Here is a 243,732-nt window from a genome sequence, read left to right as displayed (position 1 = left end):
CTATATCTCTGATAACGATATTTATAATATAAATAAGAAGGGTTATATAAAGGTTATTAGAATAAAGCTAGAAGGTTATTATCCTTCGATTTAATATAAAAGCGTTTATTATTTAACATAGTAAACAGGAATAGGTCTTTATTATCAAGTATATCTTTGCTAGCGGGTATCTTCTTTTATTATTTATTATTTTTAAAGGGAAGAAACTTTGGTAAAATTAGATAATAATAGTTCTAACGACTTAGAGATAATTGTTTATATTTCTTTAAATAGTTGGACCGATAATAAGATAGCTATTAAATAATTTAAGTATTTCGATCTGTATATTACGCTCCGACGATTATTTAAATACCGCTTCCTTCTCTTTAACGGTTATACTAGCTACGTCTCGCCCAAGTTTATCGAGTTCTATGCTGCCTATAATATTATATCTCTTTACCTCTCTCCCTACGTTACTTATAAGCTCCAGCCTCTTAATATAGGCTATTTTAGTCCTTTAACAACTTAGTATCAGCGTTTAGTTAATAAAGGCGCTTTTCTAGGTACCGAAAAGATTATTAACGTCTGGTTTATTAAATAGTATACTAAGGCTAGATTTAAAGTAATAAGAAAGAATATCTTTAGCGTCTAGTATAGCGTAGGTCTTTTATTCTACAACTCTGATAAGATCCTTGCTATAATACTATACCCGGCATTTTACAGTTAGTTACGCCCAGCATCTTGTTGTTAGTTACGCCCGGAATCTTATAGTTAATTATATCTACAAAGTCAGTACCCTAACTTCCTAATTACTATACTATCCTTAAAGAACCGGATCAATAATATACTTTAAGACTTAGTCCTTGTTTATAGCAGCCTTATTAAGTCTAAGGTTACTTAGATTAGTTAAGATTGTAAAAGACATTACGTTAATAACGTTATTATATATAGCTAACTTTTAAGCTCGTTCTTAAATGCTTGGAAGCTAAGAAATAAAAGACTAGGAAGCACTTTAATAATACGCAATAGCTTTCCCTGAAGAATACTAGAGAGAAGAAAAATTAAGATTAGGCTAAGGAGAAAGCAGCGTATATTGTAAAGGAATAACGGGAGGCCTAGCGTGGCCGGGTACGTTTTACTAGAGAGGTCCTCTATAAGGAGATGCTAATACGTTTTAGGCTGTTTGATTAATTCTGCTGTTTTAATGCTATCTCTTCTATTTATATGTGTTATTGGCTTGTAAATAGCTTTAAATCTTATGTTTGTTGTTGTTGTTGTTGTTGTTGTTGTTGTTGTCGTTGATGTGATGGTCCTGGTGATGGTGGTGATTCGACCTTTGTAAGCGAGATTGTGGTGGCTTGGCGAACTCTGTGTCGAAGACGTTATACAATAAAAGGGAATATTTCCACCCTTCTTGAGAAGACTGTTCGTTTATCTGTCTTCCTACCCCGCCTTCTTTGTGTTTTACTGTTTCCCAGGCTTTTTTTTTGGTTTAAACTCAGCTGAAAGCTATAGTTATCGAGAATGATTAATCTCAGCTTATGCACTGCACCTTCTGGAAAAAAAAAAGCTCGAGTTCCGATCAAGCTACGCGCATCCCAAGTCCTTCCATTTGGACAAGCCGCACCACTTTGAGATAAGTTTCCGTTGCTGTCAGGTCTGTTCTAGCTTCGGGCTGGCAACAAATGTATTACATGTATTTGTTTCAAGATAATTATCTTGGAGGCATCATTACGATTGCCATAATTCTGTTCTCGAACTTCTTCTCTTCATATGCGTTGCCGCCTTCTTATTCAATGTGGGCACATCAAGTTGTCCGGACATGTAACCACACCTCCAATGTCCGTTTGGGGCACATTTTCATCTTCAAAGGATTCTATACACAGACGATGGTGATATCCCATCGGCGCCCACTTTACCTGAAACGATTGTTCCATCACTGGTCCTCACAATTCGCTGCGAGCTCCTTGGGCATCCTCTCAGTCGCAGGGAGTTCAGCAGGCGGTCCTGCTGGTTCGGAAAATTCGGCTGTTTCTTGGGTCAACCCTGCCATATCGAGTCGTCCGTTGCGGTTCTGGTAACAAACGGTCAGTAATCCTACCCATGCAAGGCAGAAAGAGAATAAGAAGAGGAATACAGAAGTAGTGTCAACGATACGAACCTTGACAACCACGGGGATTTTCTTGATCCAGCCTATCGCCTTCGGGCAATCTGCCCCGGCAACCACCACGTGTTCCTCGTCAGACAGAGTCATGACCGACATGGCAAAGGATTCGGACTTGACGGTCAACTCCTTAGTCGAAGCGATCCGGCGGACGTCCATGGGATTGGAGTTCAGGCTCGACACCTGGAAGACATGACCCTTGTCATTCACCATGAAGAGTTCCTTTCCTGAAGGCGAGAAGATAGCACATTGTATGCGATTTCCTAGCTTGTTGTGCTTCCCCGTGGAGTCTGACCGGATCTCGCTCCGGTGTCCGTCCCGGGGCTGGATCAGCACGGGAATACCGGACTGGGTCCAGGTGGTGATGCAAACCAGACTCTCGTCCCCGTCGAGCCCTGGTCGAATGATCGCCGAGGAGATGCCGTTATCCTCGGACTCATGCAAAGGCACCGGGTATCTACAAGTGGCGAGTTCCTGAGACGAATGGAACGGAAAACGCCAGGAGTAGAGTTGAATCAAGCCAGTTTTGGAGCTCCGTGTGCCTGCGATGAGGGCAAGCCCATCACTGGAAAACGACAATGTATCGACGGGTGGGCATGCCCTACAGTCGGAGTGAGTCGGTGCGTGCAAACGGTCCTCTCGTGGCTCCTCCACCTTCCTGGCGTTGAAGAAGCGGACAGTAGCATTGTCGAACCCGACAACCACACAGTTCTCTTGCTTGTCTATCGCAATACTCCTGGCCCAGAGGGAGGATGGTATTCGGTACTCAACCACGGGCGCCGCCGGTTGAACCAGGTTAACTACTTTCAGCTAGCAGAAAGTGTTGTCAGCAAGGGATAATACCAGCGGGAGTAGGCCGAGGAGCTGCCGAAATAACTGGTCGAGCAAGATAAAAAGACGCAGCTAAGGACTTCCAAAGCACCACTTACTGTTAACTTTTGGTCTCTGGTACCTATGATGTATGCCAGGTGTACCCCCCCCACGGCCGCCAGAATGCATGTGCTTTCCGGTGAGATTGCCCGCACTAGGGCAGGTGGGGATGCCCCAGCATCCCACACATGGATCATAAACTGTGTCCAGAAGAGACCCAGCGTGGAGGTATCCGAGAGGTAAACATTGATGTTCCTGGACGACTTGCTCCTACCGCCGGACTTCTGCGGGCTGACGAGAGGAGCAAGTGATATCTCGTCGAGCCGCTGGGCCTCCATGGCCGTCGAGGAGAGCGAACTAGAATCGCCGGAAGTAGGGGTTGAGCCCTTCTTTGTCTGGGCGAACTTCAGCCTCCACTTTGAGCGACTCTTGGCCGATGGAGGTGGCGTAACCAAAGGAACGGTCCGGGTCATGTGGATTTGGCCAGGCCCCCCCCAACTGCCCTGCTTCTTCTGCGCTATCGAGCCGCTCGAGAAAGGAGAGGGCTGGTCCGTAAGCCAGTTGGATTCCACGCGAGCAAGCAGCTCGGAGGACTTTGTTTCCTCTGTTACTCCCAGCTTGGGAGTCTCGGCTGATCCACCATGCCGTGATGGCTCGCTCCGGAGAGTCATAGCTGAGTGATGGCGAGTGGGTGACAAAGGTGAGACGGCATCAGTATAAGCAGGTTTTGGGTCTCCCAATGTTGTTGGACTCGGTAGCTCGGCTCTCGCGACCCTGCTTGAGACAGGCACGCCGTGCTCATGGCATTCGCCTGCCGACCCTAGCGTGCTAGCACGACCAGTGAGACACACCCCGTTTGTTTCTGACCTCGGAGGGGCCAGCTGGAATTGATTCGAAACATGCCGCTCGATGTTAATGGCGTCCACATCCGGACGAAGAGGCTCAATTATATCCCATATTTGCCTCGCCATCGACACTTCGCGAGCGATCGTGACCGTCCCGCCGCAGTGAGGACAGCCCGGGTTTGCTGGAAGACGAACTTCCGGTCTACCTGTAGGGTCCAGCTGCAACACCTCCGATTTTAGCTCTTGTTGTCTAGGTAGATCGCGACAAAGATGGGATGGAGGGGAGCCTACTGGTGGCTGTATTCCAAAGGACCGGAGCTGTGAGGCTCCAATCAGGTGACATTCCGGGCAGTTCAGCACATAGAGCCCAGGCCGCGCAGGAGCATATTGACCCCCGGGATCGTCGTGGATAAGAATGTTTCTGATCACCTGGGAGATGCCATGAGCCACATCCCTGTCGCCGACGCGATGGACGACCTGCCGCTCCATGAGCCTTGTGCAGAGGGCATCCAGAGCGTCCAACTCACAGTCGTCCGCCCGGGGTCCGGTTGTATCCTGGCGATGAAAGTCAAGCGTGTCAGGGAGGATGATGCGGAAAGCGGCGCTGAACGCAGCAACCATGTCGACTTTGGGAAGCCGTGCTGGGGTCTGGAGACGATCCAACGCTGTCAGGACCGCGTTCCGCGATCTGGCGAGAGAAGATTGAAGGCACATATCCTGCGTCTCTCGGTTCACAGCATGTTGGATGGATGCGAATATAACGTAGAGTGACACGTCTCGCAATGCCAGGAACTGTGTCAACCAATTTCCCGTCCCGCCTGGGGGAACAATGGTGGCGATGGCTTCGGCCTGTAAACAGGGAGCAAGGGGGTACTGCCAAGGGTCAGACATCCAGAAAATACCCCCAGGGCAAACTTGAGAAGGGGGGGGGGGGGGGGGTTCATCCAGCGGACCATGGGGGGGCAACGTACCATCTCAGCTGTCAAGGTCGGCAGCTCACGCCGGAGTCGTGGAGGCAGCGCAAGGACATCCGGATCCGAGTGTAGTTGGTTGGTTACCTCCTTGCAGACCTCGAGCAGGAAGGACTTTGGCCCAGGGTAGCTGTCGAAAACCTGCTCGAGAGCTCCATGGATTCTCCTGAAGCGCTCGCGACGGTCTCTAGCGCGTTGGCTTGTGGGTGCTCTGGGGTGCAGGGCGAGGACCCGAAGCGCACAGAGGAGAAACTCGGCGAGATGCTCATCACGGAGATGACGGTGCTCCCAGAGGTACTCGCGGCCTTCAACGACGGTCTGGAGGACAAAGTCTATCGACCTAGCAGCAACCTCCCAGCTGATGAGATACCCAAGGTACCATCCGACATGGGTGTTCTCAGGAGGGATGGTCAGTCGCTGGAGATTGAAGATGATCTTGAGCTGGGAGAGAAGGGAGATGACGAGATGTTGGAAGGATTCTCGGTCCCCCGAGCTGGCGTATATCTTTTCGAGAGAGAACCGGCCAAGCAGTTCCAGAACAATATCGTCAATGTCGCAGCGAAGGGTGAGGTATCTCCACGTGTTAGTGAGTCGCATGAAGAGCGACGAGGGTGTTGAGGTAGCCATCCTAGACAATGAAGGTGGAGGCGCCGTCCACGGGGTATCTGTCTCCTCGGGATTCGGTGCCGCCTCATGGACGGCATGTGGCCGCACCTTGCTGCCTCGCAGATGAATGTGGTGATTATCCAGCTGGGTCATTCATCGGGGGTATCGAGTGTCCAACCTCCTGTGTCACCATGTCCGCGAACAGTCACAGACTGCCATTCAAAGAAGGGGCTCCGTCATTTGCATCACGCCCGGTACCTCTTCTTCGAGGAGCTGCTTCGAGGAGCTGCTTCACGTGAAGCGCCCGTGGAGAGGTTGGGATGCCCAGACCTAGCGGACAGAATCCAATCTGGAATGGGGAAAATGGGCCAGGGAAACGTTTCGCTCCCAAGTCTATCGATACCTACTCTACATGGGTACTGGAAGGCTTCGCCAAGACCCGGCAGCCATATTGTCGCCCAGGCCTGGTTGGAGCTTGTCCAACAACGGGAGGTGGGTGTGCCTTGCACCGTGATCGTTAAGCCGCCAGCCCCTCGCAATGCCGCCGCAGCCATCCTTTCGGGAGGATAAGCCAGCCATGGTCTAAGTATAGTGATGGAATCTTCGATCCTTTCCTCAATGCATTCTTCAACATGGCAATGCCCTCGGCCAATTGTCCTTTGTGGCTTAGCATGCATCCTCGACCCACCATAAGATGGCAGACCAGAAGCTCACATTGTAGACTGAAGGTGGCAGTTAGGTAGGAACGGGATGGTGATTCGCGATCAGTGGCTGTGTGCCAGTGGAATTTTGGATTGTGCGCAACGAATTTATTTCAGGACCGCTGTGGTTGCATGCAAAATAATACACATCTGCACCTGGCCACCTGGGGATGCTGAAGGTTACATCCCCCCTCCTTTTCCGTGCGAGACACACCCATGGCCGACTGGATCTTGGCCCCGAATGGGCCCTGTGCAGCCTATCCATCGGCACTTTAGGGCCTCCGGTTTGGGGAGCCGGGCCGTTGAACGTTGCACGGACAGGGGACTTTTTGGGCCTTCCGACAGCGGTTATCCCCATACCAGACCAACACCTGGAACTCTTTCCTCCATATAGGTTATAGAGTAGATTCACACCGGCCAGACCTGTGGCCCCTTACTGTGAATAACAGAGGCGTAGATAAAGCGGTGTATCAGGGAAGGCTTTTTTTCTGTCAATGTCTACCCTGTGGGAAACATACCCAATGAACTGCACGCAGCAGCAAGTGTGCCTGGCCTTGCAGTCTTGGGATAAGGGGGGGGGCGGGGGGGAGGACGACGTGCAGTCAAGGTACTGCTGCCTCCGCAGCACGAAGCCCATTGCTCCAGAAGTGCCAAAGTGTGCAGCAGGCATACAAGATAAGGACATACCCAAGACTGGAGAGTGCCGTGCCTGTACAGAACGCCGAATAGGTCTTGGTTTTCATGGTACTGCTGCTCGTTCGCCACAGCCATGCGAAACGCCGTGTAGGGATGGGTAAGAATGGGGCATCGTTTGGCCGACCTCCTCCTTCTTCACCATCTCCGGTGTACTCAGTGCCCAGTCGCTGCATCTTAGCATGGCCTCGGCACCTTCCCGAGAGAACGGGTGCGTCTGACCGCCCGTTAAAACGAGTGCAACGTTGGACGAAGCGGGCTGGACGCCTACATACTGCGGTGTCGACAATAACCCACTTCCCGCATGGCAACCCTGTCCTGCAGCCGTCTTATTGCGCCAGGACTTTATCGATGCCAATCACGGGCCGTCTGGCTGGTAACGCGCAACGGTTATATGCTTCACCATCTCCAGGGAGACCAGGGGTCAAGCCATGGTTTGGTGTACAAAGGAGGATTATGGCCCCGGAGGGGGGGGGTCACTATCATTTTGTCGCTGACTGACCCATCCAAACTCTCGCTTCTTCTCAAACCCCCGACTGTGTGTTATTTTGCCGACGTTAGCGCCTCTGCGAGATACCCGTCGGTTTCTTGTTTCTCAGATCAACGCCTTCCATGATGGACTACGAGAAGCCAGAAGCTGTAACCGCGCAACCTTACCTCTCGGGTCAGCAAAGTCCACTTCCCGATGGCGAAACAACGCTCCACAACTTCGATGAGACAGCTACCGTGGGAGAAAAGCGCGAATACAGGGGGGAGAGCCTCTGGTAATGTTTTCCACCTCGCCGGCTGGCTAGGTTGTTGCTTGTTGCTGACCATCACTCCTATGGAGTAGGCGTGTGCTCCATGAGAGACACATTAACGTAAGATAAGGGTGACATCATAGGTGACCGCTTGGCAAGGACTAGGTCGCTGACATGATAACTTGTCAAAACAAAGACGATCGCCTTCTCGGGGTATGAGGTGTCCTTCCCTGGCAAGCAAACTACTATGACGCTGTTGACTAACTTGGTGTTGTAGCACGATCGGCAATGGTAGGCAGCGATCAAGCCCCCTTGAGCATCTCAGGTGAGAGAATGCTAAGCGGTGATGACATAGGACTGTTCTTGGGCAGTGGAAAGTCCCTGGCGAGCGCCGGGCCGGGTGGTGCCGTTGTTGCTTACGTGCTCATGGGCACAGGTGAGTTTCCCAGCTTCCCAAGATGAGAATACATGGCCGCAGAAAAGCGACTAACGAGGTTTGCGACCAAAGTCATATCCTCCGTCATTAGCTGCTTGGGAGAGATGACGGCTCTGATGCCCGTCAACGCTCCTGTCATGGAGTTCCCTCGTCGGTTTGTGAGCCGCGGTGTTGGGTTTGCCGTCGGATGGATCTATTGGTGAGGCCCTTTCTTTACCCTTATATCCCATGCCAACCTACATGGCTCCGCTGACCGTGCACCATCAAGGTTCGCCTATGCGGTTCTCGCTGGCGAGCAGCTGGTTGCCGTCTCAAATGCCATAAAGTTTCGGTACGAAGACGGAACAACCACATTGAAATGGGATGTCGGTTTGCAGACCGACGATGCAATATGGATCACCGTGTTCTTGGTTTTGGTGGTAATTTTCAACATGTTCCCCGTCCGGGTATGCCTTCTCCAACTCACCCCTTGGCTGCTGGCCTTATATCGAGTCGGGGCATTGAGTTGGGAATCCGCTAATCTCGTGCTGGTTTAGGTATTTGGCGAGCTCGAATATATCTTCGGGTCTTTCAAGCTCACATTCATTGTCATGCTTATCATGGTGCGTCATACGGCCCCAGACTGGGCCATGCAATTCGTCTGACCGGTGAACTAATAACGGATCATACGTAGTTCAACTTTTTCCTTTCCATCATCCAACGTCGGTAGAATCCCCCATCTGAGCGTACCCTGCCAAAACTGATAGTCTTGAAGCCCGATCGAATGCATATTACAACGAACCTCTTGGCACGCGCTGTAAGAAATAATACCTCGCTCTTCAATGTCAACCCCGACCCGCTTCTTCTGACCATCATCAAGACTGGAATGACCCGTATTCCTTCTTCAACTCGGCATTTAGGACCCAGGACGAAAATCTTAACGCCGTACATATCATCCAAGGGTCACTTGGGACCCTCCTTGGTGTCTGGTACGTCCATGGTTGGGGTGTTCTCTCACGGCCAAGATGCTGAGCCAGCCGTTGACCCTTGGTGTATACAGGACCACTTTCACAAGCGTCCTCTTCTCCTACATCGGCATGGACATCATGGCTGCAACAGCTGCGGAGAGCCGAGCCCTGGCCGACGTTGAAGCCATGAAGATGGCTGCCCGAAAGATCAATGTCCGCGTCATCACCCTCTATTCTCTCGCGGTAATGACAGCCTCCTTTGTCGTGCCGACGGATCATCCCTTCATCAATGGCAAGGCAACGTCCGTAAGCGCCCGCTCGGTCTTCATCATCGCCGCTGTTGAGGCTGGTATGCCAAAGCTAGCACACTTCTTCAACGCAGTCTTCTGCTTCTCGGCCTTTACTTGCGGCATTAACTCCATGTATATCGCGACCCGGGTGCTACATACTCTTGCTCTGAGGGGCCAGACTGGACCGGAGTTCATCACTCGGCGATTGCGCGCGTGCAGGTCCGGCGTACCGGTCCGGGCCGTGTTGGTCACCGGCGCTCTCATGATGGTGGCATACATGGGTCGATCTGGAGAGCCTGGCGCGGTAAGACAAGTGCCCTCATCGATCGTGTCCTGATGAATCGAGGGCATTTTCTGACAATGGGTGACAGAGACTTGACGAGCTCGCGAATAACTGCACCGTCTCGTGCTTGGTTGTGTATGCCACCATCTGTGCAACTTACCTGTTCTTCTACAGAACGTGAGTTCCCAACGCCCGTTGACAGCTTCTTCATCTCTCAGTTGCTTACGAATCACAGACTCGAGGACGCCAAACGCTATGGAAACACATCCGAGGCCCAGGCTGCTAGCTATGATCGCGACCACCCTCTGTATCCGTACAAGTCGCACGGCCAATGGTTGAAGGCGAGCTACGGCATGGTGGCCTGTATTATCTTGATCCTCTTTAATGGCGTCGCAGCCTTCCTTGAACCATTCAACGTCAGGAAGTTTGTTGCCGCCTATATTAGCGTAAGTTGCCCCAACACCAACATCCAAGCCAAGCAGTCTTGTCGTTGACTCGTCTAACCGTCTTCCTCATCGCCCAGCTGCCAACGTTCTTTCTTCTGGTCATCGGGTATAACCTCCGCAAGCATGGCCTCAGGTTTTCTGACTGTAAGTAAACACTTCTACTCCCAGGCACTTGCAGGTCAGACCAGAGCACAGCAACTGACACACGCTACAGGGTGGGCAGACAAGTCAGGAGACCTCAGCAACACAGTCCAGGCGACCAGCCCCAAGCGGAAGGGGAGGCTCGAGTTCCCTGATGACGGCTTTACTCGGGAGAATCTAAAAACATTCGTGAATTGGGTCTGGGTCTGGTTGAAATAGATTGGTGGTGTTTCTTGGTTATCGTCATCTAAACTATCTCAAACGTTCTCCCCGTTGTTGGGCTGATCCCAGTTCCCATGCCTCTCGTTTTCGTTTCTTTGCGCCACCCCTTTTCGGCCCTCTCCCAGCTTGCAATACACAGCTCTAGGTTGTGCGTACCATCGACACCTCTGCGCTATGCGCTAGTCAATATTTAGTTCGTTCGGGGGGGTAACGGGGTTGAACACCATGAGTCGTCGTCCTTGTGATACCCCGAAGCAAGGTCAAATTTAAGACATATCTCCAATTACTTTTTTTCTTTTTTTTGGGGGGGGAGGGGGGGGGGGGCGGGAGGGCTTATCATCAAGCAACTCTTCGATAGCTGGATAGTTAAATCATTTAAATCGTGCTTTTCGAGGGGTTTTGTTGTCGCTTGGGCCTTTACAGGTAACCACTGGGGGATTAGATATTTGGTGTCGTCACTTTATATCAGCTTCATACTATTTTTCAACTTCTTCCCTCACCCGCGCCCCCATTTGTAAAAAAAAAAAAAAAAAAAAAAAAAAAAAAAGGGGAAAAAAGCAAATACTCGAGAATGGGAAATAAACGGAAACGAAAAAAACAGAAGAGAAGGAGGACAGGTGGGGAAGAAGGGGAAAGGAAATCCGAGAAATACGAAGAATCCCTTTATTTTTTACATTTTGTTTTTCAGGGGTTTCAGGGTTTTTTTTTTTTTTTTGTTTTTAGTTGAGAATCAATAAATTCACTCGGACGCGAACATCCAAAAAAAATAAGAATTAAGGTTATCAGCCCTCCCCCCCTCCTCCTAAGGCAGAGTCACCATGCGAAGAGATGTTACACATTATGGCTATTGGGATAACCGCTTGTCTCCCTACCTGGAGCGCCCACCTCTCCTGTACATGGATAACAACCCAGAACTAGGCTGCGCAGAGCCGGTCAGGCCGAAGCCGAGCAAGCTTACACAAAACAGGGTATTTCCCAGGGGCAACACTGCTCGAGTTCCTTAGAATTCCACGGCACGACATGAGAAACATGGGATGGCTATGGATTGCTATCTCCGACGTTCCGATACCTTAAAATCGGACATCGAAAAGATACCTGAACCACGCCTGCGCCGTCTATGCCTCAGAGAACCATACAGTGGGATATACCCAAATGAAACAGGATACCCGGTCAGTCTAAGCTGTCAAGAGAAACGCCTCCGAGATGCGGTATGCACATGGACCCTTCTGCAACGAATGTTTTTACTATACAGATGCCGCACCGACTTTCGGCTTTGTTCTGCCCACGGACCCCATCCCCTCATACCTAAAGAAGCATCTTCCTCGGATCCTCGATATACTCCTTGACCTTGACCAGGAACTGGACGGCTTCCCTACCATCCAGCAGACGGTGGTCGTAGGTGAGGGCGAGGTACATCATAGGGCGGATCTCGACCTTGCCATTGACAGCAACGGGGCGGTCCTTGATGGCGTGGAGACCGAGCACAGCCGTCTGGGGAAGGTTGATGATGGGGGTGCCCATCAGAGAGCCAAAGACGCCGCCGTTGCTGATGGTGAAAGTGCCACCGGCCATGTCCTCAATCGTGAGCTTGCCGTCACGAGCCTAGAGTTTCTGTTAGCACCAGAACTGACCATAGGGAAGCCGAGAGACCGTACCTTCTTGCCCAGCTCGGCGATCGTCCTCTCGATGCCAACCATGTCGAGAGCCTCAGCGTTGCGCACGACAGGAGTAACGAGACCCTTCTCAGTCGCAACGGCAACGCTGATATCCACGTAGTCCCTATAGACGATAGTGTCACCGCCGTTGGGACCCTCGATGGACGCATTCACGACGGGGAGGTCACGCATGGCAAGGACAACGGCACGGGAGAAAGCGCTCATGAAGCCGAGCTTCACGCCCGTCTTCTTGAGAACCTCGTCCTTGTACTTGTTGCGGAACTCGATCAGAGCCGACATGTCGACCTCGTTGAAGGTGGTGAGCGACGCGGCCGTGTTCTGCGACTGCTTCAGGCGCTCGGCGATGCGCAGACGCATGCGGTTCATCTTGACCTGCAGAGAGAGTCAGTCAAGAGCACGAAGAACAAAGCCAATGGCGCATATGACGTACCCTTCTCTCCTCGCGGCTACCGAGGGTCGGAACGCCCTCGGCGGCAGCGGCAGCAGGCGCGGGCTTGCTCGCCGGCTTGGGCGCAGCAGCAGGGGCAGCAGCAGGAGCAGGCGCAGGCGCAGACGGGGCAGACTGCGTTGTCTCCTGAGCCCGAGGCGCCTCGGCCTTTGTTGGTTCGGGCTTTGCCTCAGCTTCCGCCTCCTTGGGGGCCTCCTTGGCCTCCGTCGCAGGCTTGTCGCCGCCCAGCTCGATTCGTGCGAGCTCTTGACCGACAACCACGGTATCCTCCTCGTTGGCAAGAAGCTCCTTCAGAATGCCAGCCTCGGGCGCGTTGACAGCGACGTCGATCTGTTAGAGCCGTATGTAAGCCGCTGCTCGAAAGTGCAAGCCATCCGCCGCCGTAACACCCCGGAGGTTGTGTACCTTGTCGGTCTCGATGGTAGCAATCTCCTCGTCCTGCTCGACATAGTCGCCCACCGCCTTGTTCCACTGCTTCAGGGTGCCCTCGCTGATAGATTCAGCCATCTGCGGCACCTTAATGACCATATCGGCGTAGCTCCGGACATGCTGGAACTGGAGCGGAAGCTGACGCAGGGCGGTGTTGGTGGTGCCGGCGAGCGAGAGCCGGGGGGCGGCACGGGCCGCAAGCCGCAAGCCTCTGTACAGCATGTCGGTGGTTGTTGAGGTGAGGTTCGGAGGGTTGGGATGAAGCGTCCCAAGGTGGGTGCGGGAATTCGCGGCGGTTGCTGCGGAATAAGTTTCGGTGCTCTGGGATGCAAGAAAAGGCGTTGGCAACGGAGCAAGGGAAGCGGCCCCCGGAAAACTGGGGCGGACTCGGTACGGAGGTACAAGCAATCAAGCGCAATCAAGCACCGACCTGTTGGACAGATGATACTTCCCGATAGGAGATTGTAGATAGGACAAAAGCTTTACGTTAGGGGAAAAAAGAGAGAGAGCGAAGCTTGTTGCAAAAGACCCCAAAGATACAGGAGAAGAAGAGAAAAAAAAATAACTTTTGAGATGTTGGCGGCGAGAAGAAGGCTCAGCATCATATCCCGGCCCCCCGGGAGTCAGGGTTGGCGGCGCTGCCGGCGCAAATCATCCCTGGCTAGAGTCCCATCCCAGAGGTCCGGTGACCTCAAAGGTGCAGCTTTGTAGCGTCCGGCCTGCCTGGATTTCAGTATCCTGGTCGATTTCCCGGCCGCTTTTCCATCCGGTCGATGGAAAACGCCCAGACCTTGCCAAGCGGGCCATCATAACGCGGAAAATGGAGCATGCTCGTATCGATAGTGTATCCTACCGTATCACGGATCGCCCGCGTCTCGGCGTTTGCGGGCAGGAAATATGGATCCGGGGGCAGCCGTTCATTCGCGCGAGCCTCCCGCGCGGCTTTCTGCCTGAGGCATCTCTCAAATTTCATCTCCCCGCTGTTGGGTTGTTGGAGCCTGAGGCCACAATTTACCCGCCAATCCACTTCGCGAATTGAGAGCTCCCTCAGAGCAGATAGCATCACCACCACCACCGGCGACGTTGCGACCAGCCGATATCCCCCGCCCCCGACGAGTGCCGGCGCGACTGGCATTTAGAACGAACCGAAAACCCGCCGATACGGCTGCTGAAACGGCTTTGGCCCGGCCAAAGGAGAAGAAGTCAGACGCGAGACCGCATCGAGACACACCTCGTCCAACATGTCGACACGACAAGCTGCCCTGTTCGTCCCCCCTTCGCTTCTCCTCTCGATGGACCCTCGCCGTCCAGACGACAGGAATTGCTGACTCAAGGACTTCAACAGCTCTTTGTACCGCCGGTCCCTGAAGCTCGCCCTCGACTGGTCGGTGCAGCGCCACCTCTGGCGTGGCCAGGCGCTCTACATCCGCTCGCTGTTTGAACAGAACCGCAATGTCACCGATCCGAGATTGCAGCGGGTGCGTTTTTGCTCAGACCTCGTCTCCCCATCTCGTTCTTCTCCCGCTCTGCCGACCGACGTGCGGGGCAGCCGTTCGATGTCATCGACATGGACACAGGAATGCTGGCTAACTTGGGCAATGCAGGCATTGCTGAAGGGGACGGAGAAGCTCCTGGAGCAGTGGAAGCACCCCGATCCGTATATCCACCCGACGGCCCCCGGAGGTTCGAATGCCATGATCCCCGAGTTGATACAGCTCATCTCTGACTCGTTCGACAGGCTCCAAGTACGAGAGAAACCTTCCGGTTCACAATCTGAATCGTACGTCCTCCACATCGAGTTTTTTCTTTGTTTGCACTGCTGACTGATGCGCTCCTTTTCCAGCCCCGCCGCCGCTCAAGTTTTAATCCGCATCTTTGGAGAACGAGGAATTTGGAGGCAATATTCGTACATAGCTCTTCGTCGTGCAATAGAGAAACACGAAAACGACATCTTTCCCTCAGTGCGCTCCAACAATGACGCGTTAAAGCCCCCCCAAAGCCAAAAAAGCCACCGCGATGACAATGACATATCAGTTTCAGGGGTGCGATGGAACCAGAGCGCTGAAGGTGTTCAGAGGATATTCTCATTCATGACCATGACCATGCCCATCATGGAATTAATGTACAACCCAAACGACGCAGAAACACCGAGTGACCCGAAAACCCGTAACCCCTAAACCGTGAACCCAGCTTGCCGACCAGAAAAACAGAAGAGAAAAACAACGACAAAACTTAAAGCTCCTGAGACAGGTTCTTGCCAGTCTTGCCAGTCTTCTTGGGCAGCAGGTCTGAAGAGAAGACACGTTAGCATTGAGAGGGATGTCAAGGTAAAAAGCGATTGACATACTCTGGTGGATGTTGGGAAGGACACCGCCCTGGGCGATGGTGACGTGCCCGAGAAGCTTGTTCAGCTCCTCGTCGTTCCGGATGGCGAGCTGAAGGTGGCGCGGGATGATACGCGTCTTCTTGTTGTCACGGGCGGCGTTGCCAGCCAGCTCGAGGATTTCGGCAGCCAGGTACTCGAGGACGGCAGCCAGGTAGACGGGGGCACCAGCACCGACGCGCTGGGCGTAGTTGCCCTTCCGGAGGAGACGGTGAACACGGCCAACGGGGAACGCCAGACCAGCCTTGGAAGAGCGGCTATTGGACACGTTAGTCGTTGTGGATGGGAAAACGCGCCGAGATTGCAGCGGCCCAGGCAGCCAAAGCACCTCCGAACGCCTGAAAGACGCGATCCAACTTACGATTGAGCGTTCTTGGCACCGCTCGCCTTGCCGCCAGCCGACTTGCCGCCAGTCATTTTGATGAGTTGGGTTGGGTTGGTTTAAAAATGGGAAAGTTTGGTGTTGGTTGAGGTTGGTTGAGCGAGAAAGTCGACGACTTCGCGGCAGTAGTGGATGGAAGAGCAGATGTTTGTTGATGGGAAGTTGGAAAGGTGGTGTGTGGTGGGGGATGTGCACGTTAAGTAGTTTTCCGCGTTGGGGCGCAAGATCACGAATCACCCGCGCCTCGCCTGGTTGTTGATCGCGGCGTGTGGGGCTAATCCCAAAGAGGAAATGCGCATGGTGCTGCTGTTTCGCGCATTCTGTAAAAATACGGGCCAGGTGCCGCATGCCAGTGATTGGTCCGATTGGCAGCGATTGGCATTCCCACTTCCAACCGGCTTAAAATCAAAGACCCGCCAGCCCCTCGTTGATCTCAGGGTCCCAGGAAAAAAACAATTCAAGACGCCCTGCCACCAAGGGACATTTTCTTTCATCCCAGCACGCGACCGTCCCTAATGCAGGGGTTGAACAACCACACGTCGACTCGACCGCGTCTCTATTCCCACGCTTTCTCTGATTTGGACCGGATGGCTAACTGATCCGACGCTCAGAGTTTGACTTTGATCCAACTCACCCAAACATGCCGACGCGTTTCTGACCCTGATCTGATGCACCAAGTTCTCCCACGTTTGCCTGAAGGAATCCCTCGAACCTGTTCGGCTCATTCTCGTCCTTTGGTCCCTCAGGTCAACGTCGAGGGCGGTTATTTCCCCCAACCGACTATGCTCGATGGTCTATCCCGGGTTGTATGTCCGGCGTGGTCTAATTTCAGCAAGCCGGTCCGGGTCGCTGGTTTTTGCTGGCTAGCTCTGCCCGTCCTGAGTCTTTCCCTAGGTGTCGGAGTTTGAGGTTGACCCAGATCCTAGGCCTTCGCACCCATTTTAGGTCTTGTTTGCCCAAAGATCTGGCTCTCCCACTTGGTTCTGGCTCAGGAGTTGGCGGTTTGGTCCAATCTAGGTGTCAAACCTGGCTTTTCTAGCCTCGTGGCCCATGAATATTAGGTCCGAGGCCTCGAATCTGGGCCAGATAGCCCCAAATATCTGAGATCTGACATCAGAACTCATCGTAGCTTGACACATCCGGTCTTCGTACCCCATGATCCGCTCAGATCGGGCCAAATCGAGTGAAACCCATGTCCGTGACGTAGAACTGGACCCGTCAACGCCTCGGGAACGAGGCCGAGGCGGGTCTCGAGGTGCATCTTGCGGCTCTTCCCGCGGTCCCGGGACTCTGGAGAGGCTTCCAGTTTGTCATCAAATCGTCTTCTCCGGTGCTTCCCCGGGTCTTGGGAGCCGGATGGAGACTTCTTTCGCACGCTGTGGGCCAATCACGTTGAGGACAGCTTCGCGGGGACGGTAAGGCTGAGGTGGTTGCCTCGACACGAGCACGGATCATGCACGCCGTGATACACCGAGCGTGGTCTGCCGAAGGGTGTCCACCTCACCGGCAAGCAACTGGGCTGTGGAGAAAGCCCGCATCCCTGCGCAGCTCGAGCTTGTGTACATACAGAGAGTAGGTATGGTATTGTAACTGGAGACATTCCTGAATGGACTGCAGCGGCGCTGAGACATGGCACTGCTCTGCCCAACGGCGGTGTGCAAGTGCAAGGTAGCTGTTATCCTCGACGAAGCTGGCGGGATCCGTTGGCTTGACCGCTCGATCCCACACCCTATGCGACAGACCGCGCTGAATCAAACATGTCTCCATCAGACCAGCAAATCTGAGGCTGGGAAAATGCCCTGGGAAAATGGGTGGGCTGTCGCATTGCTGAGGCCTTGATTGCGCAGCGGTTTGCGGTGCATGATGGTGGCCGGTTGCCTTTTTGGGCGTGTTATGGCGCATGGGCCATCGCGTCACCCTGTCCTGCCCCGTTTCGTTCCAAAATGCCTGCCTTTGTGCCGCTCTTGGGTGGAGGATTATTTTTTGCCAAATCACGTCGCGGGTTGAACTGGGCCCCACTTTTTCGCGCAAGTCACCCAAATCAGCAGGGCCACTCTCGGGAGTCGCGTCCAGCTACAAAAGGCGTGGCCCCCTCGCCGTCGACTTCGTTTCGTCCTCCATCAACCATCTTCCTTACTGCAAACAACTCTGCTGCCCACGCACAGCCAGCTCCATCAAGACTTTCCAGTCGCATCACATACCTTTCATCTTCCAACCCAACCAACATTTTCAAAATGCCCCCGAAGGCCGCCGCCGAGAAGAAGCCCGCCAGCAAGGGCCCCGCCACCGCCTCCAAGGCTCCTGAGAAGAAGGATGCCGGCAAGAAGACCGCCGCCTCTTCCGGCGAGAAGAAGAAGCGGACCAAGGCCCGCAAGGAGACCTACTCCAGCTACATCTACAAGGGTGAGTCCCATCCAACCTAGCTCCGATCTCCGAACGCGTTTGCGGTTCGGATATTCTCACATCGCTTTGATTCGTTGCTAACCCCCATTCCAGTCCTCAAGCAGGTCCACCCCGACACTGGTATCTCCAACCGTGCCATGTCGATCCTGAACTCCTTCGTCAACGGTGAGTCCCATTCGCACCTGTTACCTCCAAAGTAACATCCCGTTTCCTAACTTGCCGCCTCAGACATCTTCGAGCGCGTCGCCACCGAGGCTTCCAAGCTCGCCGCCTACAACAAGAAGTCGACCATCTCCTCCCGCGAGATCCAGACCTCGGTCCGCCTCATCCTGCCCGGTGAGCTGGCCAAGCACGCCGTGTCGGAAGGCACCAAGGCCGTCACCAAGTACTCGTCCAGCACGAAATAAGCGATGACGGGATAGCGGGTTGTGGTGTTGGCGTTTCCTTTTCTCGTTTTCTTTAGGGCGATGGGTTCTCGGGGCATTTGGGACTCACGATGAGGCTGGCCAAGGGTGCCACGTGCTGCTTGGGGCCTCTAATGCAACGCGTTAACGGATGGTCTGCTTTTGGGGGCACTTGTTTTTCATGGTTTACGGGGTTTGCGGTTGTACAATACATGCCTTGATATCAGGGTTTTCGGGCGAAATGAAATCGTGCATATGAGCAGCGGTTCATGTTTCCGTGCGGTGAGAAAATGCGCTCGTTTGGTCCCGCGTCTGTTCATCGCGCTGGTGGGATCGCGACGCGAACCCCGGACGACACCCCGGCACTGGGCGCGTTGGCGACAACACGCTTCACTCCCGCAGCTTTGCGTCAGCACACGGCATTCGTCATTTCGGTCAACATGGTCAACTCTTCGATTTTTGGGCGATTTGTACAATGTCTACAAAAACGATCGATCCGACTTTTCGTCAAACATGGCAATATTTCGACCTTGCCCCCGGTGGGGAGGCGCCATGGTCTGCGTGGAAAGCGCGCTGTCCGAACTGTCTTATCCGAGGCCGGCTTTGGAGCGCTTCACCACCTGTGCCACCGGAACCAAGATGCCTTTATTGTCCGCGCCCAAAGCCATTCCCTTGGTCCAACCCATCTTCTCCAGCATTGCCCGTCCCTTGTTCTGCTCTCCAATTTCCGGCACAGACGCTCCGACAATCTCCCCTTCCCGTGGGGTGAGCGCCTTGTACGAGGTTTTGGTCCCCGTCGCCATCTTGGTTTCTTGGTTCCCTTGGCCCCTGACGTCGGTGCGGTGAAAGTACTTGCGGTAAATGCGCATCGCCGCCTTGTCGACGCGCACGACGGCCTCCTTGTGCTGGAGCTCCGAGAAGCGGATGGTGCGGTTGGTGCGGTGGAGCACCGGGCGTCGTTGATCACCCTTGCCGATAGATTTGGATTTGAGGTCGAACTTTCCTGCGAGCTCGTGGAGGATCTTGCGCGCGTGCTTGTCAAGAGGAGGGAATTCGAGCCTGGGATGCTGTCAACTTGATGTTCTCGGCGTGGGTTTGAAAGGGAAGAGGGCGGCTGACCGATCATCCTCGCTGAGAAGAAACGAGCAGAGCTCGGCTTTGATGTCATCCAGCTTCATGCCCGAGCGGTATTTGACGCTCAGGTCGTCCGGGCTGGCGTTTTTGTCGAGCAGGCCTTCGGCACGGAGAGCCTCGCGTTCAAGCTTGCGGGTCTTCTTACGTTCCCTGTCGTTCTGCCACGCTTGTCTCAATGCTGCCTCGATCTCCGGGTCGGACACGTTGAAATTGGGAGGTTGCTTGCTCTTGCGCTTGCGTGCCTGCGCCGCCATATGGTCCCAGTCGCCGAGGTTAAGGCTGTCTAATTCGTCCGCAACGTTGGAGGCGCTGGGGCGTTCGCGTATTGACTTTTTCATTTTGGCCTTTGCGAACGAGGTGGTAAAGCTGACAAAGTCGTTGTCGTTGATCTCCAGCGCTTCCCGTCGAGTGGTAAGACTGGTGATCATCTCAATGTCCATATCCTCATCTTCCACGTCTTCGGCATCGCTGCTAGCTTCGCTGCTATCAGACTCCGCGAGTTCATCCCCACCCAGAGCTTCGTCCTGGTTGAAGGGTGAAATTTCGTTGTCGGATCCAAAATTGACAGCGTGATGGTCCCCACCGAGGTCGCGGAGGGTAGCGAGAGACTGCAAGAAGTCGTCGTCGGAGTTTTCCGCCATGTTGGCAATATAGTCGGCCAGAATCGCATCCTCCTCCTCCTCCTCCTCCTCTTCTTTTTCTTTTTCTTTTTCTTCTTCTTCTTCACTAGCCTTTTTGTTTGCAACTCTCGAGCGGCGGGTTTGTGGTTTCGACCGCCCTTGGGGTTGAGAAAGGGTAGCTGCCTTGCCATGGGAGCGGTCGCTGTCCTGAAATGCCTCCCCGTCATCTGAAGGCTTTCTCAGATCCTCCCGGGCAAACACCGTGAGGTTGGAGTGAGTGGAGGTGAGATTCAGGGCGGCGACTTTATTGGCACGGCCCTTAAAAATGATAACCTCGTCGTCACTAGAGTCGGAGTTTTCCGGCGACGGTCTCAGACTCGGAACCTTCGGCGGTGGAAGATCAGGAACCTCCACAGACTCATCGCCTGCGTTGTCAATGATGAACAGATCATCGAGGGAAAGTTCTGAAGACTTCGTCGGCTGGTCCTGGTCGCCGTGGCGCTGGGTAGGATCGCCCGGACCGTCAGTGAAATCATCCAAAACCAAAGCCTCCGCAGTGGTTTCTGTCCGCCCAGTGACGATGGCCTCCCCAGTGGTGGCTTCGGTTTGCTCAGTGACCATTGCCTCCTCCGTAGCAGTCTCGGGTTCATCAGCGGCCTTGGTCTCAATCACAGACAACTCGGTGTCCGTGGGCCTAGAAGCATTCTCCGTAGGCACGGGGGCGGGAGCATCTTCAGCTGGCTCTGTAGGCGGACCAGAACGAGGTAGCTCTTTGCCCGTGATCTCCTCCAGAGGGTTCACCATGCCGGCGCTCACGAAAGCGACGGGTTTCAGTCGAAGCTTCTCTGTGGTCCACTGGTGATGGGCTACCGTGCTCCGGGCCTCGTCCATCATCGAGAAAACTACAATGAAGTCAGATTCCACATAACCAAAACCAGAACCACAAGTCACGTAATGCCCATACCGGATGAATGAGTCTGTCCGTAGGAGCTCCATGGCCCGGACATGGAAGGCGTGGTGCTTCGGGGAGACGACCAAGACGACCTCGCGCGGCCCCGATGTTGACCCCTCCCCCTTGGCGACTGCCATTTGCCCCGTTTAGGTGGCATGGCTATCGTACCGGCAGCTTTCAGGAGCGTTGTGGTGAGTGAAGGAACTGACCAGACGTTGGCTTGGTGGAAGGTTGTTGTGTTGAGGAATGTCTGACAGTCAACGCGAGAAGCACACTCATGATTTTTGGTGGCCGACAAAGATTGACAAACCTAAACAAACCGCTGCCACGGCGTCTGCCCAGGACCGTAGAACCGACGGAAAATGGCACCCAGACACGACAAACGTGATCAAGACTTCAAGAGAGAAATGTCGATTTTGGTGGCCCGTGTTTTCAGTCTCCAACAAGCATATCAAAGAGCAACGGCAAGATAGAGGTTACAAGGGTTAGGGTTGCTGCGCCTCCCAATCACCACGGGGCGAAGCGCATGACTCATCTGATCAACCCAGAAGGTATCGTAACGAGCAGTACAATGGTGGGAAACAGGAGCCGTTCTGCCTGGGTGTTTGATGATGTCTTGATCTCTCCGGGCTGACGATAACCTTAACATTACCAAGACGTGTGCGAAGAGCGCTGTCCTAGAGGCTAACCCAATTAGGCCGGCGTCCCCACAGTGGAGACCAGCGCTGAGAGGCGTGGGGCAACCAGAAGCCAAGCCCCATGACATCGAGGCTGGACTGGTCCTGGAGACGGTCAGCTATCGGGGCGTCCAGCTCGGGACCAACTCGCAGACAAACCACCCAGGGGGTTCCGAAGGCATCCACTGACAAGTGAACTTGCGACTGTATTTTGTGGCGCAAGTCTGACATTCCCAGCATTTTGGATTCTACAGTTGAACTGCCTAGCTGGCTTTTTTGTTGAAGGCTGTCTCCACATCCAAGCAAACCGACGTCATCTTCTCCACTGTCCCAGCGCCAACCGTCCCGTGTCGGTTCGGCTCTCCGAGAAGCAGTCGCCGATGAGCAGCGCCTGGCCGTCCGCCGTCTCTAGCACCTCTCCAAAGCTCGTCGATGCAATGGAGGTCGCCAAAGCCGCCGGAGCAGAAGTAGGCCGTGTTAGCCGCCGTATTCTACAGAAGATATGGGACCCAGAGCCCACAAATGATCGTGCCTCCAACGAGCCCGTCTGGTGCCTCGGCCGGTCCTACACGCGCGCGAAGACTCCCGAACAACCACCACCAACACCAGGCGGCCTGGGTACTCCCCCAGCCGAAGGCAAGGCCGATGCCGCTGTCGAGTCAGCTCCAACGACCGCCGAACCACCCCTCCCTCCCGCCATCACCACCGCCGCCTCGTCCTCGCTCAGCAGCGGTGAGCAGGCCCCAGAGACCCCGTCCGACTCGACCGCAAGCAGCACCGTCAGCTCGTCGCTCGCCTACGACGACGATGGCGAAGACCGGGGGTGGCCGCCGGCCTTCCTGGACGATTTTGAGTCTCGGATATGGATGACATACCGCATGGGGTTTGAGCTGATCCCCAAGTCCCCCGATCCCAGGGCGGCGGCGTCCCTTTCGTTCACCATGCGCCTGAAAACCTCCTTCGGCGACTTTATGGGGTTCACGTCAGATACGGGTTGGGGTTGTATGATTCGGTCGGGGCAGAGCTTGCTAGCGAACGCATTGGCGATTTCCCGGTTGGGGCGCGGTATGTAACCCTCTCCTGTCTCCGTCACCATGGCCATGAACTCACGCCGGAGTGATCGCAGATTGGCGAAGAACGTCGGACCCCGACGGCGACCGCGAGATACTGGCCCTGTTTGCGGATGATCCCCGCGCTCCGTACTCGATCCATAGTTTTGTTAAACACGGAGAAGTAGCGTGCGGGAAGTACCCGGGAGAGTGGTTCGGCCCGTCAGCTGCGGCGCGGTGCATCCAGTATGCTACCTCCCTTTCTGACCTTCCTTCGTTCCCCGTCGCGACGGAATCTCGAATGCTGACCAAGCGTCCAGGGCCTTGGTGAATAAGCACGAGAGCTCGCTCCGGGTATACTCGACAGGCGATCTACCCGATGTCTACGAGGATGGTTTCATGGCAGCCGCCAAACCCGACGGCGAAACCTTCCACCCTACTCTGCTCCTGGTCTGCACTAGGCTGGGCATCGACAAGATCAACCAGGTCTACGAGCAAGCTCTCATCTCCACCCTCCAAATGGAGCAATCTGTGGGCATCGCAGGGTGAGTAGCCCTCCTGACCACCCCTCCCTAGCCCCTCTGCATGCTGACCCCCTGCTCAGCGGCCGCCCCTCTCAATCCCACTACTTCGTCGGAGTTCAAGGGCAATGGCTCTTCTACCTTGACCCGCACCACCCTCGTCCCATGCTTCCCTATCGCGAAAACGCCCTTGAGTACACGCCAGAGGAAGTGGCCTGCTGCCATACCCGACGCTTGCGGCAGCTGCACGTCGAGGATATGGACCCCAGCATGCTGATCGGGTTCCTGATCAAGGACGAGGATGACTGGGACACGTTCAAGCGCGCGGTCAAGCACGTGCAGGGCAAGTCGATCATTACCGTGTCGCCGCACGATCCGGCGCTGGGGATGGGTGTCGAGAGGGCGGAGGCGATCGATGAGGTGCAGACGTTGAGTGGGAGTGATGACGATGACGACACGATACTTAACGCGTAGGCTTGTATGGCCTGTACGGTTTGGCTTTTAGGGAATAATGATCGGCGGCGGATGGTGGAATGGTGTTTTGGCTTCAAGGGATTCCCGAAACCGGGATCTGTCTTTAGCAGGAAATTGGCAATGAGCAGCAGGGCCGAGGCTTTTCGTAAACATCGGCTGGGTATATTGCTCTAACATCCACCCATCCTGGTCGTTTCTTTCGCAGTCATGAATCTATCAAAGGCAGATATGTCATCGGCCACACCCCTAAATCATCATCTTTGGCATGAGCTGGTGATATGCGGTCCTGTTACCGTTTCTTCTTCTTGCCGCCGCCGGCCTTGTGATTGGAAACTGGCACTGGTGCTGCATGGTTGAGTTCCCTGATGTGATCAAAGAGCTTGGTCCGGGATGTGAAGGTCTCGCTGCAGCGGGCGCACTTGTGCTGGTCGTGCGTCAGGATGTGGCTTCATGGATCATGCGTGTTGAGGGAGAGCGCAGAACCGACGACTTGAACTTACCACCTCCGCCGCCGCCGCCTCGGCGGCTTGACGAGCGGCCTTCTTCTCCCGTTTTAACTTCGCCTTGCCAATCTTCTTGGCCTCGGGCTTTGCGTCGTCGAGGGTTAGGTCGTCGAGGCTGGCTGCCGCCGAGTCTGCTGTAGCCCCCGCGTCACCCGCAGATGCTGTCGGCTTTTTCCCGCGCGAGGGACCGCTCATGATGCGCTCCTCGACCACGGATCGAGGCGCATACTCGTCATCCTCGGCGTCCGATTCGGACTCTGCGCCCTGCTGGGGGGGTTCTGGCTCATCTGGCGGTGCTTGCGGCGTTTCGTGCTTCGCCGGAGGTTCCTCGGGTGCCTCACGACCCGCGTCGTCTGGTTGTTGCAGGGAAGTGCGTGATGATGGCGATGGGGTCTCGTCAAGATCCAGATGGGCGTTTTCCTTTCGCATCTGCCTCTTGAGCTGCTGCACGGCCTTGATGTGCTTCTTGCTCTTCTCGTGTGCCTCAAACTGCTTCTCGCTCTTAAAGGTCTTGTTGCACACAACACACTCAATCTCCTCCACCTCATCCTCTTCCTCAGACATGGAATATTCGTCATAGTGCTGCTCGTCGTCGTCGCGGGACTGCGCCCACTCCGGAATGACGTACTCGGCAAGCTTCTCCTGATTCGCCGCCCTCGATCGCGCCGCCTGGGCGGCGGCCGAGTTTCGCAACATCTGCTGCCTCTCTGCTTCGGACTGCGAGTTCGGCACGTAGCGAGGGTCGCGCTTCTTGACGAACGCCACCAGCGACAGGACCGCGTCGTTGAACTCCCGGATGCCCTCGTCGCGGAACTTCTTGTTCTCCTTCTCCATCAGCCGACGTATCCGGCGATCGGGCGCTTCCGAGAGGCGGTACTTGTCCCTCCAACTGAACGACTTCTTGGTTGAGAAACTCGACCAGACGTTGTAGAAGCGCTTTGCGACGGCGTTGTAGTCGTCGGTAGACTTGCCGAAGGGGGGGTACTCGGTGGGCGCGATGCCCGCCCAATCGCACGCGGCGGCCTCCTCGGCGGCCAGCTGGTCAAAGAACTCGTTGAGGATCCCAAAGAAGCCACGAGGGCTATCATCCATAGGGACGGCCGAGTTGAAGCGGCTCATGAGAGCGAAGATGGCGTTTGCCGAGGTGTGGCCGCTGCCGGAGCGGTCCGAGGGCGGAGCCCCGGCCCCGACAGCGTCGTCCTCGCCGCTGAGAATGGCATCGCGGTGGGAGTCGTACCAAGCGCGTTCCTGGGGATCGATGAGGACCTCGTAGGCGGACTGGACTTCAGCAAATTTCCTGGTCGCGTTCTCGGTGTCGTTGAGATTGCGATCTGGGTGCAGCTCGAGGGCTTTCCTCTTGTATGCTCTCCGAATCCTGTGCCGCCCTGGTATCAGAATGTTGTTTGCCAGCCCATGGGTCACGACGGAGCAGACCTACTCCTCCTCGGTAGCCGCTCGGTCTACCCCCAGCAGTTCATAGTAACAGGTCTTGCGCGGGGTCGCCGCCTGGCTGTCCCGCGGAGCCGACTGTTCAGCGCCCATCGCTTGCTATTTCCAGCCTTGCTCAGCAGAACTTGTGGTGATTTTTCAGCCGAGGAGTAGAAAGGCAGGCTTCTGGCGTCCTGGAGGATTAAGATACGGACTCTCTTCAACGTTGCTGGCAGAGGACCCTGCTGTTCCAGACAGGGCTCCGCATGTACCATGAAAACATGGACAAGGCGGCGGCGCGTGTAAGCAAAATCATGGTGGGGGTGGGGCAGACGGAGGTTTCCGGTTACGTGACAATACGCTGGTTTTGTCCGTCCAAGGCTCAATCAAGGCTGGAGCCGTTGTAAGGGAGGTCCGTACTGTAATGCGTACTGTGTAACCCTGGGATAATGCGGGGCAGAAGCTCCCCGTATAGGTAGTTAGCGTATAGTTAGTACAAGTACCCAACACGGTACGAACTGCCGTCTGGAAGCCTTCGCCTTGCCCGGGGGGCCCGTGCACCACCCCCGTGTGAGGTAGTTAACGTGAACTAACGTATGTGACTGCGGCGACGACGTGCCAGTTCTTCCCGCCTGGAGTGCAGTGGTTTTGGTGTACGGTTCCCACTGTGGGTCCCCCTGAACCACCTCCCGGCTTGTCCACAGGATTCATTTTCTGAGCTGATGGTGTGAACATCCGCATCCGTTCAGGGTCCCATTCGCCACTGGGCCTGGCGTCGTCCCAAAGCAGCAATCTTTCCACCCCCGTGCGGCCAGCTGCTTTGCCCTCCTGTCCTCGAACAGGCATCACGCGCCCCGGAAATACCAGACCTGCCAAACCATGAAGGACGGCAAGGCAACCTCCTTGACGATCCCCTGACCTGACTCTGACCTGGGGCATGCCCGACCGGGGGCGGGCTACAGATACCCACCACGCCTGATCCCCAACCCACTTAAACCTCTTAGGTAACAAGCTCGGTAGCAGGAGGGCTTTTGAGGCGGCCAGGCCCCTCATCGTCTTGAAGGTGCTGCACCGTATCTTCGAAGCGGTGCATGGCTTTCGGGCCAAGTCGTTCATATTTTGCTTTCATGCTTTGGCCTCTAGAACCGCCTTTCTATCGAGGCAGCCCTGTTATTGCCCACCAAGCCGCCCTGAATCCGTGTTCTCGCAACCGCCTTCACGCACGCTCATTTGTGCACACGAGGTAGCCGGTTTCCCGCACATCTTCGGCCGGGAGCGCCGCGCTTCATGGATTGGGTTTCCGCCATGCGTACGCAGTTCTCGGGGTCGCCGTCCGTTTCGTTGTGGTCGCCGCCTCCGCTAGTTTTATCGCCATGAAGTTCGGCCACACTTTTCAAGAGGCCCTCGCCGCTGACAGCTACCCGCAGCACTGGGTCGAGAAGGCCGTTCCCTATCGCCAGCTCAAAAAGATCCTGGGAAAGGTCCGCGAGGAGCTCATCAAGAACGGCTACAGCCCGGACACGCTCCAGCGGCTGCTTCAGGAGCACAAGGCCGAGTACCGCCTCGAGACCGACTCGTCGCACCTGCTGCGGCCCAAGCTGGTTGTGCGTCCGGGAGCCCGGAGCCTGCCGCCGCCCCCTACCGCATCCGAGCTCCCGCCGGACGGCGCCGTGGTGCCGCCTGCTCCCGCTCTGGATGGCGACAGCGGGAGCCCCGGCGGGGATGAATGGGTCAAGATCCCCCTCGACTCCGACGCGCGCTTTTTCAGCATCCTCCAGACCGATGTCGAGGAGCTCGACACATTGCAGCACAAGGAGCGGCAGTTAATGAACAACCAGATCCACGTCCTGGGCACCGAAATCGCCGGCGTTGCCCGCCCTCGCAAAGGGATGGTCCGGCTCTCCAAGTCGGACCTGTACCGCTGGCGTGAGATCTTCGAGCTGTACCTGGCGGCAGAGGTCTTCTTCTCCACGACCGAGGCGGATGGCGGTCTCCGGAAGAGCGATGCCGCGCGCAAGCAGCTCGTGTGGTTCCAGGAGGAGGTGAACAAGCGCCAGCTGCCGCAGCAGTTCAAGATCCAGTCGAGCGCGGTGGCGTATAACCAGTTCTTGGAGCTCAACGCGACCCTGCTGCAGAATTTGCGGTTTCAAGAGCTGAATCAGACGGCCGTGACCAAGATTATCAAGAGTGAGCGAAGCAAGCGAACTCCATGCCAGGCGGCGGGACCATCGGGCTAACCTCTCGGGTCAGAATTCGACAAGCGCACCGCCCTGGGCGTCAAGTCCACGTTTCCAAAGCTCATGTACTCGGCCCAGATCATCTCGGGAAGCATATCCAGGGATATCTGCGCCCAGCTGGCTCGGGAGGTGGTTAACCTCGTCCCGCAGGTTGTGGACTTTTCGTGCACCATTTGTGAGTCGCCCACCGCCATGTCTCGCGCCGGCATCTCAAGGCGGACCTGAAGCTGATGACGCATGCGTGCCCAGGCCTCTCGATCTGCTGGCTCCCCATCCGGCTTGCCTGCAGCCATCTCTTCTGCATCCGCTGCATGATCAAGATGCAAAACCAAAACAGGCGCTTCTGTCCGCTGTGTCGAGCCGAGGTGGTGCAGAAAGCAGACGAATGTAAGCCCCTTGTCGTCAACATGGCAGTTTTACGGTCACCTTCTGACCCTGGCGTAGCAAACATCGACGAGGCGCTGGTGCGGTACCTCGAGACGTGGTTCCCCAAGGAGACCAAGGAAAAGCAGCAGTTCAATGAGCTCGAGAGGCGCAGGGACTTGTTCGGAGATGTCTACGTCAACGATCATCCTCCCCCGACGTGCAACGTAATGTAATAGAAAGCAAGGCGCGGCGCCGCGGAGATCCTTGGGCACGGCGAAGAAGCTCCTGTGCCGAGCTTGTCATACTCGCGGTGAACGTTTGCATACCAAGGCACGATGCCGCTGCTAGCCTCCTATATATGCAACTCTAATGTTTTGTTCCCCCGCGCCGACGTTCGTGGCGGCTACTGTTGTGTCTCAACGCCCTCCGCAACTCTCAACGCCTCTTTGAAGACGTTCACGAGATGCTCTGTTTCCTCCAACCCGACGCTAATCCGGATCAAATCTCTCTCAACCCCATACTGCTCCGCCCAGTCCAGCTCCTGGTAATGCGCCAGCACCACGTACGGCGAGGTGAGCGTAAAGTTGGTTCCCAAGCTTGGGCCCTTGGCGGTGTCGATGGCATCATAAAAGGCCACGGCCTGCTCTTTCTTATAGAACACGAAAGAGATCAACCCTCCATACCCGCCGCTTGGAAGCTGACAGGCCTCGTAGTTTGCCCTGGATTCGTTGTACCGCGGGTAAAACACCCGCTTGACGAGCGGGCTGGCCCTCAACACATCCACGATAGCCTCGGCGTTGGCGTTGATGCGATCAATGCGCGAGACGAAATCACGACTATTGCGCTCCATGAACATGATGTCCTCGGGCCAGTACGTGTCCTCGTACTCGGTCTCGACCCACGCCTTCAGCGCCGAGTAGTAGCGGCCATTGGGATTGAAGATGGCGCTGCCGCCCATGACGTTAGCGTCGCCCGAGAAGATCTTGGACAGGCTGCTGACGACGATGTCGGCGAAGGGGAGGACGTTGATGTTGGCGAAGGTGCCGATCGTCTCGTCCACGACCACGGCGAAGTCATACTTGTCGGCGAGCTGGCGGAGACGTTTCATGTCGGGGCAGGCGAGGAGCGGGTTGCTGGGAAACTCGCAGAAGACCGCCAGGAAGCGCTCCCCACCCTCAAGGCGCCTCTCGAGGTGCTCATAATCGGCCTCGGAAGCGTGGCCGTAGAACACAACACCGGGGCCGAACTTTTCCAGGATCTTGAGCGTGTCGACGTAGGGGAAGCCAAAGTCGATGCTCTTCAAGTTGCTGCCGCGGGCCCCGAGCAGGGCGCGGTGTGCGTTATAAATGGCGTTCATGCCGCAAGGGAAGAGGTATATGTCGTCTTCGCGGAGGTTGACGATGCCGCGCAAGTTGGACTCCATCTCGCCCTCAGGCGGGGGCGTGTGAGAGAGCTCCTTGTTGCTGCGCAGCGCGCCGGCAATGCGCCGCTTGATGGCCGACTTGGCGGGCTGGACGAAGGAGACGTCGAGGTTGCGACCGAAACGCTCCTCGAGGAAACGGAAGGATTCCGACTCTTGGGTGTCGGCCGAAGCCCCATTCTGGGCTGGCTGAGCGGATGGAACGGGCTTGGTCGCGTCAACGGAGGACAGGCGCTGGTAGCGCTTCGGGCCTCGACATGGCTTGGGGCTCGTGACCCCCGTGCTCGAGGCGATGCTGTCCTCGAGATGCAGAAGGCCATCTTTGAAGAGGCCGTGACAGAACTCTGCCCGGCGGCTAGAGATGCCCTCGCCCGAGTGCTGCCAGTACTGCTTGACGAAGGGAAAGGATGCCTGGTCACAGAGCACGGCGGAGATCTCAGGACAGTAGGTTGCCAGAACCTCGGGGGTCGGCCTTGTCGGGTCCAGGACGAGGTTGACGGTGACGAGCGAGGCCGCGATCTCGGGGGGAGCTTGGGACTCGACGAAGGAGGTGCAGCGGGCGGCGGCCCGGCGGCTTGGGAATAGGAAGGCCTTGGTCTTTGAAGTTCCCGACTTTGCGAGGATATCTGCCGCGAAGGCCTGGATGCTCCTGTGGATGAAGAAGCTGTGGAAGAGAGCATCAGCATGCGACACGCCCGTACAGAGATATCATGGTATAAAGTTCCGACGTACCGAGGGTAGCCTGTCACCATACGACCCACAACCCATTCCTCCCCCTCTTCATAGCCAATATTGGCCTTCCATGTTGGCAGCGAGACGCTCAGGGCCTGGGCAGCCTTGTCAGCTGTCTCATTCCTCCCATGTCGCCGTGAGGAGACTGTACTTACATGAGCCGTGTGCGGCGGGATGGACTCGCCAAGATCGATCCGAGGCATTGTCACGACCGGGTTATTTGATTTTGTGACTTGACTACAGGACTCTCTTATTCTCGCCGTGCCTGGGAGGAGAAAGAAGGTTGTCGGGGAGGGAGGCTCCAGCCGGGTGGGTGCCACCAGGAATGTGTGAGATACAGAAAACCCTTCACAACGAGAATGCTATCTGCGTTTGAGTCACTGCTACCAGGGGAACCTTCCGCAGCGGCAGCCGAAATGCCAGGGAGTACCCTACTGTGTATGTACCAAAGCAGGCCCCCGTGCAGTAGTTATCTGTAGCCCAAGAAGGAGCAGGGGGGGGGGGGGGGGGCGAAACGGGGAAAATGCCCGCGGAACGGAACGGACCCGGGGTGTTGCTTGCCAACTAGCGATCGTCCTCCCACGCCCACGTTCGTCACGGGGTCTGCGGCAGTTTGTTGTCACGTCCCCCAAAATTGACGTGGGCAGCTGGGTTGGAAGGGAACCGGCGTGCAAGTCAGTGAGGCACTGCAAGTCTGGGGTACACGGCAGTTTGGTGTCCCCAAGATTGACGTGGGCAGCTGGGTCTGGGCATCGGTTGAAAGGGATCGGTGTGAATGTTAAACGGCCAGGGACTGGAGTCATGGGTACACGGCCGCTGAGCGCTGGGGACCTCTTTGGCATGTCATTCCGACAATCGGAGGTCCAGGACTTCACGGTGTGGGAAAATTATGGGGAATGTCTTGTCTCTGGGTTCGGACCGTCGAAGCCTTTTTTGGGGGCGGAGAGGGGGGGGGAAGGATTCGAAGCCATTCTCTGGCCGCATGCAGGAAATAATGGACATAATAAACGAAGAGAAATTGACATGCAGCCAATTCGCTGAAGATCCAACGTTGAACATTGTACCTCGTGGGGTGAAGTGCCAAGGATACTTGTTGCGGGATGAGATTCTGATGCTAAAGCTTCCATTGAAAGCGGTTTTGCCTCCCCCGCACTCGGAATTTCAGCAGACGCGCCAAGGACACCCCGCGGACGGATCGGATCGTCCGCAGCAGATGCGCCTATAACTTCGTACCTTACGTAACGTTACTGTCTCATACTTACCTGGAGCGGCAGATCATAGCATGACGTCGCTGGCTTCCCCAAGCCGCATCGGTTTCTCACAAGAGACGGAGATTGAATGAACTCAGCCGTCACCTAATTTCATGATATAGAATTTCAGACCCAGATAGAAACCATACATTCCAAAAAATAAACCCCAAAAAGGAAGGAAAAAAAAAAAAGAAAAGGCTAAAATACAACGCTGTTCATATCTGCGTACCTTACCGAACAGGCATCGCTGCCATAGTATCCAAGCCGATCCCAAGACAACCCAAGAGAGACAGAAAACAACAACAAAAACAAAAACAAAACCACAACTTACCCACCGCCATGAACCTTTCATTCATCACAATCCGTGTTCATGTCCCAAAGGCGCCAGCATGCCATATTCTCATACCCAGGTAACCCGACAGAAGCTTAGAAACATAACCCCCTTGGCTCACCGCCTCGCCTCCCCTCGCCGGCCTAGCGATACCGCTTCGCCCCAACGCAGCTAATGCTATCGCTCGGCGCGATGCTGTCCCCATCATCCCCATCGTCGTCATCCTCATCGAGATCCTCCCACTCATCCGCCCTGGCCGAGGCCAGGGGAGCATGCCTCGACGAGACATACGTCCCGGACCTGCTCGGCGGCAGTGGCACGTCCCTGGCCGAGATGTACGTCGGCGTCCTGCTCTCGGGCAGCGGCATGTCGCGCGCAGAGATGTAGCTCGTCGAGCGGGAGTCCGGCAGAGGGATGTGCCGCGCCGAAACGTAGCTTCCTTCGCGGGAGTGACCGTAGCTGTTGCTGCGGGGCGGGGAGAGCTTGTAGGTGGTGGTGATCACGCGGCTGGTGGATCTGGAGTGCGATGGAGGGTCGTACGGGTCGAGAGGCGGCGGCGGAGGGGGCGGGACGCGGAGCGTGCTGCTTGTCCGGTGGCTGCGTGCCGAGATGTAGCTGTCCGCCCGGTCGGCCGTGTCGTAGGTGTAGCCTCGCTGCAAGACGGCGGGGTGTCGGGAGCTCCGCGACGGAGCGTAGCTGCGGCGTTCCCGGTCCGGCTCGGCGGCGGGGACGTACGGGTCGCGATAGCTGGCCGATTCGCTGCGGGGCCGGGCAGACGAGGGCCGAGAGCGAGAGGACGAGTACCGGCCGCGGTAGTCATCGTAGACGTCAACCTCCAAGTCCCTCTCCCTCTCCCTCTCCCTCTCCCTCTCCCTCTCCCTCTCCCTCTCCCTCTCCCTCTCCCTCTCCCTATCTCGGCTCCGCGATGACGGGACCTCGGAGTACCGAGCAACATAATCTGGCGGCGGACGGCGGTAGTCGGGAACAGGGGGATAGTCGTCCACATGGCGCAAGCCATCGACGACATCGACGTAGCGGGAGGCCTTGATATCCGATGCATATCCACTGTCCACATACTTGTCGTACTTGGCAGGGAGGGTCGACCGCCTGGACAAGGACGGCGGGTCGTAGTCCCCGCGATACGAGCGGGTCCTGTCGCTACCCTTGGCCATGTTGTTGTATGCCAAGGCTCCGGCGGCGGCCACACCAGCGACACCGAGGAGGGTCCCAACGACAGCGCCGGCGCTCAGGCCGTTGGAGTTCTCTCTTGCGGGGTTTGCGGAGGGGTATCCGGGCGTTGTGCCAACTGTGGCGCTCCGGCGGATGCTGGCGCGCGGCGGTAGCGGGTTGACGTCGCCTCTGTTGTCGTCGTCGTCGTCGTCGTCGTCAGGATAGGCTGGCGCGTAGGGCCGGCGGGTAGGCGTGCGGACGGAGGCGTCGGATGCTGGGCTTGGCGACTGGGCGGATGAGGTCGCGACGTTGTAATTCCAATCCAAGATGCGGGTGGCCTCGTCGGTGGTTGAGCGCGTGTAGCGCACGGTCGAGCCGCTGTAGTGTGGTGGGTAATCTGGAGGGGGCTGGTAGATGATCTCCAGCATATTGCCGACAAAGTCGGTTATAAGGACACGAGTACCGCCACCGCTGGTGTTGACCTGGCGCGCTGAAGCGGCGCCACTGTCGGATGAGTTGTGAGGAGAACGGTAGTCCCGAGGGTCCGGATTGGTGGACTGGAACGCAAACTCGTATGCGTCGTCGGCAGCGGCCGCCGAAGGAGCGCTGATGGCTATGCGCGAGATCCTCAGGGGCCGGTCTCTGCTTGGGATCACCTGACGGATCTGGAAAATAGGAGTCCTCTTCGCCGCGTTCCCAAAGGTGACAGAGGGGAAGTGACCGTCCTCCGTGGACAAGTAACGCAGGCCTAGCGGATGCAGGACGGTCGAGTAAAAGGTCGACGCTGAACGGAGGTGCTCGACCTCCAGAAAGGGAAGCATCGGTGCGAGATTTAGCTTTCAGGAGCCGGGCAAAGGACAACAGCAGCCTTGGGGAGGGGGTGGGAGAACAGCGCCGTGCGGTGTATGTTGCACGGCCAGGTAGTCGGGAACAGGCAGGCCGGGAGGGCCGGGAGGGGGCTGGCGCAAACGCGGCTGCGCGGGAAAAAGCCCTGTCGTCAACTTGCTTTACGGGCCAGTCAAACAGTTTGCGCGGTGCCAGGGAAAAACCGATGGCGTGGACGGATGGACAGGGTGGTCTTGTGGGAGCAGAGAGCCAAAGCAAGCAGTGCCACGAGCCGAGCCTCGTTTGACCTGGTTTGCTGTCGAAAATGTACTGGTTCTTCCGGCTTGTCCTTTTGGGGGGGGGGGGGGGGGCGGGCGGCGCCGAGCTGTCGCTGTGAGGGAGGCAGCGCACCACCTCAGAACTTTTTTTTTGCCTCGGGCCGTTGCAGGGCGTCTCTGCAGTGCGTGTCTCGGAATGACTCGCAAGATCGAAGCGAGCCTGTCACCAACAAGCGCGGCCCAAGCCCTGGAATGTCAACGTTACCTGCAGCGGTCAACAACAGAACGTCTTCCTCCACCGGCCGTCAGATGACGCGCCTCAGTCCATCAACGGATGATTCCGGGACTTGGGCTACTTGGTAAGACCGCTCCCTTGGACCATTCCCTCTTGATTGTTACCCAAAAGAGTCGAGGTTAGGTGAGCGTCCAAGACGTCGAAAAGAACCGGTGCTGCCCAACGGGCTGGTCAAGCCCCGCAGTGGGCTGCAACCTGCATGACGTCCAGGGCCGGGAGGCTGGACTTTGTGCTCCTTGTGTTAATAAGAATCCAGGCATGAGGTGATGACGGCATGGCGGGCATGTTGGGAGCCTAGTTTCTAGGTGCGTCAAGCCCTACCGTGGAAAATTGGTAGCCATCGCCAAAAACGTGCGAAGGTGTGAGCGAGGGCATGGGCGCTCCTCTCGGGTCGGGGATATCTCATTGGATACGTCAGAAGCACAACTGTGATCACACAATTCGGACGGACCTGAATCGCCACCATCCTGTACTGCGTAGTGGATGCTTTCCCTGCAAAGCGCGGTGCTGCACAGCCTACATACCCTGCATTTCCACACAGGTTCAGATCCCGAAGCGGTTAAGTGTGGCAAGGCCAACGGATGCGCCCCCCGCTGCTGTAAGTGCGGTACCTCTCATCCGTCCTCCCAACCGCCTCCCGTATCCTGGAAAGGATGAAGGAGAGGGGCCAGGTCGAGCGTTCCATGCTGCCCTGTCATGCTGTCGAATGGAAACCCCTGGACGGGAGACCTGGAAATGCATGCTGCGGGTTCCGCTGCGTTTGGCTGCCCTGCATTTCGATGGCCTCGCCACGTAGGTGTACCCCACATTTTCATCAAGGTCGTCGACGGGCCTCGCCACCAGGACGCCCCTTTCGAGAAAACTCCTCAGGAAAGCGACCAGATCATCCCCACCTTTGGATATCAGCACGTAGAGTATTGCTCAGACTGTCATAGGACCACGGTTTTCATCAAGCCGTTCACGAGAGAGGGGCCTGTGCGGGCAGGGGATGTACAAAATTTCAGCCTGGCATGGAGTGCTGGTCAAATGTGATCAACATACAGTCGGGATATCAGGCGGGATATCAAGCCCTGGCCAGAGCAACCAGTACTTAAGCTTACCACTCACCGGCCAGAACCTATCGCCGGTCACAAGTTCGCGACCCAGCGGTTCAAGTGCTTCGATGATTGGCCCGCCGTCACCACCACACGTCGGTGTGAGTGTGTGGGTTCACATGCATGGAGCTTGGTTGCCTGACCGAGGATGGGGGGAACCGATTGGATACCAGAAGGTTGTCATTGCATCAAGCAATCGGCCTCTTGGGCATGGAGAGAAAGTTACTGGCAAAGGTTTCTCGAAGGGTGGCCTGCAGTATATACGCCCTGTTCGTGCGGGGTCTGTCGGGTATGGTGCAGAACCAACAAGACGGAACCAGCCGAATCCACCAGCATGCAGCACATATAGCGAGTGTCATCAGAAAGTTTCGGCGGGATCCACATGTTCAGCATTCCTAGGTAGTGTCGGTCTATCACTGAAGCTGGAGTATATGTCGGCATTCAAAACGTCCTAGAACACGTTATGGTTCCGGCTCGGCCATCGAGCCAGCCCATCCTCTCAACCGGTTTCGGGATGCATCAAACTCGCCACCTGGAAAGAGTTTGTAGCTCCGTTGCCACTGGTTCGGCCAGGTTGGCTACCCATTGGTGGCCGTCACGAAAGCCGTTAGAACACGCCTGTTGGTCAGCAGAAGCAGAAAAACCCAGGAGCCGATTTCGGTGACGAGAGCCCGTTCAGGGACGCGAGGAGCCCAAGCATGATGGAACGGAAAATAACCATATAAATTCGCGGAGAATAAGGGGAAGACGCAGGCCAGGTTGAAGTGGCAAACTGCGCAGACGACGAAAGCGTCTTGGGAATCCGTTGTTGAACGCCCCATGTTTTGGTTGTAAAAACACCGACAGCTCAAGCACAGACATCCCAAGTTCCGGTCAGACAAAGGCCCTTAACCACGATGTTGTATCGTGGAAGGAAGCAGCAATGTCAACCGCAGCTCTCCCTAACTGAAAATAGAGGGCCGGCAGATCTTTCTATCCAGTCCCCGTATTCTCCTGGTCGAGATGATGCGCGTGGGCCATCATGATGATTTCATGCCGCGGCCAGCGTCGGCATGGGTGCCGCGAGGCGGCTCACAGGATATCCCAAGCATCCTCGGCGGCGTGGCAGAACTTGCTGCAGGCGACGCTCGCCGAGAGGCTGAAGTTACTGATGGAAATCTTCTCATCCACGTAGGCGTCGGCGAAATTGTCGGGCCCTTTGGCCATGGCGCCCACAAAGACGCAGATGCTCTCGTTCGGCCCCAGAGTCTCAATGTAATCGCGGACTCGCACCAGCGGCGCATCGAAGCTGAGCGTGACCTTGCGGCAATTGGGAGGCAGGTGATCCGTGATAGGGTTCTGGATCACCTTGAGGAGCTTCTCTTGCGTGTTGGTGCCCTTGATGGAGAGGCGATGGAGGAGTTGCACCATCAGGCCGGCGAACCGCTTGAACGTCCGGGGGATGCGGACCGAGGGCGAAACCTCAATCAGCACACCCTTGGCGGTCTGGATGTAGATCTGAAGCTTCCCGGCCTTGTTGACCGGCGAGTCGAGGAGGGTGAGGAGACACTGGGGGAGGGCAAGGGGTCAGCAGCCGGGCCGGGTGTCGACGAAAAAGGGGTCCGCTCAAACCTGGTGTGTGATATCTGGACGAGCGTCGCTGATATCCCTATTCATCTTGCGCATTACTCCGATATGCTCGTCGCTATTGAGCAGCGAGTACTTCTCCTCCCTTTGAACGCCCATGCGGTTGGATCCGCCGTGGGAGGCCTTGTACGTTTCGAGGCTGGCATTGGACAGGACCACGATGAGCCGCTTGGAGTTCTTGTCGGTCGGCGGGATGGGCGTATGCTGCTCGGCCACCAGCTGTGGCAGCGCCGGCGGCGGAAGCGACTGGGTTCCTTCCATTCAATGAACCGTGTTAGAGGCCAAGGGTAACGGTTTACAAGCGATGCTGAAAAGAGCAGAAAATATCGACGAGATTGCGTTGAGGCAATCTCTGGGTGCGGGGTGGGGAATGCTGTGTTACAGGGGAATTTTCCTCTGAACCTTCCCAGACGGCAGATTCCCGAAGGTGACCACCCGTGGACGTCCGTCCAGTCCCACTGGACCGGATCCCCAGGAATAAATTTGCGAGTCAGAGGTAACATGAGCCCCCAATCATCAAAGGATCGCCTTTGTGATGCTCAGGAACTCGAGACCATGACCGCACCCGTTCCCTCGAGGTGTGAGTCCCATCAACGGGTTGGTTTCCATCGATTCCTCTGTTTTTGTTTGACTTACTTGGTCGCTTGCCTGCCCGGTATTCAGGGGAGGAAGACATTCTGAAGGCCGAAAACGAAAAAAAAAAAATCTTGGCTGAGACACGTCCCCGAGAAAGTCGATGAAGGACGCGGTCGAGGATAAATATCCCACTCAAAGGACCGAACAAAATCTTTTGAGCCGAATGACCCGACGACTCCAAATGCTGAAAGGGCAGCTCGCCGAGGCACGATTAGCGGTGTGAATCAGCAATGGTTGCTTACGTTCAAAGTTGTTGAAAGGGTACGCAGAAAACCTCTGCGAGATTTGGGGAAGGAAAATGCTTGCGACTGCAGCGATGAGGAAGGAAGAACGAGGCAGGATTCGCTTGGCTGCAGAATGCGCCCGTAACACCCCACGGCGGTCCTCGCTTGTCCAGCCGTGCAGGCTCGGGTCACGGCGACCACCTCTTGCGCGGATGTCCGACCCGACATTGAAATTGTGGGGCTTTCGCCCTTCTCCACACCTCGGGCCTGGCAACAATCGTTGTGATCTTTGCTGGGGAAGCATTGTGCTGCCTCTCGCTCTTTGACCGTTTCCTGAGAACCACCCATGGTTATTTCCACAAGGGGCAGGATTTTGTCGCCAGTATCTGCCCGAGAAGTGTCAGTGGTGGCCGTTTTCGTTTGTTTGAGGCTATCCATGGGAATCCTCAATGCCAACTGGTGATATCCAAGTGCAAGTCGATACTCCGAAGGAGTCGAGCGAGGGAGCGGGTGACTTCAGCCAAGCCCTCAGCGCTGGGTCGTGGTCGTTCTCATGATTCTCATGATGGATGATTACCACTGATGTAGCCCGGCGGGATCTCAATCTTTTTACTTGCTTGCATCTTGCAATCCCAGATTCAATCCTGGCCACGAACTTTTCCAGGAATCGAGGACGGGGGCTTAGGTGGTGTGGGACTTGGACTAGGATCTCGCCCTACCAGTGCTCGCGCGCACTTTCTCTGCCGTGACCCATCTCGAGTCCCAAAAAACAATTGCCCGGAAGTGGTTCGTCTGACGTTGCCGGCAGAGGTATTGACGAACAACACGCGGGAGTTTCCACTGAGGGTCCTGGGGGTTGCCTAGAAATAACAGAAACGCCAGTTGTCTCCCTGGTCCACGGGAGTACTTGTATCGTAGGGGACCAATCCAAATGGTAAGAGACCGCACATGCACGGCTCATCGGCGTGCATTCTCGAACGCATCACTTGTCTCGGGTACTCTTCTGCAGGATCGCCGAATACGCGAGAGCCAGAATCAACGGGTGACTTATAGAGTACGGCCAGGTCGCCATCTAGACTCCAAAAGGACACCATCAGATCGTGCGGTTTGTCTCGGCAACGGGTTGTCGTACTGCCAGATGGAACGTTGATGGGCGCTGGGAGTGAACTGAGCAGAAAACTCTCCATATGTAAAGCGCCTTCGGTTCTCGAGAGCTGTGCTGCCCACCGCCCACTGTTGACTGTCTTTTTGAAGCGGAGTGGCCTCTTGGAAAGTGAACCTCTATCTGCATGGCCCTCTACTTAAACAGCGTCAAACTGCATTCAGGTACGGGCCAGCTACCTGCCTCAGGTGGGCGGGGATGGTTTGTGCAAAGGTGGATCATGCTCCTCCTCCCTTTAATGAGTCGTAACACCAGGCTAATCACATGCACGCAGCCTAGTAGCATCAACAACGGCCCGGGTCATTATGGAAGCCCAGCGTCCGATCTCTACGAACCTGGAGCATTTCAAGGTCGGAAGTCGATCGAATGAAGTCAACGGTCAATATTGGTCGCCATTCAGAGATGGAAGCTTACAACTACAGTCCTACAGTCTGCCTCGTAGTAGCCAAGCCATGGCCAGCATCTATAGTACGCAGTACTGTGTATAGTAACCCAGCTCTTCGGGTTGCGGAGTCAAGAGAGGGCGTGGGGCCACGTCATACGTCATTTGGCGGCGGACTCGAACGTGTGCCCAGATTTTCGGAAATCGACGACTGGAGCATCGGCCGATGTCATAACATGTTTGTCACGGGGACGTATAGGTATGGCCGACCCTCTTTGGAGACCCAAACTCGATCTCAGGAAGACAACATCTCGAAATCACGCGTCCTAGAACCCATCCTGCCGGCTGCGACGTGGGTGTCAGCGCACAAGATCCATCGAGTTCACACGGTGAAATCCCCAGCCCCTTACCAAAAGCGGAAATCCTGCCAAGGACTGCCCCAGAGACCTCCTGACTGCGACAACATCACCGCGGTGACGCAACCGTTGAACTTCCGATTGGCAAGATTCCTTCACCACTGCCCGCCGATCCTCGCTCACGCACGGCCTGGCCACGGAAGAGAGCGGCTGGACGACGTGTGGCACGCCGGAAAGGAACTGACCGCAGCTGTCAGGACCCCGTAAGTGCGCATGCGCGCGATATCTCATATCGAGCCCCTGAATCTAACTCGCCCATCAGACGAGCGATTCTGGCCCGCAGTCTAGGTGCTCACCACCTGTCGCACCCAACATCGCTAGCCAGCCATGTCGACCGCGAAAACCGCACTCCCTGCGACGAACCCCCCCAACGGCTTCGACACATCAGGCTACTTGGCCCAGCAGCAGACCCAGCCGATATCCCACCCAGCCATTACCGACGGCGATACGCCCTCCCGCTCTCCAGACCCGCAGCACCTCCATGAGCATCGCCTCTCCTCCCCAGACGGTACTCGGGCGACCAGGTTCAACGAGGAATGGGATGCCAGCCAACGGGGTAGCTCAATCGCCGAGTCATCGGGGGTCAACTCGCACCGGCCCGCATCGTATGCCGGACATGGGAGCGGAGCGACTGGAGATGGCGCAGCATCGTTGACTCGCGGGAATACCCTCAGGAAGAAGGCCTCGCTACGTCGGAGCGTGAGCCTGAAGCGCAGCGGGAGCCGCCGAAGCATGAAGGCTGGGAGCGTCAGGAGCCTTGCCCTGCAGCCAACCACCGACAAAGATGAGATGCACAGCGCCTTCTACTGCCCCGTTCCGACGTCGGCCAATCCGACAGAGGCGCTTGCGAATCGGTTCCAAGGTTCGTCTTGCCATGCCCGAGGTTTCCACCCTGGGAAGCTGTTTCCTGCTGACGCTTGCTCGCTTGGACAGCCTGGCGCAAGATTCTCAAAGACCTGATCACATACTTCCGAGAGATCCAGACGCATTACGAACACCGCGCCAAGTCCCTCGTCAGGCTGGCGAACGTCTTGAACAACACGGCAACGCCACCGGGCTTCATCGCTTCTGGCGGTCTCGACGATGCGCTCCACATACTCAGAGCGTACAACAATCAGGCAATTGCCGAAGCCAACAAGGCCAGGGAAATCGAGGAAGACGTCATCCTGGCGCTGACTGGGCTGCGGAGCGATCTCGGACAAAAGATCAAGGAGATTAAGAATCTGGCGGGGGATTTCAAGAACTCGGTCGAGAAGGAGATGGATAACACGCGAAGGGCCGTCAATCTGCTCCAGGAAGCCCTCGGTCAGGCCGAGCTTGACCCTTCGTTGACGGTGGGGAAACAGGATCCTTACCTCCTGAGGCTGGCGGTGGATAGGCAGCTTGAGAGGCAGATTGACGAGGAAAACTACTTGCACCAGGTATGCCCGCCCTTTGGAGGTCTCGATCCAAGTCGGTCCTAACATGCCCAGGCGTACCTGAACCTGGAAAGTTCGGGGATGGAACTCGAGTCCATCGTTGTGGGGGAGATCCAGAAAGCATACAATGCATATGCCGGCATCCTCAAGCGAGAGTCGGATGCTGCTTACAACGCCATCGAAGAGCTCCGCGCCGGTCCCATCTCGATGCCTAAGAACAGGGAATGGACGTCCTTTATCCAGCGAGACGACCGCTTTGTGGATCCTGCCCTCCCCATGCGGTCGGCCGAGTCCATCCACTATCCCGGGCGCGACCACTACGCTTGCCAGGAAATCCGAGCCGGGCTGCTAGAGCGCAAGAGCAAATATTTGAAGAGCTACACCCCAGGATGGTAAGCCTTCTCCCGCCTGTTTTAACCCCCCAAGAAGCAGGCAGACGATGGCTAACAGGCCCAGGTATGTCCTGTCGCCCACTCACCTCCACGAGTTCAAATCCGCAGACAAGACACAAGCGCCCATGATGTCCCTCTATCTTCCGGAGCAAAAGCTCGGCTCCCATTCCGTCGAGGGCAGCTCCTCCAACAAGTTTATCCTCAAGGGCCGCCAAGTTGGGACCATGCACCGCGGCCACAAATGGGTCTTCCGCGCCGAAAGCCACGACACGATGATGGCCTGGTATGACGACATAAAGCGCCTGACGGAGCAAACACCCGAGGAGCGCACTAGCCTCGTGCGCGCCAGCAGCCGGAGCGTCAGCAGAACCTCGCAGAGGTCGTCTCTGAGCAGCGACGGAGGAGCCCTGGATGATGACGAGGAGGAGGAAGAGCCGCCGTTTCAGTCTTCGGCTGTCGTCCAGCAGCAGCAGCAGCAGCAGCAGCAGCAGCAGCAACAACAACAACAGCAGAAGCAACAGCAGAGGCAAGACAGCGCCCCAGCGCCAGTGCGGAGGCCTTCGGGCGGGAGGTTCCCGTCGGACTTGCAGGTGAACGTGCAAAGGGGCTTGCAGGCGGGGCCCGTCTCCCCCCTGAGCGCAAGCTCGGCGTATGGGGAAAGCATCTTCTCCCCGGATCCGTTTGTAACAAACGGCTCTGCCACGGGGCCTGGCTTCGGGCAGCCGCAGCCGCAGCCGCAGCCATTCCCGGGCAGTCCAGGGGCCGAACGAATACCCCGAGACTGGGATGGCCTGCAGCACTATACCAACGCGAGGCAGAGCCTGCCACAGCAGCCCACAACAGCCAACAGGTCATTTGGCACCCCCACCTGGGCTGAGCCCGTGCCCATTCACGTGTCGCATCGGCCCCAGCCGCTGTCCTTTGCTTCGTCGAGAAGCAACACCTTTGATGGCCATGAGCTTTACGACAAGCCGGCTGGAACGAACGGCGCGCGCAGCTTAGGGTTTGCGGGGGAGCCTGTAGGTCTGAACGGCGCGGGGATTGTGCCGCAGGGCAGAAACGGCGATGGGATGCGCGGGGACGAGACGTCGACGCGACCTGGGCCTTCGGCTCGTACCGACAGCACGCCCACCATTTCCAATTTGCATGTTCCGGGAGAGTATCCGAGGGGAGCCAGCGGGGGGATATGAGTCGTGAGCCATTCCTTGAGAAGACTTGAATGGAACTTTGAGTTGAGAGAATCAGGACCGCTTTCATTCGGTCGCTTGTGCTGTTGGTGAGGCCTGTTTCTGCCGTGTTTCGGTCGTACGTCTTCCGGAGCGAGATTTGGAATCAGGTTGGGGAATGGTGTATTATGTGATCATCACCTCGGTGGCCTGGTCTCGTCGCTGTCAACAGCTTTGCCGTTCATGCCTGTTCGGTGATCCAGCCTTGGGGGTCGCGCGGTCCTCTCTTCACAAACGAGTATGGCTTGATTTTAGACTCTGGTAGATTACAACAACAGCAAATCATCCGTATACCCTCCCTAAACGCCAGTGGTAGAAGCCAGCCCCAAGTCCCATGTACAGCCCGGCCGGTGCTGAGTGAACTTTGCGTGTGCTCCCTGCCGCGGCTGCACCCTGTCTGGCCAGACGCCATGTCTCGGTACGTAATGGCGCTACAGAGATCGAATCGTCCCGGAGAGCAGGCCCGCCGAAGACAGACAACACACGTCAAGAAAACAACAATCGTCCCCCTTCCGTTGATGGCTTACGGCCTGCCACGCCCACCGCGCCCAGCACCACCGCCACGCGAGAAGCCACCCCGTCCGCGGGGCGCGCCGCCGCCACGAGCACCGAACCCGCTCCCACCTCTTGATCCGCCGCCAAATCCGCCCCTACCGCCACCGCGGCCCCCGCGACCACCCGGTCCACCCCTTCCACCGCGGCCGCCGGCACCGCCGCGGCCGGCAGGCTTCTTGACCTTGTTCGTCGTGCCCGGGGGCGGCTTGGGCTTGGGAAGGAAGCGCTCGAGGGGCAGCAGCTTCTCGGCGGCAATGTAGAACTTGTCGCCCTCCTTGAAGGAGGTGGCGACGATGCCTTCGGTGGGCTTCACGGTGAAGTAGACCTGGTTGATGGGGCCGAGGACCTCGTCGACTTTGCCAATCGTTGTCTGTGCGCTCTGCTGTCAATGAGGCTTCTTTGCGAGGGGGTTACGGGAGGGCAGGGAAGGGTCCTTGTTGAGGCGCACCTTGTTCTCGAGATAGATGGGAGCATTGAAGTGCGGGACCTTGGGGTTGGTGGACTGCACGACCATCTCGCCCTCGCAGGCGTGGATGAACTTGCCCATCTCAATCACGGCTGCCGGAGGGCCCATGTCGCGCTGCTGGAATCCGCCGCGACCTGAATTGGCGTCTCGTGTCAGCGATGCTGCATCGGTTGGTTATCGCGAACAGGCGGTTCAGCCTACCTCCACCACGGCCGCCAGGGCCGCCGCGACCTCGGGGTGCTCCACGGAACGACATGGCGACAGTATATCCACCGTAGAGCTTGTAGAGGACGGTGGGTTTCCGGGGAGGAAAAAAGGTGGTGTTGTCGCCGGTGTATCGTCAATTGAAGGTCGTGGTTGGAAGCAGTTGCACGATCCACGCTTCAAGTCCTCAATTTTTTCGGCAGAGGCAAAGGCGGTGTCGTTTCTGCCCATTGGCGCCTCCCCAAGCTGCAGGCGCAGGACATGGCTGGGGTATACCGTGCGGTATGCACCGTGTACAGGCTTGGCGGTGGGAAGTCGGGGCTCCAAGCCTGGGAAGCGAAAAAAAAGAGCATGGCAGAAGGTGTTCTGTGGAGACAAACCGTGCGAAGACTGTGAGGGGTCTGCAGCCGGCAGCGGACCCACCGGGCCGTCCAGCCTTCGGGGTGCCTGCGGCTGGAAGGAGCCGGATCTTGGACACGCGGAGGGAACGATTGCTAAAAACAGCAATGGCCAGCTTGCTCCCGTTGTAAAGTGCAGGCAATAAAGTACAGCGTGGACAGATTGCCTTTGGACAAAGAAAATGCCCTAGTGTAGACCACTTCGTTGTGATTCTACAGCATCAAGCCAACCACCAGCACGCCGACCCTCAATCTCTGGATTTCTCAAGCCTGCAGCTTTTGCGTACTGTGGCGCTGAGTCGCTGCGTTGGCTTTGCTTCGGGGGTTCCGTGTGGGCAGCGCCACGGTTCCCTTTTTCGCCCGCTCTTGACCTCTGTCCGACGTCCTTCTTCACTGCCGGCCCCTCCTCAACAGTCCACCAAGCCAATCCCTTTCAAGGGCCGATTGCTTCACTAGCCGAACCTCGAACCGCCGCCGCTTCGTTGTGACCATGCTGGTGCGCCTCTCGACGCTGGCATTCGCCGCCGGCATCCTCTCGACGCCGTCGCTGGTGACGTGCCTGTCGCCATCCGACATCCCGCCCGATCTCCCGGTCTCCAAGCTTCTCGCCTCGGCGCAGAGCCATCTTTCCAAGGGCGAGACCAACGACGCCCTGGTCTACTACGATGCCGCCATCAGCCGTGACCCAACCAACTACCTGACCTTCTTCAAGCGCGCCACCACCTACCTTTCCCTCGGCCGCACGGCGCAAGCCACAGAGGACTTCGAAAAGGTTCTCTCTCTCAAGCCCGGTTTCGAGGGCGCCCACGTCCAGCTGGGCAAGCTCAAGGCCAGGCTGGGCGACTGGGACGGAGCCAAGAACCACTACAAGAAGGCCCAGAAGCAGGATGAGGCGGCCGGCATCGACGCGGCCAAGGAGGCGGCAAAGCTCGCCGAGAAGGCTGCCAAGGCCGAGAACTGGGAGGAGTGCGTCACGCAGGCCGACGATGCCATCATGGTTGCCAGCCGCTCCATCGCGCTCCGCGAGCTGCGTGCAAAGTGCTTGTTTGAGAGGGGTGCCATGGAGCGGGGCATCGGCGATCTCCATCACATCTTGCAGATGAAGCCTGGCGACACGAAGCCGCACGTCAAGATCTCGGCCATACAGTTCTACGCGCTCGCCGAGCTGGAAACCGGTCTGGCGTCGATTCGCAAGTGCCTCCACTCGGATCCGGATTCCAAGGAGTGCAGGCGGCTGCTCAAGACCCAGAAGGCGGTGGAGAAGATGGTCCAGAAGGTCACCAAGGCCATCGAGAAACGGCAATACTCATCGGGAGTGCGGCCGCTGGTGCCGAGCTCCGAGGGTGAGGGTCTGATCAACGAGATCAAGGACCAGGTGCGCCTGTTGAGGGAAGACGGGACGATTCCCAAGAACGCCCCGGATCATCTCATCTCCAAGCTCGTCGAGATGGCGTGCCAGGCATACTATGGGGTGAGTCTACAAACCGCCATTCTCTCGACTCCTCCGCTGCGCAGATCCGGTGCTAACGCCCACCACAGTCCAACAACAAGAAGGCCAAGGAGTACTGCGAAGAATCTCTCAAGCTCAACGAGAACTCTCTTTACGGCCTTCTGTACCGCGCCAAGCACCAGATGGAAATCGAGGAGTTTGACGCCTGCATCGCCACCCTCCGCAAGGCCGCCGAAGCCCACCAGAGCCGCGAAGACCTGATCAGCCCCTTGATGCAGAAGGCCCAGATCGCCCTCAAGCGCAGCAAGACCAAGGACTACTACAAGGTTCTCGGCGTCTCCCCGGATGCCGACGAGCGCCAGATCAAGTCTGCCTACCGCAAACTATCCAAGCAGCACCACCCGGACAAGGCGGCGCGCCAGGGCCTGACCAAAGAGGAAGCCGAGAAGAAGATGGCGGCCATCAACGAGGCGTACGAGGTGCTCAGCAACCCGGAGCTGCGTTCCAGGTTCGACAGGGGCGACGACCCCAACTCGCACGAGCAGCCGCAGTTCCATCACAACCCGTTCGGGGGCGGGCATCCGTTCATGTTCCACCAGGGTGGCGGCGGCGGCGGCGGAGGGCCGTTCCACTTCCGCTTCGGCGGTCCCGGGTCGGGGTTCCCCTTCGGGGCGTAATGTTGGTCTCTTTGTGATGCGTTTTGGGTCTTTGTTTGCATGGCTTTCTAGCCCGGTGTTTTGGTGTTGGGGAGTGGAGAACGGAGGGAGGTCTTGCTCCATGGAAACGGGAGGACGAGGAGCCTTGCTTTTTCGATTTGTATAGGGTCTGGCACATCCATATCATTTCGCAGCAGCATCGCGGAGGCGAGAAGGAGAGGGTGTGGGGGCCAAAGAGGCTGGCATGGATTATTCTGGGCACCCCTTCCCAAGGTACCGAGCGCGCTGCGTGAACCACGAACACGTTTTTAAGATGGGAAACCCGTTGTGACTGGGCATCCTTTGGTGACCGGACCTCTCTGCAGTGTGACTTGAACCTCTATGATTTGTTGTATCCATGTTATCTTTGCTCAACTCCCCTTTGCCTTCCGCAGGGCTGTCTACATACACCCATGGCAGCAGGTAACGCCTGAGGTTGGTTAACAAACGCATTTGACACATCGCCAAGAGATATCACGCCCCCCCAGACGATAATTGGAAGTGAAAGCTTGATGCGCCTAACCTAGCGTTAGCCTCCGATGACGGGCACCACGGATCCCCGATCTGATAACTGTCCTTCTTGGCCGCGGGGTTGGGGTTTGGCCGCGGACCGCGGGGCGCCGTCCTCCGCTAATGCAATCTCCACCAATCAATGCGACACTGAATCTCAGGGCAAGTCGAGTTACAAGCTCGGCGCTTCGCAGCTGCATGTCTTTTGTCTCCCACGCGTGGGCACGTTGGTCTAGAGGCGGACGTGAAGCGGCATCTTCGCCAGCCGGCAAGCTTGGAAACAATACACCAACAAAACTCCTCAAAGAGGATGGAGGATTTCAGACAGGAGATGGTTTTTTGGCATCCAGCTGGCCCATTTGCCAGCGTCTGTCATTCCGTATGTCGCCGCTGTGACGGTTCCCCTCTCTCTTCGGGTTCTAGAAAAAAAGAAAGTGCGGAGAACGAAACACGACTCTCTTATGTACACAGTACACGTGCTGCTTCTGGCTGTTCAGCACAAAAATGGTCTGCCCGGAACCCTTCCCAGCTGCCCTCCAAGATGATATGAGACCTAAATTCCGCCCGCATGGAGTCGGAACCACCGCGCGTCCCTCCCTTGTACCAGTCAAAGCGATGTGTTTTTTTCTGGTTTCTTCCGTCGTGGATGTCTCCTTGGCGCATCTGGGTACTGTTGGGTCGGAACTGGCCGTGTTGTTGCGTTTGTGGCGGCGGGGAAAGCCGATGCCGGTGCATCCGTGACTTGGCGTTGAGCCGGCCACCTAGAGTGCCCGTCATGACGACGTGTTATTGCGGTGGATGAAGTAGGCCCTGTAGGAGAGTCAGGTCAGCTCGCAAAGCCCAGGAAAGCGAAGAGGAGGAGAGGCCGGGGCCAACGTACTTTGAAGCCTCATACGCCGACCAGCAAATCGCCGTGCTCGGCATGGTAGTTAACACGCGCGGCTTCACGCCCTTGAAGAAGCCCCGCGTGCCCTCCCTCTGATATAATAACCGGCAACCCGCCACAAACCCATTCACGGTCCTCAGCTCGGCATCAACCGCGCTGCCGCGGGTCTGCAGCATCGTCTTGATGACGTCCATCGGGGTCGTCAGGGCCGCGGCGAAGCCGCCGGCCACGGCGCCGGCCAGGCAGTGCGTGACGGGGTCGTACTTCTTTGTGGGGTTCATCCAGGTGGAGATGGACTCGTAGGCGAGGAACTGGAGCGCGGTGAAGGGGACCGTCATGGACAGGGTGGTCGGGTAGGAGACGTAGAAGGCGGCGAGGCCTTCTTTCCTGTAGACGTATTTTGCGCAGTCGAACATGGAGCGGTACATTTTGGAGGAGTTTTGGATTTGCATCCTCTGCTTGATGACTGGCCGCATGTCAGCAAGCTTTGTCCGGTAGGCCCAATGCGAGCGTCGACATACCATCAAACGGGTTCATGAGTGCGTCGCTGGCGATGGTGGCGCATGCGCCGCTGGTGGCGGCCGCTAGGGGATGGTGGACGCCGGCCTGGTTGCCGCCCATGAGGTGCTTGACGGCCTCGTACGTCGCGAAGTAGACGGCGTGCGCGGGCCCTGGACATCACACCTTGTCAACCAAGACGGTTCTTCTCCTCCCGTCACAAAAATCTCGAATTCTCTGGGCGAAGAGGACCTACCCGCTCCCACGATGACGCTGGACATGCCACGCCATAAGCTGAAGATGCCTTCGGTGGTGGCCATCCGGTACGTAGCTTGAATCACGCCAGACCCCATGTTGGAGGAGGCGGGGTTGATTATTTGCATCCTTGTCTGCTCGCATCAAGTATTACACCAGTCAGCCCTGCCGCGTCGCAAGGATGATCTGTCGTGTAGGGTGGCGGGGTAGCGCCGGTCCGGGCCGGCGAGAAGGATACGGCGCGATGTTGCATGCTCACCTTGATGGCATCGATCGGATACACTAGCATGGGGTCAGCGCGTGCGTCGCGAGGGGAGAACCAAGGCCATGGCAGGCGACGAGGCCGGGCAGGCCAAGCTCGGGAAACGTACTTGCGCAGTGCTCGGCGATGCCGGCGAAAGCGCCGGCAGTCATGTTCTGCATCAGCGAGAAGTTGGGCGGGAGCGATTCATAACTGCCACCGGTTAGCGACCCCGATACCTTTTCTTGAGAATAGGTCTCTCTCTCTTTCTCTCTCTCTCTTCCCAGGAGGCTGGAGAAGCCAGACAAGCAGGATCGGATCTCAGGAACTTGGGCCACGTACTCGTAGTCCTCGATGGGCTCGGCATTTGGCTGAGCCATTGGGGAAGCTACCGCTCCCGGCGCGCCCACGTTGAGCGCCAGGTTGACAGAAATAAGAGGTTCGGTGGGAGAAGGTGAAGCTGGCCGCGGCCAGATGCTGTGTGTGTGGCGGTCGGAGCTTGATGTTCTGCGTGGACCGGGGCAGCAGCAGATGGATGCGAGAGTGACGCAATGCGGGCGGTGGGTTGGAGGGAAAAGCCCTTTTGACGAAGTTCGCCGCCGATACAGCCGACGGGCAAACTGTCCAACAAGATTCGGGATCGGGAATCTGATCTCCCTTTTTCTGACCCCAGACGGCCCACCGGCAAGAAAATGAGTAATGCAGAGAGAGCTGAGAAGCGAGAAAAACGTCTTTGTCGTTACAACCAACCGAGGGGATCCAATGCAGATGTATTGGAAGTGGCTGCGGCTAATGATGGAAGTCGCAGCAAACAAGAAGTGGGAGGTTCCCGGCTTTGATGGGGTTTCCCACGACCCGTTGTCGGCGCCAGTGTTTGGTTTCCCGTGCGTCCCACGCAGCGGCAGAAAAAAAAATCGGACCCAGCTTTTTGTTGCGGGCGCCGCAATCACAAGGCAACCCCCCCAAAGGCCGGAGGCGGAGGTCGGGGAAATGGCCGCTTTCTGCGTTCTGCGTGACAGAAGCAAAAGCCAAGCGGGCCAAAGAGAAGGTCCTGAGCCTGTGCTTCCAGCGGGCAATGGTGGGGGGCCAAGGAGCTCCAGGTGGGTGACGGCGGGGCAAAAGGCCGGGGGATGTACAAATTCATTCGCTGGTGGCCTGTCGGTGCGGCAGGCCAAGGTTTGAATCCTCGGCAAAGTTAACTTGGGAACCCTGCAGGCTGGCTTATCAGATCCGCGGTGTAACTATCCCATTGCCTACTGTGGCGGCTCCGAGAGAGCTCCGTGGGTTGTGTTCTTTCTCCGAGGCATTTGCGAGGCACATGGAAGGGATCCCATCCAGGCTCCCGCGGGCGAAGAAGAAAGGGAGTGGGATCTTCAGCAGACCTAGGCAACAAAAGCAAAACCCGGGCCAGAGAATGATGGCCTTCACACAGCAATTCAAGAAACGTGGCGGCACCTTGATGGGTACATAGTATGTACATGGTTCTGTCTTGGTTTCCTGTCAAAAGCGGCCGGCTTCTGATGTTTTTGAGCACACCCACAAAAAAGGAAGGGTTTGCCGTGCTGCCCGGCGTGTCATCTGCAAGATCAAGCAGAGGCGCATGTCCGTCAATAGGTGGCCAGGGATGAAATGGAGCCTCGGTTGGCCCAAGCAAGAAAAAGAGATTTGTAAATAACTAACTCCAACCATTGTTCAATCCATCTATGCCGCTGGCCTTCCAATATGCCCATTTCCCGTTACCAGTCCCCTGTGACCAAACCGATGGCACCCTAAATTACGTACGGCACGGCACCCGGAGGCCCGGAAACCGAACAAAAACCGTACCCCAACCGTCGAAGGAAGCCAAAGAAATAGGGCAAGGTCGAATCGGATGATGGTCACCTTCATGAATTACATATAGACCGTACCGTGTCACCGACGTCAGCCATCGGGCTCTCGTTCCCGGGCATCTCCTTATCATCATCGATCATCATCATCATCTCAGCCCCCCTGGCCCCCTATTCAGTTGCTGGTTAAACTGATAAATCATCCTCACAACTCCCGCATCCGCCGGCCCTCCCCTGCCATCGTCCGCCTCGCTATTCTCTCTGCTCAGCATCCTGTCCGGTGATGTCTGCCACGCCGACTCGTCCAGCCCGCACCCCATGTCTTCCTCATCGTCGGCTCGCCTCCCTGCGTTCCCTGCATCGCTCTCTTCGATGTCAGATTCCAGGGACTCTTTGATGGCGGCCTGGTGTTGTTGTGTGACGCGGCTGTGGCGGACCGGGTATGCTTGTGCGGGTCTTGAGGAGGAAGGGAGGGTCGAGGCGGGAGGTTGGTGGTGCGGATCGAGCAACAGAGACGCCATCGGCGACGGCTGTGGCATCGCTGCTGGGTGGTGGCCGTGGCGGGAGCTCCTAACCCCCGCCGCTCCTCGGTCGTAACCGGCCACCCTAGACGCTTGTAAATCGACCCCCTGTGGCAGCGGTGGCGAGCTAATCCCGTGAATACTCGGCCACGCTGGCGGCGGGTGGAACTGGTTTCTTGCCGTCACACCAGGCGGGAGATACGACGCGGCCCCCGTTCGCGGGTTGATGCTGAAGTTTCCGTAGTGGCCCATGAAGCCGTAGTAGGATGCCTCCATCTTGCCGTGCTTGGTCGTGTAATAGTCGTCGCGGACGTCACCTCCGCCAGCGGGCTTTCCGCTTCCGCTCTTGCCCCGGGCGGCAAGGCCCTTCTTGAAGTCGAACTCGGCAAAGCTGCAGACATATCCCAGGCCGTCAACGTGGATGGTGAACTCGCGGAAAAAGTCGATGATTTGGTCGCTGCATTTCGGGAGGCTGGAGAAGAGGACAAAGGGGGCGATGAGGATGCTGAGGACTTCTTCAATGAAGATGACCACCTTGATCTTGTAGAGTTCGGAGAACTCGAGCTTGATGTCGTAGCTGTGGAGACGGTCTTTCCAGTGGTCTGGCTCGTAGTGGGTGTACTCGATGACGTTGCGCATCGCATACTCTGGGTCGAATACCGAGTTCTCCTCGTTGATGCTGCCCCGGGCAAACGCCCAGATGCTGCCAAAGACGGCCGTGTAGAAGAGGACGGTCCGGTCAGGGGTGATCTCAAAGCCCAGGAACAGATCCGAATCCACCAGCGAAGCAACGGCGAGGACGGTGGCGAGGGCTCCCGAGATGAACGCCATCGTCTGGGCCACCATTTCCGTCTTGGCCTTCGGGAACTGGTCGATGTAGTGGTTCGCGAAAGGGCGGGACATGTCGAGGCGTTTCTCAAAGAGATGCGGCAGCTCATTGAACTCGCGGAACTTCCACTCGGCGAGGGGGGTGTAAGTCCGCGATGAGAGAACCGAAGGGTTCTTTTGGATCTCCTGCAAAGCCGTTAGCGCTCCCCGACATCCAAATCAGGGGCTTGAACCAGGACGGCGTCAACCTACGTGGTAGTACGTCAAGAAATACACAATCACGAGGTACGCGGCCACGATGGGTGAGAGGACAAGCAGCATGATGCCGGCGAAGAAGAAGCGTCCTCGGAGCTTGGCGCTGAGCTCGCTCCGGCGTTCCGAGCGGATGAACGCCGGGCTGACCTGGCCGGCCTCGTCGAAGACGAAGTCGAGAATGGTGAACTTGAGAATCCACTCCATGGTGCGCGAAAAGAGCTGCCGGTTCCGCAGAAACGGCAAGGGAATCGACAGGTTTAGGATGTCCTTGTTGAACATTGCGATCAGATAGTTCTCCCGCCTCATGAGCCGGTTGGCAATGTCGGAGGCATCGAGGCGCTCCTTGGACTGGCTCCCGATCCAGCGCCGCTGCTCGGGGGTCAAATCCGCGGCGGTCTTGGGGTTCTGGTCCCGGAGCGCCATGATCCTGGCGACAATCTCCTGCCACGTAATCGTCTGCATGTCGTAGTCGGGAATGTCGAGGAGATAGAGATAAAAGTCCCGGGTGTGGATGAGCCGTCTCACGTCCAGGAGGTACTGGATGGTTTTCCAGACGAAGTAAAAGGCGAACATCCACAAGGCGACGTTCCACCACCCGGACATGTTCCTGGTGCACTGCGGGACGAGGATCTGAGGGAGCTTCTGGCTTCCCCGGAGTTTACCATAGTCGACGCACTGCGTCAGGAACGTGAGGAGAAAGGCGAGGAAGGCGAGGTTGCTGGACCGGGTCAGCACCGCGTCAGGGGAGCTCAAGGGACTTGAACCACGGCTACATACACCAACTGCAATGCCCGCTCAAGCAGTATGCACCAGATGCCGTGGCCGAGATAGTAGTGGTAGACGCTTTTCATGAAGGAGTCGAGGTTTGAGGCGTTAGCCCAACGCCATTCGGCCTTCTTCTTGGCGCTTCCGGATACTAAACCGGTGAAGAGCGAGTTCGGCAGGGCGGCGCCGCGTCGGGACGGCCCAAATGCATCGTCGGCGCCGCCACGGGATCTTTGCCTGGCCTGAGCTGCCCCCCACTGGGACCGACCTTTGGATGGGCCGGGGCCAGCGGCCGGTTGCTTGCCGCGCTTGTTCGTCCTGGGCCGTTCCGAGGGACCTGCCATGCCTGGCTCGTGACGCTCGACAAGCAACGAGGCAGGCACGTCATTGTCTCCATCCTCTTCTGGCGGGGCCCAACCCGGCCGGCCATTTCTGTGTTGTCCTTGTTGTGGTCGTCCGCGACCTCGCGAAGCAGGGCTGGTCACGCCGCTGATGGTGGCGCGGCTATCGCTGACCCCCAAACCTTCGGCATGTTCGAGGTCTTCGTCGTGGAAGTCATGTTGGAGATTCTCCTCGTCTAACAGGCCAACGCGGTCTTCGGGATCCCCTTCCCGGCGTCGGAGGGACTCGTAGTACGAACGGCCTTGGGGGGTTGGATAGAGCTTCGAGAAGGCGTTGGATGTCATGGCAAGCCGGCTGTACGCTTGGGGGCGTCTCGGTCGTTGATCGCACCGAGGGGAGCTTCTAGGGCATGTCAAGACGGGGTCGGAAGCCTCTGAGCAGAGAGGTTCTCGATGAGATGGGATATGGTAGATGGGCGGGCGTCTTTGGGAGGGGAAAATCTGGGCGGCAGTCCAGCCGGCGAAGGGTCCCGGCTCTGTTTGCAATCGGGAGAAACGTCACAAGCCTGTCAGGGTACCTTAGGTACGTCACAGGTTGAACAAATGGAGTATGACCTCTAACGACAGTCAGCAGGCTCTGCCTCAGGCCTGCTGCTTTGGGTGCACCAGGGACGAGAGTTCGGATGCGGGTGGTTGCCTGTCAAAGCCCACATGTGACCGCATGGAGAGTGACGACGTCCCAGAGCTGCCGTCCGCCGGGTGCACCCCTGCTTAGGAGCTTATTCGGCAGGCGGTGTGGCCGGACAAGCCATGCCAAGACACTTATCTGTTATCTACCAGGGCCCACTTCCCCAACTGCCCCGGCCTTGGGCCTCTGGGCCCTGACGGGTCCGATTGAAATGTCAACTGTCATGACCGTACCGTGGTAAGTTACCCCCAGCTCCTGAGAGGAGACGCCAACGAGCAGGAGCTCGAGACCGCAGCGCACAAACGAGCCAGGAGAATGCCAGCGACAAGCAGCTGATACCTACCTCCCGTGGCATATCTTGCCAAACATGGCTTCAACCTCGGGGCCGCTCTCACCGCAGAGCGGGAGCGCCTCGCCGTCGCTGGCGGGCAAAGCCGCGAATCCCCTCTCATCAAAAGTTGTAACCGTGCTCTCGTCGTCTTATACGGACACCGAGTTCCGAGAGGCCCTTGCACTTCTGGACGAGCGGGGCATCTCCAACACCGCAGAGACCCGTCGGCGGCTACGACTGGATCTGCAGAAGGAGGTTATCGACAGCAATGGCGAGATCATCGACGACTTTGCCAAGGTTGCCGAGGTACGCCGTGGTTTCTGCATCGTTGGTTGTCGAGGCTAGTTGGCTAAGTCATGCACAGCAACTCCGGCGCATCGGCGCCACCATCGGCAGGCTGAACGATACCTTCCGTGGGATGAAGACGCAGATCGACGCGGCACACACGGCGACCTCGGCGGCCCTGACGGAGGCTTCTCAGCTCATGACTCAACGGCGCCAGATCGAGCAGAAGCAGGCCCTCCTCACGGCCTTCAACGCCCACTTTGTCCTTTCCGAGGACGAGATCGCGGCTCTGACGCAGACCTCGGAGCCCGTGGACGACCTCTTCTTTGCTACCCTTGCCAAAGCAAAGCGGATCAGCAAGGACTGCGAGATTCTTCTCGGCTTCGAGAACCAGACTCTGGGCTTGGACATTATGGACCAGACCTCCAAGCATCTCAACCTGGGCTTTCAGAAGCTCTACAAGTGGGTCCAGAAGGAGTTCAAGACGCTCAACCTCGAGAACCCCCAGATCGGGTCCTCGATCCGCCGCGCCCTCCGGGTGCTGGCCGAGCGGCCTACGCTATTTCAAAACTGCCTCGACTTTTTTAGTGAGGCGCGCGAGACGGTGCTTTCGAATGCCTTTTACACGGCCTTGACCGGCCGGACAGCTTCCGGGGTCGAAGACTCATCTACCAAGCCGATCGAGCTCGTTGCTCACGACGTGTTGCGGTACGTCGGGGACATGCTGGCCTGGATGCACTCGGCCGCTGTCGGCGAACGGGAGGCCCTCGAAGGCTTGTTCGTCGCCGAGGGCAACGAGATCGCAAAGGGGATTCAAGCCGGGCGGGACAAGGAGATCTGGCGGCTCGTCGCGGACGAGGGCGAGGAGCTGGACGAGTTCGACGCTGTTAAGACGCTCAACGAACTCGTGGACCGGGACATGTCCGGGGCGGCCCGCATGCTGCGCCAGCGCGTCGAGCAGGTCATTCAGACCAACGAGGAGACCATCATGGCGTACAAGCTGGCGAACTTGCTCGGCTTCTACAAGAGCACCTTTTCTCGGATGCTGAGTTCGGAGTCCTCCCTTGTCGCCATGTTGGCGGGTCTCGAGGGAGAAGCACTGCGGCAATTCCGCTCGTTGGCCCGCGATCACGTCGCCGCGATCCAAAGCGACTTCCAACAGACGCCTTCCGACTTGCGGCCGCCGGAATTCTTGGCGGATGCTCTAGAGCAGCTGGCTGCTATTATGAAGACGTACGAAACTGCGTTCACGGCCTCGAACGACAGGGAAGACGATTTCGAACCGGTCTTGACCGAGGCGTTCGACCCCTTCATCTCTGGGGCGGAAAACATGGCCAAGTCGCTCCGCAGCCCGTCCAGCTCCATTTTCCTCATCAACTGCCTCATCACCGCCCAGAGCAGCCTCGTGCCGTTCGAGTTCACGCGACGACGCAGGGCAAAGCTGGAATCACAGATAGAGGAAGAGAAGCGCCGGCTGGTCGAGGCGCAATACCATTTCTTCCGCACCTCCTCCGGCCTAGACACCCTCATCACCTCCCTCGGAGCCCTCAGCGAGAGCAATCGAGAAGATGTCGGGAAGGTCGCCTCGCTGGACGCCGCCCAAGCTCCATCGCTCACGCAAGCGAGCCAGGTGCTCGACAACTTCCTGCCTTCAGCGCTAATGGATGCGGTGGAGAAGTTGAAGCACCTGCAGGATGCAAGGCTCGCGAGGGAGATCACGGAGGAGGCGGCCGAGAGGTTCTGCGTGGACTTTGAGCATGTCGAGGAGATGCTGATGCTGGCGGACGAGCTGGCCGAGGAAGAGAAGGGCGAGGAGGAGGAGTTCCAGAGTTTGAGGGCGCTATTCCCGCGGACGTCTGGCGATATTCGGGTCCTTCTTTCGTGAGGTAGTCGGGGTTCTGAATAGCGTGCATAATGAAGTGGGTGTCCCTGGGTCCATGTGACGCTTTGTTGAATATAAGAATGGAGCACTTGTCAAAGAGACCCGGGAATGTCGGGTTCCTGTGGCGTTCCCCTCACTGGGCGTTTTCCAAGGTTCCCATCTGTCCCTTACAATCCGCGATGGCGCTTCAATTACCGTCAGTTTTGAGCCTGGAAGTTGCGGATCGTAACGACGTCACAGCCCCACCTCTTGGTGACGGTTGCCAACTGCGGGGCTTATCAGGACCGATACGCACCCTTACAGCGTATTTACGCCATCGGGCTGTTACTCTACCTGGCTTGCTGCCTTCAAGGAAGGCTGCCGGCGTTCAACCCAGGCCATTTCACAACCACCTCGCATTACCCAAACACAACCGCAGATCAAGAGAAGCGTGCTTCGACTGAGATTATTGCCGGTGGTTTACTGGGATTCCGAACCGTCAAAACAACCGCGGAGCACGCCTGGAACTCGAGTCGGAATGTTCACACCCATCGAGAGCCACCATGTTCGGTAACAGGACGGCGACGGCCGCGTCCATCCTGCAAAAGACCTACGATGAGAGTTATCTTATGTGCTCGACCGCGGTTTATTACGAGGGCCAGGTAGGCGCACGAGCCAGCCCTTTTGGCTCTTCTCGTCCCCGGAGAGCTTGGCTGACGTGCGCGATCCAGGGAGACGAGGCCGAGGCTATGAGATGCTGGAAGCAGGCCCTTGAACAGATTTACGATCACAACGCCAACCGACTCCCTCCCGCCTTCACCCCACGTTCCGACACCGAGAAAGCCCTGGTCGATAGCATAAGGCAACTGGAACTACAGTGCAAGGAGAGGATCGACCTCCTCGAAGCCCTCCGTCTCTCGCGCCAGGAAGCACCCCGCAATGTTGCGTCGCCGTCCGATGACCATCCGAACCCAGCATCAGAGGATAAGGGGACCTCCACGCCCCGGGAGCAGGGGTGGATCGGTGATGGAACCATACCAGCTGTCACATACACGGAGCTGGCGAGACCAGATAGTTTACGACGCAGGCCTGGTCGTTCGAGGACATCCACCTCGGCCAAGAGCGGGGATGAAGACAAGAAAAGGCCGGCGGCAACAGAGGGGCCCGAGCCTCTTTCTCCCTCGCCATCGCACAAACCCCCTTTCTCGACTCCCTCTCGTCTCTCCCCGGATAAGAAGTCGTCAAGGACATCCAGCCCCGAGCGACATACCATGCGAACCACGTTGCGCACAGGCCACTCCGGGGAGAAGTCGACAAAGATCGCCCTCCGCCGGCCCACCCCAAAAGCCGTAGACGGACCTGGAAAGGCTGCGTTGCTGGCATGGAGCTTGCTGGGAAACCGAGACACCGCTGAGCAGGGCTCGGCGGACAGGCCCGAGCCGACACGCCAAACTTCGAACCCGCCCACTGTGACGGAGCCGACAAGGAGAAGCTCTGAGTCACCGTACAGAACCTGGGACAGCAATTCCAGAAGATTGACCACCTCCCGGACCCGGAGTCCCACCAAAGATGCCGACAGAAGGGTGAGCGTGGACCTGGCAGAGCTGCGGCAAACCGAATCGTATATGCAGTCAAGACCCTCTCCGTTGTCAGTAAGCGCGGCTTCAAGCGCCTTGAACTCGCTTACCCTGAGGGATAGTCGGGAACAAGGCTCGCCGGTTCGAGACAAAGCACTCCGCCGAGACCAACTTCCCCAGCAGAGAGCCGTTTTGCCACGGACGCCACAGGCAAGAAAACAACGCGACCAGCTCGATGAGGAACGAGGCCTGTCGGATGTTCCAAAGCGTCTGAATCTTGACGGCAGAACGACCTCCTCCGACTCCGCCACGGTCTCACGACGCGTGTCTTCTTCCTCCAGAACCCCATCGGCGGCGAAGCCGAGATCCCTCAGAACGCCGTCCGGGAGCGGTATCGGCGTGAGCCCAGCAGGGAGCCGGAAGCGAGAGCAGAGACCAGGACGGCCCTCTTCGCCAGCAACCTCCGACCTCTCATCGTCCTCCCTCGACACCCCCGCTTCGCGCTCCTTGCGCCGCACCAGCAGCGCCCACCGGCACAAAGAAACCTCCCTCATCGCGGACTCCCTGGCCGAGCTCTCCGACAGCTCCACCGAGGAGGACGAAAACGCAAAAGCCGCCAAGGAATGGAAACGGAAGAAAGCCGCCATTCTAAAGAAACTCCCGCCGGGGGTCGACCAGCACGCCGCAAAGCAGATTCTTAACGAAATCGTGGTCCGCGGCGACGAAGTCCACTGGAGCGACATTGCCGGGCTTGAAGTCGCCAAGAACGCGCTCCGCGAAACCGTTGTCTACCCCTTCCTCCGCCCCGACCTCTTCATGGGCTTGCGAGAACCAGCCAGGGGGATGCTCCTCTTCGGCCCGCCGGGGACGGGCAAAACGATGCTTGCTCGCGCCGTGGCTACCGAGTCGAAGTCGACCTTCTTCTCCATCTCTGCCAGCAGCCTGACGAGCAAGTACCTGGGCGAGTCGGAAAAGCTCGTGCGCGCCTTGTTCTCGCTGGCGAAGGTCCTCGCGCCCAGCATCATCTTCGTCGACGAGATCGACTCGCTGCTCTCTCAGCGCTCCGGAACGGGGGAGCACGAGGCCACGCGGCGGATCAAGACCGAGTTTCTTATCCAGTGGAGCGACCTCCAGCGGGCGGCGGCGGGGAGGGAGCCGGTGGGGGAGAAGGAAAAGGAGCGCGGGGATGCGAATAGGGTGCTGGTCCTCGCCGCGACCAATTTGCCGTGGGCGATTGACGAGGCCGCGAGGAGGAGGTTTGTTAGGAGGCAGTACATCCCGCTGCCTGAGCCGGAGACGAGAAAGGTGCAGATTATGACATTGTTGAAGCAGCAGCAGCATACGTTGAGCGAGGAGGATATCGATACGCTGGTTGGGTTGACGGATGGTGAGTTTGGTTTTTCTTTTCTTTTCCTTATTTTTTTTTCTACTTTGCTCACGTTTGAGGAGAGGGTTTCTGACGATTCATGGCAGGGTTTTCGGGCTCGGACATCACCGCGCTGGCCAAGGACGCAGCCATGGGGCCTTTGCGATCGTTGGGGGATGCCCTGCTACACATGACCATGGAAGAGATACGACCGATTGAGCTGTCGGATTTTGTCGCCAGCTTGGCCACGATCCGGCCGAGCGTGAGCAAGACTAGTCTCAAGGAGTACGAGGATTGGGCGAGAGAGTTCGGGGAACGGGGCGGGTAGATTTGGCTTGGACGGCATAGAAACGGTAGCTTTACGGGCGCATGGAGGACGGCCAGGGAGGGCATAAGGGCATACATTACAAGCACGCAAGAACAGGGAGTTTTATTTTCTGGGCATGGGTTACCTCAAAACGGGCGAATTTTTCTTTTCTCTACCTGCTCGTGTCGACGAGACTCCCCGAGGGACAGGTCTGCTCGTGCGCTGAAAGGACCCGATTTCTTTCAGACGTCTTGTCATGTTTTTATACACATCCATGTTCCCTTGTTATACAAATACAGCAGAGTAGCTTCTGAGCTGTGCATGGCATGCCTTCCCAACCCCATTCATAGGGGGGGCAGAAACCACCAAAGAATAGATGCCCCGGCGTTCCTTTCCTTTCTTTGTCTTTCTTTTCAACCCACCAACGACCCAACCTCAAACGGGTATTCATGGCTTTGCCGACGTCTTTACCTCCTCTTGCTTCCCATCCGCCTCAAACTCTGGCAACTCCACCTCGATCCCCAACAACCTCGCGCGCAGCGCAAACTCCCTCCTCGCCTTCCTCAGCACCCGCTCCGCGATACCAATCTTCCTCTCGGCCTTCTCGGCCACCTTCCTGAACTTGCGGCGCTCCGCCTTGGCCGCGCGGTCCGTCTCGCGCTTGGCGATGCGATCCTCCTCGCTCGGGATGGGCGGGCGCTCTTCGATGGGGATGCCCGAGCCCGGGGAGATGATGTTCTTGACGACGTGGCGCTTGGTTTTGGAGACGCGCCAGCCCGGGATGATGGCCACGACGTCGCCGAGGCGGAGCGAGTTGTTGGGGTCGTGGACGAGGTGGGTTCTTGGGTCGTCGAAGAACTGTTCCCCCGCTCGAGTGGTTAGAAGGTTCGGAAAAGAGAGAGAGAGAGAGAGCCGAGAGCCGAGAGCAGAGAGGGAATGGAAGGGAAGCCTCCTCCCCCTCACCCCCCTTCACCCCCTCCCCTCCGGTGGGGGAAAGAGGACAAGGTGTATGTATAGAAAGGAAAAGCTCACCTTCTTAACAACCGAATTCCACTTCTGCCCGCCCACCTTCACCTTCACCGTCTTGTCCATCAGCCCCGCTGACACCACCACGCCGTGGAGCTCCCGGAATTTCCTGTACGCCGTCTTGGCTGCCTGTGCCGCTTTCTGCGCCATTGTGTGTTGTATGTATGTGTGTATGTATGTATGTGTGTGTGTATTGTTCGTTCCTTCGAGAGGAGGGGGGGGGAGGGGAGGAAGGAAGGGGGAGAGGGAATCGGGGCTCGGCCCGTTGGGGTTTCGTGCGCGAGGGTGGTCAGTAAACGTTTCGTCTTCGTTCGGTGGGTCGATATAACTTCACAGAGGCTCGATCGGGAGTGACACCGGACTTCGGGCGCCGAGGTGGTGGTTGCTTGGCGGACTTGGGGTGCTCGCTGCGGCCGGATCCAAAATTTTGGAGTCGCTGGAGTCGCTGGACTGAGAAGGGCCGCGCCGAAAGGCACGCGAAAATGTGGGTCGCCAAGGCCGGATTAATGGGGTCTCTTGCCCGGCAAGAACGGCCCGGAGCGGGATCGGAAAACGGAGGACCAACTCGAACTGTGAATTATTCGTCGAGTATAGGGATGGACACGACGAGCTGTCCATATGCGTTGAAGATGTACGTACATATGATGCATGAAAAAGTAGACATGGCTGCCACCAACCGAGGGCCATCTGATTCCCTGGGTATGCCCTGCCACTGTTTCTCTTCTGGACTGAACACCATCCCCTCTCCTTACCTCTCAAGGTGTCCTGCCCTGTTTGATTGGAGCTGTTACGGCAGAAGCCGAGTGCCTACCTAGGAAGTTCCCTTTCCACTATAGCACCGCAGGCATTCTCTCATTGCCAAAACTAGGATGCGGTGTAGGTGGTCAAAAGTGAATGGCCAAATCCGCCGCCTCTAGACTCCTCCTTCCAGCTCCCGGCACGCATCGCCTTGAACGTAAGCACCTGCGAAGGGCCGCAGCGGTCCTGCAAAGGTAGATGACAACCGGACCTCAAACACGAATGCCTTCAACAGCTATGTCTTCAAGTTTGCTGTCATGCTATATCACAATGGGGGTATCTTACGCATCCGTCGAAGCAATGACGTCCGATTCCGAAGCGCCCAAACACATGAAGAAGCCGCCGTCCATCCCAAAGAAAAATGAAACGCACCACGACGCCGACCCGAACCGATCATGACCTCATACCACGTGCCGGATAACCGCGTCACAGCCTTGGATGCTGCAGCCACGCTCCTCCCGCCGTGGACATCCTGGACCCGGATCGCAATCATACTCTTACAGCCAACTTTGCCTTACCGCACCGTACCGCACAGCACCGCACAACACTCACACCGCGTACCACACACGTCTGCCTGCCAGCCTGCCGGCTCGCTTTCCGCAAGCCGCCTAAGCTCGCACCACCCGCTTTCGCGCAACGATGCCATTACCAACCACTAGCCACTGCTACCCGACGGCCCATCCATCGACGACCGCCACCGCCCTGACGACGGAGGAGAGAACCAGGTGCTTATTCGACAATACAACATTCTAGGGTGTGCCTGAACAGCCCCTTCCACAGTTTCCATCCTTTTCCCCCGTGTCGTTTTGCGGCCCCAGAAGAAATGAGCGCCGAACCGAGTTCCCCTGCCCAACAACCCAGAAACATCCCAGGCAAACTTTTCCGAAATTGAGAAATCGTGAGTGTTGCCGAGTGTGTCGAGAATCGAAGGCGCCTCAAAAGGCGGCCCTTTATAACCCGTGGACCGAGAGCATCCCCATCCTCCTCGAGATACCGCAACCCGCCAGCGCCAGGCTTTTTGTTTCGGCCTCTTCCCAACTCAAGGGCATGCTGCCGGGGAGAGTGACGTAGATAGGAAAGGAAAAAGTTGATAAAAAGCAGGACAAGACAAAGGAGACACAAAAACAACGAGTACGGATGAAATCCAGGCTGTGTTGCCGAGATCGAGAAATGATTGGTCGTGAACGGCGGATATCCTCGCGTGGGCGAGCCGGATCGAGACCGCCCGTATCGCTCCTTGAATCAGAGCGTCGTCATTTCGGCTGTCGACGCTCACATGATCTGGTCCTGGGTGAGACCGCCATGGGGATCGGTGTCCATGGAATCGCCGGCGACGGGACCGCCGGGACCGGGCTGGGTAAGATACTTGACGAAGCTCAGGTTGAGAGGACGGCCGCCGTACTGATAGCCCTGGAACTTGGCAATGGCGGTCTCGGCCGTGTCGGCGTTGTCGAAACGGACCACACCCGTGCCGCGAGAGCGGCCGCTGGGCTCGTACTGGATCTCAGCCTGCTCAACCTTGCCAATAGTAGTGAAGAGCTCGACCAAGTCCTCGTTGCTCGTGGACCACGGAAGCTACGCGGAATCAGCAACGGCTCAACCGCGGGGAGAGAGACACGAGTGTGACTTACGTTGCGGACGTAGATGGTGTCGCACTTCTCGTGACCGGCGGTCGCGCCATCCGTGAACGGGTTGGGAGGCACCGACTGGTGGGGGGCATCGTACGGGCCAGGGCCACCAAATCCGCCGCGACCATAGCCGCCGGCGAAGCCGCCGCGGCCGCCACCAAAGCCACCACGGCCACCGCCGAAGCCGCCGCGACCATAGCCGCCGGCGAAGCCGCCGCGGCCAAAGCCGCCAACGCCCATGTTCGGGGCGCCGGCGAAGCGGTCCTCGCGAACCTCGAGCGTGCGACCCTGCCAGTCGTAGCCGTTGAACTGCTGGATGGCGTTGCGAGCATCCTCTGGGGACTCGAAAACCACGATGCCGGATCCCTTGGGTCTGCCGTCAGGGCCCAGATGGACGTCGGCGCGAATCACGCCGCCGACGCGAGCTGCAAAAACAGCGTTAGCGGGGCTGTTATGCACGGCGCGAATGGTTCGTTCTAAAAAGACCTACCAGCCTGGCGGAAGAGGTCCTTGAGATCCTGCCAGCCCACGGTGAAAGGAAGCTATTCAAACTGTCAACAGACCCGTCCGTGATGGGGATAGGGGGGAGGGGGAGCGGTAACCAACGTTGGCGACGTAGATCTGACGGCCGGGAGCGCCCATGGCCGGGCCAGCGAAGCCACCGCCGTATCCGGGAGCACCACCCATGCCACCGGGGTAGCCACCACCACCACGAGGGACGCCGCCCGGAGGACCAAACCGAGGCTCGGCCTCGCGATCCTGTCTGATGTCAACCAAAGGCGTTCATAATGTCGAAAGGGCGGTCGACGCGTCTCACCTCGCGGACATAGATGAGCCTGCCCATCAGGTTCTGGTTGCTGAGTGTCGCAACAGCATTCTGAGCCTGTTCCCTAGTGGCATATTCCACAATACTGGAAAGGGTCAGCAGGCCGCTAAGACATTGGCGGGGGTGGACGTGAACTTACCCGCATCCCTAAAATTCGCCGTGGACGACAACCCGAACCCGTCAATCCAACAATCCATCAAGAACCAAGAGCAGGAAACCACAAAAAGAACCAGCCATCACTCATAGGCGCCCACCTTCGACATTCCATTGGGAAGCAGCAGCACATCGGCGTAGAGAACCTCTCCAGCTGACAGCGACGAAAAAAAGTCAGCACACAGAAACCGCATCTTGTCCACCGCCCAGAAACGCACCCTGCCGCATAAAGTCCTTCAGGTGGTGCCACTTGACGTCGTAGGACAGGTTGCCGACGTAGACACGGCGGTCCTGCTGCGATGTCTCGCGAATGTTGTTCATGGTGACGGGTCGGTGTTGTTCGAAGGGTTGAGGTTGAACGGGGGCGGCGTTGTATCCTGAACCTGTTCCTCCAGCAGCTTGGCCTTGACCAGTCATGGGAGAGCGACTTCTTCTCCGAGGTTGACTCCGCGACCGATCGCGGGGTGAATACGATCGACGGTTGTTGGGGCTTCGTGAGCGACCTCGGCGAGGGGAACGCGACCTCTCACGCTGTCGCTGGTCAGCAGGTGGTTGCGTCATATAAATGGCGATACGATTGCACGCAACAACGTAAAGAAAGAAGGAGAGGGGAAAAAAGAGAGAGAGAGAGAGGGGAGGGGAAATGGCGTGGTCGTCGACGGTCGCGATGCGCAGCTTGGTTCGATGGACCAACTGACGTCCTACGACAGCTCAAGAACCAAGCTCGCAGCGGCGGGGACCCGATCCACAATGTCGAGGGGCGAGGTGGATACCGATGCGATTGGCCCCGGCGGACGACGCAGCTAGTCCAGCACGGCCCACATGGGCCAGAGAGGTCCGCGGGGAGAAGGAAGTCGATAAATCGCGAAAAGACCGCCCAACGTTGGAAATGACGCCGTGACGGGAAGGCAGGATGGCAAAACGTGCGAAAGAAAAGCGTGCTTACCGAGCGATAATTGTCTCCCGAATCGGCTGTCGAGGGGAAAGCGTTAGAAACAATCGCGAGTTCGAAAGGTCGAGGGAAAAAAAAAGAAAAATCGGTTAAAGGCCGATGGCAGTGTCAGGTGGAGGAGGAAGGTGGGAAAGAGGTGGTTGAAGAGTGGCAATTTGAGGGGATCTGTGAGGGACCTGACGGGAGGTAACACCTTGGGGGGTTGCTGCAGCGGGGGGAAGAAATGTTGAACGAATCCGAGAGTGGATCAGGATAGGCAACACATGCAGGGCAGGAAGGCTGAGGGGAAGGGGTGTGCGTGCGTGCGTGTGTGCGTGTGTGCCTGTCTGGCTGTGTGTGTAGAAGGTACTGCCCGCACATGAAAAGATCTGAGAAGCGCAGGGAGCACTGCAGCCGCGCGCGGCTCCCCGGAGCGAGGCTTGGGGAGGAAAAAAAATCGAACTGTCCTGACTGCCAGCTCGATAGGCTTGCGTGTGTGTGCCTGTGTGTTGTATTCCACCAACCAACAGCCAGGTTTCAGGCCTGAGGATACGAGCAGCAGAAGAAGCAGCGCGTCACGGACACGGGAATGAATCGTCGTGACAACTACTGCTTCTGGAGATGGAGAACCTCTTTGGCCGGCTCGACCGTGAAGGATTCTGGGCTTGGAGAGAGCTCTAGTTTTTGTGTATGAAGGACTTACCCATGGTTTTCTGATGAGGGGGGTCGATGTCTTGTGCGCCTGGCAACAAATCGACAGGTCGACAGAGGGAAAAGGTCGGCTAAGTGTCCGAGACTGGATCCTGGATGGGCAGGCGTCGGCCTCTCTGCAGGTGCTCCGGGTTTGGATGTTGGTCGGGTTTGTCGAGCGGTGGGGGATGAATGGCAAAACCAAGGACCGTCCGCAACCGCCGCGCAACGCAGAACGGAGCCAAGCAGCGCGGGTTGGGGGGATGGCTCCAGGGGTGAGCTGAGCTGGAATCACGGTCAGCCTCGGCCAGGATGGACAGATTGGATGTCCAAAGGTCGCAGCAGCCTATGTAAGAACTGGAGGGCTGACGGGCGTTGCTGCAAAAGACCAAGACGGCGCAGTGGACCCGGGATGGCCTGTTCGAGCGGCGCGGTGCCTTGAGGATTGGGTAAAGAGAGGGAGGCACGGGTGCACGAACCTGAACTGGACGGGCTTGAAGAGGGGGGGGGGGGGGGGGGGGGAAAGGGAGGAATTGTCGGCACCCAAAATCCGGGCGTGCTCCGGCTGTCTGACCACCGAAAGAGGGGCGAAGCGACACCAATCGAGCCAGCCCAGTTGAGCAATTGGGACCAGGGCTGGATAAGGCAGACGAGAGGCGCGCGTCGGGTGACGGTGGGACGGATGGAGGCCAACAGAGCAGCGCACACGGGCAGCACCACCGCTTCAGGATGTCCGGTTCGGCCGGGGAGGTCTTGGCGGGGGGTTGGAAGCCCAAATGGGTTACGGATTCCAAAGATCAAGAGTTCCCAAGACGGGGGAGGTTGTGGGAGGTTGGTGTGGGAAGCACACTGGAAACAGAGGCTGACGGATCGGGGGAGCTCCTTGTTGCAGTGGGCAAAACCCGAGCAGAACTGACGGAGGGAACCGCCCAGGGGCATGAGCCAGGAGTTTGATGGGAAACGGAACCCCTGGGCCAGGAACGGACAGCCGCGTGGAGCCTTGGGGATCCACCACTGGCCTTGGAGCCAGGCGGGTCCTGTCCGTCTCTCCCGTCTCGGTCCAGCGCCAAGCTGGGATCCTGCTGCACCCCATCATCGCGTTCGCATCGCGAAGAAGGGATCTAGACCTGGCCTTTGAGAGAATCAGATGCCAGGCTGCGAGCTGCATTTCTTTTGCCGGAGCGTACGTTGGCCTCCAAGAAGAGAAGGAGTCCCTCGAAGGACTCGAATATCAGAGTTCAGACTGCTTCTCGGCCTTTTCTCCATGTTTCAGCCTTGACCGGCGCCCATCAACCACTCCAACCGCGAAACGACACTCAGGGCAGCGTCACGGCTGATGATGCGGGAATGACGCCGCACTCGGCCAAGACAGATCGATGTTACGTCCAAGGCAGCCTCAAGCCAAGCGCTGGGATTGTTCCTTGGTTTCCAAAGGCCAGAAACTGTTCAAGCTTGATTTCACGACCCAGAAAACCACGCCAGATGGGCAATCCATCAACGCTGGTCTTCAGCCTACGCCGGGGCGATGGGCTTTCGTCGAGGATCTGTCCTGTCTCAGCCACCCAGAACGGTAGCACAGCAGTAGTTATGCAAAGCCCGGCCAAGCACGCAGTTCCTCCAATCAAGCCGCTATGGTGGGACTTGCGCTTCTACTGTGCTATATTATTACTGTGTAGTTTCTTCGGCCGCCGCAGTGTAACGAGGTGGACCCCTACATACGCAGCGAGGTAGGTTGTGGGGGTGGGCGTCGCTCGCAGGATGGAGCTGCTGTGTTTCTGGTCGCTGGCCGTGCGTGCAGGACTGGACCTGATCATGAAAAAGGAAGCGTAAGAGCCCCTCCCACCTCTTGCCGGGCGCCTCGCTCCCAACTAGCATGGCATGGTCTTCCTGCGGTCATTGTATCGAATGAGAAGCGAAAGTGAAGAAAATCCGGACGCCAGCCGAGCCATCATCTCATGAGGAGTGGCTAGGTCCTGCTGTCGATATTGAGGCTTGACCAACCACAAGAGCGTAGGCAAACCGGTGAATGCAAGGTAGAATGGGCGATACAACGGCATATGCAACGAAGTGGATGGGTTCCCTGACCCGGAAAAAGCTCGCTCTTGCGAGGGCGGGCCGCCTCGGCAGCAGGCATGTATCGACCGTTGGCAGCAGGCGGGCCATGTTCCGTGCGGAGTCTGCTGTGTATGGTCAGGTAGGCAGGAAGAGCAACTGGACAAAATTCCGCGCACCCACGTGAGGTCATCCTCTCAGTAGAGGCTGGACCTCAGTACGTACTGTGTATGACCAGAAAGGCATGAAAAGCCAAGAGGATCGATGGTATGGGGCACAGAACTTCACTTCATGGCCTCCCAGGCCTCCTACGGCGGGATATGTTCAGAATATGGATGCATGATCCCACGGGGGCTGGCAAACCCCACGCCCGCAATTTTATGCCTCTGCATGCAGCGTCCATCACGCGGCCAAAGCGGCGTCTTGGGCGGCGTTCCGGGTCCTGGTTCGCAAGTCGGGCTCTCCGCGTCTTGCTTCGACGCCTGACTGATGCCCTTTGTTGAATCCCGCACCGCCGCCGCCGGTCTCCAATCGGTAAGGTAGCGGCATCTGAAAAGCCTGTCGGAGGGTTCTGGTCGTGGAGGCTTCGGACGTTGGAACCAGATCGTAACCCTGCGGAGCCTGGGATTCCTCTGACTCGTTCGGCGCTCTGAATTGAGAAGAGCACTATCATAACTATAGTACACGATAGGTTCGAGGAGAGGGATGAACAGCATGAGAGAAAAATGAGTGGATGCGGGCGCTCCCGCTGCCCTGACCCAATCGAGCTTAGATCCGGAGGGTGGGGCAGGTTTTGTCGATCATCGGCCGAGCCTCAAACCCGGACACGGCCTCGGCCTTGATCAAACCACCGACGACGAGCAAAAGGGAAAAAAAAGGCAAAGCCACAAACAGCAGCCCAGGTTAGCCTCGATCAAGCTCCGAGAGACACCAATTGGCCTCATACAGTGTAAACGGCGAAAGGACCGAGAAAACACCCTCCAAAAAAGCCACACAACCGTCAACATGTCCTCCCCGGCAATCCCCCGCCCGGCCAGCGTTGCCGCGATGCGGCGGATCCTCCGGCCGGCCCGTCTCCCCCAACGGCCTGTCACGGCAACCCCCGAGAGCTGCCGGAGCGTCTGCTCAGGCGCCGCCGCGACCCGGCCCGGAGCCCTGAACGCCTCCTCCCTCCGCTCCCCGCCGAGCCGAGCGCGCATCCCCCGACCGCACCTCCAGCCCGCCGCCCGCAGCTACCACTCCCACGACCACCCCCCGCCCCCGGGGCCCTTTACCCCCGCCGAGTCGGCTCTCCTTTCCGCCGCCTACAAGCGCGTGCCCGAGCACGGCTTCACGCAGGAGGCCCTCGCGCTCGGCGCCCGCGACGCCGGCCTGCTCGAGATCAGCCCCGCCGTGTTCCCCGGGGACGGGGTGTTTGCGCTGATCCGCTGGCATCTGTACACCCAGCGGACTGCGCTCGCAGACACGGTGGACGAGGTAGCCGCGGGGACGCCGGCCGGCCCGGCCGGCGTCGCTGAGAGGGTAGAGCGCCTCACGTGGGAAAGGTTGAGGGCGAACGAGGCCATCGTGGGGAGATGGCAGGAGGTGGGTTCTCTCGCTCTGTTTCATGCACCCGCGTGAACTCTCGCTGACCAACGTTTGACTCCCCCCCCCCCCCAACGACAGGCTCTCGCCATCATGGCCCAACCCTCCCACATCCCGGCTTCCCTTGGCGAACTCGCTCAGCTTGCCGACGACATCCTCTACCTCGCAGGCGACGTGTCCGTCGACCCCTCATGGTACACCAAGCGGGCGTCGCTGTCCGCCATCTACGCTGCGGCCGAGCTGTTTCAGACAACAGACACGTCTCCAGGGTTCCGCGAGACACGTGCGTTCCTCCAACGACGGCTCGCCGAGGCTGCGCAGGCGGGTGCTGCCGTGCGATCGGTGGGTCAGTGGGCCGGGTTCACGGCGGGGGCGGTGGTGAATGTGCTGAGGAGTAAAGGGCTGAGGATATAAAGGTCTTGGATTTGTAACACTATCTGCTACTTCCCTCGCTCTCTCTCTCTGTTGTGCGTGTAATGTAGATACAGCGTGTTGAGTACAAACGCAATTTCGCCAGGCAAGGTCTATTGCGACACACTTGTTCATTGTATCCAAATGACCGACAGACCACCTCCCCCCACAAACCAGCTAGCTATCCGCACAAGAAACTCAGGCCCACAAATACATGTATACCTATATCAAACCTGACAATAAGCTCCCAAACAGACCGGTCCGCTCCCCTCCCCCCTTTCCAACGCCGAAAGCCTCCGACCACAAAACCCTCATGACTAGAAGCGGCATACAGGATATCGTCAACACAATAAGCAAACAGAAGAAGGAATGCTTGAATCAGGCATGACCTCATGAAGCAAGCGCTAGTGATCAGCCAGTGTCCTTTGGCGAGGATCGGTAAGACTAGAGAGAACAACGTCAGCAACCACAGCCCTTCGCTGCTAGGACCTATCTCCTCGGAACATACCGAATAATCTTGACATCTCTGCCTAACGATGTGCGGCCCTCGATGGCGTTGGGTGTGATAAAGATATACTGCCGATTGACGGACCGGCGAGCGGCGGTGATCTGAATACGAATCCCAGGTCGTCAGCGCAAGCCTTCCTCCACACCAACAAGCAGAAAAAAAAAAAAAAAAGAAAGGGTCAGTCAAACTCACCAGCATGTTCGTGCTGATCGCCCGGTTCACGTTATCCATAAACACATCAAACTCATCCAGGCATCGTAGCGGCGAGCCCATGGCCTCCCAGATGGCCAGGAGCAGGCAGATCGACGCAAAACTCTTCTCGCCGCCCGAGAGCGTCTTGGTGCTGCGGCCCGCGGCGCGCTTCTCGGTGCGGTCCGGCTCGACCACCAGGTCGAGCGACTTGGCCTCGTGGTCGAGCAGCAGCTTGCCGCGGAACCCGCGCTCGCTGAGGAGGTAGATGAAGTTGGCGCGGGACTGGGACGAGATGTAGCGCTGGAACTTGCGCCATTTCTCGAGGCGGAAGGTCAGCGCTTCGCGCATCCGGCGGTTGATGGCCTTGGTGTCTTCGAGCTCGGCGGCGGCCCTCTTGTACTCCTCGGTGGCTTTGGCGAGGATGGCGTAGATCTCCTGCTCGTTTCCGCCCGCCTTGTTCTTGATGCGCTCGATGAGCGCACAGATGTCTTCGTACTGCTTCTCGAGGGTCTCGTAGCTGACGCCTTCCGGAGGGTGGACGCGCTCTTCGCACCCGTTCTGCAGCGCAACGACAGACGCTATCCTCTCCTGGGCTCTCAGCTCCTGCCTCTTCACCTTCTCCTCGTAGCGCCTCTTGGCCTCGGCGAGCTCCGCTTGCTTCGCGACCGTGTTGTTCTTCTCGGCAACGGTCAACGCACGCACGCCGCTGGCGCTGGTTTTCTTTTCTTCGTACTTTTTGTACCGCGCCTCCAGGTCCTTCAGCATCACGCTCAGCTCGTCAACCTTGCTCTTGGCCTCGGCCACCTCGGCGGCCTTCTCTTCCTTCCTCAAGGACAGCTCGCCGAACTGGGTGCCGAGATGTTCCCTCTGGCTCTCCACCTCCGCGAGGCGCTCCTGGTAGTTCCGAAGGCGATCATCAGAGCCCTCGAACTTGTCGAGGTCCTCTTCGCACTTGTCCTGCGCTTTCTGCGCCTCCCGGAGCCGGCCTTCGAGCCTCTTGCGATCCTTGTCGAGCTGCTCCACAGCAGCGCGACAGCGCTGATAGTCTTGCTGGCGGCGACGATGTTCGGCCTCGACCTGTTGGAACTCGGCCCGGATGTGCTGCAACGACTCCTTGCGGATGGCGACCTGGGTCTCGGCGGGCGTCTTCATCCGCGGCTTCTGGTGCAGATTGGGTCGGACGGGAGTCGTCGATATGTTCTTGCCCAGACGGAGGCCTTCACCGCGCTTCCCGTCGTGGAATGCCAAGCAAGCCTCCACGTTTCGCGGCGGCGCGTCCTCGAACATGATCTGCTGGGCTCTGACGCGGTCCGGCACCAGAATCACCTGTTCGATCCCGTGGTTGATGATGAGCTGGTCCCGGACGATCTGGCTATCGATTTCGAGGGCCCGCAGGATGGTGTCGTACTCCGGGTCGGGCTCTTTCCCCGTGAGGTTGAGCGAGTGCGAGCTGCGGATGATGATCGGCGAGTTGCGGATGTTCAGCTGCTGCATCATGTCGTGCAGGATCTTTTCGTCCCGCTTGCTGGCAACGATGAAGGCGTTGAGGTTCTTGCCGAACGTCTGCTCCAGGATGGCGGACCACTCGGGCTTGAGAAGCCGGACGTGTCTGCCGAGCGGGCCGATCGGCTTGGTCTCGAAGCGCGCATCGGTGGCGATCATCTTGACGAGCTGCGGGATGTTTCTCTCGTACGCGCTCCAGACATCGCCCTGACCTCTTTCGAGGTCCCTGATGGCGTTCTCGATGTTGCTCATCTCCTGGCGCTTCCCCTTGAGGGTGGCATCGGTCTCGGCAAGCGCCTGCTGCGCCGCTTCTTCGTTGGCCTTGAGCTCCGGCATCCGGCCCTTGTTCTCCTGAATGGCGTTCTCCAGGCTCTTCACGGCGTCCTTGGCCTCCTCCAGCCTCCGCAGCGCTGCGGCGTGCTCCGGGCCGGTGGTCGCAGCGAGGCGCTCCTCTTCCTTTGCGATTCTCTGCTTCAGGTCTTTGCGCTCCCTTTCTTGGTCCCGCAGGGCCTCGTGAGCCGACCGTTCCTGTCTTAAGAGCTCCTGATGTTCTTGGTAGCGCTTGGCGTACACCTCGTTGGCCATGTCCAGCTCCTTGCCAAGCTCTTTTTGATCCTCCTGGACGCGTTCCATGCCTTCTTGGGCCTTTTCGATCTTCTCCTCGAGCGCTCCGATCTGACGGCTCTGCTCCTCCAGGGTATGCTGCGCCTGGGCCAGGGCGATCTCGACCTGTTGAAGGGCCTCTGCCCTCTTGCGCACCTCATCCTCTTCCATTTCCACCTGCTTCCAAAGAATCTGGAGCCGCAACGTGCCGCCCTTTTCGCGGAGCGCCTGAGCTCCCTCGAGTTCTTTTGCCCGGCGTTGAGCCTTGTCCAGCTGGGCCCGGGTGTACTTGACGTACTCCTCCTGGTCGGGAACCTTGGCCACCATCTGCTCGAGGTTTTCAGCGATCAGGCGGTAGTCGTTATCCAGCTGCTGAAGCTGGACGCCCTCGATGAAAAATTTGTACTTTTGCGCCTTCGTGGACGCGTTCAGAAACTGGCGGGCATTGTCTTGGGAGAGGATGTTCAAGGGGTTGTCCACCTGGAGGGCGTAGTACTCAACAAGCTCGTCGACCTCTTGCTTCTTGGTCGAGATGACTTCGCCTTGTGCCGACTTGACCTTGAACCCGCTGGCGCCTGACTTGGTGAAAGAGCGCTCCACGATCACCGAGTCGCCGAAAATGTCGTGCTTGTAGGCATCCTGACCCCTGTTCTTGATCTTGACGGTGAGGATGGCGCGCTCGCAGCCCTCCTTGACGAAGCTCTTCAGGCTGCCTCCGCGGTTGGTCGAGCTGGCTTTTCCTCCAAGGCAGAGGGTAATGGCGGTAAGGATGGCGCTCTTGCCGCTGCCGTTCTCGCCGACGATGAAGTTGAGCAAAGGGCCGAGCTCGCAGTGCAGACGGACGTGGCACATGAAGTTGACGCAGGTGACGCTCTCGATGATGCCGTTCTCGGCTATGGCGTTCTCGCCCATCAGGCCGGTGCGGGCCCGGAGCCGCTGGGTTGCCCGCTGGTCGTCGACCACCTCGTGGCGAAGGTGTTCGAAGTTATTGTCTCGCATCAGCTCATATTGGGATTTCGGGGGCGTTTTGGGCGTTGGCCGGGCTGCTTCGCCGTCGTCGGCTTCATCGTCGGAGGGCGTGTAATCTCGCTCGGTGCCGTCTTCCCCCCTAACGTCGACGGCGTCGGAAAGGCGGACTCGCTTCCGCTGTCCATGCTGTAAGCACCTAGAACGGCACCTCTGGGGTGCTTGGGGCAAGGTCCTTGCTTACCTTCTCCGTTCGCAGGGTTGAGCTGGAGCTCTGGGCCTCCACCACGTCGGCGTCGTCATTGACATCGTCGCGGGGACCGCGTTTCCTGGAGGAGCGGCCGGTCAGGCCGTCGGACGTCCTCCCGGGCATTGTCAAGACCTGGCGGCTACAAAGACACCTGATCACAAAGAAGCCGACAGAAAATGGTGTCTATAAAAATAAACAGAAACTCGAAGAGGCCAAGAAACACGTGCGTCGCGTCTCGATGGGGGGCCTCTTAGAAAGATCGCGTCGTCTTTGTAAACGACGTCAACCAATGCGCGTTTGACATGGTCGCGCTAAATTACAGCGGGGGCCTAGTTCTGCAGGTGCCTGCTGTCCGTTCAGGGAACCCCCACCGTTGCAAAGGGCCCCGCAGTTATCGATAGCGGGAGACGGTCCTACTGCATCCCTGCCGTTCGTCTCAGCACCTCACCAAACAAAAACATACTAACTTGGAAGTACAGTGAAATAGAACGAGGCTTTGGGGCTACCTATGACCCGAGAAGCTCGAGGTGGTTGAAGACGACTGATGATTCTTGTTTCTAGCCCGTATCTCCCTCCAGGTGTTCGTTGAGCATTCCCGTAGGCCAGCACTGAACCCCCCCCTTGGGATACCACATCATGGACACGGCGAATGAGCCCCGTCCAGGGGATGACGACTTTGACGGGTTCCGCATGAGGCTCCCCGAGGACTGCGTCGAGTACATGCTCTTTGTCATTGGGGACAAGTCAGACAGCAGCCTGCCCAGTCTGGAAACCATCCGGAAAGCCGCGGATCACAAGCTGGCCGAGATCGCCCCAGACTATATCTGGCAGAAGGACCCCTTCAAGCTCGACACCAAGGTCCAGAAGGGTGTGTTGGCTTAACTGCCCCTGAGTCGAATGAGAAAGATGCTGACCAACACCCTCGCTCAGGCCTGGGCCTCCCCTTTCTTTATGGTGCCACCCACTACGGCGACAACGTCGAGGACGAGTGGCTCATCGTCTACCTCCTCCGCGAGCTCACCAAGTCCTTCTCCAACCTCTGGGTCCGCGTCTCCGACAGCGACGGCGAGTTTCTTCTCATTGAGGCTGCCAAGGTCGCTCCCAAGTGGCTCACCCCAGAGAACGACGCCAACCGCGTCTGGATCCACGACGGCAAGCTCCTCGTCATCCCCCTCGACGGCTCGGATACCGCCACCACCACTTCCTCCAAATCGCTCACTCTTCCCCAAGCCGTCAACACCATCCGAACCACCCCTCCCTCTTCCCTTGTCCACTCCCCCCTCGTCGAAGCCGAGGCCTTCTACCGCCTCGAAAAGTACCCGGGCCACATCGCCACGTTCTTCCACCACGCCCGGGTCACCATCCCGCGCAAGCTCGCCTACGTTCTGCATTCCCGTCCCCACGCCGTCGCCCCTGCGACGGAAGCCTTCTATCTACGCGACCCCAAGTCCCTCAAGCCTCTCCTCTCCCCGTCCTCGTCCTCCACTTTGACGTTCCCGCCGGCCGACCTCGTCACCATCAGCGTCCGCTTCACCAAGACGCTCTACGCCCAGCTCAAGTCGCAACGCTTCTCCCCGCCGCCGGTCGCGTGGAGGGAGGTGATGCGCAAGGCGGAGGGGGAGGCCGGGGCGGCTGAGCCCGGTGCCGCCCCCGCCGACGCCACAACGGCCGCCGCAAAGGCACTGGCCCGGCTCGACCTGGGCATGAAGCTCACCACGGGCTTTGAGCTCCTCGTCAGGCAGGCGAGCGACCAGGGCAGCGCCAGCCGGCTCGTGCGCGAGGTGGCGCTGCTGTTGGAGGACCTGGCCGAGGATGGAGGCGACGCGGCCCTGCCGTCCGACGCCGAGATTGCCCGGTGGGAGGGAATGGACAGGGAGGACGATGACTCGTGGATGGATATCGACTTTGCGGATCTCGAAAAGGAGCTGGCGGGGAATGGCAGCCGCGGAACCGGGGGGTTTGGCGACGCCGCGGCCCAGGCGGACCTGCGCAAGATCGTGTCTCGCTTCGAGGCGTTTTTGAACGACGAGTCGGCGGGGATCGATGGAGCCGAGATCGACGAGATGGATCGCGACAATGATAGCGACGAGGACGAAGAGGACGAGAGCGATGACGAGGACGAGGACAAGGAGGTGAGCTTTGACGAGGAGCAGTTTGCGAGGATGATGCGGGAGATGATGGGCCTGCCGGCGGAAAAGGAAGACGTAAAGGGCAAGAAGAAGGCGGCGGCGTCGACAGAAGTAGGCGAGGAGGAGGATGAAGAGGATGAAGACGAGGAGATCCGTAAGATGATGGAGCAGATGGAGTCTGAGCTGAAGGGGCTGGGTGCGCTAGAGCTCGACCGCACGCCCAAGGTCGTCGGCACCTCGGCGATCAAAGACAAAGGCGAAGGGCAATCAAAGGGGGAGAGAGCCGTGGCAAGGAACCACGCTGACGATGAGGAAGAAGACGAGGATGGCAGCGAGGACAGCGACGGCTCGGTCGACATCGACTACAACCTCGCCAAGAACCTACTGGAGAGCTTCAAGACCCAAGCGGGCATGGCCGGTCCTGCCAGCAACCTGCTGGGGCTGATGGGCATGAAGCTGCCACGGGACGAGGGCAACCCAGATGAGGAGCAGAGAACATGAACGCCATGCCGACGGCGCTGGCAATCTTGACAGGAAGACCGTATATTATATATATATATATATATATCATGCTGATCCTTCGCGTTCTAATGACTCCGTCGTCTCATACAAGTGGTATACCCCCAAAATCATGCGCCCAACGCCCATCCCGGACCCCCTCAAAAAATCGCTTAACATACATAGCACCCACTCCCATAACCATTCCCCTTCCTTTCTTCCGCCGACGCAGCCTGGCCGTTACAGTACATAGGGAACCATCACTCCTCATCCCCTCGAATCCTCTTCGCAGGGCTCATCTCTCCCTCCGGCCGCTGTCTCACCCCCCTCTTCCCCGTCGCCCCGCTCCCCCCAACGATCCCAATCACGGCCCCGACATCATCCGGCACCTCCGCCAGCCGATCGAGCACTGCGTTCAACTTCCTCCTCGCCTCCAGCTCGGGCCCGCTCACCCTTCCACCACCGCCGCCGCCGCCGCTACCCCCTACGCCCCCGGCCCATCGCCCCTCTTGCTGCCGCGGGGGCTGTCCGATTTGGGACCACCGCGGGCGGTAGAACTCGCGCACGATGCGCGCCACGGCGTGGTAGACCTGGTAGAGGAGGATGCGGACGTAGGCGGTGGAGGGCGATTCGATGGTGCCGCCTTCGGGGAGGGGGTAAGGGAGATTGGCGGCGTTGGTGCCGCTTGGGTCGGATGCCTTGGCGCCGCTGAGGCCGGCGATGAAGGCTGCGGAAGGAGGAGGGAGATGAGGATCGCTAAAGACGGTGGCGAGGAGAGGGTCGCCGAAGACGGCGCGACTCCAGTCGCGGAGGCCTGCGACGCGTGGTGGCTCGGGTTGTTGCTGTTTTTGTAGAGATTCGGTCGCAGCGTCCTTGTCGACACCCTTCTCTTTCTCCTTTTTTTCTTCCTCCTCTGCCTCCTCCTCCTCCTCCTCCTCCTCCTCCTCTTTTTCCTTTTGTTTTCCATGTATCCCGTTCCCGTTCCCGTTCTTTACCTCTGCTGACATCTCCTCCACAGCCTCCTTATTTCCACTCCCTCCTTGGCTTTCCTCCCTGGTATCATCAATAAGCACATTCCCATCCTCCGCCCCGTCCACAATCACCAACTTTGGCGTTGTAATCTCGTCCAACATGTACCCAAGCCGCCTAACATGCCTCCGAATCGTCGCATACGACATGACCACGGCCATGTCCTCGCCGTCGCGCAGCACGCCTTCAAGCATGGAATGGAACGCCACGGCCCATGACGCCGCGCCGCCTGTGGCCGATAGCCCGCCTTCGACAAGGACTCTGGGGAGACGTGGCGGCGGCGGCGGCGGCGGCGGCGGCCGTTGTGCGGTAGGTTGCGTCCCTGGTGCTGCTGATGCTGATATCCTTCCCTCCGGAGATGCTCGGCGAGATGGTGTGGCGGTAGGGGCTCCGATGATGGTGGCCAGCGGTCCGAAGCGGCCCGTCGGGGAGGTGAGGGTGGCTAAGCTGCGAAAGAGCTGGCCCACCTGTCGGTCGATGGTCTCGCGGGCGGCGGGGGTGGGCGGTGTAGGAAGGAGAGAGAGCGGGGTGCCGCGGACTGGTGCGTACACAGCGGAGGGCGAGAGTTGGCACGTGGCAGCGGGGATGTAGTGGAGGAGGGTCGGAAGCAGCGCCGGCAAGGACTCGGCGGTTATGGGAGCGTCTGGGGAGGGTGGTGAGGGCGAGCCTGGCTCTTGGTCCTCTCTCGGAGGGGTAGGAGCGCGCTGCTTGGTAAGAGTGTCCCGGATCCACCGCACCGTCGACGCCTCGGATTCGAGCAGGTCCTGCTCAGACCTTTGGGGCCTCAAGAAGGATACGGCGGGCAGAGCGAGGTGGAGCGTTTGGCCGGTGGAAAGACGCAGCTCGAAGAGCCTTTGCTGGCGGGTCGACGGGAGAAGCTTGAGCGTCTGTCGGTCGATGGAGGCGCCCGGAGGAAGCGCCGGGCCGAGCTGGGCCGCTAGGGCCTCATCTGAGACCTCGGAGAGGGGTCGGCACATGGCGAACGGCCGTGCCGGTTCTCCCTCGCCTGGGCTGGTCCAAAGAGTCGGTCAGAAACGCTGTCTGACCTTGAGGAGAACACTGGTGACAATGGCGCCGTGGGCCTCGCGTATCAATATATGCCGAGCATCGAGTAAGTGGCCAAGCGAACGTAATGGCCTGCAGGGTCCCGTGCAAGCCGGGCGGCTTAGCAACGGTATGGGTTAAAACAAGCGATCTCCAGGAGCTCGGGGACGAAGCCGAGAAGGCCAGGCCGTGCCTCTGCATGTGGCAGCAGCAGCACGCAGGTAGCGTCGAAAGGGGGGCCCTGGTATGCATGCGGTAACGTACCGTTACCGCTCGGAGAGAATCGCTCGTCAAGGGATCAGGCAATCCGAGCGGACGAGCTGGCTCCTCGTAGGATATATCAACAGGCGAGATCAACGCGGACGGACATGACGGCATCCTCCGGCGTCAGAGATCGATACGGTATGGTACACCCACCGGCAGCAGCATAACGCCCGGGCTGATGGATGTTTCCGATGCCGTTCGTTGAGCACAGGCTCAGTCAGAGCGCGGGTTGGCCGCCGAAGACCAGGTTTCTTTGCATCAAGGACAGCGGTGGTGGAGAAACAATGAGTCCGGCGTTGCCGTGGTGGTTTCCGAGATGGATCCGACCTCGACGAAAGCGTCGTTTGTGTGCGTGGACAACAGGAGGGACGATCAACGGGGAGCGTCTTCCCGCTGCTCGCTTCCACAGGCCATACCAGCAAAGACAAGATTACAGAATGGAGAGAGCATGCCCTACATCTGACGGCAACCTTTTTTCTTTGCCAAGAGGAGGTTTCCTGGAGTCGTGGGCGTGACGGACGAATCGCGGGCGCCGTGTAGCGAGAAAAGAGGCAGATCAACATGGACATGTGTGATTTTGACATCTCAGGGGTGTCTGCGCTAAACATTGGTTTAACCTGGGGGGCCGGCCTTTCGCTGGTCCCAGCATGGGGGTGGAAAGGGAATGTCCATCAGCCGCGACCAGAACAAATAGGAGGACACAGCGAGCGAGCGCCACCCCCCCCCCCCCCCCCCTTCCGTCGAACTCCCGATGCCAGTTGTGAGACGCGAGTGTGGTTCTGTGGCATCCATGTGTTGTGATAGGGAGGGAGTGGGGATCATGGACGCCGATCTGGGAAATGGGCCCTGTTCCCTGAACCATTCCCCCCCAACCTGCGGCCGCCGCGACCTTTCTCGGAATTAGCATCGGGGACTTGAGAACCAGGCCGCAGGCTTGGCCCTCGATCAACCTGTGCGGCGGAATACCGCCGTTCGGTACCACGGGCCCTCTTTTACATATGTACATACTATACGCAGTACATCCACTACTAGCCTACCTACACTACCGTACGCACCCCAGCAAGTAAGGCCCCGCATCCACGTCCCGTCCGCACTTGGACTTTTGTTTTTGCGAGATGTCGTCTCCTTTGGGATCATGGAATGGCAGGCTTGAACCCATCTGGTCCATTCTGTCCGCCCACTCCATCCAGCCTCTTCTCCCATGGTATCGAATCAGGAAGGTCAGGGAAGATCAAGAATCCTCGGTCGGCACGGTTAATTCCTGGGCAGATCTTGAACCCAGCCCGCTGCAAAGCAAACCCCCCCCCTCCCCAAGGCGGTCAGGCTGGGATGGGCAATGGCAAGCGAGAGAGAGCAACAGAGGGCGGCGCCTCAAGCCCGACAGCCCCGATGACCTGCTTGGTGTGGGTTGTGCTTGTAAAGTGTAACGTTAACCTGGTGTATGACGCCAGCGGATGATTCCGGTCTTGTTTTATCCGCCGGAAACCGTTCGCACTCGGCCAGCGATCCGAGAAGGAGGGATGTTGTTGTAACGTTATGCTGGCCCCCAAAGGTGGGTGGCATCGACGACGTTTTGGGGTGACTTTCTCGAACCCAGCGAGGTTCCCAGGTCCCCGCCCCGGACACCAAAGAAACGCAGGCACAAGCGAATCGGGCTCTTTGTGATTGGGCAGGCCTAGGCGAAACCCCGGAAACTGGAGGGTACTGTGTAGCTCGAGTGGGGGGTGGGGGCGCTTGTCCATTTCGGGCTTGAACAGTCGAGCAGAACGCGGGAACGGGAGTGCGCCGGCAGTCTTGGGCTTCCGTTTTGGCTGCAACTTTGCTGCGCTGCACTTTGCGCTTGCATATCATGATCCCCGATGCAAGCGCCGTGTCGCCGTCACCAACGCACCTCAGCCAGTTTCAAGAACCCTCCTTGGAGAGGGCACCCAGCATAACCAAGACGATTTCCTCATCTCGCTGCCCTTCGCGCAAGGCATTGCCGTCATTGGGTGCCTGAACGCTTCATTCGCAAGCCGAATCATGCGCATGCCCGCCAAAAGGCCCTGGATGGACGTGTGCGGACACAAAGCATGCAACTATCGTAGTCGCTCGCTCGCCAAATTCGCGGCTGATCGCCGACCCAGACTCCCGCCGCACGACGGGTCCCGCAGCTCTGGAACCTCGGCCCCGCAAGCTTCGGCTTCGACGAACCGGGAATCGCTCTGCCTCTGACACACGGGCCAGCTCGTCAAAAATATCTGAAATAGGGCTTAGCGTCGGCCCTTGCAGAACGCTTGCATTCTGGTGCATGGTTTTTCCAACGTCGAGCGAGAATATCATGCGCGGTGGCATCGATAACGCAAAACGCAACGCAAAAAAAAAAACCCAAAAAACCACATGCGAATCCAATCACGAAAGGCCAGGCCAGGCCAGGGCCGGGTATGTACATACATACTGTAGGTGGTGGTTTTGCGGATTTTCCCATGGCCATACCATCTCGTGTGGCACGATACCTTTAGCGTACTGCGGCTGTTCGCGCTGCAGCCCCGTGTGCGTGTCTGTTCCGCTCCAGCGCTTGCGCTTCATGCTTTCTCTGTCTCGCCCGTGGTCCCCGACGTAGCAGCACCTTTCCTCCCCTGGCCGTAGAGCTCCGTGAGATTGTACCGCTTGAGATCCTCCCAGTCGCCATCGACGACGCTCATGCCGCAGACGTTCTGCCAAGAACGGCAATATTAGCCGGGAAGCTCCAGAGCAGGTTTGGGGACGGGGATTGGGGGGGGCGGGGGCTTGGACTAGGGCTTGAAGCTCCGCCGTTGGGCGGCTTACCTGGTGGATGTCGACCAGTATCACCTTGTCAGGGGACCCGAGGTTGACCTTGTGGCGGTCCTCGTTGATGAGCCCGGCGATCGTGTTGATGACCACGTCTCGCTTCAGAGTGCTGTGGTTGCGGATGGTCGGGCGGATCGCAAACTAAGCAAAGGTGCCGTCAGCATCTCCGTCTCATCACGAGAGCGCAACCAAGCCGGGAGAGGGGAACCCACCGTAGACGGCTTCTTCTCTTCCGGCGCAGCATCCGCCGCCGCCGTCGTCGCATCCCCGTTCCCCTCACCGGCCTCCACCCCAGCCTGACCCTCCCCACTCCCCTCTCGTCCCTCCTCCGGCCCCTTCTCCGCCGCGCCACCGTCACCGCCACCACCAGCAGAAGCGCCCGTTTTCAAATCGAACCATGGCCCCAACACCTCCCTCGCAACCTCCCCCAGCCCCGCCTCCGTCGCTCGGCCCATGACGCTGACCGGCGTGAGCCGGTTCACGTACCGGCACCGCATCAAGCCGGGGATCTCGTCGCAGCGGCGCGCGTCCTCGCAGATCCGCCGCACAAACGCCACGGGGTCGATGGGGGCGTGCGTCTTGACAAAGAGGAGGCAGTCCACGTTCATTTTCAGCGGGGTCAGGCGGTTGGGGTCTTTCGAGGAGGAGGACGACGACGATCCGGTAGCTGCGGAGCTGGGTTTGGATGTGAGCGCGGCCACCTCGGCGCGGATGGCCGCTTCGAGGTCGTCTGCGCCGCCGCCTCCGAGAGCGTCGCCGTCGTCATCCTTCCCCTCGCCGCCGCCGCCGCCGGGCGCGGGGTCGTGAACGGACTTGATGCCGTACATCTTCTCCGCGTACTACCGCCGCAAAGCAACAAGATAAGTAAGCCTGCCGCGCCTCGCTCTTGCTACGCTCGCAACGCCTGGTGACGGGGAGGAGGGCGGGTTTGCCCACGGAGAAAGACAAAGGGAACAAACAGGCAACGAACCTCGGAGAAGAGCACCTCGATCTCTCTCGCTGCCTTTCCCTCCTGGTGCCGGGCGCACGTCACCCAGATGCCCGTGTCTCCCGGCTGGAGGTTGGCGTCTTGATGCAGCTGCATCTTGGCCAGCTGGTGCGGCGTCTTCCATTTGCCGGCGTTGCCCGTCTGCGAGGGGGGGGATCCGTTGTCAGCGTCGGTCCAACGAGGTCATGATGGGCGTAGACGCAATGTCCGGAGCCTGCCTTCTTCTTCTTGGCCCGCTGCTGGTCTTTCCCGGCGGTTGGGGCATCTTTCCGCTTGCCGTTCTCTGTCATGGTGGAGAGCTGATACCGGGTGGTTTGAGAAGGACCGGTAAGATGAGTGTCAATGGCTCCCCGGTCGTTGAAACAGCCGTTTGGAAACTTGCAAATCACGTAGCTCTCCTTTACCCAGCCAATTGGCCTCGGAGGTTTCTGTTGTGGAGTATTGCGTGAGCAATACGTGGTGGTGATGGGCTATCCGGTGTGAATGAGTAATGCGTCTCGATGAGCTCGGGGGGCGTATTTTCAGGATACCAGTGTGGAGTCACGTGCACTCTCCGTTGTGTTTTCGACCCCTTACTTTACACACACACACACACACACACACACAACAACCAGGGACAACAGCGTCGATAACAAGCGAAAACCATTACATGATTCCGATGAACCATGAAATGGCGTTCATCAGAATATCATTACAATATCTTGCCGAGGGTGCAATCTAGTCTCGGCCTATTGGAACATACCAAACCCAGCCAGCAGCCCGCATCCGCGTCACTATACTCGTAGTATCACGATCCGTTTTTGTATCGTCCTTGGCCATCCGACGTATAAAAAACACAACCTCACCACCTTCACTCACCTTCGCCTCGTCTTCCATCAATCTTCCATTTTTGCATTGTTCTTGGCCCCAATCTCCACCGTGAGCTTGAGCGCCCTCGGCGCGTCCTCTTTAGGGATCCACACCTCGACGAACTGCAAGCCCGAAGCCTCGTTGAACTGCTTGTCGCTCAGGAGGGCGTCGAGCTCGTCCTTGGTCTTGATGACAAACTTGCGGACCGTCTCGTCGGTCCCGCCAAACACGGTGGGCACGTCAACGTACTTCCAGCGCACAATGTCGTTGTACTCGGCGTCCATGCCGTGGATGTAGCGCTCGATGGTAAAGCCTTCGTTGTAGATGAGGAAGCTGGAGCGCGCGGGTGTCAGCAGAGACGTTCTCTCTTCTTTTTCTTTTGATGGACAGGAGGACGCCGTCCGCAACAACGTACATGGTCACCTTCAGCTTGTGCCTCACCATGGTCGTCACCTCCTGGCAGCTCAGCTGGAACGAGCCGTCGCCGACGAACAAAATCGTCCGCCGGTCCTCGCCGGCGTCCCTGGCGGCCAGCGCCGCGCCCTGCGCCGCGCCGACCGACCACCCGATGCTCCCCCACAGGATCTGCGTCACGCCCGTGACCCCGCGGGGGAACTTGGTTTCCCAGATGCCAAAGTTGGACGTGCCCGTCTCCGTCGCCACGATGTCGTTCTCCCGCAGGAACTCGCCGATCCTCGGCCAGAACCACGCCTGCGTCACCGTGGGCGACGGGTCCCGGCGCTTCTGCGCCTCGTTGGCCACGTGGATCGACGGCCGGCGGGCCAGGCGGGCCACCTCGACGCGCTCGACCAGCTTGCGCAGCACGCCGCGCATGGCCACGCCGGGGTACTCCGAGTAGCGCACCTTGCAGTGGTCCGAGTGGAAGTCGATCGTGTTGAGCTGCGACGTGCGGTACGTGAAGCCGGTCGTGTTGAAGTCGCCCTTGAGCGCGCCGATGCTGAGCACCAGGTCCGAGGCCTCGAACCGGGCGGCGACGTCGGGGTGCGAGCCCGTGCCGGCGTACACGCCCGAGTAGGTGGCGTGGCCTTCGTTGATGGCGCCCTTGCCCATGGGCGTGACGAACACGGGCAGGCGCGTCTTCTCGACCAGGTCGTGCACCTCGGGCAGCACGCGGTGGCGGACGGCGCAGGCGTCGACGAGGATGATGGGGTTGCTGGCGGCGTGGAGGGCCCTGAGCATCACGTCGACGACGTAGTCCTCGCGCTCGCCGTCGTTGGGCGGCTCGCTCAGGTCGATGGGCGTCTCGAGCCGCTTGCCCTCCACCTTGCGCTTCACCATGTCGGTCGGCAGCATGAGGTAGACGGGCCGGCTGCGGATCCAGCACTCGCGCAGGGCATTGTCGATCTGGAAGGGTATCTCGGAGGGCTTGTTCAGCCGGGCCGTGTCGCACGAGATCTGGGTGCTCATGTTGGCAAAGACGTTGAAGTCGCCGTTGCCGAGCGTGTGGTGCAGCAGCATGCCGCTGCGCTGCGAGACGGTGGACGGGCAGCCCACGATGTGCACCACGGGGACGTGCTCCGCGTAGGCGCCGGCGATGCCGTTGATGGCGGAGAGCTCACCCACGCCGAACGTCGTGACGAGGGCCGAGATGGTCTTGATGCGGGCGTAGCCGTCGGCGGCGTAGGCTGTGTGCAAACGGTGCTTGTAAGTACGAACGCGGCCTCGTCGGGGAGCAAGGTTTGAGCGTACCGGCATTGAGCTCGTTCACGCTGCCAACCCAGCGGAGGCCGGCCTTGGGGAGGTAGTCCAGAGCCACCAGGTTGTAGTCACCGGGCAGTCCATGGACGGAGCGAACGCCGATCTCGTAGAGCCGTCGGAAGAGGTACTCGGCGACGTCGACGGGCTTTTCCAGGCCCTCCTCTCTGATATTCTTTGACATTGTGGCGATCGATTGGACAGAGGGCTTGCTATGCGTGGTGTGTATTGTGAGGCGTGGTATCGTGAGCAAGATTGGTGGTGCATGGGGCAGCTTGTGATCGACATCAACCATCCCCTGGGGGAGGGGGGAGCACTGAGCATCATATATTCTACGAGTATACCGACTAACCCTACCTTATCGAAGCAGCTCGGGCTTCATCCTCGCTCTCCTGACCTCCCCGTCCTTTCCTCACTCTCTCCTGACCTACCGGATACCTTATGATTCTAGATCGTCCCGCGGTGGGGAAAGGTAGCTCGACGTCCAGTCGGTGACGTAGCTTGGGTCCCGCCGGCACTGCCGGCCGCCATACCTCCTTCCTACGTAAGGTACCTTCGGCAAGGTACGTAGTAGGTAGCTACCAGATCTATGAGAGCGATCGACCTCGAGGTGTGGCGATTGCCCACTGGCAAAATAGGCTTCTTCAACATAAGCTACGCTCGGGGGGGAAAGGCCGGTCCTGCAGGTGTACCGCAGTAGGCCACCGGAGCCTGTCATGCAAGACGATGAGTCTGGAGCAGCCCGCTGGCACGCGCGGTGATGTCATCAGCCGGGCGCAAAAACGCCCGTCACCCATCGGTTCCGGCATCATCGGCAAAACCTGAGCGATGCCGATAGCAAGCGTGCTCAGCTCCGATGGAGGGAACATCGTCCGATGGTTGCGTTTGAAGAGACGTTGCCAAAAGAGCACAACAGAATCAAGGCTGCGGTGTACGCAGGAAGCCTGGCTCCATACTGCACGATCCGGCCCGGAGGCTGTGCGTCTTTGATTTCTCGTCTTGGACGAATCAGTCCAAAATTCCAAGAGGAGGTGGTTCGCTGCCTGAAGGCCCCCCCAACCCATGTCGACATGATCGACCCATAGCAAACCATACCAAACGCCGTCTAACCCGTCCGGACATCGCCGCTGTTATACACAACACAAACGCACGCCATGTCCTCGTGTGCTCTGGTATATCCCATGGTTCAACAGCCGTCGCCCCGACCCCTCCCGCGCCTCAATCACACCTCCCGTCCTTCCACCCCGTTCTCCACCTCTCCTCCCACTTGGAACAGTCAAACGTCGGCTTCCCCAGCTTCCTGTTCACCTCATTGTGCGCCTCGCATAACCAGTTCCCAAACTCATCCCTGCTCCTCGTCCTGACCTCTTGTTTCCGTAGATACGCCTGGAAATCTTCGGCGCAGACCCAGCACGGGTAGAGCTTGGAGAAGAGGTGCATGAAGCTCTTGAGGTCGGCCTGCTCCTTGGGGGTGGGGGTGGGGGGGTAGGTTGCGGCGATGGAGTGGAGGAGCGTCCAGGTGCTGCGGCCGAGCTGTTCCACGTCGGGCGGGCAGTCTTTGGGGGGAGCGGAGGCCTTGAGGGCGGATTTGGTTTGGGTGGCCCAGGAGGCGAAGGAAGTGCATGTGCGGCAGCTGCTCGGAGGAGAAGAAGCGGTTAGCATGGGGCTGCCGGCGATGCGGCATGCCTGCGGCATGCTCGGACACGCAGCTGACTTACGGTTTCCCGTCCTTGCCGAGGACGACGCCCTTGGGGAACTTCTTGGGAGGCTCCGTCCCAGTCCCCGCAGCGGCGGCGCTGTCCGCGGCGGGATCGCCGGCCGGCGCCGGCTTCGGTTCTGTGCTGTCGGCTGCCATGATGTGGAGGCTGTTCCGGGCTTGTTGGTGGTTTGCGTAGTAGCAACCGAGCGAGCGTGCTGGGTCTCCGGGACGGCCGATCCAAGAAAGCCGCCGATGTTTCTTATCGATAAGGAAGCCCGGCACCGGATCGAATCGAGCTTAAGCTTCCCGCGCTCGCAGATGGGGCTTGTCCCTTTTCGTCCTCTTCTTCACCACGCCTGGCATCGCACATCACCGCGCTGCGCCCGTTCGCGTCGAGGCGCTTGCACCATGGCCTCCAACACCCCCGTGTTCCTGCTGAAAACCAAGTCGGTCCCCGGCGATGCCTACGAGGAGCTCTTTTCGTCTCCTCCCCGGGGGCCCAGCTTCGACCCCATCTTCGTCCCCGTGCTCGAGCATCGCTTCCTCGAAGACGGCATGGCCCGGGTGCGGCACGTCTTGCAAAACCGCCTGATCGGCACCGCCGAGGGCAGCGCGTACGGCGGGCTGATCTTTACGTCCCAGCGCGCCGTCGAAGCCTTCACCAGCCTCGTGCAGGAACGGAGAGGTGAGGCTGCTTGTCGCCTTCTCCCGGCCGTCGACCATACCCGCTAAGGTGAGCATCCCGCAGGCGAGGAGCCGGACCGGTGGCCGTTCCTCCAGGACGTGCCCGTCTACAGCGTCGGGCCCGCCACGACGCGCGCGCTCAAGGCCGTCCCGCAGTCCCCCCCGCTCCAGGTGTTTGGCGAGCACACGGGGATCGGGGACAAGCTGGCCCCGTTCATCCTGGAGCATTACGCCGAGTGGTACAAGGACCGCGAGGTCAAGCCGCCGTTGCTGTTCCTCGTGGGCGAGAAGCGGCGGGACATCATCCCCAAGGTGCTGACGGGGGCGGGGTGGAAGGTGGACGAGGTGACGGTCTACGGGACGGCCGAGCTGCCGTCTTTCGGGCACGACTTTGCCCGCCGGCTGGAAGAGACGGCGGACCGGCCGCGGCGATGGGTGGTGGTGTTCTCGCCCAGCGGCTGCGACAGCATGCTCAAGGTCCTGGGGCTGATGGACGAGGCCACGGGCAAGGCTAAGCCGAAGCAGCCCGACAGCGCCACGCTGATCGCCACGATTGGGCCGACGACTCGTGATCACCTGGCCCGGACGCTCGGGTACCAGCCCGACGTCTGCGCTGAGCAGCCGACGCCGGAGGGTGTTTGGCAGGGTATTCTGTGCTTTGGCCAGGACTTTCCAGAGGAGCGGCAGCAGCAGCCATAGCGCACTCACTGTCTTGTAGGACTGATTGGTGTGGGCAAACCCAAGAGGCCACGATAGGTCTAGAACGCAAAAGTCCAAGGCCCGTTCATGCCCGGAGGATCCAACATGTGAGACAACCAAGACGTTTGCAGTGCTTGGCATTACACGTTCCAGGGAGCCCAAGAGGCCGGCTCTCGGTGGATGCCGGCTCGCGCAGCGCCTGGGCGGTCGTCGCAGCCCTGGCCAGCGCACGTACCACAGTGCAGGTACCCGACGAGCCCCACCAGTTACCTAACCGTTACCTAACGTGCACGGAGGATAGGTGGCTCAGGCGGCCCGCCAAGGTATCACCGGGGGGCGGCTTGTAACGGTTGCCCCTCCAGGCTCAGCGCATCTCTTGCCGGGCCGGGGGACGTGTCACAGTGCGATCTCGAACAAAGAGTGATGCAACACATGGGATCGACTGGGGGAACCTTCTTGGAGCCTGACATCTCTTGCTGGACGAGAAGTAGCCCACCCCCCCCTTCAAAGGGTTGCCAAAACCACCAAAAAAAACCCTGCCCCTTGTGAACATTGGATGCGTATCGTTTCATCATCGCCCGCCAATCGGTCTTCATTGATGGCGGTGAGCCCAGCGATCTTTAGCACAAGTCCATCATAGCCTCTCTCTGTCTCCCGCCCACCAACCCGAGCGTAGGCTAGGCTGTATCCTACGTACCTGCATACGCCACCAATTAACAACCGCCCGCCGGTCCTCGTTTCTGTCCCCTCCGTCCACCATGGCCTACCACCTCACCCAAGCCCTCACCAGCCCCCTCCGCTCGCGCCGCCCTTCACCTGATCTCTCCTCCTCCTCCTCCTCCTCCTCCCCAGAATCGTCCCCTTTCCGGCGCCCCGCCACCCCACCCACGGACCCCGCCATCTCGCCCACCTCGTCCAGCTTCCTCACCTCGTCCGTCTCGAGCCTCTGGGGTGGCTTCATGCGCCGCTTCTCGAGCGAGCCCTCGTCCGCCTCCCTCACCCCGACGCCCCACGGCCCGCTGCCGCACCACGCCTACACCTTCCACCCCGACGGCGCCGCCGAGCGCAAGCGCCTCGGTTCCGACGCCTTGTCGACGCCCCGCAGCAGCAGCAACAGAAGCAGCGCCATGCGCGACCACGGCCGCCGGCGCGACCGCTCCGAGTCGCCCATGCGCCCGCCCCCGCTCGAGCCCGTGCAGCTGGTGGGCTTCGCCGACGACGCGCGCCCCGAGGCGAGGCTGCTGACCCAGGCGCTCGCCGAGGAGATCCGCATCATGGTGCCGGCGCGCCTGGGCATCGTGGACGAGTGGAAGCTGGTGTACAGCCTGGAGCAGGACGGGGCGAGCCTGGCCACGCTGTACGAGAAGTGCGCAAGGTACCAGGGGGTCAGGGTCGGGTTTGTTTTGTGCGTCAAGGATCTCGAGGGCGGGGTAGGTCTTTTTTCTTTCCTGTTGGTCTTTGTTGGGGGGGCTTCCGAGCTAACTTGAGCCTCTCTCTCTTTCCTCTCAACTCAGATCTTCGGCGCGTACCTCTCCGACCATCCGCATCCGGCACCCAAGTACTTTGGCACCGGCGAGTGCTTCCTTTGGCGGGCGTCCGTCATCCCTGCCTCGGCGACGTTAACGCCAACAACAACAACAGCAGCAACAGCAATAACAACAACAACAGAAACAACAACAATAACAACAACAGCGAACCACCACCAATTACAACAACCACCCTCCGAGAAACAGCAAAACGACCCGCCCCACCAGCAGTCGCACCAGTCCATCCGGTTCAAGGCCTACCCCTACTCCGGCATCAACGAGTACTACATGCTGTGCGAAACCCACTTCCTGTCGCTCGGCGCCGGCGACGGCAAGTTCGGGTTGTGGCTCGACGACGGCCTCGAGCGGGGCGTTTCGGCGACGAGCCAGACGTTCGGCAACGAGCCCCTGAGCGAGGAGGGCGAGAAGTTTGGCGTGCTAGGGGTCGAGGTGTGGGTGATTGGTGCTTGACGGCCCTCTCCCCCCTTTCCCCGGAGCGCATGGGATCATGATGATGAACTGATGACGACGATGACGAACCGGGATGCGGTGAGGCTCAGCAGTAGCATGGCAGGCTGTTTTTGTTTTCATTTGTTCTCTCTCTCTCTCTCTCTCTGGTTTTTTTTCTTTTCCTATTTCTTTCTTCCGGAGTTCATATCTTGGGGGACTGGGACAACAGGCAGAACAAATGGACACAGGGGCGGCATGGTTTTTTTTTTTTTTTTTTTTTTCCTTCATAGCGATAAGAACGGGAACAACATACAAAAAACGTAACGAGGGCAGTGTTACGAGATACCCAGCGAAAGAAAGAAAAAAAAATAGAGCAAAGAATATAGGCGTATACATCGACCAGAACACACACCCTTGGCATTGGAATCGCAAAGGTTATAATGGTATAACCTCACGGTATAATCGGTATAATATATCGGTTGCTTCACTTGACGCATAACGGAGCAACAAAAGCATCCCCCCCCATTCTCTCTCTTGGTGACAACTCCAATTACTTTCTAAATGTAGGGAACATTGGACGACGAAGGACATCAAGACCAAATCAGCCCATCTCCGCTTCCGAAACGTGGAGAGACGTTCGTTATCCCATTCACCTCCCGCCCGAGCCAACGAGTCCCCGAGAGATCATGCTCTCTCCGCCTGTTCCCATCCCATGTGCTCTCGAAATCCATCGCCATCCCATTCTTTCTACATTTCTCTCTCTCTCACCTCATATCCACACTCGCTTCTATCACCATACCATATCCCTTCTTCTTGTCCTTGTACTTCTACCTCATAATCTCCTGGTAGATCAGCTGCTTCAGCTGCTCCTTGGTGAGGCTATCCTTGTGCTTGTCAAAGTCAAAGAACTCCTCGGGGATGGGCGGGGCGGTGGGCTCGTCATCCGGGTCGTGGTAGGGCTCGAGGTAGGGGTGCTTGAGGGCCTCCTCGACCGTGATGCGCTTGACGGGGTTGAAGGCGAGCAGCTTCTCGAGCAGGTCGAGCGCCAGGTCCGACGTGTTGGGGAACAGCGTGCGGAACGGAACCTTCTTCTTGAAGGGCAGCGACCGGATGTACTCGCGCGCGCGGCGCGACTTGATGCCGTAGTAGTCCTCCATGGTGGGGGTGCCGAGGACGTCGAGGATGAGGGTGAGCTGGTGGTGGTCTGTTTCGCGCAGCCGTGTCAGTAACCGGCCATGCCGCCGCTTGTACGAGCAGAGGGGGCGGAAAAAGACGCACAATCCTTGCCCGGGAACAGGGGCTTTCCGCTGAGCATCTCGGCCAGGATGCAGCCGACGGACCACACGTCGATGGCCTTGGTGTACTCCTTGAAGGTCAACATGATCTCGGGGGCGCGGTACCAGCGGGTGGCAACGTATTCCGTCATGAAGCCCGAGTTGTCCTCCTGCGAGGCGGCCGAGCGGGCCAGGCCAAAGTCGCAAACCTTGAGGTCGCAGTTGGCGTTGAGGAGCAGGTTGGAGGGCTTCAGGTCGCGGTGGAGCACGTTGGCCGAGTGCATGGCCTTGAGGGCACGCAGGGTCTGGTAGATGAAGTACTGGCAGTGGTCGTCGGAGAGCTCTTGGGTGCGAATGACGCGGTGCATGTCGGTCTCCATGAGTTCCTAAAAGCCCAGGGTGTGAGCAAGAGCAACCCAGCCTAGCCTCTTCCCCCCAAGTGAAAGAGAAAGAAAAGAAAAGCGTCCGGGAATCGCCGCGCCATACCTGAATCAGATACACCTCGTTGAAGGACTCGTAGCTCCGAGGCTTCTGGATGTCGAGAATGGAAATGATGTTCTCATGGTTGAAGTACCGCAGCAGCTTCATCTCGCGCAGCGTCCGAAGGCAGAACATGGAGTGGTCGAAAGGGGTGATCTTCTTGATGGCCACCTTTTGGCCGGACGGCTTGTGGATGGCGGAGCTAGGGGAGGGTGCAAGGTTAGGACGACTGGGACGGGAACGGGCGACGACCGCGATTCGATACGTACCACACCACGCCGTAAGCGCCCTCGCCGACGACATCCTGGATGTCGTACTGCTCGCTCACGTTGAACGAGATCTTGCGGGTTCCCCTCTGTGCGTTGCTCATGGTGGCGGCGGTCTCAGGACCGAGCGGATGAACGATTGGGAAAGGTTCGCTGTGCTAGCACGCACGATGGTTCTCCTGGCCGAGCAGGATGTCGGGCTCCAGAAACCTGCCGGGTTCCCGGGCTGGAAGCTGGTATTTGTATGCCGAGATTGCGCGGTGCGGACTCCAGCCACCAACGGTGCTTCCGAGGCTGTTGAAGATGGCGACGGCGCCAGCAATTTTTTTTTTTTTTTTCGAGATGAGCCTCGCAGGATGGCTGCGTTGGCGATTTCTTTGTCCGGCGCTGGGCGAAAAGAGACGGGGTCAGAGCTCCTCCTGTCTGGTAACTAATCAAGACAGCTTCGGATTAGCCGCGGCTCAACAAGGCGACGAAAGAGAGAAAATATGACAAGACAACCCAACGGCCGGGGTCTGCAATGTCGCTGCGTAGTTGGCGAGATCAAAAGGTTACTGCGTGGGTTGTTCGCGAGGCGCTCCCCCCTCTCCGCCCCTCTCTCTCCTCAACCCCCTTGGGATGAAAGTCCGATGTCCGATGGCAGGGATCCATTGTGCTTACGGCTCTTCTAGAAGCCCAATCGAACGCTCTCGGACGGATCAATCCGCATGTCACCTCGCGGTTGAGGCGTTGGGAATGTGGAATGGGGAGACGGCGAGCGGGCGATCAAACGCCTGCCATGCCATGTTCAGGGTCGCGCGGAGGATCCGAGTTCAAGGGGTCCGGCGGGCAGCGGAAGGAGAGGGAGAGCTTCCCCCCCACCCACCCCCTGGCCATGCGAGGGCTCGCATTTCTGTCTCCGGGGCGCGCCGTTGCGTCGTCCGGCGATCCTGAGAGGACGGGCCTCCGAGAGGGAGAAAGCCCTGGCGGCAGCGATGAACAGCGCTGCCGGAGGAGCTCTAGAGGTCGGGCCGTGTCTCGGGGACAACAGGCTCGGCGCAGAGAGGGGCATGCGTCCCCCCCTCCCTTCTCGGCGGACGCAGAGCGAACAGGAACCCCGGCCCGGGAGCGGTGGCAAGACACATGAGACATGCACGTACGTACCTTTGGGTGTCGCAAGCGGCTGCTGTTCTTCTGCCGACAGGCTCGGGGGGCCGGACGGAAAGATGGGGAGGAAGAATGCGGGATGGCAGCCGGTGCGATGGACTTTTAGGGGGGGGGGGGGGGATAGACGAGTGCCCCGCTTTTGGGCTTCGACTACGCGACGAGCTTTCGGGGTGCGAAAGAAGAGAAGGGAGCCTGGGCGCGAAGCTCGTGGTTACGTCGAGAGAGGGACGCAAGACAAGGAGGTTCGGCGGTGATGCTCAAGAGGGAAAACCTCAGAGGTGGTTTGCTGGAAGGAGGAGAGAGGTTGGGGAGGCGGTTCGTTACATGAAATGGTACAGAGTAGGCAAGGTCGAAGTTGTAAAGAAAGCGGCCTTCGGCTGGGCGCATCCCTGTTCTCTCAGAATGGCCCCTCGCTGACAGGGGAAGGACCTTGAGAGCGAGCGGAGGGGGGGAGGAGGAATGGAGCAGACCAGGGTCGGGCGAACGTTACCGAGTTGGTTGTTGGGCCCAGCCATGTCCAGTCCATCAGTCTCTGGGGCCTCTTTCTGGGCGTGCACACGGACGGGAGTTACCTACCGACCTAGGCAGTCAACCTATGCACACCCGTAACACACCTAACACAGGTCACCCAGCGGGCGGGCAGGCCACCTCGTCAGAGCGGGTTCCAGCTTTTGGTGGTGGCCCGAACGGACCCCCCCCCTTTTGGCATCCTCGTCCGGGTCCTTGGCGTTCTCGGGACCCCCCCCCCCCCCTTTTCACAAGGCCCGAACGGTTCCCATCGGGGGCTGCACCATCGCTTCACCAGCCCAGAAAGGGCCGTTCAAAACCACCGGGTCGACGTCGGAGGTTGCCCGGGCAGCTCCGCTTTGGTGGTGATGGTGATCCATGCTGGCGACCAGAATGCCGAGAGCGGGTAGGCATCAGGCCTAACCATGTCTGGAGGCTCTTTGGTCTGTCTACCCGGTGGCTCTGTCAATAAGGGGGGGGCAAATCCCAGCTCGCTGCAGCCCTGCAATCAAGCGTTGCGGAGCGCACCCTCGAAGGCGGCGCATGTTGACCATGGACTTTTTGACCATGGTGAGCTCAAAATAGAACCTGGGCCAGCCCCTAATCGCAGGTGACAGGGCAGCAGCAGCAGCAGCACCACCACCACCACCACCACCACCACCACCGGCTTGGACACCCTCCCTCGCCTCCGGCCGTCGCCCATCCAGCATTGGCTGTCGATGGCTCATCGGCGCTTACACGGTCGTGTCATGGAGCAGCGCGCTGCGCGGTGATTTTTAGGGCACGCCCTCGCAACCAGACTCAAACGCAGGCCTGTTCTCGGATCGGATATTGCCAGACGACCCCCTGATATCACCTCGCCGATGAGGGGATCTGGTTGAAGGTCTTGATAGGTGGATTTGTTTTGAGCGTTGCTCTATGTACATTACTAGTACATAGGAACGGGAGACAGAGGAAACGAAGAGGCGCAAAGGACAGCACCGTCGCATTTGCAGCTCGGGGTTCGAGGCCGTTCCCCACGGCTGGCGAACGAACCGTCCAACCCCGATCACCGTCACCATCACCACCATCACACACCCCACACGGATCACGCTGCATCCTTTGGAACCTGTCTGTCCAAGCCGCCTCATCACATCGGCCACACACCATACACACACACCATCGGCGCGCGTGGGCCGGGTCGTCTTTTTGCATGATTGACCGACAAGAATTTCGGCAAAAAACTAGCTTCTTGCGGTGTATGTAGAGTACACCACACCAGAGCTCATTTAAGCGCCGCCCTCCCTCCCGCCATGGTGTGTGCAAGGCCCTTGGAGGACATTTTTTTTGCCCATGCTGCCATTCCAAAAAATAAAATACGAAAGACCTCGAATCATTCATCCCCGTCTGAGGTTCCCGCCGGAACGGTCCCGCCAGGTTCCCCTCCGGCGCCTGTCTCAAACCTGAAATCACCAATCAAAGCGCGAACCGGGGTGGCACATGCGCTACTGTTTCAAGACCGCAGTCTCTGGAAGGGGGCGTGTGCAGCGGGCCACGCCCTCTGTTTCAAAGCCCGGCCGGGTGGATGGGCCATCGTTCCCATGTCACTACGTCCTCTCACTATGAGCGCGTGCCTAGTATGTACTATACACGTGTAGTTACCCGGCAGATACCAAGACGTCATGGTGATGTTGACGGGGGGGAAATGGGAAATGCCATCGTGGGCCGGTTCCCCCCCCCCCCCCCCCCCCCCTTCCTTCACGACCCGAAATCTGGACCTTGGTGGGACGATGGGTCGTTGAGACGTTGAGACGTTGGGTCACCCGTCTATCATCATCAGGCCCGGCTTCCGGCTTTCGTCTCCAGCCTGCACCTCCTCCAGCAGTGTACCATGTACCTCAGTAGTTGGCAGCATACAGAGTAGGTATCCTACCTAGGACTGACGCACCCAACGCCGCCGGGGCGAAGGAGCCATCATCATGGCTAGCTCCGGAGGGGATGGATCCCGGAGCATGAAACGCCTCCTCCGTCCCCCTCAACATATAGTACATACCAACCCAGCTGCAGCCAGAGAGGGTCAGCATACCGCAAGGCATGATGCATGATGAACCTATGGTAGTTCGTGAGCGCTCACGCACATCCCATCCCATTCAATCCAGGCATGCCTAACGCCTAACACGTACGGTTTGCATCACCAAAGCAAAAAAATAACCGTTTCACTGTGGCGCCGTGTAACCCTATACCACGCTCTCTCTCTCTCTCTCTCTCTCTCTCTCAGTGTACCTGTACCTTGTAACTTGAAGCCCCACGCCGTACAAACGTCCTGCACAACCCCCCAACAACCAGCCCGAGCCCGAGCCTTTCAACCCGGAAGCGGGCCTGGGAGATGCACCGAGGGAACCCTAAACCGTGCGACCTGTTGCTATTTCTGGGCCGTCCGGGCCCCAGTTCGGCCGGCCACCCACCCCGCCCGCCCGGGACCCGGGCTTCCCGCCTGGGCCCGGCCAAGTGAAGCGCCGACTGCGAGGCGGTTCGGGCTGCCTGCCTGCCGGGTCTGCCCTACCTGCCGGGCCTGCCCTATCGGCCGGCCGGGGGGTGAATGAATGTACGCAGTATGAATGAAAAGAATGGACGGACGGATGGGTAGGTGGGATTTGTTGGCCGCCTCCTCCTCCTCCCCTGACCCTCAAGACGATTCGCGACAGCCCGAGCCTTGCCTCCTACACCTTGCGGGAGGGGCACGGTATTTGTCACCTCACCTGGATAGGCAACTACTATACGTATCAGCCGACATCCCCGGAGAACCATCACCGCCGCTTGTCGAAGGAGGGGAGGGCGGGTAGGTAGGTAGGTAGGTAGTAGGTAGGGGCCCAAGGATGGAAATCAAAGGCTTCGAGCGAGGCCATCGCGCGACGAGGATCAAGCCGACCGACCAGAAACGCAACGTACAGCACCCCGGCTCGCAACTCGGCTCGATGCCCGTGAGGGGCGGTGATGGTGAGCTCCACGGCCCAAGGTACCTTGCTCTAGTACCTAGGGCGAGGCGGTGGTAGCACTCGTCATACCGTTCAAGCTGCCTGCCAAGCAAAAAAAAAAAAAAAAAAAAAAAAAAAAAAAAAAAAAAACCACACAGCTACACACCATGAACCTAGACACCGAATAGACATCGAATGGACACCTCCTAGCAACGAGTCCCTTGCACGTCCTCTCCCATCTCTGTTCGTCGTTTCTCAAGCAAAGGAAAAAAAAAAGGAAACTTGACTTTGCAGTACAAGCTTGTTATATCTACTATATTCGCCGGAAGCACTACCTGACCTACCCATGCACACACATCGCCCAAACGCACTTGACCACAAACAACCCCACAACGTTCTCTCTCATTCTCGCTCTCCTTCGGTCTTGCTCTCGCACACACGCCCTTTTCCAAAACGTCGTCTTCATCATTGAACAACCTGTTCAAAGACGTGCCTGGTCAGCGAACTGTCGCAAACGAAACGAACAGTCCCATTCCCCACGACATGCAACCCCCGCAGCCGTCTCGGCTTCATCTTTAACTACTCACCTTCTCCCGCAGCGTCCCCATCCACTGCGCCAAGCTCATGCCCTGGTCCGCCCGGTCCTCCACGAGCAGCGTCTGCGCCCACAGCTTGAGGCTCGGCTCGCCGTCCTCGCGCACGACGTACAGGTGCGGCACCGTCACGCTCCCGACGCCGCGCGACTTGTGGTCCCGGCTCTTTTGGATCACGGCGCGCACTCGCTCGTTGAAGTCGTTTTCGAGCTCCGGGACGGCGCCCTTGCCGACCCGGAGCTGGGCGCGGTCGCTGACGCCGAACACGTCGGCGAGGAGCTGGGGCACGGCGTCGCGGCCGACCCAGAGGAACTGGTTCTGGCCGTCGTCGATCAGGTACAGGCCGTACGAGACGAAGCGCTCCGACGACAGGTTGACGGGGGGCGGCAGGACGATCTGGCTCGTCTCCGGGTCCGGGTAGCCGGCGTTGTCGGGCATGTCGTGGAGCGAGTACATGCGGGGGTAGATGTACTGGATGAGCAGCGGCAGCGGCAGGGTCGAGAGCAGGCAGAGGGCGGCGGAGCGCAGGTCCGAGGGGATCTGGGCCGAGCGGCGCAGGCCGACGTGCTTCATGAGGCCCAGGAACAGGGCGGGCAGGCCGCGCAGGTTGGAGGGGAACTGCAGGCCGCCGCCCATGGCGCTGCCGCCGGCCAGCTCCTTGCGGAAGGTCTGCAGCAGCTCCGTGATCTTGCCCTGCAGCAGGTCGCGGGCCGAGTCGAGGCCGTGGCTGAGGGCGCGCTCGACGGCCTTGTGCGAGTAGTAGGTGGCGACGGCGCACTGGTCGGCCGAGGCGTACACGTCGGCGAGCTTGTCGGTGGTGGGCAGGGCCAGGGTCAGGACGCGGATGCGGCGCTCGCCGTTGCAGGTGGTGTGGAGGACGGCCGTCTGCAGGCAGACGACGTTGCGCGTCAGGGTCTCGTCGATGGCCACCTCGACCACGTAGCACTGGTCGCGCGGGAAGGCCGGGAAGGCGCACAGGTCGGAGCTCCGGTTGAAAAAGTTGCCGTAAAAGGTGCTCATGCGCAGGCCCGTCGAGGCGCGCACGCGGAGGACGGCCTCGAGGCCGATCTCGGACGACAGGTAGTCGCTGAACTCGGAGGCGAACTTGATGGCGTCCTCGGGGCGGCCGGCGTTCCAGCCCGGGTAGAACCACGTCTGGCCGCCCGTGTAGCGCGGCAGGTTGCTCAGCGAGGCCACGTCCTGGTACTGGGACGAGAAGAGGAACATGTCGACCGAGACCTGGTTCTTGGAGCACTCGACGGCGAAGCTCTTGTAGAAGCTGCTGGCCGTCTGCAGCAGGCCGTTCTCCTTGGACGTGCCCAGCAGCTTCTTGTCCTCGCGCATCTCGAGCTTGCCGTACCCGACGTTGGGCAGCGAGGCGCTCAGCACCACGAGCTTGCCGCCGAGGGGCGAGATGAGCTTGTGGCCGGCGCGCAGGGCCGAGCCCATGCACGAGCCCGTGTTCTGGTTGTTGGCAAACATGTCGGGGAGCTTGGTCAGGAAGCTCTCGATGCTGCCGCGGCACTCGGCCAGGGGCACCAGCAGCTCGTGGGGCACGGGCAGGAACGGCTCGTCCAGGTCGCTGACGACCAGCATGCTCGTCTCGCCGTTCTCGTCGCCGTCCTTGGGCACCGAAAAGTAGTGCAGGCTCGAGTCGACGGCGATGAAGCCGAGGCGGGTGCGCCGGTCGGCGTTGGGGATGCGGTTGAGGCTGTCGAGGATGGTGCGGGCGCTGGTGGCCAGGAGGCCCGTCGACACGGCGGCGTAGCTGACGTCGAAGAGGAACAGGTAGACGAGGGGCTGGGGCGGGCGGACCATGTACTCCTGGGGCGCCACGAACTCGACGACGGCGTGGTTCAGCTCGTGGCGCTGCCAGCGGTCCACCGTCTTTTGGGCCGCGGCGTCCCAGTCAAAGGCCTGCGGCACGTCGTTGGTGAGGTTGCACATGTTGCAGCGCCACCGGTGGCCGTGGTCGAGGAAGGTGACGAAGGGGTTGATGTAGGACCGGCATCGGCGGCAGCGCGAGATGACCTGGTCCTGCACGATGGGGACCGGGTCGTCCAGGTCGTGGAGGGATGCGTAGGGCTGGATGATGAGGGCCAATGGCAGCTTGCTCTTCTTGAGCAGCGAGTGTGTGGTGGGGATGGCGTTGAGCGTCGACCTCACGTACGTGGGCGCGCAGTTGGCGTCGGGAGAGGGAGTTACGCTGGACTGTTTTTATGGAGGGAGGGAAACGTCGGTCAGTCGGTCAGTCGGTCGGCATGCATGGGCATGTGAACAATGGCAACCCCTACAACCAAGGGACGTGCCCGCGACGGGAGGAAGGGAAAAAGGAAAGAGGGAAGAGGGGGGGGATCGACAACGATGACGTACGTTGGGAGGGAGGATGATGGGCGGCGGAGGCAGGTCCAGCTCGGAGACGTTGAAGGGCTGGTTGAGCAGATCGGTCGGGTAGAGCTGGTTGAGGGGGCCGACTCTCGGCTGGTCGCGAGGCTGCGAAGCGTGAGAGGCGGTCCCGAGGTTCATGGCGCCCATGCCGGCGGCGAGCCCGGCGATGGTTCCCGACGGCGGAGGGGCGGCGCCGGCCGCGGAGTAGTAGGGCTCGGGAGCCTGGTAGCCGGCCGCGGGGGCCGCCGGTTGGGCCACGCCGTAGGCGGGCTGGGGCTGGACGCCGTAGGCGGCGGGCTGCTGAGCCACGTCTGTTTGCCCGGGATAGCCTCCATACCCGGGAGCCGCCGGGACGGGGGCGGCGCCGAACTGGCCGGCCGGGACGGGGGCGGGCGACGCGCCCACGGCGTTGCCGCCCATGCCGACCTCAAAGGCGCCGGCGGCGTACGTCCTCTTCTTCTTCTTGTGATGGTCCGCATGGTGGGCGGGGGCGGCGGCGGGGGCGGCGGCGGCGGGAGGGACGTCGGCCGGGTTTACGTAGCCTCCTTGATCGGGGTAGGCAGCTTGGTCGGCGGGTTGCTGGGGCGGATATTGGCCGTAGCCATCGTGAGGGGCCGACATGTTGGCGGGGGGTTGGGAGGGGGGGAACGTTTGGCCGGGCAAGAATGCGGCGGCGCGAGTTCGGGGTTGCGACGATGACGAGGGTGGGAGACGGGAGAGAGGGAGAGAGGGAGAGAGAGGTGTGGATGGCCAGGTGTCAGGTGTCAGGTAGCTTCGCTGAGGTGCGGTGCGCGACGTAACGTTATGTGTGGACGGGCTCGGTGGTGTGGAGCAGACAGCAGAACAGCAAGCAAAACCACGGAGGCTCTAGATGGGCGACGCACACAACGGCTGAGACCCCCCGAGCTCGCTCCGTTGCTGGGTGTGTGATGTTGCTGCGTTGCGGCTCCCCTGCTCTTCTTTTTTTTTTTTTTTTTGGAGGAGGAGGAGGAGCTGCACGATGACAGACTGGCCAGATCTCCCGACGCTGGAGCACTCGCACCCCCCAAGGCTATCGACGATCTCGCTTTCGCACTGTGGCGGCCGAGCTGTGGCTGGGGCGGCTGGGGGCCGGGGTTCGGTGGCCTCGAGCAAGGTACATGCGGCCCAGAGAGCTTGGTTAGGAGAGGACTCGTTTAGATGCATACGCCGTGGTGATACTCGGTGGGGGTCAGCGCAGGCCGGTGGGGGTCAGCCAACGCTGGTGGGGGTCATCTTGTCCCGCTGACCCGACTTTTCAAAGACGTGACACGGGTTTCGTTTCGTGACGCGCCAAGCCGTAACGACCACGGTAGCGGTTACGCCGGCGGGGCCGCTGGGGAGCTGGGAGCCCTGGAGATGGCTTGGGAGGACCCGGGCCCCGCTTTTTCAGCTCAGCTCTCCCTTGCTTCTTGCTTCCAAACCCTCTCGGGAAAAGGCGCCTCGGCGGCCGGCACGCAATCCAGGGCCGATCCATCATCTGAGCCAGATCGGATGCGACCTTGAAAGGGGGGGGGTTGCTTTGGGGGCATGGAGGGGTCGCGCGACAACGACGTCAACAACACACAAAGCCCTCTCACGGTGGCAGCAAAGAGGAGAATGGCACCTAGGTACCTATCTGCCTGCTGTGTCAAGCAAAGCCAAGCTCAACATCCAACATGCACTCCGTACATACACAGACAGGATTCTGGTGTTGGTCATTCATGGATCCTGCTGTGTACATGTTGCGTACTGCGTACACTATTAGTCAGTCAGCCCCATTCCGGGAATCCCAGCCGCAAGGCGTCGGTAGCTCCAACACAGCCCCCCGGTAGGCGACGTTCAGGGAACGTCATGTGCAAGCACAGCCAACCGCCAACCGAATCCTTTGGTGATTTCGCTGGAGCCCTGGAGCGCCCATGGGAGGATGATGATGATGATGAAGAAGAAGATGATAATGGGATGGACTCGGTAACACTCCGTAGACCGAGATGGATGGATCGGAATCCTCTTCTCCCGGTCCCATTCTTGTGTAACCCGACTGACCGACCGACATCCATTACAAAGGCCGTACATAACCAACGACTGCATACGCAGTATACAACAAGTCTGCGCGCGTCTGGGGTGTTCTTGGCCTGCATCAGGGGACGACTGAAGATCCCCAAGTCCCGGCCTCTCTATTTTCCGCACCATTTCTTCGCGGCGCGCCGCGGGCGTGTTTGCGTGTGTGTGTGTGTGTGTGGACGTGGGCGCCTGTGTCCGTGGTGATTGGAACATCCAACGCGTTCGAAATCCCAGCCTTTCCTCCATCCATCGGAAGCCGGGAACCTTGTCGCCAATTCCGCCCGAGCAACAAAAGTCCCACGACGCAACCCCAAAAGGAAACCCTTTCAGCAACCCCGTCTCTGTCATCATGGCCTGGGGACGATCCTCACAGCCCTCGCCGCCGCCGGCGTCGAGGTTATGGTCCGTTGGTTCCCTGGATTCCCCCGTCCCCCTCTCTCTCTCTCTCGCTCTCTCTCTCTCCCTCTCGGCGGGGCTCGTGAACGTAAAACTCACTCCCAACCCGCGCGGGCGCCCTCGCAGGTCCCTCCTCCCGCTCCTCATCGCCCTCGCCATCGTCGGCGCCATCGCCTGGGTGGTGTACCAAATCTACCTCACCCTCCTCCGCGCCCAGGCCGAGACCATGCAAAAGATGGAGTCGAGCAACGTGGCGCTCTCGCGCGACGGCGTGCGCGTCGGCGTCCGCAACGTCGGCCACGAAAAGTACGTCGACCAGACGCAGAGCTGGGTGGTCAAGGCGTGGAATTTGCGATCCGAGGAGACGGGGAAGAAGAAGAAGGGGAAGGGAAAGGTGAAGAAATGATGCCGTCGAGGGCAGCGGGCGGGGTTACGGAGAGGGGAGCTGGGTCGAGGCCGGTCGGTTCGGTGATTATTCCTTGGAGGCCTTCTCGGGAGGACCGTGAGCGGCATCGTATCTTTCGGAGGCTGCCGAGAGATAGTTCCCTGGGGTGCTTTACATGCATAGCAGCAACCCTTTGACCATTTCCGAGGGTGGTCCTTGTTACAGGTGAAAAAAGACAAAAACCAAAAAAAAAAAGGGCAGAGAAACACGGCTCCGGATTTCCTGATGTAGTGTTGTTGATCATTGCTACCATCTTGCTATTTGAGAATCCAGGTCCTGTGCTCCAGAAATACCCACTCGTGTGTATGCCCCAGGCTACTCGTACATGAACCTGCTCCGTTGTACAGAATCCCAACCAGTGGTCTATCTGTGATACAGCATGAAAACATAACACAGAAACAAAACCAAAAAAAAAAAAAAAAAGGGAACTACACTTCAATCTGCCTCCCCGCCGCCGCCTGGCCCTGGTATGCCCGTTCCCGCAGCATGCTCTGGTCGCGCCCGACGGCGTGTCCTTCGGGCAGCGGGCATGTGGTCCGAGCCGCCGACACCATCTTCTCAAAGTTGTAGGGCATCTGCTGGGGGCTGACCATGAGGCCGTCGTAGCGGATGAGCATGGACGGCACGCGGAATTGGAGCTGCCCGAACTGTTAGGACCGAGTAAGCACGATAAAAAAAAACACACCAGAAGATAAGAAAAAAAAAAGGGTCATAGAGAGCCGCTCACCTGCGACAGGATGTGCGTATATCGGATCCCCACCACATCGCCAATGTACTTGAGCCTCCCCCGGGCGTACGCTCGTTCTGTCGTTCCGGTTAGCAAGGTTGCCGTCGCAGCCACCGCGCACACACAGAGAGAGAACCGCGCCGAGACGGAGGGGAACACCTACGAGCATCCGTCGCGAAATCCTGCGTCAGCGCGCAGGACAGCGGCCAGCTCACAAAGTACGCCGCCAGCGCCATCGTGCCGTACTCGTTCGCGCCATCCAGGAACGGGCCTCCCAGCCCCCCGCATGACGACGACGACGATAACGGGAGGTCTTGTCCGAGAGCGCTCTTCCCCTTCCCGTCCTGCCGCCACCCCAGATTGTACGGCACCGAGGCGAGGATGTCGGAAATCATGGCCTGGCACGTCTTGGCCGCCGTCGCGTACTGGGGCGTCGTCCGGTAGTCCTGGGGCGAGCACACCCAGGCGGCGCACCGCACGGCCAGCGACATGAGGGTGAGCCGCGTCGTGCGCGCCTGGTTCCAGACGCTCGCCAGCCACAGGTCGCCGTACGCGTCCACCCGCCCGCCGGGGAGCACATCGGCCCGGGCCGGGTCCTCGTGGTCGTGCGTGTGCCAGTACACGGTCCGGTACTGCCACTCCTCGGGGAGGCCGTCCATCCAGGCCTGGATCTGCGCGTCGAGCGCCTCGGCGCGGCGCATGAGGCCCTGCACGAACTCGAGGGTCTCCGGGGTCCGCGGCAGGGCGACCAGGGCGCGCGTGATCTCGGCGCGCAGCTGGCCGGCCTGGAGGGAGAGGTGTTGGCACTCGGTGGCGTGGGAGTTGATGGCGACCTCTTCGGTCCACCACTCGGGGCCCATGACGGGGGGCGTGGCCGAGGTGAGGGAGTGGATGATCTGGAGGGAAAAAAAAAAGAGGTTGGCTGTGAGACGGAACGGAGAGAAGGGGGGTGGTGTTTCGGCGTTTGGCCCGACAGCTTCGATGGGAGGAGAAAAAAAAAAAATACTCACCAGTTGTGTCCGAACGGCGATAAACAGCTGCCGCCCGAGCATCGTGCGAAACTGGCTCCGCCCGCGGGCCTTGACGATTTGTATCGCGCCCTCGACGTGGGATCCCCAGGCGAGGTTGCCGATTTGCTTGGCCGTGATATTCTGCATCGCAAACTCTCGTCAGCCCCTGTATACCGCACCCGCTTGTCTTGCTTCGACGTTTCGACTCATATCATCTTTTCTTTTTCTCCTTCTTTCTTTCTTTCTTTTTTCTTCTTTTTTTTTCTGGAGATATACCGCCTTCCACTCTCCTCCCTCCCGCCCGCTCTTCCTCTGCGTTCCGACCTTCGGGGCCCGGCGGGAGCGCAACTGCAAACCCTAGCCACAACGAACCAACCACTCCTAAAAACGAGAAGAGGAGAAAAAAAAAAGACCAACCTCAAACATCCCCAACAAAAGCACCGCCGCCAGCACCCCATCGCTCTTCCACCGCTCCGGGTGCACCAGCGCCGCCTGCGTCGCCCGCAGCGCCTTGCTGTACTCGGCGAACGCCTTACCCAGGATCCCCTTGGCGCTGGCCGCGTCCTGCGAGCTCACCCCGTGCGGCCCCAGCGCCGGCGGGGGACCGACCTCGCCGCCCGCGTCCCCGCCGTCCCCGGCGCGGCAGTGGTAGTACCCGGGCCGATTGCCCAGGCTGGCCAGGGCGCAGGCCTGGAAGGCGTGCCAGAGATGCGCGTTGTCCGGCCCGGGCCCGGGCCCGCCTCGGGAGTTGCTGCCGCCGATGCTGCTGGGAGGGGGGTTGAGGAGGGGGAGGAGGTAGTCGAGAAAGCCGCGGGAGCCGTCGGCGCGCGGGGCCAGGACGAAGTTGGCGACGAAGTGGCTCGGCGCCAGGGATTCGGGGGGGATGTGGATGGGGGTGGGGCCGAGGCCGAGGAGGTCGGCGGGCGATGAGGGTCGGCGTTGTATTTGTCTCTGTTTTTGTTGATGGGAAGAGGAGGAGTAGTAGTAGTCTGGCGTGCTGGAGGGGACTTTAGGAGAGGGGGTTGTGTGAGGGGAGGAGGAGGAGGATAGGGTGGGTGAGCTGGTGGAGGAGGATGGCGATAATGAGGAGGAGGAGGAGGAGGATGACGACGGAGAGGATGAGAACGAAGAGACGGATAGGTTGGCGGTGGTGAGGGGTTGTTGGACTGCTTTCCCGGCGCCGCTACCGCTCCCACTTCCACTCCTACTCCCACTCCCACTCCCACTGCTGCTGCTGCTGCTGCTGCTGCTCGCGGTGCTGCTATTCGTAGCCCGCCTCCTCGGGGCGCTGAGCTTGAGAGCGCGTCGCTTGGCCGCCTGGTTCTCGTTGCGAAGAATGAGGTCGAACTCATCCCGGTACCCAGGGCACTGACGACGCGCCTTGATGCACTGGTTGCATACCGGCTTGGTCTCATCGCACTAGATACGAGGGGGAGGGGGGGAGGAGGGAGGTTCCAGTTAGCATGCTGTGTGGTACCTCGTCCGTCTCGGGAAGCTCGAACGAGGCGTTGTCCATGTCGGCTGTGCAATCAGGCAAAGTACCTTGATACGCCGCTGTCGGCACATCTGACAGCCCTTGGAGGGCTTGCCGCAGTACACCATGGTTGCTATTGCTGTTGGTGTTGGTGTTCGGTGTTGTTGATGTTGCTGCTGCTGCTGCTGCTGCTGCTGTTGCTGCTGCTAGTTCGGTAACGGAGGGGTCAACGGTGGCGTGATGATATCAGCCAAACCAAGACCAAGGACGTGAGGTACTGAGTCTGGGTGACGGCGTGTCCCTTGTCGTGGTGTGTGTCGTGCGTGTGTGGTGTGTGTGGTGTGTGTATGTATGTGTATGGGACGAAGAATCCGGGTACCGTACGAGAGTCCCAACCTGGAAGAGAGGAACGGAGGTTGAAGAAACCGTGTGCGCAGATCGCAGATCGCAAAGGAAGTTCACAAAAGAGGAAAGGAGGAAAGGAAGGGGCGGATCAAGTAAAACTAAAAGTCAACGGTCGAGTTTCTTTTTTTTTTTTTTCCTCCTTGGCCGGTGGCTTTTGGTTGCCCACCCCCCCCCCCCCCAATGCGTACCTCTCTGCCGGCGCGGGAACGGGGGCTTTGACGTTTGAACGGCGACGGTGTGGCGCGCCAGGACCGTCGAGGATGACAAAAAAGGGCCGAGGTCGTCCGAACCTTAACGTTATTAACGTTAGTTAGTTCGTTTGGGGGCGAGCTGTTTGCCGTGAAAAAGGAGGCGAGCGCGGCAGCCTCGCGTCATGAACCAAAGTGCTGGCGATGACCCTCTGTCCTCCCGTATTTGGTGATACACCCGAGAAAACATCCGCCTCTCTCGTTTTGTCCTCAAACCTTCCCTACAAACGACCTCGAAACAAACAATCCATCCCAAATATCACCTCAAATCCTCCTCCTCTTCAAGCTTCAACCCAGTGACAACCCTGACCCGGCTTGTATCCCTCCCCCGAACAAACATTATGACCAGCGTCTCCAAAGTCTGTTGCGCCAAGCCACTCCCCCCCTCCCTCCCCCCCTTCAACTCGACTCAGGTCCACGGGTCCCCCGGACTTTGCTGGATCCGCTTGGCGCGAGGCCTTTCGCTCAAACTTTGGATGGAAGGGGGAGGAGAACCAACGACAAGGGGTCTTGACTGGACTTCCGGAGTTTTGCTTCGGCAGTGGCGCGCATCAATTCAGCAAAGCGTGAGCTTGGATTCCCCGAGACGCCAAACCCAAAACGATGTGGTGTCGGAACGTTTGTGTGGATCGGGGACCTGCACAGGGGGGGGGGGGGGGAGTGAGTGTGTGAGGAACCGACAAGGAGCGTGTGGGGGGGGAGGGGATGCGCGCCGGACTTTGGGTCCCAAACCCGGACCGTGGGCCTGGACCTATAGTACGTACTTTACCGACATCCATACATACTACTTTGTATAACTACTGCGTACAGCACGTCTGCACGTCTGCACGTAGGGGAGAGGGAGAGAGGGCCGGGGGGACAGCATGGGAGGGGCTGCTCGACGCTGGTCAGCAAGCAGCCTTTGCACTCTGCCATGTCCGAAAAACAAGAAACAGAAAAGCATCACAACGCATGAAATAGGATGACAAAAAAGCAGCACTCTGGGCCAACTGTGACACGTTTCGCACCAACCATCCTTGCTTGGAAACTGGGCTACCGAGCACCAACGTTTCTTGCATACACGGTACATACGCGGGGCCATGGTCCCCGCGGAGGGTTCCCTTCCTTCATACGTTGTAACTATGTACGGCATGTGTGTGTGTGTACCTTGATGTCCCGTGACGTCCGACGTCCGTCGAAGGTAGTAGTCGCCTAGCCGCTCGTATTGTTCATGGTTGATCACGATCGCTGTTTCGAACCGCACCCCCTTGCCCACCTTGCCCACCTTGCCCACCTTGCCCACCTTGCCCACCTTGTCCACCCCGCGCGCTCCCCAAATCCCGAGAGATCTGCCCCGATCACGCTCCACGCTGGCGGCAGATGCTGCACAGGCCCCTTTCTTCCGCTCCCCCGACCCCTGGCGCGTGCTGCGCTTATCTTGTGTCTTGTTCGGGGTGAGCTCCGGCCGCTCGCAACCATGGTCCCGGTCCCTAGCGTAACGTACGCCCCAGGTCCCTTTCCCCTAGCCCGTTCCCTGCCATCCATGTTGTATATGTGCGCACAGCTAAGCGTCCGCTTATCGAAGCACCCGTCGTCGCACGTCCCAAGCATCTGGTATCCCGGGCCCCCCGTCGCCTCCAATCGCTCGGAACCCTACGTTTATGCATCTTTCCCTTCTCTCACTTGATGCTCTACATACCTCGCCCGTCCTGTCGCTCGCCACCTAGCTCGCCACCTAGCTCGCCTCGTCAAACATGCCTGCCATGCCTTCCAAGTCGGGCGTCTTGTTTCGCACGCCCGGCTCCCCTGCCTGACGCCCCTCGTTCGGCGTCATGAACTCCTGCGCCATCTTGCTGCGTGCCGACTTCTTTCCTCCCCGCGAGGACCCGGGCCTCGTCCCGCCGCTCCTGATCTTGCCCAGCTCCGAGATCCTGACTCCCTTGACGTCCTCGAGCAGCTCGAGCACGAGGGCCCGCTGCTGACGCGAGTGCAGCCCCGGCTGGGACACGAGGCGGATCGTCCTGTCGATGTCGTCCGCCTTGAGGCTGGGCAGCAGCGAGAGCGTGTTCCGCGGCGCCGGCGTCAGCCGCGAGTAGTTGGCCAGGACCTGCGCGATCAGGCCGCCCAGGTCCTTCTGCAGGTCGACAAAGTACGGGTCGTGCAGCGACGCGATGGCCGCCCGCATCACGTCCGTCGAGATGAACTCCATAATCTCTCTTGCCGTTTCCCACGGGATGGGGAAGTCGTCCAGCGGGGCCGTGTGGCCAGGGTCCTTGGGCGCGTTGGCCAGCTCCGACGGGACAAACTCGGGAATGATGGAGCGGAAGATGCGCAGCACGATGCCGCAGCATCTCCCGTCGTGCATGCGGATCGCGTGCTGACAAAACACGAGCAGCGGAACGGCGATCTTCGTATTCATTAGGCAGAACTTGCGGAACGGTGGGTACTTGACGCCGCCCGGCGCCGCGTCTTCGGCCCCGTCTGAGGCGCTGGCCGGGGATGCTGTCGTTTCAAGATCCACATTAGCGCGTCTTGCCTTGCGTACAAGAATAACACAACCAATCCGGGAGCGCGCATCTGTCCTTACCAACGCGGACCGGATCAAGCACGTCGGCGACCATGAGCACCGCCGAGTATGTCAGCTGCCGCAGGATGCTTTCCGCCTTCATCTCCTCCGTCAGCTCGTCCCCGGCGGCCTGGACCGTCTCCCGCTGGCCCAGCTTCTCCCATTCGGAGCTGATCTTGGCGTCCATGTGGTTGAAACAGGTGGCCAGGATGGGCGGCACGAAGTGGTCGCGCAGCTCGACGGGGCAGTTGTCGACAAGGTACCTAGCCAGGGTGAGGAGGTGGATGACCTGGTGCGATGACAGGTGGCCAGAGTCGACAAAGAGGGCGTTGGCCAGCGGCTCGGGCAGCTCCAGGAACCCGTAGAATTGCGTGTCAAGCCGCGACATGCAGTAGATGATCGCGTAGCACGTCTCCCGGACGAACCGCACGGTGCTGCGGATGGTCGACGCAAACCCTTCCAGGGTGTTCTTCTTGCCCATCACCCTGGCGTAAAAGTCATCCTTGCTCCCCTCCGAGATGCCGGCCTGCCAGAACCGGTCCGACATGAGGCGTCCCACGATGGGCTGCATCTCGGGAGGGAGCAGGCTCCAGCTCGCCGGGTTGTGGGAAGCATGAGCATAGCTGTGAACCACGGTGGTCAGACGCTTGCTTGGACTTGTCAGGCGTGCAGGGTTCCGGGGGCGAACCTTAGGAATTTCAGCAGCTCAGGCAGGATGAGCTGAAACCCGTCCTGCCAGAGAGTGCAAGACACCTGGTACGGGGGCGAGTTCTTCTCTATCCTCTCCACGGAGTACGTCAGGAACGCCTTGGTGACCCGGAGGGGGAGCGTCTGCAACCGCGTTAGACCATAAAGTTAGCCCATAACAACCACCTTGGCGATGCGGCCGGAGAGCTATTTGTCATACCGATTGCCTTTGCTCCAGCTCGGCCTGCAGGGCCAGCCCCTCCGCATCGAGCTCGGCCGAGCCCCAGTCGGCAATCTCGTGGATCCGACGCTGGGCAAGATACTTCTGCGCCTTGTCGAGACCCACGAGCTCGCAGAAGCCGCCGTAGGAGCTCAGGGCCTGCTTCAGCGATTCGTTTCTCCACTGGTCCTTGACGGGCTCGACGAAGGCAGACAGCTTGGTGAGGCGCAGGCCGGGGTCGATGCGAGTGGCACGATGGCTAGGATCTTGGTCAGCAAACGCTGCTGCTACCCACCGCGCGGCGGCCGAGCCAACCTACATGATGATGAAGAGGAAGCTCTGGTAGGCCACCTGGCGCTTCTCGTCGAGGGTTCCCGATGTGATCAGCTCCTGGACCTTGGCTTCCAGCTGCTCGTAGACATCCTGTTCGCCGGCTGTTAACACCTTGCAGGAGCGGTTTTGAGAGGAAACCGGCGGGCTTACGAGAAGGGGATCGGGCATCTTGGATGCCAGCCGCTGCAGCTCGACCGTGCTTTCGTTCTGGAGGTCCCTGATGGCGTCGTTGTAAAGCCGATGCTCGGGCTGCAACGCCGGCCACGTCATGAGGATGTGCTCCAGCACGCGGAGCATGACGGCCGGCTTCGAATCCAAGGCCCGCGTGGAGAAGGACACCAAGAGCTGGAGAATCCGCTTGCGAATCAGCGGATCCTCAAACTGCATCTCCAGCAGCTGGCCGCACCAGTTCTCAAAGAACGCCTCGACGGCGGCGGCTTGCTCCTGCTCCTCCGAAGTGCGATTCCGCGACGTCCTCCATTTGTCATAGCCCTTCAGGGCGGCCTCGATGACCGTCGCGCAGCCATCGACGGTCAGCACGGGGAACGACGTCTTGGAGTAGTTGGCAGGGTTCAACGGAGGCTGCCCGTCGTAGAGGGTGCTCAGGGCGCGCTCCGTCCTGGCGAGGAGGTGCGAGAAGGCGTCCGACAGCTTAAGCTGGATGATGCTCTCGACGATGGAGCAGCAGTACCGACGATAGTTGCCCAGGAAAGCATGGCGCTCGGGGATCGTGTCGGTGTCTTCGCACAGCAGAACGTAGACGGGGTCGGTGGAATCTTCCGGGAAGCTCTCGTATCGGATCAGGCGAGCGCTGCAGAGCTCGAGCAGGTCGCCAATGATGGGCATCTCGGCGATGGCTGGGCCGAGGACGCGGTGGCCCAGGAGACGGGTGAAGGTGAGGAGAATCGGAATGGAGACGACGAGGCTCTGGCTCTGGGCCACCAGCAGCAGAAGCTGCATGAAGGCGCGGATGTTGGTCTGAGGAGGGATGGCGGGGAACCTCCGGTCGAGATAGTTGCCCAGCGAATGGAGCATCTGCCCACCGTCAGCAACAAAGGCGCGGATCAGGTACGGTATAGGCTTGAAGAGGGGGCGGGGGGTTGCTTGCCTCCGAGAACTTTTTGGCAAACGTGTACTTGTCGTCGTCGATATCCTCCGGGTCCACGACCGACCACTCAAAGAGCCGCCGGTAGAGGTCGACCATGACCTCGCTATACATGGGGATCACCAGGTCTACGAATTCTTCCTCGGTGAAGCTCGAGCGGCTGTACAGCGAATGCAACGCCTCCAGAGCGGCCTGGCGACCGTCAGCGCGGACAAGTCCTCGAGGACGCAAGCACGGACAACACAGACCTTCTGCACGGGGACGCTCGGGGCGGCGAGGCAGCTGCACATCACATCTCGGCAGCCGACATCCTTCAGGGCCTTGGGGATGGCCCACGGGGCGATCGAGTTGAGGACGTTCAGGGCCTTGACGACGCAGACGGTGGCCTCCTCGCTCTGGCCCAGCGCGCCGTTGAGCCAGCCGCTGACGAGCTGGGTCACGCGGGTGAGCCACCCGTCGGCCTCGAAGCGCACCTCGGGGCCGTGCTGGCGGTTGGGGAAGGCCTCCGTCAAGATGGCGGCGGGCGTGAAGATCTCGACGCAGGCCTTGCTCAGGGCGCCCTCGCGGAGCGCGACTACGTTGTCGTCGCCGTTGAAGATCTCGTCCGAGAGCGTCTCGAGGATCTGGAGGACGAAGTGTTTGTGGACCGGCAGGTCGGACCCTCGCCAGAGCCGCACCAGCAGCTCGTCCATGTTCATCCAGCCCGCCACCCAGTCGCGCTTGGCCAGCTCGACCCAGAGCTGGGCGATCTTGTTCCGGAGGTACCCCGGGTCGTCGGGCGCGACGGTCTCGGCCAGCTGGAGGATCCATTGCCGAAGGTACCCCCGGTGTTCTGAGCTGTAGTCTTCCCACCTGCGCTTCAGGGCGTGCTCGAGAAGCGACAGGCCGTAGTGGCGGACGATGGGCTCTTGGGGTTTGTTGAACGCGAGGGCGAAGCCGTGCGACGGAGCCTCGTCGAGGGTCTTGACGTCTTCGAGGAACGCTTGGGCTTCTTGCCGCGCCTGGTTGGGCGAGTACGGGCTGTGGACAACCTTGAGGGCTTCCTGGATTTTCGCCATGATGGCCTCACCGCCCCCGCCGGCGGCGGCCTCGTTGCCCGCTATTGTCGCCATGGAGGTGGCCAGTGAGGGGGAGGAAAACGTAGATGGGAAATCGATAGACAGGGTCGACGGCGGTGTCGAAGAGGCCGTCAAAAGAGCATGCGGCTCAGCAAGGGGTCATCGGCGAAAGGGCGGTTGCGGTCTGGTGATCGTCAGAGCGGAGGTCGGCAGACGGGAACCTGGAAGCAAGGGTCCTCCTTCTTCTCCCTCCAAAAGAAAAAAAAAGCAGCAGAAATCACAAATCTTGGCTTGGGGTATCTAGATATGGCCTCCCGCTTCCCGGCGATGCGGACGGTGTTTGTAGCGGGTAGCGAAGCGGTTTGATGGGCCGTGTAGGGTAAGGTAATCAGCAGTCAAGAAGTCGTGGCTCGGCGGTCGAAATCGCGGTGGCTATGGCAGCCGGCAGATCCCCACCACGCTTTCAGGCGCGCTGGGCGCGAATGGGGGCCTAGGCTGAATCAGGGCTAGCGCGGGGCAGCTCTGGGGAAGTTGCGTCACAGCAGGAGCTCGGCTCTACCAAACCGTTGGGTGACGAGCTGGAAGCTCGGAGCCGATGCTGCAGGCTCCTCTAGGTTGTCTGCGCCGTAATTACTATACACCGTGGGCAAAGGTCGGCAAGGTACCGACCTACCGTGTCACCTCGAGCGATTGCAGGCAAATCTCAGGGTTCGGAACCGTCATCCGAAGGTGAAAAACACCGCAGGGTCTAGATTCAATCTGCAATTAGCAATCAACAATACGCACATCGCACCACGTATGGAGCACTGGCAATCGGGAAGACAGGGGGGCAGGCAGGGACCCAGCGTCAGCAATGACTCAAGTTTGTTGAGGCTCGATCCCTCTCAAAACTCCCACGAGCACAGCAGCTTGTCGTAGAAGCTGGTGGACACGACGGACAACCTGTCCTTGTTCTGCCACCCGGGCTGGACATCGCTCCCGTAGTTCATGCTCTTGTGCTCCTCGAAGCGCGCGAGCACCCGGAACTCCAACTCGCCGCTTTCCGCCGGCTGCAGCTCGACGATCCTCGCGCCGGCATGCATGCACGAGGCCAGGATCCTTGCGCTCCACGAGCCTTCCTGGCCAGACCTCCTGTCAAGGTGAATCAACTTCAGCCTCCAAACTCCACCCCCCAGCCCCAGCTCGGCAACCTTCTTGATCCTCCCCAACAGCGGCACCTCGAAGAGCCGGATGTGCTCGTCGTAGCTTCCCGTCACCACCAGCTCGCTGCCATCCTCCTGCAACAAGAGCGGCAGGATCGCCGTGACCCCGGCGTCGTGGCCTCTCTTGTCGACAGCGGCGGGCAGCCCTCCCCAAACGACGGGCCCCTCGCCGTCCCAGCGGCAGGTCTGGAAGCGCAGCGCCGAGTCGTCCCCGCCGGAGTACACCCGAAGAGCGGGCGATGCAGCCCCGGGGGCACCAGGAACGCTCGACAGAGCGACGCACCACGTCTCCAGGCTGTGCGTGATCACGGGCTCCGGCTCCAACGTCCACCCGCCGCCGCCGCTGCCGTCGAACGCCGGCAGGTGCACCAGATAGACGTGCCCCGTGTTGGTGGTGAGCGCCAGCATGTCCGCCCGCGCCGGGTGCCAGCCGAAGGACAAGAAGAGGATCTCCCCCTTCTCGGAGGCGGCGGACGGGGTGATGCTGCCGTCGCGGGACATGGCGGTGATGTCCATGGTGTGAAGGTGCTGGATTGGCTGCGGCTCGTCGTCGTCGTCCGGGCAGAACCGGAACACGGCCAGGGTGGCGGTGCTGGAGACGGCGGCGAAGATGTCGCGGCTGCCTTGGTGGGGGTTGAAGCGGAGGTCCAGGAGGGCGGAGGGTTGGGGGACGGTTTGGATATGAGCTCTGGCGCGGTTGGTGAGCACGGGCCTGGGGCATCCTGAAGATGGGCGCATGGAGACTCACATCCCGCCATCGGTAAGACGGAAAGCTACGATGCTGCCATTGCGATTTTGGGGCTTCTTGGTGGGAGACGGCTCATCCTCCTCATCGCTATCGTCCTTCTCTGGGCTCTCTGGGCTCTCTGTCTGAAGAGAGTATGTGCCCACCACGAAGTAGGATGGGTGTGCGGGGCAAAACTCGACACAGCTCGGCGGAAGATCCAGAATTCGGGATTCCACCGATTGGATCAACCGACCTTCGTCTGCCATTGGGAGATCGCCCTCGTAAAAGCTGCGTACAAGCCGAGCTGCCTTGGTAGCCGCAGAATCGGAGGCTGAGAAGACGGACCTGTGACTGTGAGAGAGGCGGAGGGATGTTTTTGAAGCCTGGTGACCCAGCCCACTTGCTGCTTTTGGATTTTTTGACCTGCCGCCTTCTCTCGCGATTGGTCCCGTGTCCCACCCGTCCTCCTACACCTCAATCCACTCTCCTGGAAGAGACAGGGATCATCCAATTCGATGTCAATGCCAGCATTTCTTGGTTGGCTTTCTGAGCTTGGTTGCCCGGGTTGAGAAAGATCTCGTTCCCTCCGCAACCTCCTGCATCTTTCCAGTACCTGGCCGTCCAGCCTGACAAACGACCACCTGCAAGACCTCATTCGGGATTGGCCAAGGCCAACATGGACTCGGATTCTGATTTCTACGGTAAAATACCCCCCCCCCCCCCCTTCCACCGTCTCCCCATCTCCTCGCAGCAGAACCGCACATCTCATCCAACCCAGGAGACGAGGAAACCGTCTCCTCCCTTCAAGCCCGCGTTGACTCCTTCGACATCGCCGCCTGGTGGACCCGCCATCACAGCCTTCTCGCCAAGCACCGCACCATGCCCCGCCCCCCGAAACACCTGAGCCAGCTCTACAACCCCTACGCATCCTTACCCGGCGCCTGGCAGCTCGGCGAGCCCATCTCGGACTTCCTCCAGCGCCTGCCGCCTGCCACGACCGATTACCGCCCCGGGCTGGACTGGATCTGGGTGGCCAACCCGTACTACCCGCCACGCCCGGAGCCGTGGCGCAGCCGGTTTATCGAGGGGGGCCGCGAGCGGCTGGCCTTGTTGGAGGATTTCAAGCAGACGGCGGAGGCAAATCGGAAGAAGGTGGCCAGCGGCGCTCGCGCGTCCTTGGACCGGGAGGTGGCCAAAGAGCGAAGGGCGACGGTGGAGGATCTGCACGAGCTGGCGGTCGCGTACAGCATGCTCACGGGGAAGTGGATGCTGTTCCCCGCCCCGGGGTGTGTGAACGAGGTGTGGGCAAAAGTTGTGCAGGCCACGGTCGCCGGGACGCTCGGGATCGCGGCCAAGGTGGACACGAGGGCTGCGGGCCAGGGCGGGAAGGAGAGGGTCGTTTGTGTCTACACGAAGGACTTTAGGGACAAGAACGATGTTGCGAGGGTGCTGAACAGGCTGAGAGAGCTGGAGCTCGTGAGACCTGGCGAGGGCCGGCCGCTGTACTACAAATCCGGTGAGTGATAGGTCTCGAGCTGGTAGAGGGAGCAAAGCCGCTTACCCGTTTGCAAGATGCTTGGACGGAGCTGGGGATTTACAGCGGGAACGGCTGGGGAATATCGCCGTCGTTGGTGAGAGCCCCCGCGCTCCAGGTTTCCGGGGAGCATCCAGGCTGACAAAAACAGTACTCCTCCAACGACATCTTCGTCTACATGCGAAAAGCCAACACGCAGCGCTGATCACGCTGACGCCCCGACCGTGCACGGGAATCGAGTCCCCTGGACGCTATTTTGGCAAGAGGGAAATGGCCAACAAGACTGATCCAGACACATGCGGCGCCTTGGAGTCTCGGGCGATGGGGAGGGTCGAGATTTCCGTTCCCAGCCAGGTTTGCGTCTCAGTCCCAGGGGATAGGTATGGCATGTGCATCATTCCGACCCCTCGGAACTCTCATCCACCGCCTTGAGAGGCAAGACCAGGCGGTACGCGCTGTTGCCGTTCAGATAATACCGATGGAGCTTTTTGGATCGCAAGAACCCAAGCCGTTCGTACAGCCGCATGGCGGGAATGTTGGTTTCTTCGGTCTCGAGCACGATCTCGTCCGCGTTCCGCTCGGCCATGGCGTCGATGGCCATCTTGACCAGCTTTGTGGCTATCCCGTGGCCCCGATACTGGGAAGAGACGGCGAGCATGGCGATGTACCCGCGGAGGGTCGGCGTGGAGTGGGACGAGTGCATTTCGAGCTTGCAGATCACGACGCCGACGAGGGAGGAATCGGCGGGATCCAAGGCCTAGGGCGGGTGCGGATTAGCGGCGGTAGCGAGCGGGAGCTGAGCGCAGGCGTCTGTACCATGTAGCAGAGGTGGCCCCATTGGCAGAGAAAATACCGGTAGACGTAGATGCTATATGGCTCACTCAGGTCTTTCGAGATGAGGGAGCGTATGGCAGGCAGGTACTGAGCTTCAAGGGAGTGCTGGTACTGAATATACTGGAGATCAATCGGGAGCGAGGTCTTGTGCACCTCCGAATCGGCATTGGGCTTGGTTGTTGCCGCCATGGCGATGCAAGAGAGGAACCGGATGTTCTGAGGGGGGAGGAGAGGAGGGATGGACCTGGTCGAGCTCAAGCGCGGGAAAGTTGGGCCTGTAGCCTGTACGATGCTGTGTACGATGCACCGAAGCCAAAACAACAGCGAACGTTGGGATGGCGGGGATGGCGTGTCCAATCGTCTCGAGTATCGCGTAGGTTTCCGAGTTGAAGGAGGGGAATTGTGGGTTGGCTTTCACATGCAAATTCAATCTTACGTCACCACGTGCGAGGGTGTGACACCCCTGTCTTGCATCCCGGCGACGACAAGGGAGGGGCCCAAACTGACAGGCTTTGTTCCAGACCTAAGGTTGAGGGTGTCAGTCCTGTTGGATATTATAGTTAGCCTATAATTAGCTTGAACCATCCATGTACCGGGTCCTTTTTATTCATGGAGTGATGGAGTGGAAGACCAGCCCGAACTGGGAGCTCATGCTTGAATCGTGGGAGATCCGTCTGGTGACATAGAGACGCGTAATTTCGTGTAATGGACAGCTAGGTGCTCCCTGCCGATGTAACGGTTGGTGGCTTCTCGATCGTCGTGGAACTCCCACAGCATGGAAGCATCAGCCGTGGGCGTACATAGTACACAAAAAAAAAGAAGGATGGAGGGAAGAGAAAAAAGAGAAAAATCAAGAGAAAGCAAAAGAGAGAGTCAATTACGTTTAGAAGAATGACCTTAGACCTAATGATCCAACGATGTCAAGACGTAAAGTTGATCGATCGGCGTTGGCTGCTTGCTACCTCCGTGGCATTGGTGGGTCCACGGTGAAATGCCGGCCAGGGACCGTCACGAACCGTTGGACTGAGCTACGCGGCGTCAGCAGCTACAAAAAGGAATCATGTTCCTCGCCCTGGACCCTTCATTCTGCATCCTCTTGCGCTGAGATAGCTCTATCGGTGTGTAGACGGGGGGATCCGCATCCACCTCTCACGGCTGATTGCGACCGAACTCTGTGCAAACCTGACACGAGAGATACCATACACACACGCTCGCCGCACGATCCGTCCGCCGTGGAGCGTGCTCCGAGCTCCCGAGATGGCGGACACGTTGCGTCGCCGAGGTCCCAAGACCAGCGCCCCGTCTCCATCGCCGCCGCCGAACAAGCCGAGCGTTGATGCGAAGAAGGAACACGAAACAGACCCCGCCGTCAAGGTCGTCCACCGCCATGCGCCCAAGACACGCAAGCGCAAGACAACGGCCATCTTCCTCCTCGGGAGCCTGTTCGGCATCATAGCCGCGGGGTTCTTCGCCAAGACCAACGATCTGATCGACTTCCCCGAGATTGGGGAGCTCACCATGGGCAGCCTGTTCGATGCCCTCCCGGCCGGGCTGGTGAAGGACATGCGCGAGATCATAGTAAGCTTCGGCGAGGGGGGCGTTCCTCTGGGGCAGGGCATACAAACCTAACGCGTCCCTCTTTTCAGATCGGCGAGCGCGACTTTCTCGACAGCTACGACTCCTTTTCGGTCGGCCAGCAGGCCCGCGCCGAGGGCCTCGCGGCGCACCACCCGATCGTCATGGTGCCCGGCGTCATCTCGACCGGCCTCGAGTCCTGGGGCACCTCGAACGTGTCGCTGCCCTACTTTCGCAAGCGGCTGTGGGGCAGCTGGACCATGATGCGGGCGCTCGTCCTCGACAAGGATACGTGGAAAGCGCACATCATGCTGGACAAGACGACGGGGCTGGACCCGCCGGGGATCAAGCTCCGGGCCGCGCAGGGCTTCGACGCGACCGACTTCTTCATCACGGGATATTGGATATGGAACAAGATCCTCGAGAACCTGGCGTCGCTGGGCTACGACCCCACCAACTCGTACACGGCGGCCTACGACTGGCGCTTGTCCTACGCCAACCTCGAGACGCGGGACAACTACTTCTCGAGGCTCAAGTCGCACATCGAGGTGGCGGTTATGCTTCAGAAGCGCAAGGTGGTCCTCGCCTCTCACAGCATGGGCAGCCAGGTCGTCTTCTACTTCTTCCACTGGGTCGCGTCCGAGCAGGGCGGCCGAGGCGGCGCCGACTGGGTCGAGAGGCATATCGAGGCCTGGATCAACGTCAGCGGCTGCATGCTGGGGGCCGCCAAGGACGTCTCGGCCATCCTGTCCGGAGAGATGCGCGACACGGCGCAGCTCAATACGTTTTCCGTCTACGGGCTCGAGAAGTTCTTGAGCAAGGCGGAGCGCGCCGAGATCTTCCGTGCCATGCCGGGCATCTCGTCCATGCTTCCGCTCGGCGGCAGCGCCATCTGGGGCGATCTCGACGGCGCGCCGGACGACAGGCCCGGCCAGGAACACACCTACGGCGCCTTCCTCAACTTCCGCACCGGCCAGAACTGGACGACCCCGGCACGCAACTTTACGGTGGACGACGCCCTGCGCTATCTTCTCGACACCTCGGAGGACTGGTACCGGGACCAGATCCAGGGCAGCTACTCCTGGGGCGTGGCGCAAACGACGGCCGAGGTGGAAGCCAACGAGAACGATCCCCGAAAGTGGATCAACCCCCTCGAGACCCGCCTCCCCCTGGCGCCGAACCTGAAGATCTACTGTTTTTATGGCGTTGGCAAACCCACCGAGCGAGGCTACTACTACCGCCCTCCCGAGCCCGGCTCGCTCACGAGCCTGAACATGACCATCGACACGGCGCTGACGCAGGGCAGCCTGGTCGACCACGGCGTCGTCATGGGCGAGGGAGACGGCACCGTTAACCTCATGAGCATGGGCTACATGTGCAACAAGGGGTGGAAGATCAAGCGGTACAACCCGGCCAACGCCCAGATCACGGTCGTCGAGATGGAGCACGAGCCGGACCGGTTCAACCCGCGCGGCGGGCCCAAGACGGCGGACCACGTCGACATCCTGGGCCGCAAGAACCTGAACGAGTTTATCCTGAGGATTGCGGCCGGGCAGGGGGCCACGATCCAGAATCAGATCATCAGCAACATTCTGGAATATGCCGAGAAGGCGAAGGTGTACGAGGAATGAGGTGTGTGGGGATGCAATGCATGGGCGGGTGCATGAGGCGTTTTTTTTTTTTTTTTTTTTTTTTTTTTTTTTTTTCATGGTTTCGTTTCTCATCAACTTGGACCGGGTGCGTATCGGATGACGGGGGCTCGACGTATATTAGTAGACGGATTAGGTGGGAAGCGGTTTGGTTTGGATTTTGCAGGATAGATACGTACACGGCACAGAGGAAATGCCTGACACCGGATGGTGCATTTGCTTAATGGATACCCTGTTTCATCCGGCGCCATGAGGTGGCTTGGAACATGGAGATGGTGTTCCATGCTGATTTCCCAAACCGGAAACCGTGGTGGTATCCTTCGTGGTGTGTCTGATGTCATCGCAACCTGGAACTTAGGGGGGACACATGGTCCGTGCACCCAGTACATATAGTAACCAAGCCGTTTGGGCATATCATGACGCTTTTTCGTACCGTACCGTACTGGCAGACCGTAGCCGCCAACCACCACCCGCCGGCCCGTTTGTCCGTAACCCCATTCTGCAACCCCCTCTGGCAGACACAAGACCACATTGATCGGCAGCCCGTACATCATTCCGGGCTCCTCGCACCCTTGATTTCCACCGGATGGCAGAATCATCGGGTGGGCCGACGACCTCGACGAAGACGAAAGCGACCTTCGTGCTGGAGACTCCCTGCTGGCAGGCTATGACCACTGTGATGCCAGAGATTCCGCACACTTGCGCGCTGCCGGTGTCGTTCGAGTTCGTTTGAGACCATGGCCGAGTTCGAGGCGGCCGCCGCCAACTCCGTCCCGGTTCTTGAGGAAGAGCATCAGTTTTGGGATGGTGAGAGGCTCCCCCTTTTTTTCTTTTTTTTTTCTTTTTTTTCTTTTTTTTTTTTTTTGGGGGGGGGGGGGGAAGGGTCCGAGGCGGAATCCCATGGTCGGACGCGTCGCACAACGGCCGGCTAACTTTTCTTCGTTGCAGCCCTGAACAAGACGCTCTCCGCGACCTGCGAATCGCCCCAACAGCTCGACGAGACGCTCCGGTCATGGCTGGAGTTGGTGTCCGCGGCCCGGGAAACCCACCTCGAAAGCGAAGATGACGTCGCCCGCTGCTCCGAGATGCTCCTCGAAAGCCCCGTCTTCCAGCAAAACTCCGACTACGTGCGCACGCAGCTCATCTACAGCCTCCTGCAGGAGGACGAGTTTGCGCAGCTGCATGTCTACGCGAACTTTCTCCTGCTGGACGGGCGCATCGAGGAGAACACCTTTCGCGCCATGATCAGAGAGGGATGCTTCCTGCGCCTGCTGGAACTCATCAAGAGCTGTGGGAGCGAAGACCCGCGGCTGCATCGCCTCTTGCTGCAGCTCATGTACGAGATGGCAAGGATTGAGCATCTGCGGCCCGAGGACCTGCTCCAGGTCGATGATAACTTCGTCATGTACCTGTTTCGGCTCATCGAATCCGTGTCGGACGACGCTAGCGACCCGTACCACTACGCCATCATCCGCGTTTTGGTTCGTCTTTTCTCTTCTGCCGCGCAGGGGCTTTTTTAGGACGACATGCTAACCGCTGGGCTAGCTGGTGCTGAACGAGCAGTACATGGTCGCATCGACGACGGCGGCCGTGGACCCGAGCGCGCCCTCGATCCCCGTGACGAACCGGGTCGTCAAGGTCCTCAGCGTCCACGGACCCTCCTTCCGGACCTTTGGCGAAAACATCATTCTCCTGTTGAACCGCGAGACGGAAACGTCGCAGCAGCTCCTTATCCTCAAGCTCCTCTACCTCTTATTCACCACCGCCGCCACCTACGAATACTTTTATCTCAACGACCTCCGCGTCCTCCTCGACGTCATCATCCGCAACCTGCTCGACCTCCCCTCCGAGGCGAACATGCTGCGTCACACGTACCTCCGGGTGCTGGCACCCCTGCTCTCGCACACGCAGCTCAGCCAACCTCCGCACTACAAGCGGGACCAGATCCTCAACCTGCTGGAGCTCCTGCGCGGCACGGGAGGCGCCCACTTCCTCCCGCCCGAGCCTACGACGTTGCGCCTGCTGGAGCGGGTGGCCAAGACGCCGTGGCTACAGGACCCGGCCGAGACGGCTACCGGTTCTCCGAAGGAGACGAGCCCCGTGGACACCTTGACCCATTCCCAGACGGGCAGCTCGGTGAGCGTCATCGCGGCCGTGTCGGAGAAGCCGGGCGTGCAGACGCCAAGCCGGCGTGCAAAGATCCCGGCCACGGAGCGAGAGGACAAGCCGCGGCTCAAGGGGGGAAGCCCACCCCGGCCCCCGCCATCGCGATCCCCGAGGCCGAATCTTCCCCTCCCGGAGGTGCCGAAACACCGGCACGGGGTACCCATCGCTGCTCCCGCGCTGACTCCCTCGATCGTTCCACCTAACCCCAGCGGCACCCCGGTCCCGAAGAAGGCCCCGCCACAGCTTCCCCCGCCGAGGCGAGCCAGGCTCCTGCGGACGGCAACGGGAGATTCGCACCCTGCGGCAGAGTCGGTGCCGGCCACCGGATCGACGACGCCGGTGGCTTGAGCTTGGCCCTGGTGACTGCCCTGGTCATGCCGCAATGTCGCTATGACGATTTTTCTTTTGGTTTCTTGTATCTTGATATCCACTGCAGCACATCGGGCGAAGAGCGTATGGGATGGATTGGCTTGTGCCCGAGGCAAACGTTGGCACCGGACGATATTCTGATAGCATACATGGGTTACGGGAAGAGGCAGGGGAGCCATGGGGTTCGGAACCTCCATTTCGGGTTTGCATGGATCGGGATGACGAGAGGGATGGGTGTTCACTCAGGCCACAATAGGACAAATGTTCCTGCAGACTTAATGGTTGTGCTTAATTTCTTCTTCGTCTTTTTTTTTTTTTTTCGGTTTATGCAGTTTAAATCGTATCAACACTACGGCTCATCCTTGTAGTGTCTTGTCTTGAGGCCTTGGAGTACATCTACACCGTCCACAACTTCAAGCTCTAGCCCATCCTTAAAGCCGTCCTGATTCCGATGCCAGGGTCCTGGTCGATTTGCATGGGTTGTTTGCCATAACATGGGAATCGATGGCCAATCCATAAGGGTCTGATGTATGAACATGATGCCGGCCATGCGAGCGGTAAAAGGCCTCTCCCCGTGCACAGGGCATCCAGTCCATCCTGCCTTTCCTGAACCCCTTCCTCACCCCTTCCTTCGATCATGAAGCTCCCTCAAGCCCTGCATTCAGCCACCCTAGGCACCACCGGCCTTCTTTTTCTTGGCCTTGGCCTTCCTCTTCGTCCGATCCCGCGGCTTCAGCGCCGCCATGCCGCTCTTGCACACCTCGGCGTACCGCGCAAAAAACGCCTCGATCTCGTCCGGCTGGACGACGGTGGAGAGCTTGACCTTGCGGTCGCGGGCGGCCTTGCCCTTGCCGTTGGTGGCGCGGATGAGGATGGGATAGGGTTGCGCCGGTGGCGCCAAGTCAGGGAGCGCAATTTCTGGTGATGTTTGATCTGGGGATGACGGGTCTGGTGAGGATGATGAGGGTGATTGTTGTTGTTGTTGCTGCTGCTGCTGCTGGATGGATGGTTCTTGGCCGTAGGTGACTGGTGGGGATGTCAGAACGGCCAAGAGGTGTTCTAAGTGGATGGGGGAGTGAAAGAGGAAGAAATGGGCCAATGCTTACGTCGTTTTTGTGTCAAGAAGACGGCTCCGTGGCCCTTGGTTTTGGGGCCGGTGAAGACATCGGCCAGACGGGCAAAGAACTGAGGACGGCGTGGTTAACGGACGGGGGTTTCGCTTCGGAGAAGAGCTGGAGCGTCACCGACGAACCTCATCGTGTGTTAGGACGCCCATCTTGGCTCTAGGACAGGCGCAGTTTTGCTGGCCCGGTGAGAGAGAGAGGCCGTGATGTGAGACCCGGTGATGAGGTGAGCGTGCTCCTTGGTAGATGATGATGGTGGTGGTGGCGGACCCACCCAACCGCTGTGGGGAGTCCATGCTGCAGCGGGTCCACTGTCCACAGTGCCCCACATCCATGTTTATCAGGAGTTATCGATAACAAAAAGTTACGGCAAGCGATCAATGTCGTCGAGATCGACTTCAGCAAGGGGAAACCGAGCTTTTTGCGCGACCGAGCCGCAAACTCGTGCAGAGAGTTTCTCTCCAAGCCACACACACACGCCAATCATGCCGCCACCAGGTATCAAGAAGCCGACGCTGCCACAGCACCTGCTGAAGGAGCTGGGAGTCGGTGGTGAGTTCTTGCGCGCTCCCGTCAACGTGCGAAGAACCAGAACTGACACACCACAAGAACCGAAGCACGGTCAGAGACGATCCGGCCGACAGGGCCAGAACCTGTCGAGGAAAGAGCGCCGGAAGCAAGAGAGGCAACAAGCCCGAGTCGCGCGCACGGCCGGCCGGCAGCATCCCAGCGAACCACCGTCCAACCGCGGCCTCTCGAAGCCGAAGCCCGCCGGAAAGCCTGATGGAGGAAAGAGCGGGAAGGTCGGCGTCAATGAAGCCAGGGGGAAACCGTCGTCGAAGGCACGGAGGCCGGACCTGGAAGAGGAGGGTGAGAGCTTCGATGACTTGGACGACTTCGATGACTTGGACGAGGATGACGAAGGAGAGGACGTGCTCTCCGACGGCGTGCTCGACGAGGGTTCCTCCGACGAGAGCGACGACGAACCGCAATCCTCCGAAGACGCGGCACCCCAGCAAAAGGTTCCCAAGGCGGTGAAGGAGAAGCTCGCGCAGGATGACCGCGAGATTGCAGAGCTGGAGAGGAAGCTCGGCCTCCGGGGCAGAAAGAACCTGCCCAAATCGTTCAAGGAAGACGGCCTAGGCGACCTCTTGGAGGGTCTTGACGACTTGGCGGGGGGCCACGACGAAAAGCGGAAGCGCAAGGCCGAGGCGGACGAGTGGCTTGCGCAGAAGAGGCGGAAGGCGGAAGCTGCGGCCGCTGCAGCGAAGAGCCAACCCCGTCCGTCAGCACCGACGGAGGACGACAGCGAGGATGGCTTTGGGGGCTCAGACGACGATGATGACGACAACGACGACGGCGACGACGATATGGATGGCTCGGACGATCAAATACTGGGCGAATCCGATCTCGAGGACGCATTCGAAGATGACGAGGACATGGACGAGGACACAGAGGCGGGGAGCGCAGGGGAGGACGGAGACGACTTTGAGGGATTTGACTCAGATGGCGAAGACGCCGATGAAGAGCCGCCGCAAAAGCGCGTGCGCGAGAACCCCTACGTCGCCCCCACCACGGGGCGCGTCGCAAAATACGTCCCGCCATCTTTACGGAAAGACACGGGCTCGGACTCGGAGCTCGCAGCCCGCGTCCGCCGGCAGACGCAGGGTCTGGTCAACAGGATCACCGAGTCGAACCTGCTGACCATCGTGGCCGAGATCGAGACGCTGTACCGGGAAAACCCTCGGCAGCACGTCACGTCCGCGCTCGTCGACCTCCTGCTGATCCAGGTCTGCGACTCGACCACCCTGCCAGACACGCTCCTGATCCTCACGGCCGGCTTCGCCACGGCCGCCTACATGGTTCTGGGCACCGACTTTGGCGGGCAGCTGGTGCAGGAAGTCGTCGAGAGGTTCGACAGGTTCTACGCCGATGCCAAAACCGCCGCCCTCGAGCGGCCCGACGTGCCCAAGCAGACGTCCAACCTCATCACCTTCATCTCGCAAATCTACACGTTCCAGCTCATCGGCCCGAACCTCGTGTTCGACTACATCCGCATGCTGCTGGACGACCTGTCGGAGCTCAACGCCGAGCTTCTGCTGCGCATCGTGCGCATGTGCGGCCCAACGCTGCGGCAGGACGACCCGATGGCGCTCAAGGACATCGTCGCCTTGATCCCGCCGGCGGTAGCCAAGGTGGGCGAGAAGAACCTCTCGGTCAGGACAAGGTTCATGATCGACACCATCACGGACCTCAAGAACAACAAGCTCAAGGCCGGGGTGGGGGCGTCGGCGCTCGTCTCGGAACACATCACGCGCATGAAGAAGCTGCTCGGCCAGCTCAAGGCGAAGCGGACCAAGTCGTCGGAGCCGATGCGCATGGGTCTCAAGGACATCCAAGACGCGGACAAGAAGGGCAAGTGGTGGCTCGTGGGCGCGAGCTGGGCGGGCCGCTCGGCCGGGGAAAAGGACGCGAGCGCATCCGCCGGCGCCGCCGAGGAGAGCGACAGCGACGAGAGCATCACCCTCGACGTCGTCGAGCAGGGACCCGACCTGACGGAGCTCGCCCGCGAGCAAGGCATGAACACGGACGTCCGCCGCTCCATCTTCGTCTCGGTTATGTCGGCCATGGACTACCAGGACGCCCTCTACCGCATCCTCAAGCTCCGCCTCAACAAGGAACGCCAGCGCGAGATCCCGACGGTCCTCATGCGCTGCGTCGCCGCCGAGCAGCACTACAACCCTTACTACATGCTCGTGGCCAAGCGGGCGTGCGCCGAGTACCGCGAGGTGCGGTGGGCGTTCCAAGCGGGGCTGTGGAAGATGTTTGGGAGGATGGGGGAGACGGGGCTGGGGGACGACGACGACGACGAGGTGCTGGAGGAGGACGAGGACGCCATTGACATGCGGCAGATTGTGAACCTGGGCAAGATGTTCGGCGCGCTCGTGGCGGCGGGCAGCCTGAGCATCACCATCCTCAAGCGCCTCAACCTGCTGTACCTGCAGAAGAAGACGCAGTACTTTGTGGAGGTGATGCTGGTCACGGTGCTGCTCGAGTGCCAGGGCGGCGCGCAGGGCAGCAGCGAGAAGGGGGAGGAGGCGATCGCCAAGGTGTTTGGCGGCGTCGAGGCAGCGCCGGACCTCGCGCGGGGCCTGCAGTACTTCCTGAAGAAGACGGTTCGCAAGTCGGACCTGGCAGGAGGCAAGAAGCCGACGAAGCTGCTCAAGGAGGGGTGCAAGATGGCCGAGGCGGTGGTTCAGGCGGCCTTGACGAGGGCGGAGGAGGGAGAGTGAAGATCCGGAGATATCGCGATCCCGGTATGGAATTGTGCATGCGTACGTACAAGAGAGAGATAGGACGCTCTCGGGGGCGCGTTCCGGCGAGAATATTTACCACTTGATACCCTGATACCCCGGCCGCGTTGTTATCTCGATGCGACCCGATATCGGGTTGGATCTACGTCTAACGTACGCAGTCGGGAGCTTCGGAGCGGCGGCTTGGCTACCCAGGTACCTTGGGCTTTGATAGCGAAGCGATCGCTCGAGGGGCTCGAACACCGACTACGGACGGCTGTTTGCCAGAGCCTGGAAGAAAGGATTGATTACTCATAGTTACCAACCTCAGACCGCGCCCTCTGTGTGCTGTGGATAGACGCGACAGCCCGAGGGCGGATGACGCAAAATGCGCTCTGGAAGCGGTGTTGGAATCGCGGGTGGCCAAGGCCAAGCCCCGTGAATGGGCGGAGGGATTCGCTGGTCACGGGGCCGGCCCGGCCGTGCGGGATTTGGCGGCTTTAGCGGGGCCCAATGGCTGGAATCGACGGACCCGTGGCGGATCTCTGGCAGGCGTGAAACTGGAACCGGGATTGGTCAGGGGCGGGGAGGGTCCCGCCTGGCAGCAACAGCCAGACGGGGGACCTTGGGAAAGCTCACCCGCCCACCCAGTGCCCAGGGCCCCGGTTGGACGGACGGGACTTGCTGAGCTGGAGCGGGAGCCGTTTTTTTCCAACCTCTACGCCGCGATCCGCATCTTGGACCCTGACCACTTCCCCATCCCAACCTACCACCCACCCCAACAACTTTTGTGTCCGCACCTTCAGGTCCGTGACGCAGGTACCTTATCGGGCCATTGCAGCTCCACGCCCCCCGCCCCCCCTCCCCGACCTACCTACTCTTCCAACGTCTCTCTCGCTCTGCCTTCCGCATCGTTCTCGCGTCGAACCCGCCCCAGCCGCCGCCATGCTGTCCCAGAGATTAATAGGCCGCGTTGCGGTCAAGTCGGCCTTCAAGCCGCTGGGGTGAGACAACCAACGGCCAACCCCCTGCGGATCCGCCCTCGAAAATGACGCTCTCTTTGCTGACGCCGGCCCAGCCTTCCCACAATCGTCAACGCCTCGCGATGGAGCCGGACATATGCGACGGGGTCTGGTGAGTGGATGGATGCCCGGAAGAAGCAGCAGGAAAGGCCTAGAAGAGACGAGGTGTGGCTGACGAGCCTCTGTGTACGCAGACGCGAGGGACCTCGTCATCATCGGCGGCGGTGTCGCCGGCTACGTCGCCGCCATCAAGGCTGGCCAGGAGGGCATGAAGGTGAGAGAGGCACAGGCTCGATCCTTTTCAAGGTGGTGAGCTCCGTGGCTGACGCGTGCTTGCCTGCAGGTCACATGTATCGAGAAGCGCGGCACCCTCGGCGGGACGTGCCTCAACGTCGGCTGCATCCCGTCAAAATCGCTGCTTAACAACTCGCACCTGTACCACCAGATCCTGCACGACACGAAGCACCGCGGTATCGAGGTTGGCGACGTCAAGCTGAACCTGAAGCAGCTCATGAAGGCCAAGGAGACGTCGGTCGAGGGCCTGACCAAGGGCATCGAGTTCCTCTTCAAGAAGAACGGCGTCGAGTACCTCAAGGGCACCGGCTCGTTCGTCGACCAGCACACGGTCAAGGTGGCGCTTAACGACGGCGGCGAGACGGTCGTGGCCGGCAAGAACATCTTGATCGCGACGGGCAGCGAGGTCACGCCGTTCCCCGGCCTCGAGATCGACGAGAAGACCATCATCAGCAGCACCGGCGCCATCGCGCTCCAGGAGGTGCCCAAGAAGCTCCTCGTGATCGGCGGCGGCATCATCGGCCTCGAGATGGCGTCCGTGTGGTCGCGTCTCGGGTCCGAGGTGACGGTCGTTGAGTACCTCGACCAGATCGGCGGCCCCGGCATGGACACGGAGATCGCCAAGAGCATCCAGAAGATCCTCAAGAGGCAGGGCATCAACTTCAAGACGGGCACCAAGGTCCTGAGCGGCGAGAAGACGGGCGACGGCGTCGACGTCCAGATCGAGTCGGCCAAGGGCGGCAAGCAGGAGACGGTGAGTGATGATCCATGGGATGGGAGAAAACAAATAAAGACCCTCGAAACGCTGACCGCTGACCCCCCAACGCTGCAGCTCAACGCCGACGTCGTCCTCGTCGCCATCGGCCGCCGCCCCTACACCAAGGGCCTCGGCCTCGAGAATATCGGCCTCGAGCTCGACGAGCGCGGCCGCGTCATCATCGACTCGCAGTACCGCACCAAGATCCCGCACATCCGCTGCGTCGGCGACGTGACGTTCGGCCCCATGCTCGCCCACAAGGCCGAGGAGGAGGCGGTCGCGGCCATCGAGTACATCAAGACGGGCCACGGCCACGTCAACTACGGCTGCATCCCCGCCGTCATGTACACCGCCCCCGAGGTCGCGTGGGTCGGCCAGTCGGAGCAGGATCTCAAGAAGGCCGGCGTCAAGTACCGCGTCGGCACCTTCCCCTTCAGCGCCAACTCGCGCGCCAAGACGAACCTCGACTCGGAGGGCATGGTCAAGATGCTGGCGGACGCCGAGACGGACAGGCTCCTGGGCATTCACATCATCGGCCCCAACGCTGGCGAGATGATCGCCGAGGGCACGCTCGCGCTCGAGTACGGCGCGTCGAGCGAGGATATCGCCCGCACCTGCCACGCCCACCCCACGCTGGCCGAGGCGTTCAAGGAGGCGGCGATGGCGACCTACTCCAAGGCTATCCACTTTTAAGGGAGGGTGATGGAGAGATGGTGATGATTTGATGTTGGAGGTGTTGTACCTGTACTTTAGCTCGTTTCCTTCTGCCATGGCATTCGAAAGCATCTTGGTAAATGAACGCCGCAGGTATTGAGAGTCGGAAGCCTGATCTATCTGCAGCAGGCGAGCACGAGCGGCGAGAGAAGATTGCGCTGCGTGTTTTGATGTGCTCTCTGGTAGGGGAAATACTCTTAGACGGCGAATGGAACTGGCTTCTGATGGGCAGGCTTTTTTTTTTCTTTTGGATCTGGTGGTCCTGGTCGTGGTGTGATGATGATGATGATAGGACGACATCTACAGGCAGAAAGAAACCGGGCATGGGGGGCTTGACTTGGGGGCCTCTTTTCGGGTGCGTGGTGTTTGCCACAAGCAGCTCGTCATTCAAGCGAGCCGCTCGTAGGAGTGTAGATGTTGTTGCTGTTGGAATCGCCATTCCAGCACATACCTACCTAAGGTATCTCGAACCGGGCTGCCCGTTGGGGAGCTTGCGAAACAACAACGGTATCTTGTAAGATGTTGCATCATCCCGAGCTGGTCCCGTCGAATCTGCATGCGCAGCACGTATAACGTTGCTCACTCCGTACCCCTAACCCTCTCCTTTTCCAGGTTCCTCAACAGTTCCCACCCCCTGTCTTCCCCTGTCCTTTGGTTCATCGAACCACCAGAACCCTGCTTCACCTTCCCGTTGTGGGTCAACGACACGCTGTGTTGCTTGGCTTTTTGGGACGCGCGGATCTGGGGAGTGTCAGTTCATCTCCTATTTCTTGCGTCTGGATTTCTTCTGCTTGCTCCAACTTGCTTCCCTGGACGTCCCAGAACGGCATCTCTGTTGCTGTTCGAGGAACCGTACGCAGGCTGGAGAGGGACATTCGAACGAGGCCTGTGGAACTGTGACATCCGATTCCATTTGGACCGGATTTCTCTGGATTTATCTGGACCCAGCCCACCAGCTCATGCGTCGGCTCAACCTTCAGTCCATCTCGACGTTTTGAGGGCCGAAGCTGAGCGGTCAAGCCAGATCCCATCGGCTTCCCAGTTCCCTTCCTGTACCCCCTCGCACCCGAGCAAACCACACGGAACAGCCGCTGTCTATCCACCCGTTATTGAGCGCTCCATCGGCACGCCGTCCCCGCCGCAGCCATGGCCATTTCTGCACCCTCCGCCGCCGAGGGAGGCCCTCCTCCCAGGCGTGCTGGCGAACGGACGTACCCCGTCATGACACGCCGCGAGATCGAGGCCCTCATCGCCGAAGGCCGCACCATCTTTATCCTCGACCAGTGGGTCATCAAGGCCGATGCTTGGCGCAGGTATCACCCGGGTGGTGACAAGGCCATCATGCACATGGTGGGGAGGGATGCAACGGATGAGGTGAACGGGTGAGCGCTCAAGACCAGGCTTCTTCCTCCGGGGCCGATTTTGCTGACCGGAACGCGCAGGCTCCATTCTCCCGAGGCGAAACGCATCATGGAGAGGTATCGCATCGGCCGGATCGAGGGCCGCTGGAAGAACTTCTTGCCGCCGATCCAGGGCGGCAGGTTCCGGCCGAGGGTGCCGGAGGGCGAGGAGGAGCGGGAGGAGGAGTTCGACCCCAGCTCGGCCCTGCAGCAGGAGAGCCAAAAGGGCGCCGCCGAGGAGGCGTCCAGCAGCTCGAGCTCGCGGTCGCCCTCGCCCATCTTCGACGCGGCCGATTCGGGTCTCCGCAGCCGCGGCAAGCCCAGGGTGTCCAGGTCCGCGTCGGTCACGTCGCTCTCGTCCGTCGACGACGCGGCCGCGGCCGCGGCCGCGCCCAAAGACGGCATGGCGCACCTCGACGTGCTCACGCGCCAGGAGATCAAGCTCGATCTCGCCAAGTACCCGCCCCTCGACCCGGCCACGCAGGACGCCATCGTCGAAAAGTACCGCCGGCTCAACCAGCGCATCATCGACGAGGGCCTGTACAACTGCAACTACACGGCCTACGCCATCGAGGCGTCGCGGTACGCGCTCTTTTTCGCACTCATGCTCCTGTTCCTGCGCTGGCAGTGGTACGTCGTGAGCGCCATCTTCCTGGGCTGCTTCTGGCACCAGCTCGTCTTCACGGCGCACGACGCCGGGCACATGGGCATCACGCACAACTTTCAGGTCGACACGGTCATCGGCATCATCATCGCCGACTTCCTGGGCGGGCTATCCCTCGGCTGGTGGAAGCACAACCACAACGTGCACCACATCGTCACCAACTCGCCCGAGCACGACCCGGACATCGAGCACATGCCCTTCTTTGCCATCTCGCACCGGTTCCTGGGCAGCCTGCGCTCGACCTACTACGAGCGCGTCATGGCCTACGACGCCGCCGCCAAGTTCTTCATCCGCCTGCAGCACCACCTGTACTACGTCATCCTGCTCTTCGGCCGGTTCAACCTGTACCGGCTGTCCTGGGTGTTCCTGCTCACCGGGCAGGGGCCGAAGCGGGGCATCGCCGCCTGGCACCGCTGGCTCGAGATCGCCGGGAACCTCTTCTTCTGGACCTGGTTCGGCTACGGCCTCGTCTACCGCTGCATCCCCACCAACTGGGACCGCTTCGTCTTCGTCCTCGTCAGCCACTTCGTCACCACCCCGGTCCACGTGCAGATCACGCTCTCGCACTTCGCCATGAGCACCGCCGACCTGGGCGTCAACGAGTCGTTCCCGCAAAAGATGCTGCGCACGACGATGGACGTCGACTGCCCGGAGTGGCTCGACTTCTTCCACGGCGGCCTGCAGTTCCAGGCCATCCACCACCTGTTCCCCAGGATCCCCCGGCACAACCTGCGCAAGACGCAGCGGCTCGTCCAGGAGTTTTGCGACGAGGTCGGGATCCCCTACGCGCTGTACGGGTTCGTGGACGGGAACAAGCAGGTCATCGGGCGGCTGGCCGACGTGGCCAGGCAGGCGGCCATCCTGGCCAAGTGCCAGAGCGTGCTGGCCAAGGGGGAGGCGGGGCATCACCATCACTAGCTGGCTGGTAGGAAGGTGGTGAGAGGAGGTTGTTATGAAGGAAGGAAAGATGCGGGGAGGGGTTGATCGGTGTGATGATGATGTTGGCTACCTAAGATAGATGGTCAAAACTGGCGTTTGTGGTTTGTAATAGAGAGACGGCCGACGGATGGGTCCGTGTGAGAAGGAGGAGACATGTGACAGGTCGGATATGCGTGACGTTTGTCTGCGGCTTTGCGGGCTGCACGGTCTTGGTCTTGAAGTGTCCTTGCTCGCTCATTTCGGTTGCGGTGTAATTTGAAGAGGTGGAGGTGCGATAGGAACAAGATGGTTTTGCACGGTTATTATCTCGTCTCGTCTCCGGCGAGGCCGGAGATCCCCTCCAGCCGCGAGAGTTTCATGGTCTTCTGTCCCCATCAACTGGGTAATATTCTTTCCTGATCCCGAGAAGATTCCTCTCTCTCTCTCTCTCTCTCTCTCTCTCATCGGGCGCTTTGACCAAACCCCGAGGCCCCGACGGTTCCTGGCCTGCTGCTATTGTGTCACCTGCCATCACGTCGTCTCTTATGCATGGTCTAAAGGATCCCGATCCCCACGGCAACATCCTGGGCTCCTAGCTGTTGTCGCCGCCGAGCATCCGACAGCTCAGCGCATCCGGACCCGAATCACCTGCCGAAGGTAAGGCAATGGTACCTTGAATCTTTCTGGCAGGAACACATGTGTATATGTTTGTTTGTGTGTGTGTGTGTGTGTGTGTGTGTGTGTGTGTGTGTGTTAAGGGAGGTCTTTTCGGAGCCCTGTAAACAACAACCACCTGTCCCGCTACGGACTTTGCCTGATGCCCGCTTTCCGAGAGATACCATTGACCGATGGTACACCAAAGGGTCTGTCATCCTCTGCTTCCGCTGCTGCTGTTGCCGCGAAGCGACCCTATGCATGCATGCACGGAGCCGACGGGTGAGGCACCCGGTGGCGGCGGCGGTTGCTTGTGGCTACATGTTGGGCTGGTCTCGTGAGTCGGACTGCGTTTGTGTATGTTTTGTTTGGATATTAGAGTTTCTTTCCCTTTCCCTTCTCTGCTTGTGTATAGCATGTGTGGTACGTGCAACTCGTGGCCGGTCGAGCGATGGCTCGATGGTGTGTACCTGTCGTGTTTCCATGTACAGATGTCTCTGTGCTCTGGAGACTGAGACTTCTGGTCTCTACCTCTGGCATCATCTTCTGTTTCTTCCACTCCTTTTTTTTCCTTTTTTTTTTCTTTTTGTTTTTGTCAAAACGAGCCTGGATGCGAGATGTTGGGGGGTTTGCTGCCGTGTGCCGTGACGCCACCTCGACCGTTCGTCCGTTGGTTCGCCTGGGCCCGTTCGTTGCTACTGCAGATCGCCGGCAGATCCGCAAACGCACGTGTTTCTCTCCCGTCCACATGATCTTACGGACCTACCCCAGCTTCCTTCCATGTTGGGGAGAGTATGCCAGGAGCCGAACGATCTGATAGGGTGTTGTTGGTAGTCTTGGCTTGGGACGGAGGCTCGATAAAGGTCGTTCAGAGGCAGGGATGAGGATGCCATTCAACGAACGACCCCTTGTCCAGCTGGCATGACCAGCGTTTCTACCGCTTGGCCCGTGGTTTTTATTTCACGGTTGCGGGGATCAGGTCGAGTGCTCTCCGCCAAGGACGGAGGAAGGCAGGGTCATGTTGACCACCTCATATTCTCTGGGCACATATTCCAGTGCAGAGCGTCGGTGCAGGTGGGTGTGCTCAGGACGGTACACCTTACAGCCCATCACGGCCGCAGAGCCGTGTTTGCGTCCTAGTCCATTGCCATCCGTCGTCGGTTACGCGCCGATACGTCCCGTGGCTTGCATGTCGGGCATGCGGCCCAAAGCCGGCTGCCACCCTCCTTACCTCTGGCCAGGATGGAAGAGAGAACCACGAACGCGATTCGGATGACGCGGGTTCGCCATGTGGAAGATACGGTTTGAGGAACCTACCTGCGACGGCCGACCGATGAACGGTTGGGTATGACCCGCAGCCTCTCCGTGACACCTGGGCTCTGCGTCTCGAGTCTCGTTCCTGTAGAAAGTTCTTTTGTGACACCATGAAATCTCGCTCGGCCTCTCATGGGCTGTCTCGTACCACTTGGATGATGGCGCGTGGGGGGATGGTCTGCTTGTAAGCCACCCCAGAATTTACACAAGCCTGGTGTTGTTGAAGACCGAAGCGACCCCGATTGGCCCGAACGAGGAACAAGCCACCGGATCCTGGATCGGATGGAGCTGGCCGTGCGTTTCCGGCGCCGTATGCCAGCTGGCTTTCTGCGTTGGGCTCCCGAAGAAACACCACGCACCGCTGTTCCACCGGATTGTGGTCTCGTTGGGGCGGGTGACTTGCTGGGCAGGTCGAAAACAACAAGGAAAGGCTCATGGTTTGGGGTGGTCCGGGTCTGCGGAGACATGTTGTGGACGCCACGGATGGACGGGAAGGGCGTTTGGCGAGAGGTTTTGTGGCGGGAAGGACGGTAAACGGCCTGCCAGAAAATACAAAGATATAAACGAGCCCGATGCCCTCGAACCGACGACGTGAAAGCCGATATTTCCAGCACATCTCAACTCAGCCAGCCGCCAGCAGCATTACAATCTAGCATTCGCGGGCGGGCACCTTGCCACTTACACGCCCAGCTCCGCCAACACGGCCTCCCAGCCACAATCCTCTTACCCGCCTCAACGCAACACATACATGACAAAACTTTGCCATGGGCAAATCAAAGATGGACGAGGCCGCCGCCGAGCGGATCCGCAGGGCCCGCGGAGACAAGGTAAGGGCGCTCTCCCATCTCGTTGTCATGGCTCGATGCTCACGCCGTCTCCGTGGAGCAGGACGGCTTTAGCAAGCGGGCGGCCGACGCGGCACGACGGAACGGGCAGTACCAGGACAACAGCGGCCAGGGCGGCTCATCATCGCCCAAGGACGGCAGCGGCAGCTCTGGGGGCGGCCAGGGCGGCGGCAAATAAACGTCGACGTTCGGCTTAGGCTCTTGCTTCGTGGCGGGATAGGACGAGGATTCCAGAGAGCATCATTTCCTTTCTGTGATTGCATTGTGGTTTTTCGGGGAAAGGGGCGGGAAGGAGAGGCATCGGCGCTAGACACTGGCATATTGGTTTGTTTCTCACTTGGTTGGATGGCGTTGCCTTGGGAAAGGGGTCTGGGTCATGCATGGCTCGTGGCATACACGCTACCATCTCTCTCACGGATTACCACTCTAAGCACCTACCTAATGTCTCATAATGGTATTTTCTCTTCCATTGTCACCTGCATGAAATCCCTGTCTCGTGCTCTGGAGGGGACTCCTCGGCTTGAACCGATCCTCTGGGCTGCTCCATGGTGAAAGAAGACACCTGGAAGGTTGGTTCGCGGGGCAGAAAGAATAGCTAGCCGACGTTGATCTCTGGGAACAGATGGTTGCCGGTGACGTTTGCCTCGAGGTTTGACGGCGGGAGCTCGGCCGCTCGGCAGGACAGGGGCAGAGACCGGTGAGGAGTTCGTACACGACCAAAGATCCTCCGAGAGGTCCGTCATAGCTCGGCGTCGGCAACCGAACGCTCCCCTGTACACCCGAAGCTACACCCGGAGCCACACCCGGAGCTGCATCCGGACGTAAGGCACCGTCCCACGGGACATGGCGCCGAATCCCGCCTGTTGCCGTGTCACACGACGGCATGGGTTGGATCGGGTAGGGCTCTCCCGGATGGAGCGACACAGCGACTTTTTGATTCCTAGAAAATGTTAGTACTACATAGGAGATGCTTGTCGCTTGAGGTTGCCCACGGGTCTGAGGTGCCTACAAGTGCACTAATTACTCTGGACACTTCTGGGGTGAAGCTCCTGGAAGGTGGGTGCGAGGTGAAAAGTGGAGCTCCGCGATCCCTGTCATGAGCCCCGCAGCAACCCCACCACGGCCGGGCGCGTTTGCCTTGCACCTGCACCCAACTTCCATTCCAGGTTCGCCTTCGCCATTTGCGTGCCGTCGTTGCAAGCAGATCCAGGCCAACCCGGGTCGAGTTCGAAAAAAAAGGCGAGTTGATCTTATTGCTTGTGACGTTCGAGGAAGAAAAAAAAAACCCACTCGTCCGCTTGGATCCAGCATCCTTGATCTGTCACCACCCTCTTGGCCGCCCCGACGCGTTTCTGTCGTCACCCTAACCGTCCACTTTCAACAGCCGCCCGTTGACCGGTTCAAGACATATACCTACCCGGAGGTCTAGGTGCCTGATCGACGCAGTCATTCGCCAGCCCGCCCATCGCTGTACATCTCCCAGTAGCCCGCCGACCTTGTCCTCCTGGCGTGGCCCGGCAGCTCATGGATGACCGGCTCAGGCCCAGACGTCTTGTCTAGATGCCGCAGCCATGGATCCCGCCATCCAGCGTGCGCTGAATGATAAGCTGTATGACAAGCGCAAGGTTGGAGCCCTAGAGTATGTAAATCCTTGGAAGCCTCTGCCTGCATGAGCTCTGGCCGGCCGTGGGGTTCCTCGCATTCCTGGTTCGCTCAACCTCCATCACACGGGGGGGTAGGCCAGCCAGTTACACCCACCACCCCTGGCTTCTGGCTCCTGGCTCCCAGCTCCTGCTGACCTTTTTTCTCCTCCTCCTCCTCCTCCTCCTCCTCCTGAACAGGCTAGAGCGCGTCATCCGCGACCTTGTCGCCCACAAGGATTATGCCAAGGTCGAAACCATCCTCGACCAGCTCTGCAATGAGTTCGCCTACGCCGTCCATCAGCCTCACGCACGGAACGGAGGACTGATAGGGCTGGCCGCCGCGGCCATTGCGCTTGGGCCGGTACGTGAGACCCTGTTTCCACACGGCGCCGTCTTGGCCCCCCTGGATCTCTTGTCGATGGAGCTGGGACCGGAGTCGGGAAACTTACGATGCCCCTGCCGCCCAGGAACTTGCAAGGTACCTCGAGGTGATCGTGCCGCCGGTCCTCGCCTGCTTCACAGATCAGAATGCCCGCGTTCGCTACTACGCCTGCGAGGCCATGTACAACATCGCCAAGGTCGCCAAGGGCGAGATCCTCGTCTACTTCAACCACATCTTTGACGCCCTCTGCAAGGTAGGCTGCCATCTCGACCCCCCTCCTCCCAAGGCGTAAGATCCCGAGCCCAGAATCTCACCTCGTGCGATAGCTGGGTGCCGACTCGGAGCTGTCCGTCAAAAACGGCGCCGAGCTGCTGGATCGCCTGATCAAGGACATCGTCTCGGAATCCGCCGCCACCTACGTCTCCGTCCTGGAGCAGCCGCCGGGGTACAACGAGGACGACAAGGACGGCACCGACGAGTCGGTGGAGCTGCCGACGGCCTTCTCGCTCAAGAGATTCATCCCCCTTCTCAAAAACCGCATCTACGCCCTCAACCCCTTTACCCGGACCTTCCTCGTCGGATGGATCACCCTCCTCGACTCCATCCCCGACCTCGAGCTCGTCACCTACCTCCCCGAATTCCTGGGCGGCCTGCTGCGCTTCCTCAGCGACCCGAACCAGGACGTCCACGTGGCCACCCAGGGCTGCCTGGACAAGTTCCTCAACGAGATCAAGCGCATCGCCCGCATCAAGAAGGGCATCGCCGAGAGCAAGCGGTCCAAGGAGGGCAAGCGGAAGCGGGTCGACTCGATCGACAGCGGCAGCGTGCCGCCCCAGCTGGAGGAAGGCGACGAGCTGGACTCGGATACGGTCGCCGAAGACGAGATCGACAGCGAGGATGATTGGATTCCGGGTCAGGATGTCCAGGTCAACCACAAGGCCATCTTGGAGATCCTGACGGCCACCCTGGAGTCGCCTCAAGGTAAGCGATGCTCTCTCTCTCTCTCTCTCTCTCTCTCTCTCTCTTCACGTCCCGTCTCGGCGAAGCGCGACGGCCTGTTTGCCGGTTCCTTTCGGCTGACGTTGCGCAGAGCGCGGCACGGAGCATGGCTTGCTCGAGTCGCTGCGTTGGATCGTCGAGTTTCTCGAGATCTGCCCCGAGGAGGTCCTCCCGTTCACGCCCAAGATCCTCGCCCATCTCCTGCCCGCCATGGCCAGCGGCGTGGAATCGATCCGCCAGGCGGCCGGCAGGGTGAACACGTCCCTGATGGATTACGTCGTGTCTCTGTCGGACGAGGCCGACGATCGCATGCTCCCGCCCTCCCGCGTGCCTACCGCCCCCTCGCCAGCGGGCGACCGGCCAGACGGCACCGCGAGCGCCCGCGGGTCCATCTCGGGCTCCCGCGAGGAGATTCGGAGCCCCACGCCAGGCCAGATGAGGGGCCTCCCGCGGACCCCTACGCCCAGCATGCTTCCCCCCCCGGGCCCGACCCAGCCTGATCTCGACTACGCCGCAGCTGTGAACTCGCTCACGCTGCTGTTCCTCAACGACCACGAGGCCACTCGCGTCGCCGCGCTGACGTGGTTGATTATGCTTCACCGCAAGGCGCCGAAAAAGGTGTTGGCGTTCAACGACGGGACCTTCCCGGCGCTGCTCAAGACCCTGTCCGATCCCGCCGAGGCGGTCGTGACCAAGGACCTGCAGCTGCTCTCGCAGATCTCCAAGAACAGCGAGGACGATTACTTTTCCAACTTTATGGTCAACTTGCTGCAGCTTTTTTCGACGGACAGGAAGCTGCTCGAGACCCGAGGCAACCTGATCATCCGCCAGCTGTGCACGAGCCTCAGCCCGGAGCGGATCTACCGGACCCTGGCGGACTGCATCGAGAAGGAGGAGGACCTGGAGTTTGCGAGCATCATGGTGCAGAACCTGAACAACAATCTGATCACGGCGCCGGAGCTGGCAGAGCTGAGGAAACGGCTGAGGAACTTGGAGACGAAGGTGAGCTCCCGCCCCCTAGCCTCACGGCGATCCAGCAGCGCAGGAGCGAGAGCGAGCGGCATGCTGACCCACGTCATCGCCATTCTTTCCAGGAGGGCCAAACGTTCTTCGTCGCGCTGTTCCGGTCGTGGTGCTACAACGCCGTGGCAACCTTCTCGTTGTGTCTGCTGGCGCAGGCGTACGAGCAAGCATACAACCTGCTGCAGATCTTGTGGGTTTTTGTTTTGCTTCTTGCCTTGGCTCGCCGATGCCAGGAGGCATGATGGCTAACTGATGCCCAGCGCCGAGTTGGAAATGACCGTCAACATCCTCATCCAGATCGACAAGCTCGTGCAGCTGCTCGAGTCTCCAGTGTTTACCTGTACGTCTCTTCTTCTTCTTCTTCTTCTTCTTCTTCTTCTTCTTCTTCTTCTTCTTCTTCTTCTTCTTCTTCTTCTTCTTCTTCTTGGGCATGCAACCGTGGTTAACCGAGAATGCCAGACCTGCGACTCCAACTCCTCGAACCCGAGCGGTACCCCCATCTCTACAAATGCCTCTACGGCCTCTTGATGCTCCTCCCACAGTCCTCGGCCTTTGCCGCCCTCAAGAACCGCCTCAACAGCGTCAGCTCGATTGGCTACCTGCACATCACCCCGCGACCGTGAGCGTTCTTGTCCTGCCTGCTCTCGACCCTCTTGAGGCCGATGCTGACTCTTCGCAGAAACGCGACAACTCCCAGCGCCTCCAGCTTTGACCGCCCGGCCCGCCTCAAGGGCCGCGAGGAGGGCATCATCCGCTGGAACGAGCTGCTGGAAAAGTTCCGGTCCGTCCAGGAGCGGGCGCGCAGGCTGCAGCACCCGGGAGGCGGGGCTGGGGATTTGGACGACGTGGCGGGGGGTGGCGGCCCTTCGGACCTGCGAGGCCACGCGCTGGAGGGGGTGGGCAGCGGAGCAGGCCCCGGCAGGACGATGCGTGGCCCCGTGCCCGTGCGGGAAACGCCGCCGCCTCTTCCGCCGAAGCCGGATCCGCCGGCGCCCAAGCCCAGGAGCGGATTGGGGAGACAGCTTGGACGGTTGGGAGGGGCGGTGTCTGGGCGAGGCAAGCGCTCATGACCCCTTTGATTTTTTTCCCCTTTGTTTTGAACCCCCAGCGGTTGTGGTGTTTCTTTTCTTGGTTTCTTGTGTCCGTCCATTCTAGCGGTTCGTCGTTTGCATGCATACCTACATGGGCCGTCCTTGTCGTTTTGTCGGCTGCCCGTCCTCTGTCCCCCTCTGCGAACTGTTTTTGTCCTTGTCCGTGACTCTCTGACCAGGCTTTGCTCTCGGCCTTGGCGCGAAGCTTAGATTACCCCCGCCCACACCACGACCAGCGGCGGATGCGGGTCGGCGCGGTGCTGGTCGACTTTGACGCCGAGGACACCCCGTCGGGCAGCGAGACGGAACGGGCGGATAGGATGGTGGGGCGGGGGAGGGGCGTGAGGATGGGGGTGTAGAGCGCGGAAAGGGTGCGGTGAGCGGTGCGGCGAGAACGTAATGTAGGCCGAGGCGTCTTGGACGGTACGAGCAGGCGGGTGGGATCATGGAGGTTGTTGGCAGAGACGGTGGAGGTGTAGGAAGAGGCACAGAGGGAATTTGGAAGAGATAGGCTGGGGGATAGATGTGCATGTTGGGTTTCCAAGCCGGTATGTGACACAAACCAACAAGCAAACAGCCCATCTTGACGACGAAGGGTTGATATGACAGCCCCTATGAGCTAGATCTCTCTCTCTCTCTTATTTCGTGTATTGCCACTGGATATCCTTGTTTTTCTTTTACTGTTTCTTCTTCGTTATATGCTGCTTACCTCCCCCTCCTGACCCGCCTCGGCGACTCCCTTTCCACCAGCCCCTCAAACGCCTCGTCCCTCCGCTCCGTCATGCGCCTCAGCTCGCCCCGCAGCGCCTCCACCTCCTGCCGCGCGCGCCCCGCGTCGGGCGGCAGGCCGGCGAACTCCTTGAGCTTGTCGTCGAGCGAGCGCTTCTGGGCGAGGAGCTCGAGGTAGGCCTCCTCCAGGGCGCGGACCTCCTGGATCGTGGGCGACGGGCCCGTCCCGGCGGCGTGGGTGGCGGTGGTAGGAATGGCGGCGGTGAAGGAGCGGGCCAGGGCGGCGGCGCGGTCGCGGAGCTCGGGGATGCGCGCCGAGAGCGCCTTGATGTGTCGCTGCAGGGACAGGTTCTGGATGGAGAGGTCCGTCGGCGGGTGGTAGCCCGTGTGCGGGCGCGGGGTCTTTGCGGGGCGGGCCGGCGTGCGGGCGCCCGGGGCGGGCTGCTTGATGGGGGTGCGTAAAGGGGGGATGCCCGGGACCCCGTTGGAGGCGGCGTCGTCGTCGTCGTCGTCGTCGTCGGAGCCGCTGCTGCCGTTGTCGCCGGAGCCGTTCCGGCGCGGAGACTGCGGGCGGAGCTCGGCGGCCAGCCGGGCGGTCGCGGCGACCTCCCGCTCGATGTAGGCGGCCAGGGCCTCGACGCGGGAGACGGCCTGCTCGAGGGCCATGGACTGGGCCGAGAGAGAGGCGAGCTCTGCGCCGAGCGCCGAGGCCGTGGGGGCTACGTGGCCGGTTTGCAGGGCCAGCGTGGCCAGGGCCGTGAGGGCGATTTGCCCCTCGCGCGGGAGAGCGTCCTCGAGGGCGGTGAGGATGGCGTCGCGGGCAGAGCCGAGGACGTCGTCGTCGTTGTCTTTGTCCGGATTCTTGTTGGTTGTCGTCGTTGCCTTTGGACCGGTGCTCCGTCGTCGGCTCCTGTTGAGCTCTTCCTCCTCCTCGTCGTCGTCGTTGTCGTCGGCCTCGTCCTTGCCCTGCTGCTCCCGAGCGCGGAGCTGGTTGAGCGTGTCGGACTCGAGACGGGCGAGCAAGGCGCGCTCCTCGTCGGCGGCCTCGTTTGCCAACGCCAGAGCAAGAAGGGCGCGCAGGGTGTCCGGGTTGCGCTCAAACGGGGGGGGACCTCGGCCGGGGAACTTGCGCTGGAGCCACGAGTCGACAAAGGACCAGTCCTTGGCGGCTGAGGCGGCAGCACGGGCGACCGAGGGAGAGAAGATGGCGGCGTTGGGAGCGAGGTGTGCCATGATTTGCTAGTGCAACGATGAGGACGTCTTGTGCCGGTTTAGGAGTTTCACGAAGATGAGGCTCGACCTAGGTACCGGTAGGATAGGCGAGGTGAGCCCAACCAACGGAGGGACTACGCTCCACCAAGAAGCCAGCTGGACTCGTCGCAACCCGGACTTGGATTCACCTCTCTGTCGGTAACCCCCCAAGCCGTTGTCATGCCTTGGTCTTTGAAAAGATCAAACTCATGAATTTTCTCATGAGTGGTGTCGTGTACTGCGTAGTGTGTATAAGTGAAGCGACAGATCGTGTTCCACCCACCGCCTGTTCCTCTTCCGGGAAACCCGTCCAGCGTGGCCTGTCATTGGGTGGTTGCGTCTGCCCCGCCCAGTTGACCTGAGTGGTGTACTGTACTGTGTACTATACACGGGTTTTCGTATTCTTGGTCCAACGCCGTTGTGCCCTTGGCCAGGGCTCGCCGGTCCATCTCCTGCTAATGTCCAGGAACACCGTGCCCTCGGGCCGGGTGAAAAAAATATAGGTACCTCTCCTTCAGAACCATTCTCAAGAGCCCATATACTACAAAGACTATTATACACACACAGTAATATGGACATGCAGTGTGTACAAGTACATAACTACAGCGTCCTGTGGTATGCTGTGGTACAGAATTACCGTGTATGGTTTAACGGCTGCCGAAAGAGCCCCACTCAACGTCATTACCGCCGCCCCCGCTGATTGGCAAACCGTTCCAAAAGTAAACAAACCCTGGTCCAGCGCCATGACACCAACCTTTCCCCAGTCTCAAGACGCGTCTGTCGCGAATTTCCGTAACATTACCTACGCTACGCTTATGGACGTTGTCATGCTCCCCGCGTTGGCAACCCTCGGCGAACACCTCTCCATGACGAATTGCTAGAGCTATGACAGCGACGAACAACGACTGAACTTGCATTGGGAATCCCGGTTTCTTGTGTTTACGGTGTACCCTTTGTTTTATTTTTTTTTCTTTGTATTTGTCGGTGTGTAGCTGATCGGCCTGGGGCCACCACGCCGCCATGGTTGCGCCCGGCCTCGACGGTCTCGACACGCCGCGGACCAACGTGGGAGACGCGACCTTTCTGAGCCGCAAGCCCGACTTTGACATCTCCCAAGAGCTCTCGTTCCATTCGCCCTCCAAAGACGCGAACCTCCTCCAGCAGCTGCGAAATGGCGGCCGGCCCAACCTCAAGACGCCCCGCGGGAGCCGGGCTCCGTTTAACGACCGCCGAAACCTCCCCGCCGGCTTGGGCGGCCCCGAGTTCACCCCGCTGCTCAAGTCGGCCACGCGAAACAGCGCGCGCCGCTTCGGCGCCGGCAAGGAGAACGGCCGCGACACGCCGGGCTTCCTCTCCAAGATCGACGAGTCCATGACCCCGATGCCCGCCGGCGAGACCAGCATGTACGGCGCCTCCCGGAACACGTCGTCCTTTCTCGACAGCACGCCCCTGCCCGAGGTCGAAAGCAGCAGCGCCGCGTCCACGCCCCTGGTCATGAAGCGCCGCGGCAAGGGCGGGCCCCTCGACGACGGGAACCAGCTGTCGCTCCGCGAGCAGGAGAACCTGATCGACAAGATCGAAAAGGAAAACTTTGGGCTGAAGCTCAAGATCCACTTCCTCGAGGATGCCCTGCTCAAGGCCGGCCCCGGCTTCAGCGAGGCCGCTCTCAAGGAGAACACCGAGCTGAAGGTCGACAAGGTGACCATGCAGCGGGAGCTCCAGCGGTACAAGAAGCACCTCACCTCGGCCGAGAAGGATCTCGAAACGTACCGCCAGCAGATCGTCGAGCTGCAAGAAAAGACCAAGCGGCGGCACGCCGAGGAGAACCAGCAGTCCGAGATCGAGCGCCTGCGCCAGGAGCTGCAGGACAAGGACGCCGAGATCGACGACCTGCGCCGCGAGCTCGAGAGCCAAGAGGCCGACCACGACAAGATCGAGAAGCTGCAGGACGAGATCGGCGACCTCGAGGCCGACCTCCGCCGGAAAGATGACCTCATCACCCAGCACGAGGACGAGATCGAGGAGCTCAAGGAGCGCGTTGAGGAGGCCGAGGACCAGCTCGAGGACGCCAAGCGCCGCGCCGCCGAGCTCGAGGAGAAGGCCCAGGACGGCGACCGCCTCGAGGAGGCCAAGGAGACCATCGAGAACCTCGAGGCCAACGTGCGGCGCTTCGAGCAGCAGATCGACGACATGAAGGAGAAGCTGCAGGACGCCATCGCGCAAAAGGACCGCGCCGAAGCCGACCTGGAGGAGCTGCAGGAGGAGATGGCCAACAAGTCGGTCGTCACCAAGGGCCTGTCGCGCCAGGTCGAGGAGAAGGTGGCCCGCCTGCAGTCCGAGGTCGACAAGGCCCGCCAGGAGTGCGCCGCCCTCGAGGAGGAGCGCGAGGTGCAGCAGCGCGAGATCGACGGCATGCGGACCAAGCTGAAGGAGGCCCGCGAGGAACGCGACGCGGCCGAGCGCCAGCGCCTGTCCCTCGAGTCCCAGCTCGACAGCGAGCAGGGCTCGTGGCGCCGTGAGGCGGAGGACCTGCGGCGGCAGCTCAAGGAGGCCCGACAGGAGCGCGACTCGGCCGAGCACGTCCGCATGACCCTCGAGGCCAAGCTCGAGCAGGCCCAGGCCGACCTCAACATGCGCACCGACGAGAAGGCCCTGCTCCAGACCCGCCACGACGCCTTGACCAACGAGTCCATCGCCCTGCAGCGCGAGGTGTCCAACCTGCAAAGGACGGTCGCCGAGCTCGAGGAGAGCCTCGAGGAGGAGCGCCGGCGCGCCCTCGACATCGAGCAGGACATACGCGGCCAGCTCCGCGACGAAATGGAGCGCCTCAAGGACGAGATCTCGGACCTCCAGGCCGAGTGCCGCGAGAAGGACAACCTCTACGACAACGACAGCGAGAAGTGGGAGGCCGAGCGCCACAACCTCGAGGCCCAGCGCGACCGCGCCGAGGAGCGCGCCGCCGGCCTGCAGCGCACCATCGACAAGCTGCGCGACACCGAGGGCGTCCTGTCGAGCAAGGAGTCCAAGCTGCAGGAGGCCCTCGACAGCGAAAAGGCCCGCCACCAAAAGGAGGAGGAGATCCTGCGGTCGCAGGTCGACCGGCTCCAGAAGGACCTGGGCTCTAGGCAGGCCATGCTGGAGGAGCTCCGCAACGAGCTGTCGGCCGTCAAGGACGACCTGCGCCAGTCCCAGCTCGAGTGCGACGCCCAGCGGGAGAAGGTCGAGTCGCTCGAGGACGAGGTCGAGATCCTGCAGGCCACGCTCGACGACGAGTCGGAGAAGGCCCGCGCCGAGCTCGACCGCGCCCACCAGGAGTGCGACCGGCTGAAGCAGCAGGTGGCCTCCCTCCAGACCGCCGCCGACACGGCCCGGGCGTCGCCGCACCCGCGCCAGGAATCCGCCCGCCTGCGGTCCCAGCTCGCCGACGCCACCGAGAAGGTCACCAAGCTCGCCGAGGAGCGGCGCGCCCTGCAGGACCGCTCGCTCAAGCTCGAGGCCGAGCTGCGGTCCGTCCGGGCCTCGCTCGAGGAGACCAAGGCGGAGCGCAACGAGCTCGAGGCCGAGGTCGCGCGCCTCGGCGAGCAGGGCGGGGATCCGTTCCGGCTCGACCAGGAGCGCGTCGAACTGCGCGTGGCCAAGACCAAGCTGGAGGCCGAGCTGCGCCGGCTCAAGGAGGAGAACAAAGCCCTGGCCGACCGGCGCCGCGAGGTGGAGGAGTCTCTGGAGCGGGAGATCGAGAAGGCCGCCGCCGAGGAAGACCGCCTCAGCGACGAGATCCGCGAGCTGCAGGCCAAGCTGCGCCAGTCCGCGGACGGCCAGGAATCGGCGGCCCTGCGCCGGACCATCCGCGAGCTGGAGCGGCGCATCGAGGACTACGAGACGAGGCTGGCCGCCGCCCAGCTGCCCCAGGCCGGCGAGGGCAACAGCGAGGTCTCGCTGCTCCACCGCGAGCTCTCGGCGGCCCGCAAGAAGGAGCTCGACCACCTCCAGCACGACGCCGACCAAAAGGAAACCATCAAGTCCCTCAAGCGCCAGATCGCCGACCTCGAGCGCAAGGCCCACGAGGCCGCCGTCTCGCGCTTCGCGAGCTCTTCCTCCCCGTCGTCCTCCTCGCCCGGATCCGCCCGGAAATCCGAGATGTCGGAGCTCCGCCACCAGCTCTCCGCCGCCAACCAGTCCCTCCACGACCTCAAACAGTCCCTCCGCGAGGCCGAGAAGAAGGCGTCGGCGTCGGCGCGCGAGCTGCAGAGGCGGCTCGAGGAGTTCAACGACGAGAAGCTCGTCCTCGAGCAGGCGCTCGAAGACGCCCAGGCCGCCGCCGAGGAGTCGGCCGCGGCCCACGAGGAGACGGTGCAAAGATACAAGCAGAAGCTCGAAAAGTACAAGCGCGAGCGCGACGACCTGGCCGCCGCCCTGCGCAACCAGCACAACCACAGCATCAGCAGCGTCGCGAGCGACGTGTCGGTCGAGGAGCGCAAGGACCTGCAAAAGATGCTGCGCGAGTCGCAGGTCACGGCCGACCGGCTCGACAAGGAGCTCCGCGAGCACCGCGAGGCGCTCGAGGAGCTGCTCGACGTCGAGACGAACCTGCGCAAGAAGCTCGAGCGCGCCAGGAGCGAGCGCGCCGCGTACCGGGCCAGCGCCGAGAAGCTGCAAAAGGACCTCAGGCGGCTCAAGCAGGAGCGCGACCGGGCCGTGGCCGAGGCCAAGGCGGCGGCGGAGCAGGAGGCCCAGGCCCTCGTGCGGGTCGGCAAGGGCGGCAGGAACGGGGCCGTGGACACGGACGCCATCATCCGCGCCGCCGAGGCCGCCGAGAAGCGGCACGAGAAGGAGATACGCGGGATGGTGATGCAGCTGGAGTGGCTCAAGGCGTGCTGGGACAGAGAGGCCAAGCTGAGGAGCGACGCGGCGTACGCCAAGCGGTGGTTGATGATGCAGGTGGAAGTGCGGGATGCTTGGTACGTGGACTTTTTTGTCTTTTTTTTTTTTTTCTGCTTGTTGTTTTTCTCAGCGACTGACATGCCACGAACCCAACAGCAACAAAGCCGACCTGGCCATCATCAACCGCATCCGCGCCCAGCTCAAACCGTCTCTCGCCTCCTCCCGCTCCGGGTATCTCTCCTTGTCGTCGTCGTCACCTCGCGACCACTACCCCATCATCCCCGCCCTTCCCGCCCTCCCCGGCTCGTCTCACCCGCCGCCGCCCAAGCCTGCTGCTCCCAAACAGCAACAGCAGCCCCAGCAACGGACCAAGACGCCTCGCCAGCGGTGGCGCCTGGCCTTGATCGCCGTCAAGGGCGTCGTGCGCATGCAGATCGGCGCGCGCGACTGGGCGCGCGCCGACAAGATCCGCCGCCGCCTGGCCGAGTGCGTGGACGGCATGGAGCGCGAGGAGAGGATCCGGGTGCTGCGGGACCGATGGCGGGAGGAGGTGAGGAGGAAGGCGGCGGGGTCTCCTAGGGGCGGGATGGTGGTCGGGCATGACGGAGCGTACTGAGCTCGTTTCATCCCCCCCGACCGTCCCGGGCTCAAGGAGGAGGAATAATACAAAGGAAGGAGGGGAAAAAATGATCGGAGTGGTTGGATACGGGTAACGGTTTCGGGCCGGTTGGCTTGGAGTTTTCTGCCGGGGTTTTTTCTGTTTCTGGCGGGATTGTGTCATTGTCGCACCGCTTTCGGGGATAAGGGATGGGGTGAACGGGCGAGCATCAAAGGCTGGGTTTCTTCCATGGTTGTTTGGTGCGGGTTGGCTTGGTTGCCTGGGTAGACCGCGGGGGGGTCTGTGTTTTTGTTTACTTTGCTCAGGGGCTCAGCAAGAGGGAGGGGGAAGGGTCCGGTAGCATACGCTATACTATACACATGACAAGGACGCTTGTTCTCTTGCCGGGTGCCATGTGCGAACAACGAGACGAATCTCGATGCGATTTCCATTTCTGGGAGCAGAGCACCACAAACGACTTGGATGCGAACGCTCGGCTGGACATGGGAGCTGTGGCTGGCTGTGGCAGCTCCATGGTTTCTCCTTGGGCCGAGTGCTCACCGAGGCCCCGGTTGCTGAGCTTACAGGCCGTGGGGGCTCTTGGTGTCGGAGCAGGCCAGATAATTACGCCTTTCCCTTGGGTAGACAGCGCCACGGAGTGGTTGCCAATGATGAACGATGATCCGTTGCCATGGCTGTGGGTATTCTTCCCGTCTACCATGTCGAGCAATCCTAGGCCAAGAACTTTCGAAGAAAACCCGCAACAAAACCGAGGAAAGCAAACGCTCGTTTCATGATTTCATTCACGCCCCCCGCGCGCCCACCTCCGCCGTCGACATCTCAAGGCAAGCAAGCCAGCCCGGCTTCCATTGTGCGTGTCCTGTGCCATTCTCAGCCCCCACATACCCTCCTTTGATCTCGTGAATCGTAAACATTCTCCCTTCCCTCGTCTCCTCCTCCTCCCCCCTTTCTCTCCTCCACCATGTCAACGTACGATCCAGCGAAGCGTCCGAGTAGAAAGCGTTAGGCCAGGACCATCTGCTCATGCCACCACCCCGCTTCCACCTTCGGCCCCGCGATGAGCATGCATCTCCTTGCTTTGTTTTTTTATTCCCGCCAAACTCCAGTTCGCTCGCGCGAGGTATTGGAACAAAAAGAAACGTGAACGACACCCGGTCTGGCATGGGTCGACCTGACATACGAGGTCGGCAGCGGGCTTTCTTGATTAGGCTGAGCTGGGCTGGGTTGGGTTTGGCTGGATCGGGCCTGGTCGAGCAGCAAAGCACCGAAAAGAAACACGGAAAAAAAAAAAAGAAAAGAAAAAAAAGAAAACTCCAAAAACTCCCCCAGGGGTTTGACCCGATCGCCGCAAACGCTTCTCAAAACACTCAACATGTCCTCATCACAGCACAAACAAAACGTTCGTATCTAGAAAAGCCACCGTCACGTCAGCCACGCATGTCCACCACCGCACAGAGGAACGTCCCCCCTACACACAGAAGAGTTCGCCAAAACAACCGCCGCTCCTCCTCTGCGCGGGGAATCACCAGACTGGGCCCGGCAAGGCGGGACGGGGACGAGAGAAGACTTACCGAGTGGGTGGCTGCACGACAGCTGGGGCTTCTGGGCGTACTTTGTCTGCAGTTCGTCGCGGATGCTGTTGAGGAGCTGAACGTAGCTCTGCTGCGGGTTTTTCTTGAGGGCCGAGATGAAGGCCCAGGACATGGCGCCCGTGGCCTGAGAGGCGATGGTGGTGTCGGCGCTGGTGAAAGGAGAAGATGAGGTTAGCGGTGATTTTCGCGTCAGAGCAGAATGAACCAAAAAAAAAAAAAAAAAAAAAAAAAAAAAAAAAAAAAAACGTACGAGGTCTGGTCATCCTTGCTCCCGGAAAACATGACCACGTCGGCCGGCGAAGCCTTGATGGCCAAGCTCCGGGCGTACGCGTCCTCGCCGTTGCTGGCCTTCTTGAAGAAGCCTACGACGGTGCTCGCGACGCCGCCCAGGTCGCCGCGGCTGTAGGCCGAAATGGCGCTCAGCAGGCTCTGGCCGGCCTCCTTGGCGAAGTTGGGCTCCTTGAGGATGCCCTGGGTCGAGTACATGTACGGCAGGTCGAGGGCGGTGCCCGAGTGGCACGAGTCGAAGACGGCGGTAAGGCGCACGCCGGCCGGCAGGGGCCGCACCATGATGCGATGCATCTCGTCGTCCGTGATGTGCCCGTTCTGGCGGAAGTCGACGGGGTAAATGACCTCGTCGTAGCCGTCGTCCTCGTCGCCGTCGAGGTCCTTGGTCTGACCGCCGTGACCTGGAAAGGGAGAACGTAAAAAAAAAAAAAAAAATAGTGTCAGCAAAACCACGCTTCGTAATAGTTTGTAAAAACAACGTTGTTGGGTTGGCTCACCCGAGTAGTGGAAAAACAGCGAGTCGTTCGGACGGGCGTCCTTGACCAGCCACTCCATCGCCCTCAAGATGTTCTCCTTGGTGGGTATGTTGAGCTCGCGGTTGTTGGCGTCGTCGGTCAGCTGGACCATGTCCTCCATCTTGTAGCCGGCGTACTGGACGAGGAAGGCCGCCATGTTGCGCACGTCATTGATGCAGCCGCGCAGCTGGCCGCGCTGGTTGAAGTAGTTGATGCCGATCAGCAGGGCCTTCTTGCGCCCCGTGCATTGCGAGTACTGGAAGGCGAACTGGCCGTGGCCGTAGTGCTGCGGGTTTTGGGGCGGCCGCGGCGGCAGGTGATGGACGTATTGGGCCCGGTTCATGTTGGGGTTCTCTGCAGCCTACGGTGAGCATCCTGGACCGCCAAAGCTGGAGGGGGGGGGGGGGGGGTCCGCGGGAAGCGTGAGCTTACGAGGACTTGGGAACTGACTCGGGGGCGGGAGCGGAGGAGGGTGGTAGGATGGCGCCGAGCCTGGCGGCGGCGGGTGCTGCAGCGGCGGCTGGGAAGCGCACGGAGCAAGTCAGCTGCAAGGCGTTCTCCAACGGTTGCGCAAACGGGGGGAGGAGGGGGGCGCCGGACGGACGAACCTGTTGATAGGGATAGGGGCCTGGCGAGGTGTAGCCGTACGAAGGGGCCGGAGATGGCGGGGCCGGGCCGTAGGCGTAGTTCTGCGGTCTGGAGCAGGCGCTGTCAGTCTCGACGCTTCTCCTCTCCTCGAGATCGGGTCCCGGGACGGAGGCACGCACGGGTGATAGCCCTGGCCGGGGTACGGCGGCTGCCCGGCATACTGCGGTTGCGGCGGGGGGGCGTATCCCCCGTTGTAGCCCGCGCCGTTGTAGCCCCTGCCTGGGTACGCAGCCATCTCCGGGTTGGGCGGGTCGGCAGCTCGGACGGAAAGTGGGTTTTCTAACGGAGGGGGCAGGGCGTTGGAGAAGCCGGGTGCGGCGGCGGCGGCGGCGGCGGCCAAGGTTGGCCTGGGAGGAGCGGGCAGGTTGGGGGTCCGTGGAGGCGGCGCTGAGAGGCGGGACGTGGTTGAAACAGGCGGATAAGCGCTGTGCCGGTATTCCTCGGGTCGGGCCGGTGTTTATACGTGCTTCAAGTCGCGTCGGTTACGCAGCTCCGGCGCTGGTGGCGCTGAAGAAGTGGAGTATGACAAAGCGACAGCAGGATCTAGGGTGGGAATCGGAATGGTCCCGAAAATAGTTGTTTGAAACACGTCCAGCACGGGACCCGGGTGGTCAGGGACACCAAAGCTCTGTGGATAACGGATAAAGACACCAGACGGCAGGAAAAAAAAACACGGGCGCTGAACCCGGTGAGCGGTCAAGTGAACAAGCACTCGTTCGTCTTGGGCGTTGCCGAGATGTCCGACAAAAAGATGTCTCAACGTTACTGCGTATCGGCGTCGGCGTGCTCCGGGTCGTGCGTAAGTATGTAGGGAACCCCCGCCGGCGATGGATTTGACGTTGCGCTGTCGTCGTGAACCTGACGTCAGGCCGAGGACCAGGAAAGCCTCTTTGTCTTGGCCAAGAAATGGCTCGATGGGCGGTTGGCAACTGGTAAAAACGCGAAAAAAATAGGGGAGCCTCGGTGACTGCTCTCCGCCGATATACACCAGAGAACCCGATGCAACGGTTCGCGATCTGGCAGCATCCGAGCTGAATGAAGAGGGGAGAGGGCGAAAGGGATGAACGCTGCCAACGACACCCCCCGTCACACATGCCACACTTTCCAGCCGCTGGTGCTGCCCCGCCGCCGTGGCTTTGGAGGGTGGAGGCGTCCGTTCGGCATCGATGACCCTCGGGAGCCCTCCCACTCGCTGGGCCACCCCCATGTCCCGATCTGATTTGCCCCCCCCCCCCCCCCCAACGAGCCGGCGCCAGCTCAGCTGGCCGTGTTCAGCAGTCGTAGCGGGACGTGGCAGGCCCTGTGGCAGCTGAGCCCTGGGGTCGGACCTGGCGAATGGCTGAGATCGCACGCCATCCCAATGGACCCCCTTCTCCCATCTCGGCACCCTGCACGGTGCAGATCTTAGCGGAAAGGAGGTTGGCACGCCGAGACGCTGAGAGGCCGAAGGGAGGAGGGGGGGGGTCGTCCAGCATGGCATTTCGACACGACCTGAACGTATTTTTTTGTCGTTAATGTTGGGGCCGCCAAATTCACATGGTCACCAAGGCCCTCATTCGGACGAGAACAATGGGGAACTGTTGCCGGCGTTTTCTGCCGATTCGATTTTTCCAGGTGGTTTTGGTTTTGCGCGCGTGTTCCTGTTTGTTGATGCAGAGGCGTTGCATGCGCAGGTCCCGAGTCCACAGGTGGATCCCCAACCCTAGCGCCGCGACTTCCAAGCCGGGTTAGGCCCGGACATGAGCGGCGGCCAGCTGTGGGCCTGCCGCCGCCATGGACCTACTGCGGTACGCAGTCTGTGCCCTGTGTCGGCTGCTGCGCTAGTGGTTGACGTTAATAATACTTCGTTGCCGCGTACACTACTGTATAGTACACGGGCTGTACGCAGCAGAGCGATGGCTCAGGGCGATCCTGGAGGGTTTACGCCGACAGACCGAGTCGAATGGAGACGTTTCTCTGAATGGGAGAAACACAACCGAAGGGCTTGCGTTGAGTGTTGGCTGCGTGGGTTTGGCAAAGTGGCGGACGACAAAGGCAACTTTGACCTGGTGTCAATCGGGAGTTGTTCACCGACCCAATGTCATCAACCAACCTGGCCTCAGCTCCGCTGGTGTGATGAGCAGCTACGAAATGGACTCATTGAGCAGCGTAACCTCCGAAGCCAGTCGTAGTCGATATTCAGCACAACCTCCTAGCGACACAGCCATGGCCCTGGGCCGGTATTGGAGGGGCGGGATTGTATTCTCCTTTGGGAGCAGCCCGGTGGCGTACATGTATCGCAGTGGTCCGTACCACGGAAGCTTTCGTACCGGGCAAAGATATCTTCCGGCTGGGTTGCGGACATGGTGGGATGCAGCAGGAGGCTTCAGAGGATTCAAGATGTAGGCAGTTGGGGAACGATTGTTGCTCTGAAGTGTCCACGCCGAAATGTTGAACAAAGAACAATCCTTCTGCGCGTGGTTGAAAAGTCGGGGTTGACGTTTTTCCTTGCACCTTCCAACGATGCATGGTTCTGCCAGAAACGGCACCTCTGCCCCTTCCCATTTTGCAGATGCCCTCGAGCACACTAGGCAGCTACCAGTGGTATGGAAATTTGCATGCTTGAAATCCGGGAGGCTCGCCTCGAGCCAGCAGGGAAAAGTCTGGTACTTTTTTCCCTTGTTTTACAGCCAACTCCCAAAGCTACCTTAGGTACCTATACCTTCAAAACGCATCAGCTCCAAAATCACCTTGGCTCGCGCCTCCAAAGCGATTCCCATCTCGTGGTTTTCCCCATTCTCTGATCCTTCGATGTGCCTGCCAATGTTTGACTTTGACAACAACTACGACAACAATAACAACAACAACAACAAACAAGACCAGGACTTAACGACATGTCGGGCACAGCCAAGAATGCCCCAAGGCCAGGCCAGGACGTAAAAGGATGGGTGTACCGCCCGACCCAACCGATGAAGAGATGGAGGCCACGACGAGAAGGTTCCGCTCTCCCTCTTGCCAACAGCCAGGGTTGGCGACACACGTGAAACCAAGACGACAAAGCCAGTCTCGTGAAAAGATAGAAAACACATCCGTTTCGGGCCATGATACGTACGGCGTTGTCTCGCATACCTGCACTGGCCGAACCACGCAGACTTGCAGCTGTGGCGGGCGTCCCTTGAGCTCCCGAGCGCCCTGCCGGTCGACCTCGTTGGCCTGCACCTCGGCTCGATCCCTCTCGACGACGGCACCCGGGGCCTTCAGGGCGTTCGGCGCGTCCCTGAAATCAAACCGGAGAACGCCAGCAAAACCCTCTGGCCGGCCAACGTCTCGAGAAAGCCGTCGGGTCTGACGGGGCATCCGGTGTTCTTCCACAACGCGCGGCTCCTCCGAGTTGGTCATTGAGTACACGGTGATATGTACGACAGACGACCGCCGCCCCTGGCGAGCCCCATGCGTTATCACCGACCCGTTCGTCCGCCATTTCATGAAGGCGATGGGCAAGAAGGAAGACTTCTCTCCTCCCGGTGTAGTGCACGCTCAGTTCGGGCCCTCGCCCAATGGTCGCAGCCTCATGCGGCAGAGGGGCGACTAAGCCATGGACCAGCCGGCTGGTTTTGAGCATCGAGATCCAGACCAAGCCTCAGAGAGAGGCCAAGCGAGAGGGTGGCAACTCGTTGCGCGCCACCGGCTCCCAGGACGACGTTGTGTACTTTGTGCAGGTCGCAGGATGGGGTCAGGTCCAGGACGAGCTTCTCTCCAAACAGTTTGGCGCCAGCCGTCTGCGGCAACGAAGGGAGGACGAGAAAGGGCGGGCGGTTTAAAAGAGACGAAGGGTGACGCGATGGCCTGTCCAGAAGGCCCCACCAACGGCTACGTAGCATCTTGGACCGCACAAATCCAACCAAGCATCGCGTCATGCTCCGTCTATCTCGGCTCCGAAGCGGGGCCACGGCGGCCAGCGGAACGGGACGGGGTGGAGCAGGCCAACGTGGGGCCGCCGAACACAAGGTACGCAGGCCGACACCGGCGAGTGGGTCCGCTTCTCCGCCGGCTGCTCACAGTGTGAAACTCCAGATATTGCTTGGCCTTTTATACCACGATTGCCGATCCATGACGCCAACGGCCACCGCGAGGCTCTGCGGCGGCTGACATGAGCGGACGGGTGAAAGCTGGCAGATGTCGCTCACCGGGGGGGGGGGGGGCCGGGGCTCGTCCCGCAGAGGCCGAGGCTGGCCACGAGGTATGTATATATTCTGGGCCACACCGCCCAACTATCTCGGAGCGTCAAGAAGGATCCTCAACAGGAGGGACATCCGACACGCGAGGTGGTTTCCCCCTTGCCCCAATCGCATCCTTGGGTTTCACAGTTCATCAGGCCCACGGTTTCAACCCTCGCATGCATAAGGTAGGTAGGTGTTACTGCTGTGTAGTGTACTGCGTAGGTCCAGACTTGCAAGAAGCTCGCCAGCATGTTCCTCCCCCGCCCGACTCGAAGCTCTTTCCTGTCTCCAGCCGGCTACCCACCACAAATCCCGACGATAACGGCGATGATGACAGCCTTGTCATGGAAATGAAGCGCAACTCCAAGATCGCATCCTCGGTGCCTGGAGCCTTCAAGGCTTCTTCATCGGCGCGAGCTGAGCGTTCCGCAATGTTGTTTCTTTTTTTTCCCCTTTGTTTTGTTGGTGTTTTCCAAGCCCTTTATCCGTTGTCTACCTGAAAAATAATCGTTTCGAACCTGCGGTCATTCATGGATCCCGAGTTTGAACCAGCCCTCCGTGTATGCCACCGACATTCTCGTTGCGCGTCTTTGCAAGCCTTCGCCAACACCACGCGAACGACATGATCCCCGGTGAAACCGCGTGCCATTCCATTCCCCGTCTATTGATTGCTCTTCTATCCACATGCCCTCCGCCTAGGCCCCAACGTTTCGTCATTGGCGGCCTCGCCCGCGGTCCTGGGCCGCCTAGGCAGGAGACGCGGGCGGCGCGGCGCCGAGGTTGGACAGGGGAACGGCCGTGTTGGTGCCGGGCAGCACGCCGCCGCGCCCAAACGTCTTCTGGTCGATGCTCACGTAGTACGGGACGCGCGCCTTCAGCTGCAGCTTCGTCTCGATCCAGCGGCACACCTTGTCCGGCGGGACGAGGCGGTTGAGGTAGCCCATGCCAACTGTACGCGTCAGGAGGCTTGTTTCGTAAGGGGGGCAGAGGAAGAAGAAGAAGAGGAAGAAGAAAGGACGGGGAGGAGCACGCACAGACATAGCCCACGACGACACCGCAAAGGTGGCCCAGGGCGCTGGACCCCGGCATCAAAAAGGCCACGACGACGACCATGGCGAGGGGCGTCGCCCACGTGGGGATGGTCCGCTGCCCGTAAACGACCAGGTGCGGGGTGGATCGGTTCCTCTGGAGGGCCTCGATGCCAAAGATGAGGAAGCCCCAGACGCTGCGGCGCGGGTCAGCACGTGCCCCTGTCCATATCCACCAAACGCGCCCGGCACGGGGTCGGCTCACCTCGCTCCCACGATCCACGTGTTCAGATGGAGAATGTACCTCTCGAGGCCGACGTAGAGGACCGCGGGCAGGGTCGACAAGGCTAGCATCGCGGAAGGTGAGTGAGCATGTGTGTTTTTTTTTTTTTTTTTTTTTTTTTTTTTTTTTTTCGGCAGAGGCAGAGGCGCTTCGGCTTCGCGAGGCAAAAAAAAAAGGCAAAAGGGAAAACTCACGGCCGATGAACAGGCCGACCGTCGGGATGGTGCCGTAGGACCGCTCAAACTTCTCCAGCAGCGGGGTGACGCCGATGAGGTTGACGATGAGGTGGAACACGTCCATGTGCAGGAACGGGTAGGTGTTTGTCCGGCGCACTGGCTCCCGGCGTTGTTAGCGATCGCGATCGACGCCGCAGGCCCGCCCTTTGGCCGCGGGCAGCGGACCGCCCCGCGGCGGGGCGACTCACGCGAGAAGTTGTCCACCTCCAACCGGCCCCACGCCTTGATGTCCCACCCGGGCAGCAGGCTGATCACCTCGCAGAGCACCATCGCGACGGCCGCGCAGCGCGTGAAGATGGGGAGCTGGTCGATGTAGGCGGTGGTTTGCTGGAGGATGGCCCGCGGGCCGGATGACGCCGAAGGCGAAGACATGGCCTTCTCTCGCTGCTCGGGTCTCGCGGGGGGGGGCCGGGGTCCGGTTTTGTCAAGGGGGAAGGGTCGAGGCTCCCTTGTTCCAAGCCAGGATGCTGTGCGAGGCGGACGCGAGAGCGCAGGAGGGTGGGTGACACGTCCTGGCCCTCGGAGGAGGAGGAGGATGGGTGCGCGGCGGGCAGCCCGGCGATTTGAATGTGGGGTCGGAGGATCGGAGGACGCGGGGCGGACGCGGCGGGGGACGCGGCGGGACGAAAAGGAGCTGGCCAAGGGGGGGGGTGGTAGAGAATCCGTCAAGTCCGCTGCTGCATGGCGCGCGGCGGCGTCGGGACGATGGTCGCGTTGCGTTTCCGGGGCGGCGCTTTTCAAACCCCACCGGAACGGGACGGCTTCGGCAGAGTTCAGGGGCCCGTCAGCAAAAAAAACAAGGTCGCAGGCGAAGGAGCCGGCCGCTCAGGGACGAGCCGGCGCGCGGCCTTTGTGACGTGCTGGGAACGAAGCGGCAGAAAAGCGACGATAAGGGGATGCGATAACGCTGGGCCCACGGAGGGGGGTGGCCCTGGCGGCGCATCACGTGAATCTTCAACGACGTCGGCCGGCCGTATGTGCGGGAGCGTCTTGGCAGGAAGATCCCTGGCCGAGGCCGAGGGAGAAGAGCCCAGCCAGGATGACGGTCATGGTAACATGGAGAGAGGACGCTGTACTATACACAGTAGATTCCACAGGACAAATGTTGCAACACCCACAAGACGATACAAGCAAAAACGCCCTGTCCAGGGGGATCCTCGACGCGGGCTTGGCCTTGTTCAAGAAACAACCGTCCCTCCTGCTTTCGTACATGTAGTAAAGCACTACCAAAAAATGTCAAACGAGCGTTGGGGGTATCCATCATCCTCTCCGCATGCCTCATTCCCTTCGTTCCACATTCCATCCATGACTCCATCAAGCATTGTCTCGGGGGGAGAAGGAGAGCAAGAGAAACCCCTGTAACCATCCGCTACGCCGCCCCTCTTTCGCGTCCGGTGGAGAGAGGATACAAGACGCTTCTGTCCACCACCAACAGTGAGCGGCTTGTTCTTCCCATCGTTGTCGACGAAAGCAGGGTTCGGCTCACCTGTAGCAGAAGCGCTCCGGTCCAAGGGCTGCTGCCGGACCCGCCCGAGCCAGGCGAGGCCACGACAGCGACAGCCCACCGCGACCCGACCAAGAACGAGAATAACAAGCAACAAACGACAAGGCCAGAAGGGGAGTAAAACGACAACAACAACAACAACCAATAAAGAAAGGCAGCCGCCCTCCAACGCCGTCCGTCCCGACCCGCTTCAAAAGACCCAAAAGAGAAACCAGTCCAACGACAGCGAGCAAGACAGACAGACAGACAAGCCGCGCCGGACAGGAACGGGGTTCAGCCACACCCGCTCGCCCTTCTCCCCATCATTACCCCCCCTCTCCTTCCCGCAGACGACAGGGAAAACCCCACCGCGGGCTACATGGCTCTCCCCACGCCCAAGCTCCCGAAGCTATCCCCGCTCGCCCTCCTCGTCGCGGCCGGCCCCACGTCCGGGCCCGGATCGCTCCACATATCGCCCAGGCTCTCCCGGTGGCTCGGCCCCGACGAGTACCGGGAGCTCGAGTACTGGGAGTAGCGCGACGAGAAGGACTCGGTCCTGGCCGGCCCTCCCTGCCCTCCTCCGGCTCGGGCGGCCTGGTTTTGCATCTGCGCCGGCGTCGGCAGCGGGCCCGCCTGGCCCGGTTGGCTCTGCCGGGAAGCCCGCACGTCGTCGTCGTCGGCTCCCGCGACCGACCCCGTCGTGGCCGCCGTGCTGCTGTTCCGGCTCGCGAGCGTCGCCAGCGTCGGCGGCCGGATGACGTTTTTCACGCCGCCGAGGGCCCCGACCCCGAGCAGCTCGGGCCGCTCCAGGTCGAAGGGGTCCGAGCGGAACTTGGTGTTGCGCTTGGTGGTGGCGGCCGTCGTGATGGAGCGCAGCGAGCCGATGCTGGAGCGCAGGGTGTTGCGGTACGTGTAGATGCCGCTCGGCTCGCGGGCGCCGCCGCTGACAGAGTTGCTCCGCGACCGGCGGATGGACGGGTCGTACGCGGGCGGGGGCCCGACGGCGTCGCGGACGGCGTGGGCGTCGGTGAAGGGGTTGGCCGGGTTGCCCGGGTTGACGGCCAGCGGCGCGGGCTGGGCGGAGAGGTGAGGGACGGCGTTGGCGTCGCTGAAGGGGTTGTCTCCGCCGCCGGAGAGGGAGAGGTTCATGCTGCGCAGCAGGTCGTTGGCGGAACCGGCGGAGCCGTTGAGGCGGGCGGCGCTGGCGCGGCGGCGCTGGGCTTCGCTGTCGAGCTGGTTGTTGTCCATGTTCAAGAGGGTAAGAAAGTCGGGCTGGGCGGCGATGGCGGCCTTGCGCTCGTCCGAGACCGTGGAGGGCTGGGAAGCAGGGGCGCCGTCGCGGCGCTTGGAGAGGCCGGCCCACCAGGCCTTGAGGCCCCGGTCGTTGCCGGCGGCGACGGAGCTGGAGCGGCTGCGCGCGGAGGACGAGGAGGCCGCCGGGCTGTTCAGGTTCACGGAGGGTTCGGTGCGGTTGCGGAGGTGGCCCCGGAGGCGCTTGATCTTCAGGCCCAAGGCGGCGCGGACCTTCTCGGCGACGGGCGTCGGGCCGATGCTGTCGCGGGTGATGACGTAGCTGAGCTTTTCGTCGCGGTCGTAGGGCGGGACCCCGTCGAGGGGCGTCAGGAGGGTGGTCTGCCGCTTTCGGCGCAGGCGGCGTCTCCACCACCAGACCAAGAAGGCGATGATGCTGAGGGCGACGACGCCGCCGATGACGCCGCCGGCGATGGCCACGGTGGACCGGACGGCGCTGTTGTCGACGGGGACCGCGGCCAGAGGGTCGGCCGAGGAGGTCGTGCCCTTGGGGGCCGCGGCTTCGGTCTGCGTCGGCGGGGGCGAGTCCGTGACGGTCTGGAAGGTCGACAAAGGGTCGACCGTGGTGAAGAGAGGGGTGGAGGCCGAGACGATCGGCAGGTTGGGGATGCGCGTGGTACCCGGATTCGCGCCGGACGAGATCGCCGGCGGGCTTGCAGCGGGCGCTGCGACGCTGCTATCAGCCTGACTGCTCGAGGATGCACCGGACAGCGTGGAGAACTGGGGCGCGGGTGCGGTGGTGATAGGAAGCGCAACAGGGGGAGGAGGAGGAGGAAGAAGAGGAGGAAGAGGAGGAGGCGGTTGCGAGGTGGCCGGTGAAGAATCACCGGCGGGAGAGGAATCCCCTGCCGGCTCCGAAGGGCTGGCCAGAGGCGTGGAGGTGCTGGTCAGCTCCCCTCCTGCCCTCAGAGGATCGGGGATCGCGCCAGCCGTGGTTACCAAGGGGGGTTCTGTCGTACCCGAGAGGTTCTGCCCATCACCGCGGTTGAAATCTGCGATCGGTGGTGCTGCGAACAAGTTGGTCCTGGGGTCGGTCGTGGTCGCCACCGATGTGCTCGTGGGCGGCGGCGGCGGCGGCGGCGGCGGCGGCGGTGGTGGTGGTGGTGGTGTTGCTGTCGCCGTGGTGCTCGTCTCGCTGATGCTGACCGTGCTCGTCGTGCTGGTGGCGGTCGTGCTCGTGCTCGTCGTGTTCACCACGTTGGCCACTTTCGGGACGGCCGTACATCGCCGGCCATTGATGGTGGTCAGGAAAGCTCCTGACGGGAGCCCATTGGAGGCCATATCCACCAGTTCTTCTCTCGATCCGATCTCTCGAAGCCAGTCGTGCCGGACGAAGAAATAAGGCAACAACAACGAAAAAAAAAAACAAGGAGAATATAAACTACAATGAAAGGGGGTTCACGAAGCGAAGATGAGAGGAAGGCCGCTAGGGCCGTCTAGGAGAATGCAGAAATCATCAAGATTTCCGTCAAGGGATAAGGAGAAGAGAAACGCCTCCTGTCGAAGGAGAACGAGAAAAAGGAAACACGCGCGGCCGGCTAAACTCAGTACCAGAGAGTCATGATGAAGGCAAGACCGGTTGAGATGGAGACACGGGAGATGGAGGAGGAGGAGAAGGAGGAGAAGGAGAGAAGGGGTTCACGGTCGGCAGAGGAGCAGGAGAAGGGTCGCTTGGCGAGAATCCGGGGGAGGCATGGGCTTGACCTGAGGGGGAACATCTCTCCGGGACGCCCACACGTGAGCCAGGACGACGGGCCTAGGTGCTCCGCAGCCGGCGCGCGCGGCCCTGCTTGGTGAAGCCCTGCTTGGTGAAGCCCTGCTTGGTGAAGCCATGGCGATGCGCCGGGGTCTTGGGACCGCCGCGGTCGCGACGAAAAGCGTCGACGGCGGCATGGCATTTTGGCGTGCAGCACGGGCATCACCCAGGGGGGGGACCAGCCGTTTGATGCCCCCGGAGGCGTGGTGGAACAGAGCCTCGATTGGCCGGCGAGCCCAGGGAAGCGTGCCATCCGAGCCGGAACCCGCACGGGACCCCGGTTCGATACACGAGGATCTCGGATCCAGGGGGGGACGTCGGGTCTTGGCTGCGACGAATCTGAGGCAGACGAGGGATGCAACGCTGAGATGCGGGGAAGCAGACGGACGGACCTTAGCGTCGGGTTCTCACCTCCCAGCCACGAGCGAAGTCTCTGGGATGCCATGCTCAGGAATCCCCGTCCAAGAGGGTCTTGGACATCCAGGACGCTACGATGGGAATTTTGGGTGCAACCTTGAGAGCGTGTCTTGGTACGGTGGATGGGATGAACCTCTTGCTGTTGGTGATGTTGTGGTTGTTGCGGCCGGACAGGAGCGAGCCCCCCCCCCCCCCCCCCTCAGGTCTTGGTGCGACGAGCTTAACGATGGTCTGAAACGTAAAACGACAGCACACGGTGTGAGCTGGACAGCACAGCCCAGACGAGCCCGCTTCGAGCGCGATGCTCGCAAAGGCCGCTGTAGCGTGAGTATAAGACTCGGCATGAGATGCAGAAGGAGAAAAGGCTCCTGGCTCCCAGTGGGTGGAAAGACGCCATGTCGCAATCAGGACGTGTATAATACCTAACTAGTAGAAATGTTACGCGGTCCACACGCGGTATGAATGTATCACGTAACAAAGCCCCTGAGCTGCCGTCCCGTCCACGCATGACCGTCACCAAGCCACCTAACCATCCTCGAATCACCGCTGGGCTGAACAGAAAAGAAAACGAAAAAGAAAAAAAAGAAAGAAAGGCGAAAAAAAAAAAAAAACAAAATGAGGAAAAGAAAACGAGACCGGGATGGCCCGTCGTTTATCCCATGACGATGCGGAATATACTGCGTACTCCTGTGTAAGGTCAGGTCCCCCAGTAAGTTCCTAGGTACCTAGAGGTAGGCGCGCGTCTACCTAGGCTAGGCACTGCCTGGCGGCGTTCACTAGTTACTGCAGCGTGCTGCGTGAAAGGCCCTCAGCACCCCAAACCCCTCCCCCAAACCACCGGCAGCGGTGGGTCTGCCCGCGCCGGAAAGCATTCCGGGGTCGGGGCCGACCCGCAATCGCCCGCCGTGGTGCCACCCCAAAATGGAAAAGCTCCCATCGGTTGCATGCAATGAATTGGTGCCAGCACCGTCTGCCCCGCCCTTGGATGCCCACTCACCACCGCTCATCACCAGCTTGCATCCCGCAGAGAGGGTTCACGGAGGTTGGTCGTGATCGTCGAGGGCTTGGTCGTTTGCTTACTCAAACATCGCCGCCGCCGCCGCCGCCAACAACGACGACGACGACGACGACGACGACGACAACAACAACAACAACAACAACAACAACAACAACAACAACGACAGCTTGCTTGCCTTGCCGGTGGCCATCCTGCCCCCGTTTAGACTTAAACCTCCCCAACGAAGCATCGCCCATCGGGACGCAACCGATCTGATCCCCCAGCCACAAATCAGCAACACCACGCAACCTACCTCCCGCTCAGACCCTCCGTAGCACCACCAGTCGTCATGTTTTCCACCATCGCCTTCCTCGGTATGTGCAATGTTCTTTTCCCGAGTCCATCCTCTCGGCATCCGGCTGCATCAACGACGGCTTCAAGAAGCCTTCCCTGCCCTCTCTCATGAGAGATAGACATCCCCTCCGGGTTGCCCCGCCGCCCTCCATGGTTCGTCGCCGCGGAGGAGAAATGTGGTGAACCGACGTTGTCTGGCGTTTCTACACGCGTTGTCTGGTTGTGGTGGTTGTTGCTGTTTTTTTTTTTTTTTTTTTTTTTTTTTTTTTTGCCCGTCTCGTTCGTGTGCTCCATCCATCGCCCCAGCTGTGGCTCCGTGTTTGATGTCCCCCTTTCCTGCTGCTGTCCTGCCGGATCGTCCTAGGTGCCGGCGAGCCCCGCGGGACCTGTCGCGTCCCCACCCACCTCCTCTCTTTGGCGAACACCTAGATTCTGATCTGCCTCTAGCTCCGTCAATAGGGGTAGCACGGAGACCCCGCAGCGAGGTGCCGCCTCCGACCCCTATCAACCTCCCTCGGTGCTTCCCCAAGGCCTCGGACCAGCAAGAGCCGGCCGCCCAGAATGGGGCGCCCCAGCCGCTCCCCGCGGTCCTGCAGACCATCGTCCGGCCCAACGAGGTCTCCCTGGCCCACATGGAGGCTCTCGGGGTGCACGTGGTCCCGGACGCCGACGCCGCCCAGCTCATCCCGGACCCGGCCTACATCCCGGACTTTGAGGCGTGGCAGGCCCTGTCGACCGACGAGGCCCACGCCATGGACAACAGCACCCGCAAGCCCCTGAGCGCGGCGAAGCTGTCCCCCGGCTGTCAGGCGTACCTGGATCGCCGCCGGGAGCTCTCCATCCCCAACGACGACGCGTTCCGGGCCATCCGGCGCTTGCCGCTTCCCAAGGGCCAGCCGCCGCTGCGCCTGGGCAACGCCTACGAGTTCTTCCGGCACCTGGAGCTGTACTCGGCCTTTTGGGAGGACACGTCCAAGCCGGCCGCGGACCAAGAAGGCAGCGATGACGACGCCGCCGCCGCCGCCGCCGCGGACCCGGCGTCCGAGCCCGCCGACGGCTCCTCCAAGGGGCCCCAGTACTACCGCACCAGCGCCGGCCACGAGATGCCCATCGACTACCGCCAAAACATGGTTGGCGTCTTCCTCAAGCTCGTCGCCTTTGATTTCGCCTGCACCGTCCAGCCGGCCCGCGTCGAGCCGCGCCTCCACATCACCTCCAAGACCCCCTCGGGCGCCCCGCGCAGCTCCTACTTCTCCTCCGGATGCAGCTTCCTCTTCCGGGCCGCCGCCACCCGCGAGGATTCCCGCGCCGGCATCGTCGACGGGCCCGTCGCCGCCGTGAGCGCCCGCCACGCCACCTCGTTCCCCCCGGCCGGCTCGGTAGCGGACCCGACCGCCGCTCCCGACCGCGAATCCGTCCTCGACTTTGCCCGCGAGATCGTCGCCGCCCTCATCACCGCCCAGCACCGCGCCCGCGAAGGCCGCGTCGAGAAGCGCATCGGCGAGAACGCGTGGTGGTGCACCAAGCCCCGCTGGGGCGGCGGGCCCGGCGGGCCCATCGGCCGCGAGGTCGAGATGCTGTCCGGCGAGGACCAGACGGTGGGCGACAAGGACGCTCCCCCGCCCGAGGTCCTGCCTACCTTGGCGTCGGTCTCGGCGTCGGCGTCGGCCTCGTCCTCGTCCTCGTCCTCGTCCTCGTCGTCATCCTCCCCCGGATCCTCCCGGCTCGAGCGGCTCGAGCGCGCAAGGGAACGCCTGAACCTCCCGCAGCGATCCCGCGCCGGCTCCGACCCCGACTCGTCCTCTTCCTCGGCCCCCTCCAAGTCCGCCAAGCGCCTCAAAAAGTCGGGCAACCTCCCCGCGTACGACAACTACCGCGCCCTCCGCCCGCCCTCGTCGACCTGGGACAAGAAGACGCGCTACCAATCCATCGGCCGCGCCCGCGGCGCCGACTACGACGACATCTTTGTCATCAGCACCGTGCTGCACCACATCAGCATCGTGCGCGTCCGCGTGCCCGACCGGCTGCTGGCGGTGCTGGCCGGCGAGGCGGAGGACGACGGGTCCGCGCCGAGGAGCTGGGGGAGGCTCGAGGTGACGAGGAGCCCCTGGTTGGACTTTTTCAAGGTGGAGGACAGGGTCAAGGCGTTTGAGCTGCTGTGGTGCGTCTTGGCCTGGATGATGCGGGCGACGCCGCCGCCGGAGGAGCAGAAGGACGAGGCCGCGGCGAAGACGGAAGGAGGCGGAGGAGGTGGTGGCGGCGGCGGTGGGGAGGATGTGAAGATGGAGGATGCGTGAGATGGAGGCGAATGGCCGTGGAGAAGGAAGGGGGGGAGGAGCGGTGGATGGATGACGACGTCTACGTGTGGGCAGAGCAGAGCACAAGGTGGAGGAGAGTAATGTAGGGTCGGCATCTTAGGATTGGCAATATGTTTGTGTTTCCCTCGACCACCCCAGCGACGACCCTCCGCGGCGTGCCGTGTGGAACACGTGCTGAAGTGCTTACGCTATGTACATGTATAGTACATCTGGCAATGCGATGCGGCATCGCCGCTAGGAAAGAAACCAAGTCGTGATGTAGCGAACATCCGCCACAATGTGTCACGTGATGCCCCTTTGTAGTCAACCCCAACCCTTGCAACCACCCACTAATATAGTATAGTAGCAGCATGCTTGCTATATGGGTAGCTCGCAGCCATCCCTCTTCATGGTTCGGAATCAACGGATGCCACGAGTGGACGTGATGTCGATGGCTCTGATTCCGCGTCCGCAGCAGTCGGCTTTGGCCGGATGGATGCCTGTCGCAGCGGACAAGTCCCTTGGGATAGGATTGTCCGGGTCGGCCATCGTGTGCCTCCCACTACTCAGTACTCCAGCAGGAATGCTCCAGCCCCTCGGCTTTGATTTGTTTTTTTTTTTTTTTCCTCTCAAGAAGCTTGACGGGATCAAGATTCTCCTCCTCTTCGCGAAGCAGCCCGATCCATCGCGTCGATCCGGCGCAGGCCCCCGGCCGTCAGGGAACGAGGATCCAAGGCTCCGGAACACCCGGCCTGATACAATACTAAGGCGTCTCTTCATCCTGGGCGTCGCTGGAGGATGCCTTCGCCTTGATTGGCCTTGCCCTTGGATTTGTGATCCGAAGCCTTTGGGCAGTTCCCAGGACAATTTCAATTGTGTTGTTAGACAGAGCTTCCGTGGCGTGCCAGAGCCTGTTGTCGTGCTTGATGATTCATGCTCACGTACCTGGTCCTGCCGACCAGCTGCTTCGAGCGGCCGGGCCGCCCTGCCAAAGTCCAGCTCCGCGTCGTTGGGCGGCGTAGGAAGTGGTTCCAAGTGGTAAATCAAGTGGTGAGATCTTCTGTGTGGTGCTGCGTGTAGTAGGAAGAGAAGGCTCCCAAATCCCGAGGCCGGGCTAAATCGACAAGAGGTCCAGGTTCTTATCAGCTTATTCGTAAAGCCGACTGCGATCCTGGACCGTAAGTTCGAACCCAAACACAGAGAACGGTCACGTGGCGGGGTACGTGACAGTCAGCGATGTCTTCCCGCATGATATAGGCCAAGAATATAGACCTTGGGAGGATTATTATATCGATAAGTAACGTGGTTGCACGAGGAACGTAACCAAGAGGTGTGGCCCTCGGTAGGGGATACATCCCTACCCTCTGAAAGGTATAGGCGCGCAGACCAATGAGGGCCACCTTCGCCATCTCCCATCTCATCTCATCTGAGCCAAGGAGCGGGCGTAGCCCGTGACGCTGGTCAAATATGTCTGGCCGAATGAGTCGTGGCCCAAGGAGGAGGAGGAGGGAGGGGGGGGGGGTCTGCCGGATGGTTTCGATGCGCCTTGAGCATCAGCCACTCGGTCCCCGGAGCGTAGCGAAGTAGATGTTTTCCGTCGACCGCGCTGCTTGATAGGGCGCTTGCGGACTCGAGGCGGGCTCCTTGAAGCTGGGACGTTAGAGAAAACTCTTTTGGAGGTCTGGGAGGCATGGCAAGACTTTGAGGTTGGGTCCCCGCTAGGTAGTATCGGTTCGCTATGATGGTTATATCGAGCGGTTCGATGTCCCAACGCTTGCTTGCTATCGGGGCTGAGCGTGAGTCGCCGACGAGGCAAAGCTGGTTGCCCCTGTCCGACCTGCTTAGAAAGGAAGAAAAACTGCGGAATCGCGTCTTTTGGGCAGGGCAGGGGTGCCTAATGCTGATGTAGAGCACCTCGAGACCATACACGGAGGGCCTTCAAGATCGGGGTTGGGAGTTCTATAAAACGGGGCCGGTATTTCAACTTTCTCGTCGCGTGATGACGGAGTAAACGCGCCCGAGCTAGTAGAGCACGTTTTTGTGTAGTTCGAGGAGAATGGGGCCATGGCGACGGAGAAAACGAGTCGTGCTAAGAAGGATGGAAGGATAGCGGATGGAGAACGAAGCTGACTTGAAGTACTTTGGCAGGATGGGAGGCCGTGGGACATGGCCAGGGCAAACATGTTGGCGTTGGGGACATCATGCTTGCATGATGATGAAGAGTTTGTACCACAGACGGGGTATATGATGCATGCAAGCCAGCGTTGAAGTGCTAGTAGATATGTAATTACGGCAAAGATCGTAGGCTATCAGAACATACTGCTCTCGTCATCTCGCGATATCCAAGGGATCCTAGGTCCAACAAGCTCCATGTCAAGCGGGTTACAGGAAAGCAACCATGAAGGACATGACGACTCAAGCCAAACAGGGTGACACGCTGCGTCAACAACCTCGTGGTGCAAGAGCAGGCTCTCCGGTAGAGCATGCACGATGGAAACATATCCTGACAACGCGGGGTTGGTTGGGCGGTCATCCCATGCTCCGTGGTCAAGGTAATCTACGAGGCACATATCACGTAGGGTGAAAAGTCCATTGCAATGCTAAGAAGCAATATACAGATACAAACGAGAAACAGTGCGCGAATGTACGCCGATTCCGTTGGTCCCCAAAGCCACCAGGCCCCCCATCCCCTCTCCCGATGCATCCATCCCCTCTCGCTCTCTTATCCGGACATCCTTTTTTTCCCCTCCTCCTTATCGTCCCCCTATTCTTCTCCTATCGTCATTTAGTTCTTGGCGCTCTTGGCCATGGTGTTGAGGGCGCTGCCGTTCTTGAACCACTCGATCTGGCCCTCGTTGAAGGTGTGGGAGAGCTTGATGTCAAAGGCCTCGCCGTTCTTGGGGTGGACGCGCATGGTGATGGGCTTGCCGGGGGCGAGCTCGGTGCAGAGGATGTCCACCTTGTCATCGGGCTGGATGCGGTCGTAGTCGGCCGGGTCCGAGAAGGTCAGGGGCAGCATGCCCTGCTTCTTGAGGTTGGTCTCGTGGATACGAGCGAAGGAGCGGGTGATGATGGCCAGGCCGCCGAGGTGGCGGGGCTCGAGGGCGGCGTGCTCGCGGGACGAGCCCTCGCCGTAGTTCCAGTCGCCGATGACGACCCACTTGATGCCCTTGGCCTTGTAGTCGCGGGCGACGGCCGGGACGGCGTCCCAGGCGCCGGTGGTCTGGTTCTTGACCTTGTTGGCCTCGCCGTTGGCGGCGTTGATGGCGCCGATGAGCATGTTGTTGGAGATGTTGTCAAGGTGACCGCGGTACTTGAGCCACGGGCCGGCCATGGAGATGTGGTCGGTGGCTGAGGCAGAAGCGTTAGCAAGCCGCTAGGGGACCGGACCGGGAGATCCAAGAGGGGGTGAAAAGGAGGACGTACTGGTCTTGCCCTGGGCCTTGATCAGGATGGGCAGGTCGGTGGCATCCTTGCCGTCCCAAGGCTGGAAGGGAGACAGGAGCTGGAGACGGTCCGAGGTGGGGGAGACCTGGACGTTGACCGAGGCGCGGTCCTTGGGCGGGGCCTGGTAGGTGTTGCGGCCAGCGTCGAAGCCGACCGAGGGCAGGGCATCGCCCGAGGGAGGGGTGAGGAGGAACTCGTTGCCGTCCTTGTCCTTGAGCTTGTCGGTCAGGGGGTTGAAGTGCAGGCTGCCGGCGATGGTGAGGGCGACGACGAGATCCGGGGAGGTGACGAAGGCGTGGGTGGCGGGGTTGCCGTCGTTACGGCCCGTGAAGTTACGGTTGTAAGACGAAACGATCGAGTTGGCCTCGCCCTTCTTGACATCGCCGCGCTTCCACTGGCCTAGAACACAGTTAATAAAACGCCAAAACGACGAGAAAGGCAGGGAGACTTGCCGATGCAAGGACCGCACGCGTTGGCAAGGACGGTGCCGCCGAACTCCTCAAAGGTCTGGAGCTGGCCGTCGCGCTCGATGGTGGCGCGGACCTGCTCGGAACCGGGGGTGACGAGGAACTGGGCCTTGGCCTTGAGGCCGTGGTTGAGGGCATCGCGGGCAATGGCAGCAGCGCGGGACATGTCCTCGTACGACGAGTTGGTGCAGGAGCCGATCAGGCCGACCTTGAGCTCGTCGGGCCAGCCGTTGGCCTTGACAGCCTCGGAGAACTTGGAGATGGGGGTGGCAAGATCGGGGGTGAAGGGGCCGTTGATGTGGGGCTCGAGCTCCGACAGGTTGATCTCGATGACCTGGTCGTACTCGGCACCCTCGTCGGCGCGGAGCTCCTTGGCATAGGCGCGGGCGAAGTCACCGATATCCTTGCGCTTGGTGGAGACGAGGTAGTCGTAGACGCGGTCGTTGAAGGGGAAGAGCGAGGTCGTGGCGCCAATCTCGGCACCCATGTTGCAGACGGTGGCCATGCCGGTGGCAGAGATGCTGTCGACGCCAGGACCTGGAAACGCTGGTTAGAAAAGGGGGTCGGGACGGGCCGCAGCGCTCTCGGCTTACCAAAGTACTCGACGATGGCACCGGTGCCACCCTTGACGGTCAGGATGCCGGCGACCTTGAGGATGATGTCCTTGGGAGCGGTCCAGCCGGAGAGCTGGCCGGTGAGCTTGACACCGATCATCTTGGGGGCCTTGAGCTCCCAGGGGAGGTTGGCCATGACGTCGACGGCGTCGGCTATCGTCCGCGTTAGCCACCGCACGCCATCTCCGGGACAAGAAGGGGGTTCAACATACCGCCGCCAACACCAATGGCCACCATGGAGAGACCGCCGGCGTTGGGAGTGTGCGAGTCTGCGAGGCCAACGTCAGCTCTCGGGATCCGGCGACGCGCCGCACATCAAAACAACTCACCAGTGCCGATCAGGAGACCGCCGGGGAAAGCATAGTTCTCGAGGATGATCTGGTGGATGATGCCCGAGCCCGGCTTCCAGAAACCAATGTTGTACTTGGCGCAGACGCTGCTCAGGAAGTCGTAGACCTCCTTGTTGACGTTGACGGCGGCCTCGAGATCCTTCTCGCCGCCGACCTCAGCGGCGATCAGGTGGTCGCAGTGGACGGTGGTGGGGTTGGCGACGGCGGGCATGCCGGCGCTCATGAACTGGAGCAGGGCCATCTGGGCGGTGGCGTCCTGGCAGGCGACGCGGTCCGGACGCAGCTTGAGGTACGAGGTGCCGCGCTCAATGTCCTGGTTGTGCGGGTCGTCCAGGTGAGAGTAGAGCACCTTCTCGGCGAAGGTCAGGGGCCGGTTGAGGCGCGAGCGGACCACGGCCAGGTTCTCCGACATCTTCTTGTAGTTGATGAAGTTGCCCTCCTCCCAGTTGTTTTGGCGGACCTGGAGAGCGGCGGCATGGCGGTTAGCAGCCGCAGGCAAGTAGAAGAAAGCCACGAGCGAGAAGGCCGTGGGCCGGCCGCTCGAGGGATCGCGAGAGCACACGCACCTTCTTGTCCAGAGGAGAGTCCGAGACGGTCGCCATGCGGCGGATGCCCATGCCGGCGCAGCCGAGGGCGCGGCTCCGGGCCACGCCCAGGAGCTGACGGGAGGCGAGCATGGTGGTGAGCGGGTGACGTAGCAGCCGTTGCAAGCTGCCGGCGGTCTGGTCAATGGAGTGGAGAGGGGTGCGGCGGGATCACTCAAACGACCTCGCGGCAACGACGACGAGGACGGAGGATTTGGGAGGAGGAGGAGGAGGAGGTGGGAAAGTCTGGAGAGGAAAAAGGGAAAAAAGGAAAAAAAAAAAAGGTGGAGAGTTGGAGGTTGGCGAGAGAAGGAAACCAAGGCGGGATTTTACCTCGCAGTGGCAACTCAGTGCGAGCCGGGACCCCTCGCTGCGGCGGAGAGAGCTTCCTGGCATCCCACCACCGTGATAGCCGAGAAAGTACCTCGCCCGAATGGAGAAGAGGTCGGCTGGCCAATCACGGGCGCGTCGATTATATCTGGCGGCATGTGGGGGACGAACGGGGTGGCATTCCAGCGCCAGACATGACATCGTTACCCGACCAGGGCCCAGCCTAGCCTGTTTCACACGCTTCCTTTCGAACGGGAGAAGCCCGATCAAAGCCGCCGTGCTCCAGCGCTCCCATGTCCGTCCCCTTCTTGAGAAACATGCTGTTCGAACCCCGTATGTCCGTTGATGTTTTGGGCGACGACTCAGACCCTACACAGTATCGCGTGCACCGTGCATTGCCCATGGAGGGGGGCATTTCGGGTCCAACCGCGTTGTTTTGTCTCAACGGCGTCCCGTTCTGCAGCCCAGACTCCAAGCTAACAGGGATCTCTCGCGGCAACCATGGTGTACAGCGCCGCACAACCACGACGACACGAATAGCCGAGGCAGCATGGCTTGGTCCCTTATGATTTCCCGCCGTGCCCTTCGGCGAGAACAGGAGGAAGCTCCGTCTTGGAACCTTTTTGGGGAAATTGAAGTCTTAGAACCGAGTCCGTGGCATGCACGGCTGCTCGAGCTTCCCGGGTCTGCCATCGAGGGAATAACTTGGAAAAAAAAACACAACCCGGCGAAGCCAACAAACATTCTCCAACTACCGGGGCCAGTAAGGCAAGGCCCAGCAAGAGGACTCTTGCAATTGGCCTCCTCCTCATTGGATCATCCCGACATCTCCACCGCCATGGTGGATGCGCAGAGCAGTTTCAACGTCGAGTACCTGCCAGCGTGCCAATGGCTGAGAGTCGTGTGCGTAACCTTTCCGGAGAAACCGGGCAGCTCGGTGGGAGGCGGGATGTGTGTGCGGTTGGGCCTGTGCTTCCCCGTCGAAGGTCCAATTTCTAGCAAAGGTAGCTCTGCTAAGCAAGTTCGTGCCCACCACACCGGCTGCAGGGCTGATTTCCAGCTGTGACGCAACCGAACGTTGGGCAGCCTCGAGCTTGAGCAACGGGACGCCAACGGCTTCCCCTCCTCCCCCCTCCCTCCCATCCTCTCAGTACCACGGCTCTCCCGTCCTGACTTGTCACTACCCATGAAACCAAGCGCAATTTCACGGCGTCGGGCACAGGGAAGACGAGGAAATTTCTGCTGGCCTGGAGACCGTTAAAGTGGATCCCGGAGCCCCGTCTCGGCGTCTCGTCGCTCGGCTGAAGATGGAGATCCGAGGGCGATACGGACGGTAGCTCCGGTTTCCGCTGGGACGTCGGTAGCGGGCCCGTTCGAGCCGGCCAAAATCCGAGGGCCACCGGAGAGGGATGCAGCATGTAGGAGCGCCGTTGGGAGGGTGGTGGAGGAAAGGGGGGGTGGTGTGAACGAGTCGGGGGGTTTTATGTTTGCTGGCTGATAACATGTCCTGCCCTGCCCCCAGCCCCAGCTGTTTCACGTGCCAGCATGGAAGGCCCACGGTGGGGGATCCGGCTTGCGACGTCACGGCAGCTTCCGCTTGGCCTTGTGGGGAGGGAGGGAGGGAGACACAAGCGCTGCGGCCAGTTTGGTGCTGCTCCGTGCGCCACCCAGGAAAAGGAAAACCCGGGACCCACAACTCAAAGTGCACGACTCACCACTTGCCGTAAACATCCACATCGCACATCGACCGCCCGCCGCCGCCGCCCTGGAACATTGGCCAGACGCAGATTCAAGATGGGCATCTTTGCAAAGCGGACCAAGACAAAAACCCGGAGGCGGGTCCGGTACGTTGTTCCATGGCATCGGCGGCCGCATCGCACAAAGCACTCACCTTGCCCCCAGGGACCTCGACCAGATCCAAGCCGATCTGCGTTCTCCCCGCCACCTGCAGCAGTTCAAGGAGACCAAAGCCACCGAGGACCTGCCCGGGCTCGGCCGGCACTACTGCATCGAATGCGCCAAGTGGTTTGAGACGGACAGCAGCCTCGTCCTCCACCGCAAGGGCAAGCCGCACAAGAGGAGGTGAGCATCCCCTCGGACCCGAATCCCCGAGCAGGCAGGGCTGACACACCGTGACCCCTCAGGCTCAAGCAGCTGAAGGAGGGTGCGTACACGCACGAGGAGGCCATGGCGGCTGCCGGGTACCGGATTGACAACGGTCCCGAGAGGGCCAACAACACGCAAGATGTCGAAATGGAATCATGAACGGGCGTCTCGGGATGATCAAAGGCGTTGGGCATTGGCATGGCGTTGGGTTGGGGGGGCGTTGTCGGGCTCTTCTCATAGAGAGAGAAGAGAAAAAGAAAAAAAAAAAAAAACACGGCGTTTGGTATCCCTTGAGACCCTCTGCTCTTTGTTTTTTTTTTTTTTTCTCTGGTGCAGAGAGAGAGGGAGGGAGGGAGAGAGGGAGGGTGGCTCATCATCATGTCTTATTGTTCAAACTCATCTTCATCTTCATCTCACTCTCATCCTCATCCCCTAACCCTTTGTTTTTTTCGTTTTTTTTTTTCTAGGGGGGGGGGGGGGAGCCCCCAGCGCTCCCCGCGGACCCACACCTGCCAGGGCCCCACATCTGCCGCCACACCCTGGTCAACACCTCGAAATCGATTAGCGTCCCCCAAAGTTGATTCCTATGGCGACACCAAACCGCCATGCTCCTCCTCCATGATCCTTCCACCTTGCTCCCGCGCGTCTTGAGCTTGTCACGAAGAGCCATGGGTCCCACGGCGTACGCCGCCTACAAAAACGGCACCGCCTTCAATGCCCACACCATCACCACCATGGGCCGCTGGTCCATCTTAAACAAGCAGCTCCCGCCCGTCGACTCGGTCAAGGCCATCCACGTCTACGACTTTGACAACACCCGTAAGCACAAGAGTTTCCCGTCGCCTGTCGTGATCGCAACCCATTGACGCTTTCTCTGCCTCGATCCAGTCTTCAAGACCCCGCTTCCCAACCCCAAGCTCTGGAACAATACCACCATCGGCACCCTCTCGAACCCGGACGCTTTCGTCAACGGCGGCTGGTGGCACGACTCCCGCATCCTCGCCGCCACGGGCGAGGGCCTCGCCAAGGAGGAGCCGCGCGCGTGGGAGGGCTGGTGGAACGAAAAGATCGTCGAGCTCATCCGCCTCACCAACAAGCAAAAGGATGCCCTCTGCGTCCTCCTGACGGGCCGCTCCGAGTCGGGCTTCGGCGACCTCATCAAGCGCATGGTCGCCAGCAAGGGCCTCGAGTTCGACATGATCAGCCTCAAGCCCGTCGTCGGCCCCAGCAACGAGACCTTCCAAAACACGATGCATTTCAAGCAGGTCTTCCTCGAGGCCCTGATGGAAACGTACCGCCACGCCGACGAGATACGCATCTACGAGGACAGGATAAAGCACGTCAAGGGCTTCCGCGACTTCCTCGACGAGTACAACGCGAAAAAGATCAACGGCGTCGGCGGCGCCGGCGCGCGAGGGCCCATCAAGGGCGACGTGATCCAGGTCCTGGACGTGGCCACCTACCTCGACCCGGTCGTCGAGATCGCCGAGGTCCAGCAGCTCATCAACGACCACAACGCGTCCCTGTCCAAGGGCCGCCGTCGGCCCGGCGTCCGCGCCGAGCGCCTCGCCATCAAAAAGACTGTCTTCTACACCGGCTACATGATCAAGCACGCCGACGCGCAGCGCCTGCTCACGCTTGCCCAGACCCCGCCCAACCTCGCCGAGGGCGAGGTCAAGTTCCACGCCAACAACATCATGATCTGCCCCCGCCCGGCCTCCCCGACCATCATGGACAAGATCGGCGGCCTGGGCGGCAAAATGACCTGGGAGGTCTCGGGCACCGCCTGCCACGACGGCAACCTCTGGGCGGCCCGCGTGCGGCCCGTCCCGGACTCGGCGCCCTTCCACACCAGCGACCCCGTCCCGCTCGTCGTGCTCGCCCTGCGCAAAGGCGCCCGCCACGTCGACGCCGCCAAGATCCAGCAGTGGCAGCCCGTCGCCCCCGAGCAGGCGTTCCGCTTCGAAACCACCATCGGCGAGAAGATCCTGCTCCGCATCGAGCCCGAGGACCTCCAGCCGTCCGCCGACCACGCCGGGGGGCAGCACCAGCAGCAACACCAGCAACACCAGCACGCAACCCCGCGCGCCGGCAAGAGAAAGCACACCGCCCACCAAGACGACTTCCGTTCCCGCCCCTCCGGACCCGCCCAGCAGCAGCACAGGCACTTTCACCAGGCCGCGGGCGGCCGAGGCGGCGGCGCCGCCGCCGGGCGTGGCGGGTTTCGCGGGGCCAACGGGGCCGGCGGAAGCGGCGTGGGAGCCGGCGTGGCCAACGCGGCAGGCGGGAATCGCAACTTTGGCAAGGGCCCGCGCGGCGGAGGCATCGCGAAATCCCGCGGCGGCGGCGGCGGTGGCGGAGGACCGGGAAGCAGCCGAGGCGGGGGGCATCATCATCATCATCACCATCATCATAATCATCATTACAAATCCCTGGATGACGTTGGTGGGAGGGATACCCAGGGAGGATTCGCGAGCATGTACGAGGATGGGGAGCAGCCGCAGCAACAACAACAACAACAACAGCGAGGTGGGAACGGACTGCCCCAAAATGTTCCCACGGGCCCGTCCAACCCGTCCAACCCCGGGTACTATCCCGGGTACCAGCACCAGCCATCCTTTGGGCGTCCCGGGCTAGGGCCCGGCGGCGGTGCTGGTGCTGGTGCTTCTGCTGCTGCTGCTGCTGGGGGAGAGGCGGGCTTGGATCAGTACTACTGATGGTTTGGTCTTCGACGGCGGGCTGCGTTGGAGGGGACCTGAGCTGGTTGGGGCTCCTCGTAATGGTTCGGTGGTGTACGTTCTGTCTGTCCGAGATGTAAGGCGCCTAAGTAGAGGGAGGGGGGGAGGGGGGGGGGGGGGACTGCTGCATAGGCAGGCGTAAAGCGGTTCTAGGGGTGTTTTTTTTGTTGTTGTTGGCATGTCCGGTTGTGTTCTACCTGCATGTAATGGGTAATTATATCTGGTCGGGTCGGGTCGGGTCGGGTCTATCTGGTTCGGTTGGGGTCTCTCTGGGAAGTTTTGGTCGGGTTTTGTACGGTAGCATACCCCGAGCAAAGGAAAAACGGCTCGCCTCTTGTTGTTTCCTTGATTCTGCGCTACCTACCTAGGGCCTGGTCTGCCCCCCCCCCCCCCCCCCCCCCCCCCCCTTGTCCAGGATGCGTTCTGTTCGCTGGGCCTTTGCATGCCGATGATGATCTTCTGAAGTTTCTGGGGGGGGGGTTGTGTGAGACAAGCGAGACGAATCACCGATCGTAATACAGAGCGTTCTAGCTGTCTGTTTGTGGACCCCACGCCCTGCCTCTCTCTTCCAAACCCCCCTAGCATACACGTGGACTGCCGCTCTCCTTGGTGAGTAAAACGGTTCCCTGAACTCCGGTCAACAAGGTCCCCGCCCGGCTTGGGTTCATGATGAAAAGCACACAGTGACAAGGTGGACCACTCGGCGTATCGAAGGTGCCTGGGGATGTACCAGAACAACCTGGCACGTACGATTAATTAGAGCAGAAGCGATAAAGCTCGCCGGTTTGTATATACCTATGGATGCCAGCCCTGTGTCCGCTCCCAATTCCTCACCTCGGCATCCTCTGGTGTCTTGGTATATCCAGATCCCAAACGCATTACCCCCCACCGTGATAACCAACCCGAAACGGTTCAAACAGGTGCCCAACCGCACCTCGGACATTGGCATGTCGGGACCTTGGTGGCCCCATCTAGATGATGCGCATCCCCAATGTTTCGTTTCGCCGAGGCGCTCATTTGGTAATGATCACCGAGAACCCATCAATCCAGGCGGCGCAACTCCCCGTGACACCGCAGATGTTGTAGCCAATGGGAGGTATCAAGGTGTGCCTGTGGAACGGGAGGGTCAGCAGAGGAACGAAACCGACGGAACGATCAACTTACGAACTACCGCCGTTGGCATTCCCATACAGGGGCGATTTCCTGCCCAGGCTGGTGAGCACCTGGATGCCGTCGATCCAGAACCCGGATCGGACAACGAAGCCCGTTATGTACTCGCCGCGGCGGACGTCTGGAGAACGGTCAGCGAACCGAGCTCATCAACGACAGGGACCATGTTCCAACGTACCTAGCTCAAACACATCCCCGCCCGGCTTTCCGCCCCGCTTCCCAAACAGCTGCCTCGAGTCGTCGTCGTACACAAACTCAAGCCCGTCCAGGGCCCCGCCGTGGTAGACGAGGATTTTGGACAGCACCCGGTCCTGGCGCACCGAGCTCGTGAACACAACCTCTTGCGGCTGGGAGCCCTCCATCTGCGACAGTCCCAACTTCATGCCCCGGAACGCCGTCTTGGACAAGCCCGGCACGGCGCTGGGGATCTTGAGGGAAGACGCTCCCTTGGAACACATCTTTGCAAAGTCATCAATGTCGAGGCTTCCCCCGGCCAGCGACCTGACCGAGATGCGCAGCCTCTCCTTACGCTTGTCCTCGGGAAGCCTGTCTCGCAGCTCCTGCTCGGTCAACGTGACGGAACGCTGCGGGGACCCGCCGTTCGACGGTAGGTACTCGATCCATGCGTGGCAGAGGTCGTCGTCCCCGGCGAGGATCTCGACGTATCCGATCCCGGCCGCAGACGTGACGGTCAGAGAGCCTTTGTCAAAAGGCCACCCCTGGATGCTCGGGTCGGGGTTTGAGCTCGGATCCGAGGGCAGGCGGAAGCAGGGATGGCTTCGGAAGTGCAGGCAGTCAAGGCGGTGCCAGACGCACTCGCCGTCTAGCGACACCGGCCCGCCCTTGGAGCGCGTCCGGGTGGAGTAGGCCTCTCGCGTGACGAACGTCCTGTGGAGGTGGACATAATCTCGAAGCATGACGCCGCGCTCCCGATGGGGAAGGCCCAAGAGATGCCCCGTCTCGTGGAGATGGGCACCGATGCCGATGTTGGCCGCCTCCCACGAGCTCCCGGCGTCGTTGCAGTCGTTGCAGACGTGCTTGGTGTCGGTCGGCGTGCAGTCGCTAAATGCAGGGACGACCTCCTCGAAGCTGGAAGGGTAGCTCTGCAGGCAATGAGACCCAAATATGGCCAGGTTCAGATCGCCGGCGCAGCCGCCCAACGCTGCGTGGCCCACGAGCAGCTTCGACTGGGCATCCCAGTGCGCATCCAGAAGCAGGACGGTGACGTACAGCTTCTGGCCCGGCTGCGGTTTGAAGTAGTCCCGCACGGCGTCGGCGGCGATGCCGTACAGCCCCCCTTGGTCGGCAGCCTTGGGGTTCTGCTGCGCTATGTTGGGGTCGCGGAGCTGGGCCACAGTCTTGTCGCATCGAATGATGTGGATCCGCGCCTCCGAACGCATGGTGCCGAGCTCTCGGTCTCGGTGGTTGGCGGTGCCCGTTGTCCACTCCTCATCGAACCTGAACGTTCGCCGGCCGAGCTTGTTGCGGTGCATCTGCTCGGCCGTAAAGGCTTGCCAGAGATAGGCGGCCATGCGGAACTTGCGGACCGCAACGTCCAGCCCGTTTCCTTCCCTCTCGATCCGCGCAGGGATCGCGTCGTACGTCCCCGGCGAGTCTTTGGCCAGGAGGATGGCGAGCTGCAGGGGAGGAGCGCCGGTGGGGGGGATCATGTGAACGATCAGGAAGGAGGAGTGAACCGGACCGGGGCCGCCCGAGGCAAGCTTTGAGCTCCAAAAGTCGAACCGCAAGCGGTTGGTGCCGGGCAGCAGATAGGCCAAAGCCTTGAAACGAGACTCGTGTGCCGGCCATGAGATGGGGGGGAACGCATCGTCGAGCCGAGTGACGGTCACCGTGCCGTCGATATGCACGTGAGAGGACTCACCGATGGTTCCGTGAACAAGCAACACCTTCTGGTAGACCTGCTCCGCGTTAGCCGTCGTGGGTTTCGTACGGGTTTCCTGGTCCGCTTACCCACGAGCCGTCGGCCACGTTGGCTATCCTGGGAGCAAACATGGAGAGCGGCGGGCTCGGCTTTCTGCCGGGCACCGGTGAGCCCGCGGTGGCGCTCTGGCGAGGGCTAGCCCCGTTGGAGGGCGGAGGTCGCGGGGGAATGGGAGGGGGGACGACAGGCGAAGCCTCGGGGGAGGCCCGCATTGGCAGCTGGCCTCTGGCGTCCAGGGCCGGATCGGAAGGGTTTTCGCCGTAGGGGGGCGTCATGGAGCCCGTGGTGTTGCCGGCGTCAGCTTCGCTTGAGGTATCTGTCGACCGAAAGCTTGCCCTGGAGCGCCGCCTCAACTCCTTAAAGTTGAATAGCGAGGGGGTCATGATGGATTGCGAGGTCCGTTTTTTCCTCCACTGACACGCAGTCGCCGCGGAGAGGCCACGAGAGCGTCGATCAGGAACCTTCCAGACTCTTAGACACAGGGGGTGCGGCGCTGCAAGCAAACGTGGTGGCCCGGTGAAACAAAAGAGTGGACTAGGAGAACGTAAACGATTGAGCCGCCGCGCCTCTTGAAGCCAGAAAGTTTTGTGAGCGAGATAGAGGGCGGTCCCGCACGTATGTTCCCCGCGCCAAACGTCCAGAGATCCTTGATGGGCGTGACTGAGGTGGGCTGCGTGTTCGGATGGGGGAGAATGAATGACGTATGAGCCAGAGCGCTTTGGTCGCGGTCCCTAGGTGGCTGGACCTGGGAAGGGCTCTGATATCGAACCTGGGAGCTCTCGAATGACGTAGCATGCAGACGTTGGGCGTTTGGCTGACTCGGCGCCGAGCAACCGGAATGCGCTTTAAGATGCCGGAGAGCGTGTGCGTCTCCAGCCGACGACTTGAAACCCCGGACCAAAAAAAAAAAAAAAAAAAAAAAGGCTTATCTTCTTCTTTTCTCTGCACTTCCTGTCCTTGGAGGCTGGACAGGGACCATCGAATGGCGGGGCGGCGGCAGGGAACCGGAATGCAGACAGGATGGCAACAAGGAAACGGCTCGAGCCAAGCAAGGAATCAACAGGTTCTACCCCCGGGCACGGGCAGATCGAGGTTGACAAGGCATAAAGCCGGAGCCTGAGTGTGGGATGACAAGATGAAAAAAGAAAAGGGAGATCTGGACCGTAATTGATGGGGCAATGGCGCTTGTCTGAGTCCACTTGTCAAGGACTGCGCCTTCTCGAATGTCATATGGATCCTCTCCACCACCGATCAGCAGTCGCCAACTCAGTCCTGCCTCCCCTATCCGTCTCGTGCTTTCTTAATAAGCACGGCGCTGACGGGATACGACGTGGTCGGGAGCGATGGAGCAAGCTGCCATTCTGGTCGCTTGCCGCTTCGAATCGAATCGCTTGCTGCCGGAGCAGTTCGTACCCAAGGTATGGAGCCTTCCTGCCGTCGAGTCCACCCCCGTTCAGCCCGTCTCAACACGAGATGGGCTTCTGAATTAGTTATGTCTCAATCCCAACCGGCCGTTGCTCTGGAGATCGACAGCTCTTGTTTTTCTTCGGCCTGGAAGAAGCGTTCTTCCCCAGGACCCGTGCATGGCTGCGTACCTTACCTGGGTCAGCAGCGAACCGTGCAAGCTGCATCTGCGGCGGTTGATCATGTCCACGGGTATAAGTCAGCCAGGTCCCCTGGGAGGGGAAATACTATACGAGAGAAGAAAAAAAAAAAAAAAAAGAAACGGGCCCGATGCCGAACTCCGTGTTGCGGGCAGTCATCATGAAGGGGTTTCTTGCTTCTCTCTGCTAGCAGCTGCAGAGATCATACTGCGTACATATGGAGCACATGGACAAGGAAAAAGATAGCTATTGGATGGATGAACAACCTGAGCCGACCTATTTCAGCGACACATCTCCCTGGTTGTTGTTGTCATTGTCAACCCAACGCCCGCCGTCTCCAGGCCGACAGCCACCTGCCCCCCCCATGCCACCGCCAAAGCTCTGGGTCGGCTGCGGCGTCCAGGCCTTGCGTCCCCTGTCTTGTCCCTGGCTCGCTTATTTGCGACGGGCTCTCTCCCTGGCAGATGCCGGAGCCCCGGGGCACGCGGACGCTGCATGCTTTTGACCGTTTCCGGAACTCCTGGAATGGGAGACGGAAGCAACCAGCAGGCTCGCCTCTATGTATGCATGTACTGCGTATGTATGTGCAGACCGATCCGATTGATCCCCTGGGCCGAGTCTGTTGCCTCCAATGAATGCCATGCCATTGATGTACTATACATGGGGGACCATCAACCTCCTGAGGCGAATCCCGCATTTGCGTGTGAACGAATGCCACGGTGGGGACCAAGCCGTCCATCCAGCCCCAAAGACAAACCTGACGCATGCAAACCAACAAATTTGCCTGTCCCAAAAAGAGGCCCCCCCTGGACGGAAGCCTGGAAGCCTGGGCCAGCTGCCGCCATTCGCCCTACGCCGCTGCACCAACCGGGGGAGACGGGGGGGAGGACCTGCTGGGAGTGGCCAGTGCTCAGCTCGCCAATCTGCCGGTTTCCACAGGAATGTGAATTTGCTCCTTGCCTTCCACTGCCGCTCCGACGCTCTCCAGTCTTTCCCGCCAGATCAACTTCAACCCTTCCTCTGCGCAAGACCCAATCGAGCCTTCAACAACGGGCCATTTCGGACCCGGGACGAATGGTTGCAACCGCCTGCGGACGGCAACAGGACGGTTCGAGAAACCTGCAGCACCTGCGACGTTCGACGGCATCCTTAGGCGCCCGGTGTCATACCTGAAAGAGCCTTGGCCGAGCCACTCAATCTCACTTCCGAGTCCTCACCCTGACCTTTCTCATCCACCCGGCATCGACAAAACCCGCCAAACCCTTTCCCACCACCCCCGCATGCGGACACTGTAACCGACGAGCAAGATGTTGTCATCACCGCTCAAAAAGCAGCCCGAGGCGGTGGCCGATAGGGTGCTCAAAAGAGCAGAGATTAGCAAGGTTCGTTTGATTCCCTCTCAACGACGGGCTGGCGGCCTCGGCAGGGATGCCGTACTGACAAGGTGCTGCACCAGGTGGCTCGGCGGCTGCAGAACAGGCTTGCGCTCGCCCAGTTCAAGACAAAACACAATCTCGTCAACGAGACCCTGGATACCATCGAGCCCAAGTTCGAGCAGGAGATGCGCCGCCGGCGGCTGCACGATGGCGACATCTTGTCCGACTCGTCCTCGAGCGCCTCGGAGCTTCCCTACCCGTCGAGGGCGCTCATGAGCTCGCCGCTCAAAGCCCCGTTGTTCTCGGACGCCATCGGCTCAAGCAACGGCAGCACGGGCCATCGCAAACGCAGCTATCTGGCCTCGTTCGACGACGCCTTTTCGAGCCCGAGCAAACGGTACCGCCAGTCCCCGACGCCCTACCGGTCCTTCTCGGGTCATCACCACCACTTCACCCAGTCGTCGCCCATAAAACCGAAGCGGCAGCAGCACTTCACCACGTCCGCCGGGCCGGACCTGTCCTTCTACGCCGGCTCGTCGAGGCAGCACACGAGCTACGTCCTCGACGGGCCTCCCAACTTTGCCGCGCCCTCGGATGACGAAGACGACCTCCCGATCCACTCGTTCCACGTTCCGGTTAGCAGCGCCCATACCCACGTCTCTCCACCGCGGACGCCGCCCATGCGCAGCAGGAGCCTGGCCAAGAAGCCCAAGGATGCGAAGCAGCAGCCGGCGAACGCCGCGAACGACTCTCGCTCGGGCGAAGAGGGCGCCGACCTGCTGCTCTACCTCGCAGCGTCCCCGTCGCCGGCCAACCTGCCGACGCGGAGAATGGATCCGCCGTCGACCCCGCCGCCCAAGAGCAGCAAGTTGGCGCTTCCGTCAACCATGATGACCACTCCGGGAGGAGGGAACCCCTTCCCGTCCACGCCGGGGCTGGGATTCGACTTTGCCGAGTTTCTGCACATGACGCCGAGCCCGGCGCAAAAACCGTGGAAGACGCCCAGCCTGGTGTTGGGGAGCAAGACGCCGAGGAGCGTCACGAGAAAGAGGTTGACGTTTGACGACTTGCCGTCTTGAGCCACGGCGAGCAGCTCACGGCGCATTCAACCCTCCCCCCCCCCCCCTTTAACGGCATCGAACCTTCACCCGCTTCGCTCTCCATCTCGGCGATGGGGTGTCTCAGAACCAGAACCAACCTCTACGTCATTTCCCCCCCTTGGCACCCTCCCATTTTACAGTCCGTTTTTTTTTTTACCTCATGTATGGAAGAAGGAAGAAGCAACGGCGTTCCGGCCCTCGTGTGATGCGAATTGATTTTTGTTTTCTTACCCCTTTTTTTCTCTGCCTACCTGATCTAATCTCGAGACGTCACCCTCAATACCCCGATACCCCCAAACTCTTGACTGCATTGCGCTGTATCTATTTCGGATCGTTTTGTTGGGTCCTCAGTATCAATACGACAAGATATCCTGCCATGGCATTTCCAAGTTATGGAGCCACACGAGTCAGTCAAGACCCTGCGCGTTGTGCTTTTTTTCTGTGATGCCAAGTTTGAGACCTGATCGTCGTGCGCTTGGGGTTCCCAGGCAGACGATGGTTGGCTTGGACAGGGATGGATGGGTCGGGAGTGAACACGTCTGGAACCAGACGGAGAGGGTAGCGAACTAGCAGTTGGCTGCACGGGGAGGATGGACGAGCCGAATGCGGTGTGAAGAGAGCGGGGGGACCCATTTGCAACGGCTTCCGTCATTCTTCTCCAGGCAGACCAACAGGAAACGAGAGGAGGGGTACATCAGTTTGGCTTTCGCCCGTGTCGGATCCTTGCCTTGGTCAGGTTGTCGGGTGGCTGGTGTTGGGTTTTTGGGGGGGTGACTTTTTGAGACGTTCACTTCCCTTTGCGGACCAATCAGCGCTGTCGATCGGGGGACCCCGCGCCGAGTCGCGTCTTTCCTCGTCCGGGGACGCGAATTTTCGAGCTGGGTTCGTGTCGCGGCAGGGGAGCGCGGAGACCAATCATTGGGGCGTGTTAAATTGATGGTGGGGCCACAGGAGGAGGTGTGGCTGGGACGGTGGAGAGCTGAAGATTTCAGCCTCCTAGTGTCGCCTACTAGTATAGTACTGCGTACACAGTACCTAGCGGGCTAGTGTAGCGTCGTTGATGGCCGGTGGTGGTGGACATCCCACCATAGAAAGAAATGGTGATATCTTTACTCCGTATCTTGGACTTGGTTTCTTGCGTTGTAGGCGCAGAGTCTGGAGTAGGGGGTTGTCGCGGGCAATGAGCTGGTGTTGGCGAAAGGCTGAGTACCTAGACTTCATGGCTGCTGTTTGCTGGCGAGGCGTGAAGTGGAATCTGTATGTCACAATGCGGAGAACCGTTGTTGAAGCCAACCTATTCAGGTTCCCCGAATGGCAACTCCTTGAGTTGATAGGGGCCGAATTGGAAGGAGATTCTCAGGTAGCGAAGGCTCAGCGTACGCGAAAAGTTGGAGTGAATCCGTTCGGCTCTCTTCGGCTCAAAAAACAGACAGCAGCCCTCATCTTGCCCCTCGGGCTCAGGACAAGGACTGTGCCACGGAGATGCCTACATCCCCACCACGGTCCCTCTCGAAGCACGACACAGCGGGTGAGAGCAGAAGTATAAGTGAACAGAGACCAGCAGAGGACCTAGCGTCAAGCAGCGCCGGGCCTGGCAAGGGAAGAGTGAGTACCTCGGTGCGCAGTGTTCCGCCTTGGATGCCGTCGTCGTGGATTGGACAGCACGGGAGAGATACCTATCTCGCATTGGCCTTGTCCTAGACTGCTCCGATGGAAGCACTACTGTGTCCATGCTAGTAGACAGGAGAGGACCAGCCAGTAAGCAGCGGCCTGTGCTCCTGCCGACCGACAGCCTCGCCCAACCTCAGGGTTACGTCAATGCCGAGGCTGCGAGGCCCGCCCGCCGTGTCAGGCTTATCGATAACGACAAGCCGCTCGGGCGGAAACCATTCGATAAGCAATTTCCAGGCGCCTTCTGGGGGCACGGCAACGAAGGCATTGGACACCTTGCTGGCAGCGCAATTGAACAGAGCGGACGGGCAGACAAGAAGAAAAGCTGCTGCTGTAGGAATCCTCGGTAGGCATCGTACCCGAACCCCAACCGCTAGGATTCAAACATTCTGACGCGACAAAGAGCCCGTCAATTCGCCCAACAGCTCGGGAATCCAGGGGCCTGCCGCCTGTAACTTCGGCGCGTGCCTTCGCCTCCAAACTTCGACCCTCCCCTCCCCAACCCGGGCGTCGCAACCACAGCCGCCGATCGGAGCTCCGAAGCATCCTCCAACGCTTCCCTTCCACGGCTTCGGAAGCACCGTCAGCAACGACCCGCCGATAGTTTTGCCCCGAGAATACTCGCACATCGGACCCCCCCCCCCCCCTGACTCTCGACCCTGCACTCCGGCCCGATCGGGACGCGAATCCGAGGCTCTATCCATCGCGTCCCCAGAACGACCCTGCTTCGATTGAGACCACCGTTCGGGATCTCCTCTTGGCTCTCCTTGCTCCCACAACGTTTTTCAAGATGGCGGCGAGGCCCGCGACGCCGGCGTCGCCCAAGAACCACAAGGTCAAGGCGCCCCAGCCTGGGCAGCCCATGTACGGTTGCGGTTCGTTCCGTCTCCCCATCTCTCGTCGGTTCCCCCGCCGGCGGCGGCCCCGACTGACCGTCTGCAGAACATCTCCAGAGGCTCTTCAACCAGGACCAGGCGACCACCAACACGTCGATCCAACACTACAAGGCCATTCTCCACACCATCTTTGCCAAGTCGCCCCTCATCGCCCAGACGGCCAAGATGGTCGACGGCCAGCCCGTCACCGAGCTCACCCCGACATACCTCTGCTTGCAATGCCCTTCGACGCTTACGGAGGACGACCGGACCAAGCATGGCGCTAAGAAGTCCCATCGGTTTTGTACGTTGCAAACGCATAAACAAAAAGAAACAGAGGCGAGGGCACGAGGCGGCACGGCAAGGAAGCTAACGTGGAGCAGACGTCGACTCGAGGTGCGGCACGCTGTACTGCCAGATGTGCGATGACATTGTCTACGACCCCACGTTTGAGGAGCTCCGGCTTAGGAAGCTCGGGACGGGTTCTTTTGCAAGTAAGTGCGGGAGCGGCCGGGGGGAGGGAAGGTTCCAAACCGCTGACGGCCCTGCGCAGGTCGGAAACGAAAGATCGAAGAGCTGTTCGAAACGACCGACCCGGTTCGGGAAAACCCGACGTTCCTCTCCGCCAACACGATGGCGGCGTCGTGCAAGGCGGGTGGGCTGCGCGGCATCTACAACGCCGGCGCCACGTGCTACCAGAACGTCGTGCTGCAGAGCTTCCTCCACAACCCCATCCTGCGCAACTTCTACCTCAGCGACGGGCACTCGAGCAGCAACTGCGACGTGCCGCACTGTCTAAGCTGCGCCATGGACGACATGTTCCAGGACTTTTACGCCGCCGAGGCCACCAACGGCTACACGGCCGCCAACATCCTGTCGGGCTTTTGGATCAGCGACAAGAAGGCCTTTGAGAACCTCGTCACCACCAAGGAGCAGGACGCGCACGAGTTTTTTCAGTTCCTCGCCGAGGAGCTGCACGAGCGCAACGGCGACGGCAAGCGGCCCGAGAGCGGCACCGACCACACGTGCACGTGCATCATCCACCAGACGTACTACGGCAAGCTTCTGAGCACCACCACGTGCCAGAACTGCAGCGCCGTCACGAACCAAAAGCAGAGCTTTCTGGACCTGAGCCTGCCGCTCGAGAACCTGTCGCAGAAGAAGGGCAAGAACCGCAACCCCCGCCCCAACGGCGTCCTGACGCTCCAGGAGTGCCTGGACGAGGAGTACATCAAGTCGGACAAGTGCGAGTACCGCTGCACCAACTGCAACTCGATGCAGCAGGCGCGCCGGCAGACGTCCATCTTGAAGCTGCCCAACGTGCTGTCGATCCAGCTGAAGGTGAGCTCGCGCCGGCCCACCCGCTTGCTTTCGAAGGGTTTTTTGTGGGTCATGTTCTAACCGCGCCCCCCCCCCCCCCCCCCCCATCAGCGCTTCGAATACAAGCAAGGCCGCAACGAGCGCGCGGTCAAGATCGACACGCCCGTGCAGTTCCCGCTCGAGCTCAACATGCTGCCCTATACCAACACGGCGCGCACCCGCGACGTCAGCGCAGAGTACGAGCTGGCCCGCTCGTGCACCTACGACCTGCTGTGCGTTGTCGTGCACGTGGGCGAGATCGATACGGGGCATTACGTCTCGTATTGTCGGGTTGGAGATCAGGTGAGGTTTCTTTTTTTTTTTTTTTTTTTTTTTTTTTTTTTGGGGGGGGGGGGGGTCTATTTGACCTGTGTGTCTGTTCTGATGCTAACCGAGGGAGCAGTGGTTTGTCTTTAACGATCACAAGGTGGAGGTGGCGCAGATCTCGGACGTGCTGAACTCCCGGCCATACCTCCTGTTTTACATTGTGAGGTCGCTTGCGTGAGCGAACGACAAAGGTTGGCAAGGAGCGGGAAGGGGGGAACGGAATGGAAGCAAGGAAGAAAGAACCGGGGAGGGAGGAGGGAGGGAGGACGGCGTGCTCTTGAAGAAGCGGGACGGAGTTTGGTGCCTGGCGTCTGGTGGTGGTCGTTTTGTTGTTGGTTTGTTCTTTTCAGTTTCACGTCCCATTGCCATAGACGTGGGTTCTGGATCGGAGTCGGTGCGTCATCGCCGGGAAAACGATGTCTGCCGCCTTGGTGTTTTCGGCGTGGAGAGGGAGAGAGAGAGAGAGGTTCTCCCTGCTCGAGCCGGGCTGGTCCTGGGGTATATATGTATATTTCTAGATATATACCTTATGTATCCCTCGGCGGAAACGGCCCCTTTGGGTTTCTCGCCCGCCGTGTCACGTAGTGGGTCATGTACGTCTGCACTACGCAGCACGCTACAAGGCCTGGGCTGCCCGTTCGAATGAAAGATGCCGTATCTGCCGATGGCTCCAACCCGCCGGCATTGCTGCATGGTCCGTCGTTTCTCTTTCTGCCTTGAATGGTGCTTCTTCGGAGCGGCGTATCGGTCATCCCCTGGCGGCCGTGGCGTAAGAATCTGCCTTTTCTTCCCCCGGCTTTCCTTTCTCCGGGCCCTCCGCAGCTATAATTGCCCCTTGCCCTCCCCCTTTCCCTGCTCCTCCTCCTCCTCCTGCCGCCACCCCCAGGCCCCGTCCTTGGACTCGAAATTCGCGTAGCTGTAAAACTCGTTGCTCAGACCCCTCGCGTGCTTGGGCTCGTAGTCGGTCGTGCGCAGGCCAAAGGATTTGTAGAGGCGGAGGGCCAGGGTGCGCATGCGCTCGCCTGTGCAGAGGATCAAGCGGGGGTGGGATGGCTGGTTCCCGCCGGCGGCGGCAGCGGTGGTGGCGGAGCGGGCGAGCCAGCGAACCGTGAGGGCAGCTGCGGAGGTGTGGTTAGTTATGTAGCTATGGCCTTGGGCTTGCGGCTTGAGAGGGGGGGGGGTTACTTTTCGTCTGGCAGTCTTCGCTCAGGTAGGGCGGATCGATGATGAAGCGGTCGCAGGTTCCTTTCAAGTGGTCTTGAGGGAGAGAGGTGGAGTTGTCAGCAGCTTGCACAAGCTCCTCTGAGAGCGGCAGGGGGGAGGGAATGGACATGTCCACCACCCACCTGGCAGCTTCAACGGCTGGGCAAAGTCGTAAAAGACAAACTCCGGGAAGATGCCGAAGCGGTTGTCATGCTCGAGCAGGACGAGCTTGGGCCTGGGCTGTTCCGGAGGAGCCTCGTTCTGCGGATGCCTGGGTCAGCCGTTGTCTCCCCCATCATCATCATCCTTCTTCTCATCATCGCTCCCATTGTGGTGGCGGGCGGTTCTCTACTCGAAAAGGGGCTGCAGGGCTACCTACCAAGATGTTCTTGATCGCCACAAACACGCTCGGCGCCGACACCACGGCCACCGTCATGTCCTCGGTCACGCCCTCGAGGAGCTCGGTCGCGAGAAGCCGGGCCGTCTCCTCGGAGTACTAGGCGAGCGTGTCACGCCATCAGCGACCCGTCCGAGCTCATTTTTTCTTTTGTTTTCTTTTCTTTCTTGTTGGATTTATCAAGGGGGCTGGAACCCCACGAGCCGGACCGCGTTGGTAGGCTCTCGGTGGTCCATGTTCCCCTGGTCATCCCATCTCTCCCTCTCCGCGATGAAGAGCCTCCTGATGGCATCTCTTGCCCGCCACGCCCAGCACGGCAGAAGCAGACGAGCAAACAAACAAATACACAACAAGGGACGTACCCAAAACTGACTCTCATTCCAATCCTCCGCAAAAAGGTCCATCGACAGCTTCTGGCCGCTGGTGCCCGCGGCATGCAAGATCTCGACCCGGGCCTGGAGCTTGGAGAATTCCTCCTCGCGGGACTGGCGCTCGGCGTAGAACTCCTGGAGGGCGGCAAGGGTGGAGGAGGAGAGCGTTCTATTTTTTTATTTTTATTTTTTTGGTGTGTTAGTCATTTCTTTTGTTTCTTTTTTCTTTTTTCTTTTTTTTTTTTGGAAAGTAATTTGAAGCACATGTTGAATCTGTCCTGAACATGATTTCGCAAGAGAGGTCTCATAGGGTTTAAGGAGGTGCAGCAGGGTTCCGTCTTACAGCTCCTCGTCGCTTTCATATCCCGTCATGTTGATATATCTAATATGGTGTGTACGTGGCTGGGGTGGTGGGTAGAGATTTGGAAATTAGGCAATGGAAAAGCGTGAGAGTGAAAATAGGCGAGTGAAGGGCATGGTTGTGTGGGCAGACAGGTGACGTTGAAGTTGGAAGAGGATTTACATGAGCCGAGCAAAATGTGGAGTGGATCAACCCCTCAAAGACTTGGACTTCGGGATGCATTTTTGTGACATAACATTTCCAGACGTCACCTCGGCACGCGCACACAGACGCAGAGCACCTCGCCTCACCTCACCGCACCATTCCCACTCCAGAGGGTTGCTTGCCCATGCTTTTTTTTGGACTTAACTCAAGGAAACAATGCTGTGGACCGCCGGTATATACACTGTTGCACCATCCATCCATCGCCCCGCACCTCTTTTACTGGTCGTCCAGCACGTGGAGGTACTTCTTCTCCTCGCGCATCTCCCTCTCCGTCGCCGGCGGCAGGTCGTAGAAGGTCGAGGAACGGTAGTGCTTCTGTTTGGGGGGTCAGCAAGCCGCTACCACGAAGAAAAAAAAAAAGAAAAAGAAAAAACGCACCAGGTAATGGTAGGTCCACTGGCTGATATCGGTGGGCTCGATGCCCAGGTCCTTGAAGGTCTTGGCCGACTTGTCGATGACCTGGTCGTGGAACTCGCGCTCGACCATGTCGGCCGACATGTAGTCCCACCAGATGACGCGGTTGACGAGGCCGGCGATGGGCTTGAGCAGCGCCTTGGGCAGGTTGATGTGCCGGCGCTTCTTGTAGATTTCGCGGTCGACCATCTCGGCGATCTCGGCTGTCGAGTAGTTCTTGGGGCCGTACAGCTCAAACGTCTGCGAGGCCGTGGTGTCGTCAAACGCCATCTTCTCGAGCGCCTCGCCGACCTCGACCACGTGCACCGGCCAGTACCGCTCCTGCATGTTGTTGGCGGTGAAGAGGTTGGTGACGCTGGCGAGCCGGAGCAGCAGGTTGTCCTCGAAGCCGAACAGGGGCGCGGGCCGGACGATGGTGGTCTCGGGGAAGATGTCCCTCACCACGCGTTCGGCGTAGCCCTGGGAGACGGGTGGTCAGGGAAGGAGGGGGTTCAGAGGCGGGGGTCGACGTACCTTGGTGGCGAAGAACTCGCTCGAGGACTCGGGGTTGGCGTTGTACGAGGAGACGTGGATGAAGCGGTCGACGTCGTACTTGGCGACGGCCTCGGCGATCCGCTCGGCGCCCTCGATGTGAACGTCGGCCAGAGAGAAGTTCCTGCGCGCCACCCCTCCGTCAGCTTCGGACCGTTCCCACGGATTCCCCGCGTTCCCTTGGCTCGGATCTCTCTCACTTGGTAGGGTAGTTCCGGCCGACTAGGTTGTAGACGATGTCGGAATGCCGGACGCTCTCCTCGATGGACTGCGTGTTGCGCAGGTCGTACTCCTGGAAGCCGTTGGTTCAGCAAGCTGGCTCCCCACGCCACCCTCGGTCCTCACGGGGGGGGGGGGGGGGGGAATCCTCACGATGAAGACGACGCGGCCCAGGTCACCGGTGAGCTTGAGGTGGCGCTTGGCCATCTCCTCGCGGTAGGGCACGATGACGGTGCATCCCTGCCTCGCTGCAGCCCGGAGGGGAACGGTTAGTCGGGGACATGGAAATATGCCTCGAGGGGTGGCCGCGGCGCACCTAGCCGGTTGACGATGTAGCGACCGAGCTGGCCGGTGGCGCCAAAGACGGTGGCCGTGTGACCGCCGAGCGAAGAGCTAGAGACGAGGAGGCGTCAGCGAGGGAACTTGGGGCCGGAGAGACGGGGACAAGAGAGAAACGGACCGGCCGCCGGTGACGCGGATGAGAGGCTTGCCGGTGCGGGTGATGTGGACGTCGGAGTGGAAGCCACGGCGCAGGGCCGTCTTTGCGATCTTGGGGGCCGCTGCCCGCACGGCGGTCGGCAGGGAGGCCATGACGGGCTGGTGGTGATTATGGAAGCCCAGTTACGGGGGGGGTGGGTTGACGGTCGTTGTCGGCGATGGTCCAACGGTGCGAGCTCGTTTCAATTCAGGACAGCGCCCGCAGCCCAGAGCTCCGGGCCCACCCAAGGTGGGGTCTCAGGAAAGCCGATTGCCCAATCAGAGGGCGCAAAATGGACAACGGGAGTCTGCTCTGCACGGACCACCGGGCGAGCCTTTGGAGGGGGATGGGAGGTACGTACCTTTGTCTCTCTGCTGCTTCCGTCTGGGCCTTGGCCAGGCTGCCTTGACGCCGCGTCAAGTGCAAGTGGGCTGCAACAGCTTGCCATACCATCATCGCCATTCCAACCACCAAACGCCGACTCCCCAACTCCCGAACTTCCGACTCTTCATCTCCCCCCCCCCCCCCCCCCTCTCCGACCTTTGCCAGATCTCAGGACGACCCGGGTAGTACTTTCATCACCGACAACACCGAGAGAATCGAATGCACCGAGACGAATCCACCTGACCGTTCCGCCCGCCGCCCTCCTTATCCTCCTCGTCCTCCGCTTCCTCCTCAACCCCCCCTGCCCCTCCCCACCCATCGAAATGAACGTCGACACCATATCCGACTTCCTCGCCGAGCAGCGGGAGCTGGTCCCGCCGGAGCTGGCCGAGCCCATCTACGAGTTCGAGGAGCTTTGGGAACGGAAGCTCTGGCACCAGCTCACCAACAAGCTGATCGACTTCTTCAACCACCCCGGCAGCGCCCCGGTCCGTTTGCCCTTCTACAAGACCTTCGTCTCCAAGTTTGCGGACAAGATCAACCAGCTCAAGCTCGTCGACCTCGCCCTCAAGGCGGCGACGCAATGTAAAGGTGCGCAGCCCCCGGTTCCCACGCCGCCTGGGCCGCGGCCCCCGTCTCTGACCTTCTTCGCAGACAACCAGGAGCGGCTCGCCTTCATGGAGGCGGTGGCCAAGAAGGTGGACCATGAAGATTCTCAGGACGCCCTCGTGTTCGCCACCATCGCCGTGGCCCGGGTCAAGCTGGACCTGGCCGATCTCGACGGCGCCCGGAAAGACCTGGACCGGGCCGAGCGGGTGCTCGACTCGTTCGACTCGGTCGAGACCATCGTGCACGCCGCCTTTTACGGCGCCAACGCCGACTACTACCAGGCCAAGGCCGACTTTGGCGCCTACTACCGCACCGCCCTGCTGTACCTGGCCTGCATCGACATCCAGTCCCTGTCTCCCGCCGAGCGCCGGAACCGCGCCTACGACCTGGCCATGGCCGCCCTCGTCAGCACGAGCATCTACAACTTTGGCGAGCTGCTGCTGCACCCGATCCTGGACGCCCTCGCCGAGCGCGACGAGGACAAGTGGCTGCGCGAGCTCCTGTTCGCCTTCAACCGCGGCGACCTGGACGCCTTTGACGTCCTGTCGGGCCACATCAAGTCGAACCCGCTGCTGTCGCACCACGCGCGCCAGCTGCGCGAAAAGATCTACCTGGCGGCCCTGACCGAGGCCGTGTTCCGCCGCCCGCCGCACGACCGGGCCATGACGTTCGCCGCCATCGCGGCCGAGACCAAGGTGCGGCCGGCCGAGATTGAGCACCTCATCATGCGCGCGCTGAGCCTCGGCCTGCTGCGCGGCACCATCGACCAGGTGGACGGCGTCGCGCACATCAACTGGGTCCAGCCCAAGGTGCTCGACATGAAGCAGATTGAGAACATGCGCCAGCGGCTGATCGAGTGGGATTCGAGCGTCAACCAGCTGGGCAACTGGATCGAGAACGTCGGGCAGGACCTATGGGCGTCGTAAAGAGGAGGAAAGGGGTTGTAGAAGACGAAGAAAGAAAGATGAAACATCACCGCCCCAGCTACCTAGGTACCTCGAGATGGGCTCGGCTCTCCCTCTGTCCGAGCCCGTCCATGCAATGGAACAAGACGGGTCACGCGAACCGCGCAAACCCGTCGAAGCTCTAGGCGTCGTCAACCTGTCGTCTACCTTGCACACAAACCAATCGGGGTATTATTTACGTATCTCGTTCGCCAAGCACGCTGCGCTGCCTTTTGATGCCAAACCACCGCTCTCAACGAAGTAGAAAGAAAAAGAAAAAAAAAAAACACATATCTACATTCGCTTTCTCTCTCCCCCACCCGGCTCCCTGCCAACCCTTACGTAGTCTTGACCTTGTCCTTGGCCTGCCCGCCAAACAAGACCAAGCTCCCGGCGACCCACGCCGGCCACCAGACGCACCAAACCACGACGGGCGTGTAGGTCCCGGACACCTGCCACCCCACGGCGGCCTCCCTCAGCACGGCCGCCAGCCCGCCGGTCCGGCGAGCGCGGCCGCGACGCCCACGGCCGTGACGGGGCTCGCGGCGTGCAGCAGGGCCACGTGCAGCGCCGCCAGCGCGGGGGACGCGCGGCCCCTGACGGGGCGGGTCAGGAAGGACAGCGGGGCGGCGAGGAGGCCGGCGATCATGGAGAGGGAGAAGTTGAGGGTGGCGAGGGTGGAGAGGGCGGCGCCGAGGAGGAGGAGGGAGAAGGACTTGACGAGGCGGAGCTGCTGGGGCGTGAGGGAGAAGAGGGTGCCGGCGGCGGAGGGGCGGGAGAGGAGGTGGGCGAGGAAGGGCGGGAGGCGGCGCTGAGGAGGGCGAAGAGGGCGAAGAGCGGGGCGAGGGCCTGTCATGTCGTGTCTTGCGTTAGCTCGGTGGGTGGGGGGGGGGGGGGGGTAAGAGGAAGAGAGAGAAGAAAAAAAAAAAAGGGCGTACGCTTTCTGGCGCGTGGTTGAACAGGTAGAGCGGGACGACCGAGACGGCGTGGATCAGCGCCACGGCGGCCAGCGGGCGGAACAGCTTCCTCTCGACGGTCGGCAGCGGATCCTCGTCGGCCGGCGGCGGCGGGGCCTTGTCGTCGTCGCCGGCGTCGCCGGGCTGGCCGCTCTTGACCCACAGGGCGATGGCCATGATGGTGAAGTTGGCGGCGACCAGCATGGCGCTCGGCAGGTAGGTGCCGATGCTGACGAAGCGCTCGCGCTGCATGAGCAGGTAAAAGAAGAAGCTCTGGTGGAGGTGCTCGAGCAGGTTGTTGAGGCTGCGGAAGGCGCCCTCGACGACGCGGCCCAGGGCCATCTCGTCCTGCCAGCCCTGGCCAAAGGGCCGCAGCGTGACGGCGTCGACGTGGTACGGGATGAAGGCGCTGTGGGGGCCGCTCGCCAGGCCCAGGCCCTGGCGCACCATGCCGCGCAGCATGGTGCGCAGCCGGTCGCCGTAGCGGTTGCTGTGGCGCCACATCTCCTGCAGGGCGACGCCGATGCCCATCTGGCCCTGGGCGATGTGCACGACCGAGTTGATCAGGTCCAGGTTGGGCAGCTGGCCGTTGACGCCGTCGTAGACGACGTGCAGGCTCTCGAAGCGGCCCTCCTGGGCGTAGTCGATGGCGAGGGCGCCCTGCAGCAGGCCCGACTTGAGCGGCAGGCCGGCCACGCGGGACGGGTCGTGCGCGTCGTGGTACGCGTCCACCCACGCCTGCGGGCCCGCGATGCTGTCGGGCGTGAGGAGGAGGATGATGTCCTTGGACCAGAGCGACCAGCGCTTGAAGTAGCGGAGCAGGGTCAGGGCGAGGGGCACGCCGTTGCGGTTGAGCTCGCGCCGCACGTTTTCCCAGGCGGCCACGAGCACGATGGCCTCGGTGGCGTCGCCGCGCGGGGCCTGCAGGATGGCGTACAGGTTCTCCCCGGCGTAGGCGCGGCCCGCGGCGTGGTAGGTGAAGTTTTGGCGGGCCGTCTTGAGCCCGAAGCCGCGCAGCAGGGGCTCGAGGCCGTCGTTGATCTGGGCGTTGGTCTTGCCGGCGAGGGCGGCCACCTCGTGCTTGTAGGCGCGGAACACGTTCTGGTCGCTGCCGCTGAAGTAGGTGTGGACCTGCCCGGGGAGCAGGGCGTTCTCGGAGATGTAGGTGCGGCGAGAGTACTGGTCGAGGGGGAGCAGGAAGAGCCAGGCGACGCCGACGAGGATGCAGAGGAAGGACAGGTACGGTGGGAGCTTGAGGATGCGCGGGTTGCGCCGTAGCTGGAGGGCGCTGGCTAGGGAAAGAGGTGAGCACGACGGAGGAGGGGCGAGGATTCGGGAAACGAGCTTACCCAGCAATCGTGCCATCTTGGCTGACCCGTCCTCGAAGTTGGTCGGGACCAGGTGTGTGTGTGTGTGCCTATGTATGTGTGCGTGCGCGTGTGTGTGTGTGTGCTGGAATCAGAATCAGGAGTTCCGTGACGTTGGTCGATGGAGTTGTAGGTAGCGACTTGTGTACTGTGCACTATAATCATGCGGGAAGGCTAAGCTGTTTTGGGCCGTAGCTCTAAGACAGGGGGGGGAGGGTGTGGGGATGACGTTGGTAGGGAGGAGGGTTAGGGTTGTGGGCAAAGTGAGGGAACAAGATCCCCCCATCCATACCTGAATTAAGTACGTACCTAGACCGTGCACAGCACACGCTCCTCAGGACGTTGGATGTTGGTGGAGGGTGGGAAGCTGTAGAATAGGTACACAAGCCAACCGCAGTCTTGTAGGAATCAGCCGAGGTCGATCCATTCAAAACCGTCTCCCAAGGTAAGGAAGATACCAAAACACCTAGCTAGCTAGCTAAGCCATTAATATGTTACGAGGTGCGCCCGCAAGGTTGCCATCCTCCTCGACCTACAAGGCAGACTTCCCCGGGCTCGCCGGCTCCTTGAGCTTCCACCTCTCCTCCTCCTCCTCCTCCTTGCTCTCCACCGCCACCGCTTTGCCCTCCTTCTGCAGCTTGGCCACAATCTGCATCACCCCGTGAGCCGCCGCCGGGTGCAAGTTCTCGGGCACGTCCTTGTACATGACCCTCACCACCTCCATGACCGTCATGCCCTCCTCGCGGGTCCCCTCGCTCAGCGTCTGCACCACCTGGTCCTCGCGCATCTGGCGGTGGCGTAGGTACTCGGCGATCTTGCCCGGCCCGTCCTCCACCACGGCGCCGTGGCCGGGATACGCTTTTCCCGCGCCCTTGCCGCGATACAGCCCCCGCATCCGTTCCAGGCTCCCCAGGTACTCGGACAGGTCCTCAAAGACGCTCGTCCCGTGGCCCAGCACGTTGTCCCCCGTGAACAGCGCGCCCTCCTCCTCCCACACGAACACGGTGTGGTCCGTCGTGTGCCCCGGCGTGTGCGCCGCCGTGAGGCTCGCCCCGGGCACGTTGAAGCGCTGCCCGTCGGCGATGTCCATCGTCTTCCACCCGGCCTCGCCCGCCTCCTCCCCGTCCGCGTCCGCCCTCCGGCGCTTGAACACGGCCGTCCCGGGCCACTCGCGCAGGACGTCGGCCACGCCGCCGACGTGGTCGCGGTGCCAGTGCGTCAGGAGCACGCCGGCCAGGGCCGTCCCGGGGCCCTCCTCGGCGAGCACGCGCCGCAGGTTCGCCAGCCACGACGGCTTGCCCTCGCCCGTATCGATGAGCCAGCGCCACGGGCCCGTGCCGACGAGGTACGTGTTGGTGCCCTGCAGGGTGAACTTGCCCGGGTTGCCGGCGAGGATGCGGATGCAGCCCGGGGCGAGGCGCGTGACCTCGGGGAGCGCGGGGAGCTGCGGGGGCGCTGAGGACATGGTTCTGGATGAGGGCGGCGGGGGGTTGCGAGGAAACGTCAAGGGAGGGAGAGGTTGTCGCCGCGGGACCGCGCGTCTGGCGGATGTCAAGAGCCCTCGCTGGTGGATGATGGGGTAGCGAAGACCGAGCGGCATGCGTTTGATGATGCGTTGTCGGCGGCGGTCGGGCGATGTCAGCGGTGCGACGTGAAGTGGGTCGCGGCTGACATGCAGGTGAGCGGCGGGATGCCTCGTCAAAAAAAAAAAAAAAAAAACCCACAAAAAAACCCACAAAAATGGGGAAATACGGTCACCAGGAGGTCCGAGTTGGATGCACGCGTTCCGGAATGGGGGGGGGGGGGGTGCAGTCCGGCGCCGTGCGGGGTAGGCTCGGCCGGCCGTTGGAGGTTTGCCGAGGCCCCGGCTCCGGAGGTCTTGGCGGAGCCCTGTGCCTCGGACCCCCGAGCCGTGCGGATCAGTTCCTCCGAGTTCCCCTCGGGGCTGCTGTCAACCTGTTGCCGATTTGGACAACTCTTTTCTTTTCTTTTCTTTTTTTTTTTTGAGGTGCTCCTTGGAAATGCATCTTGTCTCGTCAGAAGCCTTGTCTCGTTCTGTTTCACGCAAATGCCCTTGTCTCCTGAGTCCCAACTTTATGTGTCCCTCAGTGTCGTTGGTCCGTCCCAAAGCGAACCATCAAGTTGTACATGTACCCTTTCGCCGCGATCCTCGATCCTGTCCTCCGAATGCATTTGTCCCGGTGCCGGCTTGGCTACCCTGAGGAGCTGGCACCGCGTGTCTGGCGTCGGGTGTGCGGTGTCTGCATGTTTCTCTGGTCAACATTCCGTTTCACATACCCTCTCTCTGCCGCTGGCTCAGCCTCGTCGCCGCATGCGCTCCACGGGACGACGTGTGGGGCCTCAGCGTCTTGAGGAAAAGTCGACCTCTTACCGATGCAGCTCATTCGTCGGATAACTCTTTCGCTCAGGCAGTTTGCCTGTTCGGCGGGCGGGGAATCCGGCCTTCCCGCTCCCGAGCTTTGCAGAAACCCACCCGGGCTCGCCACCCAGGCCCAGCGATGGTATTTCATAACGAAGCGGGCTCTATGACGGATCCAGCATGCCGCGAGATTTTGTGCGGAGCTCTGCCTATGCTAAGAGCGGCTCCTTACGCTGAGCATGAACAAGAAATCCTGGACAGCCCCCTCGGGTATGCGAGCTAGCTAGGCGGCCATGACATCCAACCACCTTGCCCTCCCCTGGTGTCGGGTGGTAGAAGCCCTGGTAACGGAGCCCTGCCGAGATGCTCTACAGCGCCGGGCAAAGGCGAGCCGAGGCGGCTCCTGGGACGGAGGGGAGAGCGGGACACGGGGAGAGCCGTCGAGCCAAGCCTCCGACTGCCGCATTCCCGGACCCTGAAGCCCGAGAAGCCGCATGGATGGTAACTACTGGTCTCCCGGGTCAGGCTGTCGGAAGGGACATGCTGGGGGGGGGAGGAGCATGGATGTCGCACAAGCTGCGCTTCTGTATGCGTAGTTCTTTTTTATTTTGATTTTGAAGGACAAGAGCAACAGCAACAAGAAGATACCGAGATCGCAAGAGCTCACGGTAGACAGCCCCCACCTCCCCCATTCCCAGATTCGAACTGCGTGCTACAGTATCTCCTTCAACCCCTTGAGCCATGAGGGCAAGCAAAGCGAGTGTAGGTCGTCCGTGACCGTGGCGGTCCGATCCGCTGAAACACACGCACGGGCCCGTGTCGAACCATACGCACCAGAGATCAGCGCTTGCCCGCCGCAAGGCTGTTTGATGTTTTGTTTCACCTCATCACAGGCTGTCCTCCTGGAGCTCTCAGCTCTGACACGGCGCTGTCGATCAGGGCAGGGTACGGTACCACGGACCATGTGGCTGGGAGGCGGAACCTTCGAAACCTGCGAAACGCACCGGCGAAACAAAGTTGTTGTACCGTACATACAGCCTCGGGCGTGCTCTGTCGGGATGCTTCCCAGGGACGCCGTGGAAAAGCGGTGTCTGCGATAACTGCACAAACAAAAAAAGAGCATCCGGCCCCTCTTGGCGTCCTGGTCGCTGGTCTGTCTGGTGTGGTAGCAATGACGCTATCGCGGCCGCGAAGTGAGTGGGGTGGGTGTGATGTGGGGCCGTGCGGCCGAGAGCCGGCTCCGAGTGGTACATACAGTGCGAGAAAGGGAGGGGCGGACCGTCCCTTTCTGCACTATTCATCGCGACCCGCTGCTTCCGGGACGGATGGATCCGGAGTTCCTTTCCTGTTGGTGTTCTTCTCCGTTTTTCTCTTCGATTTTTTTTTTTTTGTTTTCCTCCCTACGGAGCAAGGGATCCTTCGGGCTGTTGTTGGACAGGAAGAGGCCGCGACAGCCCAATTCTTCACGTGGTTTTTTCTTTTTGTCTGGGATTTCTCCTTGATGGTCTGCACTGCAGATCACGCCGGGTCATGTTCCCCGGGTCCGGCCGTAGCTCTGTATGTACTGTACTGTGTACGTGTAGTGTGGTGTACGCAGTAAGCTGGTGGAGGGGCTGTACCCAAAAAAAAAAAAAAAAAATGGGTGGCGGAGAGATAGATCGACAGACAAGCAAACGCCTCCCGTTGGTCTCCATCTGCCTGCCTGCCATCGGGCTGGCGCAGACACGGCCACCTTTGTGCACGTCGGGCGAACGGTATGGGCACTCCGGCCCTCGGGGCCAGCTCCAAGGCTGCGCGCGCCCTTGCTGCGTCCGGCCGTGTCTTACAAGAAGCAGGCGAATTCTCTCGGCTTTCCGTGAACAATGACGTCGAGCAGCGATCGTCAGGAAGGATCCTTTTGGGTGTTTCACTATGTACTTTGTAGAACCTCGGCGCCTTCGCTTCAGAAACTTCTGCAAACGGGACCAAGGGTTGCATGCGCTCTTGCTTTCTTGTTCCATCTTTGGGATATGCTTTTACTACGTGTACTGCGTATAAGTGCCCGCCAGCCTCCCCGCGACCCGGGCGCAGGAATTCCTGCTCACACGGCAGCGCCAAAACCAACGGGCCCGGGCTAGCAGGATCGATGTGTGTGGACCAACCCGCCGTGCATTCCCAGAACCTTCCATCGTTTCCTCGCAAGGCCAGGATCTCTCGGGCTGGTTCTGCAGCGAGGTGAGGAGAGATCAACAGCTCGGGGTTTTGCGACAGTCCGAGTCCGTCCATGGCCGCCAAGGCTGGTGGTGGTGCCCAAGGAAAGCGTCATTGGGGGGTCCATCGTCACCGTCGAGGTTAGCTTGTCGCTTTCTCGGCAGACGGCCTCAGGCGAGCTTCGGTATTGTGCGTGCGTCCGGGTGTGTGTGCGTGTGGGGTCGCATCGGGACTGGCGGGAGGGCGACTTTTTTTCGTGGAGTTTTTGGCATGTCGGAGGGGGGGTTGGAGAAGCGTCATGAGGTTCTTCCGGCTTCCATCTAGACCTGATGCCGCATAGCCCGAGTGCGCACGACACAAGCGTTGTGCTACATGGCTCTTTTTTTTTTTTTCTCCGCGTATTGAGATGAGATGACGTCTTGGCTGCAACACCGCAGCTTCGTGATGGTCAGATCTTTTGTTTCTGATTTGGGCCGGCTGATACACCCAGCAGCGAGATGGGGGAACGGTGGTGTGTGGTGGCTTGAGCCCTGCGATCGAAGCAGATCGCTGTCCGAGACAGACAGACCAGTTCGGCTGCTGTGTTGATCTTGCGGTGCGCCGACCAAGTGGATGCCCAAGTATTTTTTTTTTTTTTTTTCCCTGGCTCCATCGCTGTCCTCGTCGTCGTCGGCGGCAGGAAATGGCTGGCGCGAGCACGGAACTCCGGCCCCACCCCGACGCACCGATCCAGTCACCCAATTCTCGGGGGGTCGCTATTCGCTGCGGGCCGGGAAACCTCCGCACTTGGCAATAATAGGACATGGTGGGGGCTGGTAGTTGGAGAGACGCCAAACCTTGCACCGCTGTCCAACATGCTGCTGCTGCTGCTGCTGCTGCTGCTGCCCGAGTTTTTTTTTTTTTTTTTTTTTTTTTTTTTTTTTTTTTTTTTTTTGCTGGCTTACTCACTCCGTTGTCGTCCAACGTCAGCGGCATACTGCATACCTCGAGCCTGGCGACGAGGAGCACGGTTTCGATCGTGCTGCGCAACAAGAGGAAGGGCGTGCTGCATGTCAACCCACCCAGTCTGCAGCCGTTGCGAATGACATGGGCACAGACGGCGTGTACCACCTACGCACTTGGGTGGTGGTGTAGTTACATAGTACTCGGTGCTCAGTAACTAATAGTGTGCACCGCGTCCATGTATGGATGGTATGGATGGTATGGATGAGGGGGATGACGGAGTGACGGAGTCCATCGTGTGGCTGGGTCCCACACAGTGCACAGGAAACGGTCGCCGTGGGCCCCACTCCCGGGTCTGACGTCGTTGTTCTCGAGGGAAAGCTTCAGATGGTCCGGAGCTTGGGATCTGCGCCAAAGACCGCAGACACATCGACAAAGGCTGCGGGACACTGACTAAACAAGCCCTCGCGTGGCATGACCTGGCCGTCTCCAAGCATCTCGGGGCCCGAAGGGTCCAGGGCCATTACCAATCACGCCCTCCCGGATCCGGCAACCTCCTTTCTCGGCTCGCGACATGGGCGCTTTAAACCCACAGCCACCCGGTCCCAGCGACACCACACCGCTGCCCGTTCCCGGCTCCCCGTGGATTATATACGGCTCTCTTGTGTGGCTCTGCGTGATTCCATGTCTCGTCACCGTAGATGATCTCCATACCTACCGCCTAATCCCATCGCCGGCCTGCACGCCCGCCTGCTTCGAGATCCGCAGGACTACTTGCTGTGCGCCTCGCAACCAGGTCTTGCTAGGTCAGCGGTTCGTCCGAACTACACAAACGATAACGCATTCCCGCCTTGGAACCGAACGTGTGACAGTCGCCGCAAGTCAAGGGAGTGGCGTCTCCCGCGCCCGATGACGAAGAACCTGCAACGGCATAAAAGCGCCCGTTCTCTCGACGAAATCCACGATTCCTGGGCCGCTCCGGGGGGAAGACCAAGTGTCAGCTGAAAAGAGCCGTCGCTGCAGAATCGCCGTCTCATCTTCCGCCTACCGTCTGAACGCGGCATAGACCAACACCCTCCGGCCTGACTCAGAAAGCCCGCGGGCGGAGGGGCCCAGCTTGGAGGACGTCCCGATTCGGATTCCGCCGCACAAGACCGGACCAAGAAGAAGAAGAAGAAGAAAAAGAAGAAGCGTTCCCGCGCCGATGAAAGCGCACACGACCTCTCTCCTGCCCGGCCTCGCCGGCGCCGGCGTGGTCCTGGCCCTCGCCCCGGCCGTCCTGGCGCAATCGCACGAGCACGGGGGCGGGCACGGGCACGGAGGCGCAGAGATGACCGACGCCGACAAGCCGCTGCCCGAGGACCAGTATCCCCCTACCTACTTCTCCCACCCGGACCACAAGGCCGTCATCTACGGCCATATCGTTCTGATGACTCTGGCTTGGGTGTTTGCGCTTCCCGCAGGTAAGCTGGCCCCCACCCCCCGTAGAGAGAGAACCGGTCAGGGGGACTAAACCCGGCGTTCGCTCAGCCGTCATGCTCTCCCTCGCCCGCTCTCGTTACACCCTGCTTGTGCAGTTCGCCTTCCTCGGCGCCAACGCCGGCGCCGTGCTGCTGGGCGTCGTGTACAACGCGAGCACGCCGGACCTGTACCCCAACAACGCCCACGGAAAGGTGGGCTGGATCGCGGCCCTCGTCGTGAGCGCCCAGGTCGTCGTGGGCCTGCTGGCCCGCGTGGCCGGCGCCTTCAAGCGCAGCACGCACCGCTTCCGCATGGGCGCCCGCAGCGAGGAGCGCCAAGGGTTCCTCCCCGTGTCCACCGAGGCCATGGCCGAGCACGACTCGTGCTACCCCCCGGGCCCCTACGGCCGCTTCTCGCAGGACAGCGGCCAGGGGACCGAGCCGCGGACCGAGTCGCTGCGGAGCCAGCCGCTGTCCTCGCCCTCGAGCTCGCCGCGGGACGACGGCGACGCGCACAAGGAGTACCGCGTCGGCGGCGACGGCGACGACAACAACACCGACGACGACCTCAGCGACGCCCACGTGCCCATCATCTCGAGCTCCGGCCGCGCCTACGCCGCGGTCGCCCGGGTGGCCGAGAAGATCTCGGACCGGTTCTGGAAGGTGCTGCTGTTTGCGTACAACGCCGTGGACCGGACCATTTTGATCCTCGGCTTCATCGCTCTCTGCACGGGCATCACCACCTACGGGCGCTTCTTTGTAAGTTTGGAAGCCGGGCGAGGAGAGGGACCCCATGCATCGTGTCGAGGCTGCTAACGGGTTCTGCAGGAGGGCAGCGGCATCTACAGCGGCCTCGCTCACTTCATCAAGGGCGGCGTCTTCTTCTGGCTCGGCATCTTCACCCTCGGCCGCTGGGCCGGCTGCTTCGGCGAGCTCGGATGGGTAAGCAAGCTCCCACGAGCCCGCGGCGGCCTTTCTTTCGTCAAGCTTCTCGCTGACCTTTTGCCCCCCCTTTGTGCAGGCGTGGAACGTCCGTCCCAAGGTCCCCGGCCAAAAGTGGAAGTACTCGGCCGAGTTCGTCGAGAGCTTCCTCATCTTCTTTTACGGCTCGACCAACATCTTCCTGGAGCATCTCGGCGGCTGGGGCGGCGAGTGGACCGCCTCGGATTTGGAACACATTTCCATCACGGTCCTTTTCATCGGCGGCGGCCTGGTAAGCATCCAACATTTTTTTTCCCCCTCGCTAGCTTCGACCACAACATGCGTGCTGACCGTGGGGGGGTGCTCCAAAGTGCGGCATGCTCGTCGAGTCGGTCAAAATGCGCAACCTGCTCAACTACGCCGTCTCCGACGCCCTCTGCCATCCTGATCTCCCCGCGTCCGCTTCCACCAGCGACGTGGAGCGCGGCCACCGCACCACCACCTCCACCGCTATTACCACCGCCACCGATGCCAACCCCGCGGCGAACACGCCCGACGAGCTCCGCGAGCCCGACACGTACGCCTTCTCGGCCAACCCCATCCCCGCGCTCGTCATCTTCCTCCTCGGCCTCATGATGTCGTCGCACACCCAGGCGTCCATGATCTCCAGCATGGTGCACAAGCAGTGGGGCAACCTGCTCGCGGGCGCCGCCTTTGCGCGCGCCCTCACGTACGTGGTCCTCTGGCTGCGCCCGCCGCGGAGCGTGTACCCGTCCCGGCCCCCGACGGAGCTCCTCGCGAGCTTCGGCCTCATGGGCGGCGGCGTCATCTTCATGTCGAGCGCCCACGACGTGGTGCAGGGCATGATCCACTACCGCCTCGACGCCATGTTCATGTACACCGTCACCATGGGGCTGGTGGGCTTGCTCATGGCGTACACGCTGCTCATGATCGCCCTCAAGGGGTGGGCGGCGAGGAGGGAAGCGGCGGGCAGGGTTTGAAGGGGCTCGCGGGAAGATGACTTTAGAAGAGGGAGGATTCTGGAGAGAAAGAAAAGGTATAAAGGGGGGGAGGAAGAAGGGCAGGCTCACGATGCGACGGGACAAAGGCCCGACGCGGGGGGACACGGGACCTGGATGTGGCATGGCATGGAAACTGGCGTATGGAGAAGGCAACGGTCGTTTGGCGTGGCGGGTTGGAACTGGGCTGGCGGTTCATATTCTATGGATTCCCCCTTCTGTTCGATTTCGTCGCTGAGAGAGAGAGAGAGAGAGAGATACCCTTCTTGGTTTTCTATTGGTAATTTATTTCCTTTTTTGTTTCCACCATAACAAACAAAAACAACAAACATGAATATCCGCGACGATAGACAAACAAGGCAAATGTGACGATGCGGGAGGGACGTGATATCCGCCCATTGGGGCTTGTGCTTTGCGTCTCTGTGTCTCGATGCTAGCTTTCACGGAGCTGGAGAGAGTCGTGAGGAGTGTCTAGACAGTCTTGGTGATTCTTGGGAGTGAGGAGACGACCCCTCCCCCTCCTCCTCCTCCTCCCCACTGGGTCATGCTCGCATGAGCGATCCCATTCTCTCATCATTACACCCACAAACGTAGGTACAAAAATAAATTTATGGATGGACAGGCACATCCTACGCCTGTTCGCATCGAGGCAGCAACAGAATGCATGAAAAAAATCCCCCATCCTGGCCCTTCAATTCATCATGAACTCTTGCTGTAGTAGGTATCAAAACGAAAAAGAAAAAAAAAAAAAAACCATCAGCAGCTGGATCCGGACAATATTAAGAGTAAGCGCGTATGCCTCGCAGGCCTCGTAGGGCCTCGCAGGCCTTGCAGGCCCCATGTCTATCTTTTGGACACCCTCGGCCCTTATCTCCTCTCCTCCACCCTCGACTCCTCTCACCCACACCCGGCGCACCCGGACAGCCTCTAATCGTCCGGGTAGTAGTCCTTGATGTTGGACACAAAGGTGCACGTCTCCGGGTCGAACCGCTTGAAGAACTTGCCCGCCAAAAAGAAGAGCTCCGGCGGGATCATGATGGGATCGGTGACGATGACCACGTTGTCTTGGGACACGCGCAGGCGGTCGACGGTGGTCTTCCGAGAGTGCCTTGTTGGAATTCACGAGTCAACCAACAGGGCTCCTTGAGAAGCCGAGGGACAAGAAAAAGAAAACGAAAAAAAAAACAAAAACACTCACAGACACGTATAGTAGGTCCTCTTCGGGCCCATGTTCGCCGCATGCACCGACTCGGTCGGGTCGTACACGTCGCCTTCCTCCTCGGCCTCCTGGGCGTCCAGGTAATGGGGCATGGGCAGGCACGAATGGCCCGGGGCCGCCCAGCCGTTGATGATGCCGATGTAGCGGTACCGGCGGTGCTGAAACACCTGGCCGATGCGGTAGCGCACGCGCCGGACAATGTCCTGCGTGTAGCGGCGGTTGACGTCGCGCATGCGGCCGTCAAAGTTGGCCACCATGTCGAGGATGTCGGGCACGCGCTGCCACGAGCGGTGGTGCTGCTCGAGGCGGTGCGGGTTGGCGGCGATGTACTGGTTGTAGAGGGGCAGGAGGTACCTTTCGACGATCCACAGGTCCTCGCTCCACGAGAGCGCAAACTTTTGCAGGAACGTGGCCAGCGTCGAGTCCCAGTGCAGGTTGGACGTCTGCGTCATGAGCAGCTCGGCCCACATGGAGGCGTAGATGGCGGCGTCGAGGTTGAGGCCCGGCAGGCCGCTGCGCAGGCGCTTCATCTCGCGGGCCTGGTGCTCGTTGTTGGTCAGGTTGTGCACGTTGTCGTACGTGGCCCGGATGTTTTGCCCCGTGCGCTGCACGATGATGGGCACGGGGGACGGGGCCAGGAACGCGTCGGTGCCCTGCGACCAGCCGTATTCGACCAGGCGCCTCCGGAGCTCGCCGAGGGTCACCTCGTTGTCGGACCCGTACGGGTCCAGGCACATGCGCTTGCGCTCGCCGTCCACCTCGTCGGTGGCTTGGCCGTCCAGGTCCTGGCCGGGAGGGGCGTAGACGGCGACGTGGACGTGGTTCGGGAAGGCCAGGCAGAAGGCGGTGAGCCCCAGGCGCTCGGCGACGCACGTGAAGATGGCGCTCGAGATGATGGGGAGGGAAGGGTGGTCTTGGTCGGACAGGGCGTGGCCGATGAAGCAGTTGCGCAGGTTGCGGTAGTTGATCTCGGGGTGGTCCATGCCCGTCAGGTTCCGGGCCCGCAGCCACCGGACGAGGGCCAGCGCCTTTTGCCGCGTCGAGAGGCTGCCGAACCATGGGTGCTCGGCCTTGAACTGGAACGCCAGGTCGTCCAGCGTCCGTACAACCTGCCAGGGTCAGCCACAAGAAGCTCGGAGGAGGTGAGAAAGCGCCACGAGGTCAAATCGTACGTAGTCAACGTCCTCCTCTTGGTCGTGCAAAACAAACATGTCAAACGCGGCCAACGCCCTGTCGAGCCCCTCGGAGCTCAGGGGCCGCCCCTGATAGCTGGACCATATCTCGACGGCCACGGCCCGGTGTATGCTGTCCAGGGCGGTGGTCGCATAGTATCTGGGGAGGGGGCGGCGGGGTTAGCAAGCCACGACGACGACGACGACGCGGGTCGGAGCGAGCTTCCTACCTTCTGGCCAGGACGTCTTCCGCGGAAGGGTCGCAGTGGATTTGGTCGAGCAGGAAGTCCTTGACGTCGTAGCCCATCTCGCAGATGCCTTTGAGACGGCGGACCTGGTGAACGGTGGAGTTGATGATGCCGTCGAGCAGGCGGGCCGCCTTGAGGTTTCGTTGCTTCCGGGTGACCCAGAGACCCTTCCAATCGACGGAAGACGCCCTCGCCGCGAGCTTCTCGTTGAGCTTGTGCTCGGGGCTCCAGAAGCGGAAGGACCGGACGCAGTGCCATCGCCACAGCAACGGCTCGTTCGCGAGGTGGTGGTAGCGGCGGGAGACGCGCTGCACGGAGAGGAGGGTGTGCTCTGGCGAAAGGTAGATCAGGATGTGGCGGACAATCTCGTCCGGGATGTCCTCGAGGGAGCACCTCATGGCGTATCCACAGGCCACCGGAGCTGTTGTGAGAGGAGAGACCCGATGAGGGCCCGATGAGGCTCGGTGACGAGGCGGAACAGGGCTCGAGGATGTGCTCGATGGCGGACGGACTGGATGAGAGCTCAACGTCGAGAGGCTCGAGGAGGTAGAGAGAGGGGGGGCGGGATCGTGGTCGTATGGCTGGTCTTGAGACGTATTTGTTTGAAAGTGACTTCAACGTCGAATAAGACTCATCAAAACTCGGCATGTAACAACAGCCTTGGCGCGGATTGGTTGAAAGCCCCCAAGGGAGGATATGGGGACGCCGTCGTTGAGACGAGATTTCCACCAAACAATGCTCAAAGCAGCAGGTGCGAGGTTCTATGAAAGGCAAAAGAAAAACCGACGAGGGCAAAAAAAGAAAAAAAAAAAAAACCGAGGCGATGGCGGTGGTGGTGGTGGTGGTAGTAAGTGGTAAGTGGTCAGTGGTGGTAGTGGTGGCGGGTGGTTTGATGTTGCATCGCCGTCCCGTTACAATTTCGTCGCGACGGACGCGGCTTTCGACTCAACACGCATTGGACTCACGGCTTCCTGGGTGATGTGCTGCGTAATACATCCGCGTAGTGTACGGTAACATTACAGTTCTGCGGTCCGTCCCCCCACAGGCAACGTCCCGGTCTCCACTCGATAAAAAAGATAAGAGACGGTCGGATTCCTAGTGGCCCGAGCTTTTGCATCCCTGCTCCCGTGACAGGGATCCCCTCCTCGACCGCGGGGTAAATTGGGAGCGTTTCAATGCGCTGTCCAATGTGCATTGTGTGCCCCTCCGCCAAAAACCATCTGGCGGGAACCCGTGTCCGTCCGAATCGCGCATCTTAGTGACTCACTTGAGGCGCGTTTCCAGGGGAAGAAACAAGAAAAAAAACAACCACAAAGACCGGCCGCTCTCCCTACGACCCCTCTATCACAGTCCCGAGATCCCCCCCCTAGACCCGCCTTTTCCTCCTCCCTACGAATCCCGTCCGGCTCCCCCCCCTCCTCCAGCAGCCACCACCATGGAGCAAGTCACCGACGCCCTCCAAAAAACGGGCCTCGCCGACAAGAAGCCCAAGAAGGAGAAGAAGGCCGCCGCGCCCGCGGCCGACGCCGCCGCCGCCGGCCCCCTGGAGCTGGACCCGCCCCCCAAGTTCCTCCAGGAGCGCATTGAGCTGTTTGAGCGCCTGTACAAGGAGCAGCAGGAAGAGCTGGCCAAGAAGCCGCGCGAGGACATCCAGATCACCCTGCCCGATGGCACCGTCAAGACGGGCAAGTCGTACGAGACGACGCCCGCCGAGATCGCAAAGAGCATCTCCAACAGCCTCTACAAGCGCACCGTGGTGGCGAGGGTCGACGGCGAAACCCTGTGGGATCTGGAGCGGCCCCTCGAGAAGAGCTGCAAGCTGGAGCTGCTCGACTTCAACGACGACCAGGGCAAGTTCGTCTTTTGGCACTCGAGCGCGCACATCCTCGGCGAGGCCTGCGAGCGGAGGTTCGGCTGCTCGCTGTGCATCGGCCCCCCGGTGGACAATGGCTTCTACTACGAGATGGCGCTGCCGGGCGGCGCCGCCGTGCAGCACACGGACCTGGCCCCGCTCGAGAGCATCGTGTCCAAGATTGTCAAGGAGAAGCAGCCGTTCCAGCGCCTCGAGATGAGCAAGGAGGACCTCCTCAAGATGTTCGCCTACAACCCCTACAAGGTGCACATCATCAAGGACAAGATCCCCGACGGCACCCGCACCACCGTCTACCGCAACGGGCCCCTGATCGATCTCTGCCGCGGCCCCCACGTGCCCGACACCAGCCGCATCGAGGCCTTCATGATCACCAAGAACTCGTCGTCCTACTTCCTCGGCGACGCCAACAACGACTCGCTGCAGCGCATCTACGGCGTCTCGTTCCCGGACAAGAAGCAGATGGCCGCCCACAAAAAGTTCCTCGAGGAGGCGGCCAAGCGGGACCACCGCCTCATCGGCCGCCAGCAGGAGCTCTTTTACTTTGACGAGACGTCGCCGGGCTCCGCCATGTGGCTGCCCCACGGCATGCGCATCCACAACGCCATCACCGAGTACATCAAGGAGCAGTACTGGAACCGCGGCTACGACGAGGTCATGACCCCCAACATGTTCAACACCTGCCTCTGGGAGCAGTCGGGCCACCTGGCCCACTACAAGGAGGACATGTTCCTGCTCGACGTGGACAAGGAGCAGTTCGGCCTCAAGCCCATGAACTGCCCGGCCCACGCCTTGATGTTCCGCCACCGCGACCGCAGCCACAAGGAGCTGCCGCTCCGCCTCGCCGACTTTGGCGTCCTCCACCGCAACGAGGCCAGCGGCGCCCTGAGCGGCCTGACCAGGGTGCGCCGGTTCCAGCAGGACGACGCCCACATCTTCTGCCGCGAGGACCAGGTCAAGGAGGAGGTGGCCGATCTCTTCGACTTCATGAGCTCCTTCTACGGCCTCCTCGGGCTCACCTTCAAGCTCAAGCTGTCCACCCGCCCCGAAAAGTTCATGGGCGAGATCGAGACGTGGGACCGCGCCGAGGCCCGCCTCAAGGAGGCCCTGGACGAGTTCGCCGCCGCCAACCCCGGCGTCACCTGGCAGCTCAACCCCGGCGACGGCGCCTTCTACGGGCCCAAGATCGACATCGCCGTCCTCGACTGCCTCAACCGGCAATGGCAGTGCGCCACCATCCAGCTCGACTTCCAGCAGCCCATCAACTTCTCGCTCGAGTACCAGACGGCCGAGGGCGCGCACAAGGCCGAGGCCAAGCCCGAGGCGAAGCCCGAGGCCGCTGCCGCGGCTCCGGCCCAGGACGCCGAGGCCGAGGCCGAGGGGAAGAAGGAGGACGGCAAGGACAAGAAGCCCAAGCTGCTGTTCCCCAAGAAGCCGCTGTCGCCGGGCTGCGCCAGGCCCGTCATGATCCACCGCGCCATGGCCGGCTCCATCGAGCGCTTCACGGCCATCCTGGCCGAGCACTTTGCCGGCAAGTGGCCCTTCTGGCTGTCGCCTCGCCAGGTCATGGTCATTCCCGTCGGCATGGGCTTCCTGGGCTACGCCAAGGAGGTGGCGACGCTGCTCAAGAAGGCCAAGTTCTACGCCGGTATGTGTTTTTTTTTTTTTTTTTTCCTTTGAATCCATGACGCGTTCGTTCGTTCCGAGCTCTCCCGGCTAACGACCCGCCGCAGACGTCGACAGCACGGGCAACACCCTCCAGAAGAAGATCCGCAACGCCCAGCTGGCGCAATGTAAGTCCCGCCCCGCGGCTCTCCTTCCCGCGGCCGACCCTCGAGCCACGTTTGCTGAGCCACGCTTTTTGCAGACAACTTTGTCTTCGTGGTCGGCGACGACGAGATGCGCAACCGCAAGGTCAACATCCGCTACCGCGACGACACGTCCACCCAGGCCCGCGACGTGCCCTTTGATCTGGACGAGGCCATCGAGAAGCTCAAGCAGCTCAAGGCCGACCGCGGCATGTACAACCCCTTCCCGCACAAGGCGGCCGACAAGAAGGACGACAAGGCGGACGCCAAGGCGTGAGCCGGGGAGGGTCGGAGAAGGTATTACGGCGTGGGCTTTGGGCGCAGGGCAGACTTCCTACGTAGAAGCAAAACATGCATCCTTCCCCCCCCCCCCCCCCCCCCCCTTTGCGGTAGTGAATCCGAAAGGGGGTTGTTGAAAGGCATGGAGCCTTGTCGTCCTCGTTCGGGTCGTGTCGTGTCGTGTCGCGTCAACCGTTCCTCTCTGTGCTCGTTCGCACGGTTCCCGTGTCCTTGGGTCGTGAGACGCCCATGGGCGGGCGGGGTTTGCCGGGAGTGCTCCAAGGTCAGCGTCGCCCGTCGTAGCAGGTCCCTGGGAACCTCGCAAACCGCTAGACGAGCGCTCTGGGCAGGCGAGCAATCATGACGTCAAGTTCGGCCGAGCGGACGCAAGGTGATGTATGCTGTACCTCTAGACGCCAACGAAGCTATCAAACACCACGCGTAGATCCATCACCAAGCATGCAAACGGGGCGCACCCAAAGCCCAACCGCAAAAAGAATGCCAGGAACCAACCCGAAAAAGAAAAGATGCCTCGGTGTACAGAAACCATTGCAAAACCACAAGTGAGACATGAGAGAAGTATCCCCTGGTTCCTTTCCTTTCCTTGCCCCCCCCCCCCCCCCCCTCTTTTGTTTCTTTTCCCGCTGCGAACATGACGCTCCCCCAACCCCTCCTTCTTTCCAACCCATAACCGCAACCCTCGTCAACAACAACTACACCACCACCACCCACTCACCCACCCACCCACCCGAATCAACGGTAGAAATCACTCCCCTCCTGTAGAAATCTATCCCCTCCTGTCCGCCGACTCTCCTTTCACAGCAAAACCAAGCAAACAAGAAAAAGTACAAAACCACCGACAGGAGCCCCCTCCCCCTCCTCTCTCTTTGAGCCCCCCCCCCCCCCCCCCAGCCTCGCATTACGGCTTCGGGATCTTGAGCGTCTTGCTCACCATCAAACACCCGTGCGCCACAAAGACGAGCACGACGGGGTGCACGGCGAGCGCGGTGCCCTCGAGCCAGACGCCGCCGGGGATCCGGTCGTGGATGCGGCCGCTCGAGATCCACCACCCCATCAGGGCGTCGAGCGCCAGCGTGGTGGGGATGGGCGTGCCCTCAAAGTAGGCGGCCTTGCCCGAGGCGTCCTTGGGGATCACGCCGTTGGCGGCCGTCACGTTGAAGCGCGCCAGGCGGGTGAGGCCGCACAGGACGAAAAAGCCGAGGAGGAGGTGGTCGAGGGAGGTGCGGAGGCCGATGGCGAAGGCGATGGAGGCCGGGGCGATGCCAAAGGTGATCTGTTTTTTTAAAGGAAAGGAAGATGGTTAGAACCAAGAAAACAGCGAGAGAGAGAGAGAGAAAGGAGCGGGTGGTAGACGTACCAGGTCGGCCAGCGAGTCCAGCTCCTGGCCCATCATGCTGCTCTTTTTGCGCCAGCGGGCCACCCTGCCGTCGAGAAAGTCAAAGAAGAGGCCAAAGGGGAGGAACGCGAGGCCCGTCCAGAGGTTGCTGTGGTCGGTGGGATCGCCGAGGCAGTACCGCATGGCGGAGAAGACGGAGAGGATACCGCAGAGGCCTAGGTTGGAAGGGGGGAGGCTCCATGTCAGCCATGCGTGCGTGTGTGTGTGTGTGTGTGTGTGTGTCTTTGCCGTGCAGGCAGGGCATGTGCTTCTGTGCTGCTTCCGCGGAACCCAGCCCTGGGCGTCCACGATGGGACCGGCAGCGGGATCCAACAACAGCGGGGTGTCCGGACGGGCTCACCATTCAGCTCGGTAATCAGGTCGGCGAGATGGAGCGCGCGCACGAGCGAGAAGTGGCCGGGGTTCGGGGAGAAGAGGAGCTTCTGCTTGTCGACGGCGGCTGCTCAAGAGGTCAACGTCAGCGTCCCGCGTCTTCTCGCGATGCTTGCGTGCGTGTTGGAAGCACCGCCGCAAGACGGGAGGTGCACCGGTGAGAAAAAGAGGGGGGGGGGGGGGGGCGAAGCGAGGAGAAGAGGAGAGAAGGCATCTGGATCTACGTACTGGACGCCTTGACCTGGTCGTCGTTCGGCGCGGCGCCGTTCGTGGCCGCGGAGCTGGTCCGTTTGGACATGATGGTCGGGTCTGGCGGGAAGTGCTTCGTCGCTCTGGGATTCGGGGAGAAAGAGGGACGGAGGTTTGACGGACCGCGCGGATGGGTCGCGAGGCGGCGAGGCGGAAGCGCAGAGGGGAATGAATGGGGGAGGTTGGCGAAAGTGGGGGAGGGGAAAGACGAGAGAGGTGTTTGTGTTTTGCGTCGATCAAAGCCTGGTTGCCGAAAAGCTGCAGCCACGGAAGACGGGAAGACGGTAACTCGAAACACGGAACGATCCACCGAGCCTGCAAGACGCGCGGGCGTGGTTGAGGGTGGTCAAGGGTTTGGCGGTTAAGGTTATTTGTTGGCCCGCAGCTACTGTGCCGGCAAGCATGGACCGTCCGGTAAGGTCGATTCAGGTTGGCTAGGTACTTGACGTTGGTTAGGTAGGTAGTTACCTGCCCGGTAGGTTTGCCCCACAAGCGAAAGTGAGGTTTCCATGGATCCCAGGGTTCAAGGCTGGCGGGTGCCCTGGGAGCAGGGCTGCCCCAAGCCTGGCTTTTGGCGGCTTTTCCCAACTGCCAAGCCCGCCAGCCAAAACGTTTAGCGGATCCTAGTGTGTCCCCCCGCAAAACGAACCGGTTGCTGCCAGGTCGCATGCTTTGGCCAAATGCCGTCATCAACCGCCTGCCAAGGAACCTATGAATCCAAGTCCAGAAGCGTCCCCGGGCCATCTGCTGAAGGCTTGGGAGAGCACGCCGTCCAAGCAAAACGACGTCATTGTGGCATGCTACATGCTCTATGCTACATGCTACATGCTACATACCTAGGTGCGAATCAACGCGGCTTGGAGGGTGGAATGAACATGGGTAGGTCGCCTTGAAGGTAGATAGTTTTCATCACGTCCAAGACCCAACCTACAACCGAGCAGGTACCCTTCAAGCCCAGGCGTCACCCCAATTCTCGCGAACCGACGGGGAAGCATCTCCATTTACAGCCCCTGCTGCAGCCTCGCCTCCTCCCATAACCTCTTCAACGCCCCTTCGTGCCCGGCAAGCTTCTTGACCCACTCGTGCACCGCGGCCGTGTAATCCTTGGCCCTCCCCAGGACGGCCGCCGCGCCGGCCGCGCCGCCGAACCCGTACTCGTGCTCGGCCGCCTGGCGCTCGTGCTCGGCTCGCAACCTCTTCTGCTCCGCCGCCAGCTCCTGCCAGAGCTGCGGCGCTTGGTCCGGCGGGTGGTCGTCGGATGTGGTGGTAGTGGTGGTGGTGGTGGTGGTGGTGTCTGTGACGTTGCCGTCGTCGGCGATGTCTGCGGGCTCGAGCTGGTAGGTCTGGATGCGCGGGTCGGTAGGGCTGACGATCGGGTCCTCTCTTTCCTCGTCCTCCCCCTGCCCCTCCCCCTCCGAAGCCTTGGCGGACCCGGAGAGGCTGCTGGGCGGCCGGTCTGCGCGAGCCCCCGGCCGGGCCTCGAGTCGTCTGAGCCGGCGGATGTTGGCCGCGAGCTGCTCGCGCACCTGCGCCAGCGGGTCGCCGCACAGGGCGAGCAGGCTGAAGGAGAGGCACTCGGTCGAGTATCGCATCATGCGCTCCTGGAGGATCGGGGACATGACCGAGGTCCAGTCCTGGCCGTCGTCAAACTTGCCTGCGGGACAACGACGCGCGGGTTAGGCGGGAAGCAGGGCGGCGGGGAGGTGGAGGGGCGAGCGTTCGCTCACCAATGCAAACGGGCGCCTTCGCAAGCCCGTCGAGCTGCCACACGCGCTGCCCGATGGGGACGAAGGCGATGAAGTGGTAGGCGGTGCCGCCGCTAGCTTTCTCTTTCGATGCGTCTCGCCTGGCCTTCTTCCGCTGGCCGGCGACGGATCGGGTCCGCTTCTTGTGCTCGGCCGCCTCGTTTTGCAGGGCGAGCGCGGCGTTGAGGAGATCTAGCCGTCTTGGGGAGCGGTTAGCCAGCGCCGATCCAACGCCTGGCCGGCGTCGGGGTCGTTTCTGCGGTTCCCTACCGGGCAAAGGAGTTGTGGGCCACGCGGATCCAATCGCTGTGGTTGATCATGTTGCCCCGTAACGGCGGCGGCAGGTTCTGGGAGGCCTCCTTGAGCGCCCGAAGCCGATCGCCCAGCCGGAGGCCCTTGGCGTTCATGACAATGTTGAGAAGAGCGATCGTGGCGCAGGCGTTTTGCGTGGTCTAGGGCATCCTTGGTAAGCCCTCACAACGGCTGGACCGGGAAAGGTCAAGGGAGCGGCACCTGGTTGGCAAACCACACGTCCTGGTCGTCCTCGGTCGTCTCGGCCATCTCCTCGGCAAAGTACTCATACAAGAAAACCAAGCCGTAGACGGGATTCCTGACGCCGGGGGTTCGGGCAGTTAGCTAAGACGCTCCCTCCGTCTCAATCCGAGAAAAAAAAAAAAACACCTATCGGTCCTGCGTCACGTACGGAAGGGCGGCCAGAGAGCCTTCGTCGACCGAGAGCACCTCTTCTATCAGCGCTCCCTTGACGCCGAGCCGGCGGAGGATGGCGGTGAAAAAGGCCTGGGCGGCGGTCAGAAAGGAGACGGTCCGTCAAGCGATGGCATGCCCGGGCGGGGGGGAGGAACCAACCGGGTCCGATTCCACCTCGATCCAGCTCGACCACTCGGCCAGCTCGTTTTCCTTCCACGGGCCCAGTGATGCCTCCAGGAGCTCGTCGGGCAGCTCAAAATGCTCCGGGGCGGCCTTGCGCTTCAGATTCTGCCGGCGAGGAGTCGGCGAGGGCGACATGGTAACGGGGTCTTGTTCTTGCCGAGGATCGGCCCCGTTCTTCCTGGGGCTGCTGCGAATTCGCCCGGACCGGCGGTAGGGGAGAGAGGGCGCATCCAGAGCCGTCTCGTTGGCGTTTTCCTCGGCTTCCTGGTGCTCGGGGTTTGGTTTCCCGAGAGGAGCTGGATCTCCTGGGGGCGGCTCGGCGGGTTGCTCCTGGGCCATCTCCGGAAACCCTTCAGAGGCCGACAAACCCAGACGGTACGGTACAATAGCGGGTCTCCCCAGGACCTGGCGTGCTGGGTGGAAGACGCCGGGGTTGAAGACGATGCTTTGCTTGCTGTTCTCCGGGCGTGCGTTGACGTCTGGCGACAGGCGCTCCTTTCGCCTGAACCTTGATAGCCCTTGGATATTTGAAGGGCCGTGGGGACCAGGAGAAGCTCAAGGCGCTGTACGGTGCTGGCAGATGGCGTTAGAGACAGAGAAACCATGACGATGTTTCCTTCAACCATGGAATCCGGCGAAGCGTGACGGAAGCGCAACGCCGGGGCTAGGTACTGCAGTAAAGGGACTGGTTTTTCACGGGTTCCATCAATGTACAGCTCCCGTCTGCATCATGCCCAAGAGTGACCTTGGGAAAACAACAAGAGTGAAAAAAAAAAAAAAGAAACTCGCACAAAACAAAGAGATAACAGAGAAGCAGTGTTCCGAATAGTGTAGGAATGGGATGGCAAAGCTTTGCTTCTCCCATGAGGCGCTATAAGGCTCCCGGCTCCGAAATGGTGTGAGCCCAGACGTACGAGGCGCCTCTCCACCCCCCCTCTTCCCGGACTTGCAAGGTAAGGCAAGATACTTTGGGTTGGTGAACTTTATGGATGGGAAGGGCCGTGTTGGTCCCTACCTTACACCGGAAACTGGGTTTTGGGCAAATTGGAAATGTGCTGGTTGCTGTAGTGGACGGGGTGATGACAACGAAGAGCATGTAAATAAAAGCTCCCATACCTGACCTGAACTGACCTGACCTTAGGAATACCTAAACAGTCGTAATGTACTACCCGACTTGACAAGTATTATTTATCTTGACTAGAAGCAAAACGGGTTGGCCGTACCCGACTAGGTGATGGATACTTAGTAGGTCAGCTGTGATGGGTGACCTTTTGGCGCTCAAGAGTCACCCGCAAGGCTGCACGGTAATAGCGTACCGAAATATCAGCAGAAAAGCAGAGACGCAAACGTCGGCTTGAAGCTCCAAGCTCAACGCCAAAGCAAGCTCGGGTGGAGGACGAGACGGCAGGTCGTCAAACCCCTGCTTTCCTGTGGGGGCTGCTCTGGCTGCCAGGGCCAATCAGAGAGCACCGCCATCCACGGCAAGTGGGCCCACTTTGACCTGTCGCAGCAACAAACCACAAGCGCGGCCGAAACAAGAAGCGCGTCGGCTTTCTTTTTGGCGTGCAGCTCGGAGCATCAGACTGGAATTTTTGGACAGCACCAGAAATGCGAGACGTGGACGCTGCCCTCCCCCCCCAGCAGCACCACGAGCCCAAAGCAACCAACTGATTGACTTTTGGAGCCTGCTGGCCATCTGGCTCCCCTTCTTCCATCCACGACGACCAGGTCGACCTCGGACGACCTCGGACGACCGCGCTGATCAGCGTCGGATGCGAGCCTGACCAGCTCCGACCAACCACCACTCCAAACACCAAGCCAAACCCCCAACGACCCGACATCGCGACCGGACCTCTCTCTCTCCGCCTCGGATTGATCGCGACACGTTACGCGGCCGGCGCTGCCCTTTTCCTTTTCGATCCCGACTCCTCCCCCCCTCCCTCCCCGTCGCCCTCCCTTCCCTGGCCTCCCTCCTGACATCCCCCAACTCGGCATGCCATGAGCGGCGTACCCCCCATCGGCGCCTTTCCACAGACGCCCGTTACCGCCAGGCAACGATCGGCCGTCCGGGGTCGTTCGAGGACCCCGCCTCCTCCCAAGCGAGCAACGCCCGCTCCTCTGCCCGTCGCGCCCCAGCAACGGCCGGGGCCAAGGGCCAGCTCCACCCCCGTCATCCCGCTCAACATCCTCGATGCCCCGACCCAGCGCCTCTACGCCCTGGGCGTCTACGCCGCCCTCTTCGCCTGGAAGTTCTACGACTGGGCCCAGCTGGTCGAGGAGGAGACGGAGTCGTTTTGGCTGTTCCTGAAATGGCTCGGCATCGACTTTGTGTTTTTGTTTGGGCTGCCCGAGCTCAGGATACCATGGCTCGAACTGTCGCAGATGTTTGTGGTGGTGGCGTTTTTCTTCCACGTCGCGTTTGACTGGATGCTCATGTTCAACATCGGGGTACGTTTGTCGTCATCGTCGTCGTCGGGCGGGAGGGCTCGTGGTGCGGCGTCGAAACCGGCGGCTGACGTTTCTCCAGTTTCCATGGCAGGCATGGCTCTTCGGCTTCGTCCGGGTCTTTTACGACCGCGAGGTCGCCATCTCGGAACACAATGTCAAGATCTCCAGCATAATACACAACACGTCGCTCATCATGGGCCGGCAGATCATCAACATCTTGCCCGAGGGGTGAGTCGAGATCCCTTGCCGCCGCGGGCGCGCTCCTGCTGACCTTGGGGAACCTCCAGCTCCGCCGTGCTCAACCCCGAGCACCAGTCTTTCTGCCTCGGCGGCGACCAAAAGACGGCCGCCCTGCCGCTCTTCTTCAACGCCACCATCCCCGTCGAGGTCGAGCTCATCCGTACCGACCTCGAGACCAACCAGAACGAATCGATCAAGCTGTCCAGGGCGCAGCTCCGGGACATCGAGCGCAAGGCCAAGCGGGAGAGCCAGGACGGCGACCAGCCCGCCGTGCAGTACGATTACGTGGTCAAGAAGCCGGGCGTCTACCAGCTCGGCCGCGTCCTCGACGAGTACAAGCTCGAGGTCAACCGCAAGACCCCTCCGACCTTTGTCGTGCCCTGCCCCAAGGCCTGGGTCGGCCCCGTCGCGCAGCCCGGCCGCTGCTTGGGCGATCTCTCGGACGTGTCGCTTCACGTCGAGGGCACCCCGCCGCTCAAGATCAAGTACAGCCGCACCATCAACGGCAAGGATCACAGCTTCCACTTCCAGAGCCTTCAGCCCGACGGCTTCTCGTCGCCCCTCGCCGGCCTGCGCTCGACGAGCCTCCTCGGCCCGGGCGACGACGACTTCTCGTGGGCCCGCCCGCACCGCGTCCCCGTCAGCCTCAACGAGTCCATGCACGTCAGCGGCGAGTGGCAGTACTCGGTCGACGAGGTCCAGGACGCGTTCGGAAACGTGGTCAAGTACGAGGCGGGCGTCGACGACGTCGAGGCCAAGCCCCGGCCCAAGCACCTCGTCCAGAGCTTCGTGGTCAAGGAGCGGCCCCACGTGCGCCTCGAAGGCTGCGATCTTAGGAGGCCCCTCAAGGTGGCCAAGGGCGAGTCCAAGGAGCTGCCGGTCCGCTTCCAGATCGCCGGCGCGGGCCCCGAAGGCACGGCGCACATCCTCACCTGGCTGTTCTCGCCCATCGACACCCTCACCGAGAGCGGCGACCACGGCGACGTCCTCTCGATCGGCACGTACAACGCCAAGAACGCCCGCGACCGGCCCCAGATCTCGGCCCCCGGCCTGTACACGCTCCGGTCCGTCGCGGCGGGCTCCTGCGAGGGCGAGATCCAGGAGCCCTCGTCGTGCCTGCTGCTGAACCCGCTCGAGCCCCGGCTCACGCTGCGCGCCGAGGAGATCCCCGACACGTGCGCGGGCAACTCGATCGGCCTGCGGGTCGACATGGACCTGATCGGAACGCCGCCGTTCGTCGTCCGGTACGACGTCATCTCCAACGGCCAGCGGCGGTCCGAGCGCGTCACCATCCCCGGCCTGCGGTACCAGATGGACCTGATCCCGCGCACCGCCGGCCACCACAAGTACGTCTTCACCCACATCGGCGACGACATCTACAGCAAGGGCCAGAAGCTGGCGGGCCCCGAGTACGTGCTCGAGCAGGACGTCAAGCCCGCCGCCTCGGCCCTGATCCAGCACAGCACGGGCAAGATGGGCTCGTGCCTGGGCGACGAGGTGGCCGCCGACGTCCTGCTGCTCGGCGAGCCTCCCTTCACGCTCGAGTGGGAGATCATCCACGACGGCAGGCGCAAGCAGCACAAGGCCGCCAACATCCACGAGAACTCGTTCCAGATCCGCACGAACCCCCTGACCCAGGGCGGCGAGTACACGCTGGGCCTCACGAGCGTCCAGGACAGGCGCGGCTGCAGGAACTTCCTCCAGGACGAGCTCAAGATCTCGGTGCGGCGCCAAAGCCCGCGCGCCGCCTTCGGGCAGGTCGAGGGCAAGCGCAAGATGCTGGCCGTCGAGGGCTCCGCGGTGAGGCTCCCGGTCCGCCTTACCGGGGAAGGGCCGTGGAAGGTGTTTTACACCAGCTCCGAGGTGCTCGACGCCGAGGGCAAGCCCAAGGTCGCCGAGGCGACGGTGAAGCACGACAACGGTTATCTTACCGTCAAGGGCCGCGGCACCTACACCCTCACCGACGTGTGGGACAACCAGTGCCACGGCGTCGTCGACGCCAAAGCGGCCACCTTCGAGGTGGATTGGTTCGCCCGGCCCCGGATGTCGGTGGTGCTGTCGCCCGGTCTTGTCACCGAGGACGAGGCCGGCGGATACAAGGTGGAAGGCGTCTGCGAGGGAGACGTCTCGGGCTTCGAGGTGGCCCTGCAGGGTACGTTCCCTAGGCTCTTGCTCTCTTGGCTTTTCGCGCATGGAATTGTTGCTGACAAGGGAAACCAACAACACCATAGGAACGCCGCCGTACACGGTGGAATACGAGGTCCGGCATCGCCCTCTCCAGGGGTCTCCGTCGCTGAGCAAGAAGAAGTTCGAGGCGTCCCTCGGCAAGGAGGCCATCCAGGCCGACACGTCCAAGGCCGGCCTGTACACGTACAAGTTCACCTCGCTCGAGGACCATCTCTACAGCAGCAGAAGCAGCAGCAACAACAACGGCGGCGGCGGCGGCGGCGGCGGCTTCCAGCCGCTGGTGGTCAAGCAGCACGTGAACCGGCGGCCGTCGGCGTCCTTCGCCAAGCCCGGCCAGACGTTCAAGTACTGCAAGTCGGAGCAGGACAACGAGGACGGCATCCCCATCACGCTCACCGGCGTCGCCCCCTTCGTCCTCGAGATCGAGATCAAGCACCAGAGCGCCGCCGTCCCCGAGATCTACCGCACCCCGCCCATCAGCTCGCGCACCTACGACCTGCGCATCCCGCGCCTGCACCTGCGCCTCGGCACCCAGCAGATCCGCATCCGCGACGTCCGCGACGCCAGCGGCTGCCACTCGGCCGCCTCGGCCGACCTCGGCGGCGCCTCGTCGGTGCAGGTCCAGCTCTTCGAAGCGCCCACCATCTACCCGCTCGAAACCCGCACCGACTACTGCGTCGGCGAGCGCATCTCGTACACGCTCTCGGGCACGGCGCCGTTCGAGGTCTGGTACACGTTTGACGGCGTCGAGCGCCGCGCCAAGTCTCCGACCACCAGCTTCCGCCGCGTGGCCGAGTCGCCGGGCGAGTTCATCATCACCACCATCTCGGACAAGGCCTCGGAGTGCCGCGCTCCCGTGCGCATCGCCAAGACGATCCACCCGCTCCCCGCCGTGCGCGTGAGCCAGGGCAAGTCGGTCAAGGTGGACATCCACGAGGGCGGGGAGGTGGACATTCTCTTTGAGTTCTTCGGCACGCCGCCGTTCGAGTTCACCTACACGCGCAGCACCAACGCCCGCAAGGGGCAGAAGAGCCAGGTGCTCGAGACGAGGCACGAGATCAGCCACGAGCACACCAAGGTGATCCGGGCCGGCTTGGAGGGCACGTACGAGGTGGTGGCCATCAAGGATAAGTACTGCGCCTTCTCGACGCAGGGGGCGGATGTGGGGAAGGAGAAGGCCAAGGGGCAAAAGGCCATCAAGTATTAATTAGAGGTGGGAGGGAGTCGTGATGGAGGAGAAGGTCATTAGAAGGGGGGTTGAACCATAATGAAGAGGAAGAGCTGGGCCGTGGGTATGATGGCGTGGTTGGTGGTTCTCTCTCGGCAAGAGTGAAAGGGGTGGTCCATGAAGCGCGGGGACAATATCTCAGTTTGGTCATCCAACAAAACATGGGCGTGCGCGGCATTGATGTTATGTCTTTTTTTTTATTTTAGGTTTTCCGGTTTTTTTTTTTTTTTTTTACCCTCTTCCTTTCTCTGCTACTATCTTTGTGGCAGTGGTAGGACGGATAGATGGACAGACGGGATGGATGGGATGGACGGATGGTTGGATGGATAGCTGATCGAAAGATACCGTGTAAGTAGGTAGGTTTGGTCCAGGGGGGGGAGGGAGGGGGAGAGGGAAACGGGGGCGGCTTTGTATCGCTGTACATACTACATACAACAACAACAACCACCACAACGACAGCAACAACAACACGAACAAACAAGACCAACAGAAACACGCAGGAGGAGGGGGGACAGGGGTGATCTAATGATGTATCTACACTGCACTACGCAGTACTGCGTACACTACCTTACATAGCACGGCGTTGCGGGTGAAATAGGGACCTGGAATGGGGTTGTTTCTTTTCTTTGCTTCTTTTTTTTTGTTCTTGCCTGCCCCTCCCCCCTTCTTCCATCCTTTCCACCATTCCACCACCATTCCAACCCCCCTCCCCCCCCCCTGCCCACCCCGGCCCCCTGTCTTTGCAATTTACATACTGTGTACATGCATACACTAGCGCGACGTGCTTTTGCCTGCCGGATGAGTTCCCTTGGGCTTGGGACTGGGGTGGTTGTGGTTGTGGTGGTGGTTGTGGTGGTGGTTGTGGTGGTTGTGGTGGTGGTTGTGGTGGTTGTGGTGGTGGTGGTGGTGGTGGTGGTGAGTGTGGCGCCGCGTCCGCATGGACGGATGGAATGTTCGGTCACGTCGCCGCCGCCAGCCTGCTCATGTCGTGTCATGTCATGTCATGTCAATTGTCCAAATGAAACTGAACGGCCTGCCTGCCTGCCTGCCTGCCTGTCTGTCTGTCTGTCTGTCTGTCTGTCCTTTGAGCCAACCCCATCGGCCAACCCAACCTCCCCCCCTCCTCCTCTCCCCCTTTCCGAGACACGGAGCCGTCTCCGCCCTTAGAACTAGCGGTGGGAAGGCAGAGTCAGCTTTTTTTTTCTCTCTCTCACACTGCGCGTGTGTGTGTGTGTGAGTGAGTGAGTAAGTGTGTGTTTCTTGCTGGAGCCTGCTGGTGAATGCATTACATACGGACAATGGAGTCCTGCGGCACACGCGCAGCGGTGATGGGAGGGTTGCAACGGGCGGAGCGACGATCCCTACCCAAACCGGGGCGGGCGACGCTCTCAGGGTTATGCAGCTCCTTGCTTGGGCGTTTTCTTTTTTGTTTGTTTGCTTTTTGTGTCAAGTCCACGTGTTTTGCGCGGGGCGGGATCGGAGACAGACAGTGGAGGGGGGCCGGAGGGAAAAAGCCGTGCTCGAGATGGTTGTGGACGTGGTGGTTTGATCAGTGTTGTTCTTGATTCTTGTTCTTGTTGTTGGCGGTGGTGGTGTTCGTTCCCCCCGTTCCCCCCTGTTCCCCGTTCGTTACATACGCAGTACTACCTATGTCCATCCATACGCCGTACGTGCTCCTCTCTCTCCTCAGGGGTTCGGCAAATCGGGATCGCCCGGCCGACAGTCTTCGGAACGGGCATCGGGGTGTTTTTCGGAGATGGGATGGATGCACATGGCGTTGATCGGCGACGCGGCGGGCTGTTTCAAAAACCCGCGAGGCTCCGCAACGGGCAGCCGACGGCAGCAACCGTCGGTCATCGTTCGATGCTCGACAGCAGAGACGTCGTGAAGACATCGAAGCCGCCGGCCGGCTGCCTACTTGCTAGGGTGCATCCTTACCTCGTGGCCTAGCTATCGAAGGGGGGTCTGTTTCAGGCTGTACATACACGGTATGCAAGTGCCGTATGTTGAAATGGAGAAGCAGAGGGGGAGGTGAGATACCATTACGCGAAGCCTACGGAGGAGTTTCCCTATGGGGTGCAATATCATGGCTGGTTGGGAACCGGAGAAACCGCAGCATGGATGTTGGCACAGGCAAAAGAGAGAGAGAGAGAGAGAGAGAGAGAGGGAGGGAGGGAGGGAGAGAGACGGGACCTGAGTACTACAGCATGTGTCCATGTTGTTGTGGGGTGGGTATTGTCGGCCTCTCGCCTCGGTACCGGTCCCTATACTATAGTAGGTACCTTTGTTTACCTTGCTCTGCTGCGGTGGTGTATTAGTTATCGCATCGAGCTGCAAGACGAGATGGTTTCGCAACATTTCCCATTCTTTGGCAATACTGCATAGGTTCCAATCTCCCTCCCTCGCCCCGCATGAGAACCGAGCATAGGTGTATAGTATACGCAGTAGTTAATACGCAGTACATGCCTTATGCTTCTTGCGTCTCGACATGAATGGCTTGCCTTTCCTGAACCATGGCTATCAATAAACTCGACAGGCACAAACGGCACACGCCCTCACACACCGACGCGCGAAGAAATGAGGGAGTGATTCGGCACTCGGCTTCAGCGAGACACGCCCCCCCCCCCCCCCCGGGCCCTCCACCACCGGCGGGTCCGACCAATCGACCAACCGTGTCAGGCTCCCAAGACACCAACCAATCCACGACCCCAATCTTGGCAAGCTCGTGCGCGGGCCGACGCCACGTCTTTTTCCAAAGTCGCCACTGGACCCCGCGGGGCTCGGGACTCCACGACTGCTTTGGGCCAGCGCATCCAATTCCCAAGCTTTCCCTTGAGCCAAGTGAACGCCTCGGAGAGCCCGCCTCTTTTTTCCTGTTCCCCCCCGCCCCGGGCTGCTGGTTTGCCCGGATTCAGGTTTGCGCCCCGGTGGTTGGCTTGGTATACGTCGGTAGCGTAGTGCCGTATCCGTACACCGTACAGAGACACAGTACGTAGCCAGTGTACAGTACAGTGCGGTAGTTGGTTACCAGAAAGACAGGCAGACCGACAGACAGACAGAAGACGGAGCGGGTGGCGATCCTCTCGATCGGGCAGCGCACCGAGCGTGCCGTGTAAGCCGCGTCCAACCCGCCCGAGGTGAAGATAGGTAGGACAGGACACAGGAGGGCCCTGAAGGAACTTACCCACCCAACGTGCTGCTGCCGGGCTTTCCAGGTTGCCCGTCATCCTCAAGCCAACGGTCCCATTCCTTGTTTGAGTCCTCTCGTCATGGGGCGGTCGCGGTGAACAAGCACACACACCACCGCCGCCGCCGGCGCCAGAGGGCAAAGCTTCCAGGATCACCGTGGAATGGCATGCCGTAGCAGGCCTCAGCCCCGCTCTCCACCCGGCGCGATCGCCGAATTTCCAACTTTCTCAGGGTTCCCGGCCACTCAAAACCAAGCCCGCTGTGGCTGCCCAACTGTTTGATGCAGACCAATCTGCCCGAAGGGGGCCAATTGACGAGCCCGTCCTGTTGAACAAATGTCTTCTGCCCTTTTTTTTTTCTTCTTATTCGTACTTTTGTCCCGTCTCCATCCTTTTCAACCTCCCCCCTCCCTTCCCCCCCCCGCCGGAGTGGCGGTCCTTGCCCGGCTGAGAGGTGCAGTCCCGGTGCTCCGGCCCTGGGCGATCCCTAGCAACCGCTACAATCCCAAGCCCGCGCTAGGCCCCAGGTCCCCACTGCTTTGGCCCTAGCTTCGGCTGCACCTGATAGCGCCAAAGTTTATAGGCAATGGGATCTCGATGGCAAACCAGCCTTCCGATCAGGAGACCATCTCGCCAAAGGGGAAACAAGAGCAGAAAAAATAAATAAATCATTTAAAAAAACGACGGAATTAAAAAAAAAGAAAACAAAAAAGACAAGAGAAAAAAATAATACTCTCCCCGTAACCCAGCGGTGCAGGTGACCTTCCTGCACCCTTCGAATGCGTGTCTCCGAAGGGGGGTGCATTTTGACTCAATCGGAGCTTTGCGAGACGCGACTTGGGAGCGAAAAGTGGGAACCGCTGAACGGTTGAGCCGTCTCATTCCTCGCTAACATTAACTAGTGGGGATCCCAAGGAGAGAGAGAGAGGAGCAGGAACAGGAGCAAGGAGGAGGAGGCAACCTCACAACTTGTGCAGCACCACACACGCACACACGCACACACGCACACACGCACACACACACGCACCGCGCGCTTTGGACCGTCTAGAGAGACGAGAAAGAGAGGGGAAAAGGAACGTCTTGGGGGCCTTCTCGTCTCTTGATTCTTTCCGCCCCGTGTCCCCCCCCTCCCCCAAATTCTCGAGAGATCGACCTTACGGGCCTGTTTGGGGTCTCGATCGTTTTCGATATCGACCCCCCCCCCCTCCCCCTGGCCTATCACACTTTTTGATGTCACCATCTCGACCTCGACCGCCTTGGATCGCAGACACCCATCGTCGACGCGGCACCGTTCCCTCCCTCCCTCAGGGCCTTAGGGCCATCTCCAACCACGGCCCGCGAGCCAGACAAACCGTCGACCCCCGGTCGCCGCCATCATGCCGCCCGCCGACGGCTCACCGAGTACCGCGCAAGCGGGAAGCAGCTCCAGCGACTTTGTGAGCAACCCAGGCCCGCCACCCCCCTCCCCCCCAAAAAAAAACACCTCTCGTCGAGGGTCTTTCGGACGCAGCACAAATCAACAAACTAACACGATGTTTCTCTCTTCTCTAGGTTCGCAAGCTTTACAAGTATGATACCGCCGCCCCTTTCTTCCTCCACCACCGTCCCCATCACCTCTTCGTCCTCTCCCCGCCCTGCGCCGCGACACCTTGCTTACCGATGATGACATCACAGGATGCTCGAGGACCCTTCGTACAATTCGGTCGTACGATGGAGCGCCGAGGGCGACAGTTTCGTCGTCTTGGAGGTACGCGGATGGAACCCACTCCTCCCAGCCCCGTGCAGCATCGCCGCCGCCGCCGCCGCCGCCGCCAGGGGAAAACACAACACGACCAATGACTGACGGATGCGATGGGACAGAACGAGAAATTCACCAAGACGATCCTCCCCAAACACTTCAAGCACAGCAACTTTGCCAGCTTCGTACGCCAATTAAACAAGTACGACTTCCACAAGGTCAGACACAACGAGGAGGCCGGCGAACCGCCCTACGGCAAAGATGTACGTGTGTTCTGGCGGCTGCTTCTCCCCTTTGGACGTGCGGAAGGAACCCCGACGTGTTGACAAACGACCCGAAACAAAAAAAAGGCCTGGGAGTTTCGGCATCCCCAGTTTAGGGCGGACCGCAAGGACAACCTCGACAACATCCGGAGAAAGGCCCCCGCGCCGAGGAAAACGGTGCAGCCCGAGGAGGCGTTCCAGGCGACCCAGCAGATCATGGTCCTGAGCGAGTCGCTCTCGGCGACGCAGCACGAGGTCCAGACGTTACGAGAGCAGTGCAGCGAGCTCGAAAAGACCAACAAGATGCTCGTCAGCGAGGTCTTGAGCCTGAAAAAGATGGTCCGGGCGCAAAGCCAGGCCTCGAGCGAGCTCATCACCCACCTTACCAACCTCGAGGAGCGCCGGCGAAGCAGCCGCAACTCGGCCCACCCGGCCGGCCCGGGCTTCGCGTCCGCCGCCATGGGGTTCCTGGCCGACGGCCCCGACGAGCCTGCGCCCGAAATCCGGCGCGCCCGCGAGATCCTCGACGCGGCGGCCGCCGATCTCCAGGCCGACAGGGGGCGCGAGAGGCTATCGGTGGCGTACAACCAAACCGGGCCCGCGCCCGATGCCGCCGGCTCGTCGTCCGTCATGTTCGCCAACGCCGGCGCCGTCGGAGGCATCCCCATGGTGCACGACGCCGTCAACGATCCGCGTCAGCTCGTGTACTCGGTCCCCCAGACGGCCGACATGGATCCGTTTCAGGCCGAGCCGATGCAGAACATGCCCTACAGCCGGGCCTTGAGCAACCCGGCTTTGCACGCCGAAGCCCCCAGCCCTCTGACGCCGCACCTCAAGCCGCCTCCAGCGGGGTCCCTATGGCGGGGGAAGAAACCCCATATCCTCCTCGTCGAGGACGATAAGACGTGTGCTCGGGTCGGGCACAAGCTCCTGACCAATCTGGAGTGCACCGTGGACCTGGCGGTAAGTTCCCTCGCTCGGCTTGGCCGCCCTGGCCTGGACGCCTCCCGCTAACAAGGGCCCAAGAACGATGGAAACGAGTGCGTCAACAGGATCAAGGCCGGCATGCAGTTTGACCTGATCTTCATGGACATCATCATGCCGAACCTCGACGGCGTGTCGGCCACGTCCCTGATCCGCTATGCCATCCCTTCCGTCCCCATCGTCGCCTTGACGTCCAACATCCGGCAAGAAGACATCCAGAGCTATATCAATTGCGGTCAGTATTCTGTCGCCCTCGGCAACTCACCTGTCTGTCGTCGAGGCCCGCCGTCTGACCCTTGATCTTGCTGTAGGAATCAACGACGTCCTAGCCAAGCCCTTCACCAAGGAGGGCATGCTCCGCATCCTGCGTAGGCATCTTCTGCACCTGGTCAAGGATCCCCAATCCGCCGACCTTGTCGCCGCCGAGGCGGGCCATCCCGTGGCCGGCCAGGGCCCGGGTCCCCCGACGAGCCAACCGTATGCTGCTCCCGTCGCCATGAGCATGCCTGCCATGGCCCCCAATCCTCAGATCAAGTTCGAACAAGCTTCGCTGCAATCCCCGGCGGCCGCCTCCACCTGGCAGTCTCCGAGCCAGATCCACCAGACCGTGCCGGCCATGGACGGCGGCGCGGCCTACATGTCGGCCGTCGCAGCCAACGGCCCGGCAAGCATGGTCCTGGCGACGAACCCCGGGCAGCGCACGCTCTCCCTCTCAGCAGCTCCGACTCCGCAGCAGCAGTCTCAGCAGCAAGCCCAAGCCCAAGCTCAAGCTCAAGCTCAAGCTCAAGCTCAAGCCCAAGCCCAGGCCCAGGCCCAGCAACAACAACCGCACCAGGCGTTACCGCCGCCGCCACCACCCGCGCAGCCGCCGCAGCCGCTCCAATCCCAGCCGGGGCAGTATGCGGGGTACATGACGCCGCAGCAGGTGACGGGAGCGCATCTGGCTGCCATGGCGCAGGCCGGTGCCGCCGCCGCCGCCGCCGCCGCCGCTGCTGCGAACGCTTCTCCGCTCGATGACAGGCCGGAAAAAAGGCAGAGGCTGTACGCTCCCGTGCCAGGACAGGCGGGCGGGTATGTCGGGTAAAGGTGGCTGGCAGATGCCATGGTGCTTCGCGTTCTCGCCGTGCTTGATTGGATCAGGGAGTCTTGATTCGAGAGGAAAATTTGGCGCCTGGTTGTTGAGGAGCACACGTCGGAAAACGAAGAACAAAAACATGCCGTTTTTTTCCAACGTCAGGTGGTGCGTAGTTGGCAGTTCTAGGCGAGAATGTCGGCCGGTGGAGACGCGCCACGAGAGAACGCATTCTCTGAAAGGGCGAGGCGTTTCTTGGATGGGATTGGATCTGGTAAAGGGCAGGTTATTTTCTCTGGGCCCAGCAAGATGTGTATCTGTCTTGACTGCGTCGGTCAGGTCGGAGCAGGGGGGAAATGGCATCGCCGGCTGGTTCGTCGATCGGTCTGGCCGGGTCGGGTCGGTTGGATATGTGCACGCCAGGAGGCTCTTTTGCTGGGCTGGGTTCGGATCGGATGGGTTATGAGGCGGATCTATTGTATACGGGACGGGAAGGATTCACGCATAGCATGGAAGGTCGTATCTACTCTGTTTACCGTACACCACCGAGGCCGCGTGTTATGCTGTGGGGTGTATATTATGCCTTTGGTGGGAGGATGGATGGAGGGATTGGGGGGGAGTAGTCAGTGCACTTGAATACCAGTCGGCTGGGCCCTACCTCTCTGGCGAGCTTCCTTCTTGTTGTCCACCCCGACCTTGGGAGGTGCTGAGAGCGGTTGATGTGCGACGAGTGATTGGAGACGGTGAGGAAAACGAGCGAGGGGGTGTCGTGTCGCTGTGCCTGCGGCGGCGTGATGGGGTTTGTTGGGGAAAGGAAAAAAAAAAAAAAAAGGTCGGCGGTTGTGGTCGCGGTGGAAGGGGGGAAAGGATGTCCAGCAGAATGTGTCCTGAACTTGCCGTCGTTCGTTCTTGTTGTATTCTCGTCGTCGGTTCGTCCCGTGGTCGTCAAGCGCCTTCTTCTTCTCCTTCCGTTCTTCTTCTCTCCACAATGCCGCGCCAGTCGGTGCAACGGGCAACGGTTTGTTCAACCCGACACAGGTCTTGTCCCCTCCCCCCTCCTCTTCTTCCTCCTCTCTCCACCTCCGCCCTTGTTTCATCCATCCATCCCTATCACCAACAACGCAACGCCGCCGTCCCGTGCTCCTGGTAGGTTTGTCTCTTTCGTTTGCTGGTGAGGGAAAAACGAGGGCGGGATGCGGCACAGGTGGGGCCGAGTCTGGTATCAGGGAGCTGCTGCGTGCGGGAACCCAAACCAGGACCACGGAAATTCTTGGTGCATGGTGGACGGGAAGATGTCGTGTCGTTTAGACGTGTGGTCCGAGGGACGAAGGCGGGGTGGGGGTTGCTAACTGTCCACAGGCGACAGCAGACAGGAAGGACAGGAACAAGGCCGGGGACCCGCGAGGAACGGGCCTGGCAGCAGAGCCCTGCATTTATAGCTCGGGCACGGAAGTACCATGGCCGCTTCGCCCACGCACCTAAGCTGGTTTTCGGTACCTCCCCTTCTAGGTACCTAGCAGGTACCGCCTTGGGTATCGCTTCTAGACCCGGAGCTTCGGAAACAAACCTCCCCTCCCACGAGCGGGACCAGGGGGTGCGGGTGCGGGTGCGGGTGCGGGTGCGGGCGAGGTGGGTGCGGTGGGATGCGAGGTACTGCGTAGAGAGCTACGCAGCGTGGATGTTCACTTGGCACGCAAGAAGGGGGGGGGGGGGGGGGGGGGAGGGCGAAAAAAAAAATCTCTCTCTGATGTAGGGTCTAGGTCGGGCTGGACTCGGTGCGAACGCCCGCGCGGGAAAGGATATGCCCCGAAGGAAGAGCCTCGTGCATCGCCCTTCGACCGTGGACAGCAAACCTGACCGACGATCCCCCAACCTGGGAAGCTCGGGATACCCATTCTCGCCGGTCTGCCGTCCTTCCACGTCCTTCCTCCTCCCCCCTCCCTGCCCTCCCTGCCCTCCCGCCCATTGCCTCGTTGGTTTTAGCGGCCAGGCGGGTACAACCTAACCTGTGCTGCAGAATTGCTCATCCGCCAGAGCCAAAGCAGCTTGTTCGCTTTCGGTTCGTCCTCTCCGCTTTCCCGTTGCACCGGCGCAAGCCATTGGAGCGGCGTGCTGCAGCAACCCACGAGGCCGAGAGCGTTCTGGAACGGCTCGGCGCGAGGCTAGGCCCGTCCGGACCGGCTGTGCGGATTGCTGTCGCAGTGGGGTTTTTTTTCGTTGGTTGGGGGGGGGGGGGGGGAGAGAAGGGAGTGGGGAGGGGCCGGGGGTGGGCAACCTTGTTCGGCTGGCCTCAGGATCTGGGGGACTGGGGGAGATGGAGGGGTCCAAAGCAGATTTCTCTTAGGGTCTATTAACTACCTATATACACAGTAGGTACCTGAGGCAGACATGTGGGAAACGGTAAATCCCTATTGACGGGAGCTGTGTTTGGCGCCCTCGCCGCCGGTCTCAGGAGCGGGATGCACGGGCGGGAGCAGCACACCCTTTTTTTTTTTTTTTTTTTTTTTTTTTTTTTTTTTTTTTTGGATTGGGGCAGCTGTCCCCGCGGCATGGCGGTGCGGGACGGGATTGGGGCATCTGGAGCAACGGTTTCAGCGGTGCAGCGTCCGTCCCCTCTTCCCCCCTAAAGCTTGCAACCACGCTGTGCATGCCTACTGCGTATTGTTCAAGAATAAAATTTTTTGTGGCTGCTCGGTGTGCCGAACCTTGAGGTAGCTTGCAGGTTTGGGGAAGGGTTTCATCATGCGTCCCGTCCTGTTCGACCTGCAGGGAACCTCAGGCCCGGCAGCAGAGGGCCAGGCCAGCGAGACCCAGACGCTGCGGTTCCCGTCTGCGCTGTCTTTTGTGGCACCTGTACTTGTAGAACTCGGTGCTTTTCAGGCCTCCCTCAGGTCCCGTCAGGGAATTAGTTATTCGTCAGTTACTGTAAAGCCCCGGCCCCGAGCTCGGGTGCCCGTGGGCCGAGCCTTACGGTAACGTTACATAACGTTACCCTGTACGTCTGGCGGTTTGACCTGACAAAGGTCGGTAGGTCAGGTAGGTACGTACCCACAGCTTTCCGCCATGACCCCGCACCCCACCATCGCATGCATCTACGATTTTGGTTCTTTTGACTCACCCTTGACGATACTTCGAGAGCTTCCCCAGATCGGTCGGCAGCACCTCTCTGCGCCTGGCCAACAACGCCGACAAGCCGTCGTCTTTGCTTCGCAGCCAAAGTCCGTTGCATCCTCAAAGACACCACCATCCCATGTCAAAGCAAGGCGGCAAGGGCGGAGCTGCCGCCGCCAAAGGCAAGAAGCCGGCCAAGCCCGGCGCCGATGAGAAGCGCGAAGATGTGCTCCAGGCCGTCATCCTCGCCGACTCGTTCCAGGACCGCTTCCGGCCCTTTACGCTGGAGACCCCGAGGGTATGCCCCCGGGCCGCTCCGCCTCTCTCCCGGCTCGCCGCTGGACCCCGCTGACGGATCCTAGTGCCTCCTGCCCCTCGTCAACGTGCCCGTCATCGAATACACGCTCGAGTTCCTGGCCTCCAACGGCGTCCAGGAGGTCTTCATCTACTGCGGCGCCCACCATCAAAACATCGAAAGCTACATACGCGAGTCGGCACGCTGGAACCCCCAGAGCTCCGTCACCCCGTTCCAAAAGCTCGACTTCATCCGCGTCAACGATGCCAACTCGATCGGCGACTTTCTTCGCGATCTCGACAAGCGCGCCATCATCACGGGCGACTTCATCCTGGTCCACGGCGACCTCGTCGCCAACATCCCGCTGGACGCCATCCTAGCCAAGCACCGCGCCCGGCGGGAAGCGAACCGGGACGCTTGCTTCACGGTCGTGCTGCGCTCCGTCGGCGAGCAGCCCCACCGAGCCGCCAGGGCCCGCGGCATCACGCCCGTCTTTGTCGTCGATCCCACCACGGGCCGGCTGCTCCAGTACGACGAGATGCACCCTCTCCAGAGCGAGCGCTACCTGCAGCTCGACCCCGCCGTCTTCTCGCACGGCGAGTTCGAAATCCGCTCGGATCTCGTCGACTGCGGCATCGACATCTGCACGCCCGACGTGCTCGCCCTGTGGTCCGAGAGCTTCGACTACGAGCTGCCCCGCAAGAACTTTTTGCACGGCGTGCTCAAGGACTGGGAGCTGAACGGAAAGATGCTCTACGCCGAGATTCTTGACAGCGGGTACGCCGCCCGCGCCAGCAACCTCCAGATGTACGACTGCATCAGCCAGGACGTGCTCGACCGGTGGACCATGCCCTTCGTGCCCGACAGCAACCTGGTGCACGGCTATTCCTACAAGAGGGTCAAGGACGGCAACTACGTCGAGCACCGCGTCGTCATCGAGAGGGGCTCCAAGGTCACCAAGTCGGTCGTGGGCAGCGCCACCACCGTCAAGGCGGGCAGCACCATCACTGGCAGCATCATCGGGAGGCGGTGCAAGATCGGGAAGAACGTGCGCATCGAAAACAGCTACATCTGGGACGACGCCGTCATCAGCGACGGCGCCTCGGTGGTGCACTCCATCGTCGCCAACGCGGCGGCCGTCGGCGCCGGCTGCCGCGTGCCCGAGGGCTCGCTCGTTTCGTACCAGGTCCGGCTCGCCGACGGCGTGCAGCTGCCGTCCAAGCCGCCCGCGCGCATCTCCACCGTGACCGACGACCTGCGGCCCGCCGAGACGGACGCGCGGCTCGTCGGCGCCGGCGGCAAGGGCGCGCTCTACGAGGTGCCCCGCGACGAGGACGAGTCGGACGACGAGGACGGCCCCTCGTACGACCCCGCCGTCCTGCAGTCCTCGCTCCTCTACTCCCTCGAGGGCCTCGACATCGCCGCCTCGTCCGTCTCGTCCTTCGCGTCCGACAGCGACTTTGACAGCGACGTCGACGACGGCGACTACGACGACGGCATCTCCACCGCCGAGTCGGCGGACATGGGCCGGGGCGGCGAGTTCGGCCTCGGCGAGGGCCCGGCCGGCCCGTCCGACGCCCCGTCCAAGTCGCACGACTCGTTCCACAACGACGCCGTGCACGGCCTCCACGACGCCCTGCGCGACGCGGCGGGCAACGACTTTGACAGCGCCAAGCTCGAGTTCATGGGCCTGCGCCTGGCCAACAACGCCTCGGACGCCGCCATGCGCCGGGCCATCGCCGTGGCCTTTGCGCGCCGCGCCGCCGAGCTGTTCGCCCCCGAGGACGGCGCGCCGGGCCTCGAGGCCGCCAAGGCCGCCGGCGAAGCCCTCACCTCCAAGCGCGGCGCCGTCAAGTTCGTCAAGGAGGTGGGCGTCGGCGGCGACGAGGTGGGCCAGCAGGCCGAGTTCGCGCTCGCGCTGCAGAGGGCGCTGGCTTCCGGGGCCTCCGGGAAGCTGGAGCCGCCGAGGGCGGGCCTGCTGCTTGCGGCCTTGCTGCAGCAGCTGTATAGCTTGGACGTGCTGGAGGAGGACGGCATCTTGGCGTGGTGGGAGGATGGGAGAGGCGAGGAAGGGGAGACGATGAAGGCGGTGAGGGAGAAGTGCAGGGTGCTGGTGGAATGGCTGGAGAACGCGGATGAGGAGGAGAGCAGCGAGGAGGAGGAGGAGGACGACGACGACGACGATGACGATGACGACGATGAGTAAGGGGTTGGAGAGATGATGATGCGTGCCTCAGCGTAAGGGCGGTCATCGATGACGTCAGGTTCCTTCGCAGCGGGGCGAGATCTTTTTTGCATTGGCTTGTTGCTTGTTGGTGTTGTAGTTGGGCATAACATGGGGGGAAACAAAAAGGGCAGTACCAAAAAATGGGGAAAATAGAAAGGAGATATCAATGTTTGACTCTCCCTTTGCTGGCTGGGTTGATGATGTTGGAGGGGGCAGCACGCTGAGCCTGGCGGGTGGCAGCCAGGATCTGTCCATCGGGCGATGACACCCCACACACGAGGCAACCGTTGGGATCCGAGCAAGTGGACCGAACAAAGATACCAGGTGAAAAGCCGGGGGCAATCATACAAGGAGAAAAAGAAGGACGTTGGGGAGGAGGAAACGGGAGAAACGAGGTAGAAAACGCGAAAAAAAAAGTGAACCGACAACTACAAGATTCGAACTTGTGAGGGCGAACCCAACAGATGTCATGAACATGAAGCATTCAAGTCTGTCGCCTTAACCACTCGGCCAAGTTGTCTGATTACGTGATGTTTGGGTATGCACTTTAGGAACGCGGCCTTATCTTTGACGGGCTGCCGTTCGGGCATGATTTGCTGCGCCGCTCTTCCCCCCCGAAACAACCACCCGTCACGCCCGCCCGCCCCACGAAGCCACGAAGCTGCGTGTTTGCCTGAGGCAAGAAAGCCCAAGGCGCTCTACCCACAGAGAGACATTTCATGCCCGAGCTTGTTTTGTTGGTGGGTTGCAGCGCATCGGGCGTGCAGCCGGGCGGGCGGGCTGGCGGGCGGGTCATTCGGCCCCGGGGCCGTTTCGCCCTGCCTTTCCCGGGAAGATGCAAAGCCAAAGCACCGAACTTACGGTGCCGTCTTGTCCTGAGCGGGCATGATGGGTAGCGGGATTGGGACCATGGGGTACCGCCGTCACTAGCATAGGTACTGGGAGAGCCCTGCTGTCGGTCATTGAAACGGACCTGCGGGTAGAGGCTATTTTCGTTGTTGAGGACTGCTTGATGGAGAGCTAGGTAGCGGTCAGACAAGGCGGAACCGCCATCGCCATCTCGTTCTTCCTCCGCGGCGTAATGTCGGTGGCCTGGCGGGCCCTGCCTTTTACAACTCGGATCCCCGGCCGCTTCGAAGACGTCTCCCTGAGAAGAGACACCAGACAACGCGTATCCCCCATCTTGTAGGATAGCTGGAGATCCTTGGAGATCCTGCGCCGTAGGAAGGGCACAGGGGTGTCGTGTCTATGGCCGTTGCCTTGTCCTTTCTATGCGCGTCGACCCGGGTTGTATACAACCCCCTCCCCCCCCCCCCCCCCCCCCCCCTTTCCTTCGATACCGTGGCACGGATGGGCTCGGGCCGTCTGAATCTCCGAGCCATCCCGCAGCAACATCCGGGTCCGGCCCCATCGCAGACTGCGCCAGGGCTTCTAACCACGTCCCGTGCGCCGTCGGCAGAAGGACGTTTCATGGGAGACCCTTTCAGCCATTGACTCGCGTCCGACCGTCCCCTCCCCCCGGCAGCCTCCCTCCGGGGCATTCCGTTCCTCCCATCGTCGTCGTTGTCATCATCATCACCCTCATCATCCTCATCCTCATACTCATCGCCGCCGCCAGCAGTCTAGCACGCCCACCTCACGCCCCGCGGGCGCCGCTTCCCGCCGTGACGATGCGCCGCTGCTCGTCGGGCGAGAAGAGCGCGGTGCCCTGCTGCAGGGCGCCGATCAGGACGTGGAGGGCGTCGTTCTTGAAGTCGTCGGCGGAGCGGACCTTGTCGAGGTCCTCGGCAAACTCCTGGGTGGCGCGCTGGAGGTAGTACGAGGTGAACTCGGCAGCGACCTGCTTGTCCGACTTTTCCGGGGCTGGCGACGGGCGCGATGGGGGAGCCATGGGGGGTGCGGGTACCCGGGTGGGTGGTCCAAGGCGAGAGTCTCTCTCTACGTCGGAGTCCAACGCCGCAACTCAAGGGCTGTGAGTGGAAGAGCGTTTTGGTGAGAGATAAGCCGTTGGGATGTCAGGGACGGAAGACCTATGTTGGGGCTCGTGTACGTGTGTGTTGGATTTCTCAGAAGTGATGGGAACGGGCGATGAGAAGAAGCCTTCAGTCGGGTTGCAGGGATCTTGTAAAGGCCCCACAGTGCTGCAGGATGTGGGTCCGGCGTATTCCATTGAACAATGCGATTGGATGGCGCTTGGGGGAAGCCTTACAACAGCGCCCGCGCGCGACCATGGCATGGCATGCCTCGCTGATGATGGGCGACAGAGGCACAATGCCAGGCGAAGTACGGCAGGATGAAGCTGGGATGCAAACCGTGTATAAGTAGAACCTCTTCTTCTCAACGGTCGAGCTGCACTCTACGCATCAAGTCGTCTGTCTGCAGCCTTGTCGACTCCCGCTTGGGGTGGGGTGTCTTGTGTTGTGCTTCGACTTACACCAAGAAATTACCCAATTGGGATACTCACAGCGCCAGCATCCAAAATATGGGGTCGGGGGATTTCGGTATTATGGACATGCCAAAACTACCAGGTTGACACCTGTCCAGCCCAGACGGCATTCCAGCTAACCCCCTCTCAGCGCCGGGCAGCGTCTACGTCTACGAGCCCAACAAGGGCGCGCCCATCTTCTTCGCCGCGGCCTTTTTTGGCTTCCGGAGCCTGGCACACCTACCAGCGCATGTGAGCAGCTGCTTTCCTCCTACCTACCTACCTACCTACCTACCCACCGCTAACCATCTTTTGCAGCCACTACCAAAGCTGGCGCCTCACCGGCCTCTACGTCTCCTCCGCCGTGCTCTTGGTCGCCGGCTTTGTTACCCGCGCCGTCGGCGCCTGGGACCACGCCCACCTGATCAAGTACATTTTCGGGACCCGCCTCATCTACGCCGCGCCGTACGTGCACGCATTATTTTTTTTTTTTTTTTTTACACTTGTTTTTGTCCGTTTCTGTTGCCGTCCTGGCTGCTGGCCCTCCCCGCCGCGGGGCGCGCCCTGATCAAGGCGTCCCTGCTCCTGCAGCTCGCGGTGCTGGCCTCCCTGCTGCTGCTGCTGCTGCTGCTGCTGCTGCTCGCGGGGGTGTTTCGCCGCCGGAGCCGGCGCGCCGGGCCCGCGTGGAGGGCCAACCGGAGGCGGCTCGCGCCGCTCCGGACGCTCTACGCGGGCTCGGGCCTGATCCTCGCCCGCACCGTGTTCCGGGTGGTGGTGGAGTACTGGGCGGTGGCCGACGCCAGGGCGGAGGAGGCGTTTGCGGTGCTGCACAGCTCGGACAAGATGCACACGGCGGAGGCGGCGGAGGCGGCGGCCAGGCTGCCGGCCGAGGTCACGCATGAGGGGTTCTTTTGGGTGGTTGAGGCGGCGGTGCTGCTGGCGAATCACGTCATGTGGGGGTGGAGGCACCCGAGGCTGTCTCTCCCAAGGAGCTCCGCGGTGTGTTTGGACGACGATGGGGTGACGGAGGTGGTGGGGACGGGGGATGAGGATGATAGGACGTTCTGGGTGACGGTGCTGGATCCATTTGACGTTGCCGGGATGGTGGCGAGGTGGAGGGACGGGGGCGAGAAAGACGTGGCGGTGGTGGTGGTTGGCACCCGGCTTCCGTTGAGGGAGAGGATGGAAGGAGACACGATGGCTCGCGGAAGACCCTAGGCATGGATAAGTATGCATAGCAGCGCATAACTGACAGGAGCCCGGAGGCTTATGCACTTGAGACGGTGTCTGGCGTGATGACGCGTAAGAGGGACGGATGGGATGAGGGATGTAACAAGAAGCAGGCAGGAGAGATATCAAGAGGGAACTGCTGGGTGTCACCAGCAAGGGTGAGAATGGACTTGATGCTGGAACGCTCTTGTCCCTTGTCTGGGTGTTAGGAGGGCTTTTTTTTTTTCTTTCTATGGATGAACAAACACGGCTATACCTCGAAGAAATCGTGGTGTTGCTACCACAAAGCGAGGCCACTTTGGATGCTCTCCTCCACGTCTGGTTGTGCAGAGGCACAAGAGGGCTGGAATCTGTCAGCGGAGCGATCCTGCTGCCGATCCTGGCGGTTTTGTGGGCTATGACCGACGACGCAGTATTGTTCTTGTTAGCTCTCCTTCAACGCAACTCTTGGAGCCGCACGTGGCGCGCAGATCCCACCGGTTCGTGTGGTACGTCAGCCCCACGGAGCCACGCGCCAGGTACCTAGTTACTGTGTCTCCGCAGTGATTACTCCGTTGTAGAGTTGCAGATGACGGTTTGATGCCGCTGTGGGGGGGAGGGGGGTCGATCCGGATCCGCCCCATCCCTGGGACGGCGTTTTTACGCGTTTCGCAGAGACGAGCTCAGCACTCTGTGCTATTTATGATTTTGCCTCACCCAAACCTCCATCACATCGACCCTGCAGCGTGGAACCGCAAACCCATGCCCGTCGCGATGCGACCCTCATCACGCGGTCCCTGGCTCTGGGCGAAAAATACTGTGTACTGCGTACACGGCGTTCATGTGTCAGCAGAGACGGATACAACAGGTGCTTAACGATGTTGGTGCCCATCCGGGCGGACCCTGCATATCTCGCCGCCCTCTGCTGGGCACGCATCGTGCCCCGGAATGCTTCCTGATGTACCGTGTACACAGTAGCACCGTTGCTTGACGTACATGGAGTCCATTTCGCATTGCATCCTCTGGTTGTCGGGTCTGGCTGGATCGGAGCGCCACCAAGGCCGATTTCCCCACGCTAACGTTGGGGGGGGGGGGACCGGAATGGGCCTTCAATTTCCCATGCACTGCCCCGAAGACAAAGCGCTCCTTAGGGCGCGCGGCGGCGTCCACCTCGAAACCCGGAGCTGCGAGCGAGCTCGCCAGACGCGACGTGCATCTCTTGGCGGCCGTAAGATCTTGAGGAGAGCTGAATGGTTGATGATGGTAGTGAACTACACACTAACTACCAAGTGTTTGACATCACCGCATGGACATGCTCCACTCTCTTTGACGCTAACTAGCGGAATGCTGCCGACCTGAAGGGGGTTGCTCCAACCCGACCTCTTGACATCGTGGGAGGGGGGTCGGGCCTGATCCGCGGCCCAGCGAAGAGGCCCCTGGCTTCTCCAACGGCAACCTGCGGAAGAAAAGAAGAAAGAGAGAGAGAAAAAAAAGCAGGAACATGGTGGAGGGTATGTACTGTGTACTGTGTATATAGTAGTACAGAGCGTATGTACAGGGGAGGACCGGGAGCCTGTGGAGAGCATGACATGAGGGAGCATGGCAACACGGCCAGGCTGCCGCATTTCCAACCAGCAGGAAGAACTCCGCTTCTCGCCCCCAGCGGCAGTGCTGCAACCGCAGCAGGTGAAAAAGCACCCATCCGACTCGGCCAACCCCTGTTCATCCTTCTTCTCTCACACCCCCCCCCCCCCCCCTCCCTTCTCATTCTCGTCTTCGGACCCCCTCATTCCTGGAACCATTCCCACCGAACAGGGGTTCGAGGCTTGAGAGACCCTTTAAACATGAAATCGACCCCCGTGTCGTCATCTTGGGCTCTCCGAACCTTCGGTCTCGGGCTGAGCTTCCTATTGTTGGTCTCGACAAGCCAACGCCTCACCGGGCCATCACAACGCACCTGAGCCTCTACCTTGGCTTGGGAGTCTCACATCATCGGGGCCCTGTCCGCCCCTCCGCCTCTCCGCGGTTCCCGGTTACGTGCCCCCCTCCTCGGGGAGCCATCATATAAGATCATCTCCTCGGCAGCGCTCACCTCCAGCCTCTCGTCGCTCACGTACTCGCTTTCGCCGAAGCTCCTTCACCATGGAAGGCCAGAGACGGACATGCACCCAACCGTCGCCCAAGTCGGAACGATGGGGGCCCGAGATTTACCTGCACGTCGAGTTTCGGATGTCGTGGGGGAAAAAGCAGCAGCGCCCGCCCCAAAACCACCAGCTCACCTATCGATCTCGCGGCCTGCGTGACCGAGACGCCCCGTTTCCTCGCCAGGTCCCGGCGCCCAACACCAACTACCTCGCCGCGATCCGCAACTTCGAGGAGCAGCGCCGGTCCCGGGTGCAAGGAGCGCCCCCGGCCCGCGCCGCCAACGATCCCCTCCGGCACCACCAGATGCAGGAGTACTACCAGGTCGTGCCCTCGCCGCCGCCGCCGCCGCCGCCGCCGCCGCCGCTGCCGCAAGCCCCCATCCTCCGGGAACCCCAACGGCCCACCCGCGCCAGCGCCCGCCCGACCCACGAGCGCGGCCGCTCCGCTCCGCCCCCGATCGGCGAGAACCCCTGGGACGTCAGCGTCAGCGTCGGCGTCCCGCCCCTGCCCGCGAGGCACTCGGATCTGGCTTCCCCCTCCGCGCTGGACCCGAGGGGAAAGCCTCTCCCGGCACCCCCCTCGCAGTTCCGCCTCGGCGAGGGGTGCCACCCGTGGTCCGCCTGGTCCGTGCCGGACGGCTTCGATCCGGATGCCAGCCCGGGCGACGACGACGATGGCGACGACGACCACGACCACGATGTGCACCACCCGGGCCGGAGGACGGCCAGGCGCGGCCTGTCCCTGCCCCTGTCCGCGCTCGCGCCGCCGCCGCGCGACGCCGTCGACCGCAACTCGGCCGCCTTCGCCACGAGCCCCGCCATGGTCTCCACCTTCTCCCCCGAGCCCGCGGCCGGTGCCGCCGACGCCAACGACGCCGCCGCCTTGCGGGAGCCGGAGCCGGAGCCGTCGAGGCTGCGCGCCCGCGAGCTCGGCGCGCTTTCGGCGGCCATGATGACGGTGGACAACGGGTTCGAGAGCCAGTGGTGGTTTCAGGGGAAGAGGGATACCATGGGCGCGGACGGCGTGCACGCCGCGGGAGGAGAAGGGAGTCCGTCGGGCGCTGTCGATCCCGGCAGCCCAAGGCAAGAGAGGAGGGAGAGGGACGAGGAGAGGGATGGCTCGCCCGTGCCCATGTCTGCCACGGCCGGGCCGCTCGAGTCGCCCATGATGGTCCCCTCGGGGGTGGTGTCGCCGCTGTCGGACGCGGCGTTCAGCCCGGCGCAGGTGCCGGCGTCGTTGGTGCTGCACAGGAGCATGTCGACGAGGAGCGAGGAGCTATGGTTTCGGGAGAGGTAGCCTTTGGGGTTTTTTTTTCTTTTTCTTGACTTGGCCGCGCTTTACCCTTTGTCTTTTTTTTCTTTACACCTCTTCTCTGTTGTACTTTCTTGTACTTTTGTGTGGAGTTGGGGATGGGCCGGGGAAGCATCATGAATCATGGCAATGATAATAACACAAGCGGGCTGGTTGGTGTTACGGAGTCTACGACGTAGGATGGGTGGTTTGTTTCTGCATGACGTGTGGAGGGAGGATTTGTCAGAGTCCGTCGGCCGGCGAGAACACCGAGCCCGAATTTCATCAAACGATGGCTGGTTCATCCCGGCACCCTTTGGCTCTCCTGGCTTCGGTATTTTACGCTTGTGGTGCAGATAGTTGACGGTATTACCCCTGAGAGCCCCGTGCCAGACCGCCAGACGCTGCGGCGAAATGGCCCGCTCCCAGCCCGTGCATGGCTGTCGGCCAGCCCGGAACCGAACGGAAGCGTTGACGGTGGTGATGCGATCGGGACAGCAAAGGCATGATGCTCCCTACCTTGGCCCCTGACCATGGGAAGCACTCACGAGGCCCACAAGATTCTCGCTGCCTGCTTGTAGGCGTCTGTCTACGCATGCCGTTGCACCGAGCGCTTTGCTCGAAACGCAAGATGCAAGGTAGACGGCGAGGCTGCGAGCGTGTGCGGCGTGTGCGTCGAGCGGGTTGGAA

General features: G+C 60.4%; 74 protein-coding genes and 1 non-coding gene across 75 annotated transcripts; 35 read left to right on the top strand and 40 right to left on the bottom strand.

The window, feature by feature from the left end:
- Nucleotides 1–1,915: 1,915 nt before the first annotated feature.
- On the bottom strand, nucleotides 1,916–5,588 carry VTJ83DRAFT_3021 (uncharacterized protein; the record flags this gene model as incomplete). The annotated part of the gene is made up of 5 exons (XM_071009357.1): nucleotides 1,916–2,053; nucleotides 2,141–2,953; nucleotides 3,073–4,077; nucleotides 4,150–4,731; nucleotides 4,830–5,588. The coding sequence occupies 5 exons, from the start codon at nucleotides 5,586–5,588 to the stop codon at nucleotides 1,916–1,918; spliced, it is 3,297 nt and encodes a 1,098-aa protein (XP_070866902.1).
- Nucleotides 5,589–7,441: 1,853 nt separating this feature from the next.
- On the top strand, nucleotides 7,442–10,331 carry VTJ83DRAFT_3020 (uncharacterized protein; the record flags this gene model as incomplete). Its single annotated transcript, XM_071009356.1, has 16 exons — nucleotides 7,442–7,593; nucleotides 7,662–7,689; nucleotides 7,766–7,782; nucleotides 7,847–7,860; nucleotides 7,925–8,005; nucleotides 8,078–8,204; nucleotides 8,274–8,451; nucleotides 8,542–8,607; nucleotides 8,679–8,706; nucleotides 8,760–8,801; nucleotides 8,865–8,973; nucleotides 9,045–9,546; nucleotides 9,614–9,702; nucleotides 9,761–9,971; nucleotides 10,049–10,115; nucleotides 10,186–10,331. 16 exons carry the CDS (start codon nucleotides 7,442–7,444, stop codon nucleotides 10,329–10,331), a joined length of 1,857 nt encoding a protein of 618 aa, XP_070866901.1.
- Nucleotides 10,332–11,639: 1,308 nt separating this feature from the next.
- On the bottom strand, nucleotides 11,640–13,109 carry VTJ83DRAFT_3019 (uncharacterized protein; the record flags this gene model as incomplete). Its single annotated transcript, XM_071009354.1, has 4 exons — nucleotides 11,640–11,936; nucleotides 11,990–12,382; nucleotides 12,441–12,788; nucleotides 12,864–13,109. 4 exons carry the CDS (start codon nucleotides 13,107–13,109, stop codon nucleotides 11,640–11,642), a joined length of 1,284 nt encoding a protein of 427 aa, XP_070866900.1.
- Nucleotides 13,110–14,128: 1,019 nt separating this feature from the next.
- VTJ83DRAFT_3018 (uncharacterized protein) lies at nucleotides 14,129–14,753 on the top strand (the record flags this gene model as incomplete). Its single annotated transcript, XM_071009353.1, has 5 exons — nucleotides 14,129–14,151; nucleotides 14,233–14,365; nucleotides 14,492–14,570; nucleotides 14,626–14,667; nucleotides 14,731–14,753. The coding sequence occupies 5 exons, from the start codon at nucleotides 14,129–14,131 to the stop codon at nucleotides 14,751–14,753; spliced, it is 300 nt and encodes a 99-aa protein (XP_070866899.1).
- Nucleotides 14,754–15,119: 366 nt separating this feature from the next.
- VTJ83DRAFT_3017 (uncharacterized protein) lies at nucleotides 15,120–15,687 on the bottom strand (the record flags this gene model as incomplete). Its single annotated transcript, XM_071009352.1, has 3 exons — nucleotides 15,120–15,175; nucleotides 15,235–15,527; nucleotides 15,632–15,687. The coding sequence occupies 3 exons, from the start codon at nucleotides 15,685–15,687 to the stop codon at nucleotides 15,120–15,122; spliced, it is 405 nt and encodes a 134-aa protein (XP_070866898.1).
- A 2,199-nt stretch (nucleotides 15,688–17,886) lies between these two features.
- VTJ83DRAFT_3016 (uncharacterized protein) lies at nucleotides 17,887–18,462 on the top strand (the record flags this gene model as incomplete). The annotated part of the gene is made up of 3 exons (XM_071009351.1): nucleotides 17,887–18,055; nucleotides 18,149–18,220; nucleotides 18,284–18,462. 3 exons carry the CDS (start codon nucleotides 17,887–17,889, stop codon nucleotides 18,460–18,462), a joined length of 420 nt encoding a protein of 139 aa, XP_070866897.1.
- A 584-nt stretch (nucleotides 18,463–19,046) lies between these two features.
- Nucleotides 19,047–21,322, bottom strand: VTJ83DRAFT_3015 (uncharacterized protein; the record flags this gene model as incomplete). Its single annotated transcript, XM_071009350.1, has 3 exons — nucleotides 19,047–19,518; nucleotides 19,579–21,115; nucleotides 21,178–21,322. The coding sequence occupies 3 exons, from the start codon at nucleotides 21,320–21,322 to the stop codon at nucleotides 19,047–19,049; spliced, it is 2,154 nt and encodes a 717-aa protein (XP_070866896.1).
- A 900-nt stretch (nucleotides 21,323–22,222) lies between these two features.
- On the top strand, nucleotides 22,223–23,886 carry VTJ83DRAFT_3014 (uncharacterized protein; the record flags this gene model as incomplete). The annotated part of the gene is made up of 4 exons (XM_071009349.1): nucleotides 22,223–22,907; nucleotides 22,969–23,137; nucleotides 23,212–23,436; nucleotides 23,496–23,886. 4 exons carry the CDS (start codon nucleotides 22,223–22,225, stop codon nucleotides 23,884–23,886), a joined length of 1,470 nt encoding a protein of 489 aa, XP_070866895.1.
- A 289-nt stretch (nucleotides 23,887–24,175) lies between these two features.
- On the bottom strand, nucleotides 24,176–25,931 carry VTJ83DRAFT_3013 (uncharacterized protein; the record flags this gene model as incomplete). The annotated part of the gene is made up of 3 exons (XM_071009348.1): nucleotides 24,176–24,310; nucleotides 24,387–25,764; nucleotides 25,828–25,931. The coding sequence occupies 3 exons, from the start codon at nucleotides 25,929–25,931 to the stop codon at nucleotides 24,176–24,178; spliced, it is 1,617 nt and encodes a 538-aa protein (XP_070866894.1).
- A 1,259-nt stretch (nucleotides 25,932–27,190) lies between these two features.
- VTJ83DRAFT_3012 (uncharacterized protein) lies at nucleotides 27,191–28,653 on the top strand (the record flags this gene model as incomplete). Its single annotated transcript, XM_071009347.1, has 4 exons — nucleotides 27,191–28,004; nucleotides 28,068–28,229; nucleotides 28,304–28,441; nucleotides 28,499–28,653. 4 exons carry the CDS (start codon nucleotides 27,191–27,193, stop codon nucleotides 28,651–28,653), a joined length of 1,269 nt encoding a protein of 422 aa, XP_070866893.1.
- Nucleotides 28,654–28,823: 170 nt separating this feature from the next.
- VTJ83DRAFT_3011 (uncharacterized protein) lies at nucleotides 28,824–30,775 on the bottom strand (the record flags this gene model as incomplete). Its single annotated transcript, XM_071009346.1, has 3 exons — nucleotides 28,824–30,504; nucleotides 30,573–30,667; nucleotides 30,728–30,775. 3 exons carry the CDS (start codon nucleotides 30,773–30,775, stop codon nucleotides 28,824–28,826), a joined length of 1,824 nt encoding a protein of 607 aa, XP_070866892.1.
- A 1,521-nt stretch (nucleotides 30,776–32,296) lies between these two features.
- VTJ83DRAFT_3010 (uncharacterized protein) lies at nucleotides 32,297–34,144 on the bottom strand (the record flags this gene model as incomplete). The annotated part of the gene is made up of 1 exon (XM_071009345.1): nucleotides 32,297–34,144. One exon carries the CDS (start codon nucleotides 34,142–34,144, stop codon nucleotides 32,297–32,299), a length of 1,848 nt encoding a protein of 615 aa, XP_070866891.1.
- A 2,742-nt stretch (nucleotides 34,145–36,886) lies between these two features.
- VTJ83DRAFT_3009 (uncharacterized protein) lies at nucleotides 36,887–38,117 on the bottom strand (the record flags this gene model as incomplete). Its single annotated transcript, XM_071009343.1, has 3 exons — nucleotides 36,887–37,363; nucleotides 37,427–37,695; nucleotides 38,078–38,117. The coding sequence occupies 3 exons, from the start codon at nucleotides 38,115–38,117 to the stop codon at nucleotides 36,887–36,889; spliced, it is 786 nt and encodes a 261-aa protein (XP_070866890.1).
- Nucleotides 38,118–40,588: 2,471 nt separating this feature from the next.
- VTJ83DRAFT_3008 (uncharacterized protein) lies at nucleotides 40,589–43,261 on the top strand (the record flags this gene model as incomplete). The annotated part of the gene is made up of 4 exons (XM_071009342.1): nucleotides 40,589–41,123; nucleotides 41,195–41,682; nucleotides 41,734–42,071; nucleotides 42,136–43,261. 4 exons carry the CDS (start codon nucleotides 40,589–40,591, stop codon nucleotides 43,259–43,261), a joined length of 2,487 nt encoding a protein of 828 aa, XP_070866889.1.
- A 559-nt stretch (nucleotides 43,262–43,820) lies between these two features.
- On the bottom strand, nucleotides 43,821–44,574 carry VTJ83DRAFT_3007 (uncharacterized protein; the record flags this gene model as incomplete). The annotated part of the gene is made up of 3 exons (XM_071009341.1): nucleotides 43,821–44,222; nucleotides 44,301–44,452; nucleotides 44,520–44,574. The coding sequence occupies 3 exons, from the start codon at nucleotides 44,572–44,574 to the stop codon at nucleotides 43,821–43,823; spliced, it is 609 nt and encodes a 202-aa protein (XP_070866888.1).
- Nucleotides 44,575–45,410: 836 nt separating this feature from the next.
- Nucleotides 45,411–47,047, top strand: VTJ83DRAFT_3006 (uncharacterized protein; the record flags this gene model as incomplete). The annotated part of the gene is made up of 2 exons (XM_071009340.1): nucleotides 45,411–46,391; nucleotides 46,460–47,047. 2 exons carry the CDS (start codon nucleotides 45,411–45,413, stop codon nucleotides 47,045–47,047), a joined length of 1,569 nt encoding a protein of 522 aa, XP_070866887.1.
- Nucleotides 47,048–48,348: 1,301 nt separating this feature from the next.
- VTJ83DRAFT_3005 (uncharacterized protein) lies at nucleotides 48,349–49,835 on the bottom strand (the record flags this gene model as incomplete). The annotated part of the gene is made up of 7 exons (XM_071009339.1): nucleotides 48,349–48,385; nucleotides 48,456–48,927; nucleotides 48,983–49,132; nucleotides 49,216–49,348; nucleotides 49,474–49,496; nucleotides 49,586–49,668; nucleotides 49,798–49,835. 7 exons carry the CDS (start codon nucleotides 49,833–49,835, stop codon nucleotides 48,349–48,351), a joined length of 936 nt encoding a protein of 311 aa, XP_070866886.1.
- Nucleotides 49,836–51,430: 1,595 nt separating this feature from the next.
- VTJ83DRAFT_3004 (uncharacterized protein) lies at nucleotides 51,431–54,336 on the bottom strand (the record flags this gene model as incomplete). Its single annotated transcript, XM_071009338.1, has 3 exons — nucleotides 51,431–52,816; nucleotides 52,883–53,603; nucleotides 53,663–54,336. The coding sequence occupies 3 exons, from the start codon at nucleotides 54,334–54,336 to the stop codon at nucleotides 51,431–51,433; spliced, it is 2,781 nt and encodes a 926-aa protein (XP_070866885.1).
- A 710-nt stretch (nucleotides 54,337–55,046) lies between these two features.
- VTJ83DRAFT_3003 (uncharacterized protein) lies at nucleotides 55,047–57,180 on the top strand (the record flags this gene model as incomplete). Its single annotated transcript, XM_071009337.1, has 2 exons — nucleotides 55,047–55,316; nucleotides 55,375–57,180. 2 exons carry the CDS (start codon nucleotides 55,047–55,049, stop codon nucleotides 57,178–57,180), a joined length of 2,076 nt encoding a protein of 691 aa, XP_070866884.1.
- Nucleotides 57,181–57,719: 539 nt separating this feature from the next.
- On the top strand, nucleotides 57,720–60,427 carry VTJ83DRAFT_3002 (uncharacterized protein; the record flags this gene model as incomplete). Its single annotated transcript, XM_071009336.1, has 3 exons — nucleotides 57,720–57,818; nucleotides 57,888–60,120; nucleotides 60,207–60,427. 3 exons carry the CDS (start codon nucleotides 57,720–57,722, stop codon nucleotides 60,425–60,427), a joined length of 2,553 nt encoding a protein of 850 aa, XP_070866883.1.
- Nucleotides 60,428–60,853: 426 nt separating this feature from the next.
- On the bottom strand, nucleotides 60,854–61,582 carry VTJ83DRAFT_3001 (mitochondrial 37S ribosomal protein uS17m; the record flags this gene model as incomplete). Its single annotated transcript, XM_071009335.1, has 2 exons — nucleotides 60,854–61,264; nucleotides 61,439–61,582. The coding sequence occupies 2 exons, from the start codon at nucleotides 61,580–61,582 to the stop codon at nucleotides 60,854–60,856; spliced, it is 555 nt and encodes a 184-aa protein (XP_070866882.1).
- A 1,920-nt stretch (nucleotides 61,583–63,502) lies between these two features.
- VTJ83DRAFT_3000 (uncharacterized protein) lies at nucleotides 63,503–66,475 on the bottom strand (the record flags this gene model as incomplete). The annotated part of the gene is made up of 10 exons (XM_071009334.1): nucleotides 63,503–63,805; nucleotides 63,862–64,283; nucleotides 64,349–64,400; nucleotides 64,465–64,617; nucleotides 64,676–64,769; nucleotides 64,824–64,831; nucleotides 64,939–64,991; nucleotides 65,056–65,368; nucleotides 65,784–65,809; nucleotides 66,472–66,475. 10 exons carry the CDS (start codon nucleotides 66,473–66,475, stop codon nucleotides 63,503–63,505), a joined length of 1,428 nt encoding a protein of 475 aa, XP_070866881.1.
- Nucleotides 66,476–69,515: 3,040 nt separating this feature from the next.
- VTJ83DRAFT_2999 (uncharacterized protein) lies at nucleotides 69,516–70,508 on the top strand (the record flags this gene model as incomplete). Its single annotated transcript, XM_071009330.1, has 2 exons — nucleotides 69,516–70,094; nucleotides 70,176–70,508. 2 exons carry the CDS (start codon nucleotides 69,516–69,518, stop codon nucleotides 70,506–70,508), a joined length of 912 nt encoding a protein of 303 aa, XP_070866880.1.
- Nucleotides 70,509–70,909: 401 nt separating this feature from the next.
- On the bottom strand, nucleotides 70,910–74,650 carry VTJ83DRAFT_2998 (uncharacterized protein; the record flags this gene model as incomplete). The annotated part of the gene is made up of 4 exons (XM_071009329.1): nucleotides 70,910–70,949; nucleotides 71,014–71,114; nucleotides 71,206–74,457; nucleotides 74,522–74,650. 4 exons carry the CDS (start codon nucleotides 74,648–74,650, stop codon nucleotides 70,910–70,912), a joined length of 3,522 nt encoding a protein of 1,173 aa, XP_070866879.1.
- Nucleotides 74,651–75,163: 513 nt separating this feature from the next.
- On the top strand, nucleotides 75,164–77,157 carry VTJ83DRAFT_2997 (uncharacterized protein; the record flags this gene model as incomplete). The annotated part of the gene is made up of 2 exons (XM_071009328.1): nucleotides 75,164–75,395; nucleotides 75,458–77,157. The coding sequence occupies 2 exons, from the start codon at nucleotides 75,164–75,166 to the stop codon at nucleotides 77,155–77,157; spliced, it is 1,932 nt and encodes a 643-aa protein (XP_070866878.1).
- Nucleotides 77,158–77,414: 257 nt separating this feature from the next.
- Nucleotides 77,415–79,160, bottom strand: VTJ83DRAFT_2996 (uncharacterized protein; the record flags this gene model as incomplete). Its single annotated transcript, XM_071009327.1, has 1 exon — nucleotides 77,415–79,160. One exon carries the CDS (start codon nucleotides 79,158–79,160, stop codon nucleotides 77,415–77,417), a length of 1,746 nt encoding a protein of 581 aa, XP_070866877.1.
- A 2,895-nt stretch (nucleotides 79,161–82,055) lies between these two features.
- On the bottom strand, nucleotides 82,056–83,580 carry VTJ83DRAFT_2995 (uncharacterized protein; the record flags this gene model as incomplete). Its single annotated transcript, XM_071009326.1, has 5 exons — nucleotides 82,056–82,187; nucleotides 82,300–82,443; nucleotides 82,515–83,141; nucleotides 83,273–83,431; nucleotides 83,509–83,580. 5 exons carry the CDS (start codon nucleotides 83,578–83,580, stop codon nucleotides 82,056–82,058), a joined length of 1,134 nt encoding a protein of 377 aa, XP_070866876.1.
- A 585-nt stretch (nucleotides 83,581–84,165) lies between these two features.
- VTJ83DRAFT_2994 (uncharacterized protein) lies at nucleotides 84,166–86,039 on the bottom strand (the record flags this gene model as incomplete). The annotated part of the gene is made up of 3 exons (XM_071009325.1): nucleotides 84,166–84,472; nucleotides 84,555–85,785; nucleotides 85,850–86,039. 3 exons carry the CDS (start codon nucleotides 86,037–86,039, stop codon nucleotides 84,166–84,168), a joined length of 1,728 nt encoding a protein of 575 aa, XP_070866875.1.
- Nucleotides 86,040–87,073: 1,034 nt separating this feature from the next.
- Nucleotides 87,074–87,710, bottom strand: VTJ83DRAFT_2993 (uncharacterized protein; the record flags this gene model as incomplete). Its single annotated transcript, XM_071009324.1, has 2 exons — nucleotides 87,074–87,488; nucleotides 87,574–87,710. The coding sequence occupies 2 exons, from the start codon at nucleotides 87,708–87,710 to the stop codon at nucleotides 87,074–87,076; spliced, it is 552 nt and encodes a 183-aa protein (XP_070866874.1).
- Nucleotides 87,711–87,962: 252 nt separating this feature from the next.
- On the top strand, nucleotides 87,963–88,937 carry VTJ83DRAFT_2992 (uncharacterized protein; the record flags this gene model as incomplete). The annotated part of the gene is made up of 2 exons (XM_071009323.1): nucleotides 87,963–88,239; nucleotides 88,303–88,937. 2 exons carry the CDS (start codon nucleotides 87,963–87,965, stop codon nucleotides 88,935–88,937), a joined length of 912 nt encoding a protein of 303 aa, XP_070866873.1.
- Nucleotides 88,938–89,695: 758 nt separating this feature from the next.
- On the top strand, nucleotides 89,696–90,934 carry VTJ83DRAFT_2991 (uncharacterized protein; the record flags this gene model as incomplete). Its single annotated transcript, XM_071009322.1, has 2 exons — nucleotides 89,696–90,367; nucleotides 90,452–90,934. 2 exons carry the CDS (start codon nucleotides 89,696–89,698, stop codon nucleotides 90,932–90,934), a joined length of 1,155 nt encoding a protein of 384 aa, XP_070866872.1.
- An 806-nt stretch (nucleotides 90,935–91,740) lies between these two features.
- Nucleotides 91,741–93,037, bottom strand: VTJ83DRAFT_2990 (uncharacterized protein; the record flags this gene model as incomplete). The annotated part of the gene is made up of 4 exons (XM_071009321.1): nucleotides 91,741–92,117; nucleotides 92,192–92,573; nucleotides 92,674–92,869; nucleotides 92,937–93,037. 4 exons carry the CDS (start codon nucleotides 93,035–93,037, stop codon nucleotides 91,741–91,743), a joined length of 1,056 nt encoding a protein of 351 aa, XP_070866871.1.
- A 4,968-nt stretch (nucleotides 93,038–98,005) lies between these two features.
- VTJ83DRAFT_2989 (uncharacterized protein) lies at nucleotides 98,006–101,142 on the bottom strand (the record flags this gene model as incomplete). Its single annotated transcript, XM_071009319.1, has 3 exons — nucleotides 98,006–98,017; nucleotides 98,128–100,344; nucleotides 100,507–101,142. 3 exons carry the CDS (start codon nucleotides 101,140–101,142, stop codon nucleotides 98,006–98,008), a joined length of 2,865 nt encoding a protein of 954 aa, XP_070866870.1.
- Nucleotides 101,143–102,931: 1,789 nt separating this feature from the next.
- On the top strand, nucleotides 102,932–103,384 carry VTJ83DRAFT_2988 (uncharacterized protein; the record flags this gene model as incomplete). Its single annotated transcript, XM_071009318.1, has 2 exons — nucleotides 102,932–102,984; nucleotides 103,105–103,384. 2 exons carry the CDS (start codon nucleotides 102,932–102,934, stop codon nucleotides 103,382–103,384), a joined length of 333 nt encoding a protein of 110 aa, XP_070866869.1.
- A 467-nt stretch (nucleotides 103,385–103,851) lies between these two features.
- VTJ83DRAFT_2987 (uncharacterized protein) lies at nucleotides 103,852–106,762 on the bottom strand (the record flags this gene model as incomplete). Its single annotated transcript, XM_071009317.1, has 6 exons — nucleotides 103,852–104,070; nucleotides 104,151–104,227; nucleotides 104,314–105,046; nucleotides 105,161–105,301; nucleotides 105,578–106,579; nucleotides 106,703–106,762. 6 exons carry the CDS (start codon nucleotides 106,760–106,762, stop codon nucleotides 103,852–103,854), a joined length of 2,232 nt encoding a protein of 743 aa, XP_070866868.1.
- Nucleotides 106,763–109,001: 2,239 nt separating this feature from the next.
- VTJ83DRAFT_2986 (uncharacterized protein) lies at nucleotides 109,002–113,289 on the bottom strand (the record flags this gene model as incomplete). Its single annotated transcript, XM_071009316.1, has 8 exons — nucleotides 109,002–109,768; nucleotides 109,854–110,455; nucleotides 110,521–110,663; nucleotides 110,740–110,998; nucleotides 111,059–111,162; nucleotides 111,223–112,107; nucleotides 112,181–112,369; nucleotides 112,426–113,289. 8 exons carry the CDS (start codon nucleotides 113,287–113,289, stop codon nucleotides 109,002–109,004), a joined length of 3,813 nt encoding a protein of 1,270 aa, XP_070866867.1.
- Nucleotides 113,290–114,119: 830 nt separating this feature from the next.
- VTJ83DRAFT_2985 (uncharacterized protein) lies at nucleotides 114,120–115,430 on the bottom strand (the record flags this gene model as incomplete). The annotated part of the gene is made up of 2 exons (XM_071009315.1): nucleotides 114,120–115,125; nucleotides 115,186–115,430. 2 exons carry the CDS (start codon nucleotides 115,428–115,430, stop codon nucleotides 114,120–114,122), a joined length of 1,251 nt encoding a protein of 416 aa, XP_070866866.1.
- A 410-nt stretch (nucleotides 115,431–115,840) lies between these two features.
- Nucleotides 115,841–116,903, top strand: VTJ83DRAFT_2984 (uncharacterized protein; the record flags this gene model as incomplete). The annotated part of the gene is made up of 4 exons (XM_071009314.1): nucleotides 115,841–115,865; nucleotides 115,943–116,680; nucleotides 116,737–116,795; nucleotides 116,850–116,903. The coding sequence occupies 4 exons, from the start codon at nucleotides 115,841–115,843 to the stop codon at nucleotides 116,901–116,903; spliced, it is 876 nt and encodes a 291-aa protein (XP_070866865.1).
- Nucleotides 116,904–117,092: 189 nt separating this feature from the next.
- On the bottom strand, nucleotides 117,093–117,721 carry VTJ83DRAFT_2983 (uncharacterized protein; the record flags this gene model as incomplete). Its single annotated transcript, XM_071009313.1, has 2 exons — nucleotides 117,093–117,455; nucleotides 117,515–117,721. The coding sequence occupies 2 exons, from the start codon at nucleotides 117,719–117,721 to the stop codon at nucleotides 117,093–117,095; spliced, it is 570 nt and encodes a 189-aa protein (XP_070866864.1).
- A 1,068-nt stretch (nucleotides 117,722–118,789) lies between these two features.
- VTJ83DRAFT_2982 (uncharacterized protein) lies at nucleotides 118,790–120,738 on the top strand (the record flags this gene model as incomplete). The annotated part of the gene is made up of 2 exons (XM_071009312.1): nucleotides 118,790–119,110; nucleotides 119,179–120,738. The coding sequence occupies 2 exons, from the start codon at nucleotides 118,790–118,792 to the stop codon at nucleotides 120,736–120,738; spliced, it is 1,881 nt and encodes a 626-aa protein (XP_070866863.1).
- A 755-nt stretch (nucleotides 120,739–121,493) lies between these two features.
- On the top strand, nucleotides 121,494–123,270 carry VTJ83DRAFT_2981 (uncharacterized protein; the record flags this gene model as incomplete). Its single annotated transcript, XM_071009311.1, has 3 exons — nucleotides 121,494–121,563; nucleotides 121,705–122,237; nucleotides 122,302–123,270. 3 exons carry the CDS (start codon nucleotides 121,494–121,496, stop codon nucleotides 123,268–123,270), a joined length of 1,572 nt encoding a protein of 523 aa, XP_070866862.1.
- A 691-nt stretch (nucleotides 123,271–123,961) lies between these two features.
- Nucleotides 123,962–124,567, bottom strand: VTJ83DRAFT_2980 (uncharacterized protein; the record flags this gene model as incomplete). Its single annotated transcript, XM_071009310.1, has 3 exons — nucleotides 123,962–124,317; nucleotides 124,398–124,476; nucleotides 124,544–124,567. The coding sequence occupies 3 exons, from the start codon at nucleotides 124,565–124,567 to the stop codon at nucleotides 123,962–123,964; spliced, it is 459 nt and encodes a 152-aa protein (XP_070866861.1).
- Nucleotides 124,568–124,900: 333 nt separating this feature from the next.
- VTJ83DRAFT_2979 (uncharacterized protein) lies at nucleotides 124,901–127,708 on the top strand (the record flags this gene model as incomplete). Its single annotated transcript, XM_071009308.1, has 2 exons — nucleotides 124,901–124,967; nucleotides 125,025–127,708. The coding sequence occupies 2 exons, from the start codon at nucleotides 124,901–124,903 to the stop codon at nucleotides 127,706–127,708; spliced, it is 2,751 nt and encodes a 916-aa protein (XP_070866860.1).
- A 945-nt stretch (nucleotides 127,709–128,653) lies between these two features.
- On the top strand, nucleotides 128,654–130,474 carry VTJ83DRAFT_2978 (uncharacterized protein; the record flags this gene model as incomplete). The annotated part of the gene is made up of 5 exons (XM_071009307.1): nucleotides 128,654–128,712; nucleotides 128,787–128,842; nucleotides 128,925–129,004; nucleotides 129,074–129,778; nucleotides 129,857–130,474. 5 exons carry the CDS (start codon nucleotides 128,654–128,656, stop codon nucleotides 130,472–130,474), a joined length of 1,518 nt encoding a protein of 505 aa, XP_070866859.1.
- Nucleotides 130,475–131,641: 1,167 nt separating this feature from the next.
- VTJ83DRAFT_2977 (uncharacterized protein) lies at nucleotides 131,642–133,477 on the top strand (the record flags this gene model as incomplete). The annotated part of the gene is made up of 2 exons (XM_071009306.1): nucleotides 131,642–131,877; nucleotides 131,938–133,477. The coding sequence occupies 2 exons, from the start codon at nucleotides 131,642–131,644 to the stop codon at nucleotides 133,475–133,477; spliced, it is 1,776 nt and encodes a 591-aa protein (XP_070866858.1).
- Nucleotides 133,478–137,861: 4,384 nt separating this feature from the next.
- Nucleotides 137,862–141,407, top strand: VTJ83DRAFT_2976 (uncharacterized protein; the record flags this gene model as incomplete). The annotated part of the gene is made up of 9 exons (XM_071009305.1): nucleotides 137,862–137,929; nucleotides 138,132–138,294; nucleotides 138,401–138,568; nucleotides 138,642–139,296; nucleotides 139,406–140,316; nucleotides 140,409–140,527; nucleotides 140,598–140,677; nucleotides 140,797–140,956; nucleotides 141,017–141,407. 9 exons carry the CDS (start codon nucleotides 137,862–137,864, stop codon nucleotides 141,405–141,407), a joined length of 2,715 nt encoding a protein of 904 aa, XP_070866857.1.
- Nucleotides 141,408–142,133: 726 nt separating this feature from the next.
- On the bottom strand, nucleotides 142,134–143,390 carry VTJ83DRAFT_2975 (uncharacterized protein; the record flags this gene model as incomplete). The annotated part of the gene is made up of 1 exon (XM_071009304.1): nucleotides 142,134–143,390. One exon carries the CDS (start codon nucleotides 143,388–143,390, stop codon nucleotides 142,134–142,136), a length of 1,257 nt encoding a protein of 418 aa, XP_070866856.1.
- Nucleotides 143,391–144,428: 1,038 nt separating this feature from the next.
- VTJ83DRAFT_2974 (uncharacterized protein) lies at nucleotides 144,429–148,905 on the top strand (the record flags this gene model as incomplete). The annotated part of the gene is made up of 2 exons (XM_071009303.1): nucleotides 144,429–148,366; nucleotides 148,446–148,905. The coding sequence occupies 2 exons, from the start codon at nucleotides 144,429–144,431 to the stop codon at nucleotides 148,903–148,905; spliced, it is 4,398 nt and encodes a 1,465-aa protein (XP_070866855.1).
- A 1,384-nt stretch (nucleotides 148,906–150,289) lies between these two features.
- Nucleotides 150,290–152,186, bottom strand: VTJ83DRAFT_2973 (uncharacterized protein; the record flags this gene model as incomplete). The annotated part of the gene is made up of 7 exons (XM_071009302.1): nucleotides 150,290–150,315; nucleotides 150,480–150,649; nucleotides 150,751–151,189; nucleotides 151,286–151,657; nucleotides 151,736–151,823; nucleotides 151,912–151,999; nucleotides 152,071–152,186. 7 exons carry the CDS (start codon nucleotides 152,184–152,186, stop codon nucleotides 150,290–150,292), a joined length of 1,299 nt encoding a protein of 432 aa, XP_070866854.1.
- A 4,710-nt stretch (nucleotides 152,187–156,896) lies between these two features.
- Nucleotides 156,897–158,069, bottom strand: VTJ83DRAFT_2972 (uncharacterized protein; the record flags this gene model as incomplete). Its single annotated transcript, XM_071009301.1, has 5 exons — nucleotides 156,897–157,099; nucleotides 157,185–157,375; nucleotides 157,444–157,525; nucleotides 157,656–157,793; nucleotides 157,886–158,069. 5 exons carry the CDS (start codon nucleotides 158,067–158,069, stop codon nucleotides 156,897–156,899), a joined length of 798 nt encoding a protein of 265 aa, XP_070866853.1.
- A 1,486-nt stretch (nucleotides 158,070–159,555) lies between these two features.
- Nucleotides 159,556–161,772, bottom strand: VTJ83DRAFT_2971 (uncharacterized protein; the record flags this gene model as incomplete). The annotated part of the gene is made up of 2 exons (XM_071009300.1): nucleotides 159,556–161,156; nucleotides 161,451–161,772. The coding sequence occupies 2 exons, from the start codon at nucleotides 161,770–161,772 to the stop codon at nucleotides 159,556–159,558; spliced, it is 1,923 nt and encodes a 640-aa protein (XP_070866852.1).
- A 2,238-nt stretch (nucleotides 161,773–164,010) lies between these two features.
- Nucleotides 164,011–166,312, top strand: VTJ83DRAFT_2970 (uncharacterized protein; the record flags this gene model as incomplete). Its single annotated transcript, XM_071009299.1, has 2 exons — nucleotides 164,011–164,035; nucleotides 164,463–166,312. The coding sequence occupies 2 exons, from the start codon at nucleotides 164,011–164,013 to the stop codon at nucleotides 166,310–166,312; spliced, it is 1,875 nt and encodes a 624-aa protein (XP_070866851.1).
- A 2,785-nt stretch (nucleotides 166,313–169,097) lies between these two features.
- VTJ83DRAFT_2969 (uncharacterized protein) lies at nucleotides 169,098–171,867 on the bottom strand (the record flags this gene model as incomplete). Its single annotated transcript, XM_071009297.1, has 7 exons — nucleotides 169,098–169,663; nucleotides 169,739–170,158; nucleotides 170,212–170,763; nucleotides 170,820–170,993; nucleotides 171,053–171,109; nucleotides 171,170–171,650; nucleotides 171,757–171,867. 7 exons carry the CDS (start codon nucleotides 171,865–171,867, stop codon nucleotides 169,098–169,100), a joined length of 2,361 nt encoding a protein of 786 aa, XP_070866850.1.
- Nucleotides 171,868–173,898: 2,031 nt separating this feature from the next.
- Nucleotides 173,899–174,369, top strand: VTJ83DRAFT_2968 (uncharacterized protein; the record flags this gene model as incomplete). The annotated part of the gene is made up of 3 exons (XM_071009296.1): nucleotides 173,899–173,948; nucleotides 174,007–174,186; nucleotides 174,249–174,369. The coding sequence occupies 3 exons, from the start codon at nucleotides 173,899–173,901 to the stop codon at nucleotides 174,367–174,369; spliced, it is 351 nt and encodes a 116-aa protein (XP_070866849.1).
- Nucleotides 174,370–174,878: 509 nt separating this feature from the next.
- VTJ83DRAFT_2967 (uncharacterized protein) lies at nucleotides 174,879–176,927 on the top strand (the record flags this gene model as incomplete). The annotated part of the gene is made up of 2 exons (XM_071009295.1): nucleotides 174,879–175,029; nucleotides 175,099–176,927. 2 exons carry the CDS (start codon nucleotides 174,879–174,881, stop codon nucleotides 176,925–176,927), a joined length of 1,980 nt encoding a protein of 659 aa, XP_070866848.1.
- Nucleotides 176,928–177,961: 1,034 nt separating this feature from the next.
- Nucleotides 177,962–180,443, bottom strand: VTJ83DRAFT_2966 (uncharacterized protein; the record flags this gene model as incomplete). Its single annotated transcript, XM_071009294.1, has 4 exons — nucleotides 177,962–178,058; nucleotides 178,113–178,239; nucleotides 178,297–180,037; nucleotides 180,090–180,443. 4 exons carry the CDS (start codon nucleotides 180,441–180,443, stop codon nucleotides 177,962–177,964), a joined length of 2,319 nt encoding a protein of 772 aa, XP_070866847.1.
- Nucleotides 180,444–182,971: 2,528 nt separating this feature from the next.
- VTJ83DRAFT_2965 (uncharacterized protein) lies at nucleotides 182,972–184,119 on the top strand (the record flags this gene model as incomplete). The annotated part of the gene is made up of 2 exons (XM_071009293.1): nucleotides 182,972–183,046; nucleotides 183,121–184,119. 2 exons carry the CDS (start codon nucleotides 182,972–182,974, stop codon nucleotides 184,117–184,119), a joined length of 1,074 nt encoding a protein of 357 aa, XP_070866846.1.
- Nucleotides 184,120–186,601: 2,482 nt separating this feature from the next.
- Nucleotides 186,602–188,550, top strand: VTJ83DRAFT_2964 (uncharacterized protein; the record flags this gene model as incomplete). The annotated part of the gene is made up of 6 exons (XM_071009292.1): nucleotides 186,602–186,686; nucleotides 186,754–186,990; nucleotides 187,070–187,180; nucleotides 187,240–188,027; nucleotides 188,118–188,348; nucleotides 188,449–188,550. 6 exons carry the CDS (start codon nucleotides 186,602–186,604, stop codon nucleotides 188,548–188,550), a joined length of 1,554 nt encoding a protein of 517 aa, XP_070866845.1.
- A 644-nt stretch (nucleotides 188,551–189,194) lies between these two features.
- On the bottom strand, nucleotides 189,195–190,715 carry VTJ83DRAFT_2963 (uncharacterized protein; the record flags this gene model as incomplete). The annotated part of the gene is made up of 6 exons (XM_071009291.1): nucleotides 189,195–189,490; nucleotides 189,558–189,629; nucleotides 189,719–189,836; nucleotides 189,955–190,071; nucleotides 190,335–190,512; nucleotides 190,687–190,715. 6 exons carry the CDS (start codon nucleotides 190,713–190,715, stop codon nucleotides 189,195–189,197), a joined length of 810 nt encoding a protein of 269 aa, XP_070866844.1.
- Nucleotides 190,716–191,124: 409 nt separating this feature from the next.
- On the bottom strand, nucleotides 191,125–192,663 carry VTJ83DRAFT_2962 (uncharacterized protein; the record flags this gene model as incomplete). Its single annotated transcript, XM_071009290.1, has 7 exons — nucleotides 191,125–191,223; nucleotides 191,287–191,781; nucleotides 191,836–191,977; nucleotides 192,054–192,145; nucleotides 192,226–192,320; nucleotides 192,389–192,465; nucleotides 192,533–192,663. The coding sequence occupies 7 exons, from the start codon at nucleotides 192,661–192,663 to the stop codon at nucleotides 191,125–191,127; spliced, it is 1,131 nt and encodes a 376-aa protein (XP_070866843.1).
- Nucleotides 192,664–193,257: 594 nt separating this feature from the next.
- VTJ83DRAFT_2961 (uncharacterized protein) lies at nucleotides 193,258–194,469 on the top strand (the record flags this gene model as incomplete). Its single annotated transcript, XM_071009289.1, has 2 exons — nucleotides 193,258–193,525; nucleotides 193,589–194,469. The coding sequence occupies 2 exons, from the start codon at nucleotides 193,258–193,260 to the stop codon at nucleotides 194,467–194,469; spliced, it is 1,149 nt and encodes a 382-aa protein (XP_070866842.1).
- A 663-nt stretch (nucleotides 194,470–195,132) lies between these two features.
- On the bottom strand, nucleotides 195,133–196,808 carry VTJ83DRAFT_2960 (uncharacterized protein; the record flags this gene model as incomplete). Its single annotated transcript, XM_071009288.1, has 3 exons — nucleotides 195,133–195,336; nucleotides 195,426–196,735; nucleotides 196,793–196,808. The coding sequence occupies 3 exons, from the start codon at nucleotides 196,806–196,808 to the stop codon at nucleotides 195,133–195,135; spliced, it is 1,530 nt and encodes a 509-aa protein (XP_070866841.1).
- Nucleotides 196,809–197,342: 534 nt separating this feature from the next.
- Nucleotides 197,343–198,410, bottom strand: VTJ83DRAFT_2959 (uncharacterized protein; the record flags this gene model as incomplete). Its single annotated transcript, XM_071009286.1, has 1 exon — nucleotides 197,343–198,410. The coding sequence occupies one exon, from the start codon at nucleotides 198,408–198,410 to the stop codon at nucleotides 197,343–197,345; it is 1,068 nt and encodes a 355-aa protein (XP_070866840.1).
- Nucleotides 198,411–203,526: 5,116 nt separating this feature from the next.
- On the top strand, nucleotides 203,527–205,704 carry VTJ83DRAFT_2958 (uncharacterized protein; the record flags this gene model as incomplete). The annotated part of the gene is made up of 5 exons (XM_071009285.1): nucleotides 203,527–203,785; nucleotides 203,853–204,541; nucleotides 204,611–204,724; nucleotides 204,804–204,995; nucleotides 205,075–205,704. The coding sequence occupies 5 exons, from the start codon at nucleotides 203,527–203,529 to the stop codon at nucleotides 205,702–205,704; spliced, it is 1,884 nt and encodes a 627-aa protein (XP_070866839.1).
- A 945-nt stretch (nucleotides 205,705–206,649) lies between these two features.
- Nucleotides 206,650–208,759, bottom strand: VTJ83DRAFT_2957 (uncharacterized protein; the record flags this gene model as incomplete). Its single annotated transcript, XM_071009284.1, has 4 exons — nucleotides 206,650–206,830; nucleotides 206,921–208,050; nucleotides 208,114–208,273; nucleotides 208,344–208,759. The coding sequence occupies 4 exons, from the start codon at nucleotides 208,757–208,759 to the stop codon at nucleotides 206,650–206,652; spliced, it is 1,887 nt and encodes a 628-aa protein (XP_070866838.1).
- Nucleotides 208,760–209,796: 1,037 nt separating this feature from the next.
- On the top strand, nucleotides 209,797–212,316 carry VTJ83DRAFT_2956 (uncharacterized protein; the record flags this gene model as incomplete). The annotated part of the gene is made up of 3 exons (XM_071009283.1): nucleotides 209,797–211,879; nucleotides 211,965–212,024; nucleotides 212,099–212,316. 3 exons carry the CDS (start codon nucleotides 209,797–209,799, stop codon nucleotides 212,314–212,316), a joined length of 2,361 nt encoding a protein of 786 aa, XP_070866837.1.
- A 921-nt stretch (nucleotides 212,317–213,237) lies between these two features.
- VTJ83DRAFT_2955 (uncharacterized protein) lies at nucleotides 213,238–214,405 on the bottom strand (the record flags this gene model as incomplete). The annotated part of the gene is made up of 4 exons (XM_071009282.1): nucleotides 213,238–213,612; nucleotides 213,697–213,890; nucleotides 214,076–214,174; nucleotides 214,336–214,405. 4 exons carry the CDS (start codon nucleotides 214,403–214,405, stop codon nucleotides 213,238–213,240), a joined length of 738 nt encoding a protein of 245 aa, XP_070866836.1.
- A 952-nt stretch (nucleotides 214,406–215,357) lies between these two features.
- Nucleotides 215,358–217,331, bottom strand: VTJ83DRAFT_2954 (uncharacterized protein; the record flags this gene model as incomplete). The annotated part of the gene is made up of 6 exons (XM_071009281.1): nucleotides 215,358–216,010; nucleotides 216,084–216,301; nucleotides 216,372–216,553; nucleotides 216,615–216,711; nucleotides 216,805–216,899; nucleotides 216,969–217,331. The coding sequence occupies 6 exons, from the start codon at nucleotides 217,329–217,331 to the stop codon at nucleotides 215,358–215,360; spliced, it is 1,608 nt and encodes a 535-aa protein (XP_070866835.1).
- Nucleotides 217,332–218,990: 1,659 nt separating this feature from the next.
- VTJ83DRAFT_2953 (uncharacterized protein) lies at nucleotides 218,991–223,074 on the top strand (the record flags this gene model as incomplete). Its single annotated transcript, XM_071009280.1, has 4 exons — nucleotides 218,991–219,440; nucleotides 219,520–219,668; nucleotides 219,728–221,832; nucleotides 221,912–223,074. The coding sequence occupies 4 exons, from the start codon at nucleotides 218,991–218,993 to the stop codon at nucleotides 223,072–223,074; spliced, it is 3,867 nt and encodes a 1,288-aa protein (XP_070866834.1).
- Nucleotides 223,075–227,659: 4,585 nt separating this feature from the next.
- VTJ83DRAFT_2952 (uncharacterized protein) lies at nucleotides 227,660–230,352 on the top strand (the record flags this gene model as incomplete). Its single annotated transcript, XM_071009279.1, has 7 exons — nucleotides 227,660–227,719; nucleotides 227,835–227,851; nucleotides 227,958–228,030; nucleotides 228,144–228,284; nucleotides 228,372–229,247; nucleotides 229,311–229,503; nucleotides 229,580–230,352. The coding sequence occupies 7 exons, from the start codon at nucleotides 227,660–227,662 to the stop codon at nucleotides 230,350–230,352; spliced, it is 2,133 nt and encodes a 710-aa protein (XP_070866833.1).
- A 3,238-nt stretch (nucleotides 230,353–233,590) lies between these two features.
- VTJ83DRAFT_2951 (uncharacterized protein) lies at nucleotides 233,591–235,952 on the top strand (the record flags this gene model as incomplete). The annotated part of the gene is made up of 2 exons (XM_071009278.1): nucleotides 233,591–233,749; nucleotides 233,814–235,952. 2 exons carry the CDS (start codon nucleotides 233,591–233,593, stop codon nucleotides 235,950–235,952), a joined length of 2,298 nt encoding a protein of 765 aa, XP_070866832.1.
- A 443-nt stretch (nucleotides 235,953–236,395) lies between these two features.
- On the bottom strand, nucleotides 236,396–236,493 carry VTJ83DRAFT_t55. The gene has a single exon. It is a non-coding gene; the product is annotated as a tRNA-Ser (tRNA).
- A 1,116-nt stretch (nucleotides 236,494–237,609) lies between these two features.
- VTJ83DRAFT_2950 (uncharacterized protein) lies at nucleotides 237,610–237,864 on the bottom strand (the record flags this gene model as incomplete). Its single annotated transcript, XM_071009277.1, has 1 exon — nucleotides 237,610–237,864. The coding sequence occupies one exon, from the start codon at nucleotides 237,862–237,864 to the stop codon at nucleotides 237,610–237,612; it is 255 nt and encodes an 84-aa protein (XP_070866831.1).
- A 591-nt stretch (nucleotides 237,865–238,455) lies between these two features.
- VTJ83DRAFT_2949 (uncharacterized protein) lies at nucleotides 238,456–239,616 on the top strand (the record flags this gene model as incomplete). The annotated part of the gene is made up of 4 exons (XM_071009275.1): nucleotides 238,456–238,474; nucleotides 238,560–238,650; nucleotides 238,717–238,867; nucleotides 238,972–239,616. The coding sequence occupies 4 exons, from the start codon at nucleotides 238,456–238,458 to the stop codon at nucleotides 239,614–239,616; spliced, it is 906 nt and encodes a 301-aa protein (XP_070866830.1).
- Nucleotides 239,617–241,749: 2,133 nt separating this feature from the next.
- VTJ83DRAFT_2948 (uncharacterized protein) lies at nucleotides 241,750–243,048 on the top strand (the record flags this gene model as incomplete). Its single annotated transcript, XM_071009274.1, has 1 exon — nucleotides 241,750–243,048. The coding sequence occupies one exon, from the start codon at nucleotides 241,750–241,752 to the stop codon at nucleotides 243,046–243,048; it is 1,299 nt and encodes a 432-aa protein (XP_070866829.1).
- Between the last annotated feature and the right edge of the window lie 684 nt (nucleotides 243,049–243,732).

This window comes from Remersonia thermophila, chromosome 3, assembly GCF_042764415.1.
Source record: "Remersonia thermophila strain ATCC 22073 chromosome 3, whole genome shotgun sequence".
Lineage (NCBI taxonomy): Eukaryota > Fungi > Ascomycota > Sordariomycetes > Sordariales > Chaetomiaceae > Remersonia > Remersonia thermophila.
Note: the sequence above shows the minus strand (reverse complement) of the source record. Positions and strands in the feature narration are given on the sequence as shown.